This window comes from Mobula birostris, chromosome 6 (genome assembly GCF_030028105.1).
Source record: "Mobula birostris isolate sMobBir1 chromosome 6, sMobBir1.hap1, whole genome shotgun sequence".
In the NCBI taxonomy this organism is placed as follows: domain Eukaryota; kingdom Metazoa; phylum Chordata; class Chondrichthyes; order Myliobatiformes; family Myliobatidae; genus Mobula; species Mobula birostris.
The window spans coordinates 161293553-161581910 of NC_092375.1; the positions used below are offsets into that span (position 1 = coordinate 161293553).

The 288358-nt window shown below is 39.8% G+C and overlaps 2 protein-coding genes across 5 annotated transcripts; both read left to right on the plus strand.

The window, feature by feature from the left end:
* Positions 1 to 26888: 26888 nt before the first annotated feature.
* nckap1 (NCK-associated protein 1) lies at positions 26889 to 181162 on the plus strand. 3 transcript variants are annotated; one of them, XM_072261729.1, is made up of 31 exons: positions 26889 to 27183; positions 44659 to 44769; positions 61575 to 61667; positions 64880 to 64936; positions 65022 to 65164; positions 69667 to 69757; positions 69906 to 70043; positions 70121 to 70169; positions 74892 to 75048; positions 76971 to 77027; positions 78729 to 78825; positions 80534 to 80643; positions 84241 to 84373; positions 85919 to 86000; positions 86125 to 86183; positions 87840 to 87985; positions 88893 to 89025; positions 104235 to 104354; positions 114273 to 114412; positions 115042 to 115173; positions 116565 to 116783; positions 116876 to 117006; positions 122920 to 123017; positions 135501 to 135594; positions 138529 to 138611; positions 139719 to 139799; positions 142742 to 142835; positions 161525 to 161641; positions 165305 to 165414; positions 179423 to 179512; positions 180218 to 181162. In XM_072261729.1, exons 1-31 carry the CDS (start codon positions 27079 to 27081, stop codon positions 180332 to 180334), a joined length of 3387 nt encoding a protein of 1128 aa, XP_072117830.1. In that variant the 5' UTR covers positions 26889 to 27078; the 3' UTR covers positions 180335 to 181162. The 3 variants fall into 3 exon arrangements, with proteins under 3 accessions (XP_072117830.1, XP_072117831.1, XP_072117832.1); XM_072261730.1 differs by having other exon boundaries at positions 61581 to 61667; XM_072261731.1 differs by lacking the exon at positions 69906 to 70043.
* Positions 181163 to 219587: 38425 nt separating this feature from the next.
* Positions 219588 to 230681, plus strand: frzb (frizzled related protein). Of its 2 annotated transcripts, none has more exons than XM_072261733.1 (6): positions 219588 to 220318; positions 220861 to 220920; positions 225005 to 225070; positions 225686 to 225890; positions 225993 to 226056; positions 229830 to 230681. In XM_072261733.1, the coding sequence occupies exons 1-6, from the start codon at positions 219859 to 219861 to the stop codon at positions 229971 to 229973; spliced, it is 999 nt and encodes a 332-aa protein (XP_072117834.1). In that variant the 5' UTR covers positions 219588 to 219858; the 3' UTR covers positions 229974 to 230681. The 2 variants fall into 2 exon arrangements, with proteins under 2 accessions (XP_072117834.1, XP_072117835.1); XM_072261734.1 differs by having other exon boundaries at positions 220867 to 220920.
* Positions 230682 to 288358: the final 57677 nt, after the last annotated feature.

The window sequence follows — 288358 nt, forward strand, 5'->3', positions numbered from 1 at the left end:
GGGAGGTGGGAACTGCAAAGGAACCCAAGGTAAGGCTTAGAATTCCACAGGATTGCAGTTTGGTGCAGGGTATTCTTATATTATAGTCCTGTCACTGACGGCCAAGAGGTTGATGCCAAGGTCTCAGCCTTCAAACAGTCACTGATGATCGTACATCACCAACTTCTCTAAGTGCATTGCCCACCAATGTTTATGCATAAATTGGCCAGGTGCAGAGACAACAAGGTGATCTTGAAAACAATGCAGTTAAGCATTGAGTGTGTATTCAGCATTGAAAACTGAAGTACACCCCTCAACCAAAGAGCCTCCAGTGATGTTTTGACAGAACTTCAGTCTGCTGGGATCTTGGCTCAAGCTTCAAACATTTCACCAGACATTGACAGCATTCAATACCATTTCTGCAGTCTGTAGTTGCCCAGAATTGGGGATGAAGTGCTACATGTTGCTATGCCAGAGCTCTTCAATCTTATTATAGGTAACTAGTTTAAGTTCTTTGTATTAAGCCCAGCTACCTTATTCCTCGTGGCACAATGTATAAGACAAGCTATTTCATAAAAACACAAAAGACAAGCACTGGGGAATTTGCACTCGGGTGATATTTTAGTTTCAAAGAAAATCTTATGAACCTGGTTTAACATTTGTGCTAACCATTGGGATCTAATCAGAGTCAGCAAAGATAAAGAAACACACACAAAACGCTGGAGGAACACAGGAAGTCAGGCAGCATCTTTGGAAAAGAGTAAACAGTTAACGTTTCAGGCTGAGACCTTTCTTCAGGACTGAGAAGAAAGGGGGGAAGATGCCAGAATGAAAAGGCGGGGTGAGGGGAAAGAGACTAGCTGAAAGGTGAAGCCAGGTAGGTGGGAAAGGTCAAGGGCTGGAGAGGAAGGAATCTGATAGAAGAGGAGAGTGGATCCTAGGAGAAAGGGAAGGAGGAGGAGACATATAAATGACATTGAGTACATCTATGATAGTAGATGCATTGAAAAGATAGAGTTACTAATGAAATAGCAGATCATAATTAATGGGTAAAATAACTTTACTTGATAACACACAAACATATAAGATTCACAGTGCTGTGCAGGATCATTTTTGAATAGTGCACCTGTAATAACCTCAATGAGCCTTGAAAAAACTTTGCTGATTTTGATAAACATTTTAAATTATTAAAACTATATCATCATTGGGGATTACTTTATTGAATTAATTTTCCATGGTATTTGGAACATAGCTGATGGGATGATTTTAGCACTTTGGTAGAGACAACTAAAACGTAAATTAGTCGTAGCAATGCAGTGCGATTAAGACCTATAGAATGTTCACTTTTAGTTTGAACGTGGAACCTAAGAAAAACAGGAAAAAGTATTGGCACAGACTAACTGCACCAGAGCTTTCAATGACAAATGTTCAGTTCCCTATGATATTACATTATTGCTGTTATGCCAAGGCTACTTTGGTATTCTGATACTGTAAGTATCAATGTCACTATCGTGATGTGTTAGAGAATATTATCTTAGAACATGTTGTTAAGACTACATTCTATTTTAAAGATTACAAATTTTCTGATGCAGCTTCCCTAAAAAAGGAAATGTATCCTGATTAATCAAACATATAAACATTTTTAAGGTCTTCTTTCCTAACAAAAGGTGATTTTTAATCCCACTTACAGCATTTGATTTATTCCTTGGTAAATAAATAACATACTTGAAGAATTAAAGCCTGTAATAACATACTTGAAGAAATAAAGTTTATAAGCTTTTTGAATACAATTCAGAATTGTCCAGCGAGGCAAGATACCTAGGGTAGATCAGAACCAAATGAAATTTGTGCTTTTAACTTCTAACAAGGTGTGAGGGGCTAATGAGCTGATGTATGGAGGTTCCATTCGACTCTGAGGAACTCCCTCTTGCAAATCATGTTATTCATGACATGAATAACATGATTTTCCCTGAAAATTCTAAGCCCTTAATATGCCAAACATTATTCAGGCACATTGAAGTGGTCACAGGCAATGATATCAGCAGCCTAGCTTTCAATGCAGAGATCATTTATGTGAACTAGAATTTGGAAGAGGAATGGTATATTTATGCCACACACACCTGTTCCTAACATTCTGATGTTCCAATATCCCTGACCTCTAATCTAACTAACCTGTTTGTGCCTGCCTTACCCTACATGAGTGAAAGTGAATAATTCACCCAGAATCACAATTTGCAAAAGACAGTTTCAGTCTTCAACCCTGCTCAGATGTAGAAATGCTTTCTATTCATAAAAAGTCTGCTTTTAACTTTCTCGCCTGCTTGTCCAAGGCCAATGGAAATAGTCTCTATCTACACTTACGTATTTGAAGTTTTAATTATATCCTAGACCTAGCATTCATAAGGGCCATTCAGGTAAATCTATATAATGATGTCACTAAGAACAATGCATCCTCCCTATGGTATGATACCCAAACCTGATCACTGTACCCAAATTCTGTCTAACCAGAGTCCTGTAGAGTGCTTTCATATTTCTTGTATTTTAGTCTTCTGAAGATAAAGGATAGAATTTATTTAGCCTTTTTAGTTATGCTTTCTACCTGTCCGTGATGTTTTAATCTTCTGTATACTTGAGACATTTGAGTATCTTTAGATTCCGGCTATTTCTAACTTTTTACTACTTAATCTATACTTTAAGGTTCAAGGTGAATATTCTCATTCAATATTGAAAGCCATTTGCCTTAACGTTGTCCATTTATTTTGTCTATTAACACCTGATTGCAATTTTATCCTTCCATCTGCAGTGATATTATTCTCTAGGTCCTATCATTGGACCATCAGCAAACTAAGATGAATGCTCTCTCTCTGCTCTAAAGACCTGCTTGAATATAAAATTAAAATCTAACCCACCTATGGCAATAGGGACCCAATGGAAGCTGAGTGACCTAATATTTTTTGGTAACTGACTTGATGTGAACTGGACACGTGTAGTTGCCCCCACCAACTTGGGTCATGTGGACAGGCTTTGATCAATCTTATTCTCAGTTAAAAAGAATACAGTTTATTGTTGAATCCTTGTTTGACACCCCCCACCCCATTACATTCTGAAAACTAAACCATCTACCTTTTATTCATGTGTTCTGATCTGCTATTTTATCCTGTTGGCGATATATAAATAGGTTTCTTTACAGGAGAACCTTCAAACACAATCTGATTCCTAGCAACAAAAAATGATACTACGGGAAACAATCAAAGGCTTAAAAAATTGGTTTTAAAAGCATAACATAGACGAAAAAAAAACATCTCACAAATACTTATGGAGGAATTCCAGCATTTAGAATTTTGTTAGTGAAAGACATGGCCATCAGTCATGGAGCAATTAAAGTTGGAATGATCAAGTCAGGACTGCAGGACCATAAGTATCTAAGATCTTATTAGTGTGGCAATTTCAGTGACAGGGAGGGAGCAATCAGATAATTTAAAGGCAATGAGAATTAGCAGTGAGGTAACACCTGGACCTCTTGTACCTTTCTTGGTCACCAGATATGAACGCCTCTGATTTGGCCCTCAGCGGATTTTGGATCTCATGGTTCATCCAGGTCTTTTGGTGGGGGAAGACTTTGAATGATTTTGTGGAGACACACTTGTCTATAACTGTTTTAATAAAGTCTATGACATCCATGGTGCATTTATTCAGATCCACAGATGAGTCCTTGAACACAGCCCAGCACACCAACTCAAAGCAATTCTGCAGCCTTTCCTCTGCCTCCTGCAACCACCCCTTTGTTGTCCTGATCTCTAGAGCTTTGCTCTTTAGCCTGTACCTGTATACAGGTAGGAGAAGGATAGCCAAGTGATCAGATTTACTGAAATGCAGTCTGAGCATGGTATGGTAGACATTCCTTATCTTAGTATAGTAGTGGTCTAGTGTGTTGGGACGTCTGGTACTACAGGTTATATGCTGAAGGCAATTAGGCAGTGTTTTCTTCAAACAAGTCTGGTTGAAATCCCCAACAATGATTTGAAAAGCATAGAGATGGAATGTTTCTTGTTTGGAGAACTTTCCTGCAGCTAGCTAGCATCCAAAAAAACAAACCAGGGGAGTCAAAGGTGACACCTGATGGAGGAGTATGCAAAATGGAGGCCTTAGGATACATGAACCATCACACTTTAGCCCACTTCCATCATAAGCCGTGTAACTGCCACGTGCTGCAGTGGCAGGCCAGTCACTTGGTGTGACTGTTGCTGACAGATGGTTGCTTGCTTCCCAATCTCCTGGAGCCCTTTTATTGCCTGGATCAAGGACCCAACCCTGGTGCAAAACAAGTATCTAGCTTCAAGTGCATGTCAGGGAAAAGACATATTGACAATTACTCAAAAGAGAAAATATATCTTCTCATACCATGTAGGATACAGTATAGAGAAGATAGCTCTTAAACAGTTGCGTATCAGATGGGAATATGTGCCCTGGTCAGTTTGATGTGCAAATATTTCATTGGGCACAAAAGTCCTGGAGACTGTAACTGTCACGTTGAAAGAGCACTTGGCATACATAAAGCATGAATGGGCTTGAGTCTAAATTGCAAACCTGAAAATAATTTAAAACTTTCAACGATGAAGTGTGTTCTACTGGGGTTTTAAGTGAACATAACAAGTACTCCTTAAGGACCTCATCTACATCCTCTGCAGCAAAGCAAATTTTTTCCATTTTATCCTTGAGTGGTCCTACCCTCTCCCTAGTTATCTTCTTGATCATGATGCATATGTTAATTGCTTTGGGATTCTCTTTAATTCTACTTGCCAAATGACTTCCCATGGCCCCTCCTGGCTTTCCTCATTCCCTACCTGAGTTCTTTTCTGGTCTTTTTATAATCCACAAGGGCTCTGTTTGATTCCAGCTTTCTAAGCTTTACATACTTTCCACTTTTCCTTTTGACTAAATTCATCACCTCTTGACGTCCAAGGTTCTCTTACCTTGCCATCCTTGTCTTTCCTTTCTTACTGGACCACACAGTACCTGTCCTGTACTCTGTGCAGTTGGTCTTTAAACTTGCCTAGAATCAGCTGTTCCCAATTAATTCTCCCTAATTCCTGCCTAATGCTCTTATAATTTGCCCTGTTCCAATTTAATACTGTCCCGCAAGGTCCATACTTATCCTTTGCATGGCCGTCATAAAACTTAAGGGGTTGTGGTCACTGTTCTCCAACTGCTCACTCACTGAAGGGTGGGTCACCTGGTCAGGCTCATTATCCGGCATCTAGTCCAGTACAACCACTCCACTTGTTGGATAATTTGCATACTGATTTACAAAACCCTCCTGGATGCACCAAACAAATTCTGCTCCAGCTAAACCTCTTACTCTCAGAAAGTCCCAGTTTATATTACTGAAGTTGAAGTCCCCCATGACAATGATTTAATTGTTCTTACAGCTTTCCTTAATCTGCCTGCGTATCTGTTTCTCAATGGCCACTGGGGGCGGGGGGAGGGGGGTCTGTATTACAATCCCATCAGAGTGATTGCACCCTTCCTGCTTTTGAGCTCTACACATATAGACCCCGTGGACGAGTTCTCAGTTATGTCCCCTCTGAGTGCAACTGTGATATTGTCCCTGATTAGTAGTGCAACTCCACCACCTCTTTTACTTCCCTCTATGTCGTTTCCAAGACATGGAAACCATGGGAAATTAAGCACCCATTCCTGTCCCTCTCTCAACTAAGTCTCTGTAATGACCACAACATCACAGTTCCATGTACTGATCCATGCTCAAAGTTCATCGCCTTTACTCATAATACTCATAGCATTAAAATACCCACTCTTCAAACTATCTGTCCCATCAATACTTTATACTTTACAATACTTTATACTTTATTGGCACCAAACAATTGATACTAGAACGTACAATCATCACAGCGATATTTGATTCTGCGCTTCCCACTCCCTGAATTACAAATATTAAATATTAAAAATAGTAAAATTAGTAAATATTAAAAACTTAAATTATAAATCATAAATAGAAAATAGAAAAATGGAAAGTAAGGTAGTGCAAAAAAACTGAGAGGCAGGTCTGGATATTTGGAGGGTACGGCCCAGATCTGGGTCAGGATCCATTCAGCGGTCTTATCACAGTTGGAAAGAAGCTGTCCCCAAATCTGGCCGTATGAGTCTTCAAGCTCCTGAGCCTTCTCCCGGAGGGAAGAGGGACAAAAAGTGTGTTGGATGGGCGGGTCGTGTCCTTGATTATCCTGGCAGCACTGCTCCAACAGCGTGTGGTGTAAGGTGAGTCCAAGGACGGAAGATTGGTTTGTGTGATGTGCTGTGCCGTGTTCACGATCTTCTGCAGCTTCTTTCGGTCTTGGACAGGACAACTTCCATACCAGGTTGTGATGCACCCTAGAAGAGTGCTTTCTACGGTGCATCTATAAAAATTAGTGAGGGTTTTAGGGGACAGGCCAAATTTCTTTAGTTTTCTCAGGAAATAAAGGCGTTGGTGGGCCTTCTTGGTGGTGAACTCTGCTTGGTTGGACCAAGTCAGGTCATTTGTGATATTGACCCCGAGGAACTTAAAGCTTTTGACCTGTTCCACTTGCGCACCACCGATGTAAATTGGGTTGTGCGATCCACTACTCCTTCTAAATTCAACAACCAATTCCTTCGTCTTGCTGTCGTTGAGGGATAGGTATCATATCATATAATATATAATATAATATCTATTACTTTGCTCCTGCCTGTTTTTACTGGTCCTGACATCTACCTTCCTCTGTATCCCTCCCTTCTGACCTGCTGCTCTGGTCCCTATCCCCTACCAAACTAGTTTAAATCCTCCCGAGTAGCACTAGCAAACCTCCCAGACAGGATATTGATTCCCTTCCAGGTTAGGTGCAACCAATTCATCTTATACAGGTAACCCCTGCCTCCAGAATGGTCCTAATTATCCAAGAATCTGAAACCCTGCCCCCCTCTGCACCAGTTCCTAAACCACTCATTCACCTGTACTAGAGTAAGAAAACTCAGGTCAGCAAATGTGTACTAAAAGGCAGCACTATGTGAGGATTTTGGTGTTTGAATAGTGACCAGTCAGAGATCAGGTGTGAGAGAAGAGGTGACTCACACAGGTCGGCAAATGTGCATTAAAAAGTAGTGCTTCACAGAGGTTTCTGGTGTTTGAACAGCAGCCATTCAGAGATTGGGATTCATTAGCAAGGGAAAATGAAAATAAGCAGGGGCAAGCGGAACAGCCATTGTTGGAGTGGAGAGTATTAGAGTGGGGATTTGAGGCTTCAGCAAGGACAGCACTGAGTGAGGAAAGGTGAAAAGCTGTAGGTTGATTTTTATTTCCAGTTTATTTAATGTTTCCTTCTTTATAATTGTACAGATAGAGCAGTAGGAATGCCAGGCAGGATAGTTGAATGCTCCTCTTGCGGGATGTGGGAAGGCAGGGAGACCTCCAGTGCTCCTGAGGACTTCAGCTGCAAAGAGTGCAAGCTCTGTGTTAAGGAGCTGGAGCTGGAACTGGAACTGGATGAACTCTGGATCATTCGGGAAGCTGAGGGGGTGATGGACAGGACATATAGGGAGGTAGTTAAACACAAGGTGCAGGGCACAGGAAACTGGGTGGCAGTCAGGAGAGTAAAAGGAGTTAAACAGTCAGAGCCCCCCAACAACAAGCATACCACTTTGGATACTGTAGATGAACTAGCGGTCAGGTTTCTGGCACTGAGTCTGCCTCTGTGGCTCAGAAAGGAAGTGGAAGAAGAGGCGAGCTGTAGTGTTAGGGGTTTTGTTAGTTAGGGGAACAGAAAGGTGGATAAGGATGAGGTTCCCGGATGGTATGTTGCCTCCCAGTTAGCCAGGGTTCAGCACAGTTCGGATTGAGTCTCCAGCATGCTTAAGTGTGCGGGCGAGCATCCAGAGGTCATGATGGACAGCCCTGATGTCCTGTGTCCCGATGAAGGGTCTCAGCCCAAAACAACAGCTGTTTATTCCTTTCCATATGTGCTCCTTGGCCTGCTGAGTTCCTCCAGCATTTTTCCTTGGTTTTCCAGCGTCTGCCAGATTTTCTCATGACAGGGAGTTAGGTGCTAAGTTAAAGGGCAGGACCTCCAGGATTGTGATCTCAGGATTGCTACCCATGCCATGTGCTATTGAGGTCAGAGGTATGAAGATCATATAGTTCAACGTGTGGCTGAGGAGTTTAGGATCATTGGGCTCTCTTCCAGGGAAGTGGGACCTGTAGAGGAGAGACAGTTCGCACCTAAACTGGAGGAGGACTAATATCCTAGTGGGAAGGTTTCTTAATACTGCATTGAGGAGGGGTTAACCTAGAGTTTCAGTGGGATGAGAATCAGAGTGCCAGAACATAGAGTGGAGTTGTTGTGGAGACAGATGATGTGAAGACCTCAGACAAAGTCAGGAATCATGGTGACACAAATGTTCTGAGTTGCCTATATTTCAATGAAAGATGTAAGGCAGATGAGTTCAGGGCATGGATCAATACATGGTATTATGATATTGCAGCTATCAATGAGTCTTGGCAGCAGGAGAGGCAGGACTGGAAGCTTAATTTTCTGGGGTTCTGTCGTTTTAAACATGATAGAGCAGGAGAGATTAAAGGGGGAGTGGTGGCATTATTAGTCAGGGAAAATGTCACAGCGGTGCTTAGTGAGGACGGACTGGACAACTCACCTATTGAGATTTTATGGGTGGAATTGCGGAATAAGAAAAGCATGACCACGTTAATGGGGGTATATTATAGACCACCCAACAGTCAGCAGGATTTAGAGGAACAAATCTGTGGACAGATCGCAGACTGTCGCAAGAAACATAAGATTGTGATAGTAGGGTGATTTTAACGTTCTGCATATTGTCTTGGACTCCCATACTTAAAGGACTAGATGGGATAGAGTATGTCAAATGTGTTCTGGATAGTTTCCTTCATCAAGACATAGAAGTCCCAATAAGAAAGTGTGGAATACTTGATCTCCTATTAGGGCATGAGACGGACTGATGTCAGAAGTTTGTGTAGTGGAACACTTTCAATCTAATGATTATAATGCCATTAGCTTCAAGGTAATTATGGAGAAGGATATATCTGGTCCTTGGGTTGAAATTCTAAATTGGAGAAAGGCTAATTTTAATGGCATCAGAAAGGATATGGCAAATGTGGATTGGGACAGGCTGTTTTCTGGCAAGGGGTGTATTTGGTAAGTAGGAAGCCTTCAAAAGTGAAATTTTGAGAGCACAGAGCTTGTATGTTCCTGTCAGAAAGAAAGGCAAGGATAACATGTTTATAGAACATTGCTTTTGAGGGATATTGAAGCCATGGTTAAGAAGAAGAAGGAGATGCATGGTTGGTATCAGCAGGTAGTATCAAATGAGGAGTTTAAGAAATGTAAGAGAAGTCTTCAGGAAGAAATCAGGAGGGCGAAAAGAAGGCATGAGGTTACTCTTGAAGACAAGATGAAGAGAATCCTGAGGGCTTCTAAAGATGTGTTAGAAGCAAAAGACAAAATCGGTCCTCTGGAAGATCAGAACAATAATATATGCATAGGGGGAGGTGGATTTTTTTTGCATTTGTATTTTCTCGGGAGAGAGATATAGAATCTATAGAAGAGAGGCAAAGCTGCAGCGAGGTAATGGGCCTTACACAGATTACAGAGAAGGAAGTGTTTGCTATCTTGTGGCAAATTATGGTGGATAAATCACCAGGGCCTGACAAGCTGTGCTTCAGACCTTCTGGGAGGCAAATGTAGAAATTGAAGGGGCCCTAGCAGAGATATTTAAATCATCTTTAGTGATTGGTGAGGTAGCGGAGGATTGGAGGATAGCTAATGTTATTCCGCTGTTTAGGAAAGGCTCTAAGAATAAGACAGGAAATTAAAAGTCAGTGAGCCTGACATCACTAGTGTAAAAGTTATTGGAAAGTATTCTGAGGGACTGGATACATGAGCATTTGGATAGACAGGGACTGATCTGGGATAGTCAGTATGGCTTTGCGCATGGTAGGTCGGGTCTAACCAATCTTATAGAGTTTTTTGAGGAAATTACCAGGAAAGTTGATGAAGGCAAAGCAGTGGATATTATCTACATGGACTTCAGCAAAGCATTTGACAGGATCTAGCATGGGAAATTAGTCAAGAAGGTTCAGTTATTTGGCATTTAAAATGAGGTAGTAAATTGGATTAGACATTAGCTTTATGGGAGAAGCCAGTGAGTGGTAGTAAATGGTTGCCTCTCTGACTGGAGGCCTGTGACTAGTAGAGTGCTGCAGGGATTGGTGCTGGGTCTGTTGGTGTTTCTTACTTACATCAATGATGTGGATGATAATGTGGTTAACTGGATCAGCAAGTTTGTGGATGACACCAAAACTGGGAATGTAGTGGACAGCAAGGAAGATGATCGAAGCTTACAGTGGGATCTGGTCCAGCTGGAAAAAAATGGGCTGAAAAATGGCAGATGGAATTTAATGCAGACAAGGGTGAGGTGTTGCACTTTGACTGGACAAACCAGGGTAGGTCTTACACAGTGGCTGGTAGGGCACTGAGGAGTGCAGTAGATCAAAAGGGTCTGGGAATACAGATCCATATTTCATTGAAAGTGGCGTCGCAGATAGATAGGTTCATAAAGAAAGCATTTGGGCATATTGGCCTTCATAGATCAAAGTATTGAGTACAGGAGTTGCGATGTTATGTTCCAGTTGTATAAGATGTTGGTGAGTGCTAATTTGAAGTATTGTGTGCAGTTTTTGTCACCTACCTGCAGGAAAAATGTAAATAAGATTTTAAGAGTACAGAGAAAACTTACAAGGATCTTGCTGGGACGGAGGGACCTAAGTTATAAGGAAAGATTGAATATGTTAGAACTTAATTCCCTGGAACATAGAAGATTGAGGGGAGACTGATAGAGGTATAATAACCTCTGAGGTGTATAGATAGGGTAAATACAAGCTGGCTGTTTCCTGTGAGGGTGGGTGAGACTACAATTAGAGGCCATGGGTTAAGTGTGAATGGTGAAATGTTTAAGGGCAACATGAGAGGAAACTTTATCACTCAGATGGTAGTGAGAGTGCTGAATGTGCTGCCAGCGAGTGATGGATGTGATCTTGATGTTTGAGAGAAGTCTGGATAGGTACATGGATGGGAGAGGTATGGAAGGCTATGATCTGGGTGCAGGTCAATGGGACTAAGGAGTTTAAATGGTTCAGCATGGACCAGATGGGCCAAAGGGCCTGTTTCTGTGCTGTAGAAAACTACTCCTACTCTGACTAGCACATAGCACTGGGAGTAATCTAGAGATAACTACCTTGGAGGTCCTGTTCTTCTGCCTCTTTCCTATTTCCCCATACTCACTGTGTAGGACCTTTTCCCCCTTTCTACCCATGTCATTTGTGCCAATATGCACCACGTCCTCTGGCTGCTCAGCTTTCTGCTTGAGAACATTCTGCAGCCACTTTGAGACGTCCAGGTCACTAGCACTTGGGAGGCAACATGCCATCCTGGTGACTCTTCTGCAGCCACAGAAGGGGAACACTGCACTGCCTACTCCTCTTACTTCTTTGGTGGTCACGGATCTATTCCCTGAAGCCCGCACTCTGGGTGCAACTACCTCAGGAAAAGTCTCGTCTATAAGGTCTTCAGCTCCCCAGATGATCCTGTATATATCCAGCTTAAGCTCCAGTTCCTTAGCCTAGTCAGTCATGAGCTGATGTTGAGTGCATATCCTGCATATGCTGTCATTAGGGAGTCCATTAGGTACCATGCAATCCCACATCTTACAGGAGGAGCATTCCACTGCCTTAACTACCATTCTGCCTATACTTGTTATAAATTTGGCTCTAACTTCTTAAGCTTAAATTCTACAATCAAGCATTGATAAGACTCAGCACCCTTAGCCTCCATCTGTTCTCCCACTCTAACCCTGGCCCACTGCAAGAATAGATGCTCTGCTTAAACTTCCTTCTTTTTATTTGCTCTTGCTGTTGGTTGTCTCTCATATCCAACAATAACGGGAGATTTGTGCAGGAGATTTCTTAAAGTAAAAAAACCATTGCATCGGGGGAGTTCCACTTTCTTGACTTTGGAAGTCCGAGACCAGCAGTACCAGTAGTCATCACAAACTGGGGTCTTCCTTGGTTACAATAGTTGACCTTGACTTCTTCTATGCATTGTCATGCCTTGGCTCTCTATGACATATTGCAGAACCGCCTTTCTGGCCATTGGATCTCACTGTTGGTCTTATCTGTCCAGTCTGCTGGAGCTGAGTTCACATGCTAGGACAGACATGTCCCTATCTCACCTGAGGCCTGCTGACTATCTCACCTGTTTTAGCCTGCCTTTTGAAGCGGTGTACTGGGGTGTGGCTGCTGTCATATGCAAGCAGCCACTTGGAGCCACAGGTGAGAGTTGAGTGTCCAGAGAGATACAAAGGTGAGTGAACTGCCCCCAAACAGATATGACAAGCTCCTTAACTGGAAGTGTTACCCCTCCCTGGACACCTTAACATCCCATTGGCCTTGGCTAAGTTATGAATCACCCAAGCAATCTTCTGCTCAGCAGACAAAACCTGACCAGCCCCGCTCATTTTTTAAAACTGGCATGTAAAGTCCACAAGGAACGGTCTCCAACTCATTCTGTGATCTTCCACTCCACAGATAAGCCCTGACAGGCCTCGCTTGCTTTTTAAATTGGCATGTAAAGTCCACAAGGAACTGTCTCCAACTCCAACTGAAGTTCAGGAGGAGCTCAGCAGATCAGGCAACATCTATGGATGGGAATAAACAAATGACGTTTCGGGCCAACACCAGGTCCTGATGAAGGGTCTGAGCCTGAAATATTGACTGTTTATTCCCAACCATAGATACTGCCTGACCTGCTGAGCTCTTCCAGCACATTGGGCATATTGCTCTAGATTTCCAGCATGTACCGTACCTCTTGTGCCAACAAATGTTCTGTGGCTTGAGAATGGGTAAGCCACATGTACTTGCATATCATGAGGAAACACCTGTAAATAACAAAGCTTTCGTACTACATATTACTCCTATGCTGTCACTCACTCGAAGAGAATCCCTTACATTGTATTTTGATGCAAGCACTGATGTGTATAATGAAAAACTATAGCCTTTGCTTAGTTCCTTCACACTTCATTTGGAGAAACTAGATGGAGTGTCAGAGATTCATGTTTGTAATTAAAATTTGACTGGAAAACAGATTGTCAATAAAGGTCAGAATATATAAGCACTGGTCTGTTGCGTCACTCATTCAATCTGACTGCTAAGAAAAGATTTCTGTTGCTGGTTACTGTGAATCAATTATTTTTTAAAAACAACTACTTAAAATAAAGAAGCTGGCACAGCAAATGAACTGTGTTGAATTGCAATTAAAACCTGGGTTGACCCATTGGTTTGTATTGGGATAAAAGATGAGTTTGGATCAGATCCAGTTCTCAAATCATTTCCAGCACAACAGGAAGAACAAAAATATCTACTGATTAAGAGATTAAAGACAGCACTCTATGAGCCAAACATTGTGTTGTATATATTCTTCTCCTTAGGCAGTCTCCCTGGGTTGAGGATGACTTGTTTCCACTCTATTTCTGTGGGCAAATGATAAAGCCTATGTGGGCCAAATAGATCCAACCGCAGATGGTGCAGGTGAAGTTTGATGGGACCAGTGAGTGAGTAGATCGGGAGGTAGTACACCTTTTCTCTGTACTATACTGGACTTCGTTATGCTCTTGAAAAATAGACTTGAGGTTTTCAGTGCTGGTCTGCACACTCCTTCTCCACTTTGAGCAGCCATGGGCCAGAGATTCCCAGGAGTAAGTGGGGATGTTGTAATTTTTCAAAGTTTTGGAGAATAAGATTTCAGGGAATCCTTAAATCTTTATCCCCATCCACCTGGTAATCTCCAATGACAGAGATTGGATTTGGGTTAGAACAACAGAACTTATTTAAGACAACCAACCAAAGGCTGTGCAAATATACTAAATGCAATGATGAATTTCTTCATTGACGTCTGTTGTTTCTGAGGGGTGACTCTTGAGATTTGGTAATTAGCCCCCATTTTCCAGGATCTAATCATATATCACTATTATCAATTAATACTGCTGTACAGTGGGGGAGGTTGTCAGAGAACCGTTGTTTTTACTCAAAAAAAACCCAAAAATGCTGACAGGACTCAAGGACCTGAGAGGTTGGGCAGGCTAGGACTTCAATCCTCACAGCATTATGTGCTGAGGCTTGTCTAAAATCTGTACAAAATCCAGACATCAGCAGTTTGGAGAGGATGGAACTTCAATCAGGTCCACTGACCGAGGATAAAAGGCAGGAGCAGGTTGTGGCAGCGTAATAGAGCTTTGACCAGCAACCAATCAGTGTATGGGATTGATTAGTAAGAGCAAATTTAAGGACGGCAACGGCAAGCAAAGTGGCCACTTTGCTTGCCCTTGCCATCCTTAAAGTGTCAGAGTGGACATAGTCAAACTAATGATCGTGAGGATTTGCTCTTTGAGGCTTCACTCAGAGAAAGCATCTGCTTGTGTGATGTGGGAAGGCAAGGAGATCTCTAGTGTCCCTGATGACTACAACTGTGAGAAGTGCATCCGGCTGCAGTGTCTAACAAACTATGTTAACGAGTTGGAGCTGGAACTGGATGAACTCTGGATCATTTGGGAGGCTGAAGGGATGACAAATCGGACATATAGAGAGGTAGTTACACCAAGGTGCAGGACACAGGAAACTGGGTGACAATCAGGAAGGGGAAGAGGGTGAAGCAGCCAGTGTAGAGTACCCCTGTGGCCTTCCTCCTCACCAACAGGCATACCACTTTGGATACAGTGGGGGGGGATGATCTGACAGAGGAAAGTTGCAGTGGTTGAGTCTCTGGCACAGAGCCTGCCTCTGACTCAGAATGTAAGGGGGGGGGGCGGAGAAGAGGCACGCTGTGGTGATAGGGGATTCATTAGATAGAGGAACGAACAGGAGGTCCTGTGGGCGAGAATGAGATTCCTGGATAGTATGTTGCCTCCCAGTTGCCAAGGTCTGGAATATCTCAGATCTAGTCCTCAGCATTCTTAAGTAGGAGGGTGAACAGCCAGAAGCCATGGTCCATGTAGGTACCAATGACATGGGTAGGATGAGTGACGAGGTTCTGCACAGGGAGTTCAGGGAGTTAGGTGCTAAGTTAAAGGGCAGGACCTCCAGGGTTGTGATCTCAGGATTGCTACCCACATCATGTGCTAGTGAGGCTGGAACAAGGAAGATTGTACAGTTTAATATGTGGCTAAGGAGTTCGTGCAGGAGGAAGGACAAAAAGATTTTTGGATCACTGGGCTCTCTTCCAGGGAAGGTGGGACCTGTACAGAAGGGACAGCTTGCACCTGAACTGGAGAAGGACTAATATCCTAGCGGGAAGCTGCATGGTGGGGTTTAAACCAGAGTTGCAGTGGAATGGTAACCAGAGTGCCAGAACAGTAAGTGGAGAGGTAGAGGAGGCAGATGTTGGGAAGATTTCAGACAAAGCTAGGAATTAAAAGGTTGAGCATGGTACGACTATTGTCCTGAGCAGCCTATTTTTCAACAGAAGAATTATTGTAGGAAAGGTGGATAGTAGTGCTGAAGATCAGGTAGCTGGATAACAAACAGAAACTACGTGTAGTGAGGAGAGGCAGTTGGTAGGACAGAATTGCAGCTAACAGGATGTGCTGGACAAAATCGAAAAGGGTGAATACAGGACTCAAGGTGTTGTATCTGAATGGGTGCATATACGAAATGAGGTAGATGAACTTGTAGCACAGTTGTAGATTGGTAGGTATGATATTGTAAGCATCACTGAATTAGGGCTGAAAGAAGATTATAGCTGGAAGTTTAACACACTGTATCAAAAGGACAGGCAGGAAGGCAGAGGAGGCAGCATTGCTCTGTTGGTAAAAAGTGAAATCAGATCATTAGAAAGAGTTCAGAAGGTGTTGAATCTTTGTGGATAGAGCTAAGGAACTGCAAGGGTAAAAAGACCCTGATGGTTGTATACAGACATCCAAACAGTTGTAAGGATGTGGCCTAAAAATTACAACGAGAGTTAGAAAATGCATGCCAAAAAGATAATGTTACAATTGTCATGGGGGACTTCAACATGCAGGTAGACTGGGAGAATCAGGCTGGATTATAGGAGGGGGAATTTCTAGAGTGCCTACGATATGGTTTTTTAGAGCAGCATGTGGGTGAGCCCACTGGAGGATCAGCTATTCTGGATTGAGTGGTGTTCAATAAACCAGAATTGATTAGAGAGCTTAAAGTAAAAGAACATTGTTCACCCTGAAATCTGAGCAGGAGAAGCTGAAGTCAGATGTATCTATATTTCAGTGGTATAAATGGAATTACAGAGGCATGAGAGAAGAGTTGGCCAGAATTGATTGGAAAAGAACAATGGCAGGGATGATAGCAAAACAGCAATGGCTGGAATTTCTGGAAGCAACTCAGAAGGCACAAGATACATACATCACAAAGAGGAAGAAGTATTCTAAAGGAACATGACAGTATCGTGGCTCACAAGAGAAGTCAAAGCCAACATAAAAGCCAAAGAGAGGCCATATAATAGAGCAAAAATTAGTGGGGAGTTAGAAGATTGGGAAACTTTTAAAAACCAACAGAAAACAACTAAAAAGTCACGAAGAAAGTAAAGATGGAATATGAAAGTAAGCTAGCCAATAATATCAAAGAGGATAACAAAAGTTTCTTCAGATACATAAAGTGTAAAAGAGAGGCGAGAGTTGATATCAGACTGCTGGAAAGCAATGCTGGAGAGGTGATAATGGGGGTCAATGAAATGTTGGATAAACTGAATAAGTATTTTGCATCAGTCTTCACTGTGGAAGATCATAGCAGGATGGTGGAAGTTCTAGGTATTGGGGGCATGAAGTTACCACTACTAGAGAGAAAGTTCTTGGGAAACAAAGGTCTGAAGGTCTGGACTAGATGGTGTACACCCCAGAGTTCTGAAAGAGGAGGCTGAAGAAATTGTGAAGGCATAAGTAATGATCTTTCATGAATCACTAGATTCTGGAATGGTTCTGGAAGATCAGAAAATTGCAAACGTCACTCCACTCTTCGAGAAGGGAGAGAGGCAGAAGTAAGGAAACTATAGGCCAGTTAGTCTGACCTCAGTGGTTGGGAAGATGTTGGAGTTGTTTATTAAGGATAACGTCTCAGGGTACTTGGAGGCACATGATAAAACAGGCTGTAATCAGCATCAGGGAAAATCTTGCCTGATAAATCTGTTGGAATTCTTTCAAGAAATACCAAGCAGGATAGAGAAAGAAGAATTGGTTCATGTTGTGTACTTGGAATTTCAAAAGATTTTTGACAAGGTGCCACGGATGAGACTGCTTAACAAAGTACGAGCACATGCTATTACGGGAAAGATTCTATCATGGATGAAACAGTGACTGATTGGCAGGAGGCAAAGAGTGGGAATAAAGGAAGCCTTTTCTGGCTGGCTTCTGGTGACCAGTGGTGTTCCACAGGGGTTTGTGTTGGGATTGTTTCTTTAAATGTTATAGGTCAGTCATTTGGATGATGGAATTGACGGCTTTGTTGAAAAATTTGCAGATGATATGAAGATAGGTGGAGAGGCAGGTAGTTTTGAGGAAGTAGAGAGGCTACTGAAGGACTTAGACAGATTTGGAGAATGGGCAAAGAAATGGCAGATGGAATATAATGTTGGGAAGTGTATGGTCATGCACTTTGGTAGAAGAAATAAAAGGGTTGACTATTTTTTAAATGGAGAGAAAGTACCAAAACTGAGGTGAAAAGGGACTTGGGAGTCCTTGTGTAGGATTCCTTAAAGTTTAATTTGCAGGTTGAGTCTGTGGTGAGGAAGGCAAATGCAATGTTAGCATTCACTTCAAGAGAACTGGAATCTAAAAGCAAGAATGTAATGTTGAAACTTTATAAAGCACTGGTGAGACCCCACTTGGAGTACTGTGAGCATGTTTGGGCCCTTAGAAAAGATGTGCTGAAACTAGATAGAGTTCAAAGGAGATTCACGAAAATGATTCTAGGATTGAATGGCTTGTCATATGAAGAGTGTTTAATGGCTTTGGGCCTGTATTCACTGTAATTCAGAAGAATGAGGGGTGACCTCATTGAAACTTATTGAATAGAGAAAGGCCTTGATAGAGTGGATGTGGAGAGGATGTTTCCTGTGGTCAGACAGTCTAAGACCAGAGGACACAGCCTCACAATAGAGGGTTGACCTTTTAGAACGGAGGTGAGGAAGAATTTCTCTAGTCAGAGGGTACTGAATCTGTGGACAACAGGAATTCTGCAGATGCTGGAAATTCAAGCAACACACATAAAAGTTGCTGGCGAAGTCCTGACGAAGGGTCTCGGCCTGAAACGTCGACTGCACCTCTTCCTAGTGAATCTGTGGAATTCTTTGCCACAGACATCTGTGGAGGCTAAGTCTTTATGTATATTTAAGACAGAGATTGATATATTCTTGACTGGTCAGGGCATGAAGGGATATGAGGAGAAAGCAGAAGATTGGCGCTGAGAGAAAGATTGGATCAGCTATGATGAATTGGCGGAGCAGACTTGATAGACCAAATAGCCTAATTCTGCTCCTATATATCATGGTCTTAAAATCAAGAGGGGCATAGACAAGTTGCAGGGTGAATGCACGCTGTTTTTTTCCCAGAGAAAAGGAATAAAAAATTAGAGGGCATAAATTTAAGATGAGAGAGGTAAGATTTAAAAGGCATCTGAGGAGTAATGCCTTCACACAGAAGGTGGTTCGTATACAGAATCTGCCAGATGAAGTGGTTGAGGTTGGTCGCAGAAACAGAATCAGAATCAGAATTAACGCTGCCAGTGAAGATGGCGCCTATGTACAACGCTCTTTTGGTCAACATCTTCTGGAAAGATCATGAAACCACCTTTTTCACTTCTTTTATGTCTTTTACATTTGTTTCTCACTTTGAATGTGATTCTGGAACTGCTGGAGCTGGTGTTTTGCTGTTTGGAAATCACTTGGGTGTTACAGCGCTCTGCAGTCTCCAAGAGGCAGAGGCAGCATGAGGAGGATGGTGCACGATCCGATGTTTGATCCCATTTCGCTGATTTTAGCTTCCATTGTCTGCCGAGCGACAAGGGAGAATGAAGCATTGAAATGAGTGCAGAGGGGGAGCGCCAGCTGCCTGCCTTTTGATTGGTTACTCTGTACCGGAGAGGGGAGAGCCTGTCACTGTGCCCAGAGAGTATGTCCAGGTTTTTTCTGTATTTTGGATGTGGATTTGAAATATGGATCATTTTTTTCAGTCTTATAGTTTTTATATACTGTGTTTTTTTTGACTGATCTCTTTATTTTTGGGCGGGGAGGGGAATTTGGGGGTCAATGTGCCTGATACGTTTTGTTCCTTCTTTTGTGCAGGAGGAGGAATTTGGGGATTGAGGTGCCTGTTCCATTTTTGTTTGTTTTTTTGCAGGGAGGTGGGATTTGGGGGCTGATGATAGTGCTGTCTTTCTTTCTTGGTTTCATGGGCTATCTGGAGAATTGAAGAATTTCAGAGTTGTATACTTTGATAATAAATGAACCTTTGTAGATTTTTAAAATTTATAAACAAAAGATTATATAGCAGCAAAGAAAAATAGGACAGTGTTTGCTGTAAACTAGAACTGGAAACTCAAACCTACAACTGGAATAAGTATGGGCACTTGGATATTCTTTCCATCAATTTTCTTCTTATGTTCCACTAGTAGTTAACAGGACGGTTTGTTTGTGAGTGCCAATTGATCCACAAAGTTTGGAGACACAAACATATTCTATCTGGAAGTTGGTGACCAATGGTGTTCCACAGGGATCTGTTCCGGGACCCCTGCTCTTTGTGATTTTTATAAATGACTTGGAAGAGAAAGTGGAAGGATGGGTTAGTAAGTTTGCAGATGACACAAAAGATGGAGCTGCTGTGGATAGTGTAGAAGGTTGTTGCATGTTTAGACAGGATATTGACAGGATACAGAGTTGGGCAGAGAAGTGACAAATGTAAAGTGTGAAGTGAAACACTTTGGAATATCAAATTTAAAAAGAAAAATACAAAGTTAACAATGGGATTCTTTGTAGTGTGGAAAAACAGGGATTTTGGGGCTGAGATCGAAAGATCCCTCAAAGTTGATAGTGTGGTTAAGAAGGTATATAGTCTGCTGGTCTTCATTAGTTAGGGGATTGGGATCAAATGCTGCGATGAAACGTTGCAGCTCTATAAAACACTGGTTAGATCACATTTGGAGCATTGCGTTCAGTTCTGGTCAACTCATTATAGGAAGGATGGAAGCTTTAGAGAGTATACAATGATTTACCAGGATACTGTCTGGATTAGAGAGTTTGTCTTATGAGGAAAGATTGAATGAGCTCGAGCTTTTATCTTTGGTGTAATAGAGGATGAGAGGTGATTTGATACAGGTGTATAAGATTACGAGAGCATTGATAGAGTGGACAGCCGACATTTTTTCCCCAGAATGGTAGTGGCTAATATCAGAGGACATTGGTTTAAGGAGAGTGGAGGGAAGTTTAGGGGAGATGTCAAAGGTAGGGTTTTCCTTTCTTTTTACTCACAGATTAGACTTCAATGATGCAGATTACAGAATGCACTGCCCAGCTTGATAGTAGAGATCAATGCAATAGGGACATTCAAAAAAAACTCTTAGATAGGCACATGTATACAAAAGAAATGGAGGGTTATGGACTGTGCAGGAGGAAAGGGTTAGATAATCATGGAGTTGGGTTTATGTTACAGTGCAACATCATCAGCTGAAGAGCCCATACTGTGCTGTTCTCTTCTATGTCTATGTTCTCTCCACTACCATCAGGCAGAAGATGCAAATGCCTAAACTTCCAGGCTCAAGGACAGCTTCTATCTTGCTTTTACAAGACTACTGAACCACCCCTTATATGATAAGATGGACTCTTGACTTCAGAATTTAACTCATTATTGCCTTGCACCTTATTGTTCAGCTCCACTGTACTGCTTTGATAATAAATGAACCTTTGAACCCTTAAGATCACCAGCATATATCATGAAATTTGTTAACTTCATGGCAGCAGTACAATGAACTACATGAGAAATGAATATAGAGAGAAAACTGAGTTACATTAAGTACATACAGTACAGTCTATTAAATAGTTAAGTTAAAGTAAGAAGTGCATAAAAAACAGAAATAAAAAAGTAGTGAGGTAGTGTTCTTGGGATCAATGTCTATTTCGAAATCAGATGGCAGAGGGGAAGAAGCTGTTCCTGAATCGCTGAGTGTGTGCCTTCAGGCTTTTGTACCTCCTACCTGATGGTAACAGTGTGAAGAGACCATGTCCTAGGTGGTGGAGAATATTAATGATGGATGCCACCTTCCTAAGGCTTTGCTCCTTAGAAACGTCTTGGATACTATGGAAGTTAGTACCCCTGATGGAGCTGACTAACTTTACAAGTTTCTGCAACTTATTTTGATCTTGTGAAGTAGCCCACCCATGTCAGACAGTGATCCAGCCAGTCAGACTGCTCTCCATGGTACATTTGTAGAAGTATTTGAGTGTTTTAGTTGACAAACCAAATCTCCTCAAACTCCTAATGAAGTACAGCTGCTTTCTTGTGTTCTTTTTAGCTGTATCGATATGTTGGGACCAGGTTAGGTCCTCGGAGATATTGGCACCCAGGAACTTGAAATTGCTTACTCTCACCACTTCTGATCCCTCCATGAGGATTGGTTTGTTGTCCCTTGTCTTACCCTCCTGAAGGCCACAATCAGTTCTTTGGTCTCGACATTTAACAACATTTAAAAGACATTATGCACTGGTACATGGATAAGAAAATTAAGAAGGATATGGATCAAACATGGGCAAATGGACCAGCTTAGATGGGCTTCTTGGCATGGACCAGTTGTTCTGAAGGGTCTGTTTCCATGCTATATTATTCTATGACTCTATGGTTCCCTGGTATACCTGATTTTTCCCAGATGTGTAAAATGTAATTACAGATTTGTCACTGAAGCACTGACTCACCAACTTTTAGAATTCCAGCATGGCTACTGTTTGATCCAGAGTCCATGTTTTCCATTGGTGTATGGTCTTTATTTGTTCCTGTCAGAAGTAGCAGCAAAGTTGGACAAAATAGATTGTTGCAGCAGGACGAAGTCCATGTTGTGCAAGATCAGAGATGCTGTTGCAAAGGTCTCTGCCCTGCTGAGTTCCTCAAGTGTTTTGTATGTAATCCAAAAGCACCTTGCTTTTGTGGTTAATTTATGCTTATATCTCCTGATCATTTTCACCAAGTGCATTCAGTGGAAGAAACCAAACATTTTAACCCAAGTGTCAATCCTGGTGGACCAAGGTAGACTAGAAGCTTTGGATATTTTATGGGTCCTGTGGGAAGGGAGTTATAAGGTTGTCTGAGAAGTGCTGTCCTTTGGAAGGTCCTGGGAAGCTTTGATATCAATGTTCTTAGCAGCAACAAATGTCTGCCAATGTTTGAGTCCAGGCTAATGAATTAGATGCGGATTAAGCATTTCTTAGTCCATCTGTAACCGGTGCTTTTCATGGCTAGGTGATGCAGGTATCCACTTGTATGTGAGCATTAATATCCATGCAGCACATTCTGCTCTCCATTTGTCTTTGTCCACAGTCTTCCTGGTGCACTCATGCCCCAGGATCATGGCCGTACCATACTGTATGTATGCTCAGTCTTGCCTTCTTGATACTATTAAACACATACTTGCAGCAAACGTGCAATTCTTTAAAATGTATTAGGCAGCAGATTCATACAACTGACGTTCTGGAAACATTCTCAGTAATTGACATGCTTTAGGGAAATTCATTCAACTGCTTGGAGAAACAGAACCAGTTTGTTCTTTTCAGAATCAGAATCAGGTTTATTATCATCGGCATGTGATGTGAAATTTGTTAACTTAGCAGCAGCAGTTCAATGCAATATGTAATATAGAAGAAAAATTAAAACAAAATAATAATAGTAATAAATAAATAAATAAATAAATAATGGTATACATATATTGAATAAATTAAAAATCATGTGTTCAATGCCCATTTAGGAATCGGATGGCAGAAGGGACAAAGCTGTTCCTGAATCACTGAGTGTGTGCCTTCAGGCTTCTGTACCTCCTACCTGATGGTAACAGCAAGAAAAGGGCATGCCGTGGGTGCTGGGGGCCCTTAATAATGGACGCTGCCTTTCTGAGACACCAATATTTGAAGATGTCCTGGGTACTTTGTAGGCTAGTATCCAAGATGGAACTGAATAAGTTTACAACCCTTTGCAGTTTCCTTCGGTCCTGTGCAGTAGCCCCCCCCCCCCATACCAGAGAGTGATGCAGCCTGTCAGAATGCTCTCCATAGTACATCAATAGAAGTCTCTTCAAACTCTTAATGAAATATAGTTGCTGTCTTGCCTTCTTTATAACTGCATGGATATGTTGGGACCAGGTTAGGTCCTCAGATATCCTGACATCCAGGAACTTGAAACTGTTCACTCTCTCCACTTCTGATCCCTCTACGAGGATTGGTATGTGTTCCTTCGTCTTACTCCTCCTGAAATCCACAATCAGCTCTTTCGTCCTACTGACATTGAGTGCCAGGTTGTTGCTGCGACACCACTCCATTAGTTGGAATATCTCACTCCTGTATGCCCCCTTGTAACCATTTGAGATTCTACCAACAATGATTCTATCATCAGCAAATTTATAGATGGTACTTGAACTATACCTATGCCTAGCCACACAGTCATGGGTATAGAGAGTAGAACAGTGGGCTAAGCACACACCCCTGAGGTGACCAGTGTTGATCGTCAGCGAGTTCACAATTCATTTTTATATCTCTAACTCCTCTAACACCAACAACCTTCAACAAGAAGGACAGAGGTAGCAGGTGCACAGGAACCCCAGCACTTTCAAGAATCATCCAAGTCACACACCATCCTGACTTTGAAATGCCACACTGGTGCTTCATTGTTGCTGGCAGTGTGAGCCAGTAAGACTGATATGGAATGTCCCTGAGAATACTGTTCAGTGCCATGATGAAGGTAAGACATTCATGAGACTGTACTGATAAAGAAATTCATCACTGGATCTACCTTCTAAAGAGTATGATAGGAAAACTGATTAAGCTGGCAGCACACCCTCAATTTCTCAAGGGCAATGTGGAATGGACAATAAATGCTGGTCTTAACAAAATAAAGAAAGAATAAGTTGAAAAAAATGCCAATCAATCAAACTGCAGATACTGGAAATATAAAATAAAAACAGTAAATGCTGAAAACAGATCAGCCATTATCTCAGGAAAGAAAAAGAAGAGTTAACCTTTTAGTCATGCCTTTGATTCAATTCAAGAAGATCCTTTTAAAAATATTTCATAGGAACATAGAAACATTGAAAACCTACAACACAATACAGGCCCTTCGGCCCACAACTCTGTGCCAAACATGTCCTTACTTTAGAAATTACCTAGGATAACCCATAGCCCTCTATTTTTCTAAGCTCCATGTACCTATCCAGGAGTCTCTTAAAAGACCCTATCGTATCCGCCTCTGACCATCCACATGATCAATGCCTCTCGTCATCTTATACACCTCTATCAGGTCACCTCTCATCTTCTGTCACTCCAAGGAGCAAAGGCCGAGTTCAGTCAATCTAATCTCATAAGGCATGCTCCCCAATCCATGCAACATCCTTGTAAATCTCCTCTACACCCTTTCTACGGTTTCCACATCCTTCCTGTAGTGAGGCAACCAGAACTGAGCACACTACTCCAAGTGGGATCCGACCATGGTCCTATATAGCTGCAATATTACCTCTTGGCTCCTAAACTCAATCCCACGGTTGATGAAAGCCAATGCACCATATGCCTTCTTAACCACAGAGTCAACCTGCGTAGCAGCTTTGAGTGTCCTCTGGACTTGGACCCCAAGATCCCTCTGATCCTCCACACTGCTAAGAGTCTTACCATTAATACTATATTCTACCATCATATTTGACCTACCAAAATGAACCACCTCACACTTATCTGGGATGAACTCCATCTGCCATGTCTCAGCCCAGTTTTGCATCCTATCGATGTCCCACTGTAACCTCTGACAACCCTCCACACTATCCATATCATCCCCAACCTTTGTGCCATCAGCAAATTTACTAACCCATCCCTCCACTTCCTCATCCAGGTCATTTATAAAAATCATAAAGAGAAGGGGTATAGAACAGATACCTGGTCACTGACCTCCATGCAGAATATGACCCGTCTACAACCACTCTTTGCCTTCTGTGGGCAGACCAATTCTAAATCTACAAAGCAATATCCCCTTGGATCCCATACCTCCTTACTTTCTCAATAAACCTTATCATTTCCCATGCAGAGTCTGTAGTTCTGTTGAAGTGAAAGGACATGGGATGAAAGTTGATGGTTCCTCTTTGTCTCACAATCAAAAATTGTGGAAAAAATGCTCAATTTGACAATTTACAAGGATGCACTGTTCAAGGAGTTTGTAACAGGTAAATAGCAGGAATGGAATGCTACATTCTTAACAATAATGTGAAAGATGGAATGCAGTAATCAGATATTTCACAGAAGCTTTAGTATGTATTGTGAACTAAAAATAACAGGCTGAACTGATTGTTTTTTTTGGCAGTCATATATCCGTGAAGAAGGTATTTTCTGTCATGAATGTCCTGCGAACACAGAAATGACTGAAACTGCCTCCTCACTATTAGAACAGCTTCAGTTTATTCTGCCTTGAATTTGAAATTGGTTTATTGTTGTAACGTGTACAGAAATACAGTGAAAAGCTTGTCTTGCATACTGCTTATGCAAATCAGTTCACCCACAAGGGTGACCCTGAGCTCCCAGCAGCCTGTCACTTTATTTATCTATCTCACTCCCACACTGACCTCTCTTGCTTAAACTTTTTATATTATTCCAACATTGCCCAATGTTATTACCTCAAGGAACAGGATCTCATCTAACTTGGTACACTGCCCTTCCGACTCAACAGTGAGTTCAATAATTTCAAATACCGTAACCAACATTTTCAGATTGTGGAAGAACTAGTATGTTCTGTTAAAAGGACATCAGTCTATAATGTTAACACACATTTTTCTTTCTCTACAGAGGCCTTGCTGACCTGTGAAGCATTTTCAGCATTCTCATTTTATTTCAGATCTCCAACAACTGTAGTGGTTTGTAAGCCCAAAGCTTTACTATCTTGCGGGCTTAAATGCTGCCCCCAGCACATCCTCAGATTGTGTTGGTCATTGATGCAAGTGATGCATTTCCGTGCATGTTTCAATGTAAAGGTGACAAATAAAGCTAATCTTTCTGTTATTTCTTTCATACTTCTGTCTTCATTCATCCCCTTCTACCTACATCTGTTCCAGCCAGATGAATGTGTGATCAACAAACCTTTGGTGCTCTCTTTCGGCCACCACACTCTTAAGTCATTCAATTTCATTTGGTTCTGATAGAACCTCATCAAACTGAAACTTTGTTTCTTCCTCCGCAGATATACTCTATCTGCTTAGTATTTCTAGCATTTTTTGTTTTTAATTACAGGAATGGGACTGGCTGCATCAGATGGGCTGACTAGCCCCTTGCGATTCTTTTAAGAATGGATGATTAAGTGGAGGATGGTTGCATATCATCAATCATGTGCTTAAAATGGTTCACGCTGACTCACTGAAACAATACCTCACAGCGATCTCCACTCGGGTGCCTAAACGCGCGCCGTGCCGGAAAGCTCAAGGGTAAAGTCCCGGGCGTGAGCGCCGGCGGCTGGGGGCTGGCGGTGGTGGACGGGTGGGATGCGAGTCAGCCGGGGACTGGGGGGGCGCTGCTGAGTGACGGTCACGTGGGGGCACCACGGCACGGGAGGAAGAGCCTCGGTCTGGGCCAGGTCCACCACCTAGAGAAGGAGCTGACGGCGAGGGCAGGGCGGGGCGGGGCGCGCTGCTGCTGTGCGTCGATGGAGGATTCGCCCTCTCGTTAGCCTCGGCCCGTGATCGAAAACCACTCTTCTTTTCTGGGCTGGGGGGAAGAAAACGGCCAGCCAACGCGACCTCGCACCATGTCCCGCGCCGTGATGTCGAGCCAGCAGAAGATCGCAGAGAAGCTGACAATCCTGAACGACAGGGGGATTGGTATGCTGACCCGAATTTATAACATCAAAAAGGTGGGTGCTGCTGCCAGGGACGAGGAGAAGGTGCTCCTGGCCAGGCACAGGATGACCAACCGGCCTGTACTTCCCATCTGACCATTCTTGCTTTATTTTCCCGTCCAAATTTACCCCTTATCTATATAATACATGATGGTTCCCAATGCCCGGCCTGCAGTGATTCCAATCTGACGCCTTGTGCACAAAACCAGTGGAGGATTATTTGAGTTTAAATTCCGGCTTCTTTTTGTATGTGTGTGTGTGTCAATGCATCACAGAGTAATGCCTGTTTATTTTCTTTTTCGCAGTGTAATAAGGTAGAAGAGTTGGCCTTCGTCTTGGGAGACGTTTGTGCCTGTTGAATTAGGTGTAAATTTTGACCCACCGATATTTTACGCTGTTAATTTTTCAGTAAGACCACTTTCAGTTGAAGTCAATAATGTCCAGTGAGATCAGGAACACTGCATAAATATTGTGATCGTCAGAAATTGACGGTATTTTTATTTTCCACAGAAAGGTGTTTACTAAATATGCATTTGAAAATCGCGAATAGTTCATTAAGTTCCGAAGATGTGTTTTATGATCATGCAGTTGTAGTTTGAAAATGGTGTAATAATTTGCGATTCATCGTTTGGTTTTGCTGTGTTATTTAACGATATATTAGGAACAGGTGATTTTTAATAATCAGTGCCCTCTTAAGTTTAAATTGGTCATGTAAAATTGAACTAGATCAGTAAGCCCTTAGAAATCAAAGGAAGCCCATTGAGGTGGTTTTTTTGGCCGGATGTGTGGCTTCTGATTGCGTTTCATAGAGGAAGTAGTAGAAAATCGCACACGCTCGTAGACAACTGCTTCGTGGGAATATGTGTCCATATTTTTAAGTAAGCGATTTGCCTAACACGGATCGACAGAATCCTCCAGCTGGATGAAGTTTATTTGCCAATGCCTCAACAGAGAAAAAACAGGATGCTAATATATGGCCACATCTATACGGTACTTTTGACGTAATACACTTAGGGAAAACATTATACATAAAGGTGTCATTCACTGATTGTTTTAATCTGCAAGGGATTGTTATTAGATTATTTTAAATGGATTTGGTGCAGTGTTAATTTTTAAATTTAGCTAAATTGAATATGCGCATTGACATTGTTATGACTTGTAACTTTTTAGAAGTGCCTTATTTTCGAATTTCTGTTTATACAACTGCATGCAAGATAGTACCAAATAAAGCGCAAAAAATTATGTTAAAGTAATGGGAGTTTAAGCAGAAAATTGTATATTTTAAATTATAAATGCATTTATCAAAAGACTTGGTCTCAGTTCTTCACCTTGCATGGATTTGTTTGTTTTCATTGCATTGAAATCCTAATATAGACGCAAAGTGGTGTTGTAGTTTAGGTTTTTCTTAATGTCTGTTGCGCACTTCTAGGGTCGAATTACATAACTAAAATAAACAAAGCCCCAGAGTTTCTTCAAATTTTTAATCACTTTGAAAACTTCACAAAATGTCCAGGTTTTACTTGTCCTTCTCATAGTTTATTTGCTATTTTGTACAGGGTCAATAACTTCAATTATAATTTTAAAAAAATAGACTGTGCTGGATCACGATAAGCACGAAAATTGTCAGAATATTGCTAGAATGCTTTACATTTTGTGGAACAGCATGCCTACATAAATTTGACCTTGAATGCACATACTTTGTATTAGTGCAAATTTCTTAGACTATGATACTGATTTGTTACTTTGAGTTATGGATCAGGACACTGCTCAGTCACTTTAAGCTGCAATGTTTTAAGGAATAATTGTGTTTACAGTTTTATTTTTTATATATAGTGTGTACAATGGTGTTAGAAAGTTTGTGAACCCGTTAGAATTTTCTGCTTCTGCATAAATATGACTTAGAATGTGATCAGATGTTCATGTCCTAAAACTAAATAAAGAGAACCCAATCAAATGAATGACACAAAAATATATACTTGTTCATTTATTGAGAAAAATAATCCAATTTTACATGTGTTTGCTGGAAAAAGTATGTGGACCTTCGCTTTCAGTAACTGGTGTGACCCTTCCCCCCCCCCACCCCCCACCCCCCACCCTTTGTATAGCAATAACTTCAACCAAACATTTCTGGTAACTGTTGATCACTCTTGCACGTTGGCTTGGAGGAATTTTAGACCATTCCCCCATACAGAACTGATTCAGTTCATCAGTATTTCTGGGGTACCTTGCATGAACAGCCCTCTTCAAGTCATGCCACAGCATCTCAATTGGGTTAAGATCTTGTCTCTGACTTGGCCATTTCAAAACATATTTTCTTTTTAAACCATTCTGTTGTTAATTTACTTTTGTATTTCAGATCATTGTCTTGTTGTTCTATTAATCTTCAGGTGACAGACCACTATCCTGACATTCTCCTGTAAAATGTCCTGATACAATTTTGAATCCATTGTTCCCTCAATGATTGCAAGATGTCCAGGCCCTGAGGCAGCAAAGCAGCCCCAAGCTATGATGCTACCAAGCTTCACAGTTGGGATGAGATTTTGGTGTTGGTGTGCAGTGCCCCTCTTCGTCCAAACAGTGTGCATTTCTGCCAAAAAGTTCAACTTTTATCTTATCTGTACACAGAATATTATCCCAGAAGCATTGTAGAACATCCGGCTGAACATCTTTGCAAACTTGAGATGTGCAGCAATTTTTTATTTTTTTGGAGGGCAGTGGTTTCATCTGTGGTGCCTTTCAAGAACACCGTTCTTATTCGTTGCATCTCTTATAATGGGCACGTGAGCAGAGACTTTAGCAAGTTCTAGAGATTTCTGTAAGTCTTTTGCTGTTACCCTTGGGTTCTTTTTCACCTCCTTCAGCACTGCACATTTGTACTCTTGGTGTGATTTTTTTTTTTGCAGGACACCTACTCTGAGGGAGAGGTAGCAACACCACTGAATTTCCTCCATTTGGAGACAATTTCTCTTACTGTGGATTGATGAAGACACTCAGGTCATTGGAAATGCTTTTTTAGCCTTTACCAGTTTCGTGCATCTCTACAATTCTTATTCCAAGGTCCTCTGAAAGTTGTTTTGATCGAGGCATGGTGCACATAAAGAGATCTTTCTTGAGAAGAGCAGGCTCTGTCAATAACCTGACTTTGTGTGTCTTTTTTAAAGGGCAGGGCACCTCTACAACCCACACCTCCAATCTCAACTCATCAATTGGAACACCTGGCTTCAAATAGCTTTTGTAGTAGGCATTACCCCAGAGGTTCACACACTTTTTTTGAACCTAGACTGTGATTGTTTAAATGGTGTACTCCATAATACGTATCCCCATCTCTGGCAGTGTTCAGGGCTTTGTTCATCATGTCAGTAGCTTCCTCTCGGTTTTCATGACTATCAGTCATACAGATCCTGGGTGGAGACTCGGGAATACCATCGGATTCGGATGTAAAAGAATTCTTCACTGCTGTTTCCGTAACAATTTTGTTTTACCACTTGGGGTTGTTAGCCCAGAGCTGAACCCCTGAACCTGGAGGACTGGTGGACCACTCTTAGTCTGCCTTCTAACCTTTGACCTGTTTGGCATGGGTAGTCATAATCATACTTATTGATCCTGGGGGAAATTGGTTTTCTTTACAGTTGCACCATAAATAATAAGTAGTAATAGAACCATAAATAGTTATATAGTAATATGTAAATTATGCCAGTAAATTATGAAATAAGTCCAGGACCAGCCTATTGGCTCAGGGTGTCTGACCCTCCAAGGGAGGAGTTGTAAAGTTTGATGGCCACAGGCAGGAATGACTTCCTATGGTGCTCTGTGCTGCATCTCGGTGGAATGAGTCTGACCGAGAGCAAAACCATAATGCCCTGACTTCAGCCAACATAGCTCTCCGGGTCATTGGGGCATGCAAACCTCCAAACCATGACATGGTTGTGGTCCTCCTAATTGGATGGCACACATTCCACATCATCCCTTTTCTTCAAAAGAGACCAAAAATAGTGTGGTAGTGTTCATGGGTTGGTTCATTGTCCATTCAGAAATCTAATGTTGGATGGAAAGAAGCTGTTCCTAAAACATTGAGTGTGTGTCTTCAGGCTCTTGTACCTTCTTCCTCATGGCAATAATTGTAAGAAGGTATATCCTGGGTGAAGGGAGCATGAAATTCTAAGTAAATTTATTATCAAAGTACATATGTCTCCATATACAATCCTGAGATTCATTTTCTTGTGGGCATACTCATTTTATCTGCAATGCCCTGGTTCACATCTTTACTGTGATACTGTAGGTATTTCATTTAACAGCTCTGTAAGAGCAGTTTGTTCTGCTTTCAGCCTGTTTAGGTTATTGTTGAAGATAAGGGATGATGTGGAATGTGTGCAATCCAATCAGTGGGAGGTTTTTGTTGGTGAGGGACAATAAGGTTGGTCTTGGGCTTTTGTCCGAGAAGAGATGAGGAGAGAAGACGCTGGGGAGACAGGTGGTAGCATACGATCTGGTGGGAAACCTGTTTGTTCGAGATGAATTAAGGGGTAGTAGAGGTATAATTTGTCCATCTGTGCTCATCACCCCATCCTTGACTAAGCTGTTCCACCGTGAGCACGATCTGTTATGAGTCAACATGATGCTTTCAGATCAGGTCATGCATAGCACATACCTCTTCCGCACCGCTCAGGTGTGTTTCAGGGGTGCAGGGGCTAGTGACCCTTGTGCCTGTTTTGTGTTCTTTCGCTGAGCAGCAGTGAATCATCTGATTGGTCTACCAGAGTTCTCTTCGGGAACAAGTTGACTTGATCAGCATTTCTGATCTGGCTATTGTTCATGATTGCACTTAATTTAAAAAAAAAAGCAACGATCAGGAAGTGGTGTGGGCTTTCACGCTGACTGAGGACCCAGTCTGTGAGTGACAGAAGTTCAAGGTGAGCTCCAACTTGTGCTCATTTGACTGTTTAATTAGAATGGGCCTTTTTCTTATTCTTTACTAACCCTTCAGTTAAGATCCGTAAATATAATTCCTTTAATTGTATGCCGTGTACTGCCTGTTATTTCGTGGCATTAGTTTGTAACAGACAAGTGACACAGCATCCACACAAACCAAGATTTGGGGTGGGATCCCAATGTGAAAAAGACTAAGGAGCTGGTGGTAGATCTGAGGAGAGCTAAGGTACCGGTGACCCCTGTTTCCATCGAGGGGGTCAGTGTGGACATGGTGGAGGATTACAAATACCTGGGGATATGAATTGACAATAAACTGGACTGGTCTAAGAACACTGAGGCTGTCTACAAGAAGGGTCAGAGCCGTCTCTTTTTCCTGAGGAGACTGAGGTCCTTTAACATCTGCTGGACGATGCTGAGGATGTTCTACGAGTCTGTGGTGGCCAGTGCTATCATGTTTGCTGTTGTGTGCTGGGGCAGCAGGCTGAGGGTAGCAGACACCAACAGAATCAACAAACTCATTCCTAAGGCCAGTGATGTTGTGGGGATGGAACTGGACTCTCACGGTGGTGTCTGAAAAGAGGATGCTGTCTAAGTTGCATGCCATCTTGGTCAATGTCTTCCATCCACTACATAATGTACTGGGTGGGCACAGGAGTACATTCAGCCAGAGACTCATTCCTCCAAGATGCAGCACAGAGCGTCATAGGAAGTCATTCCTGCCTGTGGCCATCAAACTTTACAACTCCTCCCTTGGAGGGTCAGACATCCTGAGCCGATAGGCTGGTCCTGGATTTATTTCATAATTTACTGGCATAATTTACATATTACTATTTAACTATTTATGGTTCTATTACTATTTATTATTTATGGTGCAACTGTAACAAAAACCAATTTCCCCCGGGATCAATAAAGTATGACTATGATCCGGTGTGCCTCAATCTCTAATGTTTGGCGGAGCTGGAAGTTGCCCTCCCTAGACTTGCACAGCCAAGGAAACTGGGGTGTTTCATATCCATAACAGAATAAATGAAAGACCGCACCAGCATGGGTATTCAAACTCTGTGCAAAAAAAACGAGTGTAAATACAAAAAGAAAGAAATATTAATAATAACTATCAAGAGCATGAGATAAAGAGTCCTTGAAAGTAAGTCCACGGGTTGTGTGAAAATTTGAATGATGAGGCAGGTGAAGTTATCCCTTTGGTTCAAGAGCCCGATGATTGAGGAGTAATAACTGTCCCTGAAACTGCTGGTGTGAGTCCTGAGGCTCTCTGATGGCAGCATGACCTGGTGGGGATCCCTGATGATAGATGCTGCTTTCCTGAGTCAACGCTCTGTGTTCAGTGGTGGAGAGGGCTTTACCCGTGATGGACTGGGCTATATCAACTACTTTTTGCAGGTTTCTCTGGTCAAGGTTTCCATACCAGTTAATATACTCTCCATCACACATCTATAGAAGTTTGACAAAGTTTTAGATGTCATGCCGAATTTTTGCTCAATCTTAAGGAAGTCGAGTCACTGCTGTGCTTTCTTTGTAATTGCACTTGTGTGCTGGACCAGGACAGGTCTTTTGAATTGATCGCACTGAGGAATTTAAAGTTGCTAACCCTCTCCACCTCTGATCCCCTGATGAGGACTGTCTTATGGACATGCGGTTCCTCTTCCTGAACCCACTAATCAGCTCCTTGGTCTTGCTGACATTGAGTAAGAGATTTTTGTTGGGGCACCACTCAGCCAGATTTTCAATCTCCTTCCTATGTGTGCTGATTCATCACCACCTTTGATTCTGTCTACAACAGTGGTGTTGTCAGCAAACTTGAATATGGCTTTGGAGCTGTGCTTAGCCTCAAGTCATAGGTGTAAGGGGAGTAGAGTCAGGGACAATGCTCACGGACTTGTGGTGCAGCTGTGCTGATGGTGATTGTAGAGGAGATGTTGCTAACCTAGGCTAACTGGGGTCTGCAAGTGAGAAAATCTAAGGTCCAATTGCACAAGGAGGCATTGAGCTTATTGATTCGTTTTGAGAGGATGATAGTATTGAATGCTGAGTTGTAGTTGATAAAGAGCATTCTGATGTATGCCTCTTTGGTGTCCAGATGTTCCAGGATTGAGTGAAGTTCCAATGAGATGGCATCTCCTGTGGGCCTGTTTTTCTTATAAGTAAATTGGAGTGGATGCAAGTCACTTCTCAGGCAGAAGTTGATATGTTTCAGCACCAACCTCTCAAAACATGTCATCACTGTGGATGTAAGTGCTACACTGGACAATAGTCATAGTGGCAGGTCACTAGGCTTTTCTTGGGCACCAATACAATTGAAGCCTGCTTGAAGTAGGTGGGTACCTTGGACTGCTGAAGTGAGGGATTAAAGATCTCAGTGAACACTCCGGCCAGTTGATCAGCATAGGTCTTTAGTACTTGGCTTGGGACCCCATCTGGGCTGGATGCTTTTTGTGGGTTCACCCTACTGAAGGCTGCTTGCACGTCGGCTTGGAGACTGAAATCACAGGATCATTGGGGGCTGTGGGAGTTAGTGATAGTTCTTCCATAACGATGGATGCTACCATTTTGAGGCGACAATGTTTGAAAATGCCCTCAATGATGGGAAAGCTGAGATTGCAACCTTCTGCAGCTTTTTCTGATCTTGTGCAGTGGTCAGACTGAAGTTGAGTGCAAGGTTAATTCGGTATAGGGCAGAAAGCCAAGCTTTGAATGTATTTGGTGAAAAGTCAGGAAAGTGTCCATTGAAACTGTGGAACCAGGAGGTGATACAGAAAGGAATAAGCATTAGGAAAAAGCTGAGGAAGAGATGGATATCTGTAGCCTGAATTACATATTAATATAGCAATGTTTCCAGGGTTGTTTTTCAATATATAAACAATGTCTGTTTATGTTTATTTCAAACATAAAAGCATTCTGCTTCATATATTGGCTGATCACAATTCTCATCCTTATTTTCCAAACCGTTCAGCTCAAAATTGAGCATGTTTTAAAACGGCAATACATACTTGGAGAAATGATTCAATATATTTTCATGTTAAAATGGAAGATACTACTTATGCTTCTACTAATTATAACAAACTGTACTGCAAGTCTTTCACACTTTAAGTCTTTAGTAATTGTGCAGACACAAAGATATCTGTCCTGTCTGTGGTCATCTGTAATGCAATCCCATGCCCTCGGGCTCATAATGCTGCTGTCTGCCTTTTATCTTCAAATTGTTGTTTTAGTATATCCTGTCTCTTTCACAAACAGTGCTTGGTTGTCATTTTTCACATGTGCCATAAGATCATCCTCAGTGGTGTGCATTCTACTTTTGTGTCTTCCTGACCGCATGCTTTTTTTGCAAGCATCTCGTGCACTGTGCTGAACCGTTTTGTTTGATTTGCATTTATTGTATGTTTCATATGGTATATTTATGTGGATTTTTCCAAGAGCTTCAGTGGGCTGCGTTCTTTTGTGAGTATCGTTTTCTACAAACGTAGTTTTGGATTACTTATTCATATTTTGTTTTTCTGGCAATCAAGCAATTTGATAAATGCTGATTTTGTTTTTCCTCCTCCTCTTTAAATATTAAAGTGGCTCATGATTTGTGTTCCTGCTAACCTTTACAATTGCTGGTATAATCATGCTAAACTTGAGGGCCAATTTTATGGGCACTAAACCAAAAATTAGCTCACCCAAATCAGTGTTGATCTCTTAAAGGGCAGCAACATTGTGGGTGTTGCAGATATTGTTAGATCCTTTGAAGCTTTTTTGATCTAGAGTCACTTTAACGAATGACATGATGTGTTGGAGATCTAATTCCAAAAATTTCCAGTGCTTTGTTGCAAGAGGAAGTGGAGAAGCAGGATCCTTTATCCAGGTAGTTGAATTAGCATGTGCTCTCAAGATGATGGATGGAGGAAAAGGCTCAAAAACCTTAATAAGTAATGGTATTTGTAATGACTTTGCACATGGTCAAAGTCCACATATACATATTCAAATGCACTATCTCAGTGCGTCATGAACATCGGACATTTTTCAATGTACCACCCTTGGAGCTTGTTCCCCAGTGGTCTATAATTGACTGTTAGCACCCAGTGTTTATCATTCCATTTTACACAGTGAACTCCATCATAGTCAACATAAGATCTTGATACCTTGTATTGCTGTACCTTGTATAAGCTGCCCAGGATCTAGGATATCATGTTTAAACTGCTGTCACGCTGCAGTATACCTCGGCCAATCGGCAGTATGTTATCCCAACTGAGCATGAGGATTTCTGCAGTGAAGTAAGTTGTCTCTAGAGCACAAACTTGCTTTCCAGTGAAAGATTCATGATTTGGCCATTTGCTCTCCATTGGTATTTTGTCTGTCGCTTTTCAATTTGCTACCATAGACTGCTCTTGCCTGTGGAAAGTAGAATGGCCTGTTGCTGGTCTCCTCAGTTCCAGGACTGTTGAAGATTGTCCACTGAAGCCACTGTACATTTTCTACTATGTATTGTATTAGCTTTCCATTTAATACATAATCCTCTGGCCCATAATGCTGTTGTCTGACTTTTATTTTCTAATAGGCAACGGGGTGACCCGTTGGGGCACCCTTTGAGAGAAGGGTAGTGCAATCTGATGTGACCAGATGAACATTAAAGTTTCCTGAATGCTTTTGGTATCGCTTTGCTTTGGAAACTGAGGTAGAAAACCTCAGTTTATTAAAGAAGAACAACACGTAGCAAAGCAAATATAGCTCCTCTTTGTTTAACGAAGGACACTTTTGATGGCATCATTTCTGGTTTATTTGCCACCCTTGTGCCTCTCGTTGTCATTCTGGAGATGTGCAGTCCTTTCATCCCCTGTCTCTTCATCTCTTCTGCTGCTGTTTGTTGTTTGTCTCTATGCCTCTCCTCCTTTGTCTGTTCTTCTCTCATCTTTTTTTGTCCTGACTCTTTGATCCTGGAGTTGTGCGGCCCTGACCTCATCCGATTCTTGTTCTCTTCCTCTTCTTGCCGCTTACCGATGATGTTTGGCGTCATCTCTTGACCATAATGTCCCCCTTCCCTTTCCATGTGGCATAATCAGGCTGATCTTTTTTTTTACCTTATTGCCGGATAGAAAATACGAAACAGTACCACCAAAGGATGCTGATTATTCTTGATGTGGTTGGCGCTCTCCTAAATGGACATGATATAGTCACTGCTGTCCTTTGACTGCAGCAAGGGGTTTTATGGGTGTCTCGAAGTACGTCGTTAAATAAGATTTAATTATCTCTTATTGATGGGTGGCAGTTAGATCTGTCCCAGTCCTGCACATGATGGTGATTAGCAGAATGTGACCCCTCGAAATAAAGCTGCCCTGCCCTTTTGCTTTGGTAGGTGTCGCTGCTGAGGCTGGCCGTGCACATGCGTCGGGCTGTCGTGTCCCGATTTCCATGATGGCCAATCGGCTTGCGGGTGAAAGCCATCCTGTTGATTTTTGGTGAATGGGCAATTTTATACGAATATATAACCCTGAACTTTGCCTGCATTCTGTAAGTTAGCACATTTTAATTCGATTTAGCCGAAAAAAGTGCCGCTGTAATGTACTGTTTGCGCTAATTGGAGGGCACAAAGAGACAGACGGAGCATGAGAGTTTTAATAGTATATAGATAGATTGTGCACTTGAGACATTGGGTTTTCATTACATGAGCTGATACTTCTCTATGGTCTGTTTTGATTCATGAAACTGCATTGAAATGTTAGTTTTGTCTTAGCTTTTATTTTTTATTGTATAAGTGATATGGGCAACAACAAAAAGAAGGATGAATGTCGAATTGAGGTTGGAGCAATTGCTGGTATCTCAGCTGGGTCAGAAAACCATTGTCTGGGTTAATCCCTCTTGATCAATTATTTACCAAAATGGTCACCAAATGTTGAAGTCAGCGCAAGTCCTTTGCATGGTTTTGAGCATTACAATATTCTTTCAAAACAGTCCCGCAGGGGAAATATTTAAGCTAATCCTATCTTTAATTGAATTTAGTATAGCAGCATAACTATGATAGATATGTTGTGCATTTGTGGATTGCTCATTAGTCATGAGTTGTAAGAAAGTAGCCCTTATCATTGATAGCTGTTCTTTGATATTTTGAAATGCTTTATGCAAATAAGAGGATTGCTTCAAAATAAATGCATATTAACTCTGGCCTGGATTGCAGACATGTCCCTTGTCTTTGATAATGAACTGGTGGATTTTCAGGGAATGGAATTAGCTTCTTGTAATCTAGTGCTGCTGAGTTAAAGACAGAGCCTGGACATTGGCTTTCTGCACTGCGGGCAATGCTGCAATCATTGAGAAGCTGTGTGTTTGCTCAGCCTGGTGCTTTCTGGGAAGTGCGAATGGAATATCATCAACACTGTTTGATTAGAGAGCAATATGAAGTGGACAAAAAACTGTTGTGAATACCTCTGGCATGGTGATCAGAAATTGACAGATATAGTTACTACTGTCATTCCTGACTACTTGAGTTTGCAGTTTTACCTGAAGCTGGTGTAAGCTAACAGTGAGAATTTCTAAATGCACTGTCTTTCACATTGTTCTTTGAGTTTGAGTAGCAGAGTTATTTCTGAATGAGTGTGATCTATGTTGAGAGGCATTCTCTAGCAATTGTCCTCCTATACTTTCTCCTGATTTTGCTACCTCCAGGCCTTTCCCTGCTCTGTGTCTTCTGCTTATTGCGGTACACCGTTACAGTGGAAATGTTAATTAGTACATCTTGAAACACTGGTATATATAAATCCCTTGAAACAAAGGCAGATTCGTTCAGAATTGTTTCATCCGCCAAGAGGCATCAGTCAACAATGAGCAAAGTCACCACTCAGGCGCTGGGTATTGGTAGCAGTGAAGAGAAGGTGAAATATGTATAATTTGCTAAGTGCCTCAATGTATGGCTGTATCACCTCCAGCACGATTGCATGTAAATCGGGAAGTGGTGATGGTGTAGGCAGGGCTGGGGAATAGACTTAGTTTATTATTGTCTCATGTACTGAGATACAGTGCAAAGCTTGTCTTGCATACTGTTCATACAGATCAGATCATTACAGTGCATTGAGGTAGGACAAAGTAAAACAATAACAATGCAGAATAAAGTATAGAAGCTACAGAGGAAGAATAATGCAGGTAAACAAGTTGTAAGATCATAAGAGTAGCGAGCTGAGGATACAACTTTGTGGAACACCAGTATTTGGAATAATTAGCAGTCACGTTGCTGCCTGTTTTTACTAATTTGTGGTCTTTTTTGTCAGGAAATCAAAAATTCATTTGCAAAGGGGAGATGCTGACTCGCAGGACCCAAAGTTTGGTAATAAGTTTGCTTGGAATTGTAGCATTGAAAGCAGAGCTATAACAGAATGATTATACTAGGAGTAATGAATGGATCTGCAGGAAGCAATTTGCAACAAACCATACGCCAGTACCATCTCGCAGAGTATCACATGGAATGAAGGAGAAAGGACCTTTCAAATAGCCATATGATCTTGGATCTTCTACGCCATGTGGTTTCATTGAATGATTTCCGCAGGAAAATGGATATGTAACCAAATATAGCTATTATCAGGATATTGACATTAGTGTCCTTTAACTTGCTCCTGACATTGCTGTGCATTGCTAACCCAGACTTCAAGAGGGATGTCTGTGAATTCCATCCTTCGAACCTATAATACCTGATTCATTGTGGGATGTGTGGCATAAATGAACACGTGGATTTTGGTTGCTATTTTCCATTTGGTTCAATACCCACAATATATGGGAAGGTGTGATTTGGCACTATATAATTGAATAATGCAATCTTGCATGCAACGCACAACCTAAGCAGTTTTTTGTTTGAAAGGTGGCCCCTAATCATGAATGCTAATTCTAATTGGAGCTTTCCCAAAAGATCGTTTTTTCTTGTGTAACAGGAAGAGAGAATTTCAGGGAGTGCTTCCTTTTCTAATTATTATTCACCCTGCTAAATTGTTTAAGGAGTGTCCTTTGATTGGTTGTGAGATATGCCAAATGGAAAGCTAACTTGTTCCAGGTTCTGTGCAGTTTTCCTTTTTGGACACGGGTTATTTTTGAGTAGGACATTATAAAGAAGTGACTCAGAATAAAGTATAATTAAAAATGTCAATAATACTGGAGAATTCTCATTTTACAAAGACGTTCATGAGTTTCAGCAAAAATGATTCCATCATTGAGATGAAATCTGTACTATTATGATACTTGAGATATTTTGAAGAAAGAGACTGGCACAATTTAATTTTTCTTTATAGTATTAAGCAACAAAGGACATCACTGGAATTCAGCTGTCTTAATGCTAAATGGTTCACTCATGTTTATGTAGAAGTTAAAGAACATGCCTTATTAAGCAATAAACTCCAAATTGGTGTCTGTTCTTGAATGTTAACTATAGCAGTAGCATCAAGTGTTAATGGTGCATTATTAGAATTAGAACAGCTGTTGTAAGTGAACACAATAGTGGACTCTTAAAACCAGTACTTTTATCTTATTAAAATTTGAAATGCAGGTCCCTGCTTGTTTTTTTTCTCGCAATTAAATGTTGAGTTAGATGTTTAATATTTGCTATTTTGAACCCCATAGAAATATAATGGTTACAGATGCTAGATGCTAGATGCAAAGATCAAAGTAGTAAAGCCTTAATTTACAGCTGAAGTTAATATATCAACTGCCAGGGTTTATTTGATTTTTCTAGTTGTTATGTAGAATTGTTTCAGAATATTTGAATCAAAAATATTTTTTTTGCTCCAACCACCCCACCCCCACCCCCCAAGAAGCTTTGGGCTTGTAATTGGGTATAGTTCAAGCCTTTCGTGGGTAATGATTTTATTACAAAGATTAAATGAGATGGATGTTAAAATTCTCCTTGAATGCATGTATTGAACCACATATATTGACTACCTTGAATCAATGTGACAGTTTAAAGTGACTTTATGACTTAGTAACTGCGTGTAAGTATTTTGAATAATTGAATTTAAGTGGTAAATCCTGAAGATTATATACAGTATTCATCTAATAAGTTACTTTTTGTGTGTGTAGGGGGGGAAGCAAATATGCTATGTATTGAATTTTTAAAAGCAATAATCCTTTAACACCAACACACATCAAAGTTGCTGGTGAACGCAGCAGGCCAAGCAGCATCTGTAGGAAGAGGTGCAGTCCACGTTTCAGGCCGAGACCCTTCGTCAGGACCCTGACGAAGGGTCTCGGCCTGAAACGTGGACTGCACCTCTTCCTACAGATGCTGCTTGGCCTGCTGCGTTCACCAGCAACTTTGTGTGTTGCTTGAATTTCCAGCATCTGCAGAATTCCTGTTGTAATCCTTTAACACTATATTTTACTAATTATGGATAGATTTTCAGACTTTGAAACTAGGTTTCAGTCAGAAGTGGTCTCGAAGTATCTGATTTAGACTTGAATGAAGCAACTTTCTGAACATTGTTTTAATTTGTTTGTCATTAGGTGTACTGTTCACGCGTGTTATGAATAATGTGTGAATTTTAAGTACAATTTGAGCATTTGGCTTACTTTTGCTGGTTTGTTTTAAATAGCCTGAACTTTCACCATTTCTATAAATTTCAAATCTGAGAATTTTTAATAAAATAACTGAAATATCTGGTTTATTTTCACATCACTCTTTGATCTGTTAGGTAATTCTAACTCATTTTAAATGTCATAGAATGGACATAACTCGGATATGAATGAATCTTGGGTTATGATTAGTGCCATGTATAATTAGCAGAATAGCAGAAGCCTCTGGTGCTGATAATAGGTTACAATGACATGCTATGGTCAACCCTCCATGGATATAACAATTTCTATGTAAGTTTTGTCTTCTGTGCTTCAACTTGTCAAAACAAGCAATGGCTTGCATTTGATTTATTACCGCCTTTACTGGCTTTGGAGTTTTCTCACTATTCACAGCAGCTGGTACTGAGTGGTTATCATTGAAGCATAATCTGGAGGGTTCTCAGTATAACCACCTATTCTTGCAGCATGGATTGCAGACCCAGCTCATGTTCCTGATTCCAGTGTTACCGTCCCCAGCCATATCTCCATTTGCACACCTAGCCTGCACACTGATCAGTGATATTTTACTACATGCCAGCCCAAGATGTCCAAATAAATTTATTTATAGCAAGCAGAATTCACTGAACAGCACAGGGCCTGGGCTCAGGAAGAACAAGTGGTGCTTGTTGAATTCCCTGAAAACATGGTTAACCTCATGAGTGTGTAAATTTTCATACAGTGAGTCAGCAGATGAATGTAGGTATGTTGGCTGTTCACTGTATAACCCCAGCATTCAGAAAGCTGTGCCATTTGGATTATATTAACAATGCCTTGCCTATATACTTGTCATTACACAAATTACAAAAGTTAGTAGAATAGCCATTACTGAGTTGACATTTGTTATTTGTTTTTTTTATCGTGGACAACTTTTGCAAACACTTACATACTCATTTAACATGCTGTCCTGTAAAAGTGAGGTCAGACATTTGCGATTTATATTAACCAAGTTTAAGCTGACACATTTAGTGTTTAGGTTAATTTGCTAGTTTTATATATTTTCCCTGCACAGTAATTTTAGTTGTCAGTCTGTCCTCATTACCATAGACAATTTGTAAATTGTTCAAGCATTATTGGGGCTCATTTTCATTTGGTTCTGGGCAACATGGCAGTGAATTTGCTAGGTGGTGATAACAAATCCACTGGAAACTAATGATTCAGTCATCTTCTTTGCAACTCAATCAGATTAGAAGTACTTTATCATATCTACTTGCATATCATTCAGCTTTGTAAAACGCCAATTTGTTTTGTTGTTTAGGTTTAAGATTTAAATTAGGGAAAGGATTATCAATTAAAGTAGGCAGCCACAATTTTGGTTTCTATTCTCCAAATTTGTTATCAAATTTAAAACTTCAGTTTATTCTTTTCACCTTTTAGTTAAGCTGATGATAAAGATACTGCTGCCCTTGGTACAGTCTGGAAGCCCTTAATATAAATCACCACCCCTCTTTCACCCTTACCCCCGCCTCCAACCATAGTTGCAGTTCACCATTTGCTGCATTGTAGTGCAGTGTCTGATATAACTATGAAAGAAAAAATGCCAGTTTCTGATTCTTTGTGGATGCAGGGTACTGAAAACGGACACAGATGAAAGCAATTTTACACTCTTGTTGCAATTTTTTTTTGTACACAATCCTTTAGCAGTGCTGTTTTTGTGTCCCTCTTAAATCAAGTATAAAAGAAAAATTAGATCGACATTTTGTTGCTATAGTAAATACAACACCAGTAACCCGATTTAAAAGCTTGAAACCAAATGCCATTCTAAGTTGTTTTGACTTAACTTTAAGTGAAATGCACATGCTAAAATTGTAGTGGTAAAATTGCTTTGAAAACTCGGCTTTGGGCAGGGTCTGTGTTCATTGTTTTAGTGTAAATCTATACTAAATAATGTTTAACATCTAGATTGAAAATTATTTTAACATTTTCTTTAAATTATTTTGTCTAAATTGTCTTTAATTGCATGTACATTGTCTTTAACTCTAAACAATTTTTGCCTAATTTCTCAGCTGTCCTGCATGCCTTCTTTGAAGTGGTTTTGCATGTGATGTCTGGAAATGTGGGTTCAACCTTACCAGTAATATTATTAATGTATGGTGTTAGTATAAATTTGACCTTCTTCAGTTGAAATGGAAGCATGAGTACTTTGAGTTTTTCCCTGATTTCATGTCAGAAAATAATCTGATCTTTAGCTAATACTTTGTCTTGAATTATATGCATTTTTCCTTTCATGTAGGCATTTAAAGTATTATTCCTTACTTTGTGTAGAGGCATGTCACATGTTGGAAACTTGTATTTTTACATGTGTTCTCTTTTTCTGTTACAATGCTTCCACAGCAAGGACAAGTTTGGAAGGTTTGCAAAGCTTTTCACCTTCCCTCTGCTATCAGACCAATCTCATCACCCATGTCTTTTCTCTCCACAATTTATAGGCCAATGGATGAGCTTGAGAAATCAATGACTAGAACCATTCATATAATTATAGTCACAGCACAAGGCTCAGATAATAAACAATCTAAATTCTTGCTGATCTTGATTAATTAAATAAATTTTCCTTGACTAATTATACAGCAAATGCGGAATCTTAGTGTTCAGATGTTTTCTCCATTAAGTGGTTAGGTGTGATTTATTATTGATAAGCATAACAGCATCACCATTGCTATTTATAAAGTTGGAAATCTGCAGTCTGTTAGTTTTGAATAACTTGTTTTTATTCCTATATCATTAGATTTAAAACAAAATGCTCCTTTCTTTTGGGAGTGAACCATTTCACTCAGTGCTATACAGCTGCTTTCTATAATATTCTGTAGCACATTCCTTATTCTCTATCACCCATTGCATTCTTCAGTTGTGGTGATCACTTGCACTTGCCTCATTCTATCACCTCTTCACTAAGATGTATTGAAATTTCTTAATTTCACTGAATAGTTTGATTGTAATTATTCGTGTAAGATATTCTATGATCCTAATATCATTTGTTTGTTGCAGGCTTGTGGAGATCCAAAGGCAAAGCCATCATATTTAATTGACAAAAACTTGGAATCTGCTGTCAAATACATCGTCAAAAAGTTTCCGGTTGTTGATACTCGCAACAACAGTGTAAGTATGAACTTTCAAGAACTTGTGTACAATGCCTGATGTCTAATTTGCATTGTCATACAAACTAAAGAGAAGTGGATTTTGTTTTCTGACTAATCCACAGGCTTTTGTGATTTCAACATTAGTGAATCATAATATCCACCCTTTGTAATATGAAACTGGCAGCATCTTTTTGGATGTGCACATGGAGTAGTTAAATGTTTAAGTTGCTGCCGTATGTGCAGCACCATAGAGTGTACCTTCTGAAACGTTTTCCAAATTAGCCTTACAAGTTCAAGATTGCTTAATGTCATTTGCAATGGACAAGTGTAAAGGAGAGCAGAATGTTACTGTGAGCCTGATGCAGCACAAAAAGAAACACAATAAGATAAAACACCATTTTAAAAGATGCAGTAAACACATAAGATAGCTTGTATAAATTGATTGTCTGTTCATCAAGCGACGCTAGGCACAGGAGTATCTGTACATAAGGTGAATCTGACAGGAAATGATAAAATAGTGGTGGTAGGGTGGGTTAGGGTTGATCAGTATTACTGTTTGGAGAAAGCAATTGTTTTTGAGTCTGGTGGCCCTAGAGAGAATGCCTACGTAGCTTCCTCCCTGATGGAGCTGGTACAAACAGTCTATAAGCAGGGTGGGTGGGATCATTCATGATATTGTTTTTATTTCTGTTGGTGATTTGAGAAATATTTAAGATATATTCTTGCTGTAAAATCGCTGGAGCATTTTGTATTCCATTGCATGAATTGAACTTCTATGTATAGCACTGTAAAGATCTGAATTTATTTATCATGTGTAGATCGAAACATACAGTGAAGTACATCGAAAGATACAGTGAAGTACAGTAAACTAGATGCCTTGTCAATTTCTAGCCCCAAAATATAAATTTTGTGTATATGGATTATAAATCCTTCAAAATATGGATTGAAATTTTATTTTCTTCAAGGAGCATGCACAAGATTAAATTTTACTTAAAAGGCAGTAAAATGTTAAAACTGTGCTTTTTGTATGTTTGCTCTGTTAATTTTTCAGTGTTTACCTGTCAGCTGATTTGCTGTGGTTAGAAAAATATAATTTTGATAACAACTGAGATTCTCTATCTAATAGTGAAGAGGTTATATTTCCATATACTAGCTAACTGAGAAAATTAATTTTCTTGTATTTATTCATTGTGGAGTTACTCTTTGGTCTCAGTGACCCGAGGAAATACAAACATTTGAACAGAACTAAATACACCAGTGGCCAAACTGTTGCAATTTGACTGATTCTGATTTTTACCTGACAAAAGTTTAAAAATTTAAGTTTTGTTATGTCCAAGAAAACAAAGGCAAGTCCAAATTACTCATTTTATTCCTCCATCTGCTATCATCAACAATGGGATCAAAAATATTTCTAAGATGCTTTCCTGCAGTTGATGTTCAGGGGTGACCTTTTCATTGGTGCCCTGATGCAGTTCTGCTCAGGATGCTCATCCCCAGGTTTTCATTTGAAAATGGACAAAAGATCTTATTTCCAGAGTGGAGATGAAAGTGACAGCACTTGACAAGACAGTGTTTGATGGCTTCAAGGAGACATTGTAAAATTGAAGTTAATGCAAATAAAAAAAAATTGTTTCACTGGCTTAAAGTGGCACACTTCTGACATCAAGAGATTTGATAATGCTGTCTCTAACCTTGATGGAGACTGCTCATTTGCATTGTCAGTCTCTGCTTAAATCAGTAAGTGCTTTTTATAAAATGTAACTGAGGGAAAATTATCTTCATCTTGGTCATTCTGTACATGCTTGGAGCTGATTGTGACATTTGATTGTAGAACAGTAGCTGCCATGAGGATAGTCCTTTATTGGCTAACTCATCTTCATTGAGACTTATACAATAAAGTAATAGAGCTGTATTACAATGATACGGAGATAAAAATTACATTAATATACGTTGTTCGTCCATCGTTGGCGTCGATGAGGACCTCGACACCATTATGATGGTGTCGAGACTAGCGCATGATTTGGATTTAAGTGAGGGAGCGTTGCGCAGCGTCAGCCTCACTCTCTCTTCCCAATTCCCATCTGGATCCAGTGGCAAGACAGAGTCTAGACGGCTGGAGATGGGACTACATTAATATATAGTAACTTTACATTAACGTTGTAATCTCTTTCACTCAATTTGCTATTTATGTTTTAATACACCAGCAAGTTAAACCCATATTCACACAGAGGTGACTTAGGGAAGTAGTGTTCTGTACAGGAAAATGCAGTGGGTAGGTATCAAAAACAATGGAATCCTGCTCTGCCTTTCCAGAGAACTGGAATAAAAGAGGATGTTGTAAAATGACAGTATAAAACGCTGCTTTATCACATTACACTGAATGCAGTTGAATACTTCTCACGAACCCTTCCAAAGGATGTATTGGCCTTAGAGGTAAATTTACTGAATGATGGCTATGCACCCCTGGTTAAATTTAGAGTGAAGAAATTAGATTTATCTTTTCTGACATTTTGGTCAGGAAGTTATTTTATCGAAGTGGAGCAGGGGTATAGTTCAAAAATTAACCAGGCTTTTCAGCAAGGATGTTTGGAACCACTTACATAAAGGTGCATAGAAATTGAAACTCTTCAAATGACAGTTGATTTTAAATCTCAGCTTGAATATTAGGTGACCAAAGATAGTCATAGAAATGTACAGCACAGAAACAGGCCTTTCGGTCTATCTAGTCCATGCAGAAACCGTTTAAACAGCTTACTCCTATCGACCTGCACCGGGACCATAGCCCTCCATACCTCTACCATCCGTGAACATACCAAACTTTATTTAAAATTGAGCTCTCGTGCATCACATGCTGACAGCTTATTCCACACTCTCATGACTCTCTGAGTGAAGAAGTTTCCTCTCATGTTACCCTTAGACTTCTCACTTTTTTCTAGTTTTAGTCCCACCCAACCTATTGGAAAAAGTCTGCTTGCATTTATGCTATCTATACTGTTTCACCTTGCATCTATGATGTTAGATTAATTGGGATAAAGTTGTATCTACAAAAGTCCAGGGGGAAATGTGGTTTAATTCAATGGCAGTTCAAGTTCAGGGTGCTATAGAACATAGAATAGTGCAGCAAAGAGCAAGCCCTTCAGTACACAATATTGTGGCAAACCAATTAAATTAGGAATTAAATGGCCAACTAAATTAATCCCTTCTGCCTACACTAAATGAATGGTTATGGGAAGGTTAGATAGATTTGAAAGGAATGAATAGTGGGAAACAAGGAAGAATGAGCCCCAGTCTCCCAGAGGGTTAACTACAGCTTTAAGCTTGTAATCTTGTGAATGTAAAAGATGCAGCTCTTCCTTTGTATGGTTTTCTAAAGCCATTTGGACTAGTGTTAAGGTGACACAATACTAAACATTAGGAAATGACACCAATCAATGTATATCAAGAAGTGGACACAGACTACTCAAATCTTTTGACTGATGTTAAAGCATTTCTTGGAGAATTCACAAGTCTAAAGGAATAAGCTTCTGTGTGAAAATAACATTCAAAATTGTATTATGCGGCTCCATCATATTTTATAATCTGTAAATTGAATGGTAACTTTGCTGTATTGATGTCTGTAGCTTGTCATCTGTATATTATTAAAACTTTGGAAGTATTTAGTTTCATCAGAATATAAAATCTGAGAAAGTGGGTTAAGTATGTAATGTCCAGTTCCACAGTTCTTTTTCTCATTTCAGAAGTAATAATGGTAGGGTGCAATTTGTGGCAGTTTTGTTTTCCAATGACATTGTGTGCATTTATGTTACCACTATCCAATGCTGCTATTTGTATATCATGTAGTTAACCCAAGGATCTACTTCATATTTGTTCTAGAGGTACCCAGAGAGCAAGAATCCATTATCTGTACTTGCAAGGCTGGTTGAGGTGGGTCTGGTATGCAGTCTAAATTGAGATCTGTGGTTTGGATGAGATATGTGGACTATTTTGACAAGCTGAAACATGCAAGTTGTATGATAGATCCTTTGCCACTGGCCTTTGCATTTGTTATCAATAGTAAATCCTTACCTCTTTCACTGTTGAATACAGGGGACTATAAATTGAGGTTGGGAACAAGGTGTAATAATCTACAAGCTTGATAGAAGAACAAACAGCTTGTATTTGATTAAAAATTAGAATGTTTATTTCAGATGCTGTCTCTGTCTTTCCACATATGAAATAGGAGCAATATACTCTTATGTGAAGTAGAATCTATTCAAATACCATTTGAGCTTGTATAATACTCTTTAAGTCATTTCACAGGCACTTTACAGACGGCACATAAAAAGCAAGCAGTGGCAGGAAAAATAAGGGCCTGAGTGATTGGGCAGGTCAAACGTGGTTCAGGATTTCAAATCAGTGTCCCAACAAGTGTCTTGATTTGACAGAAGGTGATCCCATCAGTAGTCAATGGCCGATGTTCAGTAGACAAGAATTGGAGAGATTCCTACTGATTAGTGGGGGTGGGGAGTGATGTTTAGACACTTCAAGATGTAATCGCAGACTTTAATACATTGCCTAACTGGTAGGTAATTTAAATTAAGAGCAGGATATTGATTTGAATAAATTGGAATTTGTGGAAGATGAGGCTTCTGGAGATAGTCAAGAAATGGCAAATGTAGGTCATTTATGCAGCCTGAAATAAATGGGCAATTGTAGATCGAAGTAAATGGCCCTTGTGAGAGTTCCTGCAGGCACCGTGAGTTGTATGCCCAAGGAGGTATTGTAGCAAATGCACTGTGGCTAAGATGAGGATTTCAGCGACTGGATATTGAAACTAACATATATGATATGATGGGAGATTAAAAGGGGAGAGAGCAGAGCAAAAATGGGGAATTGGCCAGGTGCATACATAAACAATGCTGTTGGAAACTTCATTTATTAATTCTAGTGGAGCTAGTCAGAAGAAGGAATTGGTTAAATATAAAATAAGTCTGATTTTCCTTATTCTTCAGAATGGTACTGGAGACAATGAGGCATGGAGCTGTCCCAAAAAAAAGCACGAAGGATCTGTTTTGTGCTAGATATGTTACAATTTGTGACACTATTTAAGGAAATGAACATCTGCAAAATGATTTGGAAACAACCGTGATGAAAGATTGAATGATTTGAGGAGAAGGACATTGAAGTCAAAAGTGAGCTAACACTTCAGCAAGTCAACTGCTGTAACTGTGCTTTGACTGATAACCAGATTAATTTTGTTAACTATTCTTTGGAGCAGGCGAGACATTGTTTTCTTAACTGTCATTTCTGATGCAGACAAGTCAGTGTCTGATTCATACTTTTTTTAAGAATGCATATAATCATATAAGAATGTATATAAGCAAAAATGGGTCCATCTATCAATTTCAAAAAGACAGAATGTATGGTGATATTCAAAAAGAAGGAGAATCCTATCTGCAGGCTGAGAATAAATGGGGAAGACATAAAACAAATACAGATCTTTTGCTGCTTTGGAAGCTGGGTGACATCAGATGGCAGGTGCAACATGGATATCAAAAGAAGAATAGGGATGGCAAAGACACCTCTATGAGAATGAAGAGTATACTGACCAACACTAAACTAGGCATGACAACTCCCCTCTGAGTACTGAAATATTACGTTTATCCAGTTATGTTTTATGGCTCAGAATGTTGGACAATATCTAGTAACATGAGGAACGAATTGAAGCAGCAGAAATGTGGTTTTTGAGGAGGATGCAAAGAATATCATGGACAAAACGAATATCTAATGAGGATGTCGTGAACCGAGCAAGCACAAAAAGAGAAATGTATAAGATCATGAAATGGCAACGTGACTTCATTGGACATGTGATTAGGAAAGAGGAGTTAGAATGCATGGTAATTATGGGAAAGATTGAAGGGGAAAAAAGCAAGAGGAAGGCAAAGACAAATGATGATGGAGACAGCAGCCAGAGAACTGGAAATGAATACCAATGAATTGATCCACTTGACCCAAAACAGGAGTGTGTAGGCCATGGCAGTCAAATCTCAAACTGGGCATGGCACCTGATGATGATGATGATGATATAATTATAAGTTGAAATGCGTGAAGGTCCTGAGGTGCTTGTACCACCTTCGTGAGGGCAGCAATGAGAAGAGAGCATGTCCTGTGTGATGGGGGACATTGATGATGGATGCTACTTTCCTATGACAGTGTTTTACGTAGATGTGCTCAATGGTTGGCATGGAGACTGGGCCATATCTGTTACTTTTTGAAGAATTTTCTGTTTAAAGGGCATTGGTGTTTCATTTCCATACCAGTCTGTGATGCAGCCAGTCAATATACTCTTCACTGCACTTCTATAAGAGTTTGTCAAAGTTTTAGTTGTCATGCCAAACTTCTGCAACCTTCTAAGGAAGTAGAGATGCTGCCATGCTTTCTTTGTAATTACACTTATGTGCTGGGCCCGGGACAGGTCTTACAAAATAATAACACCAAGAAATTTAAAGTTGCTAACTCTCTTCACCTCTGGTCCTCTGAGGATGGCTCATGGATCTCTGTCTGGTATCTTTGTGAAGTCTATAATCAGCTCTTTGGTCTTGCTGACAATGAGTAAGAGATTGTTGTTATGGCGGCACTCACTCCTAAATGCTGATTCATCACTATCTTTGATGCGGCTTTCAATGGTGGTGGTGTCAGCAAATTTGAATTTGACATTGGAGCTGTGCTTAGCCACACAGTCAGAGGTGTAAAGTGAGTAGAGCAGGGGATTAAACACATAGCCTAGTGCTGCACCTGTGCTGATGGAAATCGTGGAGAAGATGATGTTGCCAATCCAAGCTGACTGGGGACTGCAAGTGAGGAAATCAAGGATCTCTATTGTACAAAGAGATATTGAAACCAAGGCCGAGGAGCTCATTGATTAGTTTTGAGGGGGTGGTGATATTGAGTGCTGAGCTGTAGTCAATAAAGAGCATCCTGATGTATGCATCTTTGCTGTTCAAATGTTCTAGGGTTGAGTGAAGAGATAATGAGATGGCATCTGCTGTGGACCTGTTTCTCCGCTATGCAAATTGGAGCAGATCTAAGTCGCTTCTTAGGCAGGCGTTGATTGGTTTCATCACTGACCTGTCAAAACACTTCATCACTGTGGATGTAAATGCTATACTGGGCGATAGTTATTGAGGCAAGTCACCATGCTGCTGTTGGGCACCAGTATGATTGAAGCCTCCTTGAAGCAGCTGGGTATCACACACTGCTGAAGCAAGAGATTAAAGATCTCATTGAACACTCCAGCTAGTTGATCAGAACAAGTCTTTAGTACTTGTACTTGGCCAGGTATGCCATCTGGGCCGGATGCTTTTCATGGATTCACCCTCCTGATGACGGCTCGCATGTCAGCTTCATAGACTGAAATCATATGATCATTGGGAGATGTGGGAGTTCGTGATAGTTCCTCCATGTTTTGATGGCATCGAGCTCATCTGGAAGTGAAGCCCTGCTGTCAGCTGTGTTGTTTGATTTTAACTTTGTAAAAGATGTTAGTATTCACGTCCTGCCACAGCTGTCGAGCAGCCTTCGTTGATTGAAGTTTGGTCCAGATTTTCCATTTCATCCATGAGATGGCTTTCCGGCTACCGTACCTGGATGTCTTGTAACTTTTTTGGTCACCAGACTTGAGGTTGTGGATCTTGTGGTTCATCCAGAGCTTATGATTGGGGAAGTCTCTGAATGATACTGTGGGGACACACTCATCTACAGCTGTTTTAATAAAGTCCGCTGCAGTCATGGTGTATTTATTCAGATCTATAGAATACTTGAACGTGGCCCAGCACACCGACTCGAATCAATCCCATAGCCTCTCCTTTGCCTCTCCCAACAACCTCTTTATGCCCTAATCACTGGAGCTTTGCTCTTTAGGTGCTGTCTGTATGCAGGTAGGAGAAGGACAGCCAAGTGATCCAAGTCATTGAAATGCAGTCTGGGCATGGAATGGTTGGCATTCCTTATCTTAGTGTAACAGTGGTCTAGTGTGGTGGAATCTGGTGCTACAGCTTATATCGTGATGGTAATTGGGTAGGGTTTCCTTCAAACAAGCCTGGTTTAAGTCGCGACTATGATTTGAAATGTGTCAAGATGGACTGTTTCTTGTTTGGAGACGCCATCATGCAGTATCACAACTTGGTTGTAGTTGGCCTTTGGTGGTAAGTAAACTGCAGTCAGGATCACGGATGAGAACTCCTGAGGTAAACAGAACAGACAACATTTGATCATTAGATGTTCAAGGTAGGGGGAAACACGTGTTCAACAAAGCCGCCACATCGGAGAACCACCGAGTATTTATCATGAAACACACCTGCACCTTTTGACTTTTTCGAATTATGAAAAATAACAGGTAAAGCGATAATGTGTCAATCACTTTCATTAATTATCCCTCATTTCTGGGCAAAATACCTTGGCTTTGAAGCTCTAACTTCTGTTAACTTGGTGATATTGATTGCCAGAATATTGATTGTGTTGAAAAGTAAGGAAAATATGATTTGAAGAGCAACTTAAGGTAACCTTTAGCCTCAATATGATGAGTGAAAATGGAAAATAATGTTGCAGATTTTTTTGCCATTTTTAAACCTATGCATGCCCCTGTACTGGTGATGTAAGTCAGTAAATCCACCAGTAGAAAATAAAGTTGATAGCATTCTGTTTATTTTGGCAGAATCTAATTTGGCAAGTTGTATTTCATCGAATTACTTCCTTGATACGCCTCAACTCACCTTCAGTAATCTTTGTCACTAATAGCCTATGCTTCAATAAATTTATGATTCAGGCTAATGGCATCAAAACTTTGGTGTTGATCAAAAGACAGTAATAAGAATTGGAAATGGTCATTGCCCACATGCAAGGTTAATTTTAACTACCAGTTGTCAACCCAAAACCCCATTGACCATATTCTGCTGCAATTTGTCATTGAGTGCATGTTGCTACTAAGTTGTATTGAACAACATTAACTCTTTAGTAAGCAACCAACAACCCAATTCTTGAATTAATTACAGAAATATAATCGCTATGCAGTAGAAAGGATATTCTTATTGCAATGATTATCCTTTTGATTGAGACATTTTCCTTTGCCCTGGTTATTAGTCCAGCACTTGAAGAGTTTTTATTTGATTCTCAATGCCCTTTGGTTGTTTTTGTGTGGTGCATGATTGTTATTTTGGTCCACTGCTCTACAAATGGAGTGTGGCCATAGTTCATGGTCTTTATCTAATACGTTCATACTTAATGGGGACTGCTTGGAACCAGTTCGGATTCATTTGAAGCTTTTGGTTGAAGACCTCTGTGCACACTTCAGCCCTTGCAGATGTAAATTTGTCTCCATAGTTGAAGATTGCTTTTTTCACAAGTTATATAGTTGACCACCATCATTATTGACCCCATCTGGTTAGACTGGAAACCTTTGAGCTAATGTACAATGCCATAAAGCCCTTTGCTATCATTAAAGTTAGATGTGCTGGGCTGCTAAGTTGAAATATGATGTAGGTCATACCTATGCTGGTGGTGGACACTTACTTCATAAGAATCCAGTTTGAAGTTGCTGAATCTATTTCCATTCTGTACCATCTAGGTTGGTAAAATGCGATGTTATGTGATTAATATCTATAGTGTACTAGTTCTCAAAAAGAGCACTGTGGTATTCATGTCAATGCATCTGCTGATTAGCAGCATTGGCAGGTGGGGACGATGTCATGTAGGTCACTCCTAGTTGGTTCTCTTCTACAAGCTGAATAAGTTATTGGAAACTAATCAGTTTCTTAATTGTAACTAATAGTGCACTAATTACCATGGCCTTGCTGCACTCATTGTTTGATTTTTTTTTACCCAAGTGGAGAAATAATTCTGCAACAGAAGGATTAATTGGTGGTCAATAGTAGGAGGTTTCTTTGCTTTTGTTTGACACAGTTAGATTTTATGGAACCCAGTTTCCAGATTGTGTTTTCAAGCCTGTTTCCACCTTGTGGATATGCCCTTTCAAATGGGTAGGGAATGATCAAGTATGATGGTAGTCATATAGATTGATAATGACAATAAGACACCATTGCTGTTCTCTGAGATTATTGGAACCCTGCTCCTATCTAATTGTTAATTATGAGGAAGCATATGTGTAACCGCCATTAGTGTACAATTCTGAGATGGAAGTGCATGGTTTATTGACATTGGCAGAGCAGGTGAAGAAAGTAGTTTAAGCAAATGAGATCATTGGCTTTATAAATGACCGGACTTGTACATACAACAAAGCTCCCATAAATATTAAATTTAATTGAGAGGTAGTCTTGAGGGAAGAAAAGCTGTTTGTATGTAACCTACCCATAGTAATTGGACACTGTCCTCTTAAAAACACTGACTGATATTTTTACTATGGAGGGTTGCATTGAAAATTGACAAGCAATCCTTTCTATTGATACTTGTGAAATGATACTCCATTAAACAAAGTAACATGCAATGATACTTAACATTAGCCATAGAACTTGAGATATCTTAATTCTGTACAATCGTAATTAGGCATGGGAAGACAAATGTTCACAATAATTGGCCCTCATCAACACCATTCATTACTGTACAGTGAAGGTATGGTTACCGTGTTGAGTGACTTCGTATAATTTGTGAGTTGTGGACAGAATCATTGTGGATGTATGTAAATAAAAAGATAGTCATTCATAACACAGGGATGGGCAATGCCAACACAAGGATGCACAATGGTACCAAAGACATGTCTTTAATATAATCACTGGTATGGGCATATCTGGACTATTTGGTACTCAGGTCTGTAGAGTGGAGATTGAATAAGCTTTCTAGTGCAAACAATAGTATTCGAAAGGGTACTATTTTAAGCTTCCGTTTCATCTTCCACTTGTACGTTTGTTTAATGATATCCTTATTAAAGGAAAATACTGTAGTTAGAATTGGGATTTAACATGTCCCTTGTTAAACATGCACCAGAAAATGTACAACTGGCAAATACCCAAAATTAATTAATGCTGATTTATTGTCTTTGGGATATGTGTTCAGTTTTAGGACTTCCCCTACTAGTATGTTGTTATTTCAGGTTCCACGCAACAACAGCAGAACCACAGTGCTATGAAGTTTTAAATATTTTTTACTGTCTAGCTCAATTTATTGTTGTAGATAACTGATACTTAATTTGTAAAATATGTCAAGAGCACTACCAACAGGTGTTGCACTTTAATGTTGGCATTTCTACACTAGCCTCGCCTTGGATGCTTTCTCAACTAGAATATCAGTTCCCACAATGATCTGTTTTTTTAAAATTTCTTCCCTATACCATTTTTCTTTCTTCGGGTTTGTTTGCTTTCTGGTCTGCCTAGAAGAAAAATCGAGAATTTTATATGATCAGGTTTAAGTACAAGGGACAAGGATGAAATATTATTCACGTTTCTCAATGCAGCAGAATTCTGCAGGAGTTTCTTCTACTTTGACCTAGCATTTGCACTGCAACTTCTATTAAAATGTATCTGCATGTTCTGAAGTTTGGATATGATACCGAATGTGGCTAATGTGTGTAGGTGTGGTTGATTGCCTGAAATGCAATTGTGGAATGCTATACAGCAGGTCAAAGTCTTTGTCACCAGGTACAGGATGATTGGAAGATTTTTTTTTTCCCGTATTGGCCAATTACTTTTGGTGCTGTTAATATTTGAATGATTTTTCCAGTAATTGGAGAACATGTAATTGAATGACAGTGGATTTAATTCTGCACCAGTGATCCAATTTTATAAATGGTAGTGCATTTTTAAACTATAGAATATTTTGTACAACAGTCATTACAGGAAATCAAATGACATGGTGACTGGTTAATTTAAAACACAAAATTGGTTAATTATTTACAATAGAAATGTAACCTCAATAATTGCATGAAATTGTGAAAACATGCCTTGTACTCCAATATCATGTAGGGTGGAAAATCAGGATGTCCTAGGTCTGTTACATGATTTCAGGATCACAGTAGTGACTGGCTCTCAGGTGCCGTACAAAGACCAACCAAACTACTTGGTTTCACTTAGTGTGATAAAACAAAAGGATAAAACTTGACTGATCAGCTGTTATTAACCTGATGGACTGCCAGAATCTGCTGCAAATCAGCCTATACAAAAATTGTTCTTTTTGTGATGGTCTGCACTGTTGCTAAATTGGGAGAGTAGTTCTACGGACTTTATCAAGTAACAGTTACAGATTTTGAATCACACAGGCTTCACCATTATAATCCATGAATATGCCTTATTAAACTCGTAGAAACAATAACAATGGTATGTAGTTGTTAACGATGGAGGGCAATCAATGATCCCCATCATCCACGCCATGCTTTCACTGCTGCCATCAGGCTCTTGAACCAGCGGGATAATTTCACTCATCTCAGTACTGAACTGATTCCACACCACATGGGCTCACTTTAAGGACTACAACTCATGTTCTCGGTAGTTGTTGTTTTATTTATTATTATTATTACTACTTTTTGTTTCTCTTTTTTGTATTTGTGGTTTTCCGTCTTTTGTGCATTTGCTGTTTGTTGGTCTTTGCGTTATCATTAATTCTATTTCTTTTGTATTCATTGTGAATGCCCACAAGAAAATGAAACTCAGGATAGTATATGGTGACATATGTACTTTGATAATAAATTTACTGTGATCTTTAAAACCACCTCTCCAGAAGTTCCAGATCTACCAATCTTTGGGTGTATTCAGAGTGGGCAAACGTTTTCTTCAACTTTCCTGTACTATTTCCACCAGGGAGCTTAAATCTACCTTCACAAGATTGATCATTCTGCTCAGGGCATTAGCTCTTTCATGTTCATTCTGTCTAGTGAATCAGCATTGGAGATCAGGTACCACCTGAAAGCACTCTGGTTGCATGGGGGTATTATGTATGATAGTTGGGAACTTATTTGGCAGTCATTCATAGTTAAGTTACTCCTGAGCAAAATAAAAACTTTTAGATAATAAGGGAGCGAAACAAAGTGAATTTGACCATGTCCTCACCCATTGTTCATGGTCCTGCATTTGTCCATAACAGTATTAGTATGAATGATCCCTGCAGCATGTTGTCTTCAACTTCCACTGTGTTGTGTATCATTGTTGCTGTGCAATGTCAAATGGATTTAAAGCAAATCATCCAGATAATCTAGGTAGCCATCAACCGTAATACACTTGGATCTTGCACATCGGCAGTCCCCTTGCACTGTAATTACTATCAAAGAATTGACTAACCCAGCTCAATGAATAGAGAGAAACCTCACAGGGACAATACTGTACCACTATTCTGTAACATTCAAAGATAGTGTCACCAAATCTCCTACTGTCAGCATCATGAACAAGGAATTTTAATGGACAATCATTGAAGCATTGTGGCTTCTGGAGTAGGTTAGAAGTTAATGACCTGCTTCCTGTTTGCTTAAAGCCTATCGTAGGTAGGCTACAAATCTGAAATATGACAGAAATCTTCCGCTTGGATAAATGCAGCTGGAGCTCTGAATGAAGTACAGAACAAAGCTACCCCTACGCTCTTCAAGTTCAGCTCTCCAATGAGACAAACATTTGTTTCCTAGATTCTCTTCCCACTTCATTGCTAAGTACACAATTTCTCTTTCTGGTTCCCTTTCCCTCACTTTAGTTGCTACCTGTTTTACAAAACTGCCATCACCACTGGACTCTCAAAAAAAAATGTTTCAAGTTTGTACCAATTTGTTTCTGCTTTTTTTTTGTCTTACATTATCTGTTACTCTTTGATGGGGAGAAAAGTTCTGTGAAGGTAATCTCTCCCTCTTTCTGGAGCTCTGTTAAATGCAGTGTCCTGATCTGCAAATCCTCTTTTCCATAGATGCTGCCTGGCCTGCTGAGATCCTCCAGCATTTTGTGTGTGTGTGTGTGTGGCTCGGATTTCCAGCATCTGCAGATTTTTCTCTTGTTTGTAATACAATGGCTGGTTTTTTTCCCTTTATTCCACAGTACATTTTGAGATGCTATTTTCTTGAAATCACAAAAGCTGTTATATTTCTATAAGAATCAGGTTTATTGTCACTGACATATATCGTGAAATTCGTTTTACAGCAGTGGTACAGTGGAATACATAAAATTACTACAAGTTACAATGAGGGCTATAAAATAAAGTGCAAAAAGAGCAAAATGGGTTCCCGGACTGTTCAGTAATCAGATGGCAGCGGGGAAGAAACTGTTCCTAAAATGTTGGGTGTGTCTTCAGGCTCCTGAAACACATTGCTAATAATAATGAGAAGATGTTCTCGATGGTGAGGGTCCTTAATGATGGGTACCACCTTCTTGAGGATCCTCCTCTTAAAGATGCCCTTGTTGGTAGAGAGGCTGGTGCCTCTTCCTTTTGAAAATATCCCTTGATGGGGAGGCCTTTGGTCATGATGGAGCTGTTACTTTAACAAAAAATGAATACAAGATTAAACATTAAAATTTTTTTCATTAGTATTTTAAGTATTCAATTCTGTTTTTTCAGCGTTGTCCAAGATCATAGGGTTTCTCTGGGCTATAAAGCCAAATCCTCCCATGTAGTCTCTGCAGTTTTGTTTTGCCTCATGAATGCTCCGTGGCCATCTTTTTGAATGAATAAGTACAGATAAAAATTTGCATGTTGGGCAAAACACTCATTTCACTATGACCATGTCAAAACTCTGATCTTGTGTCAACAATCTTGGATGAAATGCATAATTTAGGAGAGAAACATATTGTCCCTTTTAATTTAAAAAAGAGGGTTCAAACTTGACCTACCAATATTTTATTTTGTTCTGCTAAAGTTGTGCAGGAGTTTGCTTTAAGATTATTTTACATTGTCTTTCAACTTTTTTTTGCATGCTTAACTTGACATACATGGATAATGTGGTAAGTGCATTCACTTGCTGTGTATAACCCATAATAGCTAAATGCTACCGTAATTACATAGTCTTATTAATGTGCTTTTTTGATGTAGTAGACAGAATTTCAAAGCATTAACAAATTAAACCTTAATATTTGCACTAATTTTGTGTTTGCTAATTGGTAGTTTAGAAGCTGATATGGTGTTAAAATGGGTTCAGGCCAAAGTGTTAAACATAAGAACATAAGAAATAGGAGCAGCCTGCTCTGCCATTCAATAAGATCATGGCTGATCTGGCCATGGACTCATCTCCACCTACCTGCCTTTTCCCCATAAGCTATAATTCCCCTACTATGCAAAAATCTATCCAACTTTGTCTTAAATATATTTACTGAGGTGACCTCTACTGCTTCATTGGGCAGAGAATTCCATAGATTCACCACTCTGGAAAAAGCAGCTGCTCCTTATCTCCATCCTAAATCTGCTCCCCTGAATCTTGAGGCTATGTCCTTTAGTTCTAGTTTCACCTTTTTGCCTTTATCTTATCTGATCCTTTCATAATTTTATATGTTTCTATAAGATTTCCCCTCATTCTTCTGAATTCCAGTGAATAGAGTTCCAGGCAACTCAATCTCTCCTCATAGTCTAACCCCTTCATCTCTGGAATCAACCTGGTGAGCCTCCTCTGCACTGCCTCCAAAGCCAGTATGTCCTTCCTCAAGTAAGGAGACCAGAACTGCATGTAGTACTCCAGATGTAGCCTCACCAGTACACTGTACAGTTGCAGCATAACCTCCCTGCTCTTAAATTCAATCCTTCAAGTAACGAAGGCCAACATTCCATTTGCCGCCTTGATAGCATGCTGCACCTGCAAACCAACCTTTTGTGATTCATTGACAAACACTCCCAAGCCACTGCACAGCAGCATGCTGCAATTTTTTTTACCATTTAAATAATAATCTGCTTTCATTTTTCCTTCCAAAGTGGATTACCTTGCATTTACCAACATTTTACTCCATCTACCAAACCCTTGCCCACTCACTTAACCTGTCTATATCTCTCTGCACACTCTCCACATCTTCTGCACAATTTATTTTTCCACTTAATTTAGTACCATCAACAAAATTAAATACACTATACTCGGTCCCCTCTTCCAGATCGTTGATGTATATTGTGAACATCGGCCCCTGCGGCACACCGCTCACTACTGATTGCCAGCCAGAGTAACACCTATGTATCCCAACTTTCTGCTTTCGATTAATTAACCAATCCTCAATCCTCTATCTAATGTTAAAGGCATTAAACAAGGCTTATCTTTGACATGTGATTTCTTAAACTTGTTTTTTGTCATTAAAGTGTACATACAAAAATCATAAAATTGCAAATTATTTCTAAAAAATGTCATGAAACTACCAGTGTAAACTCCAAAATTAGTTTCAATGCTGCACCCAGCTTTGCTTCTGCCAAGAGGGATATCCAAATCTATAGCATCAAATAAGCAGAGGTCATTGATTTATTTCTGTGAACCTGTAATTCTGTTTTATTTTGTGCCAATCTGAAGCAAGTTTAGATTTGGAGGAATGCAACATGGAAAATATGTGACTGTGGAATTAATATTATGGCACTGCTACAGACAATAAACAGCAAATATTCTGAGATCCCTGATGGTCTTTTTTTTATATTTTAAAGGCTTCAGTGTTTTTGATGTAAGCAAATGAATACCTTTCAGCATTGTTTCACTAATATTACCAAATTAAGTAGCTTTTGGATGCTTGTCAATAGGACATGGTGGAATGGATTGCTCTAATTGCTCTCCAGTCAGCTGCTGGGAGTTTGATGTTTGTGGTATAACAGTACTGTACCAGATTGTATTATTGGGGTGTCTGAAAATCAGGATTGAATTTAACAATTTGGATTTTACCTTTCTACTAAAAGTATTCTTCCTCTCCATTTTAGCAACAGTTGTCACAACTGCATAAGGAAAAGCAGGAAATTCTAAAGAATCTGGCACTTTATTATTTCACATTTGTTGATGTCATGGAGTTCAAGGTAAGCACATTGCACAATAAAGATCTGTGAGCAAGATGATATGGTATCTCAAGGCTGTTATGCTGTTCAGCATCCTAATATAAAGTCAATTCCATTTTTACTGGATTAATTCTTAATCTTGACTATACTGAATGAGTGAGAAGTTCTGTTCTGGAGAAATTAATGCTGCTCTAGTAAATGTGCTGAACAATTTAAATTTCAGTTCCTAAAAACCTTCTAAATCTTAAGTTATTTAATGCCAATGGATTGTCTAACAAGATTGCAGGAAGTGCTATTTAATCTCCACATTTTGGGTGTTTAATGAATAGAGATGATTTTGATGTTCAAATTGTATGCTATATTCTTTACACAATTTTGTTAATGCCAAGGTCAAAGGTATGAAGATTTAAGAATTGGACTTGCAGAAGGCTAGGTCACAAACTAACAACATTCAGAATCGGATTCATTTATTTATCATGTGTGCATTGAAACATACAGTGAAATGTGTTATTTGTGTTAACAAACAACTTAACCTGTGGATGTACTTGGGAAAAACCCAGAAGTGTCACCATACAGTCTGGTGCCAACATAGATACCCACCAATATAGAACAAATTTAAAGTTCTAAGTATGTATGCAGTATACAACCCTGAGATTCATCTTCCCACAGACAGCCATGAAACAAGAAACACCATGAATCCCATTCAAAGAAACATCAAACACCCTCTGCATGCAGAAAACACAAATCTCACAAGCTGGGAAAAGATCAGTGATAAACAGAATATTAAAAAAAATCTATCCACATTCAATCATTGAAAGAGTGTAGGAAGGTTCAGTTTAGCTCAGTAAATTTAAGCAAAGTTCACTTTTTTTTCCTCTCTGGTATTTAATTTTCTAGTAGTTCTTGTCAGTCATTAAGTTGAAGAACTGACTTGATAATCTAATTTCCTCTCCATTTCCACTTACCAATTACCACTGTTTTGATCTCATTCATTACGTTCTGTCTAAATCTAGCCTTGAGAAGTCCTCTGCATTTGTTCCATTGAGCTCCTACTTGTCTTGTTCTGAAGAGATAAATGGGATGCATTATTAAGGAATAGTTTTAAACATATTTGCCTGGAACATTAGTTATTGTATATATTCAACTTTATCTACAGTGGTGCTAGAAAGTTTGTGAACCCTGTAGAATTTTCTTATTTCTGCATAAATATGACTAAAATTTGATCAGATCTTCACACATATCCTAAAACTAGATAAAGAGAATACAATTAAATAAATAACACAAAAGCATTATACTTGGTCACTTATTTATTGAGAAAAATTATCCAATGTTACATGCACTTGTTGGAAAAAGTATGTGAACCTTTGCTTTCAGTAACTGCTGTGACCACCCCCACCCCACCCCCATACAGCAATAACTACAACCATGCATTTTCAGTAACTGCTGATCAGTCCTGCATGTCAGCTTGGAGGAATTTTAGGCCATTCCTCCTTATAAAACTGTTTCAACTTTAGGATGTCGGTGGGCTTCCTTGCATGAACTGCTTGCTTTGTCTTTTTCCACAACATTTCTATAGGATTAAGGTCAGGATTTTGGCTCGGCCATTCCAAAACGTGAAATTTCTTCTTTTTAAACCATTCAGTTCGTTTACTTTTGTATTTCTTATCATTGTCTTGTTGCATTATCCAACTTGTATTAAGCTTCCGATGATGGACTGCTACCCTGACATTCTGCTATACAGTGTCTTAATACCATTTTGAATTAATTGTTCCCTCAACACTTGCAAGCTGTCCAGACCCTGAGGCAGCAAAGCAGCCCCAAACCATGATGTTCCTTCCACCATGCTTCACAGTTGGGATGTTGCTGTGTAGTGCCCCCTTTCCTCCAAACATAGCAATGTGCGTTTCTGCCAAAATCTTCAACTTTTGTTTCATCTGTCCACAGAATATTGTCCCAGAAGCATTGTAGAACATCCAGGTAGTCTTTTGCAAACTTGCGATGTGCAGCATTGTTTTTTTTTTTTGTTTTGGAGAGCAGTGGTTGCACCTGTGGTGTCCTTCTATGAACACCATTCTTGTTCAGTGTTTTTCTTATAGCGGACACATGAACAGAGACTTATCAAGTTCTACAGATTTCTGCACGTCTTTTGCTGTTACCCTTGGGTTCTTTTTTCACCTCCTTCAGCACTGCACATTGTGCTCTTGGTGTGATCTTTGCAAGATGCCTACTCTTAAGGAGAGAGCAACAGTATTGAGTTTCCTCCATTTGCAGACAATTTTTCTTTTATGTTTCTCTTGCTGTGGGCTGATGAACACTCAGATCTTTGGAAATGCTTTTGTAGCCTTTTCCAGCTTCATGCATTTCTACAATTCTTCCAAGGTCCTCTGAAAATTGATCCAAGGCATGGTGCACATAAAGAGATACATACATCTGTCAGTAATCTGACTTTGTGTGCCTTCTTTATAGGGCATAGCACCTCTACAACCCATACCTCAGTCTATCTCATTGATTGGGACACCTGACTCCAAGTACTTTTGTAGAAAATGTTACCCCAGTGGTTCACATACTTTTTCCAAAAAGTACACGTAATATTGGATAATTTTTCTCAATAAATAAATAAATGAACAAGTATAATGTTTTTGTTACTGTTTAATTGGGTTCTGTTTTATCTAGTTTTAGGACTTGCATTAAGATCTGATCATATTTTAGGTCATATTTATGCAGAAATAGAGAAAATTCTAACGTTCACAAGCTTTCTAGCACCACTTTAGATGTAAAACTTTATATTTATACACTTGGTTAGTGCTAATTAGAAAAGAATCAGTCTTGTTATAGTATAATCCTTATATTTTGATAATTATTGTGCATTCTGATGGTTTTATTAACACCTCAAGCCTCATTTGTTTTTTCTCTGTGTATCAAGTCAGTTCTTTAACTTAATTTCCTTGCTGTTGCATTTTCTGTCCTTCAGGATACATCTCAGTAGTTTCTTCTGTCTGAGTATTTTGAAGTATTCTAGACACATGGTGACAATTTTATATTCCTATGTTTCTGTAGTTTCTGAACTGGGATTGTTGAACAATTTCCTCTATTATATCCTGCTACTGCATAACAGCAACAAAAAAATGTTGCACAAAGAAATATTTTCAAAGCATTAAAAAATGTTTTCCAATTCTACCTTTTGGTTTTATTTATGAAACTTAAAATGTTATTTAAATGTGTTTCTTTGACAGGATCATGTCAGTGAATTACTGAACACCATAGATGCTTGTCAAGTTTTCTTTGATATTGTAAGTATTTCAGAAGTTTAACATTTTTAGGTGGATATACGATCAACAACATTTTTATTAATTTTTCTCTTCCCTCTAACTCCAGACTGTCAATTTTGATTTAACCAAAAATTATTTGGACTTGGTCGTAACTTATACAACACTAATGATTATGGTATCCCGAATTGAAGAGCGGAAGGCAATAGTAGGACTCTACAATTATGCACATGAAATGTTGCATGGAGCAAGGTGAGTGCTAATCTGTATTTAAAATACAAACATTTTAATATTGGTGTGGTTTGTATATTAGTGATTGGGAATGTAGGTATCAGGTAACCTTTAACTTGATATGAATATTATTAACATAAAGATTCAACTACTCTATTAAATTCAATTTAAGTATTTGGATAATTACTTGTAGGTTAATATTGACTCATGGCAATTTGAATCTTACATCACTTGAATATATTCCATAATTGTATATCTTGAATGTTTTGATCATGATACAAGCATTTGATGGGACGAAAATAAATTGTGAAGCTAAACTATAACAATGGTATGACTTAATTATGCTGAAACTTGACATAGCTGTCAAAGTTTGATTTTTACGTGATGTTCACGCAGATCAATAACTTTGCAGAGCTTGATTTGACCTACTTTATATAACTGTCATAGTCTTTACAAACTAATTGGAAATGACTGGTAGTTCGTGGAAACAGTATTATTCAGAATTCATACGTACGCTTGCAAGTGTGCTGCTACAAGAAGTGCTATCTTGGCCTTAATTCTGATGGTACCAATTCCAAATTTGTTTAGATTATAATGTCAAAAATTAATTTAATTTATATTAAATGCTGTGAGTTAAATTCAGTGGTCCCAAATGTGAAATTATCAGGCTCTGTGTTGACATTGTTCTTTGCTAAGGCATTTTTTATTGCATAATCCTTAAATATAATTGAGAAAACTTGTTCTGTGAGTTGCAAACACCATATTGCACAAATTGATTAGGCCAATTTTGTACTTGAGCTGCAGATGCTGTATCACACTATCAATTCCACAGTATGCATGAAATTCAGAATGGTTGCTGTATTATTTGGCCATTGTAAGTGCAGTGTGTTTTCTTGAATGGCACCTGCAGATCCTGTGCTGCCTTGTTAGTGGGCAGGTATGAGTGCATTGAATACCTATCAGAAGAATGCAGAGGAGTAATTGTCTACTCTGCTGATTTGATATCAGTCCTGCTGTTTGAGGTCAATGCTCACTCTTAAACATGCAGAGCTGAAGGAACACTAGGAAGGAAACCCCTCAGCAGAATCTAAAGGAATTGTTAATGACTTAATTGTGGTTTGTTTATTTTTTTTGCCGTAAATCCATGCGTGTTTGGTGCATTCTGGTAGACGTACATCATGGGATTCTGCGGGAAGTGCAGCATGTTATGAATCACAAACGAGAGGATATGCAGATGCTGGAAATCCAAGTAACACACACAAAATGCTGGAGAAATTCAGCAGGCGGGTATCATCTGTGGGAGGAGGTGGGGGAGTACAGTGGACTTCTTGGGCCAAGACGTTGACTGCACTTTTTTTCACTGATGCTGCCTGGCCTGCTGAGTTCTTCCAGATTTTGTGTATGTGGCACGTTATGAAGTTCTGTTGACTGGGCGTCTGCTGAAATTACTTGCTTCCGTATTGGGAAGCATCAGGCTGCAGTACAGCATACTTGAGAGAATGAGCAGAGAGCACAGAGAATGTGGCAAGATCAGACCATGAACCTAGGCAGGAAACTGAGTTTTCCGTGCATCAAATGGATGTTCCCTGTAAAAATATTAATATAGCATTAATGTCAGAGCAGAGGTGAGGACCACGTTTTAAAAATGCTGCTTCCTTTCATTTGCACCTGGACTTGTATGAAGTATTTCAGGTTGCTGTGTACCATTCCAGAAGGGCAGTTACAGGTGTTGTCTGTTCTAAGGTAGATATACCAGCAAGTGGAGAAAATGTACTATTTACCACTGATTGTATAATTCCCCACATTGTCATTAACCCTAAGGAAATGGTGTTCTGATGTAGGTCAGAAAAATCCGGCACAGAGGTTATGGCATCCTGTAGTGCCTATTCTGTCTGATTAACCTTTGCTGACTGCACTGCCTTTTTCTTCAAGGGAATGAAGCTTGCCGTTCACTGCCCAGCAGTGTTTTTGGGTGATGTTTGTATCATGGCTGAATAACTAATCGTTTCCACAAGCCGTGGGTCACAATGTGTGGTTTGCATCAGTATAAAATATGTGAGAATTTGAAGACAATAGAAGGTCACTTGTTGTTTTGAAATCGTTGCCATCTTTCAATGCTCCTTAGTATCTCTCCATTACATATCCATTTTTGGATACAGTGACACATGCTACTCATGATCTTGTCCCTCTGGAGAACTGTCCAGTTAAACAACAGCCAATAAATATTTGAATCATTGATTTTGTATAAGCCAATATCTTGGGACACAAAACTGGTTTAAAGAAAATAGACAGCTCAGGGGTGATCTGGCCAATGTCACTTGTCTTTCAGACACGATAAATTGCAGTATTACAATTTTTATAAATTGTTGTAAGCAGTAATAGCATGGACTTTGTAAAAATTTAACTGCCTGCTACTCCACATGGCCACCTCCTTTGGATACACACTATAACAATTCCTTTCCCAATTCCAACAATGAGCTGCTTGACCTCATCTTTTCCACTGCCAAGATGAGGCCAAATGCAAAGAAAAACAGCAGCAAATACTCTCTGCTTGTTTAGATTACAGTCCAATGACACAAAATTTGACTTTTCCAGTTTTAAGTTATCCATTCCCCTGTGTTCATTTCCTACTCCCAGCAGTTCATGCAAGTTTTCTCTCCTGTTCACCTATTCTAACCCTCTCCCCCCGTTACCTGGACTCATCACCCCCTCCCTACCTGATTTTATTAGTGCACCACCCACATACCTACTATATATACCTGGGTTTGTTCTTCCTTGGGTCATGTTTTCTGTCCCCTTTCTCCATTTTGTTCCATAAGCTTATCATCTCCTCTCCTCCATGTCTCTTTCTCCTCCCCTCTCCCTCAACCTACGACAAACCTGTTGGCTACCAGCCTCTGTCTTGCATTGTCTCACTACCTCTTTGTACTGGATATCTTCCCTCTGCAATCTGGCTGGATACAGAGTCTTGACACAAACCATCAACCAGCTCTTTGCCAACACCAATGTTGCTCAGCATTGAGTTCTTCCAGAAGTTTAATTTTCACTTTAAGAACACTGCAGTTTATATCAATTTGGCTTAAGCCTATGATTTGGTCAGACAAAAACTGATTAGCAAGGCATTTTGTTGTTGTGGGATTGGCAAATACTTAAAGTTATCTTTATACCTGTGTTATGAATCAACTGTTTTTATTGAAGGTAGGACCAGTGGGCTTGTTCCCGTTTTAACTGAGCAAAATTTGCAAGGAGTAAAAAATCCACTTTCACTTTTTTATTTAATTGTATTTTTAAAAATTTATGTTGATTAGAACAAAAAGGGAATGTTTTTTTCCCTTAATAATTTTGAAACATAGTCTAACTACAATATTTATTGACAGTCTTAGAAAGTTAATATTAAGAAGTTCAAATGTCCAGTATTAGAAATACGTAATAACATGTTGATGTATTTCTAAAGAACCGAGGTTTGGTGACATTGATAGTAAATGTTAGATTCCTAGTGTTGTTTCTCAGAAGGTGAACACTGCTGTAGTTGATGTCATGATATGCTTTAAAAATGTTAGCAGCTTTTAGGTAAAGCCTTCGTTGAGAAAATTCAGAAGTATAAACGTTTGGATAAATATGATCAGGAAGTGTTGCTCATTTGAGTTTAAGTTTTGTGTTTTTTGTTGGTACTGTGTTCTGCAGAAAACTACTCTTTATTGAGCTTCCTAGGGATTGCTGGATATAAGAGCCTTCCCTCACAAATTTTGAAAGTTGCTCTCGAGCAATTGAAACTTTATATTTTTATAAATAGTTAATATTTTAATTTAGTATACATATTGAGGACTGATCTTAACAATGTTCAGTAAATCCTTAAACTGTTATTGCATTTCAATGTTTTCAGTATGCAGTGCTAAACAGTTTAGGCAGGGTTTTCTGAAGGTTTATTTTTTAAACATTAACTTGACATTGAAAACATTCCTCTTCAGCTGTTAGATCAAGTCTTTAAAGCATTATGTCATCATCAACTGTATGTACAGACAAGTATTTCGACCGAATCTTTAATATTAAAGGCATCCCTCACCATTCAACATCAATGGTTGTCTTGCATCATTGGATGCCAAGGAAATATTGTCATCCTGAATTGACATTCAGCATGCATAGGCTGTGGTAAACATTGACACCTGAAGTCCAAAAGCACAGATTCAATTAACAATGTGAAGCCTCATTTGGATGGCAGTTCGGCAGAGATTCTGGTCATGCTTGAAGAGTTAGAACCATCCTGGTGCTCCTTGCCTTGTGGACCAGAATGTAAAGCATTGAAATGGATCAGCATGAGTGCTGAGTCCTGCCCTTTCTCTTTCATTTGATCCTGTCAATATTTGTTCAGCTTTCTCAGTCCTTTTATTTGGAAATTCATCAGCTATAGCTGACATGAGAATGGTTCGTTATTCGTAAGCATCCAGTAATTGAAATATTATGTTAGATACAGATATCTAGTTAACTTGCTACTGAGAATAGCCCATGTAATATTTTTCTGATAGTGATCGTGAGTATCCAAGACTTGGGCAGATGATTGTGGACTATGAAAACCCCTTAAAGAAAATGATGGAAGAATTTGTACCACACAGTAAAGTAAGACAAATACAGAATTTTTCTTTATGAATTTTTTTTGCGTAACCTCCAGTTTGTTGCTTTTTTTTCGTGTTTAGCTCTCCAATTATTTTTCTAATATTTTTGAAAGTAATACTGCTATGTATCTTTCTTCCTTTTTTTTTTGAAGTCTTTGTCGGATGCACTAATTTCACTCCACATGGTTTATCCTCGACGGAACCTTTCAGCAGAACAATGGAGAAATGCTCAGTTATTAAGTCTGATCAGTGCTCCCAGCACCATGCTTAATCCTGCACAATCTGACACGGTAAAATAAATTGTATACTTTCAGCCTCTTTTGATAGCGGTTTAAACAATTATGAAACTATTTTTTCTTTTGTTCAGATGCCATGTGAATACCTTTCTTTGGACACAATGGAAAAATGGATTGTTTGTAAGTATTAAATGCAAGTGCAATGTTATGCCTTCTCCACTGCATAAAGACGTATAGTACTGTGGAAAAATCTTGGATGCCCTAGAATTTTATATAAATATTGTTTTAGATTTTTTTTTTGTCTTCTACATTAGTGTGTCAGTAGAAGAGAGCAAATTTTAGATTTCCAAACATTTACTTTCCAAAAAAGTGTTAGAGAAATGTTTGTATTTGGTAAAGAAAGTAACAAAGTAATAGACCACTTTTCAAATAAAAGCTTGATTACTTGGTAGGTATATAGCTCAGTGCATGGTTAAACAAAGATAACAAACGGGAAGCTAATGATCAATGACATAATGAGCTGAATGAACTAAACTGATTAACTGAAACAGAAAGAGGTGTAGAAGGAATTAAACTGAGCAAAGAATAAACAAAGGTGAGGGTGTGGCAAATGTGGCAGTTTAACCTTCAGATCTTTGATTCTTGCACCATGTGTGATGGGCTGGGTTGATCAGACCCAAAAGACCCAAACCAATTCGCGTTTCCAGGAAATGTGGTGATAATCATGCAAACACAACAAAGTAACGAGTCTAATTTATTATCATAAAACAGAAAGCACAAATAAGCCACACTATATACCACATAGTGAGTTACAAAGATTTCATAAAGATTTCAGTGCTCATGTTTCTTAGTCACCTCTTAATTGTTGCTGTCATCAGCAGACTTGATTACTGGTGTTGGGGGAACTCCAAATTCCAATTCATGGAATCACCCTGGGCACTGATTGATCGAGATTCCTCTGTCTAGGTGAAGTCCCAAGAACAGAGGGAAAGGTTCTCAATTAATTTAGGGTTCAATCCACAAGCATAGGCAGATAAACTCTTTGGTCTTTTCTTCTCATGCCAACGATGCCTTGAGGCTAAGGAAGAATCCAGAGGTTATTAACAAACATTTAACAAACCTATAGTGCTTAACTTGTACAGGCACCTTACAAGGAGCTAAAATGTATTTTGGAATTGTTTAGTCTGTAATATTTTTACAAAATTTAATAACACTACAACGCACCATGGCAAGATTGAGCATAAGCATAGCAACAAGACACAAGATGGACATCCTGCATCAGCAAGATCTCTCCACACAGTAATTTTGCAGTGGACAGGGGTTTCAAGGTATGCTGTCCAAACTCTTCTGAAGAAGCATAAAGAAACAGACAAGGTTGGTCAGCCACGGAAATTGAGTGCTGCTACAAACTAATGAAGTCTTGTCAGAAATGGTCTTCATGGAAGAGTTGCTGCCAAAAAGCCATTCTTCCAAAGTGGAAACAAAACCAAGTGACTTGCCTACGCACAAAAGCACAAAGACTGAAGTTCTGAACAATAGTAGCAAGTGCTGTGGACTGAGGAGTCAAAATTTGAAATTTTTTGGCTCAAAACAGGAGTTAGTTTGTGCATAGAGTTCAAGAGAGCTACATGGATGAGTATCTGCAGCCAACATTGGGGAACGGTGAGGTTCTCTGCAGGTTTAGGGCTGCAATTCTGCAAATGGAGTTGGTGATCTGGTCAGAATTAAAGGTATCATCAATGCTGAGAAGTACAAGCAGATTCTCATCCATCAAGGAGCTATCTGATCGGTCCCAACTTCATTCTGCAGCAGGACAATGAACCCAAACAGCAAAGGTAATAAAGAACCGTCTTTAGTGAAAAGAACAGAGTTCTGCAACAGATTATATGGCCTCCAGACCTCAGATTTCAACATCATCAATGCTCTGTGGGATGACCTGAAGATACAGAAGCAAGCAACACAATCAAAGTCTGCAGAACTGTGTCAAGGTCTCCAAGATGCTTGGGACAGCCTAGCAACCGACTTTCTTATAAAACTGCATGATGGTGTACTGAAGAAAATTGATACAGTTTTAACAGCAAAGGGTGGTCACACCAAATATTAATTTTAGTTTTTTACTGTTTACTGATTATAGCGATTTAAAAAAATATATATTTAAAAACTCTTAATTATTTTTGAAAGCATCTTTGCTTTACAGATTGTTTTACAATAAGACTTCTGCACAGTATTGTATTCTTAAATAGAATTGGCAGTTCTTTCATAAATGGAACCTTGCTAGCAAATATTCCATATAATTTTGGCGGTTCTACAATATTTACATTTCACTTGTGAAACCCTTTGATTTTGCTACTAGTTTACATCAGCAGGGTGCAGTAGCTTCAACTAATAGCACTGGTTTAGTTGAAGTAAAACTTAAAAATTGCAAATAGGAAGTTATTTTAGATTGTAAAACTTTCAACTGAAAAATATTAAACAGAAATTATCACACTTTTAATTTTTTTAACTGCAGCAAAGATCATAATTGAACTGTATATTTCCTATTACCTTAATTAGATTTTACAACTGCTCTACACATTTTGTCTTAAGCAGAGGCAAAATTTTTCAACAAATCTATAAAACGTCGAGCCAAGAGGATGAATTTTTACTTTTGCTGTCTGCATCAGGCACTGAAAGATTAAGCTGTATGTTGTGCATAGGATTTAATATTTTCCATACAACCTAGCAGTCCTGTTTATTAAGTTAAGTGAAGGTATATCTGAGTGAGTGTATCCTGTATCTCAACAACTGCTCAACTAGAGGATTGCTTTCATCATGAATAGTATGTTTAATCCTGGATAATGGGAATGTCAATTTACATTTGCGTTTACACTCAGTGGCTGCTTTATTAGGTACACCTATACACCTCATTCTTGCAAATATCTGATCAGCCAATCATGTGGCAGTACCTCAGTGCATAAAAATATGCAGACATGACAAGAGGTTCAGTTGTTGAGAGCAAACATCAGAATGGGGAAGAAATATGTTTTAAGTGCCTTTGACTGTGGAATGATTGTTGGTGCCAGACAGGGTGGTTTGAGTATTTTGGAAACTGCTGATCTGCTGGGATTTTCACACACAACAGTATTAGGGAGGAGAAGATGGCGGCGCGACGCAGTGCGCACGGCCGTTCCGAATGATATCATATGTGTTAACTAGGATGCCGTGCACAATCCTGATTCGATGGAGACAGCCGTGAGCAGCACTGAGAAACACCTGGAGAAACTTCTGAAATGCCTGCTTAGCTGCCACTGCTACTGTGCGATCGAGAATCTCCGGAGAGGAAGGCCCCAAATCCTCGGCTTTGCCTATTCCCTTTTGCCTCAGCAGAGATGGTGCTCGGTGTCGGAGAGCTGGTCGGAGGCTCGGAGTCTTCGGACGGGCTCAGAGTCGGACTGTGGTCGGGTGCTTCCAGGTTGCTGCATCGGCAAGTTTGCGGCGCTGGGGGTTCACCGTCTGCATGAGATGATGGGACTGTCAAGAAACTTTGAGACTTTTTACCGTGCCCATGGTCTGTTCTTTATCAAATTACAGTATTGCTTTGCACTGTTGTAACTATATGTTATAATTATGTGGTTTTTGTCAGTTTTTCAGTCGGTTTGTCTTGTGTTTCTGTGATACCATTCTGGAGAAACATTGTATCATTAATGCGTGCATTACTAAATGACAATAAAAGAGGAGTGCGTGTCCTCATAATCTAATCTAATTTAGAGTTTACAGAAAATGCTGCAAAATGCATAAAGCATCTGGTGAATGGATGTTCTGTGAGCAAAAGCACTTTGTTAATGAGAGAGGTCAGTGGTGAATGGCTAGACAGGGTCTAGCTGATAGAATGACAACAGTAGCTCTGATGACCACATTTTACAACAGTGGTTTGTAGAAGAATGTCTCTGAACACATGTTGAACCTTGAGGGGAGGGGCTACAGCAGCAGAAGTTCACAAATATGCACTAAGTGGGCACTTATTAGGTACAGGCCACTGAGTGTGTAAGGCCATAAGACAAATGAGCAGAATCAGGGCATTAGCTAGTACATATCAAAAGAATTTGTATATTGATTATACCAATGTTTAATTATATCTAAAAAGATGCGTCGTACTTGGTTTTAAAGCTATTTGGTAACAGGGCTAACATTATTTTGCTTTGTTTTGCCAAGGGTTATCACCTAGGCATCTCATAAATGTTGGGACCCACACTAATTGTATACACCTCCAATTTTCATGTGCGGGGCAATTTAGTAAACTAAACTTCTAAAGGATCAAATGGCCTAGGTGCTCCAGAATCAGATAAATGCAATGAACAGTTATTCAAAGATGTCATGTTATTTTTGTACTGTTACTATACAGATTTAAAAAAATGCAAAAGGATTTGAGATGATGAACTTTGTAATCTGAACCATATGTAGGTGTTTGTAGTATATGAGTGGCTGATCAGTTATTTGTCAGGTACCTATCAGTTTCCATCACCTGAGGAGTGTGGGGAAAGGAGGAGGATCCCATCACAAATAAGACAAAATCTACAGATGCCGGAAATCCGAGCAACACACACAAAACGCTGGAGGAACTCGGCAGTCCGGGCAGCATCTATGGAAAAGATTACAGTCGATGTTTCAGGCTGTCCTGCTGAAGAGTTTCGGCCTGAAACAGCAACTGTGCTCTTTTCCATAGATGTTGCCTGGCCTGCTGAGTTCCTTCAGCATTTTATGTGTGTTGAGGAGAATCATATGTTGGATTAAATAATTGATTCTAAACTGGAGAGTGCAAACTGTAGCACTGATAGTGTGTTGCAAGATATTTCTAGAACTCTGAAATATTTTTATCTATTTCGTGCATATGCATTACAAAGACTTGTTTTATCTTCATATTAGTTGGCTTTATCCTGTGCCATGGAAACCTGAACACGGATTCGGCAGCTCTAAACCTGTGGAAAATTGCACTGCAGAGCAGTTCCTGTCTTGCTCTATTCAGAGATGAAGTATTCCATGTTCACAAAGTTGCAGAAGACTTGTTCATGAACATAAAAGGGTAACCTTTTTTTAGAATACACTAAAACAATGTTGTGAAATGTGACTGGTACCAAAATAAGTCGCGAAATTAATCAAGATCGTCATTATTTATTTTGTTGCAAATATTCAGTGTAATATAAATATCTTCAGATTGTGCCATATCATTGACCTGAAATTCCTGGAAGATGCAAATTGCCTGTGCTTGACACTCTGAAACTGTTGGGCTCACATGCTAGAATCATGTCTGATGAACTGCAGACATTTACTATGATGCTGTGGGTATGGAGTTTGCAATTGCGTACCTTTCTACTATTTACAGCGTTTATCATGTGTTTCCATGCCCGGACTTCTAAATCCTTCTGCTTCACTTTGAGCAGTCAGGGACCAGAGATTCCTAAAATAAGAATGTCTTTTTTTCAAGTAAAGTCATTGGGTATATTTGAGGCAGAGGGGTAGGGGGCAAAGACAGGAGATTAGGGCTGAGAGGAATAATGGATCAGCCTTAATGAAATAGTGGACCAAATGACCTGCTTCTGATGGTCTTATTAGCTGACTGGTCAGCAAAATGACCAAGTGTTATCAAGACTTTATCATTGGGGATGTTGACCTATGATTGGTGTTGTTATTGGATTGCATATTCTTAACAGTGGATTTTGAACTTTCGGAAAAACTTGGTCCATGAGGCTTGCTTCAAACTGATTTACTGGCTATAAATAGCGAGAACTGCCCACTGAAATAATTTCAGTTCCTCCTGCACCATACTTCTGGTCTAAAGATTGTCAAAATTCTCAAACAATATATATTTGTGATTGTTCCTAATAGAACATTGGGAGCAGAAGTAGTTTCAAGGCGAATATGGATTAATTATCTCTGGTGAACATGATTCAACAGAATGTAATTCAAAAATTGATGTTTCACAATATTGTGAATAAATTCCAAGATTAATTTTACAGCTACGTGCCCCATAAATCTCATGGTGATCAAACTGTGCAGAATATTTGTTCACTAAATAATCCTAATTTACAGTGTATTTAAGTCTTGGAGATTTATTTTCTTATAGGTAGGCATTAATTGGTAAGCTGTCATGGTAGTTCAAAATTGTGGGCTATGAAAAGCGTATAATATCTTGGAGGTAGCTGCTTCTGAGTTGGCCAGTTTTTAAACATTGTTTCTAAAGCTTCCTATGTTAAGCTCTATATACATGCCTGTTGCAAATGTTTGTTTTTTATGTTATTGAAATAACTGGAAAATTGAGGCACACCTAGGAACATAATGCAAAGTGGCACATAGTTGGAATTATATTGACTTAATTCCAAATACTTAACTATTCATCACTGGATATCGATACAAATTTCCAAGAAGTTATTCACCTTTTTCTAGAAACAAATTCATGCTTTGGGATTTGCATTTTCAGAATGATTCCATGAAATTCATTGTAAACCTAACAGAATAATCTTAAAAATTACCTCCAACTATCAAAGTAACATTAGTTCATAGTCTAGTTCCAGTACAAAATACTGCGACAATCTGATACATGGGACTTTGATGCTAGACTGGCAGATTTTCTGGATTATTGTTTCTAACAATTATTCAGCATTGATATATATTTTTTCATTATTACCAGCTTCATTGGAACATTTATTTTAGTGTAATTTGAAAAGGAGTGTAACAAGTAGGGCCTCCAGTGAGTGGAGAGGGAGTTAGATGCTGAACCATCAGCATTTTTGAATACTTGGATAATGATCTGATAATTCAGAAATCTGTTTTACTGTATTCCAAATATTTTTCTCAATTTTTTAAAATTAAAAATGTACTTCCTCCAAATGACTTGTCAAGTTACTCGGTGCTACTTGGCTGACTCTTTCTAGTGTGGATTTCGTTATGTTTATTCTAGATTTGCAAATAATTTTTAAACAACATTTACTACTTTACTTTTCATAGTTACAACAAACGCATAGCTGATATTCGCGAATGTCGGGAGACTGCATTATCACATGCGTAAGTATATATGTAGTTTGTAATTGATTAAGAAGTCATTTAATACTAACAAATGTAATGAAACCATATTGAAAGAGACAGTTAGATATCTGGCCAGTTGAGCATCAACTGGGTAAGGCCTTTTGCTAATATTCACTGCTGTGGTTACCTATTGCACTAAAGGTTTTGAATTTGGAAAGGCATCTTGGTAGCATATAATATCCTGGAGGTAGTTGTTCTCCTGAAGTATCAGGACCTTGTATCATAGTGTTCAGTCACTTAACCTGCTGCCTGTTAAACCACTGGTATTTAGAGCAGCATTGAAGGTCCTCCATCTCTGGCATCATGTCAGTGGCTTCCTTGCGGTTTTCAGTAGCGCCAGTCACACAAGTCCTGGATGGAGACTCTGGAATACCATTGCACTCTGATGCAGTACAATCCTTCATTGTTGTTTCTATAACAATTTTGTTTACCAAGTTAGTTCTTGGCCCTGAGCTGAATCCCCGAACCTGGAGGACTGGTGGTCACTTAGTCTGGCCTCTACCCTTTTGACCTGTTTGGCATGGGTGACCCAACCAAGAGCCAAAGCAGAAAGCCCTGACTCCAGCCAACATAGCCCTCCAGGTCATTGAGACACACAAACCTCCAAACCCAGCAACAAGATTATGGTTGACTTGGAGGTCAATTGCTTAAGTAGCTGGTTAAAAGCTTAGCTTGTAAAACTATTAGGAAAAGCTTTTTTTAAAAATATTTTTATTTTTTATTATGGATTTCTTGAGTATGCCTGCAAGAAAATGAATCTCAGGGTTGTAGATAGTAACTATGTATAACACACATACATAGAGTGCCTAGAAGAAGTATTTACACCCCTTGGAAGAAGGGGCCTGCCATTAAGTGTATCCTTACTCATTCCATTTAGCCTCCCAATGTGCAACACCTCATGTTTGTCTGGATTAAACTCCATCTGCCCACATACAGTGCCTGTCAAAGGCATTCACCACCCTTGGATGTTTTCATGTTTTATTGTTTTACAACATTGGATCACAGTGGATTTTATTTGGCTTTTTTGACACTGATCAACAGAAAAAGACTACAATCTCCTGTAGTTGATAATCAGTTCTTTGGTTTTGTTGATGTTGAATGAGACATCGTTGCTGTGGTACCACTAGCCAGGTTTTCAGTTTCTCTCCTATATGCCGATTTAGCACTACCTTTGATTTGGCCAACAGCAGTGGTGTCATCAACAAATTTAATTAAGACATTGGATTTGTACTTTGACACACAGTCGAAGGTATAAAGTGAGTAGAGCATTAGGCTAAGCACACAGTCTTGTGGTCCACATATGATGGTGATTGTGGAGAAGATGTTGTTGCCAATCCATACTAACTGGAATCTGTAAGTGAGAAAATCGAGGATCCACTTACACTGGGAGGTACCGTGGCCTAGGTCTTGAAACTTTGGGATGAGTTTCGAGGAGACGATGGTGTTTAATGCTGAGCTGTAGTCAATGAAGAACATCTTGATGTATGTATCCTTGTTGTCCAGTTGCTCCAGAGCTGAGTAAAGACCCAGAAAAATGGCATCTGCCGTGGTAGACAACTTGGAGTAGATCCAATTTAGCAGTTAGTGTAGTGAATTCAGTGTGCGCTTTGCATGTTTCACCTTCTCTGCTTGTCTCTGAATGTTAATAGTTTTCATTCATTTGAACTTCATCCCCTTTAGCGGACCACTTCATAGAGAACGACGCAAGTTTTTGCGGTCTGCCTTAAAAGAGCTAGCCACTGTTCTTGCTGACCAACCTGGATTACTTGGTCCAAAGGTACTGAGTTTATATTTCAGTGATTTATTTTATTCCAGTAGAGCTTGATCTTTAGACTATTAGAAAACACTGTTTGTACTTGCTTCACTATTTGTAGCAAACAAGAATGACGCCCTTCGCATTATTAACAGGAAGTGGGTATTAATGCACTTGTCCTGGAGTTCATTCCCTGACTTGGGCAAGGACGTTTTGCCATACAAACTTAGTTTCTCAAGCTTACACCTGATAATTTTCAGAAAATTTTATTCCCTGCAATTCCTACCCACCAATATATGTGAACATGTTTAGATTATGAAGACACGTAGTCCCCTTTTATTGTCATTTAGTAATGCATGCATTAAGAAATGATACATTGTTTCCTCCGGTGTGATATCACAAGACACAGGACAAACCAAGACTGAAAAAACTGACAAAACCACATAATTACACATATAGTTACAAACAGTGTAACAATACCATAACTTGATGAAGAAAGTCCGTGAGCACAGTAAAGTTCAAAGTTTCTCAAATGTCCCACATCTCACGCAGACGGGAGAAGGAAGAAAAACTCTCCCTGCCATGCCGACCACACTCTGACTCTGAGTCATCCGAAAACTTCGAGCTCTGATCAGCTTTCTGACACCGAGTATTGAGCGCCACCTCTGTCTGAATGATTCTACCTCAACCTTGGTCGCCAAAAGCAGGCAAGGCCGGGGATTTTGAGGCTTACCCTCCGAAAGATTCCTGACCACACAGTAACGACAGCAGCGGATGGGCGTTTCAGAAATTTCCTCAGATGTTCCTCTGTGCTTTCACGTCCATTCTCCATCAAATCAGAATTGTCCATGGACCCTATTTAACTTTTCACCGGAGAGCTGCGCACGCGCGGCGCGCTGTTATCTGCTCCTCCCGTTTAAAGTGAATTTGGACAAAAGCAGTGCCTCAAAATAATATCTCAAAATAAGCATTTGAAAATAACTAAATTGCCAGTCCTCTAGTACAACTTGTGTTTTGAAAGTTGATTTTTTTAGCACTGTTTATTCTATTTGTATGATTCATTTTTCTAATAGAAATACCCGTTTTGAGCTCAGAACAGTTTTATCTTGAGGTCGATATGACTATTATCCCAATACCATCTAATGGCAAGCAACCAGAATTTATTTTTGCTAGTTGTGAAGTTTCTTGCTGTTTTGGCTTTTCAAAGTTGAACAACATCACAGGCATCAGGATCATATAAGCACAATACAAATAAACTTAAATTGTACACAATTTTCAGAAAAAGAAACAATTGGAACAAAAGTGTCCATTTTAACACGAAGTGATCAGAGTGGTCAGTATTTCTGAACTGTAGTGATGACAATGGTTTTGCTAGGGGATTCAAGAACCAAATGACTGAAAGGTAGTAGCTGTTCTTGAACCTAGTGCTCAGACACTATGGGCTTCTGTACCTCCTGGCCAATGCTAGCTGAAAAAGATGGTGTAGCCCAGGTAGTGGGGATCTTTGGATGTTACTATTTTTTAGGCAGCGCTACCTACAAATGGTGCTGGGGAGGGATGTGCCCATAAAGTATTGGGCAGAGTCCACTAATTGCTGCAGCTTCAATTCAGCTTGCCATACTAGAACATGATGCAGCTAGTCAGGACACCTACAACAGTATTTCTGCTTAGAGTTTGTACTAGCAGAATATTATTCCATTTGTGATTTGTAATTCACGCTCTCTCCTTGTAGGCACTCTTTGTCTTCATGGCTCTATCTTTTGCACGTGATGAAATTATCTGGCTGCTTCGTCATGCAGATAACATTCCAAGAACAAGAAACAGTGATGATTTTATTGATAAGTAAGTAAATGTGTTAATAGTAAATATGTGCTAATTTTCTCTTGTGGTCAGGACATCAAGGGTCCAAGAATGATATTTTTCATATCAGCATATTTGATGATGAAAGGAACAACTTGAGGGAAAGTCATACAACATAAAAGAAAATATATTACAGGATTAGATTCTATCAGAAAGGTGGGTTGAAGCGAGTATAAGCTTGGGGGAGAAGTGGGAAGTACGAGAGAAACGTGGAATATTTGCGCGGCCCTAGCTCAAATTCAGATGATGATAAACGGTGACTGGAAAGCATTTGAGTACAGGTTTGGGGAGGAGAGCCTGCAAGCTGTTGATTGTTAAGTAAAGCAGTTTTGGTTTGTTTTATTCTGTCAGAATCTGAAATAGATAGTTGTCTAGTCAAGAATATGATGAAATAGCTTTTAAAAAGATGTACAATTGCTGAGAGATGGCAAATTTTTGTAAGAAAATTGCTTACTGTAGCAGGAAAAAATAAACCTACACCTTCATCATAGAGGAATCCATCAAGATTTTGCATAAGAAGAATTAAACTACTTTGTGAATGTCTTGAGGGTTGTCTCCCATGAGACAGATTTTGAACAGAATATGATTAAACCCGTGCCAGTGGATGGTAGAAATAGTGAAATAGTTGTTGGTGGGAGCTTGTTGTTAAAGATTAAGCTAAACTCTGAACTCATTGCACTCATGTCATATGCATGAGTGCAATGAAAAACATACTGGCAGCAACAACAGAGACGCAAGAAAAACAAATTAAATGCCAATTATGCAAAAAAATGCAATTAGGATTAAAAAAAACAAGGTGTATTGTCATACAAAGTTGTCAAGTGGCCATAATGAAAAGTGTTATGCAGGTTGGTTCAATATCTGAATGGTTGAAGGGAACTAACTGTGCTTAAACCTGATGACGTGAGACTTCAGGCTTCTGTCCCTCTTGTCCAGTAGAAGCTGCAAGGAGATTACATGGGCCAGATGGTAGTAAGCTTTCATGGTAGGTTATTGCTTTATTGAAGTGGCACCTAATGTAGATTCTGAAATTCCAGTGGTTGGGAGGGATGTGCCAGTGATGCACTGGGCTGATTCCACTGCACTGAAGTTCTTGTACATTTAAATTGCCAGACCAAACCATGATGCAATAAGTCAGGATACTTTCAATAACATCTGTAGAAGCTCGTGAAGGTTGTTTGGTGACATGCTGCACCTCCGAACTGTTCCTTCCTTGTAATTTTATCTGTGCTTGCCCAGGACAGGTATGTCCATAAAACCACTGAAGGAATGAAAGGATACAAAATCAAGGTTGACTGATTATTGATAGAAACAAAGTTTATGGAAGAGAAATAGAGTTGAAGTTGCTGATCACAGATTCAGGCATTTTAGTTGGAAAAAAGGACAATATTATAGGAACCTCCTAGAACTGTTTCACCACCCTTTTAAGCGCTAATCTGCTTTTTGCTTCCCTGTGCTCCTCCACCCCTCCCACACTTGTCTTCAAACTGCCAATCAAAAATGTTGGATTTGAAATGCATGCTTTGCTTCCAATCAACTAATGACATGGAAGAGTTCCAAATATTTACCAGCCTTTGTATAGTAGTAAGCACAAGGAATTCTGCAGATGCTGGAAATCCAAAACGACATACACAAAATGCTGGCAGAACTCAGCAGGTCGGAGCATTCATGGAAATGAATAAGCAGTCTCTGCTTTGGGTGAGACCTTTCTTCAGGACTGGAAAGGAAAGGGGAAAACAGAATTTAAAAAGTGGAGGGAGGGGAGGAATGATAGCTGGAAGGTGATGGGTGAACCCCGGTGTGTGGGGAAAAATAAAGGGCTGGAGATGAAGGAATCTGATAGGAGTGGACTGTAGGAGAAAGGGAAGGAGGAGGGACACCAGGAGGAGGTGATGGGTAGCTGAGAAGATGCAAGAGGTCAGTGTGGGGAATGGAAGCGGGCGGGGGGGGGAGGAATTTTTTTAACGGAAGGAGAAATCGATGTTCATGCCAACAGGTTGGAGGCTACCCAGACTGAATATAAGATATTGCTTCTTTGAGTGTGGCACAAGATGTAGCCATGGAGGAACATATCAGAACAGGAATGAAAATCAGAATTAAAATTTTGTTGCACTGTGAAGTTCCGCTTTTGGTGGGTGGAGCGAGGTGCTTGACAAGACAGTCCCCCAATTTACAATAGGTCTCACCAATGTAGAGGAGGCCACATCAGGAACACTGGACAAAATAGATAACCCAAGCAGATTCACAGGTGAAGTATTGCCTAACCTGGAAGGACTGTTTGGGGCCCCGAATAGAGATGAGGGAGGAAGTAAATGGCCAGGTGTATCACTTTGGCTGCTTGCAGGGATATGTGCCAGGAAGGAGATTAGTGGTGAGGGATGAAAACAAGGATATCACGGAGAGTGGAGTGGAGTGGAAGAGGTAAAGATGTGTTGTTAGTAGGATACCCTTGGAGATGGTGGAAGTTGCGGAAAATTTGTTGGATGCAGAAGTGCATGGGGTGATGGGCAAAGGCAGGAGGAAATCTATCACTATTAAGGTGATGGGATAATGTGGGGGAAGTGCAGATGTTCAGGAAATGGAGGAGATACGGGTGAGGGCAGCATCAGTGGTAGAGAAAGGGAAACTCCTTTCTTTGAAAGAGGAAGACATCTCTGATGTTCTGGAAAGAAAAGCCTCATCCTGGGAACAGATGCAGCAGAGACGAAGCAAATGAGAAAAGGGAATAGCATATTTGCAGAGACGGGGTGGAAAGAGATACAGTCAAGATAACCATGGAAATCAGTAGGTTTATAGAAGATGTCAGTCGGCAGTTTCTCATCCAAAGATGGAGACAGATCAAGAAGGCCTGTTTCAGTGCTGTAATTGTCACATGGTTATAAGAAAGGGGAGGGAGGTATCAGAATTGTACCAAGTGATTTTAAGGGCAGAATGGAAGTTGGAGTCAAAGTTGCTGAAATTGCATGGGTGCATGAAGCAGCACCAATGCATCTTTAATATAGAAGAGGAAGAGTTATTATACACCAACTCCTCAAATACCTGGTTTTAACTAATAGATTATGCCTCCTGGTCTTGGACTGCACAAACTCTCCACTTAATTCTCTGAAACGTCAAATGAAAAAGAATCTCTCCTTGATGCTCTGAATTTGTGATATTTAATTCTTGGAATTCTGGTTTAATTTTATTGTCCCTTACTGTGTACAAATATTGTATTTTATGAAGACAAAATTTATCTCAGTATAAATAGGATTATTATTTTAAAAAATGGTTTGTGTAACAATCTTTTCATGGCCCAATCATGCTGAACAAATGCTATATGCTCGACAATGGAAACATTGGGGGTTTGAAACTGATCAAATTTGGAACGATCAAACATTGCATATTTTTCACTATATGCTGCGCAATTGATTTAAACCTGATTTTTAGTGTGCTAATTAATACTTTTGCAATTACTAAGTCTAAGGAATGGAGATTTTTTTTTTAGTTTGAAAATATTATTTTCTGCTATACCTATTTGGAATCTAATGAAGATATGAAATTGGGAATCACTGGTATTTTTAATACATTTTTTTTCTGTAGGCACATTGCTGAACTGATCTATTACATGGAAGAACTCAGAGCACATGTGCGCAAATATGGACCAGTGATGCAGCGGTATTATGTCCAGTATCTCTCTGGCTTTGATGCAGTGGTGCTGAATGAACTTGTGCAGGTATGACTTTTGCAAAATATTAATGGTATCTTGGGTAAGAGAGTTAGAGAAAACTAGTCACTAAAGTTATGCTGAACAAATCGAAGGTCAATGTAGTGTAATGTATTTGTATAGCCAGTAGGTGGAGTACAAATCTTGTCCTTTTGTATGTTTGCAGAAAAAGGAACTGGTGAATCATAGCACCTTTATTCTGCACTTTGTCAAATGCTTATAATGCAGACGTTTTTAAAAATAGCTAACCTTTCAAATTTGTTTTCTGCTCATGTGCAACATTTTAATGTTTAATTTCCATTATGTAACAGTAGTGTATACACAACATTCAACATTTAAGTGGTAAAATGTCTCTTTTGATATCTTTGAGACCTGTTGTTGAACTGGTTCCTGATTTACTACTTAATGGAGTCCTGAACAGGCAATCTCTTTCAAGGTGCTTCTATTAGATCGTATTGGTGCCTTTGATGGCTAGTTCTGCATAATACTACCAAGTTTGTACGTGCATAGGCTCAGTTCATTTTTAGTGAACCAATACTTGTGTACAATAATTTGGTTGTCAGTTTTGTGGACTATTATACCCAGTTTGTCTTAGGACTTTTAAAATAAATGTTTAATGATTCCTTTGGATCCCGCAACATCAAATGTTGGCAGTGAACTGGAATCTTTGGTAGTTGACCACTTGTTTAATGAAAACTGTTATCCTGTGTGATGATTCTTGCATTGGTAGACACCTTTGATACATTTCTTTAGGCCAACGTCAACAGAATGTATGAAGTGAAGTGAGAAGTTAATGTTTTGGTAATATTGATTGGTTCCTTTTTGTATAGGATTAGTTGGTGAAGTTCTATATGCTACTGAATTGGTACAGAGTTTAAGCCCCATCCTGGAAATTGTGAAATTTAAATTCAGGTAATAATCAGAAATTTTTGGGAAAAAGGTCTATGCATCAGCAATTTTACCAATTTAAAAAGCTCCACCATTGAAACTGCTGATGAAATTTTGATAGTGATTGCTCTCTAGCAGAACTATCAAACATTTGGATTGTTTCAGGTGATGAAAATTAAATGTTTGACTTAAAGCACATGAAAACACTTCCAAATAATTAAAGGCATGACAACAAGTACAGGTGATGAAATAAAATTAGCCTTGCCTTTATTCTGTTCTTTTAAAATGTATATTTAAATGAAAAAACTTACAGATTTGCATTAAATCGGTGACAGAGCCCCAGTGTCTCAACACAAAGTCTGCTGGGAAGTATATTGATTTATATGCTGTGAAGAATCTGCAGCAAGTTCAGGATTTCAGATATGCTCGACCCGAAATTGCAGTCTCATATTTGCATGGGTAAATGCTGGCAGTTTACTAAGAATTGTTGCCATTTATAGGCAAGATTTTGCTTAAATAATTTGTGATGGCATTGGACAGGTATTAACATAGAACTTGTTTATCAAGAATGAATCGTGTACGCTTGTAGAATTCTTTCCTTCTCTACCACAAATTGAGGAAATGGATTACAAGAATTACTGAATTTTTGTGTTTTTTCCATTCTAGAATCTCTCTGTGTGTCCTGAAGATGAATCCATCATTATGTCCTCCTTTGTGAACACTATGACTTCTTTAAGTGTAAAACAAGGTGATATATTCATTACTTAAGATGTACTTAAATATTCCCTATAATGCAATTAAATTATGAAGCAAATTAAATTTATCCTGTGCAAGAAAGAGCATTTCATTACAGATTTGCTTTGCATTTATAGTGGAAGATGGAGAAGTATTTGACTTCAGAGGAATGAGACTAGACTGGTTTAGGCTGCAGGTAAGATCAGAGAGCTTTTATTAGATGTATTAAAAAACATTTATTCAGATATGAATTTAAAAGCCTCTTGAATTTTTAAAGTAAGGTGCAATTAATAGCTCTACAGCTAATAAGATGCTGCTGAAGAAGTTCTTGAAATGCCAAGCATGTTCAGAAATTGCTTATCAGCTGGTAGATAAGTGTAATGTTTTATTATTGATGCCCAGGACATTTAGTTAACAGCTATAATTTGATGGATTTGCTTTATGTATCAATATCTGCCTTGCCTTTGTTTATATTTATTAAGTACTTCTTGATGGCCAGACAGCTGCATTACCGAATAGTGAAGCAGCTAGGCTTTCACTTAAAGCAAAACATGGAGGTTAAATTGTCATAATATTCAGTGTAATTCAGATAATGATTTGAGATCAACACACGAGATGCTAGAGAAATACAGCAGGTCAGGCAATGTCTATAGAGGGAAATGAACAGTGAATTGTAAATGCAATTTGGTATTTTCTCAGTGATCGCTGTTTTAATACATCCACCTGATTATAACAAAACAATCAATTGTGATTTTGAGCATACCACTGCAACTACAAGTTTACTTACTAATGTGAAGAGAAATGAAATAAAGCTGGAAACCAAGGAAATGTTTAAATTGTTGTAATAAATGTCAGGAAAAGGGGGTTTGATGTTCTGCCACAGCTGTTGTCAAAATATTCATTTGCAAGCGAGTACATTCTTGCTAAGAATTTGCAACAAATGCACTCATTATAGTAGGCATTGATCTCAAAATAAAACTTCTCACAAAGATTGATTTCTGCAGTGTGCAGCCTGCCTTTTCCACTGCCTTTATTGTCAAATTTCAAGCCCTAACCCTAAAAGGCACAAATGACCAAAAATCTGGGAGGGGGTGGAGGTGGGAGTCAAATTGCTGGAAACATTAAGAAGCAATTATGGGGGAAAAAATGATGTTAATGTTTCAGATTGAGTGTTTTCAGGATTTTGCATTTGAGATTTTCAGCAAATGCAATTCTTTTTTCATTTCCTAAATCACTAATGACCAAATCACCAAATGGTGGTGGTGAGGCAGAGATTTTATAATAGCCAGTCACTTGGCTATCAATGACAACAGTGCAACAAAGGGAGTACATCTAGAGGTTTGGTTAGATGATCAACATTGTACAGTTCTCTTTATAGCCAAAAAATGACATACTGTAATGGGAGTCCTGTGTCAGGTCCCTAGACAGATTCTTGGGGGTGAATGGTCTGACGTGGAAAAAATAAAGTAGGCTAGGCCTCTTGGCTAGAGTTTATTAAATTTAGAGTAGGTTTGTCTTCTCCTTGGTTGAGGTATCTAGAAAGTGTCAGGCTGAAAATTAGGGCAAGGATAGAGGTAAGGAGAAACTTGGGAATATCCTTAAAATTGGTAGAACACCTTAAGACATTTTAAAAGAAAAAACAGCTTTAGGAATTCTTAAAAATGCTTTTTGTGCTGGAGTATTAATAGCTATTTCACTGGACATACACACAACTTGTAGAACCTTAGTTCTGCAAGTTTAATATTTTGAATATTCTGAGGTGAGTGAATGATAAATTCCTAAAGGAATTTTATCCATGGGTATTATTTCTTTATCAGTAAATTTGAATCAAGAAAATGTGTTTTGTTTACAGGCTTATACCAGTGTTTCCAAGGCTTCTCTTAATCTATCAGATCACAAAGAGTTAGGAAAAATGATGAACACTATTATTTTTCACACAAAAATGGTAGATTCTTTGGTTGAAATGCTGGTGGAAACTTCGGATCTTTCAATTTTCTGGTAAGTTCTTTGTTTTAGTTTTTGAATCTTATCAAGTTGACTTTGCATCCTCTGAGTAGAAGACATGCCACAGTATTTTCTTGATGCATAGTATATTGGGGTGCCTTTTAAGAATTTAACTTGGCGGCACAAAATTTGGGCCATCTGAATGAGCTCATGAGAATTACATTTGTTTACTTTGACATCACTCCTAAACCATGCTTAATAAAGCAAAAATCTTGAAAATACTTTTATTTGTATGAAATATTTAAATATTTAACCTGATCTTTTTCATTAAAGACATGCTTGTATACTGCCATGTGCATCTTAATGAATCAAAATCTACTTATATTTTGGTCTACAACTGAGGGACTGCTGCATTATGAATAATGTCATCTTTAGGATAAGACATGAATGTAAAATGGGAACCTTCTGAATGGTCTTTAATGTGAGCCCTCTCTGCTTCTCCATCATCCCTTTATTTTTATTTTCCTAAGATACCACCCACTTTCTCAACCATCTGTTATGTCAAGGAATAGTTTAAGGTGTTTAACTGAGCTGAAAAAATGATTAATACAATAAAGCCTTGGTCTCATGATTTATGCCAGTCAATGGTACCATGAATGGTGTCAGATATATCTTGCAACACAAGTGTACAAAACAGATAGCCGATTTAAAACAACTGCATTAGTGTTTATTATTACTTGTCAAAAAAGTACATTAATATTAAAAGTCTGGAACATTTGTAAATGTGTACATTTCCAAAAAGCAACTTAACCATTCTTTCTCTATATAAAAATGCCAATGTTGTACAACTTTAGGGAAAATGCATGAAATTTCATATTTAATGAGGTTTAAACAGATAACTATTTTGATTTTTAGGTTGTTTGGAATGTTTATGTACTGAAATGGTGTTTATTCCCTTAAGCTTTTACAGTCGTGCTTTTGAAAAGATGTTTCATCAGTGTTTGGAATTACCCTCTCAATCACGATATTCAATTGCTTTTCCACTGGTTTGCACTCATTTCATGAGCTGCACTCATGAATTGTGTCCTGAAGAGGTAAGTTTCTTCAATGATTAACAATGCAGCTGTGAATAAGTTGTATAGGTGCTTGCTACAATGTTCTCTTTCACTTGAGGCCTGCTGCATATTATAGCCACTGAGCTACATGATACTGCCAGAACAGAAACCCCTCACAATTCTTTCTCTTGCTCTTCACTTAAACACATTCCACAGAATCTGAAGCCCAAAATGGTCTATTGGATCAGATAGGTGTCCATGACGGTTTGTCTTAAACTGGTGTTTCCTGTTCCTATATCTAATTTTCCCCTTTTCCTGAAATCATATTTCAAAACAATTAAATTTTGTCATAAATTCTGCTTTGATCAGTTACATATTCTACAGCATCTCAAACTTGTGATTTTCATAAAGTAGTTGCTCTAGTTCATTAATGCCCATTGTCCCTGCACACCTAATCTGGGAGAAATGCAGTTCTTAAACCAAAAATGCTGTGACTGACACTGTCCTGATTGAGGGCATCTCTAACATAAAAATAAAGACAGACCATAGCTTAATGTGTCTAATTATTTCTCAAAAGTACATGAAGGCTTTGTCAGGAGACCAAATATTTGAGAGCATGGGGGGGGGGGGTGCGCACAGGGGTATCTCTTCACTCAGAGGGAAGTATAATTGTGGAAAAAGCTGCCAGTGGAAATGGTGGATGTGTGCTTAGTTGCAATACTTGAGTAAGTTTGAATAAATACATGGATATGAGGGATATGGAGGGCCAGAGGCATGACAGAATAACAGCTTGGCATAGACTAGATGGGTTGTATGGCCCGTTTCTGTGCTGTAGTGCTCTGTCTCAAACTACTGGTGCAACCAAAACATTTTCTTTCTGGTTCATCTGTGACTTCTTTTTGTACTACTCCTGCATTAATAAGTACAAAGCTGAGAAGCTTGGAATACCTACTGGAACTGCTTTGAGTTCCACCTTTTAAGTAGATGCAACCACAATTTTTTAGTTTTTTGCTTTGAGTAAAGAAATAAATGCCATTACTTTGTGTATAGGTAGTGTCATTGTTATTTTATTGCTATATTCTGCAAAGCCCCAATTTTGTTCTGTGAAGGAACTAGCAGGGTCAGCCACCATATAGGACTTGCTGGTTTTGAGTTGTGACATTATCTGGATCAATGATTTCTAATTGATATTCTTCATTTTGAAGAACTCCAAAAACTAGAGCAGTACTTATGATGTTGTGCTGACTGATATAAACCCTCTGGGCAGTGTGTTCCAAGCACCATCACTATTTAAAAACCCAACTCTGGTACCTCCCCCTAAACTCTTCTCTGCTCATTTTAAAGGGAAGTTCTCTGGAATTGGCCACACCCCCTGTGGGAAAGATGCTGACTGTCCACTATCTATGCCTCTCGGTCTTATACACATCTAACAAGTCATTCCAACGTGAAAAGTCCTAACTTGCTCAACCTCTCTTAAGATGTCCTCTGCTCCAGTCAGCAGCCTGGTAAATAACCACTGCACCCTCTAAAGCTTCCACATCCTTCCAATGGGGAAACCAAAATTGAACATAATACTCCAAGTGTGGTCTAACCAGGGTTTTATAGGTTTGAACTCCATCTGCCACTTCAGCCCAGCTCTGCACCCTGTCTTATCACTTTGTAAACTACAACAACCTTCCACACTGCCAAAATACCTCCAACCTTGGTGTTTGCAAACTTAGTAACCTACCCTTACTCATCCAAGTCCTGAATTTAATATCAAAAGGAGAAAAAAAAAAAAATGCAAAGAGCAGGAGTTGCAGTATGCTTGTTAAGGAAGGGGAATGCTCACGGGTAGCCTGCACTAACTGCCTATTTTGTTTCACTTTCTTGACAATTATCCAGCTACTTGCATCCAACAATGTAGAGTGTGACTGTCTCTCTAATTCATAGCAATAAACCCTTTAGCCTTCCAAATGATCCAGCTCGAGCTCCAGTTTCCTAACATGGTCTGTAAGCAGCTGCAGCTAGCTGCATCTTGCAGATGTAGCCATCAGGGACACTGGAGGACTCCCTGACTTCCCACATCCTGCAGGTGGAGCATACCTCTTGCCTTAACTTAGCCATCAGACAGAAAGTGACTTTACCTAAGCACTAGCCTCCCAAACCAAACCTGAACTCTTTTCACATAGCACTCCTTCTTAAGCACAACAACAACCAAAACCTTACCTGTTCTCACGTGTGCCTTCTTACTGAAGTTTTATTTTTCTCCTAAGTTGCTTTCTCTCCCCACACCAAGCCACTTATTCATGCTAAATTCTCTTGAGCCAAAAGATCAGCTCCTACTTTAACACTGGCCCACTCCTCTTGAGTCAAAGCCTCAGTTCTCCCCTCCAACAAAGGTTGTTCTGCTCAATCCTAGCTCCTTTTTATTGGCTGCTGTCAATTAACCAATCAGCTATTAACTAACCATTTGGAAATATACCAATTGAAGGAGCCTGTTAAGTGAGGCTCAAGTCCCAAGACCTTCTCCTCAGATTTAGAATCAGATTTTATTGTCACTGACACGGTCATTAAACATGTTGCTTTAGGACAGCATTATAGTGCAATACATTAAAAAAAGTATAAATTGCAATAGAAATATGCAGTATAAAAATTGAGCAAAAAGAGGGAGATAGTGAAGTAGTATTTATGGGCCATTCAGAAATCTGATGATGGAGGGGAGAAAGCTGTTCCTAAAACATTGACTGTGTATCTTCAGGTGGCACCTCCTTGATGGTAGTAATGAGAAGAGGGCTTGTCCTGGATGGTGTGGATCCTTCATGATGGATGCCATCTACTTGAGGCATCGCCTTTTGAAGATGTTCTCAGTGGTGGAGAAGCTAGTACCCATAATGGAGCTGGCTGAGTTTACAATCCTCTGCAGCTTTTTCCAATCCTGTGCTGTAGTCCCTCATACCGGGCAGTGATGCAACTCGTTAGAATGCTCTCTACGGTACATTTGCAGAAGCTGGTCACCCTTTCCACTGCTAACTCCTTGATAAGAACTGTGTGTTCTTCCGATCTCTCCTTCCTGAAGTCCACAAATCAATTCCTTGATCTTACTGACGTCGAGTACAAGGTTGTTGTTATGACACTACTTAACTAGCTGATCTGTCTCACTCTTGTATGCCTTCTCATCGGAGATCCTGCTTCCAATTTTTGTCATTGGCGAATTTATAGATAGCATTTGAACTGTGCCTAGCTACGAAGTCACGAGTGAGTAGAGAGAGAAGAGCATTTGGCTAAGCACCCGTCCTTGAGATGTGCCTCTTGTTCCAAGTCCTATCTTAAAAAGTTCAGTGTTAAAGTTCAAAGTAAATTTATTATCAAAATACAAGTATGTGACTATATACAACCCTGAGATTTGTTTTCTTGCAGGCATACAGAGTAATCTAAGAGACACAATAGAATTGTTAAAAGATCGTACCCAAAAGGATGGGTAAATAACCAGTTGTGCAAGTACATAAGAAAAAGAATAATAATAATAACAAATAGGCAATCAATATCGAGAACGTGAGATGATGAAACCTTGAAAGTGGGTCACACTTCAATGATGAGGGCGAGTGAAGTTATCCCATCTGATTCACGAGCCTGATGTTTGAGTGGTATTAACTGTTCCTGAACCTGGTTATGTGAGTCCTGAGGCAACTGTACCTTGTACCTAAAGGCAGCAGCTAGAAGAGAGCATGGTCTGGGTGATGGGGGTCCATACTGATGGATGCTGCTTTCCTGCAACAGTGCTCTGTGTAAATGCGCTCAATGGTGGGGGATGCTTTTTTAGTGAAGGACTGGGCCATATCCACTTCTTTTTGTAGGATTTTCTGTTCAGGGGCATTAGTGATTCCATAGCAGGTTGTGATGTAGCCAGTCAATATACTCTCCACAACACATCTACAAAAGTTAGTCAAAGTTTTAGATGTATGCTAAATCTTCGCAAACTTCTAAAGAAGTAGAGGTGCTGCCGTGCTTTCTTTGTAATTGCACTTGTGTGGTGGACCCAGAAGTGATGACATCAAGGAATTTAAAGTTGCTCACCTTCTCCACCTCTGATCCCCTGATGAGGATTGCTCTGGACCCTTTTTTCCCCCTCCTGAAATCAATAATCAGCTCCTTGGTCTTGCTGACTTTGAGTGAGAGGTGGTTGTTGTGGCACGTTAGTTTGTCAGACAGGAATTTGTCTTCATGCACACTCATTATTTTTATAACTCTATTTGCATTAAGCCGGGATTCATTGCTACCATTTCTAAATGGCAACAGCATAATTCATACTCTGAATCCAAAATGAAGTTCCGGCTCTTGGTATGAAGAGTAATGACTAGTGGAAATCAATCGTTTAAGTAAACCAATCATATGAAACTGTTAGTCATGTCCTTTACTTAGCAAGATAAAGATTGAGTATTAAACTTCTGCTGAAAATATTAGAAAATGTTTTTTTTTAATTAATCAGAGTTCCTTGTCATACCATTTAAATATTCCTCTTATAATTTTCACATGCAGGAAATTCATTGTACATGAAGCTAGTGGTTGGGAAATGTTAACATTTGTTCCAGACACATGAAAGCATTTGTTTGATCAACACTTCCAATGAATGCAACCCTAATACAGTCTGTTTGCCATTTCTCAGTTGCCAAAAAATAGCATGACCTTTTTCTCAGTCAACCAGTGCCCCATAATAAAAATCCCATGTCAGCTGGACCATCCAGCAGCAGTGAGTTATATCTTACTGCTTTATGGAATGGTGTTGTTATACTTGTAATCACTACTTATGTTTTTTGCTAGAATAATCAAACATTTACATGAAGGTTAAGCCCATATATTAATCATCAATTGACAATTGCGATAGTTGTCTTTGATAGGGTGCTGGAGGGATTCCTAAAAGTTTGATGAATAAGACTACATAAACAGTTTGACAATGAAATTAACTTTTTTGTGTTGAGTGGCTCTCACTCAGTCACTAGTCCATGGTAATAGGTAGGTGCACTGTAAGCATTGGACTCGGGCTCGAAGTTCCATCCACACCCTGAGGCTTTTTACTGGAGTTCTGTATCAGTAGTTGCAGCATTGACTCTTTGGAGCCTTACCTTGATGGCTGTCTGTCTAAGTTTTTAACACGAAGAAATTTCACAAATTAAATGAGTCTTCTATACATCTGAGGGATGCCATTTTCATTTTATGAAGTGGCATCTGATTCTGCAAATATCAGATAATTTTAGGGTATATTAGGTTGGGTGCATTATGTCTTCAGGCAGACAAGTTGCCTGGATCAGTCACAACTATACATCTTCGGCACGGACTAGAAGGGCCGAGATGGCCTGTTCCCGTGCTGTAATTGTTATATGGTTATATGCTCATTTCAAAGAGGACTTTCCTTTGCATCTGATAGTTTGCGAGATTCAACAGAAGGGAAGTCTAATATTAGAGTCCTTGCATAAATCTAGCTTCTCAAAATTTGAAGATGGTCAAAGTGGCTTAGATAATTCAGTCAAGATGTCGAAGTGAACTGCAGAAAGATAAATTGCTTTGTGCCTTGTACTATTCATTACATTTTTACTACAGATGGAACATAATTTTTAAAAACTAGAATTTCTTCTGTCAGGAGGTTTATCTATCTTGGAGCCATAACGGGCTGTCACAGCAGTTATGATTGCTTTCAGTCAGACGGTAAGTACCTGAGCAGTGGCTGTAAAACAGCAGGGAAGATTAAACACTGCTTCATCTGAGCAGCAATATCTTGCCACAATGCAACAACTATTCAGGAGAAGCCTTAAGTTGATAGTTATGTGCCAAAAATTTTATTGTGGAGAATTTCACAAATTGGAACTTTACAAGCAGAGGGATGTACTTTTCATTTTATGGTTTAATTTTAACGCTGTGTCCAATTTCAAAGTGTTTGGGGAACAGCTTACATTTGAGAAACACTTATTAGAATTCTACAAGTACTTTGTCCAATATTTGAGAAGCACACAATAAAGTGAGATTAGAAAAAGCCAAAAGTGAGATTTTAAGAAAAGACCTCTGGGAGGGACCTCCAGGATGGTGAAAAAATTCATGCTCTGCAACATGAAAAGTAGACCACTGTTGGAGGTCTGGAGAAACCTGGAAGGGTTAAGACTTCAGAAAGATATGTAAATGAAAATCTTCTGCATTGTTAATTTGCAATACAATTTAGGTGCCACTAACAGGGATCAGAATTTATAGCTAGTCAATGTAAGTGGGGGAGGTCAGCACTGGTAGTCCAGCTGTGAACAGTATCAGATCTATTTAATTTTCAGGTGTATGATGCTAAGACTGGAGTGGAGGATGCAAGAAGGAATAAGAATTGGACAAAATGATCTTATTGGGATTTGCGAGGAAGTTTTTATGGGTTCAGGGACAGTATAATGTGTATTCTCAACATGCAAACCATTTGCAAACATGATTTTCTGTGATCAAAATGCACCACAAAGTTTCAATATATCTGAATCATTGTGTTTTAAGTCTGGAATCTATAAGTAAAGCCAAGCATCTGAAACTCATTGGGAACTTGTATGATTTAATTGTAAGTTGTAATTCATGAAATGAAGTTCAGACAAAATAAATCTTTTTGTCTCAAATAGTAATGAGCAGTGTAACACCCCATGGTATCCTGTAACCTCTTTCATCATTTTTGATAGTAATAAGACTAGATCTCTTAAGTTCTCCACACAGAGAGCTTGCTTTCAAAGAAGATGCCTTCAGCAGGCTTAGAACTAAGACAAAATCATTAAAACTGCAGATACTGTAATTCTAAAATAAAACCAAAATATGTTGTAAGTATACATCGAGATGGACTGCGTCTTTAAGAAGAAAAACAAGTCTTCGGCCCAAGCTGTTAACTGTTTCACTTCCCATAGTATTTCTACATTTTCTGTTGGAACTGAAGCTTGTTGATTGATTTGTACAAGTGGTGATTAATTAGTTCATGGCCTAAGGTAGAAGGAGTCAATTTTAGAAAACCTAGCGCATTTATTTTTCAACATAGCCCCCTCCTACATTTACACACTTAGTCCAGCGGCCGTGGAGCTTACGGATCTTGGACTTCCAGAAAGTGTCCACAGGCTGGTGATTGATAAGTTCGTGGCCTAAGGTAGAAGGAGATGAGTTATACAGCTCTCGTTACATGCGCATGCAGTTCAACTCTTTGAGTGATAATGCAGAAAGGTTTGAAATTAATAACTCATCTCCTTCTACCTCAGGCCACGAACTTATCAATCGCCCCTGCTGTGGGCACTTTCTGGAGGTCCAAGATCTGTTTGCTCCACGACCGCTGGACTAAGTGTGTAAATGTAGGAGGGGACTATGTTGAAAAATAAATGTGCTAGGTTTTATAAAATTGACTCCTTCTACCTTAGGCCACAAACTTATCAATCACCTCTCGTAGATCTCAGATAGCAGAGCACGCTAAAGTAAGTGCAAACTAAAATAATTAAACAATACTGTAAAAATTCCTACATCAGTTAACAGGAATGAAGAGATTTACCCTTGATTCTATATAGAAGCTATCCTGCTGTTGTATTGAACATGAGATTATATGTTTGGCTCAACACTTAGAGAGCAGGTGAAAAACCAACAGTGTTCCACTTGTTCTCACAATATTGACGAAGGGTCTTGGCCGAAAACGTCAACTGTACCTCTTCCTAGAGGTGCTGCCTGGCCTGCTGCGTTCACCAGCAACTTTGAGTGTTGCTCTCACAATATTAGTTTTCTTAATTCTCCGAATGATTGGACAAGAACTTGTTGCTTTAATGCAGGTAGGAATGGGATGATGGCATGGATAGAGTGGCTGCGGAGATGGTGCAGGAAACATGGTTTCAAGTTCTTGGATCATTGGAACCTTTTCTGGGCAAGGGATGACCTGTACAAGAGGGACAAGTTGCACCTGAGCTGGAGGGGAACCCATATCCTGGCCACGAGTTTGCTGATGCTACTTGAGAGAGTTTAAGCTAGTTATGCAGGGAGCAGGGAACCAGAGCCCCAGGTCAGTAAGGGAAGGATCGGACTGGAAAGTAGAAGTCAGGGAAGGTATTGAAAGGCAAAATCAAAATAACAGGTATGATAGTTTGGATAGTTTGAAGTGTGTGCATCTTAATTCTAAGAGTATTATGGGTAAGGGTGATGAACTTAGTGCATGGATCAGTACATGGAAATATTACGTTGTAGCCATTGCTGAAACTTGGTTGAGAGAGGGACAGGAATGGCTGATTAATGTGCTAGGTTTTTGAAGTTTTAGAGGAGGTAAATGAGGGGATGGAGTTCCACTACTCATCAGGGACAATATCACAGCTGCACTCAGAGGAGACATAATGGAGGGGTCAGACATTGAGTCCATTTGGGTAGAACTCAGGAATAGGAAAGGTTCAATCACACTGATGAAGATTTACTACAGACCCCTAATAGCCACCATGATGTTCAGGAACAGATATCAGATTAAGGAAATGTGTTTTAAAAAATATTAATAATAAGTAAACAATAAGGTTGTTCTCATGGGGGATTTCAACTTTCCTAATATAGACTGGACTTCCTTGCTGTAAGGGGTTTAAATGGGGCTGAATTTAATTGTATCCAAGAAGTTTTCTTCAAGTCATAATGTAGACAGTCCTCTGAGACGAGGGGCCATACTGGATGACCTGTTGGGTAATGAGTCTAGCCAGGGGACTGAACTTTCAGTGGGTGGGCAGGGAGGGAAAAGTGACCACAACTCCTTAACTTTCTGGATTGCTATGGATAAGGATAGGTATGGTCCTTGTGCGAGAGGTTTAAATTGAAGTAGGGCAAATTACAAGAACATTAGGTAGGTAGGTTCTAAGAGTTAATTGGGAGCACCTTTTCTCTGGTACAGCAAGTCTACATCAGATACGTGGAGGGTGTTTAAAGATCAATTGCACAGAGAAAAGGAAAGGTATCATCTTGTTAGAAGGAAGGACAAGGATAGAAAGATAAGAGAACCTTGTATGCCCAGAGATGACGAATTTACTCAAGGTGAAAAAGGAAAAGCATAAAGCTTGGGAAGCTAGGATCAAACAAGACAAAGAGTACAAAGAAGCTAGAAAAGAACTAAAGGGAATTAGGAAAGCCAGGAGGGGCCATGAAAAGTCGGTTAAGGTGAATCCCAAGGCATTCTATACATGCATCAAGAGTAAGAGGATAACTAGGGAGAGGGTGGGACCACTCGAGGATAAAAGGAGGAATACTTGCTTGGATGCAGAGAATGTGAGTGGGGTACTTAACGAGTACTTTGCTTCAGTAGTTACCAAGGGAAAGGATGTGGAGGAGCAGGAGATCAGTGCTGAGCGTGTAGATACATTACAACTTTTGGAGGTCAAGGAGGAGGAAATGTTCGGCCTCCTAATGAGTATTAAGGTAGCTAAGTCCCCAGGGCCTGTTGGAATTTACCTCAGGCTATTGAAGGAGGCAAGAGATGAGATTGCTGGGTCCTGACCAGTATCTTTGTGTCCTCTCTAGCCACAGTGAGGTCCTGGAGGTCTGGCAAGTGGCTAATGTTGTACCTCTATTTAAAAAGGGAAAAAGGTAAAAATCATGGGAACTATAGACCAGTGAGCCTCATGTCAGTTGTAGGGAAATTGCTGGGGAAAATTCCTAGGGTTAAGATGTATGAGAATTTGGAAACCCTTGGCCTCATTAGGGAGAGCCAGCATGGCTTTATGCTGTGCAAGTCATGTCTTAACAAGTTGGTTGTGACCTTTGACAAGGTGACGAGGGAGATTGAAGGTAGAGCAGTGGATGTTGTCTGCATGGATTTTGGTAAGGTGTATGACAAAGTCCCTCATGGGAGGCTAATCCAGAAGATTAAGATGCATGGGGTTTGCGGCAAATTGGCTGTTTGAATTCAGAACTGGCTTGCACATAGAAGACAGAGGATAGTGGTGAAAAGGGACTTATTCGAGGTGGAGGTCTGTAATTTGTGGAGTTCCACAGGGATCTGTGCTGAGACCTCTGCTGTTTATGATGTATATAAATGACCTGGATGAAAATGTAGATGGGTGGGTTAGTAAATTTGCAGATGATGTCAAGATTGGTGGAGTTGTGGTGGTGTCAAAGACCGGTGAAGAATACGGTACAATATGGGCTAAGAAATAGCAGATGGAGTTTAACCCAGATAAATATGAGGTGTTGCACCTCAGTAGGGCAAATGCAAGGAGACACTACACTGTTAAGGGCAAGGACCTTAACAGTGTTGCTCATCAGAGAGATCTTGGGATCCAAGTTCATAGTTCCTTGAAAGTGGATATATAAGTCGATAAGGTGATTAAAGAAGACTTATGGAATGCTTGCTTTTATTCATCGAGGCATTGAGTTTAAAAGTCAGGAAGTTATGTTGCAACTTCATGAAACTCTGGTTCGGCCACATACAGTTCTGGCTGCCCCGCTATCAGATAGGAAGGAAGTTGAGGCTTAGGAGAGGGTGCAGAAGAGGCTGCCTCATTTAGAGTGCATGTGCTATCATGAGAGGCTGAATGAGCTTGGGTTGTTTTCTCTGGAGTGCCGGAGGCTGAAAGGAGATTTGCTAGAAGTTTACAAGATTAAGGGGCATAGATAGAGTGGTCAGAGAGCATCTGTTTCCCAGGGTTGAAATGTCTAATACCAGAGGGCATGCATTGAAGGTGAGGGGGGGGTAGGTTCAAGGGGGATGTGAGAGATAAGTTTTTTTTTAACACGAGAGTCGTGGATGCTTGGAATGCGCTATCTGGTATGGTGGCAGAAGTAAATACTTTGGAGACTTTTAAGAGACAGACATGGATGTAAGGAAGATATGAATGAATTGACTTCTTACATCCTTCACATACATGAGGAGTAAAAATCTTTACGTTGCATCTCCATCTAAATCTGCAATCATGGTAATTTATAATTAATAGAACAGTCAATGTAATATAGAGTACAGTCAAATCAGTGTGAGTTCGTTCGTCTGATGGCCTGGAGGAAGAAGCTGTCCCAGAGCCTGTTGGTCCTGGCTCTTATGCTGTGGTACCACTTCCCAGAAGGTAGCAGCTGGAATAGATTATGGTTGGGGTGACTCAGGTCCCCAATGATCCTTCAGGCCCTTTTTACACAACTGTCCTTGTAAATGTCCTGAATCATGGGAAGTTCACAACTACAGATGCGCTGGACTGTCCACATCACTCTGCAGAGTTCTGCGATTAAAGGAGGTACAGTTCCCATACCAGGCAGTGATGCAGCCAGTCAGGATGCTCTCAATTGTGCCCCTGTGGAAAGTTCTTAGGATTTGGGAGCCTATACCAAACCTCCTCAACCGTCCGAGGTAAAAGAGGCACTGTTGTGCCTTTTTCACCACACAGCTGGTGTGTACAGACCACGTGAGGTCCTCAGTGATGTTTATGCTGAAGAACTTAAAGCTGTTTACCTTGTCAACCCCAGATTCATTGATGTTAATAGGGGTTAGCCTGTCTCCATTCCTCCTGTAATCTACAACCAGCTCTTTTGTTTTTGTGACAGTGAGGGAGAGGCTGTTTTCATAGTCATAGTCATAGTTATACTTTATTGATCCCGGGGGAAATTGTTTTCTTGACACCACTGTGTCAGAGAGATGACTTCTTGACTGTAGGCCACCTAGTTATTGTTTGAGATGAGGCCAATCAATGTAGTGTCGTCGGCAAATTTAATTAGCAGATTGGAGCTGTGGATGGCGATACAGCTCCAATCTGCTAATAGAGGGATATGGACACGATGTAGGTAGGGTTAGTGTTTGGGTGTTTCTGGTTTGCTTTTTAGCTGGTTCGGCACAACATTGTGGGCTGGATGACCTGTTCCTGTGCTGTACTCTTCTATGTTCTATGTACATTTGTGGCCTCTGTTATCTTCCAATTATGATTCAGTAATCTGAGGGAACCGTCGTTGCAATCGCAAAGATGGCACATCACTGGCTTTACTTCATTAGGAGCTTGAGGACATTAACTATGTTATCCAAGACAATTACGAAATTTCTGCAGGTGTACTGTGGAGAGTATCGGTCTGGTTGCATCACTGGTATTGAGGCACAGAACCAAAAGTAGCTGCAGAGGGTTGTAGACTCAGTTAGCTCCATGATGGAAACAAGCCTCCCCACTATGCAGGATATCTTCAAAAGGCAGTATCCATCATAAAGTACCCTCACCACCCAGGATCTTCCCTCTTCTCATTCCTACCATCAGGGAGGAGGTAAAGGAACCTTAAGATGCACACTCAACACTTTAGGAACAGCTTCCTTCCATCCACCATCATATTTCTAAATGGTCCATGAACACTATCTTGCTATTCATCTGTCTGCCTATCGCTCTCTGTCTGTCATATATATTGTAATTTTTATGCGCTTGCCGCAAAACAAAATTTCACAATGTACTGTATGTCAGTGATAATAAACCTAATTCTGATTCAGAGGTTGACACAAAGATCTTGGGTTAAGAATTTACCTGCACAGAAAAGAATAAGGCTTGTTTCATGAAATGCAAACACGAGGAAATCTGCAGATGCTGGAAATTCAAGCAACACACACAAAATGCTGGTGGAATGCAGCAGGCCAGACAGCATCCATAGGAAGGAGTACAGTTGACGTTTCGGGCCGAGACCCTTCGTCAGGACTAACTGAAAGAAGAGATAGAGATTTGAGAGGGGGAGGGGGAGATCTGAAATGATAGGAGAAGACAGGAGGGGGGAGGGATGGAGCCAAGAGCTGGACAGGTGATTGGCAAAAGGGATACAAGGCTGGAGAAGGGAGAGAATCATGGGACGGGAGGCCCAGGGAGAAAGAAAGAGGGAGGGGAGCACCAGGGGAAGATGGAGAGCAGGCAAGGAGTTATTGTGAGAGGGACAGAGAGGGGGGGGAAAAAGGAAAAGATAAATAAGTGGTGGGATAAGAACAGGAGGAGGGGCGTAACAGAAGTTAGAGAAGTCAATTTTCATGCCATCAGGTTGGAGGCTACCCAGATGGAATATTCCTCCAACCTGAGTGTGGCCTCATCTTGACAGTAGAGGAGGCCATGGATAGACCTATCAGAATGGGAATGGGACATGGAATTAAAATGTGTGGCCACAGGGAGATCCTGCTTTCTCTGGCAGACAGAGCGTAGGTGTTCAGTGAAACTGTCTCCCAGTCTGCATCTGGTCCCACCAATATATAGAACGCCACACCAGGAGCACCAGACGCAATATATCACCCCAGCCAACTCACAGGTGAAGTGTCGCCTCACCTGGAAGGACTGTCTGGGGCTCTGAATGGTGGTGAGGGAGGAAGTGTAAGGGCACGTGTAGCACTTGTTCCGCTTACAAGGATAAGTGCCGGGAGGGAGATCGGTGGGAAGGGATTGGGGTGCGGGGGAACGAATGGACAAGGGAGTCGCGTACAGAGCGATCCCTACAGAAAGGTGGGGAGGGAAAGTTGTGCTTGGTGGTGGGATCCTGTTGGAGGTGGCGGAAGTTACGGAGAATTATATATTGGACACGGAGGCTTGTGGGGTGGTAGGTGAGGACAAGGGGAACCCTATCCCTAGTGGGGTGGCGGGAGGATGGGGTGAGAGCAGATGTGCCTGAAACGGGACAGATGTGTTCAAGAGCAGAGTTGATGGAGGAGGAAGGGAAGCTCCTTTCCTTAAAAAAGGAAGACATCTCCTTCGTCCTGGAATGAAAGGCCTCATCCTGAGAGCAGATGCGGTGGAGATGGAGGAATTGCAAGAAGGAGATGGCACTTTTGCAAGAGACCGGGTGGGAAGAGGAATAGTCCAGGTAGGTGAGAGTCAGTAGGCTTATAGTAGACATCAGTAAATAAGCTGTCTCCAGAGACTTCTCTAACATCCGTTAATATGCCTCCTCCCCTTCTTAACACATCCCTTATTTATTTTTTCCTTTTTTTTCCCCTCTCTCTGTCCCTCACAATAACTCCTTGCCTGCTCTCCATCTTCCTCTGGTGCTCCCCTCCCCCTACTTTTTCCCTGGGCCTCTCATCCCATGATCCTCTCCCTGCTCCAGCCTTGTATCCCTTTTGCCAATCACCTGTCCAGCTCTTGGCTCCATCCCACCCCCTCCTGTCTTCTATCATTTCAGATCTCCCCCTCCCCCTCCCACTTTCAAATCTCTTACTATCTCTTCTTTCAGTTAGTCCTGACGAAGGGTCTCAGCCTGAAACGTCGACTGCTTCTTCCTGTGGATGTTGTCTGTCCTGCTGCGTTCCACCAGCATTTTGTGTGTGTTGCTTGTTTCATGAAAGTTGTGCTCTATTGTCATCTTAAGTAAACTAAAGATTATATCGGAATTTGGCACGGGTGTTGTTTAGATGGAACTGTTTGCTACAATTGTAGATTGTGATTGTTTCAAAAGTTTTACATTTCAAACGCTGCTTAACTCATGCAGTTAGTGACTTGTTCATATTTCTTGTCAACAATCTATTTGCTATTTTGATTGTGTTTCTTGTTTGATATATTGATGCATGAAATTGCCAAGTAATTTTAACTGGTTACCAAGATGGAGGTCTTTGCTCTGTATGTACAAAGCCTTCAGTCAACACATTCTCCACACAAGTATCTTAGAAGTTTTAATTTACTGTTTGATCAAATGCACAGTGTAAATGATTAATTATGTTCAGCATTACCTATTATCTTGCTGGAAAGAAGCTTAAGCACCAGCCAGCAAATGATAACTGAAAGCTTGCTTCCTTAATTTGATTTCAAGTTTACTCCACAGTAGTCCACATGTTTATTAATGTATTTTGGCCTAGTATGTGAATTAATGCATTCCCTGGACAAGTGCATTGTCTCTTTGTGGATTTCCCTAGTATCACGCTGTTTTACTTCAACAGATAAAAATTGATTATTTAAAGTTCCTTGTTCCATTTACTGTAGTTTTACCTAATTGTATGACTGGACTCTGCAGAGTACACTTTCAGAGGAGAAACTTTGGGAGGTGAACTACGAATATTGTCAGTTGCAGTTTTAGTCAATGTCAAAAAGAAATCTGGCTATGCTGTAGTTTGTATATCCAGTTCTGATTCAGAAACTAAGATATTGTGTATGTGCTAAGCAGTTGATTTCCTCAGGGATTTTGAGTATATAGAAGAAACATTGTATATTTTTTTTTTAACTGAGTTTGTATATTTTGAAATGATGATATCATTAATTCCCATATAGAGTAAGGCCACTGACTTTCAACACAGGGTATGTGTATTCTGAATGCATTTGACACTCACGACTTTCATTACTTTATAGAGGCATCACATTGGAGATCGTAGTCTCTCACTGTGCAACATGTTCCTTGACGAGATGGCTAAGCAAGCCCGCAACCTTATTACAGATATATGCACAGAGCAGTGCACTCTTAGTGATCAGGTAAGGTTTCAGCTTCTCTTTTGCAGGTTTGGGAGAAAAGCATTTGGGTAAAATGGGTTATGAAGTTTCTGCATGCTCTCACCTATAATGTAATATAAGATGCATTCCAAGATGCGTGGCTATTAAAACCAGATTTAAAGGCTTCAAAATATTAATAATAATTTTATTTACATAGCACCTTTCGTACATTAAGATGCAAGTTCAAAGTGCTTTACATAGATTGTAAAGATAAGTCAATATTGTCCTAAAAAGATGAGACAAAATTAAAAATCGTAAGTAAAGACAAATATATAAAATAAAATATAACCAAATACAGTACTGTGCAGAAGTCTTAGGCACATACATACTGCTAGGGTGCCAAAGACCTTTGTACAGTACTGTAGTAATTTTATGTATTGCACTGCACTGCTGTGCAAATAGATAGCATTTCATGATATATGTGAGTGATGATAAACAGGATTCTGATATGGCTCTCTATTGTGGACTGAGTGGAAAGGGGGCAGGGAGAGGGAGATCATGATTGGAGAAAATGTTGAGATAGACTCTGCAATAATCAATAAGCCAATTGCTTGCAATCAATGACGTTGCCTGGTGTCTCAGGATTGAGTGTGTCTGCACCCAAGCCACCGTCCCCCCCAGCCCTTGGCAATCCTCCTTTGCCCCAGTGCTCCACCCTCACCATTTCCACCATCATCTGCTTCTGCCAAATTTACATACTTGCTGTCCGCTGCACATTGACAAATGCAATTCTGTGCAAAAGTCTAGGCACCCTAGCTATATATATGTGCACAGTACTATATAGCAAATTACATAAATGTAATCAAAATCAACAGCCATTAAGTAATTCTATAAATAGGCCAAATTTGAAAACGTAGGTTTGTAGAAGTGTTTTGAAGCTTTCCGCAGTACTAGCCTGGCGTATCTCAGTCGGTAAAGTATTCCAAGCTTTTTATGCACAAGAGCAAAAGGCCACATCACCAGTTCTTGTATGCTTAGCAAACCTGTATTCATGGATCTAAGATTAGGATTAGGGATGCAATGGGATAGACAAAATACATGGAGAAGTTCCTTTAGCCTTGTATACAACTAAGAGTATTTTAAAATTGATCTAGAAAGGACACAGACAGCCAGTGTAATGCTAATACTAGTGAAATGTGCTCAGATTTTCTTTTTTTTGGTTAGGATTCTTGCTGCTACATTTTGAACAAGCTTCAGCAGATTATATCTATTTTAGGCAGTCTAGAAAACAGTGCATGGCAGCAATCTAATTAGCTAAAAACAAGAGTGTATCCATTTTTCTGCATCTTGAGATGTTATAAGAAACCAAACTTAATAATATGGTTAATATGTGATTTGTAGTTTAGCTCAGGGTCAATAATAACGCCTAAATTCTTTAATTCTGGCTTGATTTGTAAGGCCAGATGATCGTTTATAACTAAGATTCACATTTTTTTTATTGCTACCAATAACCAAAATTTCTCTTTTTTTTTCCTTATTTATTTTAAGGAAATTCAAACTCATCCATTCTACAATGCTAATTAGACACTGGACCAGTGGGTTGAGAGCCTCCGGGTCATCTGGTGTAATAGACAAATGCAGTTGTGTGTCACCTGCATAACTGCTAATTAACCTTGTGTTTTCAAATAATTTCATCTAATGGGAGCATGTATAGTGAGAACAACAATGGGTCAAGAACTGATCCTTGTGGCACACCAAACACAATATCTTCGATATTGTGATGTTCTTAAACTTTTTGACTAGAGAAATTTACAGAAGTAGAAGCCAAAGGAATGGGATGATTTTTGGAAAATTTAAAGATTTAAAGATAGACTCTGCAATAATCAATAAGCCAATTGCTTGCAATCAAATGACGTTGCCTGGTGTCTCAGGATTATTTGAATCTATGTAGCCAACTAGACCGTACAAAAAAAGTTTTTGTAGTTTTTGAACAGTTTTGACATTCCATTAAAATTACGGTTGTTTGTTGTGATGAGCCAAAATTGCCTGCACCCAAAGTGCAGTCGTGTATTCTTTTTATTATAAGCAGAGCCATTCAATATTCTTGGATGTCCATCCAAACTGTTAAGTAAGCTTTGTGTAGTCTTAAAAGAGGTCATGCGGCTAATAAGAGAGCGATGAATTTCATGATGTGAGGCTGAAGTGATTTTGTAACCAAGAATGATATGGTTTAACAGAGAGGAGATACATAGATTATAGTCCTTCAGCCTTTGGTAAGTTTCTGAAAAGAAAGACAAGGATTTGAATGGGAGTACAGTGAATTCGAGGCTGACAGTAATAAGAATATTGGTGAAAGATTTAATGGCAAATAGGCTGAAGAATTGCCAGATAATAATACATAGGGCAGAAGGCAATACTTGGAAGAGTTGGTGTATTAGGACGAGGATGTAATTTATGAAATGGTTGTTAAAAAAAGCAGAAGGTAAACTTTTGGCCATATCTGAATGGAAGAAATTTGGGCTTCTCAATTCGGATGACACAGCATTCAGCTGATACAAAAGAATACATATGTAAAAGTTGGCCATTTGGCTACACATAAATTCATCAATTTACAGAGATGATACCATGGGGTTATGTTATTAGAGTAGTATCCATAGGTCTAGCTATTGATCAGAGACAGAGATTCAAATCCTTTTATTATAATGAATGAGAGGTTTTTAAAAAAGGATCTAGTGCTTTCCTGGCGTATAAATTCTCTTCAGGTTTCCAGCCAGGTTCAGCTATTGATTGTAACAGACACTTCGATGACAAATTCTACCATCCTCTGGGATGATGCCTGGGCAAGTCTAGTCCAATAGAATATATATATATCCCTGTATCCCATCCCTCCTGTTTGGTTAGTCGTCATCCAATCAGGTTTCCGCTCTCCCACTTTGTTTACAATCGAATTCTAGTTCTTATTTAGAGTGAGACTTCTGCCTTTGTTAAAAAATTTTTCCTCTATTTTTATTTCAGTGGCTTCCTTTACCAGGTGGTCCCAAAAGCCATTGGTGCTGCACAGTAGCTTTGTGCCATCGAAGTCAATCCTAAGGCTATTGCAAATGCAGGGTTCTGCTACTGCCAATTTCTCCAGGTAACCCAAATGGATAAACCAGGAAGCCTAACAACCCATCACTACTGCCTATCTTTCCTGTATTTCTACGGTTTCTGGAAGGATGCCAGGATCCTGAAGAAATACCGGATTAATACCATCAACAAGCCCAAATCACAGTTTATGCGGGTCAAAGATGACCTCGGAGGACAGCTGGAGTACACAGGATTCCCTGTGAATGCGGAGTGGCGTATGTTGGGCAGAACGGACACACAGTGGACACCCACATCAAGTATCGCAGGAGGTGTATCCATTTGGGTTACCTGGAGAAATCAGCGGTAGCAGGACATTACATTTGCAATGGCCATAGAATTGACTATGACGCAAAACTACTGTGCTGCACCAGTGACTTTTGAGACCGCTTGGTAAAGGAAGCCATTGAAATAACACTAGAGGAAAAGAATTTTAACAAAGACAAAGGTCGTGCTCTATGTGAGAACTAGAATTTGATTGTAAACAGGTGGGAGAGCAGAAACCTGATTGGATGAGGACTAGCCAATTGAGAGGGATGGACAACAGGAATATAAATGTCACCGGACTGGATATACCCAGAGATTATCAATGAAGAAGATGGCAGAGTTTATCATTGAATCGTCAGTTATAACCAATAGTTGTATCTGGGTGGAAGCTTGAGAAGTTTAACGAGAGGTTGTTAAACAGAAATGTTCCTCTCCCCATTTGGTAATTTGTTTCTTCTTTTGTAAGGAGCAAATTGAGATGGGCAATGAACAAGAATATGCTGTAGTACTACTTCCTACTGAATAAGGACAACTGTTATTTTCTGACTAAGCATTGCTGATAGTTTTCAAGCAAGGAGACTAATCCTGGTTAAGTGAAGAGTCAAGAGGGGCATGTCAGGGACAGCTTCAGGTGTACCTAAAGATACAATTGAAGCATTATCTGTACATGCTGAACAATTGATGGTACTAAGAGATCCTGTTGTTCCAAAGCTGTACTGTCATGCTGTACCCAATCCTGAATAGTAGTGGATGACTAAATAGTTAACAGGAGGCCTCATGCATTTGCTTTAGGTGAAGAAGGACAGTCAGCACATGGAACAGCTTACACAATTTCCCCTTCAAACTACACAGCATCCTGACTTGCGCATATTTAACTCTTCCTTTATTGTTGCTGGCTTAAAATCCAAGAACTCCTTTTGTAACAGTAGTGTACATCTATCCTTGCCACATCATCTCTGTACAGAAAAGGATAGGGTTCAAGATACTGAGTTTGAGAGGGAGATTAGAATGGAACCAATGACAAGAGGCTAGGTTTAACAGAAGTCTGTTGTCTTTCAACAGCCATAAAGAGAACTAGAAACCACAGGTTATGTGGATGCCATATGTGACTTCACTTGATAGAGCTATGGCAGGGCTGGCTCTCTGGTTTGAAAGATTAAAATTGAATATTGCAAAAAAACTGTAATGTGTATTTGAGAGATTAAAAAGATCTTTCTCTTTGAAGAGGGAAAAGAAATGGAAGAAGGATTGGTGGAGCCCTTTGGGAGGAAGGTGGTCTTGAAAGGGATGGGAAGGAAGTATAATGTCCGTTATCATTATCTGGTCAGCAGAACTTGGTCATCAATTTATTTGTGAACTGTGGTCATCTTAGAGGGGCATTATTGTCAAGACCAACATGCTTGATTCATGGCTCAGACTGAAAAAGCAAAGGGAAATGGCCAAAGATCTGAACTGCAGATTAAAGGGGTTCAGTCTCAGTGGAAGAGGTGTCCATACGTTGCCTACATTTTGAAGTGAGGGACCTTAAGAGATGTCTGATAGTGGAGAATAGTCACAGTGAATTAAACTTCATTCTCCATGATAACCCTGAATTACTGGGCTATTTTGTTGTAGAGAGAGAGATGCCCAATAATGCAGATCCAGTCAAATCTGGTGATGGATGACCGAACTACTGGGTCAGATAGTGCATCTTAGACCTAAAAAAAAAGTGCTTGTGTAAGATATGGCTTCTGCATCTGTGTTCAGACTGATATGTTCAATCTGATGGCCAATATGAATGGGCTGTAAACCTTTTAAATATGCAACAACATTGTATGTGGCTTGTTCACAGCACCACAGTTAGCATCTTTTGAAAGGCCAGTTCTGAATTAATCATTCATATCAGATATAAAATATAATGCTTTAACATGCCAACTAAAATGAAAGTGCATTTGTAAGCTCTCATTCTTGGGACTTAAAAGTTCAAGAAATAGGCCATACTAGAATAAAGTCTCAGTTTTTTTTTCTTCTATGCCTAAAGTTTGGTTGACCAGTAGTTTTATACTTGAATCAAAAATTGTATGTTCAGGATCTACAAGTAATTTAGCTGGTGCTTCCTGTGTTTTAAGAGTGCATGATATTATCTGAGCCACAGTCTTGATGGGTGAAGCATTAAACTGAAGTTTTCTTTTCGTTTGAATAGCAGGAAATATTATTAAACATTCTTTTTCAGAGAAGAACTGGGTGTTGCTTTTATCCTGGCCAGTATATTTCCTCGGTCCAGACAAAAGTCTTGCTGATGCATATGTTTTACTTAAGCAAAAATTCTCGTTTTGAACATTTCAGACATTTACAAGCATATCAGTAATAGGAATTTTTTTTTTTTAGCCAAGCACTGATTTGACCTCAGGCATTTAATGACATCTGGGGTGGTGTGATATCACCAGGACAAGTCTGTAGTCTATGAGCAAAGCAAAATGCTATGTTGCGATCATTTTAACATGATCTGTGAGTACTTGACGTAGGTTTCAGAGGCTAGACTAGTATTTACTGCTCAATCCTAATTATCTTTTAAGAAATTGCTGAGCTTCTTGGAATGGGTTTGACATAATGCCATGAGGTTATTAAATAATAAAAAAGAGTGGTTGTATTAAACTGATACGGATTTAAGATTTGTTAACAAAAACATTAGGAGTAAGCAAGTCACCTTGAATTTGGCAACTCTAACCAATGCAGGGCCACCGTGATTAGTTCTGGAGCCTCAACTGTTCATTAAAACTCTGAACCAGAGCATAGATCATCGGTGTTATATAGATGGGCTCAGTGAATAAGTGAGAATGTGCAAATGGTATATAATGTGGAAAACCTTAGGTATAAGAAATTAAAAGAACGGTTCTAAAATAGCGTGAGACTGAAAAGTTTTGGTGCTGAAAGAGACCTAGATGCCCTTCTTTGTTAATCATAAATTTAACAGCAGTGATGGATGAGGGATAAATGATCTACATTTATATGTCTTTGAACTGCTGCTGTCCTAGTAGAGTCCTCTTGTTAGGTAGGAAGTTCCAGGATTAAAAATGGTTCACAATAAAAGAGTATATTTCATGTCAGGAGAGTATGTGAAAATTGGAGAAGTGGTAAAACAAACATTCATGAAAAGTGGAAAGATTTTGGAACAGCTGGAACTGCGACAAAGGGACTTGTGGTTGAACATCTGCTACTTGTAAATGGAGTGCTTCGTCAGCAGCTAAATCATCTTTTAAAGAAACAATGCCAAATTTGCTTTCTCTGATATACTGTATATACTACTATGTTCATTAGGCTGGTTGTTAATCTTGTCACATGACTATTTCCCTGCTGATTGTCTTGTCAAACATTTATTAGAAAACTAGTTGATCAGGTAAGTTGGAGACATGATGCGTAGATCACAAATAGTGAACTGAGTGACGTGTCTTTTGATTTGAAATTGTTTCATTGTTCCTATTCGTATATCAAATCAATTGTTTATAAAAGCAACTTTGAGAAGACTGGGGAAGATGTCACATCTGTGAGGTGCTACAATGCAGTTTTGTTACTGCTCAGTTTCAGTGCTGGACTAAATTTCCTTCTCATTTTTTTTTGCTTGTCATGAATAGGGAAAGAAGCCTTTATATTATAATAGATCCATTTTTAAGTGCCTGTGTAAAAAGTAGAAATTGTTGGAAACATAGCAAGTCAAGTAGCATCTTAGCAAGAGAAATGATCAGTGTTTCAAGTACTTCATCAGAACTGCCACAGTGAACAAGCAAGTCAGAGGCTTGGGAAGGGATAGATGGGACATGGGCGAACCTAAAAACTGTTTGAGTAATGGAAATTTGCACTATAGAATCAGTAAACCACTAACCAAAAAAATTCTAAAATATGATTAAAACTCTCATTCACTTTTTTTTCTCATAAGTTCTGAGATTGTTTATTAAGAAATACACAAAGGTGCTGGAGGTAGCATCTGTGGAGGGCAAAAGACAGTCAATGTTTGCAATCAAAACCCTTCACCTGGGCCGAAATGAAAAAGGGGAGATAACTAGTATATAAGAAGCAGTGGAAGGAAAGAGTGAAGTTAAAAACCTGGCAGGTGATAATCTTTTTCAACACGTATTTCTTGATGCACACATAGATATGTGGCCTCACATTACAGAAAACGTATGGAATGTTTTTTCTAGGAAATCATAACACTCCCTGTAACATGGAGTCACCTGTTTAGGGGATATCAGTTGTAATCTAACTACACTTGACTTTTGCAGGATTTATTGGCTGGGACACATGGAATACTAAGAGCACAGCTTCAGCAGACTAACTACTTGAATAGACTAAAATATTTAGATAGCTCAGCACTCCGATACACTAAATTGACTGCATTGGTGGTGCTTCCTGCACCCCTGCGGAGCTCGTCAACTTCACTAAACTTGCCTCCAACTTCTACCCGCCCTCAAATTTATCTCTCTCTCACGCCTCTTGTTCCCAGCTGCCACCCCACCAGCCTTGGCATCTAGCACATAATTCTTCATAAATTCTGCCATCTCCAGCAGTATCCCATCACCCAGAACATCTTTCCCTCCCCTTCTGTCTCCCCTGCCCTCAACTGCAGGGATAACTCCCTATGCGACTCCCTTGTCCATTCATCACTCCCCACTGATTTCCCTCCTGGCGCTTTCCCTTGCAAGCGAAACAAGTGTTACACCTGCCCCTACACCACCGCCCTCACTACCATTCAGGGCCGCAAACGGTCCTTCCAAGAGAGGCAACAGTCCTTCCTGTTGGGGTGATTTACTGTATCCCAGTTCTCCTGGTGTGGCCTCCTATATATCGCTGTGCCCGACACAGATTGGGAGACCGCTTCGCCAAGCACCTTCTGCCATCCACCAGAAAAAAACGGGATTTCCCAGTGCCCACCCAGTTTAATTCCACTTACCATTCCCATTCCAACATTACAATCCACAGCCTCTACTGTTGTGATGAGGCTACACTCAGCTTGGAGGAGCAACACCTTATATTCCGTCTGGGTAGCTTCTTAAACTTCCGGTAATACTGCTCCACCCCCAACATCTCCCATTCCCATTATCTTCTCTCAGCTTAACTCCTTACATGCCAATCACCTCCCTCTGGTGCTCATCCCCCTTTTCTTTCTTCCATGGCCTTCTGCCCCCTCCTATCAGATTACCACTTCTCCAGCCCTGTATCTCTTTCACCAATCAATTTCCCAGCACTTTACTTCATCACTTCCCCCCTCCCATTTTCACCTATCACCTTGTGGTTCTTCCTTCCCTCTCCCCACTTTCTAACTCTGACTCTTCATCTTATTTTCCAGTCCTGATGAAGGGTCTCAGCCTGAAACGTTGACTGTACTCTTTTCCAGAGATGCTGCCTGGCCTGCTGAGTTCCAGTATTTTGTGTGTGTTGCTTGGATTTCCAACATCCTGTTTGAGGCTACATCAAGACTAGTGCAGTTATTGCTGAAAGTCATTTGAAAGAGACTGCTAAAAACATGAAGGTGTTAAAAACTAGAGTATGTTCTAATATACACCTGCCAAGTAGAGAGTATGAAACGACTTCCCTCTTGTGTAGAAGATTCTCTATTCTCTTTGTCTATCAAAATATTAACTTTCTGACTTGGGGAGATGATTGCTGCACATTGTAGCTTGTGGGAAGTATTATAAAATATGAAAATATAAAGAACCTATAGATCACTTTGTTCTCCATTTTTAAATTTAATTTTGTGAGAACTGGTTTTGTTTCTTGCCGGTAAAGTACGCAGTTAGACGTGAGGTACTGCAGATGCTGGAAACCTAGAGCAATACACACGATGAGCTGGAGGAGCTCAGCAGTTCTGGTAGCATCTATGGATGGGAATAAATAGCTGATGTGTCAGGCTGAGACCCTTCATCAGGATCCTGATGAACGGTCTCTGCCTGAAACATCGATTGTTTATTCCCATCCCTAGATGCTGCCTGACCATACAAAGTTACTTAGTAGGGTTCTCTTGCTGATCATGAATATTTCTAAACTGGCAGAAAAGAAGTGAGTTGAAGTGGAGAAATTGTGCAGTAAAATGAATCGGGAAGATTCAAAAGAGAAATAGTTAAGGACCATGAACCTCCTTTGCGTATCATAACATTTTACTTGCTGATATGGAAGAAAAAAGTTGTACACAAAATGTACATATTGTGCATTTAATGCTAAGCTGTATAGGTTTTGTATGTTACATAAAGAGCAACTCAGTTTGCCTAAAACTTTGTTTTCATAAAAACTGAAAGCAGTCACAGTATAATATCTAAAGTTTATTTAGAAAATGTGTAGCTAGTTTCAGGAAAAAATGTTTTGAAGAACTACCTAATAGTTCGCTACTTGCATATACAGTAGCTTTTCATTCATCCAACAGAGAACAAACAGAATGTTATACAAGATGGGAAAAAATTGCATCTGTTAAATCAAAAATTTCACAAATTTTTAAAAGTCATATGTACTTGGTGGGATTAAGCTTCCATTAATTTGCCGATGGTGGCAGTTGGGACATGTTTGTCTCAAGCTGCTTTAAAGATTACACTTTTTGTTCTACAGTTATTGCCAAAGCATTGTGCCAAGACCATCAGTCAAGCAGTGAATAAAAAGTCCAAAAAGCAAACTGGAAAGAAAGGGGAGCCTGAAAGGGAGAAACCTGGAGTAGAGAGCATGAGAAAGAACAGGCTACTGGTTACCAAGTGAGCAGTCTTCAACTCATTTCTGTTATGATCATTTTTTTTTTCTTTTCTAAGATCAAGGTTTGAAAATAAACTTATGAAGAGATAACACTTCCAAGATTGATTTCTTGTATTAAATTTCCTTACAATTTGTATTAATTCCTTTTTGAAATTTGATGTTACCTTTCACTTACCAATATCGTGAATAGCTGCCTTCATTTAGGAAATTAAGCTACCATAAAGTACTACTTAATTTACCTATTGTGAACATTTTCTTTGATTTTAACAAGCTTAATCTGATCAATGTATTGTGATTGCATTGTGTAAGCTTGAGAGGGGGGAAAAGTTTCAAAGTAAATCAGAATGAACTTAATTTAAATATTAGGAAAAGAGAATATTTTAATAAGAAAAACCAGAGCGACATGAAAGTAAAATGAATTTGGCTTATTCTAAATTAATATTGATGAATTGGGGCGGGAGTAACCAGTACTGTGGTATTATAACCAGGCTTAAAATAGATGTGCGTGTGTTTATATAATGCACTTAAAATAATTTTGAGCTGCTTTAAGATTTTTGGAATTTGCTATGCAGCAAACAAGCAAATTGCTATCGTAATTGTCTTCCTCACTTTTAAAAATTTTGTTTTTCAGTTTGGATAAACTGCACACTGCTCTCTCTGAGCTTTGTTTCTCTATCAATTATGTTCCTAATTTAGTAGTTTGGGAGCATACTTTTACACCTCGAGAATATCTTACTTCGCATCTGGAAATCCGCTTCACTAAGTAAGAATTTTTTTACAATGGTGAAAGAAATATTGTACACGGAATTGTAGGATATTTAAAGGTAACCATTTGAAAAGGCTAATAATGCAAAAGAAAATCCACTTTTCAAGTCAAGGCAAAAATCATGAATAACTCATTTGTATGTAGTGGAGAGGTAGTACCCAGTTTCAAACCCCTTCATTTCAGCTGTAGAGGTTGCATTCAAATCCTTGGTAATTTTCCCACAATAAAGATACAAGAATTAGAGATTTAGTAGTTAAAGTAATTAGAGAACTATAGTTAGTTTAAAAAAAATCTTCTAGGGTTTTTCTGGAAAGAGAAATTAGGAGGGTATTCTATATAAAGGGGACCATTCCTACCATGCTCTAATAGCCCTGGTGATTGATAACATTAAATTCGTACAGCTCTGTGAACATTGTGGATTAATTTCCTATTCTGTGCCGAGTTAGCTGATAACAGTTAGTGAAAGGGTGTTGTAGCCTCTTAAACTGTGATGAGCAATATTGACTGGTTTTCTGATTATCGAGGAATCAGTGCTGAAAATTCAAGGCAGCAGGTATATTGGGTTTCCTGCATTGTTCCCTCTGACAGAGCTAATAATGTCTAGACCTTTACATAAATAACCATTTGAGAGCAATGTCTGATGTCATGGAACTGTATTAAATTGAAGAATTACTGCTATAGAAAAGAAATTGTTTCACAAAAGGTTTCTCCCCTATCCCAACCCATCTGCAAAAATGTAGTTCAATAAAATATCCAAGTATTTCACCATCCAGCTGTTTTTAGGTTTTTATGTAAAAAGGCAAAATAGAAAATTTAAACTGTAGCTTAACACTCTGACTCAATCAAAGATGCTGTTGTCAACTGAAATAACTTCATATTTTATTTATGAACTGTCAAACAGATAAAACCTTTGGTGTGTTAAAGTTATTTTCTTTCCTCATTTTTTCCTCAACCATTTTTGACCTGTATGGGTATATGGGTATATTAGCTCTACTTAAGATTAGAAGTAGTTCTATCTGAATTATTTCTCAAAGTACATTTATTGTACTAGTATAGTTACTTGTAATCAATCTAAAAATAAAACCTGCCTGATCCGATGGACCTTGCTCCTGATCATTTGTGTCATCATCAAGAATTTAACTAAGAATATAAAACAATTGCAGAACTTCCAGTATCTTTAAAATTAAGGTTATAAAGTCAAAAACAATGGTCACTGGTGACCACCTTTGTTTTCCTTTATGTAGTGCTGACCACGACTAGACACTTAATTTGGCTTTGTATCCATAATTTTGAGGAAAGTTGAGTCATGCAAGTATGTTTTGTCATGTCATTGTACATAAATGCAATAGTTCAACTTTAAAATATGCTAATTTAGATTTCAATTTCAGGTCAATTGTGGGAATGACAATGTACAATCAAGCTACACAAGAGATTGCTAAGCCTTCTGAGCTTCTGACAAGTGTGAAAGCTTACATGACTGTACTTCAATCCATAGAAAATTATGTGCAGATTGATATTACCAGAGTTTTCAACAATGTCCTTCTTCAGCAGACACAGCATTTAGATAGTCATGGTGAACCTACCATAACCAGTTTATACACTAATTGGTAAGTATTGAAACTATGTATTTTCAAATTATGAGAATTGGCTTATGTGATGTTATTTGTGTTTATGAGCAACCTTATTTACATTTACGCAGGTATCTGGAAACTCTTCTGCGACAAGTGAGCAATGGGCACATTGCATACTTTCCAGCTATGAAGGCGTTTGTCAATCTGCCCACTGAGAGTGAACTGACATTTAATGCAGAAGAATATTCAGACATCTCTGGTAAAGAAACTCAAAAATACTCCCCATTGAATATCCTTGATCTTTCTGATGGTCATTTAATCTCATGAAGCCATTTGGACACTTGCATGTCCAGACAGTTCTGTTAACCCACCACTTGCCTCTGGTTTTCCATGACCTTATTTGCCTCAATGTTTTGTCTGTTTCTAACTAGTAATAGCAGAAATCAGAGACGTATCTACTGCCAAGAAACCACTCATGTGAAATGACACATTGCATGTTCATTTGGTGAATTGAAATATTTTTCAATAGAAACGATTGAAAATTGAAAGGATTTAACTCTTTGTCTTCCTTTTCAGTTTTCTCCCTTCCTCTGATGAAAGAATGAACCCTTTTTGGCTCTAGTTCCATGGATACTATTTTTCTAAACCCTGCTTCTTTCAGATTATCTCCAGTGATGTCTAGGGCAAGCCTAAAACAAATCTGCTTGTTTAGCCAATCTAACAGTGTTAGCCTAAAATGTATACTTAGTGAATTTACTTAAGTAGTTTAAGGATCGCAGTTAGAAGTGAGTCCTTTTCTGCGGAAGTATACTAATGTAATTATATCACTATTCAGAAAAAGTGTGTGAATCACGCAGATATGTTCTTGTGAAATTACTACTGAGCATGTATCTTTAAACTTCAATTATCTCATCATACACATGTTGAAGATATTCAAACATAGATTTCATTTCATTAATTGTCACAAATTTTAAATTTGTCAGTATCCAATGTACTCTGCAGGAAAAAAAGCTTGACACAGCTGTGTTCCCTAAAGCTTTAAAACAATCTATTTGCTGAAAGATCTTAATTCCATAGGAAGTATAAATTTAGTTACAAGCCAGAGATGCAATGATATTAAATTGCGTTACCTGGAATCAGTCACACCCATTTTGAATAAAATACTTATAGTGGTATTAGCTCTGTTATCTGAGTTTATAATGTAACTTAAGTTATGTTGTGGACTATTCAATTAATCTGGATTCAGATTAATCTAGATTGCTCAATTAATCTAAATTATATTTAACTTCAGCGTTCAGTTACCCACCAATGCATGATGCAAAATGTCCCTCCACTCTTTAAGAAGGGAGGGAGATAAAAGATAGGAAATTATAGGCCAGTTAGCCTATCTTCAGTGGTTGGCAAGAATATGGAGTCCATGATTAAGGATGAGGTTTCAGGGTACTTGGAGGCACACAATAAAATAGACCGAAGTCAGCATTTTTTTCCCTGACAAATCTGTTGGAATTCTTTGAGGAAATAGCAGGCAGTATAGACAAAGGACAGCCAGTGGATGTTGTTTACTTGGATTTTAAAAGACCTTTGACAAGGTGCTGCACGTGAGGCTGTTAAACGAGGTAAGGTATTATAAAACTGCGTGGAAAGATATTAACATGAACAGAAGATTGGTTGTGGCAGAAGACAAAGAGTGGGAATAAAGGGGGCCTTTTCCGGTTGGCTGCTGGAGAACACTGGTTTTCAACAGGGGTTTGCGTTGGATCCATTACTTTTTGCATTATATGTTAATGATCTGGATGATGGAACTGATGGCTTTGTTGCCAGGTTTGCAGATGATGTGAAGATGGGTGGAGGGGCAGGTAGTGTTGAGGAAATAGGATGTCTGCAGAAGGACTCAGACTGATTGGGAGAATGGACAAAGAAGTGACAGATGGAATATAGTGCACGGAAGTGTATGGTCATGTACTTTGGTAGAAGGAAAAAAGGTGTAGACTGTTTATTGAACAGCAAATTCATAAATCAGAGGTGCAAAAACGTGGGAGACCTGGTGTAGGAGTCCCTAAAGGTTAACTTGTAGCAGTAATAAGGAAGGAAAATGCAATACTAGCATTCATTTCAAGAGTACTAGAATATAAAAACAAGGAGGTAATGCTGTGGCTGTACAAGGCTTTGGTCAGACCACTTCTGGAGTATTGTGAGCAGTCCTAGGCTCATATCTGATATGTCATTGGAGAGAGTCTGGAGGAGGTTTATGAGAATCATCTTGGAAAAGAAAGGGTGAACATTGGAGAGATGTTTGATGGCCCTGAGCCTGTACTCACTGAAGTCTTAAAGAATGAAGTGTATCTCATTGAAACTAACCCAATATTGAAAGGCCTAGCTAAAGTGGACATGGAGAGGATGGTTTCAATAGTAGGAGTGTCTCGGACCGAAGGGCACAACCTCCAAATGCAAATATGTCCCTTGTGAAATGAGATAAGGTGGAATTTCTTTAGCCAGAGGGTCATGAATCTATGGTATTCATCACCACAGATGGCTGTGAAGGCCTAGTTATTGGGTATATTCAAAGCAGAAGTTGATAGGTTCCTAATTAGTAAGAACATCAAAGGTTATGAGGAGTAAGCAGGAGAATAGGGTTTAGAGGGGAAATAAATCAGGCATGATTGAACGGCAGAGCAGACTTGATGGGCTGAATGGCCTAATTCTCCTATGTTGTATGGTCTTGTGGCCTAAAATTACTTCAGAGATGAGAAGAGGTATGAACATACTTATAGAGGAGTAAACTCTTCTCGGGCTTCCAGCCAGGTACAGGCATCGATTTTAACTGATGTTTCGATGACAAACTCAACCATCTTCATCAAAGACGATGTCTAGGCATGTCTAGCCCGGTGGTATTTATACCCCTGTCGTCCATCCCTCCTAAGTGGTTTGTCCTTATCCAATCAAGTTTCGGCTGTCCTACTTTGTTCACAATCGAATTCCAGTTCTTACTTAGAGCGAGACCACCGTCTTAGTTAAAATTCATTTCCTCTAGTTTTATTTCAATGGCTTCCTTCACCAGGCGGTCCCAAAAGCCATTGGCGCAGAAGAGTAGTTTTGTGCCATCGAAGTCAATCCTATGGCCACTGCAAGTGCAGTATTCTGCTACCACTGATTTCTCTGGGTAACCTGCTTCTTGATGCATGTGTCCACCATGGAAATCGTGCAAATGGCAGCCTTCCTGAGTCACTGGTCATCTTTGACCTGCATAAGCTTCCTTACAGGTTTTTGGGTGGTATTAATCCAGTATTTTTTCAGGATCTTGGAGATGCTTTCAGAAACCGTGGAAATGTACGGAAGACAGGCAGTAGTGACGGGTTCCTCCTTGTGGTTAGGTTTCCTGGCTTTTCCATCAGCTCTTTTAAGGAAATCTGATTGGATGAGGACTAACCAATGAGGAGGGATGGATGACAGGGGCATAAATAACTACCAGACTCGACATGCCCAGGCATCATCCCTGATGAAGATGGCAGAGTTTGTCATAGAAACCTTGGTTAAAATCGATACTTGTACCCAGCTTTAAGCCCAAGAAGAGTTTATTCATCATGTACATCGGGAAACCACTAGATCCATATTTATAGAGGTATATTAAATTATATTGGGTAAAGACAATGGAGATTTAAAAAAAACTTACCATTGGTTGAAATGTCAGGTACCAGCGGATAGAACGAAGGTGATTAGTGAAGAACCAAAAGTGACATGAAAATAAATGCATTTTAAGTGAGTGGCTGAAGTACTGAATGCACAGTTGGGGTAGAACTGTAGGCAGATTCAGTTAAAGTATTTGTAGGTCAGTTGGGAGAGGATGAAATCAGTTGGATTGCTCTAAAATACTTGATGGGCTAAATGGCCTCCTTTCACGCTGTAATCGTTGGGATACTCCTGAATACATCTTTAAGCTGGTATACTGATTTTAAAAAAACATTTATTCAGTGGTCCAAAATGTACTGTCGTCTTGAACTATAATATAAGAATCGTGTCTTTTGGATTAGACACATGCCTTTTCATAAATAAACTGTTCAACTGACTGGAAAGCATTTGTCCGTAAACATTTTCTTCCAAAAATGCTGATGGTTGCCAGTGTTCTCTGGCACATGCGGATGGCTTTTCTTAAAAAAAAAGGTGTCTGTTTCTTCACTGCATTTAAATTACCAATCATGAATGTAACTGCATACTTTCACTGCAGACATAATCAAGACCATGTTTATACTTCTGGTAAATAACATTCATGAAATAGCATTGTGACCAGATTTTATTTCACACCATCTCTGACTTGTATCCAAAGGGACTGACTTGTGTCTAATAATAATCAACAGGAGCAAAACCTTTACATGCTGCCTCAGCTGAGTCATAAAGTTAAGTGGTTATAGCTCTTTGGTATGCAAGGATTATTTTATAAGCAAAAAAACCCCATAAAATCAATTTCTGGCTAATGTGCAGAACTAAAATTTTGAAAGTTCTGTTCCATAAAACTACATCTGAACTTAATTTGCCAGACAGATTATAGATTTTCAGTTGATTAGTATTAAGGCCTTGGTGTAACTCTGATACAGTGCAATTAGATTGTCTTCAAAAATGGCCAAGTTAAATTTTTGAATAGCTTGCAAATTTTAAAGGGAAAAATCATTCACTTCTGTGGTGAAGAATAAAATACAAACGTAATTGATTTAGCTTTTGCTATCTCTATGCCTTATGTTATTTCTTTAATATACCCATTGACTATTGCCCTCTAATTCTATGAAGTAAAAATATTCCCAGCCTCTTGTGCACCTATTAAAGATCTCAATTCATTTACCAACTATCTCAATTCATTCTCTGCTATTAAGCTTCAGATTATTTTTCAGCCATTTCTCTTGCTTCCATGTAATACCTCCCTGTGTTAATCTTGAATCTGTAAACTTCTGCTCATTTCTGTTCTGTGCCTTGTTTGAGGTAATTTTGTGCCTGTAAATCTCATTTCCTACTTCAATTCCCAGTGAACTGTGCACATCTTCCATTCTGGTCCTCCATTTTAATTCATTATAAGTTATTACCTTTTTTAATACCAAATGAATTCTGTGTTGGTGTGTGGCCAAGTGGTTAAGGTGTCGGTCTGGTGATCTGAAGGTCGCTAGTTCGAGCCTCAGCTGAGGCAGTGTGTTGTGTCCTTGAACAAGGCACTTAACCACACATCGCTCTGCGACGACACCGTTGCTAAGCTGTATCAGCCCTAGTGCCCTTCCATTGGACAACGTCGGTGGCGTGGAGAGGGGAGACTTGCAGCATGGGCAACTGCCAGTCTTCCATACAACCTTGCCCAGGCCTGCGCCCTGGAAACCTTCCAAATTCATGGTCTCACGAGACTAACGGATGCCTATTATTATTAAATAAATTCTGGGTCTTTTTATATTCAAACTGGTCCATCTTTAGCTTCTCTACCCTCTTGGATATCCCTAATTTGTCATGTCTTAAATTAGTGCCTTACTTTTCTTGTCAACTCTCTTTGAATGTCTCCCTTTCTGTTACTGCTCTAAAAACCAAGAATTAACTAGAAAGTGCCACATTATAAACTTTGCATCATGCCTGCTGTAGATGATAGAAATGTACAATGGCCTTCAGCCATGGTTAATTCATCCCAGGATTTCTGTTACCCAGCTCTGGATATGCTCTCATAGTCTAAGTATTGCGTATCTGATCATTTGTATACTCATTGTTGCTGTGCATCCAAGGGTTTCCTTTCAGCTTCTGGTCCGTCAGCATCAATTCATCCAAAATATTACCATACCACATTCTAGTTTCTAATCTATTCTGGTACTAGTACTCCAGTGTTTTTTGCTGTCTCTTGTTGGCCTTGGTACTCCAGTGTCTAAAATTTCTGTTTGAGTGCAAATTTCCTGGATGGTACTAAGCAGTAGAAAGCTATTTAAAGTCATTGATTTGTACTGGAATTCTATTCTATGTGTTCTGTAATTTGTTTTACTTAGTTTTTCCAAAAGTAAAAATATTATTATTTGAGTTTAAATATATTTATCATTCCCTTATATGCATAAACTTCATTACTGCAGACAGCTTTTGACAGAATGATTATTAGTTCGATGTTAGACTTGTGCGTGTGTAATGGTATATGGACTAACATATCTTGCATATTTTCCCACAGAAATGAGAGCTCTTTCTGAACTTTTGGGTCCATATGGAATGAAGTTTCTCAGTGAAAGCCTGATGTGGCACATTTCTTCACAAGTGGCTGAACTCAAGGTAAGACTATGGTTGATTACAGCAGTATCAGCTTTCATCTTTTTATACAGATTAAAGATGATAAAATACAGCTTTTTAAAAATATTTGCAGCCAGGAATCTTGAACTTCAGTGAAATATATGTTTAATTTCCTATATGTTTTAGTATAGATTTTTAATGTCAATGTTATATCAATCTTGTTTCTTATCTCAGCAAAAATTCAAAGTAAATATATTGTCAAAGTATGTATATGTCACCATATACAACCCCGAGATTCATTTTCATGTGGGCAATCACAGTAAATATAAGTACAATAGAATCAATGAAAGACCGCACGCAACAGGACAAACAGCCAATCTGCAAAACAAACAACAAACAGTCCAAATGCAAAAAGAATGATTTTAAAAAAATGAAAATAACAATAAGGAACGAAGCAATAAATATGGGGAACATGATATGAGGAGCCCATGAAAATGAGTTCATAGGTTGGAGGAATTGTTTGATGGGGTGAGTGAAGTTGTCCGTTCTGATTCAAAAGCCTTATGTTAGAGGGGTAATAACTGTTCTTGAACGTGGTGCTGCAGGTCCAGAGGATCCTGTACTATCTTCCTGATGGCAGCAGCGAGAAGAGAGTATGCCCTCAGTGGTGGGGAGTGGGGTGGGGGGGGGTCCCTGTTGATGGATTATGCTTTCCTGCGACAGCACTCATGTAGGTGTGCTCAGTGGTGGGGAAGGCTTTATTCATGATAGACTGGCCTGTATCTACTTTTTTTTGTGGGCTTTTCTATTCAAGAGCATTGTTGTTTCCATAGCAGGCTATGATGCAACGAGCCTTTGATAAAGTCCCACATAGGAGATTAGTGGGCAAAATTAGGGCACATGGTACTGGGGACAGAGTACTGCTATGGATTGAAAATTGGCTGGCTGACAGAAAACAAAGAGTAGCGATTAACGGGTCCCTTTTGGAATGGCAGGCAGTGACCGGTGGGGTACTGCAGGGTTCAGTGCTGGGACTGCAGCTGTTTACAATATATATTAATGACTTAGATGAGGGAATTAAAAGTAACATTAGCAAATTTGCCGATGACACAAAGCTGGGTGACAGTGTGAAATGTGAGGAGGATGTTATGAGAATGCAGGGTGACTTGGACAGGCTGGGTGAGTGGGCATATGCATGGCAGATGCAGTTTAATGTGGATAAATGTGCGGTTATCCACTTTGGTGGTAAAAGCAGGAAGGCAGATTATTATCTAACTGGAGTCAAGTTAGGAAAAGAGAAAGTACAACGAGATCTAGGTGTTCTTGTACATCAGTCACTGAAAGCAAGCATGCAAGTACAGCAGGCAGTGAAGAAAGCTAATGGCATGCTGGCCTTCATAACAAGGGGAATTGAGTATAAGAGCAAAGAGGTCCTCCTGCAGCAGGGCCCTGGTGAGACCACACCTGGAGTACTGTGTGCAGTTTTGGTCTCCAAATTTGAGGAAGGACATTCTTGCTATTGAGGGAGTGCAGCGTAGGTTCATAAGGTTAATTCCCGGGATGGCGGGACTGTCATATGTCGAAAGATTGGAGCGTCTGGGCTTGTATACTCTGGAATTTAGAAGGCTGAGAGGGGATCTTATTGAAACGTGTAAGATTATTGTAAGCGATTGGACACGCTGGACGCAGGAAGCATGTTCCCACTGCTGGGTGAGTCCAGAACCAGAGGCCACAGTTTAAGAATGAGGGGTAGGCCACTTAGAACGGATTTGAGGAAAAACTTTTTCACCCAGAGAGTGGTGGATATATGGAATGCTCTGCCCAGAAGGCTGTGGAGGCCAAGTCTCTGGATGCTTTCAAGAAAGATATGGGTAGAGCTCTTAAGTATCCAGTTCCTGCCTTATCCCCATAACCTTTGATTCCGCTATATCAAAGGTTATGGGGATAAGGCAGGAACTGGATACTGATTGTGGATGATCAGCCATGATCACAGTGAATGGCGGTGCTGGCTCGAAGGGCCGAATGGCCTACTCCTGCACCTATTGTCTGTTGAGTCAATATACTCTTCATTCTGCATCTATGCATGTTTGTCAAAGTTTTAGATGACATGCCAAATCTTTGCAAACTCTTAAGAAAGTAGAGGCAGTGCCATGCTTTCTTTGTAATGGCACTTACGTGCTGGACACAGGACAGATCCTTTGAAATGATAACATTGTGGAATTTAAAGTTGCTGACAGTCTCCAACTCTGATCCCCTGATGAGGACTGGCTCGTGGACCTCTGGTTTCCTCCTCCTGAACTTACTAATCAGCTCTTTGGTCTAATTAGCTAAATATCAAGAGATCTGTAAGTTTCCAGGGAATCTCTCACATTTAATGTGTTCAACAAATTGGAACTGATTTCTTCTTTAAACCTGATAATGAATGAATTCCAGGCATGAGTTGAAACTAAATATATGAGATGATGGATTTTGATGCATGTGGCCTCAAGGGATCTTAGTAAAATTCAAGGCAGTAGAGTTTTTTGGGCAGGAGTGAGAACTCTGGGAATCGGAGTCCTGAGTGAGTCAGATTATGGTTATTATTTTAGGGCAAGTAAGTTGTAGTGAGAGTACCTGGAGGTACTTCCCTGAGCCCAACTACCTTCAGCTGCTCTGCCATTTATGATAGTACAAGAACTCGGGGGTGGGGGGGGGGTTGCTGCATATTTTAGTGAAGGTATCCATTGATTTAAAAAAAAGTTGCATTAAAAATGTAAAAGTTCAAATTTTAGTCAAGAATACCTACATTAATACTGATGTTGAACTACAGCTTTTTATTGGCAATTAACTATAGAGTGCTTCTCTTATTTAGAATACAGCTCTCTTGTTGGATTTGCTCCATTCCTTTTTTAAAAATTTAAATATTTCATTCTCTTTTTGCACATGCCTCTGTTGGTTATCGTTTGGAAATGGCTGCTTTTTGCGCCTGTGGAATTCAGTTGCATCCCCAGTTTCTATGTTGCTATATTCTTTTGTAAATATCCGATTTACTCACGAATGAAGCAAATGGAGCCAAGTACTTATCCACTTACATAAAAATTCATCAACTGAATGTGCTTACTGTTACATTTGTGTTATTTTCTCATTACAATTTCTTATGTCTGTATCATAATAGGAACTGGCAATATAAACTTGAGCTGTTGTGAAGCTCATCTTAAACTGCACTCCAGTGCTCTGATGTCTGTGCATTCAGAATTTCATATGTTGCGGTGTTTATGTAAAATATTCACAAATGTAAGCAATGAATACCTTTTAAAATGGAGATTGGATTATGTCAAGCAGCGTGCACAAAATACTGGAGGAACTCAGCAGGCCAGCCAGCCAGCATCTATGGAAAAGGGTACTCTTTTTCCATAGTTGCTCCCTGGCCTGCTGAGTTCCTCCAGCATTTTGAGTGTGTTGCTTGGATTTCCAGCATCTGCAGGTTTTCTCTTGTTTGTGATTGAATTATGTTAATATCCCTTCGGCTGGGTGCCATTTTATCTTGCTTCATCTGAAGAATCATAGATCTAGTACAGGTGCAGACCCTTTGTCAACATATGCTTGGTGGCTGGTGCAGATTTGGTGGGCCAGGATATTGATATTCTGGAGACAGTAACATTGATATTTGATTAATATATTATTGGAATGTTGCGGGTTTCCAAAGAGGTATTTTATCCTGTTGTCACAAGTCGTGCTTGAACTTTTTGGGTTTTTGTTAACTCTAATAATTGTTGGATTTGGCCCCTTGGAATATTGTCCAGTGTGCTGATGCCATCATGAAATAAGAATTTTACATTCACATTTAAGTGTGAGCAGTGCCTTGGACACTGTTAATATAACTCCCACATTTAACTTTAAACATTCCAATATCACAAACGTCTGCTTCTCTATAATGACTATTTATTAGATGTTGACCATTTCTACAGTTTCTATGGGAATCTTAGCTATTTCTCATTTCATAGGCATTTCCTAAAACACTCAACAGAGTAATCCAATTTTTTAAAGAATGTTAATTGTGAAGTTTACATTTCTCACTTCATCCAATCATTATTCACAAAAATAGGCTAATATCTGGTTTCAGGACTTGATAGATATTTCTCTTTCCATGCTTCGAAGACGTCTTGTAAGAATAATTTTGTGTGGAACTAATTTGTACTTGTATAACAAAATGATTTGTAGGATCATATTTAAGCATTATTCCATGCTAAGTAATCAGGCATTTGATACCAGGTAAACATACTGTCAATGTCAAATTTTTTAAAAGTGTTCTTCAGCGAAATAATGTTGAACTATCAGATCATTCCCAGCTTGAATATTTAATTAAATAATCTACTGTATCTAGGGATGTTTTAACATTTGCTAACATTCATACCAAGTTTTTAAAAGATGACTTTTTGAACATAATTTATTGAGATTATGATCTTAATGTTAAACAAGTGCAGATTTATTTTTTATACTTTTTGGAATTTTGAAATTGTAATAAGTAGCTGCAGGATAAAAAAGAGATGCACAATACTGATGTAAACTTAACATTTGAGGGGAAAAGATACTGTTATGCTTTCAACAGACTAGCTTTTGTAACTATTTTGTAACTATTAGTTGACCATACTTGGTGCTGATTATGGTGAGCCAAAGACAAGAGAGTTGAGTGGACTGATGCTGTCAATGCATTGATTGGAAGATAGAAGGGAGAAGCCATATTTTAGAAACGGTTGAATTGTTCAATATACTACGTCAGTGTGAGAGAGCCAATAGCTGTAAATTTCTGATCAGCATATAGAAATAAAAAGGTGCAATGCTTCTAATATAGGCATACTAAAGTACAAAACAAGGCTAATGGACTGTTTCCACAAAATTGGCATAGCTCCAAAATAAAATGAAAACCAGACTCATATGAAGTCTTGTGATCAATGCCACTGAATATTGAGTGAACAAATTAAATTCCTCTTTATTATATTTCAGGATTTTGGCATGTGTTCATTTATCTATGAAAAATTGCAATCGATAGTTTTGTTAATAATAAATGAGAACTAATTACCATTGGAATAATTAGTTGTGAAACAAGAGACCTACTGAAGGATCTCAGCCCGAAATGTCAACTGTATTCTTTTCCATAAATGCTGCCTGGCCTGCTGAGTTCCTCCAGCATTATGTGTGTGTTTGGTTGTGAAATGCTGGGATATAGCTTGGACTTATCACAAAATCTTAGTGATATGAACTTAGAAATCATGATTGGTGTTCAATTGTTAAACAAAAAATTCCCTTTGTCTCTCAATTAAAAAGAAGTAGAATGGGTGATGTTCATTGATGTTATCTTTTATTACGCTTGGTACTTAATGAGTGGTAATCAACAAGTCATTCAAACCCATAAATTCACTCCTATCCCAGAGATGCTAAAGACGGGATATGAATTTGTGCCTTTTATATTGTAAAATATTTTAGTTTTCAGTGTCGCTTTACAGAAAACATGTCTGAAGGAAGCATTAAGTACATAGGATTCATCTGTAATTTCATGTGGAATGCACACATTCTTTCTCTCACTCTCCTTTTTCTCCCTCTGTCCCTTGGAATATACCTCTGACTAGTAATTCAGAGACCCAACTTCAAAACCCTCTACAGTACCTTTGAAATTAAATGCAATTAATGAACTGGCATTTGGAGCATATAAAGTCTCGGTAAATGCAAAAAAAAACCCTCATTTTTACTGAGATAAAAATTCGTCTGGTTCACAACCTTCAGCAAGAAATCTGCCAACCCTCCCTCTTGTGGATTGCGTGACCAGCGCCAAACCTTTGTGTCAACTCTTAAATACCCTGTGAGATGACCCAGCAATCCCCTCATTTTTATCATGATAGTTATGTACAAGCACAGAAAGTACCAAAATGATCACTGTGGTTCAAAAAGGTGGCTCACCAGCATCTTTATAATGGTAGTTGGGGATGGGTTATAAATGCTGGCCTTGCTAATGAAACTTGTGTCCTGAAATTGAATCTGCAACAAAAGACCATTTAGGAAACAGGGAAAAGGTTGTTGCATTATTGGAGAAGTCTTAGACCAGAGCTGATAATGGGAGACCATTTGGGGGTCGGGATGGGGGTAGAGGTAAAGAATTGTAAATCTCTATATGTCTAGATAGTAAATTTTGCACTATGGATCTAGATATGATGACCTTGGCCCGAATGCCACTGATCTATAACTTCCGCTAAGGCCCCACCTCCCCCTCGTACCCCACCTGTTACTTATTTTTATGCACACATTCTTTCTCTCACTCTTCTTTTTCTCCCTCTGTCCCTCGGAATATACCTCTTGCCCATCCTCTGGGTCCCCCCCCCCCACCTTGTCTTTCTTCCCGGACCTCCTGTCCCATGATCCTCTTGTATCCCCTTTTGCCTATCACCTGTCCAGCTCTTGGCTCTATCCCTCCCCCTCCTGTCTTCTCCTATCATTTCGGATCTCCCCCTCCCCCTCCAACTTTCAAATCCCTTACTCACTCTTCCTTCAGTTAGTCCTGACGAAGGGTCTCGGCCTGAAACGTCGACTGCACCTCTTCCTACAGATGCTGCCTGGCCTACTGCGTTCACCAGCAACTTTGATGTGTGTTGCTTGAATTTCCAGCATCTGCAGAATTCCTGTTGTTTGAACTATACTGTAATGTTTTTCAATTGATCAGAATATTTAACAAATATTGAGCAGATTCTTTTTAATGCATTTTGACTAAACTCTGTACATGACAGCTTAGATTTCTTCTGGATGCTCCAATTTTCTCTGTCAACCCAAAGCTGTACAGGTAGGCTATCAGCAGCTGCAAATTACCCCTTAGAGTAGATTAATTGCAAAATAAAAAAAGTCAAAGGGGCATTTAACAGAGACTGACATTGGGGAATGAGAGCAATGGATTGTCGGCTTGGAACAAACTGTTTGAATAATGTCCTGCATTGTAAATGATGTACAAGAGCAGAAACACTCTTCAAACCCTTATTACAGAAACTACAACTCTTGCACTGCTGTCCATTATTTTTCTTTGAGGATTTCCATTTTTACATTTCCATCAGTTTCAACAACATGAAGAGTTGGCTATAACATAGTAAAGAAAAAATCTTTACAGGATTTCAACAGCTTGATCTTCTCTAGTAATTTTCCACGTTTGTGGATGAGCCCCGTAGGAGAAAAGTTGGACTAAGACTCAGCAAGTAATGTACAAATGGAAAAGGAAGCACAGGGGGCTGGTGGGGGAAGGGGTAGAAATTGGCTGATTTTCTTTAATATATAAAAAAATAGATTTAGCTATATGATTTTGTTTGGATTTTTATCAAAAAATGTACATCCGTAGCCCGGACGTTTCTTAGTCATGTTACTATGCAGTAAAAACTTACATACTTTTTAAGAGTTCTTCCACGTCGGCAGTTGTGTATCTTAACCTTTGAAGTGAGTCATTGTCTGAAACACAGGCCAGCAAAGCCAGTTTCCAGGCTGGAATTAATTAATCAGTATCATTTGGAATGACTGCAGAATAGATTGTTGCTTGTCTTGGTCTCTGCACCAAGCACCACTGTGGTTATAGATATGGTGAACTAAACCTAATAGCGTGTGGTTCCACCTCGATATGACTTCTCCTGAGCAACAGCTTCAACCAATTAAGTAGGCATGTGTAAAGATGATCACAAGTTGAACTTGGAAGAGTTATGGAAGGCTGTGGGTTTGTAGTGAATATCAACAGATTGGTCCAGTGATGGAAGTAGATCAAGGAAAGGGAGAGAGGTGTCTAAAATTATTTTAAGTAAATTGGGCAACATGGAAATTAGTAAGAAAGCTAATGAAATTGGCAAGTTCTGTACCTGTGTAGGATGTAGCACCCAATGCAGTTATCAGTGTAGGGGAAGCTGGGGGGGTGGGGGTGCCAGAATAGACTTGGGATAAAATCCATCCCAAACCTATTCTGTATACCCAATAAAAAGCAGCTGTGACCAGGTAGATCTGAATGCCCATAGCAACATCGTCCATTGGTAAAAATTGGGAGAAATCAAATCGTATGTTGTTCAGGGTAAACACAAGTTCCACCAGACGGGGAAAGAGTGCATTTTAGAGGGTAACTCAATGGATCTGTGTTTTAGAAAGAAATGGAGAACCCCAACGTCTCAGTGAATGAGACTTGCTGTGTCACAGCCTAGTGTAGAAACACCACTGCCCTTAAATGGAAAATTCTACAAAAAGTAGTGAATATGGCCCAGTCTATCACAGGTAAAGCCCTCCCAACCATTGAGCACATCTACTTGAAACAGTTCCACATCCATCGTCAGAGACCCCCCCCCCCCACCGCCCCGCACCACCCAGGACATACTTTCTTCTCTCTGCTGGCATCAGGAAGAAAGTACAAGAGCCTCAGGACTCACACCACCAGGTTCAGAAATAGTTATTAACCTTCAACCATTAGGCTCTTGAACCAAAGGGGATAAGTATTTCTTCTGACTTGTAATGGTGGTTGGCAGTCTAACTTAAAGTTGCATACCGCCACCAACTGGACTTGAGTGTGGTGTAGAGAGTTAGGAACTAAATTACCCCAAAAAGCCCTATAGATTGTAAGTAGTGAAAGACAATATTGTGAATTAAATTAAAGTCACTCCCATAATTCAATAAAGTTTTTAAATGAAAACCACCTATCCCCAAAGATAGTAGTGACGCCTGCATAATGATGACAAAGCCTACACAACCCAGAGCGATGTTTTCCAACTGGATATAATGAATAATTAAGCATTGTATGCTCAATTCTAAGTTGAGTCAATATAATTCCTTCCTTCTCGTTTTACTCCCTTTTCCCATCAACCCAGTACTTCTATGTATTCTGATAATTCCACTAAACTACTTTTGCCTCGTCACCAACACTTCTACGTATTTCGATAATTCCACTAAACTTCATTTGCCTCGTCATTGAGATGTTTCCACAGCCAATGCACTGACTTTTAAGGACTCTTTATCTTAGTTTGAGACATTTATTGCTTATTTATTTATTCTTATTATCTCCTCTTGTATTTGCAAAGCTTACTGTCTTCTGCACTCTGGTTGAACGCCCTAGTTGGATGGTCTTTCATTGATTCTGTTGTTATTATTCCACAGATTTATTAAATATGCCCACAAGAAAACAAATCTCAGGATTGTATTTGGTGACATACATGTATTTTGATAATAAAATTTACTTTGAACTTTGGAAGTATATAGGAATTGAATGTCCTGGCTGTGGATGTGGGTGGAAGGGACTGGACACAGGTGGGAACAAGATATGGTGTGTCTAGGTATGAAGAGAACTTCAATGAAGCAAAGAGAGGCAGAAATAATGGGCCTATCAGGGTAAATTTTGGGTAGGTGATAGAACTGGGTAGTTCAGGTTTGGGGAATGGAGAGCCATGTGTTCAAAGGGAATTAAGGTGGAGTTGGTGAGGCGAGTGAAGAAATCAATACAGTTGACTGGCATCTGGCATTTGGCAATTGAAAATGAGAAGTTAAGAGGGTAAAAAGCAAGAAGAGGGTGTCAGAAAGGGTCATCACTGGGAAGATGTGAGGACTACGTGCCCTCAGAGGTGATAAAACTTGAGGTAGGAGCATGAGTATGAAGGTAAGTCCTCTGCCTGAGAATGCATCACTTGGGTGTAAGAGGATGGTGAAGACATTGGCAGAGTTGGAAATGATGTCAGATAGGGACTTGAGAGGAAGGTGATGAGAGGGAGGACCCGGGTATAATGTGTGGTCAGAAGCTGCTCAGAGGAGAGGAATTGGGATGAAACATGAGGTCAGAGGCTGGTGTTAATTGTGGTATGATTGGCACCAGGGGATGAGTGGAGGAGTCAGCTGAACCTATTCTAGTCAGAAACAGAGTCAACAGTGGGTGCTCCTTGTGCTTGTTTAACTATGGAGTCCTGTAGGATGAAAAAGGATGTGGATTTTACTTTTGATAGATATGATCTTTGCTGTGTACCTTTGGAATTTGTAAATGTAGTATTAATGTATTCGCCCTTGTTAATATGAAGCCTAAATATAGGCACCTTACAATATCTTTATGAAATTCATTTCTTTATTTTTTTCCTTAAACTGTAAGCGTGATACCTTGTATACGACTGTTTTTTTAATCTGAGGAAAACACGTAAATCAGTACCTAAATTGATACTGCACAATTTCAGCAAACAGAAATCTAAATGAAATCTTTGCAGCCATTTAATGTATCAATTGAATTGGTGTATTTATTTTTTGAATTGCATTAGTACCAGCAACGTCTGCAAATTATTACATCCTGTATTTATAAACTGAGAACATATAGAAACATGAGCTTATTTGAAAATAGCTTACAGATGAAACTGTTTTAAATGAACATAAGAAATATGATCTGTCTCTGAAATCAAATTATTTTTCATTTGCAGTTAACTTGAGGGAGTTTATTATTGTGTGAAGATAATATTGGCATTTGGTATTCCTTACATCCAAAAGGCCATTCAACCTTTCACCTTCATGTGAAAGTAATTTATTTCATTGTGGAGGAGGGATTGCAAGAGAAGAATGTGTGACTTGGGCTAAATCATCTAAAGTTGGTCAATTCCTTCCTGTTTTTCTTATTTCAGTGCTTGTGCATTCGACAGTGAAATGCTATTAATTTAATGCCTTCTACCAGTTAACTTGAATATTATGCAGAGCATGATAAAATTTCAGTCGAATATTCTTCTGGAATATTGTAACTTGGGCATGGCTATCTAATGCAGTCAATGGGAAGGAAAATCTCAAAGGAATTCATTTTGTGCAAAGCGTGTATTATTCTTTAATCACCAATTAAAACTGTCTTTATTTATTGCTTCTATGCCATCCACTAGTATTATGCCATGATAATGTTAGGTAGATCCAAACTTATGTTTGCATAAAGTAACTGTTTAAAATTACTATTGGCAAAAGTGGTACCCATATAAAAGAAGTTGGATTTTCCTACCCAAGAATTCACTTTTTTGGTATGGTCAAGGTGGTGCCAGCGAATGATTCTTTGGGTGACATCTTCCAAATAGTCAATCATTTCAAGTTTTTCTGCATCTTTTAACTATTTTTTAAAATCTTAATTGTGTTTTTAAAACTGTTGGAGCCTGTGACTTACAATGTGTAATTCGAATGAGTGAGCTAGCGTTCTGCTGTATCCGAGAAAACTCCAGGAGATAATTGTGAGCATGAGCTACCACAAGGAGAAGCTCAGATGAGATGAGGGGCAATGATCGACTACATCTCTTGCTGATTTAAAATGTCATGGAAAATGGAAACATCGAGATGAATGCTGAGGGGGGGAGTGAGTGATTCTCAGCTGGGTCCATGTTGCTATGATTGAAATTCTGACACTTACGGAGTGGACTATTGTACATATTGGCCTCTTTCAGTTCTGTGGGTTTTTTCCTGTTCTCACCCATTCTTTCTTGTTGCCAGGCGGTAAGTTGGGTGTTTGGGATTTGATGTTCTTGCTGCTATTTCTCCATGTGAGTGATCTGTTACCCTTGTGCCAGGGAGAAGGTCGGGGATTTGGGGTTTGCAAGTTTTTGATTTTTTTTTATTTTCACGCGAGGTGGATTACAACTAGAGGGCAAGGGGGATTGGTGTCTTTCTTTCAACTACTTTTGTGGTTTTCTGTATTTTATATCTACCTGGAGAAGACATCTCAGAGTTGTATTCTGCATACATACTTTAATAAAATAAACCTTTGAACCATAATGGATTGTTTGATAGGGCTTGAAGTATAACTCTTGAGCATATCTAAAGGAAAGTTACCTGCAAATTCCCAAATGCATACCTTGTGACAACTTCCATATTTTTTCCCTTCTCTCAACTCCTGCAAGAGATATGCCCATTTAAACACAAGCTAAAATAAGATTATTTCAATAAGAATGATCTTCACATCTGAATTATCAAATAACATATACTTTCTCTACTTAAACATAAGTGTTTGGATAACGTTAAAGAATGTAGCTGACTGTATTCAAGTATATGTAGGAGATATTGGACAAAAGATTAAAATATAATTTTATCAATGCATTGCAGATAACAGTAATGCAGTGTACTTACAGTCCCATATCTTTGTAAAAGCTTAGCTTTATTTTTATGTAGTACTCATTTAATGAGTGAGTATTCATGGTTATCATCTGCATCTTAGCTTTGCATTGACAAGAGTAAGAACAGTTATTTATTCTATCATGAGCTGGAGTTCTGAGGAAAGAAAGAAAGGGAAGAAAATTGAAGGAGATAGTGTATCCAGTTTCACAGTTTTTCCCTGTGTATTGAAAAAGGAAAAATGGAAAACTGCAAACTATCATGAATGTTTTATTTTCAGAAGTCAAACCACACATGATCTGTAGACGCTTAATCTCCTTGGGAACTGTAGACTGTGGAACCATCTGGAGCTTATAAAGCTAATTTCCTTTTGCCAGATTGAAATATCTGTTTGATATTGGAATCTGATGGACTGCCTAATACAGAATATTCTTTCTTTTGTAGAAACTAGTAGTAGAGAATGTTGATGTGCTTACACAAATGAGGACGAGCTTTGACAAGCCAGACCAGATGGCAGCACTCTTCAAAAGATTAACATGTGGGTATTGAATATGTTCTCCAATTACAGAAACTGAGCAGACAATGTAATGGTTTTCCAATCTGTGTTGACACGGCCTCCCAGTTGCAGAACTATAATTCCATTACACATTCCATTCTTGCCTTGCATACAATCATATGAATAACGAATAAAGTGACCTGTTAATTTTACACATTGTTGCAACTTAATGACATGTGTAATATACTTTTTCCCCTTAGGAAAGGGTGAAGGAAATGAGAACCTTGCCTAACCCTTCCCCTCCCCCCCCCCCCACCACCACCACTAGCAGTCCCCCTGGAAAGGGCAGCATAGTAACTTGTCAAGTCTTTTCTCTTTCATTTACATACAGTTTTCTTAGCATGTTAGGCCAGGAAGGCAAGATCCCAGTGATTCTTATGTTAGTATTTGACCTTGTATTCCAGTTAATTAGTTGATCAATATTTTCCAGAACTAGACTGATTTCAGATTTTTATAAATTCCATGAGTAGCAATTGATCTTTTTTTTTTAAAGTGTTCTTTCCCATTTGTATTTTTTCCAAACTAAAATTGGCAGCTTTGAAAAGCTGGTTTGTTTCATAAGTTTGAAAAGTGCTGAGAGTACTCTAGGGAGAGGTTTTTACTTTTATCTATTTAGCCTAAAGATTAGAAAACCTTTTGTAATTGTTGCCTTTTGTAGTTCTATCCAGGCTTGGAAGGAAATTAATGAAATTCATTTTTGAGTCATCAGTGACATTCAGAGACCATTTGATATAATGTTGTGGTGATGAGCATAAAAACAAATCTTGATAGGCCCAGAACCTTTATTGTGTCCCAAATGACTATATAACTGAATTCAAGCAACATTCCACAGTGAACATTTGTGGAGACAGACAGCTGTTTGAGACAGGTTATCAGCTAACTCAAAACAGACCAAGGTCAATTTAGGACCTTTGTTCAATCTGTACTTGAACATTGTTTTAAAATTTGTCTTTAAAAAATATGCTTTTGCTCACAGGTCCTATGCGAGATAGTTTAAATTTTTGCAAAGATTAATTGAATTTCCTAATGTAAAAGGAATGCATAAAAGTCTTAAGGAACTTTACTGTAAGGAAAGCCTTTCTAATCCCGCAGAACCCACGACTCCTAATTTTTCAACTGTTGAAAAAGTAATGGACGTCTGAATTTTTCAACTTGCTGGAAACCTAAATTTTAAAATCTGAAATAAAATGCTTCGCAATACAGACTGAGAATTGATTGGGAGGATGAACTGCTGCAGTGAAAAAGGAGACTATTCCTTTTCACTTTTCACTAAGTGAAAAAGGAGACTGGGGCCAATTAAGTGGATCTGCATAAAGTTTTTCAGTTAAAGAGTGCTAAAAAGTCAAATTGGAAAATTTGTGGGAGGCTGTAGATTTGTAGGTAAGAAACAGACTGCCCACTTCTTTGAGCATGTTCATCCTCCATTAAGGTTACTGGCTGATCTTCTACCTCAACAATGTTATCGATCAAAGTCCCTATAATCCCTTGATTTCATGAATACCCAGAGTTCTCTCAGTCTGTGTTTTGATTGATCATCCACAGCCCTTTATGTGACAGAATTCCAAAGGTTCACAGTCCTCTTTGTAAATGGTCTACTTCTGAAACTATATCCTATAGTCCTAGAGTCCTGAGCTAGGGAAAAACATCCCACTGGTATCTTGGCCGTAAGGATTTGGTATAGTTTGGTAAGATCTTAACTTATTTTTCCAAACTGTAGAATATATTATCCTAGCCTGTCTTGGCTCATGTTGAAGACTCTAATGAGATTAATGAACCTTTCTGGACTTCCTTCATAGCACATATTTCTCCATAGTAATGAAACCGAAACTGCAGGTGTGCCCTTACCAAGGCCCAACGCAACTGCAATATGATTTCCTTATTCCTGTATTCAAATCCCTTTACAATAATTGGCTAATAAATTGCTTGAATCTACATGTTGGTCTGCAGCAACTTGTGTGCAAGCAAACCAAGCCCACCACTAATCCTTCACCAGTCAACAAACACTCCATTTTTCTGTTACATAATGAATGACTACATTTTTCATATTGTGTTACATCTGTCATGTTCTTAACAACTCACTCAACTTGCATGTATACCCTTGAAGCCTCTTGACATCTCTTTTGCCCCCTCAATACTTCAAAACTTGAAACTATAACATTTGGTCCCTTCGGCCAAATTGGTGATGTGATTTAAGAAAAGCTGAGGTTTATTGGAACATTAGTCACAGTGGATTTTGAAGCCTTCACTCTCATAACTTAAATGTAGATCCATCAAATATAATCTTTTACCCATGTTTTGTAAAAGTGAAAAATTTAAAAATGGCACATTTCCACTATTTTAATTAGAGATACACCACAGAACAAGCCTTCCAGTCCTTCAAGCTATGCCTGCCATCAATCCACTGATTTAACCCCTTGCCAAATCATGGGGCAGTTTACCATGACCAATTAACCTACTATCTGGTATGTCTTTGGACTGTGGGAGGAGACCAGAGCACCTGGAGGAAACCCATACACACGGGAAGAGATGTAAAAACTTGCTTACAGAGGATGCCAGAATTGAACTCCGAACTCTGATGCCCAGAGCTGTAATAGTGTCGCGTTACTTGCTGCACCACTGTGGCTATGTTTCGTTACTACAAACGTTTGTACTTTAAAAAAAATAACTTTGTCTGATTATTTAAAAATTGAAGCCATCCATATTTTAAATTAGTGTTTCCAATTTTCTAAGAATTTGATTTATGTTTACAAGGATATTTTTGTACAGTTTATTCAAGTTACTGTGTAATTAGTCTGAAGCTGAAAATTGTTCAGTAGAGTTATGGACACATTTCTGAAGAGTACGTTTTGATGCATTATGCGTGATCGGTCTCAAATTCTAGATGCTACTCATTTTTCTTTGTTTTATAAACTGTAGCGGTTGACAGTGTATTGAAGAGGATGACAATAATTGGTGTTATCTTATCATTCCGTTCATTGGCACAGGAAGCACTTAGAGATGTAAGTACGGATAGATTCACGTATATCCTATGAATATCTTTGAATATGTTTGTGGTCAAATTGCCAAATGCTGTACAACATTCTTAAAACAATATTGGTGACATTGGAAGAGGAAATAATTTTGAAAAAGCAATTAATGGGAGCTAGTGAATTAAAAGGACTCTAGAGATAAAAAAAAGTATAGCGGATTCCAGTTAATTGAGACACATTGGAACTAGTATATTTAGGCCCAGATCTGATTAAATGGTAGAACAAAAGGGGCCAAATGACTTTGTTTCACCCTCTAATCTATACTCCTACAAAAGTATGCAGTTATTTTTGAGAAGCACAGTTAATCACAACTGAGCAGATAAAGTGATTTTCTTGGAAACAAGGTACAGGGTTAAGTGAAAATTAATGTTCATGAAGGAGCAGTTAGACAAAATGATTGCCAGAGAGCTACAGAGTAACCAATTAACAGTGCCAGAGTGTATTTTGGATAATACTTTTAGATGTGACTATGTTTTACAGAACCCAAATGACATAATTAAAATATAGATCGAGGCATGTGCGTTTTCTATTTGTGGAATATGGGTGCACTATATCCAGTACTCCTGTCCAGAATGCTTTTACCTTGGAACTTAGCCTTGCTCCTGCCTGCCGTTTAGTTTCTTTCTTTTGCCTCTGCTTTTGTTCTTATACTCATTTGTGATCTTCATGAGCTTGTAAACAGCAAGCATGGTTACTTCATGTCTATTACCTGCAGTCATCAGACTTCTTGTCCAGTCAAAGCTGTTGCTATCTTTGCTGACATCTTGCAGTATTTACAGTCTGAAAGCATTTATTGTGCCTTGCTGCAACTGATCAAGTAACCTCTGAATCAAAGCTACTGGGCTGGGGGTTTTTATGTATTACTGCCAAAATCCTGGGACAAAAAATTCTGGAACAACCTGCTTAACTTCAGAATGTTGAAGAGCATAACTTTATTTTCTAAGCCCCTCCATGCTCTTTAGACTACAGCTCCTATTCCACACTGCCAGATTTGCTATTTCTACCCCTCCCTTGCCTCATTCTGAAGGCTTGACTTCAAAATCTACTAACACTGATTTTGGTGGATATTTCTTTCAGGTTCTGTCGTGCCACATTCCTTTTCTTGTTAGTTCAGTTGAAGATTTCAAGGATCACATTCCAAGAGAGACAGATATGAAGGTATTGCAATTTGAATTTAAGATCAAGTTATTTATGGTCTATTTAATAGCAAGTATTTACTGCTAGAATTGCAGAGTGTGAATGTAATAATTGTGTATTGAATTATAGTTTAGTTTAAATTTTGTGTATTTTCCTGTGGTGCACTCTTCATGTACTGTTTGGTTTAATTGAATTTGCATTACAAATGAAGACAAAGTGCATGCTCGTAAATTAGAGAAGCTATTATGCTCATATGGAATTAGTATTGCCAAATAATTGTCACTTGTACCAAAGTACAGTGAAAAGGATGTATTGCATACTGTTCATACAGATCAAATTACACAGTGCACTGAAGTTTGTGAAGACGAGTTCCATCTTATCATACAAGAGATCTATTCAAAGGTGTAATAGAGGTGGGATAGAATCTGTCTTTGAGCCGAGGAAGAGAGAATGTACAGGGTGAGTGGGGTCTTTAATTACGCAAGTTGCTTCAGTGATGCATAGACAAAGTCCAAAGAGGGAAGGCTGGTTCCCAAGATGTGCTGAGCTATGGCCACAACACTCCACAGTTTCTTACAGTCATCGGCAGATCAGTCGAAGTTAGAGTACTTTCTGTGGTACATTGATAAAAATTAGTAAGGGTTGATGGGGACATGCCAAATTTCTTTAGTCTCCTATGGAAATAGAGGCTTTGGTGGGCTTTGTTGGCTGTGACATCAGCATGATTGGACCAAGACAGATTATTTGTGATATTCACACCTCAGAATCTGAAGCTCTCATCCTCAACACTGGTGATGTAGATAGGACCATGTGCACTATCTCCTTTCTGAAGTCACTGGCTAGTCCTTTTGTTATAGGAGGAAAAGGTTCACACAGAAAATGCTGGAGGAACTCAGCAGGCCAGGCAGCATCTCTGGAAAAGAGTAAACAGTTGACATTTCAACTGAGACCCTTCAGGACTGGAAAGGAAGGAGAAGTCAGAGTATGGTGGTGGGAGGGGAGGAAGAAGTACAAGGTGATAGATGAAACTGGGAGAAGGGAAGAAGGTAAAGTAAAGAGCTGGGAAGTTGATTGGTGAAAGAGACAAAGGACTGGAGGATGGGGAATCTGATAGGAGAGGACAGAGGCCATGGAAGAAAGGGAAGAAGGAGGAACATCAGAAGGAGGTGATGGGTGGGTAAGGAGATGTGAGAGAGGAAAACGGGAATGGGGAACAATGAAGGGAAGGGGTGCAATTACAGGAAGTTGGAGAAGTCGATATTCATGCCATCAGGTTGTTATCTTGACACCACGTCACTAAGCTCTCTATCTTCTTCCTGTACTATGACTCATCATTATTTGAGATGCAGCCCACTACGGTCAAACTTGTAGATGGAATTAGAGCAGAATCTGCCCATGCAGTCTTGAGTTTCTAGGGAGTAGAATAGAGGTACGAGGAAGCAACCTTATGGAGCACCAGTGTTTAGAATAATCACGATGGAGATGCTCAAACAAAAAGAGTAAATGCTGGAAACACTTGGCAGGTTGGGTAGCATCTGTGAAATGTGAAACAAAGTTAACTTTTCAGGTGGAAGACTTTAGCAGCTATGTGATCCTGGAAGATTCTGAATTCTAGCATTTGCTGTACTTTTATTTCCAATCTACAAGACAAAAGACCTCAATGAATGTGATTAGTTTTTTTCTAGAAGCAATCCAGCCAATTCAACTTCAGCAATTGGAGTTCATAAATTGCTAATTTCCAGAAATTTATCCCAAGCCTTTCGAAAACACTTGTTTAGCATTGCACTAAACACTAATTTGATTAATAAAGTAAATGTGGTCTGAATGTATTGGTTTGGGACTTGGGTATAGTTTCCAGTCTACACCGTGAGCGAGTTATTAAGTGTTATTTGATAGCACTGAAGTGAGATAATACCATTGTCTTCACAAAGCTTTCCTGCTATTTGAAAGGATGTTAAGTTCTGATAGAGTACTCATTATTTGCCTTGATTAGAATGGATATAATAATCTTAAAACATTAATCAAGGGCAAAGTGGACTGCTTTATTGATGCCCTTTGTGCCACTGACATGAAACAACAAGTGACACTACTATCAATAATTTACACTGCACAACACTCAAAGCCTGTTTCATTGCACCCTCAAAATTAGTCTTTACCACAAAGAAAGATTGGGCAGCAGTGTAAGTGAACACCATTGTACAAATCACAAGGAATCAAGAAATTCATGCTATTACTCTTTCAAGAACAGTTACAAGTTGTTAATAAATATTACCATGTCCCTCCACCTAACTTTGTATCATCCACAAAGCCATCATTCAGATGTAGCATAAATAGTAGTGGACTCAACACCAGCCGCTGGTGAACCCCACTAGTTACCAGCAACCACCCAGAGCAGGCCACTTTTATTTCCACCGTTCGTGTTCTGCCAGTCAGTCAATCTTCTGCCTGTGCTAGTAACTTTCCTGTAGCACCCTGGGTTCTTATAAAGCAGGCTCGTATGCGGCACTTTGTCAAAGGTACTTGCCAATTAAATTCCTTTTCTGCAATCTCCAGTACTTTTATTACCAATGAAGAAGCTTGATACAATAATTAGCAGTGGAGTTTGCTGACAGAATTAATCTAGAGATTAATCTTTAACTCCCAGATGTTGTCTGCTCATACTCCAGGCATGTAATGTGTACTTCTGACTTTGAGGCAAACATTTCAACAACTAATTCATCAAATGACTGCCGCTGGATAGATGCAACCAGCTTTCAGCCGTAATAGCATAACCATAATACTCCATAATACTCCATTTTCTTGTGAAATATTATTTCTAAAATTTATATTAGCAATTTAACATGAAATTCAATGTGTTTGTTATAGTTATTTATGTTTTCGATTTCATAAATAGATTTCTGGCTTATCCTATGTGAAGAATTTAGGGAATTAATTTATTAAATGTAATTTCTTAACCTGTGCAGGTTGCAATGAATGTGTATGAACTCTCTTCAGCATCTGGTTTGCCTTGTGAAATTGACCCAGCACTAGTGGTTGCGCTGTCATCACAGAAGTCAGGTATTTGAGCATTCAACTTGAATGGTTATCTTTAATAACTTTTATTTTGGATTTCTCTTTGTAAACTTGGTATGTTATGATGAGGTTGTAGAAGGCATTGGTGAGCCGAATCTGGAGTATTGTGTTCAGTTTTGGTCACCAAACTACAGGAAGGATATAAATAAGGTTGAAAGAGTGCAGAGAAGGTTTACAAGGATGTTGCCGGGACTTGAGAAACTCAGTTACAGAGAAAGGTTGAATAGGTTAGGACTTTATTCCCTGGAGCGTAGAAGAATGAGGGAAGATTTGATAGAGGTATATAAAATTATGATGGGTATAGATAGAGTGAATGCAAGCAGGCTTTTTCAACTGAGGCAAGGGGAGAAAAAAACCAGAGGACATGGGTTAAGGGTAAGGGGGGAAAAGTTTAAAGGGAACATTAGGGGGTGCTTCTTCACACAGAGAGTGGTGGGAGTATGGAATGAGCTGCCAGGTGAGGTGGTAAATGCGGGTTCTTTAACATTTAAGAATAAATTGGACAGATACATGGATGGGAGGTGTATGGAGGGATATGGTCCGTATGGAGGGATATGGTCCGTGTGCAGGTCAGTGGGACTAGGCAGAAAATGGTTTGGCACAGCCAAGAAGGGCCAAAAGGCCTGTTTCTGTGCTGTAGTTTCTATGGTTCTATAAGTTCCTATTCCCAAGATGGTAAAAATCAGTAAAATAATGGAAATGGTAATGGGCAATATTTTTGGGTCCTTTCCTACCGTTGTATTGGAAATGCTTGACATATTTTGGAACACGGAATTGTTTTTTTTTACTGAATTCTGTACAAGGTAAAGACCACAGTAATGACAAATATATCTTTAAATGTTACATTTAGTTTAAAGTCAAAGTTATACAACATGGATACAAGTCTTTCATCCTAACCTGTCCTTGTCAGACAAGTCAGCTACCTGAGTTAGTCCTGTTTTCCTGTGTTTGGGCAATATCTCTCTTAAATCTTTCCTGTTTGTATACATAACAACACAAACAGGAGGAAATCTGCAGATGTTGGAATTTCAAGCAACACATATAGAAGTTGCTTGTGAACGCAGCAGGCCAGGCAGCATCTCTAGGAAGAGGTACAATCGACGTTTCGGGCCGAGACCCTTCGTCAGATCTCTTACTATCTCTTCTTTCAGTTAGTCCTGACGAAGGGTCTCGGCCCGAATCGTCGACTGTACCTCTTCCTAGAGATGCTGCCCGGCCTGCTGCGTTCACCAGCAACTTTTATGTGTGTTGCTGTGTACATAACAAAATGTATTTTAAACATGGCAATGATTCTTCCTTCTAGCACCTGTCACTACCTTCTACCTGTCACTAGCCTCTATAAGGTGGGATGGAGGAAGAACTTGCCGATCAGGTCCCATTGAATCACTTCTTTTCTCTACTTAAACCTATATCCACTAATTTTAGACTCCTCTACTATGGGAAAAGTCTCACTATTCTCCTTACTGTTGCCCTTATGATTCTATATACTTCCGAAAAGGTAACTCCCTCAACTTTCCTATGCTCCTGGAAAAGAAGCCCCACCCATTCAGTCTCTGCTTATGACTTGACCTGTCCACTCCCAGTAACATCCTTGTGAGCTTTTAAGCTTAATGAGTTAGTTACAAAAGCTAGATGACCACAACTATGCACAATATATTCCCGTTGCTGCCTGTAAGCAATTTGTACGTTCTCCCCGTAAATGTGTGGGTTTCCTCCAGGTGCTCCAGTTTCCTCCCACATTCCAAAGATGTACTGGTTAATTGTTCATTGTAATTAGTACCATGATTAGGTTAGGGTTGCTGGGCAGTGTGGCTTGAAAGGTCAGAAAGGCCTATTCCGTGCTGTATCTCAATAAAAATAATATTTTAAAGGTCCCAAGTTTGACAGGATACTATAGAAGACCTACTGGTGACTTGCATTTTGTTCTGATGGACATAATTAGTATGTGTACAGAAAATTCTATAAGTTACTTTATGGAAATAGGCATTCAGTAGGTTGAGTTACATTTAATGTGTTTTATTTGTAGCATATTTATGAATTTTCTACCTGAAGATTGACGTAAACCATTTTTCCGTTTTCCCCTATAAACATTTCTCCAGCCTTTTTCTGTAGGAGTCAGTGTTCACTTGGAGCTCTTGTCTGTTTTTAATTTGTTTATTTTATTTATCTAAATGTATCTCCTTTTTCTCCTCCTCCTCCTCCTCTGAATTCTGAATTATCACATTTTTCTATTTAACACATTTTTGCCACCCTATACATTTTCTTTCAACTTTATATCCATCTTTACCTTTGGTTCATCTTCCCTTTAAACCCTTCCTCCTTTTCCAGGATATTCCTCCACCCTTTTCTAAAGGTAGATGCCTTGAGAATTTTAAGATAATCTGTGGTTTGGAATAAGGCCAATATAACCTTGTAAGTAAAAAATGGAAAAGAATTATTAAAAATCTAGAGCTATTTGGTCAACAATGAGTAAATATTAGAATCTTTCATAAAGGGCATGTGGAAAATCATTGAGGAAAAATTAATTAGTACAAATAGAATAGAATTGACAGGTCTATTTTTGAGGATATACATAGTAACATAGCCAAGGAAATATCAGTGGATGCAGTATACTTAGGTTTTCACATGTCATTAGGTACAAGGTGTCCTACATGATGAGAGTAGGAATAATATTCACATTGATTTAATGTAACTAATTAGGAACAGAAGAGGTTATTTCTGGAATGTCAGGTACAGCTCTCGGAGTACTGCAAGGACTTAGAACTTGCCCCTTAATGCGCTTTTTTGAAATGGCCAAAACAGGTTAAGTGTTGGTACACAGTATTAATTTAGGGTCCTTGTTAACAACTGGCTATGTCAGCACATGCTTAACAGATAGATAGAAATTTAAAATATTTGAATTTAAAATCATGAGTATGGGAATACTCTGATAATTGGAACTTTACTGCCAGATTGGTAGAGTTCCTGATTATAGACAATAGGTGCAGGAGCAGGCCATTCGGCCCATCGAGCCAGCACTGCCATTCACTGTGATCATGGCTGATCATCCACAATCAGTACCCTTTTCCTGCCTTCTCCCCATATCCCTTGACCCTGCTATCTTTAAGAGCTCTATCTAACTCTTTCTTGAAAAAATCCAGAGAATTGGCCTCCACTGCCTTCTGAGGCAGAGCATTCCACAGATCCACAACCCTCTGTGTGAAAAAGTTTTTCCTCGACTCTGTTCTAAATGGTCTACCCCTTATTCTTAAACTGTGGCCTCTGGTTCTGGACTCCCCCAACATCAGGAACATGTTTCCTGCCTCTAGTGTGTCCAGTCCCTTAATAATCTTATGTTTCAATCAGATCCTTCTCATCCTTCTAAATTCCAGTGTATAGAAGCCCAGTCGCTCCAATCTTTCAACATATGACATTCCCGCCATCCCTGGAATTAACCCAGTGAACCCACGCTGCACTCCCTCCATAGCAAGAATGTCCTTCCTCAAATTTGGAGACCAAAACTGCACACAATACTCCAGGTGGGGTCTCACCAGGGCCTTGTACAATTACAGAAGGACCTCTTTGCTCCTATACTCAACTCCCCTTGTTATGAAGGCCAACATGCCATTAGATTTCTTCACTGCCTGCTGTACCTATATGCTTACTTTCAGTGACTGATGAACAAGGACACCCAGATCTCGTTGTACTTCCCCTTTTCCTAACTTGACACCATTTAGATAGTACTCTGCCTTCCTGTCCTTGCCACCAAAGTGGATAACCTCACATTTATCCACATTAAACTGCATCTGCCATGCATCTGCCCACTCACTCAACCTGTCCAAGTCACCCTGCATTCTCATAACATCCTCCTCACGTTTCACACTGTCACCCAGCTTTGTGTCATCTGCAAATTTGCTAATGTTACTTTTAATCCCTTCATCTAAATCATTAATTTATGTTGTAAATAGCTACGGTCCCAGCACCAAGCCTTGCGGTACCCCACTAGTCACTGCCTGCCATTCTGAAAAGGACCCGTTAATCCCTACTCATTGTTTCCTGTCTGCCAACCAATTTTCTATTCATGTCAGTACCCTACCCCCAATGCCATGTGCTCTATTTTTGCCCACTAACCTCCTATGTAGGACCTTATCATGATTTGACCATAATACGCAGAATTAGGCTATTTGGCCCATTGTGTCTGCTCCGCCATTTCATCAAGGCTGATCCAATTTTCCCCTCAGCCCCAATCTCCTGCCTTCTCCCCATATCCCTTCATGCCCTGATCAATCAAGAATCTGTCAACCTCTGCCTTAAACATACATAAAGACCTGGTATCCACAGTTGCCTGTGGCAACGAATTCCACAGATTCACCACTCCCTGGCGAAAGAAATTCCTTCTTCTCACCACCCTATTCTGAGGCTGTTCCCTTTGGTCTTAGACTCTACTATAGGAAACATCCTCTCCATAGCCACTCTATCAAAGCCTTCCACTATTTAATAGGTAAGTACATGTTCGGCACAGCATTGTGGGCTGAAGGGCCTGTATTGTGCTGTAGGTTTTCATTTTTTCTATGTCTCAATTAAGTTGCTCCTCGTTCTTCTGAATTCCAGTCTGGGGGAGGGGGCGCGGGGAAGGCCCAGAACAATCAAACGCTCTTCATATGACAAGCCATTCAAACTTGGAATCATTTCATTTGAACCCTCTCCAGCTTCAGCACATCCTTTCTAAGATAAGGGGCCCAAACCTGCTCACAATACTCCAAGTGAGGCCTCAACAGTGCTTTATAAAGTTTCAACATTACATCCTTGCTTTTGTACTCTCTTGAAATGAATGCTGACATTGCATTTGTCTTGCTCACCACAGACTCAACCTGCAAATTAACCTTTAGGGAATCCTGCACAAGAATTCCCAGGTCCCCTTGCATTGCAGTTTTTCGTATTTTCCTTCTGTTTAGAAAATAGTCAACCCTCTTATTTCTTCTACCAAAGTGCATGACAATACACTTCCAAAAACTGTATTCCTTTTGTCATTTATTTGCCCGTTCTCCAAATCTGTCTAAATCCTTCTGTAGTTTCTCTGCTTCCTCAAATTCCCTGCCCTTCCTCCTATCTTGAATCATTCGGATCTCTTCTGGGGGAGGTATGGCCTGTGCAAAAGTGACGGGTTGCACCTGAAACCAAGCAGGACCAATATTCTCACTGACAGGTTTGTTAGAGATGTTGAAGGTTTAAAATATTTTTTTGCAGGGGGTGGGAACTGGAGTGAAGGAACTCGAGATAGGACGGATGGTGAAAAAGCAAAGATAGCATGCAGTCAGACTGTCAGGAAGGACAGGCTGATGATAGGACAAAATTGCAGCCAGCAGGGTGAGTATCAGTGTATTAGGGATGCAGAGTCAAAAAGGGTGGCAAATACAGTGCACAGTGTTATATCTCAGTGCATGGAGCATAAAAAATAAGCTGGATGGTCTTGTTGCACTATTACAGATTGTCAGGTATGATGTTGTGGCCATCACTGAATCATGCTTGGAGGATGGTTGTAGTTGGGAGGTGAATGTCCAAGGTTACCCATTGTATCAGAGGGATAGGAGAGTAGGCAGAGGGGGTGGCGTGGTTCTACTGGCAAAGAGTTGCGTCAAAATTGGTAGAAAAATGTGACATAGGATTGGAAGGCGTTGAATCCTGTTGGGTTGAGTTAAGAAACTGCAAGGATAAAAGGACCCTGATGACAGTTATATACAGACCTCCCAACAGTAGCTGGGATGTGGACCACAGATTTCAACGGGAAACAGGAAAGGCACCTCAAAAGGGCAATGTTATGATGGTCATGGGAAATTTTAACATGCAGGTTGATTGGGAAAATCAGGTTGGTAATGGATCTCAATAGAATGAGTTTGTTGAATTTCTATGAGGTGGCTTTTTAGAGCAGTTTGTTGTTGACTCTACTAGGGGATCAGCTATACTGGATTTGGTGTTATGTAATGAACCAGAGGCGACTAGGGAGCTTAAGGTAAAAGAACCCTTAGGAAGCTGTGATCACAATGCGATTGAGTTCAACTTGAAATTTGACAGGGAGAAAGTAAAGTCTGATGTAGCAGTATTTCAGTGGAAATTGTAGTGGTGTGAGAGAGGAGTTGGCCAATGTTAATTGGAAGGAGATGCTCACCAGGATAACAACAGAGCAGTATTGGCATGAGTTTCTGGGAAAGATGAGGAACGTGCAGGATAGATGTATTCCAAACATACAGAAATACTGAAATGGCAAAATAGTCCAACCATGGCTGACAAGGGAAGTCATTGTTATTGTAAAGCAAAAGAGAGGGCATACAACAAAGCAAAAATTAATGAGAAGATAGAGGATTGGGATGCTTTTAAAAACCTACAGAGAGGAACTAAAAGAATCATGAGGTGGGAAAAGATGAACTGTGAAAGCAAGCTAGCAAACAATATCAAAAGTGGATAGTGAAAGCTTTTTCCAAGTATGTTAAAAAAAAAGATGAGACTGGATATTCTTCATTCTTTGGAGCGTAGAAGGTTGAGGGGGTCTTGATAGAGGTGTTTAAAATTATGAGTGGGATAGATAGAGTTGACGTGGATAGGCTTTTTCCATTGAGAGTGGGGGAGATTCAAACAAGAGGACGTGAGTTGAGAGTTAAAGGGCAAAAGTTTAGGGGTAACATGAGGGGGAACTTCTTTACTCAGAGCTGTGTAGAACGAGCTTCCAGCAGAAGTGGTTGAGGCAGGTTTGATGCTGTCATTTAAAGTTAAGTTGGACAGCTATGTGGACAGGAAAGGAATGGAGGGTTATGGGCTGAGTGCAGGCCGGTGGGACTAGGTGAGAGTAAGAGTTCGGCATGGACTAGAAGGGCCAAGATGGCCTGTTTCCATGCTGTAATTGTTATATGGTTATAGGACTGCTAGAAAATGAGTCCAGAGAAATGATAACTGGGGACAAGGAGATGGCAGATGAACTAAGTCAGTATTTTGCATCAGTCTTTACTGTGGGAGACACTAGCAGTGTGCCAAATGTTGAAGGGTTTGAGGGAAGAGAAGTGAGTGCAGTTATTATTTTAAGGGAGAAGGTGCTCAAAGAACTGAAGGACCTAGAGGTACTTAAGTCACCTGGACCAGATGAACTTCACCCTGGGGTTGTGAAAGAGGTAGCGGTAGAGATTGTGGAGGCATTAGTAATGACCTTTCAAAAATCAGTGAACTCTGGCGTGGTGCCAGAGGACTGGAAAACTGCAAATATCACTCCACTCTTTTAAAAAAAGGAAGAAGGCAGCAGAAAGGAAATTATAGACCAGGTAGCCTGACCTCAGTAGTTGGGAAGGTGATAGAGTCAATTCTTATGGATGAGGTGATGGAGTACTTGGTGACACAGGAAAAGATTAGACAAAGTCAGCACGGTTTCCTTGAGAAATCTTGCCTGATGAATCTGTTGGAATTCTTTAAGAACATTACAAGTAGGATAGGCAAAGAGGATGCAGTAGATGTTGTATATTTTGACTTTCAGAAGGCCTTTGACAAAATGCCGCACATGATGTTCCTTACCACATTAAGAGCCTATGGTATTACAGGAAAGTTGCTGGCATGGTTAGAACATTGACTGAAAAAAGTACCAAATGAAATACAATGTTGGAAATCGCATGACCATACATTTTCCTAGTAGAAATAAATGTGTACGCTATTTTTTTGTAATGGGGAGAAAATCCAAAAATCTGAGATGCAAAGGGACTGCTTGTGCAGAACCCCCTAAAGGTTAACTTGCAGGTTGAGTCAGTGGTGAGGAAGGTAAATGCAATGTTAGCATTCATTTCAAGAGGTCTAGAATACAAGGGCAGGGATGTGATGCTGAGGCTTTATACAGCACTGGTGAGGCCTCACCTTGAGTATTGTGAATAGTTTTGGGCTCCTCATCTAAGAAAAGGTGTACTGGCATTGGAGAGGATTTAGAGGAGGTTCACAAGGATCATTCTGGGAATGAAAGGGTTATCATACAAAGAACACTTGATGGCTAGGGTTCTGTACTCGCTGGAATTCAGAAGGATGACGGGGGATCTCATTGAAACCTTTCAAATGTTGAAAGGCCTAGACAGAGTAGATGTGTAAAGGATGTTTCCTAAGGTGGAGGAGTCTAGCACAAGAGGGCACAGCCTCAGGATAGAGGAGTGTCCATTTAAAACATATGCAGAGAAATTTCTTTAGCCAGAGGGTGGTGAATTTGTGGAATTTATTACCACAGGCAGCCTTGGTGTACTTAAGGTAGAGCTTGATAGGTTCATGATTGGAGACAGCATCAAAGGTTTATGGGGAATAGGCCGGGGAGTGGGATTGAGGAGGGGATAAAAGGATCAGCCATGATTGAATGGCAGATAGACTCAATGGGCCAAATGGCCTTTTTCTGCTCCTATGCCTTATGGTCTTCATATCATCTGCAAACGTTTCAACAAAGCCGTCAATCGCATCATTCAAATTATTGACATATAACATAGAAAGAATCAGTCCCAACACAGACCACTAGTCACCAGCAGCCAGCCAGAAAAGGCTCCCTTTATTATCACTCTTTCCCTCCTGCCAAACAGCCACTGCTTTATCCGTGCCAGAATCTTTCCTGTAATAACATGGGGTTGTAGCTTGTTAAGCTGCCTCATATGTGACACCCTGTAAAAGGCCTTCCGAAAGTCCAAGTACACAACATCAACCAGTTCTCCTTTGTCTATCCTACTTACTATTTCTTCAAAGAATTCCAACAGATTTGTCGGGCAAGATTTTCCCCTGATGCTGACTTTGGCCTATTTTATCATGTGCCTTCAAGTACCCTGACATCAACTCCAACATCTTCCCGACCACTGAGGTCAGACTAACTAGTCTATAGTTTTCTTTCTTTTGCCTCTCTCCCTTCTCGAAGAGTGGAGTGACATTTGCAATTTTCCAGTCTTCCGGAACCATTCCAGAAGCTAGTGATTCTAGAAAGCTCACTACTAATGCCTCCACGATCTCTTCAGCCACCTCTTTCAGAACTCTGGGGTGTACACCATCTGGGTCCAGGTGACTTATCTACCTTTAGACCTTTCAGTTTCCCAAGAACCTTCTCTCTAGTTCACACACTTCATGATCCCTGACACCTGGAACTTCCACCAGACTGCTAATGTCTTCCACAGTGGAGACTGGTGCAAAGTACCTTCAGTTCATCCGCCATTTCCTTGTCCAGCATTACTACTTTTTCAGCATTGTTTTCCAGCCCTATGATCTTCTGTCACCTCCCTTTTACACTTTGTATCTAAAGTATCTTTTGCTGTCTTTAATATTACTGGTTAGCTTACTTTCATATTCTATCTTTACCTTCTTAAAGACTTCTTCAGTTGCCTTCTGTTGGTTTTTAAAAGCATTCCAATCCTCTAATTTCCCAGTAATTATTGCTCTAATATATGCCCTCTCTTTGGCTTTTTTATTGGCTTTGACTTCTCGTTAGCCACCGTTGTTCTTTAAGAATACTTAGATTAGATTAGAGTATGAGGACACGCAGACCTCTTTTATTGTCATTTAGTAATGCATGCATTAAGAAATGATACATTATTCCTCCAGTGTGATATCACAGAAACACAAGACAGACCAAGACTGAAAAACTGACAAAAAAACACATAATTTTAACATATAGTTACAACAGTGCAAGCAATACTGTAATTTGATAGAAGAACAGACCATGGGCACGGTAAAAAAAAAAAAAGTCTCAAAGCCTCTCGTAAGTCCCAACATCTCACGCAGACGGTAGAAGGAAGAAAACTCTCCCTGCCATGAGCTTCCAGTGCCACAAACTTGGCGATGCAGCATCCTGGAAGCACCCGATCACAGTCCGACTTTCAGTCCGTCCAAAAACTTAGAGCCTCCGACCGGCCCTCTGACACTGAGCACCATCTCTGCCGAGCACTTCGACCCCAGCCCCGCCTGCCAGCAACAGGCAAAGCCGAGGATTTGGGGCCTTCCCTCCAGAGATTCTCGATCGCACAGTAGCAGCAGCAGCGAACCGGGCATTTCAGAAGTTTCTCCAGATGTTCCTTCCTGCTTCTCCATCAAATCAGGATTGTGCATGGCCCCTATTTAACAAATACGATATTTCACCGGAGAGGCCGCGCGCACTGCGTTGCGCTGCCATCTTCTCCTCCCTCTTCCATATGTACTTCTTCCTCTTTGGGATATATATATTCTGTGCCTTTTGAATTGCTTTCAGAAATTCCAGCTGTTGCTGCTCTGCCATCATCCTTGCCAGTGTCCTATTCCAATCGATTCTGCCCAATTCCACTCTCATGCCTCAGTAATTCGCTTTACTCTACCGTTATACTGATACATCTGATTTTAGCTTCTCCTCCTCAAATTTCAATGTGAATTTGATCATATTATAATTACTTGTCCATTAGGGGTTCTTTGACCTTAAGGTCTCTAATAATTCTGGTTTACTGCATAACACCCAGTCCAGAATAGCTGATCCCTCTAGTGGGCTGATCTAAAAAGCCATCCCATAGGCACTCTGGAAGTTCCCCCTATTGTAACCCTGTACCAACCTGAATTTCCCAATCTGCTTGCATATTGAAGTCCCCCAAGACGGTTGGAACATTGCCCTTTTGGCATGCATTTTCTATCTGGCATTGTAATGTGTAGGCCACATCCTTACTACTGTTTGGGAGTGTGTACACAACTTCTATCAGGGTCTTCTTACCCCTGTAGCTCTTTAGCTCTATTGACAATGATTCAACAGCTTCCCACTTGGTCACCTCTTTCTAATGGTTTGATTTCATTTTCTACCAACAGAGCAACATTACCCCCTTCCTGCCGGTCTTTTCGATACAATGTGCATCCTTGGACATAAAGCTCCCTGCTAAAATTTTCTTTCAGCCCTGATTCAGTGATGCTTACAACATTATACCTGTCAACCTGCTACCGTGCTGCAAGTTCATCTACTTTATTCCGTATATTGTGCGCATTCAAATACAACACTTACAATACTGTATTCACCTTTTTCAATTTTGTCTGTCTTTTATGTTGCAACTTATCCTATTGCCTCGGTTTGTAAACCAGCTACCTTATCTTCAGCACTATTATCCACATTTTCTACGATACTTCTTGCATTGAAATATATGCAGCTTAGGATGCTAGTCGCACCATGCTCAACCTTTTGGTTCCTAACTTTGTCTAAGGTCTTAACAACAGCTGCCTCCACAACCACTCCACTAACTGTTCTGGCACTCTGCTTTCCATCTCCCTATAACGCTAGTTTAAACTCTACTGTGTAGCATCAGTAAATCTACCCACGAGGATATTAGTCCCTCTCCAGTACATGTGCAAGCTATCTGGTCTGTACAGGCCCCATTTTCCCTGGAAGAGAGCCCAATGATCCTGAAATCTTATGCCCTCCCTCCTGCACCAACTCCTTAGCCACATATTAAACTGTATAACCTTCCTAGTTCTAGTCTCACTAGCACGTGGCACGGGTAGCACTGATGAGATCTTGCCCTTTAACTTGGCACCTAACTCCCTGAACTCCCTATGTAGAGCTTCGTCATTTGTCCTATATGTGTCGTTGGTACCTAATGGACCTCGACTTCTGGCTGTTCACCCTCCCACTTCAGAATATAGACAACCCGATCTGAGATATCCCAGACCCTTTGCACCCAGGAGGCAACATACCATCCGGGAATCACCTTCTTGCCCACAGAACCTCCTGTTTATTCCTTTATCTAATAAACCCCTTTTCATCACAGCATGCCTCTTCTCCTCTTCCCTTCTATTCTGAGTCACAGAGACGTGGCCACTGCGACTTTTCTCTGCTAGATCATCCCTGCTGACGGTATCTAAAGTGATATACCTGTTTTTGAGGGGGAAGGCCACATGGATACTCTGCACTAGATCCTTAACCCCTTTTCCCTCCTTGACTGTCACCCAGTTTCTTGTGTCCTACACCTTGGGTATAACTATCTCTCTATATGTCCTGTTTATCACCCCCTCAGCCTCCCGAATGATCTGGAGTTCATCCAGTTCCAGTTCCACTTCATTAATGTTAGAAGCTGCAGCTGGGATGCACTTCTCACAGTTGTAGTTCTCCGGGACACTGGAGGTCTCCTGCCTTCCCACATCCTGCAAGAGGAGTATTCCACTATCCTGTCTGTCATCCCTACTGTCCTAGGTGAGCGGATATAAAGCAGGAAACAGGGGAAAAAACTTCAGCTTTTCCATCCTTTGCTTTCTTTCACTGAAGCTTCGATGATCACTACTTAACTATGTCCACTCAGATGACAGCTGCTGTACTTGCTCCTGTTGTCCTTTAATTGCTCTTGCTAATCAATCTCAGTCGCAAATTGGTCACTGGTCAAAGCTCTTTTTCATTGTACTGATGTGCTGCTGACTCTTACCCTGGGGCAGTGGATCTGTTTGAAGTCCCCTCCTCTCAAAACTTCTGATGTCTGCATTGGCTGCTGGTCAAAGCTCTCTTTTCCTTGGATGTTACTCTATAGTAAATTTTCCAGTAAAACAGATTCATTTAAAGGGGGTGTGGAAACTAGGACTCCCCTTTAGTGGGCAGAGTTTGGAATCTGTGGCTTTAATGGGTTTGTAGGGAGCAGGGTGCACCACGTATCAGCTGGTAGATAAATCATCAGTATTGTTGAATAATTGGTTATCCAAATTTTATAGTTTTGCTGAATTATAAAGGACTTGTAAACAATACCTAGAGTAAACTAGAATTTGGGATGGATTACCTGGAGAAAGATTTTTTTTGAGATAACATGGCAAAAAATTCACAAAATTTAATTTTTAGGATGAGACTGTACAGTGATGTTTCTTATAGAACAATACATATTTGATGGACGTTTCAAACATTTTGCACCTCATTCTAGAATAGAGTGAATGGAATTGGGATAGTTCTAGGCAAGAACACTTAGCGGCCACTTTATTAGTACCTCCTGTATCTGTTAAAGTGGACACTATGTACATGTTAGTGATTTTCTACTACTGTAGCCCATCTACTTCAAGGTTTGACTTGTGTTTTCAGAGTTGCTCTTCTGCACACCACTGGTGTAACGCATAACCACATTTGATAAAGAGATATTTGAGTTACTGTCACCTTCCTGTCAACTTGAACCAATCTGGCCATTCTGCTCTAAACTTACATTAACAAGGCATTTTCACCCACTGAACTGCTGCTGGCTGGATGTTTTATTTTGTTTCTCGCAGAATTCTCTGTAAACTGTCGAAACTGTTGTGTGTGAAAATCCCAGGAGATGAGCAGTTTCTAAGATACTCAACCACTGTGTTTGGCTCCAACAATTACTCCATGATCAATATCATTTAGATCACTTTTCTTCCCGATTCTGATGTTTGGTCTGAACAACAGCTGAACCTCTTGATCCTGTCTGCATGCTTTTGTGCATTGAGTTGCTGCCACGTGATTGGCTGTATAGAAATTTGCATTAACATGTACAGGTACACCTAATAAAGTGGCCACAATGATTTGGAGGAGGTGAACCTTGTTCACGGAACATTGTAAATATCGAAACTTCTTAACTGAAGTGTTATGGATATTCAATTGATGCACATATCCAAGATATAATAAGTTTCTGTTGATATTTAAAACTAACAAAGTAAGCTTTGGTCCAAAAGAAACTGAGCCTTGGAATTTAATAATGGAAAACTAGGAAATAGCATGAATTAAACTGGTGTTTTGCTTTATTACTCACTATAGAGGATATATAACAAGATTGAGAAATGCGGAAAGTGTTTGGGGAAATTATAATCATGGGCAATGATGCAAAGCAAATTATTAAGAGTTGTGAACTGGGAGGGTAATAGCCTTCACCTTAGGCTCTTAACAATGGCCAGTGAGATTGTTATCTTTCCAAGATTGTCTATATCCAGGGAAAGTTCTATTAGATTGGCAAACAGCAACTATATTCAATTTTAAAAGGGGGGGGAACAATAAGCAAAAATAAAAACAACTACAGGGCTTTTAGTTTAACATTTGTCATAGGGATTATGGTTGAAGCTATTATTAAAGGAGTGGCGCCCCACACAGACTTCCAATCTGCGCCTTGTAGGGCATGAAAATGCCCGACGCAGGCCTCTCATGGTTTGAGTCGACGTTCCCTCCCTCCCCTATTATTAAAGATGTTATTGGAAGAAAAAGCAAGGTTATTAGGCAGTCATTGAGATTTAATGAAAGAGAAATCATGCTTGACTGATCTCTTGCAAATCTTTGAAAAAGCAATATGATCTGTGAATAAAGGGAAACCAGTGGATATGCTACACTTAGATTTCCAGAAGGTATTGGTAATGTAGTGCAACAAAGATTATTGCAGAAAATCAATGTTCTGAGCTTTGCCTTTATCTTGTATCATGTTGGAGCTTAGGTTCTCAAAACAATTCACGGAAACCTTCTGGGTGTTTAGGCTCTTATTGCTAAATTGTAAGGGTAATATTTAATACCTCCAGCATTAATCTTTTAAGATTTCTCATGAGCCTTTGGGATTAGAAATCATTGACCAAATATTATATGTATTTTCTTTACTTCTGTTTAATTACAAAATTTTGAATATTTAGTTTGAAAATCCACACTAAAGTTAAATGTGCTCAAACTCTTCTCAGAAATTCTTTCCGAGTGTGTCATCTTAGCATTTATTTCCCTTTCGTTCTGCGGTACTTAATTTGGTTTTGAGTGCAGGACTAAATTTTGGAAAACTGGGAGCTGGTAATTGCTAAAGGAAAGTTGGTGTTGCAGTGTACAAGGCTCTACACATATATGATAACCATACTGAACAGTTAATGGAAAGAAATAGAAAGGACGTTGTACAACTGGAAAAATGAATCTACCATTACTTCTGAATGAAGAATTTGGTTCCATTCATGTCATCTGCATGAGCTCATGGAACTGGAGTTTGCTAACTGCCTGGACTAAAGAAACTATAGCAATATTTCTTGTAGCTGAATGGCTGACTCGTGTTTTAGGGAGCTTTCCTGTTTGAATTTTTTTCTACAAAAACTACAAGAAGACCAGGCAGCTCTATTGAAAATAAATGTTCAGATTTTATTTTGCAAAATGTATCTTCCTATTTACCTCCCATCAGGTTTGTAGATATCTTTTCATCAACATAAACTTTGCTCTCATTTTACTCCTTTCCAGTTCATAAGCCTAATGCGTATATCCCATATATATGACTGAGCATTTGAGAGACTACCAAGATGTTTGTGTCTGCTGCTGCAGGGCTGCAGGCATCTCCTGCCGTAGGAACTAGGTCTGTGGCTGAATTTCCACCCTTGTGAACTACTTGTCTTATGAACGGTTTTCAGAACTGAACCCTGCCGTAAGCTGGGAAAGACTTATATTCAAGATTAATGATCTAAATCCACTGATTTCTCATGACAGCTGTATTTCTGTTATATAAAAGCAATTCATTTATCATAAGAGAAGGTAGCCTTTTTTGTGCTTCACATCAATTTACCTTTCATAATTGAAGGGAGAATGATTATTATTAAATTGTCTTCATATTATTGGAATTGCAAGATAATTTTTAAAGATGGAGAGCATTCAATAAGAGTTCATGTCAAGTTAATGTTTTTTTTGTTAAAACAGGAATCAGGTTTAGTATCACTGGTATATGTCATGCAATTTATTTTGCAGCAGCTGTCATACATTGCAATACATAATAAAAACTATAAATTTCAGTAAGAAAAATATATAAAAATAAATCAAGTAAGTAGTACAAAAAGAGAGCAAAAATGAAAAATTAAGTGAGGTATTGTACTTTGGCTCACTGTCCATTCAGAAATCTGATGGCGGGAGGGAAGAAGCCGTAACTAAGATGTTGAGTGTGTGTCTTCAGGCTCCAGTACTATCTCTTTGATGGTAGCAATGAGAGCAGGGCGTGTTCTGGGTGATGGGGGCTCTTAATGATGGATGCTGTCATTTTGAGGCATTGCCTTTTAAAGATGTCCCCTTCATGCTCTTGATGTTGCTATAGAGTTGAAGTAGCATTAATCAACGGTTGAGAGGTAGGGTGGATTGCTTGATAACCATATTTATTCAAATCCCAGTAGTTATCCATATATTGTGGTCTGAGCCATATGAGACATAAACATTCCAGCTACCAAATAACTCTGCTGAGACAACAATGAACATGTAATTATAAAATGAAGTGTAAGCAAAAACTGTGTTTTTTATTAAGAAAACTCATGGAGGGCAGCAGGAGTAGTTGAGTAAGGGAATTCTAGATAATGAATTGAAGTGATTAAGGCACTCAATAGTGGGACAAGAAAATGACTAGAATGTGTAAAGTAATGAATTTGCAGATGCATGGTGTAGAGGAAGAATAAGTTCATTGAAATAAGTTTATTTATATAAATCTGTATTTGTAGCAGTTACTAAAATTATGCTTTGGGTTGAGGATAGTTTTGTGTCCATTTAATCTAAAAAAATCTATTTAAAATATGAATTACTGCTTTTCTATTTTCATTTACTTTTTGAATTGATAAACAGAGAACAAAAAGAAACAGCAAATCCTGAGGATATGCACCTCTAAGTTGCTCAGCCTACCCTGATTATTGCACTGAAGTAAAGCTTGCATCAATCACATGGTTATGCCTTTTGGTCAGTCTTTTATTGTCTTCTACTGGCACATTAGTGTAACAGTTGGCATGACGCTTTACAGTCTCAGCTGTAAGATTGGGGTTCAATTGGCCATGACCACATGGGTTTCTCCAGGTGCTCTGGTTTCCTCCCAAATTCCAAAAGGTGTAGACATTAGAGTTAGTAAGTTGTGGGCTGTTTTTTGGCACCAGAAGCATTCTTGAATATATTTCATTATTAACAAGTACAAGTTTGATACTTTTGATGGTTTAGGTAATAAAAGCATTTGTTGATGTGAAGTTCCATAACTTAAATGTCATAGGCTATCTGGCTAGTTCCATAGATTCTTTCAGAATTCTCTTCTGCTATTCCCCCAAATTACACAACATATCCTTTTTATTATATCTATACTATAATACAACTGTGATTGTCCTTCAATGAATTTTTTTAAAAACAGCAAACGTTAAATGCGTTTCATTAGCTTGATGTTTCAAAGTTTCACAGCCATGGACTTTTATTGAAATGTGTTCACTGATGCAGTGTTAGCTATGAAGTGCTTTGGTATGTCCTAGTGTTGAGAAAGGCATATATAACAGCAAGTTTTTAAATATTGCAATTTTTTTTATCTACTTTAAACCTTCTGCTTGCCTCCAAGAACAAAATATTGCCCTTTTTCTGTCAGTAAACAGCAATGGAAAATTAACGACAAAGACAGTTGATTCGAAAGGTGTTTTTGTTTTTACCTTTCTTCTGATAAGTTCAAGCTAATTGCCATTGGCATCCATTCACAGGGTATAAATGCTATGAAAATTAGCTTTTTTGCAGCAGTGCTGTACTTTACAAACATAATATAACTTAAATTGACAAATTATACATAAGTGGTTTGGTGAATCAGCAGCTCAGAATATTCCAGTCAAAATATACTTGAGGTATAGTCAATTTTAATGAGCCTGCTAATAAGATCAGAGTTGGATCCTCTATCCTGGGTGAAGATCCTTCCTCTTCCAGGGTTGAGGTCTTTGGAGCTTCTGCTTGGTATTTTTTGTAGCACTGGGTTTTTACAGGATGGGGTTGATAGCTCCATGCCCAAACCTCCTCCTTTCACAGCTGGACTTGGGACCACTCTTGGAATTTCAGTTGCCTGTGTTCGGCCTCAAGCCCTCTAAGACCCTGCTCTCCATGTACCTATCCAAATACCTCTTAAATGTTGCAATTCTACCTGCCTCAACCACTTGCTCTGGCAGTACATTCCAGGTGCTCACCACCCTCTGTAAATAAATTCCCTCTTTGATCTCTTTTAAATCTCTTCCCACTTGTGTCTCTATCCTCTAGTTTGGAGCTCCACCATTTGGGGGGAGAAAACTATGACCTGCTATGTTATCCATAGCACTCATGGATTTTATAAGCTTCTATGAGGTTGCTCCTCATTATCTTGCACTCCAGGGAATAAAGATCCAGCATGGCCAACCTCTCCCTTTAACTCAGGTCCTCAAGTCCCGGTAGCATCCTCGTAAATATCTTCTGGATCCTCTCAAGTTTGACAATGTCTTTCCAATAACAAGGTGACCAAAACTGTGTCCGCACCAATTAATTGTATAACTGCAACATAATGTCCCTACTCCTAAACTAGAGTTCCAACTGATGAAAGCCAACATTTTAATCGCCACCTTCACCATCCTGTCTACTTACGTGGCCACTTTCAATGAGCTGTACACTTGTACTCCCAGGTCCACCTGTTCCACAAAACTTTTCCATTCACCATGCAAGTCCTATCCCAGTCTGACTGTCCAAAATGCATTGTGTCACACTTATCTAAGTTGAAATTCATATGCCATTCCTTAGGCCAGCTCCCTAACTGCTGCACCATCAATGGACCCCCTAAATTAGTATCATCATCAAACTAAATCAGCAGCTCGCTATGAATACGGACGTGGAATTCAAGCACAAGTTTATGAAACAGACCTGAAGCTTATTACTAATGATTCAAGTTTTATTAACACTTAACAAAATCAGACTAAATTTTAAATGCTGGTTAAAATGTTGCTATTGGTATTAATTGATATTCACTCCCAATCCTTCACAGAGAATATTAGCCCAGAGGAAGAATATAAAATTGCCTGCCTCCTGATGGTGTTCGTTGCTGTATCTCTTCCTACTCTAGCCAGTAACGTCATGTCCCAATATAGTCCTGCTATTGAAGGTAAGTACTGGATTTCTGCAGTGGTGTATCAAGACAAAATCATGAAGCTTTAGAAGCTAGCATTGTAGTAAAATATTTTTGAGGGTTTTATTTCAGCATTTCATGAAAATAACTGACATTGAAAAGATTTAATTTCTGTTTTGCAGGAAATAAATAGCAGTCATTAGGTTTAGATTCTTAAAATTAGAAAAGGCTATTTTAAATTTTAATGAGGATATTATCAACTGTCCTACATAATTTGCTACTCACTATTGCATGCAATTAACATAAGTGAAGGAAACTAATTTTAAAAGGGAATTTTTAAAAAGCAACCATACGTTTGTTCAGCATTTCCCTTGTAGTGTTTGAGCACCTTTAATTTGTATATTAATTAATCATCATTTGCCTTATTGTGAGAAAAAATTCCTTCTGACAGCTACATATTTCAGCCTGTAGATTTAAATTTCTACAATGTTTGCAGCTTGGCTTTAAGAAAATGTGATTTATGATGCTCTGGCATTTTAATAAAAAATCTGCATATGATCCAGGTGCTTTCTTTTTTTGCTACATTCAGTATCAAATATTTTCTGCCCAAAGTTTGTGCAAAATGTTTTAATAGTTTCTATGGCAGGGTAGTGAAAATTTCAATGGCTCAAAAGATCCGGCCTTGAGGTCAATGTCTCATCAGGAGCAAAATGTGAACCGTATTCTTTTACAAACTCCTATTTCTACCAGTTAAAATATGTCAATATAATCTTTTTTTTCCATTGCACTTGTGCATATGACAATAAACTCAACCTTTTGACTTTTCAAATATAATCTAGAAGTGTCAGATGTCAGGAAGTAAATTGGGGGAAAAAAGTAAAAAATCTGCTTCCTGGAACATGAATATTTAATTTCAAGTATCGACACAGTGAAAGTCTGTAAAGATAATTTGGATTGTTCTCCAGAGTGAATCAGCCACCCAAAAATCAGGAGGAACCACAGGTGACCAGTGTATTAGTATTTTGTCTGAATGTGCATTTGCAATCTGGTTTCGGATTATCCTCATGGTGCAATGAATTGGGGTGTCAAAAGTTGCTTGATGGTGATGGGGAAATTTTGCTTCAGATTGGGTATCTTGGAGCTGCTTGTTTGAGATATAGGAAAAACTTCAATCATTTTATATGCACAGAAAACAGCACCAATACCGTCATCCTTCCATTAACCATACTTGTTTAATTCTCCAGCTCTGATGAAAGTCATTAATCTTAAACATTGACTGTTACTCTACACAGATGCTGCCTCATTTGCTGAATATCCCCAGCATTTAAGTCAAAATCGAGTTTATTGTCAAATGTACATGTATGCACAGGTGTAATGAAGAGTTTACCTGCAGCAGCATCGTAGGTAGATAACATTAGAGACACATTCGCAAGAAAAACACATTTTAAAAATAAATTATAAAAAGAGTCCCGTTTACCGACTTTGTGTTTAGTTTTTCTTTGCTTTTCAAATTTTTAATTTGTGTCTCTTAGAAAAAGATGTTACTTTTAGTTTCAATGTGCAAAAACTTGTGGTTCTTGCATTGGCTGTGGGTAAGTTTTTTTTGAGTTATTTCAGACAAAGATTTGATCCAGATAGTGACTGATAATGAGAGTCTCAGCTGGGTCACCGTGTTGGACGACTCTCCTACCATTATTAGGATTATTTAACAAATGGGTCAATTTCTGAAAAACAGTCGTATAAATTTGGAACAGCTGATGAATGTAGAGAATAATTAAACAATTATTTAGCAAAAGATGGAAATTACTGATGGGGCATTTTGAAGTATTTGAGAATCATACTGTTTCAGACTTAATGCTTTCCATTCACACACACACACACACACACACACTTGAAACTTACTGTTAGATCATCATTTTGTGATTCAGATGAGAGGTAAAATATTGAGAATTCTCTATCTAGAAGAGATATGTAAATCATCGTTAACGACAGGTGAGGTACCTGAGAATTGGAGGATAGCTAATGTTGTTCCGCTGTTTAAGAAAGGCTCTAAGAATAAACCAGAAAATTATAGGCTGGTGAACCTGACGCCAGTAGTGGGAAAGTTTTTGGAAGATATTCTAAGGGACTGTATTAATGAGTATTTGGATAGACAGAACAATTCGGGATAGTCAGCACGGTTTTGTGCATGGTAGGTCATGACTAATCAATCTTAGTTTTTTGAGGAAGATGCCAGGAAAGTTGATGAAAGCAAATCAGTGGATGTTGTCTACATGGACTTTAGCAAGGCTTTGGCAAGGAACAGCATGGGAGGTTGTTTAAGAGGGTTCCGTCACTCAGCATTCAAGATGAGGTAGTAAATTAGATTAGACATTTGCTTTGCGGGAGAAGCTGTAGAGTGGTAGTAGAAGGTTGCCTCTGACTGTCTGGCCTGTGACTCAAGGAGTGCTGCAGAGATTGGTGCTGGGTCCATTGTTGTTTGTCATCTATATTAAGTGATCTGGATGATAATATGATTAACTGGATCGCAAAATTGCGGATGGCACCAAGATTGGAGATATAGTGGACAACGAGGAAGGCTGTGAAAGCTTACAATGGGATATGGACCAGCTGGAAAAATGTGCTTAAAAATGGCAGATGGAATTTAATGCAGAGGTGTTGAACTTCAGGGGAATCAACCAGGGTAGGTCTTACATAGTGAACGGTAGAGCACTGAGGAGTACTGTAGAATCAAGGGATCTGGGAATACAGGTTCATAATTCATTGAAAGCGACATCACAGGTAGATAGGATCGTAAAGAAAACTTTTGGCACGTTGGTCAAAGATCAAAGTATTAATTACAGGAGTTGGGATGTTATATTGAAGTTGTATAAGATGTTGATGAGGCCTAATTTGGAGTATTGTGTATAGTTTTAGTCACCTACCTACAGGAAAGATGTAAATAAGGTTGAAAGAGTACAGAGAAAATTTATAAGGATGTTGCCAGGACTAGAGGACCTGTGTTATAAGGAAAGATTGAATAAGTTGGAACTTTATTCCCTAGAATGTAGAAGACTTTGGGGAAGATATGATAGAGTTATACAAAATTATGAGGGTATATATGGGGTAACTGTAAGCAGGCTTTTCCCACTGAAGTTGGGTGAGACTACAACTAGAGGTCATGGCTTCAGAGTGATAGATAAAATGTTTAAGGGAAAAATGAGGAGAAACGTCTTTACTTAGAGACTGGTGGGAGTGTGGAATGAGCTGCCAGTACAAGTGTTCAATGTGATTTTGATCTCAATGTTTAAGAGAAGTTTGGCAGGTACATGGATGGGAGGGTTATGGAGGACTATGGTCAGGGTGCAATTCAATGGGACTAGGCAATTTAAATGGTACAGCATGGACTAGATGGGCCAATGGGGCCTATTTCTGTGCTGTGGTATTTTATGACTCTATTGTTCTATTTTTCTCTCTACAGATGCTGCCTTGCCTAGGTATTTCCAGATTTTTTTTTTCAGTAATCCAGGTTTCGTGGGATTTTTTTTTTGTTTAATAATCCTTTGTCCTTTGAGGTCTATAGTCAAAAACAACTGTGACTGCATGATAGCGGAAGTATCTACATTCATGAAAATGGGGTGTTTATACTTATGAAGGAGACTTTCTTGATTGATACACATGTTTCCAATGACTTCATAGTACCTATGTTTAACTGTACAGGGCATTGTAACAACATTCATTGTTTGGCCAAAGCTATAAATCAGATTGCTGCTGCCTTGTTCACCATTCATAAAGGAAGCATTGAAGATCGTCTTAAAGAATTCCTTGCTGTAAGTTGAGTTCCTGTTTGTTTTTAAATCTGAATGGATGCTTAAACTCAATAATATATATTGCAATAAATTTGGAAACAATGAGACTGAAGACTAAAGACTAGATTAATGGGAATATATAGTGGAAGCTTCATTGCCCATATTCAATTTATTACAGTAAAGCTTTGATACTTTGGCACTATTGAGATTTGGTGATGGGCTGGCAGTTTTTTTTAAACTATTTATCCTATTTGGATAAAGTGCTTTTCTTAAAAAAAAAGATGTCACACAATGTAAATTATCCCACCAACCTATTTTGTTTAAAGATTGCAGGAAACAGGATCCCAGCAAGTAGGGTAGTGGTTAGCACAACACTTTACAGTACCAGCAACCTAGGTTCAATTCCTGCTGCTGCCTGTAAGAAGTTTGTACGTTCTCTCCCCAAGACCATGTGGGTTTCCTTCCTACCACAGTCCAAAGATGTACCAGTTAGTAGGTTAATTGGTCATTGTAAATTGCCCCATGGTTAGGCTAGGATTAAATCTGGGGATTGCTGGGCGATGCAATTTGAAGGGCCGGGGGGACCTATTCTGCACGGTATCTCAAATAAATAAATTGGGCGAGGGTGTGGGGAATGGAGCCCCAGTGACTCAGACATCAGGCCATCAGAATTTCCAGTCAATTTGATAGTGGATTATCAGAGTTACTGTATGACCATTTTGGTTTGTTTTTTTTTTTTTTGCTTATTAGCCTTTCGACCTAATAAATTTAAATTTTATTTTTATCTGTATTGACCTTCATTCCTCTGCACAGGGGATTGCCCTTTTGGTGCAAGACCGAAATGTTAAAGAGGCTCTCTTGGTTATTGGTTAGTTCATCCCTCTATTATCGCACCAGTTTTGCCTTTTTGCCTTTGAATACTAAAAATTGGAATTTCTTTGCATCAGTATTCTTAATTATTTGAGTATTATTTGAAATTATCACAATGATTATATAGACATGCTGTACAACTAGAATGAAAATTTTAAACTATTTCACTGCATACTGAGCACAACACTATTGAATGTGCTGCATTTTAATATAGTAAATTGAAACACTGTTTCTGTTCAGAAACTAAATGCTAACAATATAAGGGTGTCCTATAAGCAGTTTACCTCAACCATCTGCCAACATACTAATTGATCAATCTCAGCATTACCAGTTTGTGAAACCTTACTGTTTGTAATGACAGCAATGGACTTGGAAAATGTAAAATGCACTTAACAACCAATCCAAGTGAGTCCCAAATGATCTGAATAGCATTTATGGTGGCCAGAACACTCAGTACTTTAGTATATTCTGAAATACTCAGGATAATGCTGGCTGTTCATCAATTAAATCTAATTAAAGGATAGGCTGTTGTAAAGGAGAGCCTGAATAGTAAATTTGAATATTCTCGATATTAGATTCTGATATACAAGTTGATGTCATATTAATTTTAATTAATAGACAAAGGAAATGTGTCAGGTCTCAAGTGGCATTTAATTGTGCTTTAGAAATGAACCTTTTTTAGGAAATTGGTTGTTATTTTTCATTGCCAAAAGAGCAATGTATGTAAGTTATACCATAGGCTTCAGCTGAGAAATTCTCTTGCTCTGCTTCCTTTCAAGATTCATGTTTTATTATAATTTTATAATTGAATTCTTGAGAATATGATATAAATCTTGTGATAGATTACCTACTGTAGCTAAATAATTTGGTTAAGAATGGAATCCTGGAAATGACCTTATGATGAAATGTTAGAAATGGGATATGGTAGGGATAAGCAAGATTAAAAAAAAACAATGGGGAAAAGCAAGATAAAGAACATTATTCATTAGTAGTATCTTTTGCCACAGGAATATTTTTTCTTGTATAAGGGGGTGGAATCAAGTCATTGTAAACAGAATATTGCATTGCCAAGAAAAGTTATGCTTGAATAAGGATTATGCTTGGATCAGGATTTCCATAAACTGAAGATAAAAATAGCCAATTTGCAAATATTTGAAAACTGTTAGTGCAGCCAATTTAACCATTCATTAAAAAACCACAACGTAATATTTTAAAGTTAATATACAGTGAACGCATTCAGTAATTCAGTCTAAACAACACTTTGAATGTAAATGATTAGATTCTAAATTGTGCAACTGTCTCTTGGTGAAATTTAGCAGTTCCTTGACTAGATGTAGTGTGGTATTTTAAAAAGTTGGTTAATAGCTGCATTTTATACTTGGATCAAGATTTATTTGTAAATGTTATGGTTGGATCAGATTGTGTGTAATGGGAGCGACTGCGAAGTAGTTTGGTATTTTGGAATTCTATACTTGGATCAGGTATGTGTTTACCTAAAGTCAATGTATCCCTCTATTCTCTTCTATTTTCTGTTTGCCATTTTTTTGTTTCTTCCAGCGATCCATCGATCTCAATTCTTGAATAATATTAATAATAAAACAAAAATTGTTAGAGAATAAATAGTGCAAAAATAGTTTTTCGTGGTGTTTCTTTATTGTTCCATTTCCAATTGTTTAACCACAAATCCCAGGAGAAAGTGCAAAAGAATTCCCACACCATCCAAATAACTAAATGTAGCATCCTTATTGTGTCAATAGAATTGCTGTCTTGTTTATCATGTTCAAAAGGGGAATGGGTTCTGAATTTTGAACAACACTTGCAGATTTGTGAATTAGCATTACGATTTAATATCCTGCTTTATAAAAATGGCATTTTTGCACAAAGTCTTGCAGCCAAGTAGTGGCCTGTCATCTGTGGTATATTGTTCTCCTATTCTTCATGAACACTTGGCACCAAAACAAGGAATGAGATTCTATATTAATTTCTGTTATTCCTTTGGTTATTTGGGACTGAACAACTTGAAGGGTTTAGTCTGTTAATGGTTTCAGACTCCACTGTTTTACAGGTGCTGATCACAATTTTAGGCAAACATTTTAGAACTCCCTTTCATTTTAATTGTTGTGGTTCCTTTCCTCGCTTTGTGGCGCAAAAGGCAGCAACCTTGCTGCTTCTTTAGCATTTTTGTCTGCTTTATTTTTAACGAGGATAAGTTGCTAGCTCGACGCACAACCCATCACAGATGGAACGCGTGCAAGGAGCCAGCTGGATTCGAACCTGGGATCACTCGCCTGGAAGTCTGGTACAGATGCCACTACACCACCAGCTGACTTTCATATTAATGATTACTGTTTTTGTCTCTGCTGATCAAAACTGGTGCAGATGTCATAGTGAATCAGCCGTAAAAGTTAGTTACACTTAATACTTTGTCAGAAGTTTTCTGCTTGCAAATTGATTGCAGTGCTTTCTTTAGTAAGAGACTGTATCAAAAGCAATGCATTGGTTGTAATGCACTTCAGAATATATTGATGGGATGGATAGTTACCAAATAAATAAACCTTCCATGTCTTGAATTTGTTCTCAAGACCAAAAAGAGGGACCATTTTATCTTAAGAATAAGTTTGAAAAGCTTTAGGATTTTGCTTGTTCAGGGCTACATTACCTAGTATCAGCTGAATTCACACTAGTACTTTTTTCAAATTGCCAAGAAGTGAAGGGTTATTTCTTCTTCCCACAATTAGAATTCATCTTGTAACCAACTATATTGAAGGGCTAATTCAGTATCCTTTGGTCTTAATTACAAAAGAAGACCCTTCTGGTATATTTTCAAGCTGTACCTGTATAAAGTTATATTTGATATTTATTTAAAAGATTGCTGCTGTGAACCTTGACTGTTGCTTTCAACTATAAACTAAATGAAGTAGTGCATCACTGCTATGCCACCTCCACCTCTCCTTAAATCCCATTAATGTATCTCAGCTTAATGAAAACACACAAAATTTGCTATTTTTGTTTTGTTGTTTAAAAATTTCAAGTTGCCTGTCCACACTACCTCTTTATGATTTCAGAACTTCTATTTCTATCAAACAATTCTTTATATTTCATAAGAATAACGTCGCAGTCAGATGAAAATTTAACTATTGAGGTTTCACAATTCACATTCTTTAAACGATGTTTGAAAACGTTTAAGTGTGCAGGTGGCTAGAAAATTGCACTGCTCCATTGCAATAATGTAATCCACTCTAATTGAGCAGAGTTAAATGTAATGCTCTGTGTGCAGTAACTATTTTGCTTTTAAGTCATTTGCTGATAAAAGCAGAAAGCTCCATTTTGTAATTCCTAACATTAGAATGCTATTTGTTTAATGTGAAATTAATAAATGCATGCCAAAAGATCAGGTGCAATACACCAATCTAATTAGATCCAAGAGTCCTCCAAATAGGTACATCTATTCTTAAATCTCTTTTAGATTCTAATGTGCACTATTAGATCGACCTGCCAACTATAACAAAAATTAAATACATCTGCGTGCGTGATGCTAATTAATACAACAGCAGTATTTAATGGGAAATCAATTTAGAAAATATAGTATAGTTAATTTCATATTTTAAATAGTTTGATGTTAGAAATAAACTGTTGGTTGTTTATAGAGCTTAGATAATTTGACTGCATTCAAGCCTCATTATTTAATGTCAAGTTCAAATCTAATTTTAATTTGTCACTGAACTAAATATTGGCAGAGGTGCAAGTAGTCTCGAATATGGCAGTAACAAATAAAAATACATGTTGGCACAGGAGATTTTGTAGATACTGGAAATTTTGAGCAACGCACACAAAATGCTGGAGTAACTAACTCAGCAAGTTAAACCGTGTCCTGTCTCAGCACAAAAAGTCCGCTGTTTCTTCCCCTCCACGGATGCTGCCTGACTTGCTAAGTACACTTGTAAGATGCCTTATATTATTTAAGTATTCCAGATGATTTGTTTTTAGATACAATAAGAGGTATAGAACAAAAATAACTGAATTTTTTTGTATTCATCACAAGAGTTGAGCATGCCAGTAACCTATAATGACATGTAAGTACCATTACAAAGAAAGCACAGCAGCGGTTCTATTTTCTGAGAAGTTTGTAAAGATTTGGCATGTCATCGAAAACTTAACAGATATGCGGTGGTTAACTGGTTGTGTCACAGCCTGGTATGGAAACACAAATGCCCTTGAATGGAAAAGCCTACAAAAAGTAGTGTGTACAGCCCAGTCGATCACAGGTAAAGCCCTCCCCACCATTGAGCACATCTACATGGAATGCTGTTGAAAGAAAGCAGCATCAAGGTCCCCACCATCCAGACCATGCTCTCTTCTCACTGCTGCCATCAGGAAGGAGGTACAGGAGCCTCACAGACCCATGCCACCAGGTTCAGGAGCATTTATTACCACTCAACCATCAGGCTCTTGAACTTCACTTGCCCCAACACTGAACTGTTCTCACAACCTATGGATTCACTTTCACGGACACTTAATCTCATGATCTCCATATTTATTGTTTGTTTATTTATTAATATTAAATTTATTTTTCTTTTTGTATTTACACAGTTGCCATTTGCACACTGCTTGTTTGTCCATCTTGTCTATGCTCTTTCATTGAGTCTGTTGTTTTTATTTGTATTTACTGTGATTGCCCACTAGAGAGTGAATCTCAGAGTTGAAAATAGTGACATATATGTACTTTGATAATAAATTTACTTTGAATTTTGAACCAGTATTTATTGCTTATCTCAAAATGCGCCTTGAGATGGTAACTGCCATGTGAAGGGGGTTTTAAATAAGAGTTTTTGGATTTCTCCCTATACGGACTTGATTTTGGCTGCACAGAGCTCATCCGGTGGCCATGTTGGTTCCACCAGGTGCTCTGGGTAATAGAGGTAAATGGGATTTCTCTATTGCAGGCAGTCCCAACCTAGGGTGCATGGACTCCTCTGTTAATGGTAAGGCTCCGTAGCATAAAAAGGTTGGAAACCCCTGCTCTATTGGGAGCCATCATGCACAAGACATGCCAAATGGCTGATTCCCAAATTTTAAGTAAGCAAGTAAATAAACTGAAATGTGTGGGATTAAGGAGATGATGATTAAATGAATACTGAATTGGCTAGGAGAAAGAGCAAAATGCAGTAGTTGTTTTCCAGAAAGGAAGTGTGCTGTGGTAAGTAAGCACTGAGGAGGACAGAGGATAAAGAGAGGCAACAGAAACTAAATGGTGCAACAGGATGCAGAGAGACTTGGGGAATGTGTAACTCAAAAGTGGCAGTGCAAAGTGGGAAGTTCGAAAAAATAGTACTGCATTGAAGTACAAAAGCTAGAATATTTCACTGACACTTACTATGTAGCAGTTAACCCTCAGTAGGAGTGTAGTGTTCAGTTCTGGCCATCACTTCTCAGGATACATGGCAGAGGGACTGAATAATTTACCTAAATTATATAAAGTATTTATTTATTTATTTATTGAGGTGCAGCGCAGAGTAGGCCCCTCCTGACCTTCGAACCACGCTGCCCAACAATCCCCTAATAAGAGCTTCTTTATATACACTGAGAAACCGGAAGGTTTATTGAAGACATGATAGGAGCTTGAAAAGATCCAATTTTGAGTAAAATAAATGAGCAAGTACCAGCATCAAAGGTGATAGTGACATAAAAGGAGGAAATATTTGCATTTCGAGTGATGTGGAAGCAAGTTCAATTTCTCTGGAAAGAGAAAGAGCAGAGAAGTGAGACATTTCGGCACTTGGAGCTGACATAGATATAATAGGCCAAATAGCTGGCTTATATGCTGTATTGAACGAATGTAGGTTTTGATTTGTAAATTGGTATTCTGGAGTTGTTAATATAGAAAGGACCCTAAGTAAAAAGTAAAGAATGAAGCTTTTTCTGAAAAATAAAGTCAGGATAATTGGAAAGTTGGTAATTTTAACGTGTATAGGAACTAGGAAAGATGGAACTAAGAGGGTGAACACAAATTAAATGTTATGAAAACATCTACTTTTGAAATTGGATTGCTTTATTGTTCTATCCAAGGTCTGAAGGCTGGTCATTTGAGGAAATGTAGATATTTCTGACTATTACAGTTTAAAGAAGAAACCAATACTGTAAAACTCATGGAAAATATAGATACAGAGAAAGTTGCAGGAATTAAATTTCTGAAGCTACCCTTTTTAAAAGGATTTTGGAAGGAAAATGAATAGTATTGTAGGATTATATCCTTCCAACAGTGGTGCAGAAGTAAATGTCAATTAACGAATTTGCAGTCCTGAAGCAAACTTTCAGCTGTAGATCTGTACACCAGGAATTCATGCACAATGCGCATGCCGCAGGATTTTCCGCCCATTAAAGTTAATGGGCAGTGTTGTGATTGTGGTGACCTCGGCCCAATTTCTGATATGAGCTGCAGGCATGCAAAGCCCTGTGCTGGGAATTCAAATTTGTGAAATTGCCTTGAAATATTTGAAAGAAAAAAATCTTACTAACCAGGCATTTAAAAATTCCTTAGAGGTGCATGTAATTTGAAGGATAAAATATTTCAATTGGTATTTTAAAACATTACTCTTAACTACTATTATTTCGTACCAGAAAGTAAAAGAGAGATCTGTTCCTTGTTTGCAACACAACTTGGCCAATTAGCCATCAAGGCTGTTACCATTCAGTTCAAACATGGTTAGACAGTACAGCTTCTACTTCCTTGCCTTTGCTATTTAATCACTTGATACCTCCTACAAGACTATCAAACTCGGTCATAAATTCAACTGAAGTTATAAATTTTCATTACCCTTTCTATTTTTAGTTCTTACTCATGAATGGCCTGGTCCTATTTTTAAGACGTTATCACTTCCTCGCTACTCTTGCTTCCTTGAAATAAAGGTCCATATTCAGTCTTGTGCCTTTTGGTGACATGTAGCTTCTCATCAAAATTGCCTTCTCCATCCACTTTTCCAGGCCTCTCAGTGTTAAGAAAATATTAAGCATACCTTGTATCTCATCCAACATGCACCCATCATGTCCCTCTCTAACTTACTCTTCGCATCCAGTTAATTTGCTGTACCTTTAATTTTATTGCAATATTTGCTACTGGAGTAAAGTTTTATTTCTAAGCATCTGCTGAGGCCCCAGACCAGATCTCAAAGGGAGCTGCAATTTGCACATCCAGCAATTTTGATAATGTTTCCTACTATCTCCTACTTCCCATCAGCTTACTGATCCGTGTCATTTTGCTAATTATTCCTTATCAAATGTCTTCTGGCTGTTTATATGCACAGCCTTCCTGCTCCACCGTGCTAGTGACCTCAATAAAAATACTAACCAGCAGTGAAATAGACCAACAGCAGTTAATGGCAATGTATCTATCTGTAGTCATCAAAAAATCTATACAACTTCATCCCACTTTCCAGTTCTATCCATATCCTAATAGGATATGACATTAAGAGCTTATATTGGTGTTCTTTTAACTTGAAATTAGGATTCCCTACCTCATCCATTTATTCAGGACATTGAGTTTCAGAACCTTACTGTTATCAGAGTGAAATAAATTATAACTTTCTTTTACTTCCAACAGTTTCTTTAAATCTATGATTCTTGGTTATTGGCTCTGCTAATGAAATTAGATGTAGTCTATTTAGAATCCTCAGTTTTATACATCTTAATTATATCTTTCCTCAGCCATCTTTTTCCCAGAAGATGACCCCAGATTATCCAGTCATTGTTTACTAAAATTTTCCTGCATGTTAATTTCCTGTGCCCACCCTGTCTTGTGCAATTGTTATCGTACTATAATGTGGTAACTACAACTATGTAGTCATGTAGCTATGATCTAACTAGTGTTAGTTTCAGAAACTGCTGTTAATTTTTTTGTCAGTCAGGTTTCCCATATACTACCTCAATCACCTGATCTTTCTACCTTATCACCTGCGATCTGTGAATATGTTCCCCATTCCCTATGGTACTGTTTATTTTGTGTACCTTGCTGTGATTGTCCTCCAAATATACATCACCTGACACTTACCCACATTGAATTCGACTTGCCACCAACCATTAAAATCTAATAATCATAATCCCCATGTCTGAATCATTGATATACAGTGGCATGCAAAAGTTTAGGCATCCCTGGTCAAAATTTCTGTAACTGTGAATAGCTAAGCTAAATGAGATGACCTGATTTCCAAAAGGCATAAAGTTGAAGATGACACATTTCTTTCATATTTTAAGCAAGATTACTTTTTTATTTCCATCTTTTACAGTTTCAAAATAACAAAAAAAGGAAAAGGGCCCGAAGCAAAAGTTTGGGCACCCTGCATGGTCAGTACTTAGTAACACCCCCTTTGGCAAGTATCACACCTTGTAAATGCTTTTTATAGCCAGCTAAGAGTCTTTCAATTCTTGTCTGGGGGATTTTCTCCCATTCCTTGCAAAAGACTTCTAGTTTTGTAAGAAAGAATTGCCTTGCAGGCACTGCTCTTTTGAGGTCTATCCACAGATTTTCGATGATGTTCAGGTCAGGGGACTGTGAGGGCCATAGCAAAACCTTCAGCTTGCGCCTCTTGAGGTAGTCCATTGTGGGTTTTGAGGTGTGTTTAGGATCATTATCCTGTTGTAGAAGCCGTCCTCTTTTCATCTTCAGCTTTTTTACTGACGGTGTGATGTTTGCTTCCAGAATTTGCTGGTATTTAATCGAATTCATTCTCCCCTCTGCCAGTGAAATGTTCCCCATGTCACTGGCTGCAACACAAGCCCAAAGCATGATCGATCCTCCCTTGTACTTAACAGTTGGAAAGGTGTTCTTTTCATGAAATTTTGCACCCTTTTTTCTCCAAGCAACCTTTGCTCATTGGGGCCAAAAAGTTCTATTTTAACTTCATCTGTCCACAGGACTTGTTTCCAAAATGAATCAGGCTTATTTAGATGTTCCTTTGCAAACTTCTGACACTGAATTTTGTGATGAGGACGCAGGAAAGGTTTTCTTCTGATGACTCTTCCATGAAGGTCATACTTGTGCAGGTATCGCTGCACAGTAGAACAGTGCATCACCACTCTAGAGTCTGCTAAATCTTCCTGAAGGTCTTTTGCAATCAAAAAGAGGTTTTGATTTGCCTTTATAGCAATCCTACAAACAGTTCTCTCAGAAAGTTTTCTTGGTCTTCCAGACCTCAACTTGACCTCCACCGTTCCTGTTAACTGCCATTTCTTAATTACATTACAAACTGAGGAAACGGCTACCTGAAAACGCTTTGCTATCTTCTTATAGCCTTCTCCTGCTTTGTGGGCATCATTTATTTTAATTTTCAGAGTGCTAGGCAGCTGCTTAGAGGAGCCCATGGCTGCTGATTGTTGGAACAAGGTTTGAGGAGTCAAGGTATTTATAAAGCTTTGAAATTTGCATCACCTGGCCTTTCCTAACGATGATTGTGAACAAGCCATAGCCCTAACAAGCTAATTAAGGTCTGACACCTTGGTAAAAGTTATTTGAGAGCTCAAATCCCTTGGGGTGCCCAAACTTTTGCATGATGCTCCTTTCCTTTTTTTCACTCTAAAATTGTACAAAACAAAAATAATACACTAATCTTTCTTAAAATGTTGTAAAGAATGTTTCATCTTTAACTTTATGACTTTTGGAGATCAGTTCATCTTCTACTCACTTAACTATTCACAGTAACAGAAATTTTGACCAGGGGCGCCCAAACTTTTGCATGCCACTGTATACAACGAAAATGGAGAAGATGTAGCACTGAACTCTCAGAAATTACTGTAAAAAAATAACTCAATCATCTGAAGCCTTGTCAAAAGTCTTAATAAAATTCATTTAGAAGCAATTAAATGTATCATTCTCACAAATCATCCCTCTTATTGCAAAAAAAAAAAAAAATCAATAGTTATATATCACCTTCCCTGTGCAAATCAGGTGTCTGCCCTTGGTTAATGTTCACTACTTCAAATAAGACTGACACTGTTCCTCAGAATTTTCTCCAATGACTGGCTGACCGTAGACATCTTGGCCAGGCGATATAATTACTTGACTTATCCAAGTCTTCCTTTTTGAACAAAGCCACCTTTTAGATTTCTGATAGCACATCCATAGCCAAGGAGGAGGGGAAAATAATGGCCAACACCACACCCACCCCTCCCCTCCTCTCCCCTCCACGATTTCCTGCCTTGGTTCCTTTAACTGGTTTGGAGTATGTGGTATATTTCTTGATGGATTAGCAATTCGTATACTTTCAAGATGCTCAACTATGTTATCTAGTAGTTCGTATTCTATTGAAATATTTCATGAGAGTTTTGCCTGCAAAATGAATTATCTATTAAATGAAGACAGACGCAAAATTTTTATTTTAGAACCATACCCATATTTTATATACGCATGTTGTTTTGTAAGAGTCCATATATTTCCCATAAATTAAAAAGCCAGATAAATAATTAGAAAGTATCTTTGTGGCTTCCCAAATGTTACTTAATAATTTAATCTCATCTAATATCTTACTACCTTCCTTTTTAAAAACATTCCTAGTTTCTGTACTCCCCAGTGTTGCTGGTGCAATCATGTTTCCAGAATCAGAATAAGCTTCCTTTTTTAAAAAGAAACATTATCTTACACTTAATGTCTAGGAAGTAATCTGGATGGGAGCCCCGCCACCTTAAATAATGTTTGTTCTGAACTTGGTCTCCTCTTACATTGCCTTGGTTCTAGGGGCTATTTCCAGAGTCTATTTGCTGGCACTGCAATTATTGCATCTTCTTTCCTCTGTTCAACCCTTATGAGCTTGTTTGTTTATATTCCAATATCATATCCTTCCTCATAGTTACAATTGCAATTTATTTTAACATGATTGTATCTGCCACTGTTTTTTTCTTTAATTCACAACTGATTCAGATATCACATATCCAATCCCTTTCCTCTTATAAACTGCATTGCAGTAAAAACTCAGTCTATATGCATATCTGTACATCTCATCTGCTTATTCCTAGATTGCGTTGAAGTATATTATTAAATGTTACCAAATTGTTGTTCATTTTTATTTGTGTAAATGTCCTTGTTTCTTGCACGTTCCAAACTTCCAAATTCTTTATCATGTTTCCCCGTTTTGAGCCTTGCTCTTCCAAATCAATGTGGAGATTCCATTTCTGATGAGTAGTTTAAGATCTCTGCTACATCAAGCAGCATCTTGAATCTTTATTCATTTTCAGGAGCTGGATGTTCTTGGCCTGAATAGAATTGAATTTCATGATAATTAATGGTGCTATACTCATCCAGCTCCGCAAAGAATGTTTCACTGCAGTTCTGACTTGAGTAAAGACTTTGGGTTGTCTCTAGGGATTTTTAGGATGTCATTCGCTGCAGAACAGCCAGCCGTTGGCCTGCTCTCTTATCCACATCATTGCTGATTATTGAGGTAGACATGGGTGGCAATTAGATGAACTGATGGGTTCTATGTATGAACAAGACATAGCTGTGAGATTTTAGGAGCTGTCTTAATGATACAGCTGTTTTGTCCCATTAATTTTGATTTACCTTGTGCTGTTGGCATAATTTGGAATGAATGAAATTGGTGATCCCTGACTTATTTCGTAATTTGAGAAAGTCCTGCCTTAGCCAAGGTTGCAACACCACAAAATAGTTCCCAGAAATATACCAAAAAGTTTTAGATCATCTTACATTTGTCCAAATATTCGATAATTGTGACTGATTCCAACAATTTCCACAAAATAGACATTAGTCTATGAGGTCTTTAGTGACCTTCTTTGTTTTCTCTCTTTTTTTTCCAAATGATGTTCTTTCACAATTTTCAATCCAAAACATACAGTACATTAAAAGAGAGGTCTGGAGAATTACCAGTGCATCTGCCTTTTTCACATCTAGTTTATTTTAATTCACTGTAGCTGGAAATTACTTTCTCCTGGATGTTTTATCTTAAATCTTATGTTTATTTCCACTGCTGCCTTTTAATCTGAATTATATCCATTTGTTACTTCACTGGAAACCAATTCAGAGTGTTTATGTTGAAAATTGTGTAGTTTTAGCATCTCTAACAAGTTTTTATTTTGCTGTTTGCAGTTCTCATATCTTTGTGGCATTTTAGGAGCTCTCCTGTCGTGGAACAGTACATGTAACTTTTGTACTTGGTGCATGGGAATCTACTGCAATATAGTGAATTCTGGTTATTTGAGCTATTGGTTAATCAGAGCATCTGTTTATTTGGGACAACCCTTAAGCAACTAATTGAGAAAATTGCCGTGATTCCCTTATTTTATTTGGGACACTATGCTGCTTAATTAGTGCAGGAGACTTTTGGCAAACAGGTTCTAGCTAGTGTCCATTGTGTGCATTTATGTGGCTGTTAGATGCTAAACCATGCTTAGAGCGAACAGTTTTTAAATAGCATCAGTTGCATGTGTTTGTGTTCAAAAAGCAGTGATTATTGTAACTGATAGTTGGCGTGAAATAAGCAGTATGACAATACAGAACCATTTTGCTCACTGCAGTTTCAAGCATTCAAGCTTGGCGATGCTAGAAAGAGCCAGAAGTGAAAATGAAATGATTTCACTACTTCAAGTTAGGAACAATGAAGAATATGAAGGTATCTTGAATGTTACAACAAAAATGAAGATTTGAAGTTTTCAATTGTTGATAGTATTGTATAAAGGTGGTCCATTATCTGCACAAGATGTTTGTGAAGAATTTGTTAATTTACAGTCAATCAAAAGAACTCGGCACATACACTGGATGAACTCCTCTGTCAATAACTATTAAGAACTAATACACAGATTTATGGGACTGAAGTACTATTGGTAGTGTTCTAATTTGTTCTGTATTTCATTTAAATACATAATTTGTTACTCAGCTTGTCTTTTTTTAATATCCTTTTTTAACTATTTTCATGAGACTTCGGTTAATTGGCCAAAATGTACTGGTCCTGGATGTGTTCCAGTTAACTGGAATCCACTGTATTATCAGATGATTCTAGCTAAATTTAACCTTTTCACTTCTCACCACCTTTGATTTGCTGTATGAACTTTCTTGAGTTTACTTCATGGGTATTCTACGTCTCAATAAAATGTGCTATAGCTGATCTTAGACAATTTATTAAGGTTGACACTACTAATATACTCAACATTACTTCTATAGCTTGCATCTTCAAGTTTGTTAAAAATTGGGCAAGAGACTGACAAGACCACTACCAGAAACAGAGAATCTGTTTACCTTCTGCTTGACATGGTAAGTATTAAGTTACAGCTAGATTATATGCGGTTATATCATAAAAAATTGTCATTAAAAAGAAAGAAGAATCTGCTCTTTCATCTCTGCTAAACAAGTAGTTAATACTGACTGTGCTGTAAGTGACTTTTATCCAAACTTACTCGCCTATGAGGGGCTTGTGCAGCTTTGTCTCTATCCCTTTAGAGGTCAGTTCTGATCATCTACTGTGGTCTGTCGTTTATTGCCAAATAGCAAGCTTGTCCACCTTTCTACTATAATCATGTTCCTATCTAACTACTACAATAACTCAATTTTGATTATTTTTCTTAACCTTCAATCATTTTCCTGGGGGATTCTGCAGCCACAGTAGCAAAAGTTAGAATAGTGTTATAAAATCTATTAAGATTTGGGAAATCTCTGATAACCACAGTAATTACTTACACTTAGCAGCCGTGTTTCATATTATGAACACACCTGCAATCATCTCGCTCGTCTTTCATTTTTAAAAAAAGACCCACGGTGTTTGTTTTAACTTTGTTCTCACAGAATGTTTAATGTATTATTTATGATGTTCTGGCTGAGTTACGAGCGGTAATTTTGTTGAGGTTTTTGTGGGGTTTTTTTGAACCATGAAATAAGCATTACAGCAGTGTGGCTTACTTTGGTGATTGAAATGCCATTGTGTATAATTATTGGGTGATGTGTCACTGGAATTTTCTGCAGATTGTTCAAGAGTCTCCTTTTCTGACAATGGATCTGCTGGAATCATGTTTTCCCTATGTCCTCCTGAGAAATGCATACCATGCTGTCTACAAGCAAAGTGTTACATCTTCGGCCTAAGTTGGAATTTGGTGAAGGCAAAATTCAAATTAACTTCATGTTCTGCAGTACAGGTTTACAGACTAATGACTGTAGAAATATTTCACTTTAGCCTAAAAAGCAGTTATGAAATTATCATTTTTCATAGACATACATTGTATACCAGTGTTTTTTACGTTGATATTGATATGCTTGATTGATTTGCTGCATAGTGGCAAAACTGGTTTCAGTTAAATAGCAGCTATATTTGTTATAATTACACTACGATGTTGGTTGAGTTTTAAAATTATTTGTGCAAAAGAAACAGCTGTTTTAAAAACACCTGAAAGCTGTTAAAATGCAGAGGAAAATTTATATAATCACTATTTGGAGATGATCTGGCTTCCTTCTGTGTAAATTACTTCACTTCAGACAATGCAAGAAAAGATTTATACCTATCATTCTTCATTGATGATAAATGGAATAAATGGTTTATTAGTTGCATATATTTGGATTTAACACAATAGTTATATTTCCTTTAATTTTAAACAATATTACTCTGAAATACACTGTAATATCTACAAATTCTGTAGGAATGCTGAAATCTCCAAAAACAATTCTAGCAATCCACTGCAAAATACTTGGAACAAATGTGATGTTTGTATAAAGCATAGTATAATTTTTTTTTTTATAAAACTAACTTCAGTGGAGAGCTTGTTGAATTTCACACTATCATTGTACCCTGTTGTACGCTATCACTGTATGAATATTTATCTCATAAGATGGCAGCCCTTAAGCTCTTTTATATGTTTTACATTTTTCAAGTTTGTGTATCTTCCATAATGAATAATAAAACGCCAGGTTACTTCACATTCACAGTGGAGGATGTCTTTTTATTAATTCTAACTTGCTATTTAATATTTCCATCTCAGTAAAACTTCAATAATTTGCTTTTTAGCTGTTTAGACATCATGTAGTTCAGCATCTGGCTCTCTGGGACCTCTTAACTCATTGGGATTCAGTTTTCTGTGGTTAACATTTTTAAACTCGCCTGGTTCATAGGAAAATTTATTGTTCTGTTGTGTATTTTTGAAAGGAAATTTACTGAGTTGCCGTATTAATAAGAATAAGATCCACTAGCCCAGAACAGGCAGCTGGTCCAACACCAGCAAAGTCCTGCATGTGCTAGATTAGCAAAGTTTTACGACAGTTGTGCCTATAATATTTGAGGCCTTTAGTTTCCCCAACTTTCTGTATAGGGACAAAGCTGTCCTTCAGAGATAAATGATGCATAACCCTGAAATACTCAAATCATGTTATTCAAATTGAATTTTCTTCAAAGTTCAAAGTTAATTTATTATCAAAGTACATATATGTCACAGTATACAACCCTGAGATTCATTTTCTTGTGGGTATTGACAGTAAGTACAAGAAACAGAATAGAATCAATGAAAGACCACACCTAATAGGATGGACAAACAACCAATGTGCAAAAGATTACAAACTCTGCAAATACTAAAAGAAAAGGGCAAAGAGAAATTGAATGAAAGAATGAATAAATAAATAATGAGAACAAGAGATGAGTCCTTGAAAGTGATCCATAGATTAGGGGAATAGTTCAGTGATGGGGTAAGTGAAAGTAACCTATCCAGTTCAAATACCTGATGGTTGGGGCCCTGAGGCTCCTGTACTACCTTCCTGATAGCAGCAACGAGAAGAGAGCATGGCCTGGATGGTGGGGTCCTTGATGATGGATGCTGTTATACTGCAACAGTGCACCTTATGGTTTGGGGAGGGCTTTACCGGTGATGGACTTGGCTGTGATCTACTACTTTTTGATAGTTTTTGCATCCAAGGGCACTGGTGATTTCCATGCCAGGCTGTGAAGCCACCAATCAATATACGCTCTAAAAAGTGTGTCAGAATTTTAGATGACAAGTGGAATCTTCGCAAACTTATAAGAAAGTAGAGGCACTGTTTTCTTCATTATGGCACTTGTGTGTTGGACCCAGGACAGATCCTTTGAAATGATAACACCGAGGAATTTAAATTTGCTGATCGTCTCTACCTTTGATCCCCTGAAGAGGGCTGGCTCATGGACCTCCAGCTTCCCCCTCCTGAAGTAATGATCAGCTCTTTGGTCTTGCTGACATTGAGTAAGAGGTTGTAATTGTGACACCACACAGCCAGATTTTCAATCTCCCTGCTCTGTGCTGATTCATCACCACCTGTGATTCAGCCAATCACAGTGGTGTTGACAGTAAACTCAAATATGGTATTGGAGATGTGCTTAACCCCACAGACATAAATGTAAAGTGAGTGAACCATGAGGCTAAGCACACAGCCTTGTAGTGCACCTGTGCTGTTGGTGATCGTGAAGGGGATGTTGTTACCAATCCGAATTGACTATGGTCTGTAAGTGAGGGAATTGAAGATCCAGTTGCACAATGAGGTATATTGAGGCCTACATCCCAAAGCCTATTGATTAGTTTTGAGGGGACATAGTGTTGAATGCCAAGGTGTAGTCAACAAACATGCATCTTCACAGTCTAGTTGTACAGAGGATGAGTGAAGAGCCAATGAAATGGCATCTGCTGTGGACCTGTTGTGATGGTAGGCAAATTGGAGCCGATCCAAGTACTTCCTCAGGCAGCTGATATGTTTCATGGCCAACCTCTCAAAACACTTCATCAAAATGGACGTAAGTGCTACTGGATGATAATCATTGAGGCAGGTTACCACGTTTTTCTTAGGCACTGTTATAATAAAGCTACTCATTTATCCCTAATTTAACCTGAATCGATTTGGAAGCAATCATGGCCAAGAATTGCAACTGTGTGTGCATTCCCCACTCCATACGTAAACCTTATACCTGATACATAAGCCCTGCATAAACAGTATAACCTCACAAAACACCCACTTGCTTTCCCTGTCCGGCACCTTGGTTTTATTAGCTACTTCAGGACACACAAAGCTGGAGTAGAAGCACGTTATTCTTGATTCTGAGAGACTGCCTAAGATGACAGAAACTAGACTAAGTTTTCTTTCCCCAAACCTGCTTTCGTCTTGCTTTTCTTAAAGCCTGAACACATTTTAAAACTTAATGTAAATTGCATTAAATAATTTATTAGTCAAAAATGGTAATTTGATGAAAGTAAGTTTATCACAAATATACCGTTTTACTCTTGGTTGTAATAAATTGGAAAAAAATACACTAAACTGTGTACAATTGTCTGCTGTTTGGTAACTTTTCAAACACAATATCAGGTGTAAAGCAAACCTATATTATTTGTTTTCCCCAAAGTCCTTCAGACACAATTGTTGGAAAGTCGCTATGATATCAACTAATTTGCAGCTCATGAGAAATTCAATTAGATTTATTTTTCTTACTCTAGTTAGATTTACTTAAGGTGATTTGTACCCAGATTAATTCTTAATGATTCGGGAACAAAAAAAAATGACAATTTGGTAAATTACTTTCATGGCCAGGAACAAAACAACAAAAGTACAACTGTAGGAACTCAGTGGGTCAGGCAGAGGGATGGTCACCACTTTGAGTCTGGATTCCAATGTGAATTATAATCCTGAAATACTCATTAGTTTATTTAAATGGAAAGTGAACTCAGTGTCAACCTCTCTATAGATGCTGCCTGTCTCATCAAGGTCCTCCCACAATCTTTTTTCTGCTCCACATTACAGCATCTGCAGTCTTTGATGTCTACTTAAGGTTGCAAAAGTTTGTTAGTTTCTATTACTTAAATTCCCCACCTATTTAGTTCTACAAATTAATAGGAATAGCTCCATTTAAGTGATTTGACACTGATTCCAAGTATATTCTGTTGATTAACATGCTAGTTTGCTTTCTTACTTACTGTCATTTGGAGCTGCTCATAATATAACAGTGCTCAACTGCATTGACAAAATTAGAAAGATACAGTAGCATTCTATCCCCATGGTTACTAATTGATCATATGGTTCTGATTAGTATATATAAAACCATTAAGATGAGGAAATTAGGGTGTACACTTCACATTGGTGAGCTGTACTGTTTTAATTTCCAAACATCATTAAAAGTGACATATACAATATTACCTACATCAAAAACAAATGTATTAACAGTTGTGGTAGTATCAACATTACCAGGAAGCATTAGGTATAATAAACTTATGATTAAGTAATTAAACATTCTTCCAAAGCCTTTCCTATTTACCTGGTGCACTAGGAAAGGATAAACAGAAGTTGTATCTATGATCAGAGTATGACTGCAATGCTAAAAAGCAGAGGATGATCACTGCTGCTATTTATTTGTTCCTGAGAGAAACTTTAGTTAGCCCCCAAGCAACTTTGAGACACAAGTACTGAACAGTGTAATTTACTGCAGAAGTAAAGTGTAAAATACAACATATTTGAGGAAGTAATTGCTTATTTAGCAGTTTGAGTATATACCAAAGCATGCAACTTAATCAGGCCAGAAAGATATAACTAAAACTTTGGTACTATTTTCCCCTAGCAGTAGTATTCCAGACATCCCACCTCTCCCGGAAGTTCCGGGAGTCTCCAGCAAATTAATAGTGGCTCCCTGATGCCTGCAAATTATGTACAATGTCCCGAAAATTGATTTTTTTGAGAGCAAGCGTGAGAGAACACGCGAGAGAGCGAGCGCAAGAGCAAGAAAGCAAACGCGAGAGAGAGTGAGAGCGACCACGAGAGAGAGGGAGAGAGAAAGCAAGCGCGAGAGTGAGAGCAAGAGCGAGAAAGCAAGCGCGAGAGAGCGAGAGCAAGAGTGAGAAAGCAAGTACGAGAGAGCCAGAGCAAGAGCGAGAAAGCAAGTACGAGAGAGTGCGCAATAGAGAGAGAGAGAGAGAGTTCCCAAAAAAAAGTCAGAGTGGCAGCGTGTTCCAAAAAAAGAAAATATAAAACATACGTCACCCCAGACTACACTAAAGTGTACCCCTGCCTAAAAGGGGTCAAAAATAATGACAGTGTACTAGGAATAGGGTTCCCCTGGTCCTCACCTACCACCCCACCAGCCTCCGGGTCCAACATATTATTCTCCGTAACTTCCGCCACCTCCAACGAGATCCCACCACTAAGTACATCTTTCCCTCCCCCCCCCCCTGCATTCCGCAGGGATCGCTCCCTACGCACCTCCCTTGTCCATTCATCCCCCCCATCCCTCCCCACTGATCTCCCTCCTGGCACTTATCCGTGTAAGCAGAACAAGTTCTACACATGTCCTTACACTTCCTCCCTTACCACCATTCAGGGCCCCAAACAGTCCTTGCCGGTGAGGCAACACTTCACCTGTGAGTCGGCTGGGGTGATATACTGCGTCCGGTGCTCCCGATGTGGCCTTTTATATATTGGCGAGACCCGACGCAGACTGGGAGACCGCTTTGCTGAACATCTACGCTCTGTCCGCCAGAGAAAGCAGGATCTCCCAGTGGCCACACATTTTAATTCCACATCCCATTCCCATTCTGACATGTCTATCCACGGTCTCCTCTACTGTAAAGATGAAGCCACACTCAGGTTGGAGGAACAACACCTTATATTCCGTCTGGGTAGCCTCCAACCTGATGGCATGAACATCGACTTCTCTAACTTCCGCTAAGGCCCCACCTCCCCCTCGTACCCCATCTGTTACTTATTTTTATGCACACATTCTTTCTCTCACTCTCCTTTTTCTCCCTCTGTCACTCTGAATATACCTCTTGCCCATCCTCTGGGTCCCCCCCCCCTTGTCTTTCTTCCCAGACCTCCTGTCCCATGATCCTCTCATATCCCCTTTTGCCTATCACCTGTCCAGCTCTTGGCTCCATCCCTCCCCCTCCTGTCTTCTCCTATCATTTTGGATCTCCCTCTCCCCCTCCAACTTTCAAATCCCTTACTTCAGTTAGTCCTGACGAAGGGTCTCGGCCTGAAACGTCAACTGCACCTCTTCCTAGAGATGCTGCCTGGCCTGCTGCATTCACCAGCAACTTTTATGTGTGTTGCTTGAATTTCCAGCATCTGCAGAATTCCTGTTGTTTGTTGTACAGTGTTGCTCGCTGCACTGTTTGCAACAGTGACTTTTCTATTGCCCATGGTGGGTTAAAATGTAAAAGACATATTGAGGTGAGTTTAACAGGTGTCATTCGTTCATTGGCATAGCTAACGTTATTTAAACTAGCTGACTAGCTGCTAAGGAGTTACTCTATTGCGGACATCCCACCTCTCCCGGAAGTCTCCCGCAAATTGACGGTGCTACCTCCCTGAAATGAGTTTTTTCAGGGTGGGATGTCTGAGTAATCTAACCAGCATGTAGTCAGAAATGAATGTCCCCAGAAGGCATGAATCAATAGACTGAACAGAATAATTGTCCTATAAACTTCTCTTCAGCAATACTACAAAGCAGCATTCATTTTTATACCATGCACAATTTTGCTTTGCATTGCTTCTGTAATCTTCCTTCGAGCTGATAACCCTCATAATTGGCATCAAAATGCAAATCTATCTTTTACCATGATTTAAAATGCGATATTAAACAAGTTTCTTGCTATTCCTCCCTGACACTACTCAAAGTCAGGAAGGGGATCACCCTAAATTACAGTAAACTAATGCTACCAAGAATGTATTGTAGTCAGTTGCCTTCTTGCCGCTTGTCAAAGATGCCGTTACACAAGCAGGCTGGTACATCGACTCCGTGCCCACATTTCAGAAGAATTTTATTGGATATGCAATACCTTTATGGTTTGATGATATGAATGCTGCAATATAAATGCAAGTTCTTCCTGATCATTTCCCTTGTTTCCAACTGGATAATTTAAGAGGAAAGTAGTCGGGCACAAAACAGTTGAAACGAGCATTAGTTCACCTATCATACTGGCTTAGAAATGAGGGCTATGTGTACGGCAGTGTAACACAGCTTCAGATGAATGACAAGCTGGTTCTTCGGAGCGATAACATCATTGGTAATTACACCAAGAAAAAATTATAAACCCCTAATTCAGAATACATATTGATGTTGGTAGCCGAGATCATATCTGCTGGGGTCTACTCATGAATAAAAGATTTTTTTTTCATTAAAGCATTAACGAAATAGTGATTTCTTCAACTTTGCCTAGGAGAGCTAAAGTACCGGTGACCCCTGTTTCCATCCAGGGGGTCAGTGTGGACATGGTGGAGGATTACAAGTACCTGGGGATACGAATTGACAATAAACTGGACTGGTCAAAGAACACTGAGGCTGTCTACAAGAAGGGTCAGAGCCGTCTCTATTTCCTGAGGAGACTGAGGTCCTTTAACATCTGCCGGACGATGCTGAGGATGTTCTACGAGTCTGTGGTGGCCAGTGCTATCATGTTTGCTGTTGTGTGCTGGGGCAGCAGGCTGAGGATAGCAGACACCAACAGAATCAACAAACTCATTCGTAAGGCCAGTGATGTTGTGGGGATGGAACTGGACTCTCTCATGGTGGTGTCGGAAAAGAGGATGCTGTCTAAGTTGCATGCCATCTTGGTCAATGTTTCCCATCCACTACATAATGTACTGGGTGGGCACAGGAGTACGCTCAGCCAGAGACTCGTTCCTCCCGAGATGCAGCACAGAGCGTCATAGGAAGTCATTCCTGCCTGTGGCCATCAAACTTTACAACTCCTCCCTTGGAGGATCAGACACCCTAGGCAAACAGGCTGGTCCTGGACTTACTTCATAATTACTGGCATAATTTACATATTACTATTTAACTATTTATGGTTCTATTACTATTTATTATTTATGGTGCAACTATAATGAAAACCAATTTCCCCTGGGATCAATAAAGTATGACTATGACTAGGAAAATAAGTAACTCTGGTTCTCATTGGCCTGCTATGTGCCCTAATGGTACAAGATATTCCATAAAGCCGTTCCTTTTTAACCCAGAATGCTCATCAATTGCCAAAGGTTGTGCAATGATGGGTGAAGAGACCTACAGTGACTTTAAGATTGTAGTAAGACATTCGTAAGAAGATTCCTTCTTTAACGTACTATGTAAGCAATTTCCATTAAGGATTTACTTTAAGAGTGGATTTTGTGACTATATTGTATTTCTAGAAGGAAATACAGAATGCAAGGTGATACACCCAAATGACTTTGTCCTTACTTAGCACAGTTGCAGGTGTAACATTGAACAGTGCTACTTGTGATTGAAAACAGTGCAGTCTTTCTCTCCATCTTCACCAGTCTTCTCATGTGTTGTAACCAAATTACACAAACACTGCTACCTTTGTCATAGATTACCACCTGCAAGATCATGTGAACAGACCAAAGAGATAAGGGAAATAATTAAGTTGGATAACAGTCACCCTGATCTGCATGACTTTTAGCAGGAAAACTGAGCATTTCTCCTTGTGGTCTTCCATTGAAGCCAATGACAATAGGCAACAGCACCCTCAGAAGTTTGTTTTGATAAAAATACACTGCCGTGATACTGCTCTGCCAACACCTCCAATCTATTCAATATAACTACACTAGAAAATCACATCCTACCTAGTCTGGGAATTATTTTCCAGATTTGATTAGAGGAAATTTGCAATTTAGCGGAAAATATGTACACAATTTTTCACCTTACATTTCCCAATGCTTTATTTTATTTTTTTTATCGATTTTTTGCTATGAATCAAATTTTAGCTTATGTACAACTGCAACCAGGAATGTACATTAAATGCTGATTACATCATGTGAAGAGTATGCAAAAACAGTTGGAAGTCAATCACATTGCTGGTCTGCTGTTACATATTAGTGAGACGTACATTTTCTTAGGCAAAACACACAAAATGCTGGAGGAACTCAGCAGGTCAGACTGGAAATGAATAAACGGTTGACGTTTCAGGCCAAGACCCTTCATCAGGACTGGAAAGAAACATGAGAAGTCAGAGCAATAAGGAGAGGGAGAGGAGGAAGAAGCACAAGGTGGCAGGTGATAGGTGAAACTGGGAGAGGGGGAGGTTGAGAGCTGTGAATTTGATTGGTGAAAGAGATAAAGGGCTGTAGAAGGGGGGAGTCTGATAGGAGAGGGTAGGAGATCATGGAAGAAAGGAAAGGAGGAACACCAGAGGGAGGTGTTGAGCAGGTAAGGAGATAGGAGAGAAGGAAACAGAAATTGAGAATGGTGACGGAGAGAAGAGGGGAATTACTAGATGTTTGAGAAATCAATGTTCATGCCATCAGGTTGGAGGCTACCCAGATGGAACACATGGTGTTGCTCCTCCAACCTGAGTGTGGCTTCATCGCGGCAGTAGAGGAGGTCATGGACTGACATGTCGAAATGGGAATGGGAAGTGGAATCGAAATGGGTGGCTACTCGGAGATCCTGTTTTTTCTGGTGGACAGAACATAGGTGCCAACAAGGTGGTCTCCCAATCTACATTGAGTTTCACCAGTGTACAGGAGGCCACACTAGGAGCACCAGATACACCCAACAGCCTCACAGGTGAAGTGTTGCCTCACCTAGAAAGACTGTTTAGGGCCTTGAATGTTAGTGAGAATGGAGGTGTAGGGACAGGAGTGGCACTTGCTCCCACTTACAAGGAGAAGTGCCAGGAGGGAGATCAGTGGAGACGGACAAGTGGACAAGGGAGCCGCATAGGGAGCGATCCCTGTGGAAAGCAGAAAGAACGGTGTGGGGGATGGGGAGATGTGTTTGGTGGTGGGATCCCGTTGGAGGTGCCAGAAGTTACTAAGAATTATGTGCTGGACGTGGAGGCTAGTGGAGTAGTAGGCGAGAACAAGAGGAACCCTATCCCTGATGTGGCAGTCGGGGGATGAGGTGAGGGCAGCATGGATGGTGGAGGAAGGAAAGCCTCTTTCTTTGAAGAAAGAGTACATCTCATTAGTTCTGGAATGAAAAGTCTCATCCCAAGAACAGATGAGGCAGAGATGGAGGAACATGAGAGAAAGGGATGGTAGTTTTACAAGTGACAGGGTGAAAAGAGGTATAGTGCAGGTAGCTGTGAGAATGAGTGAGTTTATAAAAGATATCAGCAGATAGGCTGTCTCCAGAGATACAGACAGGGAAATCGAGGAAGTGGAGGAAATGTTGCAAATGGACCAAGCAAGAAGCAACACCAGTGCAGTCGTCAATGCAGTGTAGGAAGAGCTGGGGAGTGATATCAGCGTAGGCTTGGGACATGAACTGTTCCACATAGCTGACAAAAAGGCAGGCATAGCTGTGACCCATGTGAGTGCCCATGGCTACACCTCTTGTTTGAAGAAAGTTGGAGATGCCAAAGGAGAAATTATTAAGAGTAACAACCAGTTCTGGCAGATGGATATTTATGGTGGAGGGGAACTGGTTGAGTCTGGTTTCCAGAAAGAAGCAGAGAACTTTGAGGCCTGATGGAGGTATATAAGGACTGGACACGCTTAATGAAAATGAGACGATCGGGGCCAGGGAACTTGAAGTCATTGAAAAGATCAAATGTGTGTATGAAGTGTCACGGATGTAGATAGGAAGGGACTGAACCAGAGTAGATAAAATAGAATCAAGTTGTGCAGATGTAAGTTTGGTGGGGCAGGAACAAGCAGAAATAATGGCTCTACCTGGACAAGCAGGTTTATGGATCTTCTTCTTCACTGAAAAACAATGAAAAACTAAAACATTGTTTATTAATGGAAATCTAAATATTTTGGTTATTATTACTGATATTAGTGTATTTAGATCCTCAAATTTAAGTTCCTTTCATTCAAACATGAATAGCAAATAGAAACGGAAGTCAGCCATTCAGCCTTTGCTCAAAGCTGATACTGAATGCCCACAGTAACCTTTCACACATCCTCCCTTTCTTACCATGAACCTATTTACTTCTGTCGTAAACATACTAAAATAGTTTGCTTCCCACTGTTCATTGAAAAAGTGAGTCACTGAAACTCAAGATCTTGTGAAGGAAAACATGTTACTATCCATTTTAGATGGAGAATCCCTCATCCCTAGGTCTTGATTATCCCAAGAAGAAACATCCTCTTCTCATCATAAAACAACTTAGAATCTTTTGTGTTTCAGTAAAGTCACCTCTTGCTCTTCTAAACTCCAGTGCATGCAAGCCTATGCTGTCCAAAGGAAACTATCCATTCCAGCTACTCTAGATACCTTCAAATAGCTATCAAAGAATTTATATCCTTAAATAAAGAGACCAATTGTCTTCACAATATTCCGAATGTGGTCTGACCAATGTCCTATAAAAACGAAGTATGACCTCTCTACTTTTGGATTGATATTCTCTTATCAATTAACAGCATTCTGTTAAATGCCTAATTCCATACTGTACTTGCATACAAACCTTTTACAAATAATGCACTGAAAAGCCAGTTTGCTCAACATCTGCAAGCTATGCAATCTTTCTCTCACTTTCTCTTTATGTAATGAGTATTTTATAAATATAAAGTGTATTAAATAATGCCATCCTGAGACAATTTAGGGTGGATAAATCCCCAGGGCCTAACAAGGTGTTCTCTTGGATCTTATGGGAGGCAAGTGCAGAAATTGCAGAGACCCAAGCAGAGATACTCAAAACATTGTTAGCAACAGGTGAAGTGCTGGAGGATTGGTGGATAGCTGATGTTGTTGTGTTGTTTAAGAAAGGCTCTAAAAATAAGCCAGGAAATTATAGGCCAGTGAGCCTGACGTCAGTAGTGGGTAAGTTATCGAAGGTATACTAAGAGATGGAATATAAAAGTATTTAGATAGACAGGGATTGATTACGGATGGTCAACATGGCTTTGAGCATGGTAGGTCATGTCTAACCAATCTAATAAAGCTTTTTGAGGAAGTTACCAGGAAAGATAGCCTTTGACAAGGTCCCACATGGGATTTTGGTCAAGAAGGTTCGGTTGCTTGGCATTCAGGATGAGGTAGTGAATTGGATTAGACATTGTCTTCGTGGGAGAAGTCAGAGAGTTGTAGATGGTTGCCTCTCAGACTGGAGGCGTGTGACTAGTAGTCTGCTGCAGGGATCAGTGCTTGTTTATCATCTATATCAATGACCTAGATGATAATGTGGTAAACTGGATTTCAAAGATGGCGGCATGCAGAGATACAGTGGCTACTCCAGCTCCCAATCATTCTTAAAAAGTATTTCAAAGTTTCTAGTCAGTCATCCAAAGCTCTGCAATACATCGCCGCTGAACTCTTAGATGAAGTTACATTTAATCCTACCTGCAGCAGAGTTAAATCGCAGTGCTCAGTGGACTCCAAATTCTACGGATGCCAGACTCAACACCTGAGGGGTTCAGCCGAGGGAGTGTCAGATGCAGACAATGTGAGAGAAAGTAGGATTGTGGCAAGGTGGCTGGGGCACAAGCTAGGCTGAGAGCTAACCTTACCAGACTGGCCGACGTCCACTCACTAGAAAATAGACTCACTGAGACTGACAGTGAACACACAATAGAGAGATGAGAAACTGTTGCATTCCGCTTTTCACCAAAACGAGGCTGAACAACATGTCCAACACAGTATTTCAATTAGACAGAATGACTCTGTTCCGTGCAGACAGGAACTCCCTGTCGGGGAAATCCAAAGAAGGTGGAATCTCTGTGTACGTTGACAAAGGTAGGTGCACAAACTCATCTGTAGTTAGCAGTCACTGTTCTGGGGAAACTGAGCATCTTACAATGAAATGTCGGCCACATTGCCTGTTCAGAGTGTTTACCATTGCGTTCATCACCACAGTCTATCTCCTCCCCGAGCTCAAATGCTGAGGATACACTGCGAGAGCTTTACAGTATCATTGGCTCTCTACAAAACAAGCATCTGGATGGTCTCCTCATAACCGCAGGTGACTTCAATCGTATTTACCTGAAGGGCATTTTAACCCAATTTCCAGCACATGTCACCATAGCCACTAGGACAGCAAACAGACGCGATACTTACAAAGACATTCCATGCCCTCATCTTGGCCTCTCTGACCACCTCTCCCCAAAGTTAATCCCAGCATACTGCCGCTGCTGAAAATGGAGAAAATCAGTCAAGAGGACCATCACTGTATGGCCTAATGAAACAATCTCTATGTTTCAGGACTGTTTGGACAGACCATCAGGCAGATGTTCAAGGAGGCCGCCACAAATGGAGTAGACACAGGCCTTAAGGAATATGCCTCATCTGTCATTGGCTACATCAGCAAAGGTGTAGATGATGTTGGTACCTCAAGAATGGTCATCTTGTGGCCCAACCAGAAGCCCTGGCTGAATGTGGAATTGCACTCCCTACTAAAAGCCTGGGATTCTGCCCTCAAGTGCAATAAGAGAGTAGCTCGCAGAGCAGCCAGGAGAATCCTTATCTTAGGATTCAAGAGAGCAAAGACCATCTATGCATAAAACAATTCAGGGACACCTGTTTGATAACGATCCCTGGTACATGGGGCTGGGCATCAAGGGCATTCATTACTGACTACGCAAGGAAAAACAGCATTGACTGTATCAGTGACACCCCCCTCCCTGACGCACTGAACAACTTCTATGCACACTGTGAAGCAAGCAACACAATGCTGGCCACGAAAATTACCCCTCTCCCTGGTGGGCTGCCACTATCTGTAACAGCAGGCATGAAAAGGACTCCGCAGACCCAGACAACATCCCAGGCCAATACTCAGGGAGTGTGCACACTAGCTCACTGATGTCTTCACAGATATCTTCAACACTTCAGTCATCCCGGCTGCTGTCCTCACATGCTTCAAACCAGCCACCATCGTTCCTGTACCAAAGCATGCTACACCTTCAGAACTAAACGACTACCACCTGGGGTCATGACACCTATCATCGTGAAGTGCTTTGAACGGCCAATAATGCCACATATCAAAAACAACATTCTCCTGCTACACTGGACACTCTACAATAGGCTTACCGATGGAACTACTTTACGATAAATGCCAGAGCATCTGTCGTGCACCTGGTCCCCAACACACCTAGAAAACAAAGACATTTATGTCAGAAAGCTGTTTCTGGATTTCAGTTTGGCATTCAATGCTATCGTCCCACAGACCTTGGTGAACAGATTCCTACTCCTCAGTCTCGATACACCGTTGTGCAAATGGGTGTTAGACTTCCTAACCAACAGACCTCAGTCAGGATGCACAGCCGCTCTGCCCTCCCCATCGTCCTCAGCACAAGTGGCTCCTAGGGCTGTGTGCAGAGCCCACTGCTGTACACTTTGCCCGTGCATGACACCCGAGCACCGAGCAGTCACACTGTCAAGTTCGCCAATGACACGACAGTGGTGGGGCTCATCAACAACAACGATGAGGTGGTCTACAGAGAGGAAGTGAAAGAGATCAGGCCCTGGTAACCTCTTCCTCAATGTCAACAAGACAAAGGAGATGGTTATAACTTCAGCAGCACAGCAGTGGAAACTGCCAGCAGTTTTGATGCCCTGTGGGTGCACATTTCGCTCAGCCTCTCATGGTCCCAGAACACATTACACACTATCAGGAGAATTCGCCAGCACCTCTACTTTCTGACAAGGCTGAAGCGAGCTGGTCTGTGCACGTTTCTACTCACGCCGCTCTACAGATACACAGTAGGGAGCAATCGCTGCATGGAACGGAAACTGCACAGTGGTGAACAGGAAGGCTCTATAACCGTTAATCAAAGCTTCCCAACGCATTCTGTAAATGCTGGAAATCCAAAGTAACACAAACAAAAAATGCTGGAGGAACTCAGCAGATCAGGCAGCATCTATTGATACGAATGTCCAGAAACCAGACTGTCTTACGCAGAGAGGTTAGAGAGACTGGACCTGTACACGCTGGAATTAAGGAGATTGAGGGGGGATCTGATTGAGACATATAAGTTTATAAAGGGATTGGACAAGATAGAGGCAGGAAATATGTCCCAGATGCTGGGAGAGTCCAGTACAAGAAGGGCATGGTTTAAGAATCAGGGGTGGGTCATTTAGGACAGAGTTGAGGAGGAACTTCTTCTCCCAGAGAGTTGTGGAGGTATGGAACATGCCTCCTCAGAAGGCAGTGGAGGCCAATTCTCTGGATGCTTTCAAGAAGGAGCTAGATAGGTGTCTTATGGATAGGGGAATCAAGGGTTATGGGGACAAGGCAGGAACTGGGTATTGATAGTAGATGATCAGCCATGATCTCAGAATGGTGGTGCAGGCTCGAAGGGCCGAATGGTCTACTTCTGCACCTATTGTCTATTGTCTATTGAATGAACAGTTAATGTTTTGGGCTGAGCCCGTTCTTTAGGACTGAAAAGGAAGGGGGAAAGACATCAAAATAAAAAGGTGGGGAGAGGGCAAGGAGGATAACTGGAAGGTGATAGGTGAGGCCAGGTGGGTAGGAAAAGTAAAGGGCTAGAGAAGAATCTGCTAGGAGAGGAGAGTGAACCATAGGAGAAAAGGAAGGAGGAGAGGACACAGGGGTGGGGGGGGCGCACATGACAGGCAAGTGAGAAGAGGTAAGATGCCAGAGTGGGGAATAGAAGAAGAGAGGAGGGGTAAGGATTTTTTTTTTTACCAGAAGGGGAAATTGATATTCATGCCATCAGGTTGGAGGCAACTCAGACGGAATATAAGGTGTTGCTCATCCATCCTGAGGGTGGCCTCAATTGGCCACCGTCAAGTTCCTCCTTTGGTGGATGGAGTGGCACTGCTCTACGAAGCAGTTCCCCAGTTGACGATGGGGGTCTCAGCAATGCAAAGGAGGCTGCATCGGGAGCACCGGCCTCAATAGATTTGCAGGTGAAGTGTTGTCTCACCTGGAAGAATTGTTTGGGGCCACGTATAGAGATGAGGGAGGATGTAAATGGGCAGGTGTAGGTTTTTGGCCACTTGCAGGGATAAGTGCCGGGAGGGAGAGAGGGACGGACAGTAGTATCACTGTGGGAGTAATCTCTGTGGAAAGCAGAGATTGTGGGGTAGGTAAAGATATATTTGGTGTCAGGGCCCCTTTGGAGATGGCGGAAGTTGCGGTAGACGGTGTGTTGGATGTAGAAGCTCATGGTGTAGTAGGGAAGGACAAGAGGAAATCTATCTCTGTTAAGGCAGTGCAGGAAGATAGGGGTGAGCGTGGATGTTCAGGAAATGGAGGAGAAGCAGACGAGGGTAGCATCAACGGTGGAGGAAGGGAAGCCCCATTCTTTGAAGGAGGAGGACATCTAGGTATATAAGCTATCTTGCAAAGTTATATTTATAATGTTCTTTATCTTATTGTGTAATTTTGGTGCTGCATCGGATCTGGTGTAATAAATATTGCATTCTCCTGGAAATGAGCTAGAACAATCTTGAATCAATGGCTCTTTGCTAGATTGTTATGAACTGTTTGCACAATAAAATAATTCCAACAGAAAATTAACAATTAAGAAGGTATTTGATCACAATTATTAATGTAACAGAAGCAGATTGCCTTTTTAATGCTTGTAATGCTTTGGTATTATATGTAATCGGATAGGTGAAGGCCTGTCTTTTGTCAACCATACGTTTTTATTAATAATCAGGCCATCAAATTGATTCAAGAATTTAGTCCTAATCAAATTTCTAATTTTGGAAATGGAGCAGAAGGCTTCCTGGAAAACAGCACAGAAAGGCTTGTGGTCAAATATCCAGAAAGCACTCTGTTTTTGTTGTGGATGTCTCCTGCTTTGTTTCAGAAACTAAAACTTCCATTAATTGGAGTCTTTTCTTCCTCCAGTATTTGACTGTCGCTCTACACTTAAATCGAGCAAGTGCAATTGGCTGCTTGGGAATAAGTTTTCATTGCCAATATAAACAGCTCAATCGATGTAATGTCCTTTTAAGCTCCACTAACAATATTTACTTGGCCATTAGATTTGCAGTATTTCATGAGCAATCTATACGAACAGTATTTTGTGGTCAGACTATGATTCACCACTTTCTGGAAAGTGAATGCATCTTTAATCAATATATTAGCCATGTATAATGTTTGACATAGTTCTGTGAAGAAAAGTAATTTTAATATAAAAGGGATTTTCCAAAGTATCATCCTGGATAAAGATTAGGTTTAGCTGTCCCTTTCTTCAAGGGAATTTAAGATGTTACTAATCACCAGGCTTGTGAGAAGTCAGTTACAATAAACAAGGTTCAATTTATGAAGCAGAGCAGTTTTGCTGCACGTATCATGGCAGCAACAACACCTAGAGCCAAATGTCTGGAAGGGAAATTAACCCAAATGGTCTTAGTGTTAGCAAGAACGTCATGGGCACAATTACATCAAAGAGCTGTATTCAACCAGACAAAGAAACATAGAAAGAGACTCGTTTTGATGCTCATGCAAACTGGCAGCAAGGGTCAGGTCAGTTTGTTTACTGTGAAGCTAACCAGATGGTCCACACTTTGATCACTACCATGAAGATCGCGACTGAGAACAACCCCAAGACTAGATAGTGTACAGACCTTCCATTCTTGGCCAAGTCTGTATTGTATTAACTTTCAGTATGACAGGCAAAACAGCCTGCTGTACTTATCAGCCATAAGCAGCTTTTCTATTCTGCAGACTTCACTCGTATAGACAAATCTTACCAGATCAAGGTTATCGAGTGTTCTGCAGCACAGAAAAGCGAGAAAGTTGGTTTATGTTAGGTAAAGTTATTATTCCATTTATTATAGACTAAATAAGAAGGAAATGGAAAATTTTAGACATATTGTTAGATGAATAGTTGAGGTCAAATTCGAAAACAATGTTTGCTTCAGAATGCGGAAAGAAAATTCTAGTTATTTATTCAGCATGTTAAAGCTTCTACCAAAATAATGGGCAGAGAAAAGTCAGAGTGGAGGAGTTTTGGAGCCCGTCCACCCATCTAAACCGAGAGCAAGGGCCGAAATGTGGCAGTAGTCCAGGCTCAGAGTGTATCGAAGCAACAGGGCCCAGGTCCTAGCGTGGGGAATGACCTGGTGCTTGGACAATTTAAATGCTAGGCCAGATGTACTGATAAGGCAGGGTGTCGGGACCACAGGCGAGGGTCGGGCTGGTTCTGATTGGTGCTCCAGGGCATTTGCTCCTCTCTCCGCAGTGTCGGGCCTGTGAGGCTGCTCCAGGCTGTGAGCTCCATGACAATGTGTGATGAACTGAGGCTGAGGCTATAGACTCACTTTCATTCTGAATGCTGTTGCCTGTATTTATTGTTTGCGTGATGTGTGTGTTTTTATTCAATGTGCGTTGGGCATTTGTTGGTCTTCTTTACAGTGGGTTCTTTCAGGTTTCTTTTTTGTGGTTGCTTGCAAGCAGACAAATCTCAAGGTTGTATAATTTATACACACTTTGATAATAAATGTACTTTGAACTTTGAACTTTGGTGCGATGGATATTCACTTCCTCTTTTTTGTGTATTGCAGCTGAAGCTAACAATTGTTTGACTTTTGGTCATAGTCAGTCTTCAAATTCTTTCCAGAATTCAAATGGAAATCAGTAATCATCTTGAAGTTAAAACAATTACTGTCTATATATCAGCTTTGTAAACAAGCTCTTCATATATAGTGGACGCTCTGTCTGTGCAAAGTAAGGTGTAGTCACTGCACCTGGTTTATTGCTGCTTGCAAGTACAGTATATAGTTTATAGTTTGAAAATTTATGTGCTCAAGGAAGTTAGCTTTAAACCATTAATTGTGAACAGTGAACACTCATTTGAGGTGTATGTGCCCAAGATGCTTACAGACTGTTGAGGAAATAGCATGAAAGTGTGAAGTCATCCAAATAGTAGGAAAAGGATATAAATGTAGACAGCAGTTCAGGCTTATTAGGAGTGGCTGAAGAACATCAAGAAGAATGATAGGAAGATGGGGTGATGAGGGCCAATTTCTCTGGCTTCAGTTCCCGCAATGGATTATTCATTTGTCTGCATCATTGGTATATTTTTTTAAGATGGTTTGTAATTTGGAAGTAGTTAAGACAGGAATCCCATATGAGTTTTAAACGTGTTTCAAGAATGTGGTTTGGATTTAAGCATTATCACTGAGAATAAATGAACTGTGTTTAAACTACTTTGTTAGTTGGAAGTATTTTCTTGTTACAGAGGGGGTCCCACTGCTCAAATATTGTGGGCATTGGCAGCTGAACTCACCATGGAGAATAAACAGGGAAGTGAACTGGTCTTTGAAGATTGGGTTGTTACAGTATAATCTCCCTTTAGTGAGAGTGCTCATGGCTATTTACATCCAAAAGTGCTTAAGATCTTTGTTTGAGTTTGGAACTTCGTGGCCTGCAAACCCAATACCAACACAATGGATTGCCGTCATCTGGAAAGTACTGCAATAATAAATATACCTTTATAAATGTCAATCAAGTTGCCTATAGATTTTACAGAGTTTATTTGTAAATATATTAAAATCTCTAACAATTATCTAATAGTTTAAGCTTTTATAAAAAAGCCGCTTGCAAAAACACAGTGTACTGCACTCCCCTAACCTGACAAGACATGGTTTATTTAATTAGATCTAAATCATGGAACAGACCTCTCCAGCCTTTCGAACCATGCCAACATTTTTAAAATATACGAGGGGTGATTGATAAGTTCGTGGCCTAAGGTAGAAGGAGTCAATTTTAAAAAACCTAGCACATTTATTCTTCAACATAGTCCCCTCCTACATTTACACACTTAGTCCAGCGGTCGTGGAGCATACGGATCTTGGACCTCCAGAAAGCGTCCACAGCAGGGGTGATTGATAAGTTCATGGTCTAAGGTAGAAGGAGATGAATTATACAGCTCTCGTTACATGTACATTGTGATTGTGGAGAATGCACATGCAGTTCAACTCTTTGAGTGATTACTCAGAAAGTTTGAAGTTAATAACTCATCTCCTTCTGCCTTAGGCCACAAACTTATCAATCACCCCTAATGAGTTATAAACTGATGAGTTATTAACTTCAAACTTTCTGCATAATCACTCAAAGAGTTGAACTGCATGTGCATTCTCCACAATCACTGGACTAAGTGTGTAAATGTAGGAGGGGACTACGTTGAAAAATAAATGTGCCAGGTTTTCTAAAACTGATTCCTTCTACATTAGGCCACGAACATATCAATCACTCCTCGTACATTAATAGAATTAGAAACCTGATCTAAACGGAACCTGTCCACACAGTCAAATTCTCACTTAATTTCAAGAAATAAATCTGAATGTTACACAGGCAGCCCCTGTGTTACTGTGGGGAGCAAGTTGCACTCCTAGAAAATGATCCATATCACAACTTTCCATAATATGAAGACGTGTCAGCTGTACTTGCGTCAAGAAACTCAAGTTGGAAAAAAAATGGTACTTAGATACTCCCGCCACCAGACATAAATTCTACAAGAATTAATTTTATTCCGTATTTCAGACTTTTGGTAGTGATTTGTGTATTCTCTCGGGATAAATCTCCATAACCTAAATGCGGAGATTGTCTGTCCTTAATGTGAATAGTCAGATTGCTTTTGGCTCTGATATGTTCGAGTCATACAGCACAGATACAGGCCCTTTGGTACATCATGTTCAGGCAAATCACCAAATACCCATCCATCAGCATTTAACCCTTTCTGCTTTGATGATTCAAATTCTCATCCAAGTATTTCTTAAATGTTATGAGGTTATCTGCCCCCTTCACTTACTCCTGCTACTTGGTGTTCCAGATTCCCAATACCCTCAGGGTGAAATAATACCTCATTAGGTCCCAGGTAGCTTCTACTATGGGGAAAAGCTTCCTTCTGATAACTCTGTACATCTTTATCAGGTCCCTTTCAGCCTGTGGCTTAACCAACATTTTTTAAGGTGCACCATAACCTCTCTCTTATATCCTAAGTCCGGGGTAATGAAGCCAAGTATGCAGAATGCCTTCTTCACCATGTTATCGACCTGTGCTGCCACCTCCAGGTAAGCACGCTGTAGATTTATATACCAAATTCTGTCTGTTCCTCAGTATTCTTGAGAGGCCTATTCTATTTGTCCTCCCATTAATAGTCCTCCCAAAGTACACACTTGTCAGGTTTAAATTTTATCTGCTATTGCTCACCCCATTCTACCACCATCAATATCAGCCTGTATTCTAAGACTATCCTCTGTATTATTAACAACACCACTAAGTTTTGTGTCAGCTGCAACTTACTAATTACATCTCATAATCTTCCACAGACCATTAATGTATACACTAAAGATCTCAATACTAATCCTTGGGATACTCTACCAATCTCAGTTCTCCAATTTCAAAATGAATCCTCTGCTTCCTTTGACTGAGACAAGTTTGATCTAATTTGCCAATTCTGCCCAGGATCCCATGTGCTTTAACGTTTTTTGACCAGTCTCCCATGTGAGGCCTTGTTTAAGGCCTAACTGCAGGTACACTTTTGGGCGCCACGCTAGCACAGCAGTTAGCATGATGCTATTACAGCTCGGGGCATTGGAGTTCAGAGCTGAATTGCAATGCCCTTTGTAAGGAGTTTGTATGCCCTCCACACTCCAAAGACATAGCGGTAGTAGGTTAATTGGTCATTGTATATTGTCCTGTGATTAGGCTAGGGTTAAACAGGCGGGTTGCTGGGCAGTGTGGCTCATTAGAGTGCAAGGGCCTGGTCTGTGCTGTATTTCTAAATAAATAAAAGAAAAATTAGTGAAATAGCCAGGTGTACCTATTTTACATGTCTATATTCAGTCTCAGTTGTATTCTTGTCCCTCATATGACACAGTATTTTACTAAGTCACCAGAGTTCTTCTATATTCTCTCTTCTCTTCACCTTCTATATTTATTTAAAGATTTGCTATATACGTCACATGTACATTGAAACATCAAAACATTCTGCGAAAATGCATTATTTGCATTAAAAACAAATCAGAGAGGAGTGCTTTAGGGGCAGCAAATGTCACGACCCTTCCGGCACCAGCCTAGTGTGCCTACAACCTACTAACCTTAACTATATGTGTTTAGAATGTGGGAGGAAACTGGAGCACCCAGAGGAAACCCACGGACTCACAGGGAGAACGTGCAAACTCCTGACAAGCAGTGGTGGGAATTTAACCCCAACTGATGATTGCTGGGGCAGTAAAGCAAATGCACTAACTGCTATGCTACAGTGCTGTTTCTTATATTCCAAAAAATCATTTTGTACTTCAAATGCACTAAGCTCATATGCGTTTATATGAGCTTTTGTGTATTTGCAATTATCTGCTTCTCAATGTTGAACTTATTGTATTTGACTCTTCACTAGTTACTGTCTTTATTTCCTATTGTTTTCATTGTGGGTACTTCAGATTCAATTGTAGAAGTTGAACTGTTGAGAAGAAATTAAACAGAGGATAGCTTTTCATTTTTATGTTTGGACATCTTAAAAGACATTATGTGGCAGTGACTAAATATATAAACAGTTACAACTTCCCCCATCAAAAGAAATAACTAGAATTGACCAGCCAATATCAACTTTAACAATATTTATAATATTAAAAAATCTGTTGTTAATTTTGGACAGAACAGAATAATAATTGAAGTATTGGCTAACCTCTCATGGCTTGCATTCAGGGAGTAAGGGTCAGATCGAGGCTAACTGGACTCATTCTAGAGAGGTGAACTGCTGGAGGGGGATGTGTAAGTATGACTGCAGAAGAAAGGAGGGGGTTAGGAGGAATGTAAGGAATGGGAAAATGAGAAGGATTTAAGGCAACAAACCTCTGAGCAGTGAAAAATTCTTGTAACTTTTATTTCAACAGAACACATGGGATAATGTTCCCTACAGCATTATCACATTATATTCCACTCATTTTGGTGTAGGTTAAGGGGGGAAGGGTTGAGGAGGGAGTAACTTCCTTTCTCATTTGGTCTTTGAATTTTCTCTTGGAATGAGAGATGGGTGTATGGAATTGACTTTTTCCCCAGTTTCCCAAAATGTGCTACATCGCAAATGAAAATTGCCCATGAGTTCCCTTGGAATGACTTGAGAATGCAAGAGATTCAGTTTAAGTGTCAATACTTTACTGAAATGTGCCCTGGTGCTATCTGCAAAAACTTCTGATAACACATAAAGAAGTGATAAAGAGCAAGATAAGTCATTAAACTATGATTTTATTTATAAAAATGGGGCTATGGGGTTCAGATTTAAATATTTACTAACTAAACAGATGCAGCTGAAGTGCAGATTGCTATTTTATATTATGTAAAGGATGTAGTTCTACAAAATTCAGAATTGGCCTACTCCATTCTCTATCACGAAATAAATAAATAAATAAATAAATAAAATTTTCCTAAACTATTTATTTTTTATATATGCAATGTCATGGAATGTATACTAAGTCGAAATATTCCAGTCCACATTCTCATCCATGTTGTCATCACCATATCCTTCCCAAGGCTTGGACATCGAATGGGATCCTCTTTCTTATTTTCAAACCTTTTCATCTACAACATTTTCACCTTTAGTCTGCATATCTTCTCCTGCCACTCATTTCAACACATTCTCCTTGCTCTGCTTGCACCAGGCTTCATTTCATAATCCTAATGGTGAGAATTCATCCAGCAACACACTAATCTCTTCTGGGATCTCCAGTAGAAATCCCTCCATCTTTCTACTTCTGGCGCTATTTTAAACATTATTAAACATTATTAAAATGTTTTTGCTTGACATTCCCTTTATTTTAGTATCTCAAACTTGGGAAAATCTACTAGTGCAAACATAATGGTGCAATTTTGGGGGCCAACAATTCGTTTTTATTACTTTAATAAAAAATCATAATTAAATAAAATTGAAATGACATCACTCTTTTGACTGACGGACTTTTAGTCTAATTAGAGTATTTTTTAAAGAACGCTATTCTGAGAATTCTTATGATCCAAAGTATCGTACCAAAAGTTATGGCAAAGAATATATAGAAAAAAAGCAAGAGCTTCCCCCACATTGTCCGGTAGGTTTTCACAAATGATACGATGTGAGATGTTTTATGTTTAAGAGAAACTGTAGCAACTCATTTATTATCTTTCAAAAACTGAACAGGAAGCACGGTAACAGAACTTCACATAATTATGTCATCATTACAGAGCAGCCTCTTAAAGTGAACCCCAACTCAATGTCGGTGGTTGTGAATTCAGTACGTTTCCACCAATTACATTACCCAGAATGGATTCAGAATCTCTAAGTGACAAAGTCAAGTTCATATTAAGACTGGTGATCATGTTTATTTGCCCCTACCCTATTCGAATGGGAAATGGAGGTGCATCACCAGGGCAGTGATGGATGTGGATGTCTGAGATGGCCACTCACTAACATGAAGGGAAACCTAGTATAGCCAGGTTCTGTCTCACTCGGCTAGCTAAGGGCACTTAAGAGGCAGCCCACTGTTAACAATCTGAAATCCTAGGAGGAATAAGCCACAAAACTGCCAAAGGGATCCTGTGCTGCAGATATAGATGGCAAGGTTAATGGGAAAGTGCGGCCTGTAGGTTAATTAGAAACATCTGGAGGGTTAGTGTCATAAGGATGTAACTGTAACACTATATTCAGCATTCTGTTATTGTTTCCCTTTAGTAATACAACAGCGTACTTATGTATGGAATGATCTGTCTGGATGGCATGCAAAGTTTTTTACTGTCTCTGGGTACATGTGACAATAATAAACCAATTATTATTTGTCAATACTCCAAGAGGAAATACAATATTGGTAATAATTTGCATGAGAAGAAATGAGACAAATTGTTCACTGGCGCCCATTTTATTCGTTGCCTTTATCAATCAAAAACTGAGTGATATTTCAGGGTGTTCATTCTTAAAATTTCTTAAAGGTAAACACAAGAAAGTCTGCAGATGCTGGAAATCCAAAGCAAAGCACATAAAATGATGGAGGAATTTAGCAGGTCAGGCAGCATCTATGTAAATGAATAAGCAGTCGATGTTTCGGGCCAAGACCCTTCCTCAGGACTGAGAAGAAAGGGGGAAGAAGCCTGAATAAAGGGGTAGAGGAGGGAAAGGAGGATAGCTAGAAGGGATAGGTGAAGCCGAGTGGATGGGGAAGGTCAAGGGCTGAAGAAGAAGGAATCCGATATGAGAGGAGGGTAGACCAGGGGAAAAACAGAAGAAGGAGGGGACACAGGGGGAAGTGATAGGCATGTGAGAAGTGGTAAAAGGTCAGAGTGGGGACAAGAGGAAGATGGGAGACAGAGGGGGAGGGGGATACAGCCATCTTCTTAAAGGTAACTGTTTTGAAAGATAATGCGTTGAGAGACTCGTGTAAGGATCCAGCTAATCTGTTTCACCATAATTTTTGTATTCAAAAAAGTCTCTAAATTATACCAAGCAATTGAAAAAAAATAAAATTGACACACTCTGAGACTCAGCCAGTAAACAAATATTAATCCAGTAGCACTTGGCTCCCCCTTCACAAATTAGGTATGCAATACCTGCACCTTTGACTAAACTGTTCGATGTACCCCACATTCCAGTATGCACAGAGCTGGCTTTCAGTTCACGTAAAAAAAATCAAACTAACTTTTGGAATGTGATCCCTAAAATAATAACATTCCTGAAATGCCTGAGAGTAAAGTAAACATTTTACTTATTTCGCTATTTAGGTAAAAGATTTGATCTTACATTGATGATGATTTCTAGCAGACGGCTTTCTTTTTGTTTACCCCTTTTTTTTAAAAGAAAGTGTTTTATCAAAGTTTCTGATGTTCTCTAGTTTGCAAGAAGATCTGATGAGAACGGAATCGTTGTGATTTTTCAAGGACAAATTCTTGATATGGAAATAGTTCCAAATGTAGGGAATAATATTAACTCGCCGGGATTGTTAAAATGAGTCATGGATGTGTAGTGTCTCCAACAATTTGCTGAATTGCCTGAGGGAATTGAAGAGGAATTTTTCATAGTTTTGTCTGAATTCTCTTTTATTACAATCACTTTTTTGAAGATTTCCCTTTTAGAGATCAAAAACGATTAAAAGAAATGCATAGAATTATTAGAAGGAAATTGAATAACATTTCTTTCACCTGAAGAATAATGGAGATTTGGAACTTATGACTTAAAATGACAATGGAGATAGCAACCCTCTTCACTAAAAAGCACACAATGAATGCTGGGTGTGCCTTAACCAAAAAGGCCATTGATTGCAAGCTAGGAAAGTCTGTCCGCACTTTTTCCAGTTACAATGGGCTGAATCCTTTGACATGATATGATTCCATTGTATTTGCTCTAATATCTTCAAAAATGTTTTCAGAGAGGAGAGGTTGCAATTACAGAATGAGTAAAAAAAAACTGGACTAGACATGCTTAGGCATCATCCCTGATGAAGATGGCAGAGTTCATCATAAAACGTCAGTTAAAATTAACACCTGTGCAACCTAAGTTTAGAGTAGTGGAGACGGTGGACAACTTTAAACTGGATCAGTTGGTGTCTGCTGTTAACAGAGCAAGCCTGTATCATAGACAAACTCTTGTCCCAGGCAGCTTCAGATAATTCAATGCCCAACTCCTCTCTCCAGGCATCGCTAATCTTCACAGTAGAAGTTACAGTGCAATCATCAAACAAACGTACAAACTTAGAAAGGAGACGCTTGGAGTCAGGAGGGTTCTTTAAAATATCAAAAAATATATGCTTCCCTGGAAGGATTTCAAAATTAAAAACCTTAGATTGAATGTAGTGTCTAATTTGTAAGTAACGAAAAAAGTGCGAATGAGGCAGTACAAATTTCTCTTCCAGCAAACTAAATGTTGCAAACCATCCCTCTATGTACAGGTCTTCAATAGAAACTAGACCCTTCTCCCTCCAAGCATGGTAGGTTTCATCTGACCATGGGCGTAGAAGGGAGTGATTGAGACAGATTGGTGTTTGTACAGAGGTCTCTGGTAAATTCAGAACGCTCCTAATCTGATTTAGAATTCTGACGGAATTTTTCAAAACAAAACTTAAACTTTTTGAAGTCCCAGGCTTTTCCAATTTAGAGAACAGCATGGCTGGCAAGGAGGAATTGACAACAGAGTTCAACTCCATACATAGCCACAAGGGAGCCCCAAGAGCTAGGTTATCCGGAGGCCCCGGTTCCCAAAACATTAAAGTCCTAGCATTAGATTGCACAGGATTTACCCTTCTGTCTCGCCAATGTGTGATAAGATGCCAAGGGACAGAGGCCATGTTGTCACACACCTTTTGGTTTTGCCCATTACTGACTGGATTTTGGTCCAAAATATTTGACTGCTACTCAAAGCTCTTTCCCCTTGGAAGCTGTTTGCAGTCTACTATTTGCTTCTCTACAGCCATACAACAGTCTCTGATGCTGGGGATGACTGTTGTCAAAAGAGTTATCTTGAGGGAATGGAAATCACCCTCCTCCCCTTCTTTTCGGGGATGGATGGCTGACATGACCTCAGTCATACAGATGGAGTGAATTAGGTTCTTGAGAACCAATTTAATTAAAAAGTTTTCGGCTATCTGGGATCCATTTCTTGCCTACCTGGATGAGGCCAGGGTGGATGAGCAATTCCCTGCAGTTGATTTCTCACAGCCCTCATTTGAGATTTAATATTTAGTATTTTTCAGCACTTTGTACAATAGGCATCCTTCTAATGTTATGTCCCTTTTTTTTGGGCTTATTTCATTTTTACACATGTCTGAGCTGGTATGTTCTTGTTGATTTCATTGCTTTTTTTTTAATTTTTGAAAAATAAAGTATTAAAAAAAATTGACACCTGTACCCGGTTGATAGCCCAGGAATTTATTCATAAAAAAAGTAGTTTTTACTGTTTATGAGTAGAATAAAAATCAATCACTCTGGGATGGAATGCAAGAAAGGAAGTTTGATCTTTGTTCTGAAGAGTGTTCTAAAACTTGCAAGCAACACACACACAATGCTGGAGGAACTCAGCAGGCCAGGCAGCATCTAGGAAAAAGAGTTCAGTCGATGTTTCGGGCTGAGACCCTTCATCAGGATAAACTACAAATGTATTTTCAGGCTACCTCAGCTCGAAAGGGCTTGATGGTCACTTCTTATTCATGGATATGTTTGGCACAGCTAAGCACAGGAAAATTTGTCAGAAAATAAACTGGTAAAATGAGTCTGAAATCATTTGACTTATCTGCCCCTCAGTATTGATCTCATGCAATAACTCATGGCTCACAGGGACATCAAAATCCCTTCCTTGTCTTTGTTGTTATATGGTAACAAGAGGTCAATTGTCCACCTGTGTAACTTGGCAGGGAACACAAACTGAGAGCTTGCCTATAGGCGTGCCACTATTTTACATCTAGAGATTTAAAAGTGTTATCTTTTATGTATCGATACTTCAGGTGAAAGATAAAGCCTGTATATCATAAAACACATATAGTAATTGGTTCTGGTTTAGGAGAGTTTATGGTTAGTCCCATTCGTAGCTCTGTTCTATTATGGAGGCTTTCTATTTACATTGAAATTAATTAACCTCGCAGCACATTAGCTAATCACACAGCCAATATGCATTTCCTACTGAGACCGACTAAACTGATATATTTTGTTCACATTTACCTTCTTGGACTTCAAATCAATAGTGTTTTTTTAAGCTTTCTTGAGAAATGCTTGTGAACAATTAACTTGTTACTCAGAGGAATTTACTGTCAAAGTGTCTAACCAGAATGGCAGTATGTACGTATTCATTGTATGCCCAATGAAGATACCAGTTCAGATTTCAACAGCTTTGCTATGATGCCGAATACTCATATGACCTCTGTGAAGATCCTCTCTCAAAATTAAGCTGCTGAGTTGCAAACAGCAACTGACATATGCCACACATATATAGACATGCCCTACTGTATATACAATCTAAGAAGTTTTTTTTAAATTACTTCAGAAATAAGCTTCTAAACGCAGAGCAGATGTAGAGTTGGGGAGAATGGTCTCCAAACCCCAAAGACCATAATTAGCTCTGCTCAAACCTGTCCCAAGCACTTATTCTTTACCACAGCATTTTCCAAGGGAGGTTGCTAGAGAAACAGCTAGAGGCTGCCCTGTAGCAACCAGTGAGTGTTCTCTGAACCTCTGATTGGCACTTGTACTTCATCAGGTGTTGTGAAGATGGGTACACTAAAGGTGAGCCGTAAACATCAAATTTTAGCATACTCCGTGTTTAAAACCCATCAACGGGCAAAAATTCAAATCCCCCACTGCTAGTATGATTATAATTCATTTTTATGTTATAGATGATGCTCAATGATTCTATTGAGCTGGTTCAAAAAAGAACTATTTTCATGTTCTGTTATTACATGTGCAAAGTATTATCTTATTGGCAATTGACTTTAATAATGATACAACAGGGAGAGGAGAAAGACTATGTTTACCAAACAGATTCTATTCCAATGGAATAACTTACTCAAGTACAAAGAGCAAGTATAAGCAGTTTCAAATGAAAGAATAAGAGATTATTGTTCAGTACAGAGCCAGTTAAATCATGAATCCAAAAAGATATACAATACATAAAGATACAGAATTTTAAAAGAATACATTTTTTGTTTTTCAGAAGGGCACTGCGCTACTTAGAAATGTGTTACCACTTTCTTCCTGGAACATTTATAAAATAATAAATCTTGTCTCGAAATTGCTGGAAAATGATTTTCATTATTTAGATGATGTTATCTCAGCATAATACATCAAAACCTTTACTAAATGTACACATTACAACGACAAATTAACTCTTCATGTGTGACATTTGCAACAATCCTTTATGTCAACATTAAGAAAGGGGAAAATCTCATGGCACCTTTAAGTTCCCATCCTATAACTCCAGACCCAAGTCACTAAATTCTGCTACAATGTTCTTTATCTGAGGAGGTGATACAGGAATGGCGATACCATAGCAAGAGTAAAATTCAAGGGTAAATTAGCAGTTTTTCTGTCCTTAGCAGTATTACCCTTTATAGCTACACCTTTCCTTCTTGTTTTATTTCCCTTTCTTTGGCTTGATGACCATAAATGCCCTTGAAAAGCCACATCAGTTCTCAGAAGGAAGGAGTTGTGTTGTAGCTTTTCAAGAATCAGTGGAAGGGGTTAAATCGCTCTTGAATTGATCACATTCTTGTATTGAGGAAAGGCAAGGAGAAAGGATTTACATCCTCATGAAATCCTTCCACCTGTACTATCCTGGGTGAGATTATTAAGGAATTGGGAGTTCTTAAAGAGTAGCTTTCTAACAGCACTACACCTGAAATGGTAACCAAGTTGCTCCACAGGAAGTTGAGCAGCATTTATATCTGAGTTCCATAATGGTTCATGGTGACTGAATCTTCCAGTTGTAGCCCACTCGACTGGAAGTGAACAGCTGCAGAACCACTGGTTGGTTGCTAACAAAACTGCAGCACAACTTAGGGAATCTGATCGTCGGTATCACATAAAGACTGGCAAAAAGGAGAACAAAGTTCAGCACCAACCTTGCATATGGAGGCGAGCTGATCTAGAATCCCACTGGCCGAGACTTTCAGTCAGTGGCAGGTGACTCTTGACATAGTGTATTTCAGCGATCTCAGATACATTGTCCAGCAATGATAGAGCGTGGAGCCAGTTCCTCTTTTGCACTGGTGCTTTTTATTGACAAAACCTTCCTCAACATAAATACCACCAGATTTTTAACAAAATAAACTTTATTCATAATAAAATAATTATATACAAGAATAAACCATCGGGTGCCCTTTCATTCTTTGCATTCATGGTCGGTTCTCCCTCCTGGTGCTCTGCATCCAAGTGTTCATGTGACACTCTGGAGAGGTATACTAACTACTACAATAATTGAGGGGCTTCCTCCCCTCACCAGTACTGTCGTCCGTCCCCAACAAGACCTTGCATTGGTTGCACTGAGCTTCAACGAGTCCCTCAGCATATACCTCTGCAGCCTGGAAAGAACTAGTTGGCATCTTTCTTCCACGGACATCTTGCTGTGAGAACATCTGCAGGCATTCTGGCCTCTGCAAGGGACTGGCAGCTGTTGGTGGACCTCGAAGGGCAGCTGAAGTTCCCCAACCATATCGCAGCCACCACCCTGCGACCAGACATTGTCCTAGTGTCTGAGTCGACTAAGCAAGTGGTGCTGCTGGAGCTGACAGTCCCATGGGAAGATAGCTTGGAAGAGGCCTTTGAAAGGAAGCTCTCCAAGTATGCAGGACTGGTCAGCAACTGTCAGCAGGCTGGATGGAGAGCAAGGTGTCTCCCAGTGGAGGTTGGTTGTAGGGGATTCGCAGCCAGTTCCTTAGTTAGAGCCTTCAGCATTTTGGGCATCGAGGGAGAGAGGAAGAGGAGAGCCATCCGCAGTACCACGGATGCGGCAGAGAGGGCCTCAAGATGGCTGTGGCTCAAAAGAAGGGAGCCATGGAGTCATAAGTAGCTAGCCATCTGGACACAAGCTGGGGTCTGATCAGCCCCGGCTGGGTCACCTGGAGGAGGGTGTATGATGTTGAAAGACCCGAAACACCCGATGATTCCAGGAACATCACTGAAGATGTGTCCAGAAGCAGCAATAGATGTATGTACACAACAGATGTGCTGGTAGACCAACAAGTTTCCGGCAGACCAAACAGTGTCCTTCACGCAGCTGATCTGCCAGCAGCTCTTGATGTTTGTCTCTGGGTGTCCAGGGAACAGCCTGTAGATCAGAGAGTCCTCTGTCATGCAGCTGCTCAGGATGAAACGCGACTTAGGATCTTCCATCTTTCTCCAGACCCTCTTCACAAACCCACAGACCACAAAGAGATGAGCTACTGCCCCTTTCCCACTGCAGCCACCCTGTGGGAGTGATGCTCTGGGCATGCAGGAAGGATCTGACTGGGAGGGTCCCTCTCACCACCGGCCAAGCAAGGCCTTGGTGCCTGTTGGTGAGGCCTGCCGATGAGGCAGTCTGCCAGATAGACATCCTTAGATGGAGAGCCAAAACAGCACCTGCCCACAGAATAACTTTGAGTTTGACAGGTGTCTAAGGTGTCTCACGTCACCAACCATCCCACACTTCAGGCTTTAGGTATTATCAAAGATATCCATAACATCACCAATAATTATGAACATCATTGAATATTTGTAACATTTAGTAAGTATTTTTAAAAAACTATTCACAGCACTCAACTGTGTTAAAATTATTGGGAGGAAAGAGGGAATATTTAAATTAACAACTGAAAGGGATGGTGTTCCTGTGCTGCTGAACCTGGTGGAGCTGATTCCTCTTCATGGGTAGGTGGAAAGTACTGAGGCTTTATGTCCTCAACTGCAGTCCATAGCCAGTCCATTGTCAAAATACATAGAGAAATAGTGGCAAACTGAAGATAGTTAAATGGGCAAACACGAGGAAATCTGCAGATGCTGGAAATTCAAGCCACACACAAAAAATGCTGGTGAATGCAGCAGGCCAGGCAGCATCTCTAGGAAGAGGTACAGTCGACGTTTTGGGCCGAGACCCTTCATCAGGACTAACCAAAAGAAGAGATAGTAAGAGATTTGAACGTGGGAGGAGGAGGGAGAGATCTGAAATAATAGGAGAAGACAGGAGGTGGAAGAATGGAGCTAAGAGCTGAAAAGTTGATTGGCAAAAGGGATACAAGGCTGGAGAAGGGAGAGGATCATGGGACGGGAGGCCTAGGGAGAAAGAAAGGGGGAGGGGAGCACCAGAGGAAGATATAGTGAGAGGGACAGAGGGAGAAAAAAGAGAAAGAAAGGGGGAAAAAATTTTAAAAATAATAAATAAATAAGGGATGGTGTAAGAAGGGGAGGAGGGGCATTAACGGATGTTAGAGAAGTCAATGTTCATGCCATCATGTTGGAGGCTACCCAGATGGAATATAAGGTGTTGTTCCTCCAACCTGAGTGTGGCTTCATCTTGACAGTAGAGGAGGCCATGGAAGGACATATCAGAATGGGAATGGGACATGGAATTAAAATGTGTGGCCACTGGGAGATCCTGCTTTCTCTGGCAGACAGAGCGTAGGTGTTCAGTGAAACAGTCTCCCAGTCTGTGTCGGGTCTCACCGATATATAGAAGGCCGCACCGGGAGCACCGGACGCAATATATCACACAGTATTTAACATAGTTAAATGGGATCTGTTGATGTTTCTCTGCAAAGTTAAGGTCATTTTTTCCAGCAATGGAAGCTGTGGACAATTTTATGAGCAAACTTATTGGCCCAACTCAAATGCTGAAACAACTGGAATCCAACTAACTTCTGGGTGCTGCACTGAAAGTCTCTGCCATCATGGTTCTGAGTACAAGTATTCAATAAGATTTGGAGACTGTCACAGTCTGTGCTTCAATACTGACAGTACAAATCTGCTACCCTCTCAGACAATGGGATCATTCATGATCCAACCACTCCACTCTGCCAGTTTCCTTGCATTTCCCAAACAACCAGCCAGCCCAGATCATAACTATTCCTTGTGCTATAAAACTGCAGAGCAAGGCTGGTCCTTTAAGGTCCAGTGTTGCTGAAGGCTATCCACCAAGCCACTTGCAGTCTTCTCCATTAAAAGTTACACATCTTTCTTTCATCAGCCATGATGTAACAATGTAAAGCACCAGGGCAAGTAAATATTGGAAAGGAGTTATTAATTGATATTTATATGATAGTTCATGTGCTTTGATGTGCATGTTTTATTTAGAATGCTTATTCTATGTTGGCTTTTATTTTAGCATTGCCAACAAGAGAAAGGTAAGCGTGTGCAATAACGGCAAAACTCAGCACATAATGCTGAAGAGAAACAATTAAGACCTGGACTCTGGAAAAATTGTGCCTCTAGCCAAGATATTCCAGTATTAGTACAACACCGCCATCTGCCCAACCTTGTGGAAAATATCTCAAGTGCAGCCAGGCCACAAAAGCAGGACAAATCCAACCTACCTAATTATCACCCAATCAGTTTCCTCTCTGTCATGAGCAAAATGGTGGAATTTGTCTTCCAAAACACTATCAAGCAGTACTTATTCACCAATAACCTATTTACTGATGCACAATTTGGATTTCACCAGGAGGACTTGGTTCCAGACTTCATCAGAACCAGGGGAATGAATTCCACAGTTCATGCAAGTGTGACTCCCCTTTACATTAAGGCAGCTTTTGACTTAATGTACTTGAAGGAGATCTAGTAGGGTTGGTGCCAATGGACATAAAATGGAAAACACTTCATTACCTAAAATCAAACCTCACTCAAAGGATAATGTTGTGGTTGTTGGAGGTTAACCAGCCCAGCCCCAGGATACCATTGCAGGAGTTCATCTGTGCAGTGTTCTCAATCCAACAATTTACAGCTGCTTCGGTGACTTTCTATCAGGACGTCAGAAGTGAGCATGTTTGCTCAATGCTTATTTCCATTAACACTTCCCAGCAAGTAAAGTAGACTATACTGCAAACAGCAAGTCCTAGACTTCATTAAGACACAAGCAAAGAAGCAACAAGCAACATTCATGTCATTTAAGTACCAAAATGATAAATGCCACATACACTTCGCCTACTAATGTGTTGGTTGAATATCAATACAACAGTGGATAGCCATGGTTTACCAGTACTCACCCAATGGTTTGCTAAGTTTACACATAAACAGATGGTTCAGTGGACAGCCATAGAAAAGAGGCATAGTGATGGTTCAGCTGTTGTGTATAGACTGTGAATTGTCCAGTGATCTGAATGGTTCACAGTTTATGCACAACAGTGACCACTGACAGAGTAGAATTCCTTCTGCACAAAGTGTATATCTAAGCTCACGTGTAATACCTGCAAAGTGATCAGTGTGTAGGCATTGGCACGCTGCCCGGCAAGATACCCTCTGCATGTCATGAAGTTGCATATGCTATTGTCCTGCTGGTTTCTTACAATAGGTAATGAATTACAATCCATGCTCTGGAAAATGAACCCATCAGAGTACTGATGAACTGTGAACTATTGCAAATATCTTTAGCTCTGACCTGAAAGATCATCACCATAGTTCATGGTTATGGTGATGTGGATGGGCACTGCCAAAGCATTCCTTGACCTGCTCAAAGTTATGCCTCACCGAAGTTCAGATTCTTCACACAAATTTCCTTGTTGAGATTTGGCCAGATGAATTGTCCTCTGACACTAGATAGTTATGACCATCTCTCCCTCTTCATCACCTTCCAATACCAGCAGCCTAGCCCTGTGTGGCATCTGCTTAATCCCCCAGTTACAAGACACTCCAAGGGGCTCAGCTAATTTGCACAAACAGGATAAGGGCCTTCAGTACATGGCAGACATCTCCCTGCCACACAAGACTGGCCCTTTCAATATTGATGGTGATGTAATACTAAACTTCTCTAAACTCATAGCAGCAACTAAAAAAAATGAATCAGCAATTAACTCCAAAGTAGGTAATAACTGTTTTAAATAATACAGAAGGAAATACTCACTGCAGCTGAATGTACCTTCACCTGTATAAAGCTAAAGTAACGCAAGCTGGAGCACAAAGACCCATTTGGTATACTGGTTTTAAATCAAAATTTCACCTTCTATATTGTTATTACAGTGACAAAATAGTCACTAACACTACTTTTCTCGAGAATCAATGCACTATATTCAGTGGTTGAACTAATTTGATGGCCAATGTATCATCTCTCACAACCTGAATTATAAATGTATTCATGGTAGCAACTTGATACCCATAGTACCCTAGCAATAAAGATTCCTGTTCTAAAATTGTTTGGATGGATTTAATATGAAATGACTAATTTGCAAAACCACAAACGATTTAAGATGTGCAGCACATACACATTTAAATTTCTGAAATTGTTTTTTTTTCTATAGGTGGACCCTGACACGGTTTTTCTCAATGCATGTTGAAATTGTTATTTGTGATCCATTACTACTTTTCATATTAAATAAACATGGTGGCACTTCACTGCATTAGAGGCAGCGTATTCAACGGGAAAAGTCTGAACATCTGCTAGTACTTTGTTGCCACAAAATCAGACCTGTACCTAAATGATAGGCTCTTTTCTCAATTTCTCATCTATCAGAATCACCTTTAGTTGCAAAACTGATGTTTTGCCCAATTCAATTCTCTGATATATTTTCATAATGTTTTGAGTTTGCTCTGCCCAACAATCCAAATTTCCATAATATTTCTATCAGTAGCCTTACTCATGTATCCAGAAGTAATCTGAACTATTTCCTTTTCTCCAGATCTTAAACTAGTTCTGCTGCACATCCAGTTTCTCCACATTCCCATATTCTCAATATGTTGGAGTCTTAATGTTTCCATATTGACATATACTGGAAGCTGCCAAAAATTGAACTTTCTACAAAAAATCTGCTCTTCACCTTCTTGTACTGTTCCTTGTTGCCCATAATCTGTTCAGGCATATCTATCTTGCTTCAAATAATGCTGTGAGCAGGAACAGTATAAGTCACTAAGCAACTTATGGTTTCATTTTGACTCATGATTTGAAATTAATTTGAGTCAATGAAATATAGTTGCATTTTTCATTGATTTTTTTTCACCTCCCCGTGAAATAAGGTTGGCAAACTTTTATCTGATTTTTGTTAAGTCCAGATTTATCACATAGAACTACTTAAAGAATAACAACATTAATTTTGCTAGGGATGGATCACTATATTTCAAAATTGTTTCTTTTTCTAAACAATTTCTATAACTAAGGTATATTGATGAACTAGAAATAACCAAGATTATGTTAGTCATTGGGACTACTGAATACTGAGGGCATTCACTCACATGCCATGTAAAATGGTGGCACATACCATTTCCCAGAACTAACACCTCTTTCACAGGGCACACAAAAAAAATACTTTGAAAGAGAAAAAGGGGAAAGTACAAGAAGAAAGACTAAAGAGCAAAGTGAAAAAGAAGCTGATATGAATGAAGAAAATAATTGAGAAAAATGAAGGCCACTTTATCAGCCTAATCTTGCAGTATGTCGTAGAAAATACTGTTAGCAAAACATTTCATGAAACAAGATCTTAACCGTCTGGGGGACCTTCAGGATTTTACAAGGCAACTCTCTGCTTCTAAGATATATCATTTCTAGATATCAGCTCTTTGGTAAACTAGTGACAGGAACTTGTACTATAGTCTACAAGTAAAATAAATGTGGGTTTCCTCCGGGTGCTCTGGTTTCCTCCCACAGTCCAAAGACATACTGGTTGGTAGGATAATTGGTCTTTGTAAATTTTCTGTGATTACGTTCAGATTCAATCATGGGATTGCTGCGTGACAGGGCTCGAAGGCCAGAAGAGGCTATTCTGTGCTGTATCTCAATAAACAAATAAATAACTCTCTATTTCAATTAGAAATAAATAGGAATTGAATCAGGATCACATTTAAGGTTTTTGGCAGAAATTAATTTAGGTAATAGTTCTGTAGACTTAATGTTAAGACAAAGCTGCTTTTTCTGCTGGACATAAATGGTAAAGCCACTGTCCAAACAGGAGTTATGCCAATACCTACTTGCTTCTAAATTAATGGCTTACAGCTGTTAGTAAATGGAAGAATGGGACAGTGTGGCTTGTAAACCTATCCGTATCTGCTGCTAATAGTGCTCCTCTAGGATATACAAAGAAGTACATTTCTGCAGAGTGCAACCACCTTTCTGCTTTATCCATTCCCTTTAAAAGTGTCTCACCTAATACACAGCGTCTACAAATTAGAAGGCTGCTCCAAAGCAAGCAAAACATGCCAATTAAGTGGAATCATTTGTGCCTCCCACCAACGCATTTCCTCCTTCAGCTGTGCCCACTGAAAACAGAATCTCCAAGGACTTCTCAAAGAACTTTACCATTATGTACCAGGGGCTGAAACAGAAAGAAGCAGAGCATATATTTACAGGATAGCTTATTGAGACACACTTTCACCAGATCATTACCTAACCAGAAAGGAAGTACAACTAATAATGACTTACATTTAGGAATTCTATTTTAGCATATTCAATTCATTTCGCCGTTTCATGGTATGCGGTATATACCCAGGGCACCAAAAAAGAAACTCTATTTAGTCAGAAGGTTTTAGCAACACCTCTCATCCACTATGGCTCATGACTGTTTTATATTTGCCTGGAAATTTATATCGGAAAGACTCAGCCGGGAAAGTGTTAGTTTCCATATATGTAATGGAATTCTTTCAATATTTAAACTTAAAAAGTGAATTGGGCCACTATCAATTTGACAGATTCATATGAACATATTTGCAATTACTACTTTAATTCTTTGTACTAGCATTTATGATGTGGATGGGTTGACCAGTAGAGATTTAAACCATTGACGCCTTGTCTATAGATTAAAGTCGGCAATATGAGATGTAATATATATACACATATAATTAATATGAATTATTAGGAATGTCACAAGAATTAGTTATCAATCCTTTGTGATATTTCCGATAACCATGTCACGGGGAAATAATCAGTGTTTTCATCTAAAAGTTTTAAGAACTTTAACTCATGTACCTTTTTAACTGTGAACCGTCTCTCAGCATTACAATGCTATAATTATACAGGTTCTGTATAAGTCAGCTGTGCAAAAAAAAAAGTCTAGTACTTGAACTAACGCATAATTCCATTCCATGTTAGGAATTGACATAGAAAGTTTCAAAGTCATCACAAACATACAGAAAAGGTGAACATAACTAAATCTATTATTGTTCACGATAGCCACTTTGCCTTTTGATTGTGGTAAACCAGAACTCGCAGGCATTTAGGCACTTCTAGCCCCTTTATCACCAGCGGCTAAATGCCGAGGTTAAAGGAGAAATTCAGCTATCGGTTGAATCCAAATGGACTCCACAGTTCGCGGTGATCCGCGGTGTGTGCTCAATTCACATTGCACTTTTTAACTCCCCCACGAATCTACTTAAAATATTAAACCATTGGCACTTTTAAGATCGAATTTCATCTTTGATAACCGACTCATCCCAGTTTGGATCTATAAATCTACTTTCACGGCGCCTAGTTGGTATTTATCTCCCAAGCTCTAATTATGAAACAAAAAAAAACATTTACACGCAATTTGCAGGCAACAAAAGCAACGATGTAGCCGAAATTTTAGCTCTAGTTTAATTTTTACATTGGAGACGTGTTTCTACCCGGCTGCAGCAAAATTGCCAAGCCGAACATGATTGTGTATTTTTTCAGAATCTTTAAACTCGGTTATTTTAAACATCTGCCTATTAGTTTCTTTTCATTTAAAAAGTTGGAATTCAGAAACCCTAGATCGTAAACTATATGAACGCAGTGCCTGAAGAGATCATTGCCGCGATTTCCAGTTCTCCACCAAAACCCGTACAGAGTATAGTGTACTTTGTTCACGGTTATAGGAATAAATTTGCAGTCATTTGATTGGTGTTCTGGTTTCAGAGGGCAGAATCGCGTCACATGGCCGCAGTTGGAAACGTGATAAAAATGCCTGCTTTCTCTGGCTGCTGATGTAAGCGCACTCTTTAACCGGCTGGGTTGGGGGGAGGAGGGCTCACACTGGTCAGCAACACACAAGGATTCAATAAAAAAAATCCGGTCAGACCCACGCGGGAAGAACAGCAACAGATCGCGTGTGAGCACAATCCTGTCATAAACCCATCAAGCGGGGCTGAGCACAACGAGCCTGCTTTAAGAACTGCCCGGCAACAGAAATTCTGTACCGATCGAGGTTAAGCTCTAACCTAAACCAGCGAAACACGCCGGCTTCTACGATGCTTCGATTTGGAGGTTGTTCTGTCTTCTTGTGGGTGAGCTATCTGAGTCTGGGTCCGGTTCGCGTGGTGGAAGCGGCTGCCTGCGAACCCATCCGGATCCCGATGTGCAAACCAATGCCCTGGAACATGACGAAGATGCCGAACCATCTGCATCATAGTACCCAGGATAACGCCGTGTTGGCCATTGAGCAGTACGAGGGCTTGGTGGGTACCAAATGCAGCCCCGTACTGCTCTTTTTCCTCTGCGCGATGTATGCCCCGATCTGCACCATCGACTTTCAACACGAGCCCATCAAACCCTGTAAATCGGTGTGCGAGAGGGCGAGGGATGGCTGCGAGCCCGTCATGAGACGGTACAACCATACCTGGCCGGAAAACCTCGCTTGCGAGGAGTTCCCCGTCTACGACCGCGGAGTCTGCATCTCCCCCGAAGCCATTGTAACAGCCGACGCACCTGGTGAGTTTCACAATATCCACCAGCTAACCCCCAGTACCTTGGGAGTTACACCGAATGAAGTCCACTGCAATTGATTTCAAAATAGGCAATGCAATTAATTTTTAAACACTCGCTCCACTAAACGGATAGGATCTTCTCATGTTGGTTTTCTAGATTGTACGTCTAATGATAGTTCTAAACTATTCCGATCCTTGCGAACTTTCCCAACTAAAATAACACGGCAGTAATGTCCCAGCTGACATGCCAAATATTTTGTATTAATTAAGGGGGATTAAAGCGATTTCTAATCAGTAACCGTTAACATTAACTGCTGTAAGGCAGTGCTTCAGAACTGTTAACAAGGAGCAACAGAAACAAAACCGTCCATGCTCCGCTGCTTATAGATACTGTACTTAATAGGCGAAGCAATCAGTCGATCATTATACGTAATGCGGATAGTTTATGACACAGCGAGCCGTGATCTTACTTTTATCATATAAGTGAGGCAGGAGTTTAACAAAATATTTAAGTATGTTACTGAGCTAATTTTGTTTTTTCCCAAGAAACAGCTCCCGACCTATCAGTTCATTCTTCTAATAATAACTGCAGGAACCTGGGAGGAGGTAAGTCGTTTCAAAACGTTACATACGTTACGACAAAACAACGTACACAATACGCTTAGACTTAATTGAACTTGCACCTGGCCCACCTGCAATAAAAACACCCCTCTGCCAGCTTGGCCAATTGCCTTCATGCCATAATGAACTGGAGGGATATTTTTTCTCTTAAAAGCTGCTTTAGACAACTAAGATGTTTACACTGTAGAATTGTATCAAACCCAGTAAAACAAGTGTAATTACCTCCGATTAGTACTGTAATTGCCATTCAGAATAAGAATCGTGCGGCATAGAAACAGGCCATTTGAATCACCATGCATCAAGAACCCCTCTAAACTCTCCTCATTTTCAAGCCTGGTCCGTAGCCTCGTATATGTTTGCGATTCCAGCTTTATTTTCTAGATACTTATTGAATGTTATGAGAATACTTGTCTCCACTAACCCCTCGGGTAACGACTTTCGGATTCCAACGAATCCGAGGTGAAGAAAATGTTCATAATCCCTTCTAAACCATTTAACACTTAACCCAAATCCAAGGCCTCTAGTTTTATGCATATTTGCAATGCTGAAACTTGTCTTACTACCTAAACTATTTATGCCCCTCAAGCTTTTTAAAAAAATATATATATAACTTATAAGGAGAGCAAACCCAGCCTATTAAATTTCTCCTCACAACTGAAACATGCTGGTGAAACTTATTGCGACCTTTCCAGTGTAATCGCAGTCCATGACTTAAGACTAATGTCAATCAAGTCCATATAACTGCAAGAGGTAGTTAATTACTGAAATAAAACAGCAAATTCTGGAAACACTCATCAAGTCTGGCAGCAGTCGAGGAGAGAGACTTTGAGTTGTAAGCCCTTCCGCCGGAAGCAATTGATAGGTTGCTGTCCTGAGTTGACGTTTCGCTTTCTCCGCCTGCTGCCGGTGTTTTGAGCACGCTGTTTCAGATTTGCAACAGTTCGCAAAACGTCACTTGTTGTTAATCCCTAAACGGTCACAAGCTGCGAGGAGGCAGAGGATAGGGATCTTGGGTGGAGGAGGCCAAGATTACCATAGGAACAACACACACAAAATTGTCTCGGTCCAAAAGGTCGACTGTTTATTCATTTCAGCATCTGCAGAAGCTCTCGAATTTACAATACGAACGGCTACTGTATGCTGTACAAACCATCTTCGAGCATCGAGCAACTTGATTGGCTGAGCTCTTTGCCCGCCAGGTAGCAAGTCCCGTGTACAGCAAGGGACATTCGACGAACATCTCCTGTAGCTGTTGTGCAACATTTTCTGCCCAATACCAGAAGTGAAAACCCTTTGACGTTAACACTGTTGCGCTATAATACTAGCACTAAATTAAAGCCGTTCTTGTTGTCTTGACTTACAACATGGATTGTCACTGGACTGTAAATTGGTAGCTCGATCAACACCATACCAATCACACCCACCCTTAGCTGGCCAGAGTAGAAAGTACTTTATACTTTATTGTCGCCAAACAATTGATACTAGAGCGTACAAATATCAGAGCGATATTTGATTCTGTTCTTCGTGCTCGGCCCCCTGGAGTACAAATCGATAGTAAATATTAAAAAATTTAATTATAAATCATAAATAGAAAATAGGACAGGGAAAGTAAGATAGTGCAAAAAAACCGAGAGGCAGGTAGAACGCTATGCTGCAAAAGGCGATATGCGCCACTTCACTCATCATAACATGATATGTCAGTCTTTAACTTTGTCAAGACTAAACAGAACCCGCTCTTTCTCTCTCCAAATACGCACAGGAGTCGGGTTGTGCGTAGCTGATTTTCCAGCGCGTTTCATTTAAACTGGAAAATTAGCACCACTTGGAACAGCGTCGTGCAATAGCTCCGCAAGTGTTTAAAGAAGTGATTATTTAGGTCATTGATTAGCAATGATTTAAAGAGCGGCTACATGACGTAACAAAGCCACCAAACCTCGCCGAATTTAGTTAGCACGCCTACCGTAGTCCGACGTGAAAATCTAAAGAACGGAGCCAGAGACACACGAGGGACGGGCAGCAATGCTCTTTATCTCCCCGGTAATTGCAACAAAGTATGCTGTCTGTGAGCGATCACCGTGCTTAACTTTTTAAGGCTGCGCAGAAGAGGCTGGAGAGAGCGGGAGAGAAGTGTCGGAACAGGCAGGGTAGCTGAGGTCAGGATTACTGAAACTTTAAAAAAAGATGAACGTTCCCCCGTGCCCCAATGCGACCTTCAGCGTTAAACAAGCATTCCCAGTAGGATAGTCACGGAGGCCTCTGGCCATGTAAATGATGATACACTTTTTATTTCGACGGGACACAGATCAGCTGTTGGAGCACTACAATAGCTGATTTATTGCTCAGGGTTTTTTTTAAACTGACGTCTTTACTCCCGGCGCAGTTACTTGGTGTTGCTGGTTTGTCGCGGGCGCAGACTCTGCAGCCAATAAATCATGGCTACCTGCCTGCCTACAGCATAGAGTGCCTCTAGGAAGGGGCGAAAGTTAAGCGGCAGTCCCCAGAGGCAGGAGCTGCAATCGGGTGGCGGAACAATACACACCCAGGAGGCGAAGTACCAACGACGTCGGGGAAGATAATGGCAGGATTCATCCGTAAAATGGAAGGAAGCTGGCTCTGGGAAGGAAATTTGGGGTGGGTGTGGAGCCACTGTGGATGTTTGGAATGTAGATAGACCCATTTGCGCACGGTCCAATTTTATAGTAAACTTGTGCCAGCTGAGGTAGTTTTTAAAATGTCTTCTGTTTAGATTTAAAGTAGATATATTTACAGAGGAGCTTCCACCAGACTTTAGGTTTGGGTCAGCCCTAGGGATGTGCTGACGGAGACCCTTTGGAAGGGATGGCCGGCCAGCGGAGGTGAATGCCACTCCTAACTGCTCTGGAGAGAGCTTGCTGCTTCCAGTCGCTGAGAACTTTCAGGTGAACGCTGCTGAGCTGTTTGACAAGGGAGCTCACGCTTTAGATTTATTTTTTTTAGGTCAAAGGGACAATGAAGGAATGGCTTTCTATATCCAAGTCAGGATGGGGTACGCGAGTTTGGGAGGTGCTGTCGGAATACCACAGGTCCATAAACAAGGGAGAAACTGCAGATTCTGGAAGTCCAAGCAACACACACAAAATGCTGGAGGAACTCAGCGGGCCCGGCAGCATCTATGGAAAAAAAAGTACGCAGACTGTACTTTTTTCCAAAGATGCTGCCTGGCCTGCTGAGTTCCTCCAGCATTTTGTGTGTGTTACCGCGTGGCATTTTGGTACTGTACCAGACGGCAGTCGCAATTCGCAACTGCAAGAAGGAATTGATACCCTGGATATGGGAGCGGATGCCGGTTTAATCTCTCACTGCCCATAAAAAAAATGACACTGCCCACTGAAACTAAGTGTTAAGCACCCCTGCCTCGTATTGTTTCTCCCTTTCATGCTGTCTTCACTATTCATCTGTTAAATCTCCATATGCTAATGAATCTGCCGGGTAAAACCCTGCCACTATATTGTCCCCTGCAACATGATGAACCTTGGTGAAAGTCACATATCCCCAGTACCATAAGCTTCCTCCACACGTCAGCTGCAGGGAGCATCCCAGTTTTGCACGTTCCAGTGTTCTGCTGGGGTATTCTTGACTTCTGCACAGCTCGCAATGGGAGGAGTTCAAAGTAAGTGTATTATCAAAATACTAGTCTGTCACCATATACAACCCTGAGATGCATTTTCTTGCGGACATACTTAATACATCCATAGTAGAATAATAAACCATACTAGAATAAATGCAGGACTGCATCAACTTGACGTTCAGCCAGTGTGCAAAGGACAAAAATAAAGCAATACAAAATAAATAGCAATAAATATAGAGAGCATGAGATGAAGAATCCTTGAAAGCGAGTCCATAGGTTGTGGGAACAGTTCAGTGACGGGCCAAGTAAAGTGGAAGGCTGTTTTATGACAGCTAGGAGAAATTACTACTGTTCTCTCTAGCGATAAAGAGAGTGGGTTACCTGCCGAGGACGGCTTTTGTGGGGCGGGTTGCACGCAGCTATTTCAGCAAACACCTCACGGCATGTGTGCTTCCTCCGCAGATAGCTGCAGGTGCCCGGCGGTGAAGCTCACACAGAAAGTTTACCTGAAGAATAACTACAATTACGGTGAGTCTTGCCAACCTTCCGAATCGCTTCACGGCAGTCTGGATGGTGATCCAACCCCGCCAGGCGGTTTCCCTAGGGCGCTCAGTATCCAGTTTATACGTATGAGTCGTTCTTTGCAAAACGATCAAGAACGCAGGCAAGACGTCGATTCGCGAATTTGCATTTCAAGCATAACGTGAAGATTAAAGAATAGACATTCAAAGTCGTGTTTCCACTAATATGCCGGTCACATGTGGGAAGAATAATATCGGTGGGCGTTTTCTGTTACTATTTGGATTGCATCTTTGCTAAAGTGACCCGTTAGTTTATCAGTGGAAATTGTGGTTGAATATGGGGTGACTGATTCTGGTTAAATATGAGCTACGGTGATGATTCAATCTATTTAGGTTTTCAACCGTCGTTGCACATTTCGGGGTCCAGTATACAGTAGCTATTGAGTTTTGCAGACAACTGCCTCTGAGGTGGGCCTGACGATTTTACAGGTCTCCAGAGAACGGAGGAACTGACCCGTCTCCGCTTGCCAATCCATCAAAGCAAGACTCCCAAAGCCTTTAATTGTTGTTGAGACCAAACAGGGGCGTTTATGTTTGGAACTAGCTTTGTCTTTCGTTGCAGTTATTCGGGCTAAAGTGAAGGAAGTCAAGAGTAAGTGCCACGACGTTGCCACCACAGTGGAAGTGAAAGACGTCCTGAAATCGTCCCTGGTGAATATCCCGAAGGAAACAGTGACCCTTCACACCAGCTCAGCGTGTCTCTGCCCTGAAATCAGAACTAACGAGGAGTATGTTATCATGGGCTACGAGGATGAAGAGCGGGCGAGGTACAGTGAGCAAACGGGCAGTTTCAGTGTAACGAGCCTAGCGCTAATCGTCCAGTCTTGTCACCGTTAACCCAGATGGATAACTGTAAATTTCTTGCACAGGTTACTCCTGGTGGAGGGTTCCATAGCCGTGAAATGGAAGGACCGACTTGGGAAAAGAATCAAGGTAATGTTCCAGGCACTTTTCTCTTGTCTCTTGCCACTACCCTGCCCACAACTTACAAATACCTCACGACATTCCAAATTGCTTTAGAGACAATGAGGTACTTTTGAGGTGTAGTCATTGTTGCAGCGTAGAACAAAGCTGTGGCCAATTTGCCCAGAACATACATTCACAAGAATTGAAACAGTAACACAAGGCAATCTATTTTCAGTAATGTTGATTGATAATAAAGATTGGCCAGGACATGAACATGAACAAGCGTGTCACAATTGCCAAATAGACATTGGATTGCGGGGGAGAGAGAGAGTTTAAAAGAAACAGGCGGGGCCAGTTGGCACATTTTGCTTGCCACAGTTCCCAAAGCAACATTAGATTATGCATCGTTAAGCAAAGTCCAATAAAAAAGAAATTTGGTTTGTGTGGAACAGCCACTGTCTGAGTGGGCCATTGTTAGAGTGGGGAGTTGAGGCTTTCGCCCATTGAGGAGACTTCTGCGAGAAGAGATGGATTTTTGTTATTTATTCTTTCTTCTGGTATGTGGGAAAGCAGGAAGACTGCCAGTACCCCTGATAACTACACCTGCAAGAAGTGCATCCAGCTGCTGCTTCTGACAGACCATTTTAAGGAGTTGGAGCTGGAACTGGATGAACTCCAGATCATTGGTGAGGCTGAGAAGTTGATAGACAGGTCATACAGGGAGGTAGTTACACCCAAGGTGCAGGACATCGGTAACTGGGTAATCATCAGGAGGAGGGAAGGGGATGGGCAACATGTGCAGGTGGGCACTGTGGCCATTGTCTCTCAGTGACAGGTATCTGGCTTTGGATACTGTTGGGGGAGGTGAGGATAGCAGAGGAAAGCCACAAGCTGTCAGGTCTCAGGCACTGGGTCTGGCTGTGGCTCAGAAGGGAAGGGGACAGGAAAGCAATCTGTAGTTATATAGGGAATTCAGTGGTCTGGGAATAGAAAGGAAGTTCTGTGGTGGAGAGTGAGATTCCCAGATGGTATGTTGCCTTCTGGGTGCCAGGCTCAGGGATATCTCGGATCGGGTCCACACATTCTTAAGTGGGAGAGAGAGCAGCCAGAGCTCGTAGTCCTCATTGGTACCAATGGCATGAGTAGGAGGGTTGATGAGGATCTGGAAAATGAGTTACATGCTCAGTTAGAGGGCAGGACCTCCAGGATTGTGATGTCAGGTTTGCTACCTGTGCCCCATGCTGGTGAGGCCAGAAAAAGGAAGATCATATAGTTTAAAGCATGGCTAAGGAGATGGTGGTGGAGAGAGGACTTCAGATTTTTGGATCATTTGGTCTCTTATCCAGGGAGGGTGGGAACTGAAAGAAGGGATGATGTGCACCTGAACTGGAGGAAGACTAACATTATAGTGGGAAGGTTTGCTGGTGCTGCACAGGGTGGGGGTGGCTGGGGGGGGGGGGGGGGAGGTTTAAACTAGAGTCATAGGATATAGAACTAGAGCACCAGAATAGATAGTGTAGAGGTTGTGAAGAAAAATTTTGTTAAGCCTACATACAAAGTCAGGAGTCAAAAGGTTGAGCATGGAGGGACTAACGTTCTGAACTGCCTATATTTCAATGCAAAGACTATTGTAGAAAAGACAGAGGAGCTTAGTGCATGGATCAGCGCATGAAATTATGACAGTGTAGTCATTAGTGAGACTTGATTACATAAGGGGCAGAACAGGCAGCTAGCTCAGTGTTCCATGATTCCGTTGTTTTAGATGTGATACAGTGGGAGGTGTGGCATTACTAGTCAAGGAAAATGTCATGGCAGTGCTCTGACAGGACAAACTGGAGAACACATCTAGTGAGGCTTTATGGGTAGAACTGAGGAATGTGAAAGGTATGACCATGTTATTGGGATTATATTATAGATCACACAAGAGTCCACAGGATTTACAGGAGCAGATTTGTAGAGCAATCACAGGCTTTTGCAAGAAACATATGGTTATGATAGTAGGTGATTTTAACTTCCCGCATATTGAGTGGGCCTCCCGTACTGTAAAAGGGCTGGGTGGGAAAGAGTTTGTTAAGTGTGTTTAGAAAAGTTTCCTTAATCAGTTCATAGAGGTCCCAACTAGAGAGAGTGTGATACTAGATCTCCTATTAGAGAATGAGACAGGACAGGATACAGACGTTTGTGTAGGAGAACATTTTGCATCTAGTGATCATAATGCCGTGTGCAAAAAGATAGGTCTGGTCCGCAGGTTGAGATTCTAAATTGGAGAGAGGCCAATTTTAATGGTATCAGAAAGGATCTAGCAAGTGTGGAGTGGGACAGGCTGTTTTCTGACAAAGGTGTACTTGGTAAGTGGGAGAACTTCAAAAGTGAAATCTTGAGAGTACAGAGTTTGTATGTTCCTGTCAGAATAAAAGTTAAGAATAACAGGTTTAGGAAACCTTGGTTTTCAAGAGATATTGAGGCCATGGTTAAGAAAAGGAAGGAGGTGCATGGCAATTATAGGCAGGTAGGAAGAAATGAGGTGCTTGAGGAGTATAAGAAATGCAAGAGAACACTTAAGGAAGTCAGGAGGGCCTAAATAAGGCATGAGTTTGCTCAAGCCGACAAAGTGAAAGAGAATTCTAAGGGCTTCTACAAATATATTAAGAGCAAAAGGATAGAAAGGGACAAAATTGGTCCGCTGGAAGATCAGAATGGTATCTATGTGTGGAGCCAAAAGAGATGGGAGAGATCTTAAGTGGAATTTTTGCATCTATATTTGCTTGGGAGATGGACACAGAGTTGAGAGAAGTGAGGCAAAGCAGCAGCGATGTCATGAACTCCATACAGATTACAGAGGGGAAGGCATTTGAGGCAAATTAGTGTCGATAAATCCACAGGGCCTGATAAGGTGTTCCCTCAGCTGGGATTTGAGAACCTGAGGTATAGGGAAAGGTTGAACAGGTTAGGACTTTGTTCCTTAGTAAGTAGAAGATTGAGGGGACATTTGATAGAAATATACAAAACTATGAGATGTATAGATAGCTTTCTCCACTGTGGTTGGGTAAGCCTACAACTAGAAGTCATAGGTTAAGGGTGAAAGGTGAAATATTGAAGGGGAACATGAGGGTGAACTTCTTCCCTCAGAGTGGTAAGAGTGTGGAACAAGCTGCCAGCGCAAGTGGTGGATATGGGTTCGATTTCAACACTTAAGAGAAAGGACATGGATGGGAGAGATATGAAGGGCTACGTTCCAGAGAAAGGTCGATGGGACTAGGCAGATTAATGGTTTGGCATGGACTAGATGGACCAAAGGGCCTATTTCTGTGCTGTAATGTTCTATGACTCTATGACAAGCTGTCTTTTATGTCATCCTGAGAAAGTAGACAGTAAAGGTTCAATTGAATGAAACACTGTTGGTGTGGCACTCCTTTGGCATCAGAGTCCTGTACAGCAAACAATTCAAATCTGACCAGTTTTGGAGGTGTCATTAAATTGAATATACAGTGTATTCTAGCTTCTTAAACTTCTTAAGGTTTAGAAGCATGTCCTGGGCTCTGTTGGCTCTTCCTGGTTCAAGATCCTGCTTAGTAATGTATTGGAAATTCAGCTTTAATTTTGCACTTGGATCTTTGTGAATGAGGCTTGAACCTGTGATTTTCTGACTCAAAGATGACATACAGCTCTCACTGTGACAGTAAAATTAATTTTAATTTTAGTGTAATAATCAATTTGACACCCATGTTTTTGCTGAATTCACTCTAATGCTAATTTTTTGAAATGATACATGCATTAACTTGGTTTTCAATGAATATCAGAACTGGGATCAAAGGCTCCGTCAGGACAGAAGAAGGGGAAGAAGTGGCCAACAAAATGGAGAGAAACGTATACAACCCAGAGATACAAGAGTCGCATCCAGACAGAGGAATAAAAGGAGGAATGCTAAGCAAGCACGTCAGTAAACATTTTGCACGAAAAGTCCTTTGGACAGTATACAAATGTCTGCATTCTTGGAGTGGCACAAGGAAATTGCACTATTGCACGTATGTCCTAATAACGACTATGAAATTTAGCTATTCTATAACTTTGTCTTTTGTCCTTTTTGCACGAATGTTAGTGTGATAAGATACAAAGCAGCATCGAATTCCTGCACTGTACTCGTTTGCCAAGACTGTCCCAGAGTATGTTGGGGAGCGGAGTCAATGAGCTGCTTTTAATCCAATGGTACACATTTATTGCGTTTCTAGGTTACGCAACCATGAGACTGTGGTCACATATTCAGTGAAAGAATGTCTGAACAAGGGTCTGCAGTGTGTGTAAGGATCGGAATGTTCAGGTAGAGTTGGTGTCTCGAGGCCAGGATTGTACAGCCCCAAAACAGACTGTTGCATGTCGGATCTGATGAGAATAAAGATGCCACATCAGTGGCTCAGTTAGAGCTAAGAAGCGTAGGATGACCAGCAGCACTTGCAAAACAAACACTGGATATAACATACCAATATTATTGGTCGCTTGTTTAATCAGCCTTATCCAATTATATCTACAATTAGTAATGAAGAAAATGTACAAACTGCAAGATGATTGTGTGGTGGAAAGGAACAATGCTTGCATCAAATTAGTTTTAAAATTTTATGTTTATGAACTATTAAATACATTACTTTGAAAATCAATTGACTATTGTGATGACTATTTACAGTGTCTTAGATTTTCTAATATACAACTAGTTTATCAGATTCAGATACTTCACATTTAACAGTCAGATAGGGACAATAATAGAGTGCGAGATTAATAAAATACATTTAATAAAAACATTTAAAAGACATTTGGAAAAGTACATGGGTAGGAGGGATGTAGAGGGCTATGGGCCAGATGGACTAGCTTGGTCCAGATAATGAGTTATACCAAAGGGCCTGTTTACATCTTGTGTAAGTCCATCACTCTACCATTTAATTTTCATTTCAGATTTCATCAAATTCATAGCAAGACAAGTAATACGATTATAGTTTTTCCACATTGAAATGTCAAAAAAAATCATGCTTAGCTTAATAAATTGTGTTAGTTTGCGTTTTCTTCTCTTTCAAATCATTCATTTTAATCTCTTCTTAATACATGTTCTCGTTTAATTGCCAAAGCATATATGAAATGCTCCAAGGCAAACTTCTGGGAAAAGGCACAATTTATTAAAGAGAAAACTATCATTTATTTTTCCAATAGAACATTCAAATTCTGTAAAACTAAATCAGACAAAGAGCCAAAACTCAGCAATCGGACTCCGGTGACAGTGCAAGAATTTGAACCCAAAGGGCACTTGGGGACAGAGAAAATAAATAACCCACTGAGTTACAGGCTGCTTTGATTAAATATAAATTCAGTATCTATTTATTCTGGACAACCAAATTCACTATAACATTTTAAAAATTTTATTTCTAATTATTAGGGTAAACAATTTAATTATTGACAATAATAATAATAATAGGGTTTAGATTGCTGCCTGTATATAGAGCAGCAAGGTAATTTTATGAAATTGGCGTAAAACCTGATCAAATCTCCTGCCAATGCCAGAATTGTTAATTGTCTTTTATAGTATTGTAAGAAGCTGACAGACTTTTAATTTAATACATCATTACTTGATTTAGATTCAAATAAATCATGAATTTAAAGTTATTGTAAATTATTTTGAGAAATTTTGTTGCCTTAAATTGCAGTGTTAGTAATTTGAATTAACCCATGTCAACAAAATAACGTTTTTCAATGCAAAGCAGCCAAAACTTTGCCACTTCAAAACTTCTTTTATTTCAGATTTGTGGATATTTAAAAAAAAAACCAGCAAAATATTTTCCCTTTTTAAAAATTTATCAAATAGCTCATAGCAAGTTGCAAATTTCTACTTTTCCTATCTCTATCCATCATGGGGGGCCGGTGTCATTCAATCTTGAGTCTATGCTGGTTTGTGAACCATCCCCAATCCATTACTTACTTCTCTATTTTCTTTCACCTGCCTATCGAATGCATAATATTGAAAACAAATATCATGTAATTTTTCACCACACACAAGAACAAAATACTTTTTGCAACATGAAAATGGAATAAATTTTCCAGATCTAGTCTATTCATTGGACCTTATGAATTTGTTAAAATACATTAAGCATAAGATTCCTGAAGAGAATTAACAGTGGTCAGATTAGTTTTAACTGTTCCTCCGCCCATCATTGCCAATCCCGTTGATCTCCTTTCAAAAGACCAGCAGGATAAGAGAGGGGGGGATTTAGCTCCTGCCAAGAAAACAATTACATTGCCATATTTTCAAGGAATTGTGATTGTTTCAAAACTCCTTTGAACTTTAGCTCCTGAGGTAAGAAGTCAAACATTCTTAAAGCTCATTATCAAAAGTGATTATCAGCATGGTTAATTAAAAGATTAAGGTGTGTTATCAGATTATCACATGCTGCCAAAATGAGATACTTCCAACATTGTTTTCCCTATTTAACCTGTTAATCACAAGTCAGTCAATTATGATCAGATGGCAATAGACAGGACAAAAACATGTGGGATATACTGTACCACTGAGCATCAATCAACACACATATTGCTGTCAAGGCCAGAATTTATTACTCATCTTTGAAAAGAGATTTAGAATGACAGATTTTCTTTCTTGAAAGAAGGGAAGAACATTGGTGAACTAGATGGGTTTTATGAAAATATAATAGTGGCGCAATTGACAATAACTTTTATGATTTATTTTGTTGTGATGCAGCATGGAATAGGCTCTTAGCCCTTTGAATCACACCGCCCAGCAATCCTCGATTTGATTGTAGCTTAATCATTGGACAATTTAAAATGACCAGTTAACCTACCAACCAGTACGTCTTTGTACTGTGGAAGGAAACTGGAGCACCTAGTGGAAACCCACGCAGTCAGGGGGAGAACTCTTTACAGGCAGCCGTGGTAATTGAACCCTGGTCGCCTGTACTGTAAAATGTTCTGCTAACCACTACACTACCTTGCCATCCATATGAATGTGAATAATTTCATACTGTAATTATTCAGATTTAATTTTGCCAACTTTTCAGGTAAGGTTCAAACTTCTATCTCTATTTCTAAATCTTGGTCAAAATTCAAAGCCTCAGGCCTCTGGCCCCATAACACTATCATTACATCTCCACCAGCATCCTCGGCCTGAAATGTCATCTGTCATTCCCCTCTATAGATACTGCCTGACTTGCTGTGTTCCTCCACCATTTTGTGTGTTGCTCAGTTTTAACATTCTCATTCCCAGAATCACTTAGATTAATCTCTTCTGCACCCTATCTAAAACCTGTACTGTACATCTTTCCTAAAGTGTAACGCTCAGAACTTGGTCTATATTGCAGTTGTGGTCAAACCACTGTACTTCAGGAGTAAGTTTCCTTTTTTTATCATTGGTAGCCCCCACAGACCTTTTTCATATCCACATGCTAATCGATTCCCATTTATATTTATTATCATTCTTTTCTCATTCTCTCCTTGCCTTTCTTAGTTTCTTAGATGGGGTCTCTCAATTCTCTTTCATTAACCTGGTCCCTACTTGTATTTACCATCTGCTATTTTTCCTGCTCTATTTTACTTTCTTTTTAAAATCATCTAAGGAAATGTGGCTTTAATTTTCTTACCCTCTTCCTTCATAAGAGTATTGCACCTAGACTGTAACATCTACCAATGAAAGGCCTTCCTTCATTCAGTACTCTTGTACCTGTCAAGCTTTGATCCGATTTTACACAAACCAGATCTGTTCCCATCCCAGTGAGATTGCCTCTGCCTATCATCCATTTTAAAAAAATGCTATGGCCTATATACTTTCCCATAGGTATTTTAAACATTATATTTTATGTTCACTTTTCCATGATAGACTCCAAATAACAATTTTATATGAATGGCATGTAGCTGATCAATATCCATAGGTAATATACAGAATATAAATTCTCTTCTCCAAACATATTTATTAACAAAATATCTTTGTGTATTTTTAAACAGTAGTAACCAAGCTAATTTTCAGCAAACCGATAATAATGCCAGCCTTATCATAATAGTTTGGATGTGAAGATCATCTCTCAAGGAAACGTCTTGTACACAGTACAGGAAACCACTAACATTTTTCAAGAAAATAGAAGTTTAATTTTTTAAAACTTTGCTGAATTTCATTGGAATATTTTAAACATCTTCCATTTATGAAGACTGAAAACATTACAGAAACAGTTCAGCCAAATCATAAGACCATAAGGTATAGGAGCAGAATTAGGCCATTTGGCCCATCGAGTCTACTCTGCTATTTCATCATGGCAAATCCATTATTCCTCTTAGCCTCAATCTCCAGCCTTCTCCCTGTAACTCCTCATGCCCTGACAAATCAAGAATCTATCAATCTCTGCCTTAAATAAACCCAATAAATGTAGGTCAAAACCAGCACTTCAGAAAATTGAAAAAAAACTGAGAACACTGTACAACCAGAAATATTTCAGGTAAATTGTAACAGTCATACTTGACTTGTGGGTTGCAAAATCAGGACAGTAATTGAATCATAAAAATATCATTTGCTTCCCTATTTTTAATAGAAATTCTTAACTATTTCTCCTTTATGCTGCTATTATTTCACCAATGCTACTTAGAAACCAAACTACAATTGCAACAAATGTAGAAAATCTGGGATAGCTTTTTCTAACATCAGAGTAATTTCCCGCCTGAATCATTATCTTCTGTAATATGTCTGAACTCTGTAAAATATCTGAGATAGTGTGTATGGGGATTCAGTTTTAAGACTGATGTTAGAAGACATACAAAAATAAAGAATAATCACCATCCAATTGCACACACTTTATTGTGAAAGGACTATGGGCAAAGTTGAATATTAAATGGGGAATGTACACCAGTTGGTCAGTGAGGCATCAGTGTCTATATTTATCCCACTGAAGCACCTTTAGTCATCTGCATTTTCAACAAAATTACAATTAGAAATATACACATTTCAAACCACATAAGAAAACCAGGTCTGTCTCTGCTTCAGGACTCTATACCGTCCTGATAGTCTTGTAATACAACAGTGGAGTTATCGATTAAGACTCTTTGCTGCAACACTATAACCTCATGAATGAAAAGCTTTAGGAAACAGAAGTCACCTACAAATGTTCCACGAGTCCAATGAATGTCACGGGGCCGAACAGCCACAGCCACTCTGTGAACGGTGTGAATGAGTGCTGTGGCCTATCAGGAAGCTGCTCCCCATGCAACGCCATTGTCAGCTGCAAAGCCATCTCCTGATGAAGGGTCGTGGCCTGAAACTCCCACTATTCACTCTTTTCCATAAATGCTGCATGACCTGCTGAATTCCTCCAGCATTGTGTGTGTGCTGGTTCAGAATTTATCTTCATGTGTTGGTCACTTTTAGTGGCCTGGACAACGTGAGTCAGGAGGCTGTGATTAGTTTCCTTGGAACACTATAACCAGCCAGTTTGCCTCTACTCCAGTGTAAATTGTGAAAGAATTCTTCCCAATTTAATCCCCCTGTCATTCTGGTTTTACTGCATTTTATCCGTGTAATAGCTGCAATAAACCAGTTTTACTGTGGCAGCCAGAACTATTCATGTAATAAAGACCATATTTTCTTTGCCAAGCTGTTCCAAGCATTGTGCTGTGGCATCATTTTATTCTTGGTAAGAATTTGAATCTCTTTCCTTATTTTACATTCATATTATTTTATGTCCAAGGCGCTCTGGAACTCTGTTCCCATGTGAAACAACTACCGCTGCTCTACCCTGAAGTTCATCTGTCACCTATCGCCCGGGTTCCCATGAATTAAACAAATTAATCTAACTCAAATAAATTCTAGCTCAGAACAGGTTTCACTCAATCTATGGCAAACCTAATTAACGTAATTGGTCTCAAATTTTCCATTCCAAAGCAGGAAGAACTCTGCTTTGTTGAAATGAATCTGTTTTTACATTCAAATTGAAAGCATGGAATTTAAGTTTGGGCTTTGGACGTTGTCGGTTGATTTAATCCCTTTTCACTGTGGCGCAGTTTCGATCTCATCAGCTTCTTGGTTTGTTATGATTAACTATTACTAAACTTGAACCCAATACAGCTTTCTCACACTTTAAGATTTTGACATTAATACGGAAAGAGTATATAAATTAGAAGTAAAGATAAAAATTATTCTGTATTTAAAAACGTAACAGATTAAATAACACACTCTTGGCTGTGGCTGCGTGACCTGAGGGAAGTGCAGTCGTTTAGCTGCTTTCAGACAAGTGATTCCTGGGCTGCTGTTCTACTGACTGAAACATGTCTGCAATCTGCCTCTCCAATCCACTGTTGGCTTCCATGCGGAGACTAAAGGTGGAGTCTAAATGTGCTTGGAGTCCCAATATTATTCCGAGGAGTCCGCCTCACCACTCCTACACCACTTAGACTATTTGAATAGGATTCAGTGACCTGGAGATTAGAAGGGAGAAGATAAGAATTTCGATGGCACAGTACTGCAACTGGTGGAGGTGCTGCCTCAACAGCTCAAACAACTGGATTCATTCCTGACCTCAGGTGCTATCCGTGAGCTGTTTTCATGCTCTCCTGGTTGTTCTAGATGCCTCGGTTCCCTCCCACATCCCAAACATATGTGGGTTGGTAGGCTAATGAGCCACATTTAATTGTCTCTAATTAAGTGGAGGGATAGAATTGACAGAACAGGTGTAGTGTAGTTATTGGGAGAATAAAATGGGATCAGGTAGGATTAATGCAAAGGAGGTGCTTGATGAATGACATAACTTCGGAGGCCTATTTCTCTGCAGTATTTCTTCTTGACTAAGATCATTTTAAAATATTCAAGTAACCTCCCAACTTTAACAGGAGGGAGAGTTTTGTTCTCAACCTTCTCTCCTGTCAAAAGCTAGTGGTGTGTCCTTGGACAGGACCTCAGCAATACCCCACTTGAGGCCTGGTCACAGCTGAAGCCTTGCTGGGCTTCACTAGGTGTTTCCCAGGTACAGCAGCTCAGCTTGTCTGACTGCCCGCCCCGATCCAGCCCAGGTAAGTGCTTATGGGTGGAACCCATTGCAACAAGTTCCAGGAAGCAGGCCAAATCCAATTCGATTAGCACCAATTTCATTTGTTTTTTTTAAACCAATAAGCCATGTTTTGAAAATTTTAGTGCTTTTTAGATGTATTTGTCAGAAGTATTTGAAACAGATAAATTCCTCAACACCCCCAGTTTTGCCTCCTGTCAAAGGTGAGGGGGTGGGACTTCTGCATTATAGTGCCAGAGGCTGCCGAGGTGTCAGCACAACTTGCAGGAAGATATCAAAATCTAGAGGCCCATGGATATTCTCCTGAGGCATGCGTGCCAGTCAGTTTGGACAAGGATAGTACAGAGGTGTGGGTTGGGGGGTGGGAGGAGGAAGGAGAGGGCTGGCTGGATCCAGTACTAATCAGTCCTATAACCATGTTCACTATTAATTTTTTCCCAGTTAAGTTAACAAGAGTTCTGTAAATAAACGTGAATTAAAGTGTAGGAGATAAATGTGTATAAAAGGAAAACTATTTGTGAATGCAAGAGCTATATAAAATAAGTTAGAAAAATAGGGTATGTTACAGGTTCCATGATAAATGACATAGGTGCTGGTTATCTGGGAAATTGCCTTAGTTTGTACTCCCTTCCTGTCACTGATGTTTAAGATGTCTGATAGGTCAATGTTGGGTCATTATGTTTAGGACTGAGAAAAGTAAGAAAGATAATACTCAGTATTAAAACCACGTGGACTTTAGCATTAAGTAGATTCTAGACATTTTCTGCTGCGAATCTACCTTGGCTTGCATTTGTCAAAATTTAGCAATAATCTAATGTTAAAAAAAATTAACTATTCACACCACCCATGGGTAAAGTTAAAAAGTATAGTCTCTTCATGAGAGAACTTGAAGCAATTAAGAATGTAAGAAAGTAAAACTCTTTATGCTGCTCCGTTGCTAGGTCAAGGCGAAAGCTTTCTTTGCCATCTTTGTTCCATTAACCCAATGCTGAGAGGCCAAAACCTGCATAATGTCATTTTATTTTAAACTGCTAGGTTAGTAGCTATTAAAAATTTTATTTACTTGAAAATGCTACTGGCAGGGATTCCAGTGAAGTGTCAACAAGGGACCATTTACAGAAAGTCCTATAAAAACTTCCAGAAGTGCAATTGAATGGTGTCTGCTCTGAAAAATAGGTTTCAGTTACAGAGAAAGTATGGTAAAAATGGTAATATTTGTAAATACTGTCATTTTGGATATTATCAAGCTGTCTAGTTCTACACTAAAGTATTCCTGGAGTGGAAGGGTTCAGAACTCGAGCAGTTAAAATCTGTAATTAAGGAAGGGAGCGTTAGTTAAGCTTAGACCTGACTGCATTTGCTGTCAGTTTATGATTGACCTCATATTACATTTGATACTACTCCAGTTTATCTTGACAGATGTGGACTTGCATCGCACTGCACTGCTGCCTCTAAAAAAAAAAATTAATTTCATGATGGATGGAGAATGGGAAGGGGACAGGGAGAGGGAAATCATGATTGGGAGAAGGAGAAGGAAGAGGTGGGGGAGCAGGAAACACCAGAGAGACATTCTGTAATGATCAATAAACCAATTGTTTGGAATCAAATGATCTTGCCTGGTGTCTCAGGGCTGAGCCTGTACCCACACCACCCTTCTCCACCAATTGAACCACACCTCTGCCCTCCCCAACATTCTTTGCTCCCACTAGATTTACAAATGCACTGTCTGCTCCACATTATCATATATAGTCCTGTGCAAAAGTCTTAGGCACCCTAGCTATCTTTGTTCCATTAACCCAATGGAACAAAGAGAGCCAGGTCGAGACAACAGAGACTTATGGAGAAGAGGAGTTCGGTGGGTAATAAAATGGACGAGTTCACAGCACTAGCCAGGCGTCAGAGAACATTTCGGGAGTGCAGTGTTATGTGTTTCACTGGAACGGGGCTGCACGAGGACATACCCGATCAAAACTTTTCCATGGACGGCTTCCAGACCGTTCGGGCTGACTGGAAGTGCACTGAGAGCGGTAAGCGTAAAGGAGTTGGGTGCTTACTGTTCTGGTTAACAACAGATGGTGCAATCCGGGTCATATTACAATCCAGGAACGTGTTTGTAGACTGGATATTGAACTTTTTGCTGTTGGACTTCGGCCACATTCCACCGAGATACAACACTGGGCGGCACAGGAGGTCATTCCTGCCTGTGACTATCGAACTTGCAGCTCCTCCTGTGGAGGGTCAGACACCCTGAGCCAATAGACTGGTCCTGGACTTATTTTACATGTGACATAATTTGCATTTTGTTGTTTGATTGTTTGTGGTTTTTGTATTGCTATATTTATGCTCTATTCTTGGTTGGTGCAGCTGTAACAAAACCCAATTTCCCTCAGGATCAATAAAGTATATCCACCTATATATATGTGTCTAAGACTTTTGCACAGTACTGTATCTTCTATATTGACCACTGCCACCCTGAGATAAAGGTAAATCTCCTTTGCACCCTCTCTAAAGCTTACACATCCTTCCTATAATGAGGTGAACAGAAGTGAACACAATACCCCTAGTACTGTCTAACCAGTGTTTCTGAGCTGCAACATTACCTAAACAACTTGCACAGCAACATTGAGCAATCTATGTATCTGGACTGTAAGGTGCCCCTGATCCTGAGCACTGCTAACACCCTGCTTGTATTCCACCTTCAGTCTAATCTTCCGAAATGTATCACTTCACACTTCTCTGGATTGAACCTGATCTACCACTTCTTTGCCCAACTCTGCATCCTGTCTATATCCCTTTGTAACCCACGACAGCCTTCCTCACTATCCAACAACACCCCCAACGTTCATGTCATCTGCAGACTTATTGACAACACCCTTCCAGTTCCTTATCCAAGTTATTTATTACGATCAGAAAGAGCGGGTGTCCTTGAAAAGATCCCCGTGGAACACCACTAGACAGAATATATTCAAAGTTCAAAGTAAATTTATTATCAAAGCACATATGTCACCATATATAACCCTGAGATTTGTTACTTTGTGGTCATACTCAGAAAATCCAAAAAATATAATAGAAACAGTGAAAACTCACAGCCAACAGGACAGACAAACAATCAATGTGTAAAAGACAACTAACTGTGCAGGAACACAAGAATGAATGAATAAATGAATATATATATATATATATATATATATATATATATATATTTAGTCTTGAAGAAGTGTCCTTGCCTGAAACACCAACTGTTTATTCATTTCCATAGATGCTGCCTGACCTACCGAGTTCCTCCAGCATTTTGTGTGTGTTGCTTTGGATTTCCAGCATCTACAGGTGTTCTAGTCTTTGTTTTATATACGATATATATCGATACCCTGAGATGAAGAGCCCTTCAAAGTGAGTCGATATGTTGTTGAAATAGTTCAGTGATGGATCAGGTGAAGTTATTCCCCTTGGTTCAAGAGCTTGATGGTTGAGGGGTAATAACTGTATTTGAACCTGGTGGTGTGAGTCCTGAGGCTCCTGTACCTTCTTCCTGATGGCAGCAGTGAGAAGAGAGCATGACTTGGGTTGTGGGGGTCCTTGATGATGGATGCTGCTTTCTTGCGACAACACTCCGTGTAGATGTACTCAATGGTGGGGAGGGTTTTACTCATGAAAGACTGGGCTATATCCACTACATATTGTAGGATTTTCCATTCAAGGGCATTGGCGTTTCCATACCAGGTCATGACACAACCAGTCAATATACTCTCCGCCACACATCTGTGAGGTTTGACAACGTTTTAAATGTCATACTGAATCTTCACAAACTTCTGATGACGTAGAGGTGCTGTCAAGCTTTCTTCCAAATTGCACTTGTGTGCTTAGCCCAAGAAAGATCCTTGAAATGATAGCACAGAGGAATGTAAAGTTGCTGACCCTCTCCAGCTCTGATTCCCTGATGAGGACTGGCACGTGGACCTCCAGCTTCCTTCTCCTGAAGTCAATAATCAGCTCCTTGTTTTTGCTGACATTGAGAAAGAGGTTGTTTTTGTGGCACCACTCAACCAGATTTTCATTCTCCCTCCTATATGCTGATTCAGCACCACCTTTGACTTGGCCTACGACAGTGGGGTTTTTAATAAACTTGTATATGGGAATATGGCATTGGAGCGGTGCTTAGCCTCACAGTCATAAGTAAACCAGGGGGCTGTACCAGCCTTGTGGTACAGCTGTATTGATTGAGATTCTGGAGGAGATGTTGTTACCAATCATTACTGACTGGGGTCTGCAAGTGAGGAAATCAAGGATCCAATTGCACAATAAGGTACTGAAATATTGAAACATCTTGATGGGATGATAATATTGAAAGCCAAGCTGTAGTCGATAAAGAGCATCCTGATCTATGCACATTTGCTGTCCAGATGTTCCAGGATTGAGCGAAAAGCCAATGAGATGGCATCTGCCGTGGGCCTGTTGCATCAAATGGCAAAATGGAATGGATCCAAGTCACTTCTCAGGCAGGAGTTTTATCACCAGTCTCTCAAAACATGATCACATTAGGTGTAAATGCTACTGGACAATAGTCGTTGAGGCAGGTTACCACGTTCTTCTTAGGCCCTGGTATAAAAGGAACCTTCTTAAAGCAGTTGGGTACTCAGACTGTTGAAGCAAGAGGTTAAAGGTATCAGCGAACACACCAGCCAATAGATCAGCACAGGTCTGTAGTACTTGGTCATGTACCCCATCTGGACCAGATGCTTTCTGTGTGTTCACCCCCCTGAAGGATGTTCTCATGTCAGCCTCAGAGACTGAAATTGCAGGATCATCAGGCGCTGTGGGAGTTTGTGAAGTTTCCTCCATGTTTTGACGGTCAAATCAAACATAGAAGACATTGAGCTCATCTGGGAGTGAAGCGTTGTTGTCACCTACTGTATGTCTCATGGTTCCACTTTGTGGGAGGGGATGGCATTCAAGCCCTGCCACAGCTGTCGAGCATCCTTCAGTGACTCACGTTTGGTCTGGAACTGTCACCGCCTGTGAGATGGCTTTCTGGAGATTGTACTCCGCTTGTATCTTACTTGTCAAAGGTTGCAGATCTCATCGTTCATCCAGGGTTTCTGGTTGAGGAGGACCCAATATCTTTGTGGGGCCACCGATGAGTCCACCAACTCAAATCCTTTAGCCGCTTCTCACAACAATATCTTTGTTGTCCTAATCTCCGGAGCTTTGCTATTTAGCAGGATAGCCAGGTAATCAGATTTCCCAAAATGTGGTCTTGGCATGGAATGGTAGGTATTTCTTATCATAGTATAGCAGTGGTCTAGTGTGTTGGGACCCCTGATGCTGCAGATTATGTGCAGATGATAATTGTGCAGTGATTTCTTCCAGCAAGCTTGATTGAAGTCCCTGACTATGATTTGGAATGTGTTGGGGTGGACTTTCCTGTTTGGTGATGGCAGCATTCACTGTTTTGAATGCCTGATTGGCATTGGCTTTTGGCAGTATGTAAGCTGTGATCAGGATCATGAGTAGAATTCTCTTTGAAAGTCGAACAGTCAGCACTCAATTGTTATATGTTCTAGATTGGTGGAGCAAGAGTACAATAATAATAATAATAATTCTTCTTCTTCCCATCACCCCTACTGTGGCATAGCCCGCCAACGGCAACTTGCTAGAGTCCTTTGTCCTGGGCTGATAGAAGGTAATTGACCCTGTGGTTTCCACTATCATCACGTCTTCTGGGTGAAGATCCTTTCTTTCTCAGGGATGAGGTCTTTGGAGCTTCTGTTGGCATTGCTGTAGCACTGGATTTTTACAGGATGGGGTTGCTAGCCCCATGCCTAACCTTCCTCTGTTCGAAGTCGTGCTTGGGACCATCCATGGCAGAGTTGACATAAGATTTGCTGGTCTATAATTCCCTGGACTATCCCTATAACATCTCTTAAACAATGGAGCAACATCAGTGGTTCCCCCAATCTGTATCAGGTCTCGCTGATGCTGAATAGGTGGCGCCGGGAGCATCAGATATAATATATGAACCTGACAGACTCACAGGTAAAGTGTCTCCTTACCTGGAAGGACTGTTTCAGCTCTGAATGGTGGTAAGGAAAGATCTGTAGGGGCAGGTGTAGCACTTGTTCTGCTGGGATAAGTACCAGGAGGGAGACCACATTGTTGAGCACCTACGCTCTGTCTGCTGCAAAAGATAATACCTCAGGGTGACTGCCCATTTCAATTTGACTTTTCATTCCCATTTTGACATGTCTGTCCATGGATTCCTGTAATGTCATGATGAAGCCAAGCTCAGTTTGCTATTCCATCTGAGTCGTCTCCAACCTCTACTTCCCCAGCTTCCAGTAATTTTCACATCCTCCTTCTTTCTCTCTTTTTCCATGGAGGGGCCGCTGCTCAGGATTGGAAAAAAACTGCTGAAGGTTGTGAACTCAGTCAGCTCCGTCACGGCCATAAAGCTACCCAGCATTAAGGACATCTTCAGAAGGCAAAGCCTCAAAAAGCCAGCATCCATCCTTCAGGACCCCATCACCCAGGCCATGCCCTCTTCTCACTGCAACCATCAGGGAGGAAGTACAGGAGCCTGGAGACACACACTCAATGTTTCAGGAACAGCTTCTTCTCCTCACCATCAGATTTCTGAATGGACAATGAACCCATGAACACTACCTCACTTTATTTTGCTCTCTTTTTGCACTACTTACTTAATTTAATTAATATATATATTTCTTAATGTAATTTATATAGTCATTTTAGTATTATGTACTGCAATGATGCTGCAAAACAAAAAAATTCACAACATATGCCAGTGACATTAAACCTGATTCTGAGACTCCAACCACTCCTGAATGAATAAAATCTTCCTCTGATTCCCTTAACTTCTTACTCCTCAACTTGCCATGTAGTCACAGATGTCTCTGACACAGAGAGAGTTTTTTTTTTACTATCTATTTATGCTTCTCATCGTCTTGGACACTTCTATCAGGTACCCCTTCAGCCTTCACTGCTCCAAGGTAAAGCAGTGCAGTTTCTTCTCATAACTGAAATGTTCCATCTCAGCAACATTCTGGTGAATCCTGTGCAATTACATTTTTCCTATTGTGTGGTGACTAGGGTTGCCAACTTTCTCACTCCCAAATAAGGGACAAAAGTAGCAGTCAAATACTGGACACTTGTGTTTACCCCGAGAAAGACTACCATGACCATGAAGCCTTGCGCGGGCACTTGTGTGCGCATGTGTGACGAGTACATACGTGACGTGCGCATGCATGTACGTGCCAATTTTTTTCTACAAATCGGTTTTGGCTTAATCTTCCCAATTCTGGTACACTATACATACATTATTTCTGCTTTATATAGGCTGTGTATTTATCATATCATTCCTGCTTTTACTATATGTTAGTGTTATTTTAGGTTTTATGTGTTATTGGTAGTTTTTTTTCTGGGTCTGGGAACACTCAAAAATTTTTCCCATATAAATTAGTGGTAATTGCTTCTGTGCTTTACCCCATTTCGGCTTACAAATGGTTTCATTGGAACGCTCTACCTTAGCGGGGGAAATACAGGACAAGGGCAGTCCCGTATGGGACAAACCAACTTAGTCCAATATACGGGATGTCCCGGCTAATATGGGACAGTTGGCAACCCTAGTGGTGACCAGAACTGCACACAGTATTCCTTCTCTTATATTCAGTGGCCAGGTTAATGAAGCAATCATCCTGTATGCCTTCTTCACCAGCCTGTCTGCCTGTGCTGTCACTTCGATACTTACGTACACAAATCTCTCTTGGGAGAATCTCCATTCTCCCAAGGGTCTTTCTAGATGACCTGCTCATACTTGACTGTAACTACACTGGTCCAATGAAATAATGGCCACGCATCATACAGATGGCCTTGAAGATTTATTTTTATCTCTCTCTCTCTTTCTTCAGCAGACACCGTGAAAACTACAAGAAAATAAAAGACATGAAAAGTTTGAAACATACATCTCTCAGTCTTTTAAAGTCTCTCAAGCTAGTGTCCGCCAATAAACAGGCCCAAAACACATCAGCACAACAGAAGTGTGCTGAAATCAAATAAAATCACTAAAAACATATCACACTGTCCATGTAAAGGCACATCAACAACATTATACACAATATAAAACAAATAAAAACAATCACCGTGTGCACCTCTTGGACCACATGCAGAATGAGGTTATTTTAGGGCCACACATCTTTCTCTACTTCCATGTTGGTTCTGACCCATAATGCCACAGTCATGCTTTTATCAAACTCTGGTCATGTGACCTGTTAACTCTGGTCATGTGACCCATTACACTCTGCATTAAATAAAACCTTACATAAAAAGCACAAAATTTTTAATCAAACAGTATTTGAAGATTTAAAAAAATCACGAGTTTATGACAAAAACATATAAAATAAACATCTCAATGAAACATGTCTCTGAGACAGTTACATCAACCTTTCAAACTGCATCTCCTCAGTTTTACCAGGAATAAAGTCCATCTGCCATTGCTCTGTCCAATTTTCCAGCTGGCCAATATCATTCTCTAACCTGTTTACCTCTTCACTAAAAACACCATTCATTGCAGTTTTGGTCTTCTTATTTAAGAAAGGATGTGCTGACGTTGGAGAGGGTACAGAGAAGATTCACTAGAATGATTCCGGGAATGAGAGGGTTAACATATGAGGAACGTTTGTCCGCTCTTGGACTGTATTCCTTGGAGTTTCGAAGAATGAGGGGAGACCTCATAGAAACATTTTGAATGTTGAAAGGCATGGACAGAGTGGATGTGGCAAAGTTGTTTCCCATGATGGGGGAGTCTAGTACGAGAGGGCATGACTTAAAGATTGAAGGGCGCCCATTCAGGACAGAAATGCAAAGAAATTTTTTTAGTCAGAGGGTGGTGAATCTATGGAATTTGTTGCCACGGGCAGCAGTGGAGGCCAAGTCATTGGGTGTATTTAAGGCAGAGATTGATAGGTATCTGAGTAGCCAGGGCATCAAAGGTTATGGTGAGAAAGCGGGGGAGTGGGACTAAATAGGAGAATGGATCAGCTCATGATAAAATGGTGGAGCAGACTCGATGGGCCAAATGGCCTACTTCTGCTCCTTTGTCTTATGGTCTTATGGTCTTATTTTTATACATTCTGCAAATTATAACTGCTACATTCACATTTAAGTTGTCAATATATATTACAATTAGTGAACTTGCCAGCTCCAATCCATTTGTTACGCCGTTGGTCACAAGCTTCCAACCACAGAAATGACCCTCCACTATCACCCTCTGCCGCCTATCACCAAGTCAATTTTGGATCCAATTTGCCAATTTTCCATGGAATATATATCCTTTTAAAAACCTTAACCTCAAGGTCAAACTTATGTCCTTGTAAACCATATCAACTGTACTGTCCTCATCTCTATATATTGAGGTACATCTTCTGAACAGAGCTGTTAAGAAATTAATACAGTTTGTTTTAAGAAGATCACACACTGAGCAGAGAATAGATTATATAAAACTGCAATAAATTGCAGATTTATTTTAGATTGGGTGGTTTAAGGAAAAGGTGTTGTGGCGATGGATGGATTTTGGTGGAGAAGGGAAGAAATGGCCCCAGAGGGAATTGTACTCTTGCAGAACCAAAGAGAAGGAAAGATCTGTCTGCTTTAAGAGGTATCAGAAATTGTAGATCTGTAGGCCATCAAAGTTGGCAAAGAAATCCTAGAGTAACAAAAAGCAAAAGATTTGCAAATACTGAAAAGTAAATGAGAAAATGCTGGGAACATTCTATGAAGAGAGAAGAACAGGGTTAACACTTCAAGTCTTTGACTTTCGGAGTCTATGTTGATTCTGGCAGTCAGGAGAAGGGCTGAGATCAGAGTGCAGAAAATATTCAGGAGGGTTTTTTGTTAACTGTGGTGGAGGTAAAACCACAGATAAGCAAGAGACAAAGTCTATTGGAATACTCTCCATCATCCTGAAGCATTACATGGTGAGTATTAACATAGTTATGTTTTGTTAAAAAGTACTGTTAGCTCATCCAAAGAATCTTGTTTTTTATTTGCCTTTTCATTATCCCTGCTGCCAAAATCAGTGACACAGAGTCACATATTTCCATCTTTTGTGCATTCCTGGCACAGAGCTGCACATGCTGGAGTGCATTTTGGGGATTTTGCCACTCGTCTGATTGATTGGTCTACAATTTCTTTTCCAGACGTCTTCCCAAAAATTTGCCTATTTATTTTCCTAACAATTATTTTATGAATGACCTATACAGAGTGCTTTGCACAGAAAGCTGCCATTCTGTTAATATGCTCATGGGGTTTCTATAAAATGCAGGGAAATCACATCAAAGAATCAATTGAATGTGAAACCCTTGCAATTGTTCTTCATGGGAGCAGTGTTCAAACGGTTAATTTGCAGGTGCACTGTGTGCGAGGAACATTATACCCAAGAGAACATCTGCTTGTGTTTGTGTCACTGATCAGATGGCTTTTCCTAGTCAATGCATCAGTGATTCACTTGGCTCTCTGAGTATTTTGGGGTGGGATAATGATCTTCTTTGAGGAAGACCTTCCTTAAGTTCACTCCCCTTCAAATTATTGGTGCTGAAGGTTGTTTTCTTGGCTTTGAACACCTTCCCATCAAGAGCACGTCCTTGATGATCAACAATACTTGGAAGAAGTATTGAAGATGATAAGGGCACAGACTGTACTCATCATTTTGTGACCCATGAACTTTACTAATGGCTAGATAGGCCAGCTTCTGAAGCTGACAGATTAGGTCTGAAGCAACTGGTGAGAGGACCAAACCAATGGGAAATTCTGCTTAAGCACTTCCCCAGCCTATCCATAGCAGATGCATTTAATTATGACAATATTTAAAAAAAAGACTTGTGGAGTCCTTGTGGATATTAATGTCTTGTTTTCACACTTAGAATGAGGCACAGATGATTTTTTTTGTGGACCATTCGCACTAGGGAATAGTATTCTGCCCTCAACAATTTTCACCAGCTAAAGCGTTAACAATCGCTTAAAGAGAGTTTGGAAGAAGGAGTACCATTAAGCTTACCTGACGTTGAGATGCAAAACTACTGAATCCACAGTACAGGGCTACATGGATCTTTGGCGTGGTGACAGCTTGTATTAGACAAAGCTATGTAACCTTATAGCCACTGTTCAGATCAAAATGTTCTCTCTTAACAGGCATGAATGACAAATAAACAACTCACTGGAGGATTTTAGGCTGAGTAGTCAGGCAATATCTTGAACCAAAGGTTCAGCATGAGTGATCCCTTGCAGCTTCCTCCGAGAGTCCCTGCCAGGAAGAAGCAAGACTCTACCCAATTCGATTTAGTGCACGCAATGCCAATGAATTCATACATGCTTTGAGATGCAGGTCAAGCTGTTTGCTTTATCCTGAAAAATAAACCTTCATCCAGGTTAATTGATGCTATTCCTCCAGATCCCAGGCTTGTTCTTTGAAGATGGTGGAAGGATTCAGAGAGCTGAATGAACCAGTCATCACAGGATACCCATTCTCTGATCTGATCTTGTAGTCAAGGTGTTTACCTGATCTGTTCAGTTAGGTTTCTGATTAGTGTACCTCATAAATATGCTGGTGGCAGGGTTGATGTTGGTAATGCTATTGTCTGCATCAGCTCTGTCCTGTAGGAGAGTGGTTGTCTGGCCCAGTTGTGCCTTGAATGTTAGTTGCCTCTTATTCGCATGGGCCTGATTATTGTTCAGGCATGGGCTGCATTGTTATCGATGTAAATGGAAATGACAACTGTGCTATTACCAACGATCGTTCTCACTTCTGGCCTTAGAATAGAAGAAGGGTCATTGATAAAATGCTGAAGATGGTTGGGGTCTAGGACATCACACTGAGAATTCTCACAGTGATGTTCAAGGGTTCTGACACTAGAACTCCAAAGACAACACATACCCTCCACTCTGTAGTTATCTCTCCACCAATGCAGGGTGTTCACAGTTTTGATTAATTCAGCTTTATTGAAGCATTTTGATGATGACGTTAAGGTCAGTTAGTCTCACCTCTTTAATGTGCAACACAGTTACATGTTTGGAGATGAGTAGCCCTGGTGAAGCCAAACTTAGCACTGGCGGACAAGTTATTTGTAAGTACAGCTGTTGGTGAATAAAGCTTACCCACCACCAATCTATAACCAAAGCCTGGAAATAACACTCAAGAGAGTCAACCCTGTAAAGTCTGACCTATAAACGACTGAAGTATCTAAATTAGGAGAGCTGTCTCACCATTGGTGAAGAAGTGACAAGGGTGTACTTACATAATTATATTTTTCAGCCAACGTCCTGGATGTTATGACAATATTTGGTTATGTCCTGGCCCACCAACTAAGAGTAGGCTAAATGTACTCGCTAAATAATGTACCGCTTCTTCTCATTCCTACCAGAGAGGAGGTAGAGGAGGGAGAAGACCCACATTCGGTATTTGAGGACCAGCTTCTTCCCTTTTGCTATCAGATTTCTTAACAGTGCAAGAAACCCTGAACATTAACTCACTATTCCTCTTTTGAACTATTTATTTATCTATCTATCTACATATTATCTACTTATGTATCTATCTACTTGTTTGCTTATTTAATAACTATTGATTGATTGTCTATAATTTAAGAGTAACATTTTATGTCTTGCAATGTACTGCTGCTACAAAATTGTCTGTAATTTAAGAGTAACATTTTATGTCTTGCAATGTACTGCTGCTACAAGCCAAGAAACTTCATGACATATGTCACCGACAATAATACTCGTACAGATTCTGATAATTCTGATAATTCTGATAATTCAGCCACTTGAATATGTGGACATTTTGGAAGCCAGGTATTTTGTGTTTCACCATTTGACTGTGAGCCTTTCCATCTCACTGAAGTGCTTGAATCAGGAGCATGATGAAATATGTTGGAACCTGGGAGACAGGAGCAGGAATTCTTCATGATCATACTCCACCATTCACTAAGATCACGGCTGATCTGTTAACTCTGCACCACTTTCTACCTTCATTCCCATGTCCCACCATTCCTTTAATGTCCATAAATATATTGATCAATGTCTCACCACTTTTTTAGTGAAGAAGTTTTTCCCAATCTAAAAAATCCTATCCCTTATTCTCTAATAGTGCCCCTTGGACCTCTCTGCATCCAGCCTGCAAAGCCCTTTAAGAAATTTATGTTTCGATAAGATCTTTCATTCTTCTAAATCTAAACAACACAGTTCCACTCTATTTAATCTCTCCTCATATCATAAATCTTGGAGGCAGAAGTAAATGTTTGCTGCACTTCCTATTATGACTAAAACTGAGTCACATAGAAGCTGTAAATGGAAAATATAAAAGTCTTGATTGACACAGCAGACTTTCAGGAGGGACTCCCACAGAATCTCGAGAGTCTCACTCATCTAACATAATGTTTTACACTTCTTAAACAAAAAGACGACAATAAACAATTAGCTACAGTTTCAATAGCTATCACCAACCTAAATTAAAAATTTTGATACAAAATTCTCCCTCTCTTTTTTCCATCTTTCCTTCTCCCATTCTCTCTCACCATCGGAGTGCAGATCTCAATGTCTCTGCCATAACTCTGATCCCTTCCCATCTATTTTTCCAATATCTTTCTATTCTAATCATCTAACTCCCAGAACCAGCTTTCATTATACAATATTTTTACCGTTATACCTTGAAGCTTTATTCATGGCCTGGCCTGCTGACATACTCTCTCCGTGTTCTCTGCATTCACATTCCCATTCCTTTTCATTTCCAGGCCTTATTCCATTAGGAGCTATTAGGTGAGGAGCAACAGGCTGGTGTTCATCACTTGGATTTTCTGTCGTGACATTGTTCCTGGGCGGATTTGGTCCTGCAAGGGTGATAAGAAGGTGAGAAATATCGTTTATCCCGAGTCCAGTGCTTCTATTGCTGCCTCATTGGGTTGCAAGAAACATAAGGTTGTTACAGTAGGTGATTTTGACCTTCCACATATTGACAGGGACTCCCATACTGCAAAGAGACTAGAGGGTCAAATGTGTTCTGGAAAGTTTCCTTAATCAGTATGTAGAAGTCCCAACGAGAGAGAGCGTGTGATATTTGATCTGCTATTAGAGAATGAGACAGGGCAGGTGACAGAAGTTTGTGTAGGAGAACACTTTGCATCTAGTGCTCATACTGCCACAGTTTCAAAGTAAATATGGGAGAAGTTAGGTCTGGACCACGGATTGAGATTCGAAATTGAAATAAGGCCCATTCTGATGGTATCAGAAAGGATCTGGCAAGTGTGGATTGGGACGGGTTGTTTTCTCACAGAAGTGTACTTGGTAAATGGGAGGCCGTCAACAGTAAAATTTTGAAAGTACAAAGCATGTATGTGTCTGTCAGAGTGAAAAAATACAGATGACAGGTTTAATGAACCTTATTTTTCAAGACATATTGAGGGTCTGGTTCAGAGAAAAAAGGAGGTACATAGCAGGTATAGGCACGTAGGAACAAATGGGGTGCTTATGGAGGAGAAAGCATGCAGGAGAGTACTTAAAAATAAATCAAGAGGGCTATAAGAAGGCGTGAAGTTGTTCTAGCAACAAGGTGAAGGAGAATCCTAAGGGATTCTACAGATATGTTATGACAAAAGGATTGCAAGGGACAAAAATTGGTCATCTGGAAGACCAGAATGGTAATTCATGTGTAGATCCAAAAGAGATGGGAGAGATCTTAAATAGATTTTTTTTTTTTGCATTTGTATTTACTCAGGAAATAGAGTCTGTAGAAGTAAGGCAAAGCAGTAGCGACTTCATGTACCCAATACAGATTATAGATGGGAGGGGAGTTTGCTGTCTTGAGGAAAAATTAGGATGGACAAATCCCCAGGGTCTGACAAGGTGTTTTCTCGGACCCTGTGGGAGGCAAGTGCAGAAACTGAAGAGGCCCTAGCAGGGATAATTAAATTATTCTTAACAACAGGTGAAGTACCAGAGGATTGGAGGATAACTAATGTTATTCCGCTATTTAAGAAAGGCTCTAAAATAAACTAGGAAGTTATAGACCAGGGAGCCTGACATCAGTAATGGGAAAGTTATTGGAAGGTATTCCAAGGAACTGGATACATGAGTATTTGGATAGATGTGGACTGATTAGGGATAGTCAGCATGGCTTCGTGCATGGTAGGTTGTGTCTAACCAATCTTATAGAGTTTTATGAGGAAGTTACCATGTAAGCTGATGAAGGCAATACAGTGGATGTTGTCTACGTGGACTTTAGCAAGGCATTTCACAAGGTTCTGCATGAGAGGTTGGTCTAGAAGGTTCAGTCACTCAGTATGCAAGATGGGGTAGTAAATTGGATTAGACATTGGCTTTGAGGGAGAAATCAGAGAGTGATAGTAGATGGTTGCCTTTCTGACTGGAGGCCTGTGACTAATGGAGTGCTGCAGGAATCAGTGCTGTGTCCATTGTTGTTTTTCATCTATATCAACAATCTGGATGATAATGTGATTAACCAAGATTGGGAGTGTAATGGACAGCGAGGAAGTCTATCAAAGCTTGCGGTAGGATTTGGACCAGCTGGAGAAATGGGCTGAAAAATGGCAGATGGAATTTAATGCAGGCATGTTGAACTTTGGGAGTATCAACCAGGGTAGGTCTTACACAATGAACCATAGGGCACTGAGGAGTGCTGTAGAACAAAGGGATCTGGGAATACATTGAACATGGTGCCACAGGTAGATAGGATTGTAAAGAAAGCTTTTGGCACATTGACCTTCCTAAAACAACGTATTGAGTACAGGAGTTGGGATGTTATGTTGAAGTTGTATAAGACGTTGGTGAGGCCTAATTTGGAGTATTGTGTGCAGTTTTGTTCGCCTACCCACAGGAAAGATGTAAGTAAGGTTAAAAGAGTGCAGGGAAAATTTAGCTGGGTCTGGAGGACCTGAGTTATAAGGAAAGATTGAATAGGTTAGGATTTTATTCCCTAGAAAATAGAAGATTGAGAGGAGACTTGATAGAGGTATACAAAATTATGAGGGGTATAGATAGGGTAAATGCAAGCAGGCTTCTTCCATTGCGGTTTTGTGGGTCTACAACTAGAGGTCATGGGTTAAGGTGAAAGGTGAAAAGTTTAAGAGGACCATGAGGGGAAGTTCCTTAACTCACAGGCCTGTGAGAGTGGAATGAGCTGCCAGTACAAGTGATGCTTGCAAGCTTGATTTCAAATTTAAGAGAAATTTGGATGGGTACATGGATGGAGGGCTATGGCCCTGGTGCAAGTCGATTGGAGTAGGCAGTTTAAATGGTTTGGCATGTAGTAGATGGGCCAAAGAGCCTGTTTATGTGCTGTACTCTCCTATAACGTGCACATTACACACTACCAACACCAGAGGTCAGGGTTAAATTTAGGTTGCTGGAAATGTAAGGCAGCAACAGTACATGCTCGATCACTGTCTGAAAACATGAAATTACAACAAAGCTGTTGCCCTCTGGCCACAGCCTTCCAGCATGAGAACCGTCTACTTATTCTCACTCTTTGCTTTCTGTCTGATAACCATGTCAGTATATTATGAGCAATTCCATGTCCACCGACCTTCAGTGCGGTACTTCATCAAAAACTTTTCAAAAATCCAGATACATCACGGCCACTGGTAACCCTTTTTGTATTTGGCTAATCACATCCTCAGAGAACTCCAACAAATAAGTCAAATGTGACATAGTTTCATTCACCCATGTTTACTCTTCTCTGTTGCATTATTCTTTTCAAGGTGTTCAGTCATAACATTTTTCATTATAGACTGCAGGAGCTTCCCTGCTACAGATGTGGGATTAATAACTAAGTAGTTCCATTCCTCTTTTGCTCTTTTCCTAAATGGTAAGGTCACGTTTGCTCCCCTCCAATCTACAGGAGCAATTTCAGAATCTCTAGTGTTTGGGAAGACAATATTTACAACTTTCACTATCTTAAGGGCCGCCTTTTTAAAAACTCCAGGATGTAGATCCCGGTTACTGAGTCCACATTATGGAATGAATGCAACTTTAACAGCAGAAGATGTCTGACAAAATTCAGGAAAAAGCAGCTCATTTGTTTGATTCCTCAGCCACCATCTTTACCTTCTCCATCGAAGGTATGTTGTAGTTGCAATGTGTACCATCTATAAAGGCTGATTTATACTTCTGCGTCAAATCAACGCTGTAGGTACAGCATCGCCGCGAACCCTACGCAGAGCCTACATGGATCCCTATGCCGTAGCCTGACACGCACCTCTCCCAAAATGTAACTACGCGTCGTGGCAACGCAGACTGCAACAACTGTGATTGGTCCGCTTGGTAGCATCGCATTTCCTCCTACGCTGCAATAGCTTCCCATTGGGCAACTGAAGGGCAGGGAAGGAACTCTGGCTGTAATGCTTTCCATAAAGCTTTACAGACCTCCGAAATTATGGAGGACACATTTCGCTTTTATGAAAAAAGATGCTCGCTTTAAACTTGTTTACCCTGAGAAAGACTACCATGACCATGAAGCCTTGCATGGGCAGGTGTGTGCGCATGCGTGATGTGCCCAAATTGCAGAGCGATGCAGACACAGAAATGCACAAGTATAAATGCTCACAACGCGCATAGGCCACTTGCGTAGGTTATGGCGTCCATTTAACGCTCAAGTATAAATCAGCCTTAAGAAGTCAAGTTACTTCTTTGATCTCTTTCACAGAGAACAAAGGAAGCATCCGCCCAGAAAAAGATCGGTATTCTCATTGTGTCAAAGGCTTGGAACTTATCTTTAACTGCATGGAATATCTTAGTCACCATGACTGCAGCAAAATTCAAAAAGGTTTTCACAGCCACACACTCAAGACCAAGTGAAATGACCGTAAGTACCAAACCTGGAATCTGTAAATCAATAAAACATGTTTGAAAATTGCTATTTTTCAGTGAGGTTGTAAAGGATAAAATAATTAGTTGATCTTATTAGAGACGATGAAAGAAGGGAGGGGGGAGAAGATGGCAATGCGACAGCAGCGTGCTTGGCCACTTCGGTGATGATATCTCTTATCTGTCAAGTAGAGGACCATGCACAATTCTGATTTGATGGAGACAGACGTGAAAGCACGGAGGAATTCTGGAAAACTTCTGAAATGCCCACTTTGCTGCCGCTGCTACTGTACGGTAACTGGAATCTCCGGAGCTGAAGGCCCCGAAATCCTCGGCTTTGCGTGTTTCAGCAGTTAGGGAGAGGTTGAAGGCACTCGGCAGAGGATGGCGCTCGGGAGGCTGTATCGGAGAGGCTGGTCAGAAGCTTGGAGTTTTCGGACGGATGGACTCAGCGTCGGCTGTGGTCGGCTGCTTCCAAGGTATCGGCAAGTTGACGGTGCCTGGAGGTTTATGGCAGGGAGTTTCTCCCTTTTGCCGCCTGCTATCAGGAACTCAGGAGTCAATCGACTTGGGACTTTGAGCCTTCTTGTTACTGTGCCCAAGGTCTGTTCTTCATCAAATTATGGTATTGCTTTGCACTGCTGTAACTATATATTATAATTATGTGGTTCTGTCAGTGTTAGTCTTTGGTCTGTCCTGTTTTCTGTGATAACACTCCAGAGAAACATCGTATCATTTCTTAATGCATGCATGCATTTCTAAATGACAATAAAAGAGGACTGAGTGTTCTCATAATCTAAAAAAAATAAAAAAATAACTATTCAATGTGAAAGAAAGTTAATCTGCAGCACTTTGGATTCAATAGTAGCTAGTTCATCAATTCACAAATTCTTTTCTTTTCCTTCATATTTGTATTGCTTTTTGATGCATACATCCTCAGTAAATTGACTTTTGTGTGTCGGCAATGAAAATGTCAGCGAAAAGTTTAAGCATAACATTTGCTTTTGGGTTCAAATTACAAATTCTTGCTGATTTCTGATTCTGGTTTCTATTGCGCTAAGGAATGATTTTCCAAGTCACACTGTGGTGAGCTGGTGATACTTCTCGATCATGGGCAGCAAGTTTTTGATTTTCTGAGTGAATTGCTGGGGAGGGGTGAGGTGTGTTTGCAGTGGGGAATGCTGCCTGTGTATATTTGGAAAATTACCTGTTTTCTAGGGAGTGAGTTATTTTTAACGATCTTTGAAGTATTATGAATACATCAATCTAAGAAGCGAATCAGCAGCTTACTGGCCACCTATACACAAATCTTGTTTTACTGACTACTCTTACTTTATTAAAGACAATGTTATTTGCAGCTGGGGATTTTTTTTATTGTCTTTGATACGATTTTCAGTTCAGAACGTATGTCTGTTTCAGTTTTGGTAAACAGAATCTATGGGCATTTATGAACTATACACTCTTTATGAGATGACTGTTTGGAAAACCTGGGAGCCCATAATGACATTTTTATGTTCAGAAGGATGAAGTCTGTATAGTTCTCCAAAGTATTGTTTTTCCGTTCTTTTCCCTGGAGATCACATTCAGTTCAGGTCAGTATGACATGAGATGAATGTGATTTCCCTGGAGATTCTAATCAGTTCATGCACTTTGGGTGATCAAATTACCTGCCTGAAATGTTTGCTGAGTTGCAAGCTAAATATGTAGAATTCTCAGGAGACATATATATTGGCCTAAAGCAAATCTCCAGCATTGCAGACCCATACAAATCCACAGGGAAGATATGGGAGTTCTAACTGAAATCTAATCACAGAATAATTCTTCATTATTTTCAATAGACCATTTGTAAACAGTAAATAAATTAAAATTTGCTGTGTAACAATTCAGTAGAGTAGTGGGAGATAATTTCATTTACATTGTACTACATACTATTATACTTGGCAATGGGTGAAATACAGAAATGTACACTACAAGGTGAATGCGTTACCAATGTAAGTGCAGGAACATGTTTTTCTTCAGTCAAAGTAAGTCCAGAGATTTTGATTTTATGCTACTTTTTTTTTTACATTGTGCACCAATTCAGAAACAGCATTAAATGTTGTGAGAATGAATTAAATTCAAAACTCTGGAATGGCCAATAGGCAGCATGAGAACAGCATAGGTGTGACAGTGATAGTTAGTCCTGACGAACGGTCTCGGCCCGAAATGTTGACTATACTTCTTCCTAGAGATGCTGCCTGGCCTGCTGCGTTCACCAGCAACTTTTATGTAGTTGTGACAGTGATGCTTTCCTTCATAAGCCTGACAATGCTGCTTTTATTGGTCATGAAGTATTCTTGTGACCGTTGACAAAATGTTCCATGTTTGTCATTCACCTCCCTTGTAAGGTTTTATGTTTTATTGTTTTACAACATTGAATCACAGTAATTTTAATTTGGCGTTTTTTTGACACTGATTAACAGAAAAAGACTCTTTCGTGTCAAAGGGAAAAATCTCTACAAAGTGATCTAAATTAATTACAAATATGAAACACAAAATAATTGATTGCATAGGTATTCCTCCCCTTCAAATCAGTATTTAGTAGATGCACCTTTGGCAGCAATTACAGCCTTGAGTCTATGTGGATAGGTCTCTATCAGCTTTGTACATCTGGGCTCTGCAATTTTTCCTCATTCTTCTTTACAAAACTGCTCAAGCTCTGTTAGATTGCATGGGGATAGTGAGTGAACAGCCCTTTTCAAGTCTAGCCACAAATTCTCAATTGGATTGATGTCTGGACTGGGCCACTCCAGGACATTATCTTTGTTGTTTTTAAACCATTCCTAAGTGGCTTTGGCTTTATGATTGGGGTCATCGTCTTGCTGGAAAACAAATCTTCTCTCAAGTTGCAGTTCTCTTGCAGACTGCATCAGGATTTCCTCCTGGATTTTCCTGTCTTTTACTGCATTTATTTTGTTATCTGCCTTCACAAGCCTTCCAGGACCTGCTGCAGTGAAGCACCCCCACAGCACGAAGCAGCCACCACCATGCTTTACGGTACGGATGGTGTGTTTTTGATTATGTGCTGTGTTTGGCTTATGCCAAACATAGTGTTTAGTCTGATGGCCAAAAAGCTCAATTTTGGTTTAATCAGACCATAAAACTTTCTTCCAGCTGACTTCAGAGTCTCCCACATGCCTTCTGGCAAAGTCTAGCCGAGAGTTCATGTAAGCTTTTTTCAACAGTGGCTTTCTTTTTGCCACTCTCCCACAAAGCTGTGACTGGTGAGGCACCTGGGCAACAGTTGTATGCCCAGTCTCTCCCATCTCAGTCACTGAAACTTGTAACTCCTCCAGAGTTGTCATAGGTCTCTTGGTGGTCTCATCACTAGTCCCCTTCTTGCACAGTCACTCAGTTTTTGAGGACAGCCTGCTCTAGGCAGATTTACAGCTGTGCCATATTTTTTTCCATTTCTTGAGGAAACTGTATTCCAGGGGATTTTCAATGACTTGGAAGTTCCCTTACATCCATTTCTTGACTTGTGCTTTTCAATAACCTTTTTGTGAAGCTGCTTGGAGTGTTCTTTTGTCTTCATGGTGTAGTTTTTGCCTGGATACTGACTCACCAGTAGTTGGGCCTTCCTGATACGAGTGTATTTTTACTACAATCAATTGAAGTACCTTGACAGCACACAGGTCTCCAAAAACAGATCTCCATTTAAATAATTATGTGACCTCTAAAGCCAACTGGCTGCACCAGTGATGACTTGGTGTGTCATATTAAAGGGAAGGGGGGATGAATCCTTATGTAAGCAATTATTTTCTGTTTTATATACATAATTAATTTAAATCACTTGGTAGAGATCTGTTTTCATTTTGACACAAAAGAGTATTTTTCTGTTGATCAGTGTCAAAAAAACTAATTAATCTACAGTGAGTCAATGCTGTAAAACAATAAAACATGAAAACTTCTGGGGGGTGGGGGGGTGGGTATGGTGAATACTTTTTATGGGCACTGTACAGCATAAACTCATAGAGAATAATCTAGTTCAAAGCATGCAAATCAGAATGGGAACAATTTGCAGAATATGCAGTAAAGTTCATTTTGGGATGTATATAGACCTGGCAAAAAATCTAATTGTACACTGTGATCTTGGAATAAAACTCTGCAACATACATTTCAAATCAGAAGTAGTGTACACTCCGGTTCTCACTTTGCAAACTCTACTATTATGCTCTTGAAAGATTGTTGGGTTCATATATTTGGTGCTAATGAATATTCTGTTTTTGGCTGAAGGTGTATCTATCTGGAAATGGAGAGATTCATCATAAAGATGACTGGTTGAACTCAGCCTATAAAATTACAAGTACAAATAAATGTGGACATTCATTCAGAAGGCATCTCTTAAAAGTAGACATGCAGGGAACTGGGAATTTTCCTCCTGGAATACTGTGGTTCTACATAGTAATATTAGCTCAAACAGCCCTCTTGCAAATTTCCTTGTAATTCAAATATTGAAGAGGATAATCTTTTTTACTGTGGCTGAGTAGAAAATAACTCATTCTAAACAGATTAAGTCCATAAGACCATTAGACCATATGACATAGTAGCAGAATTAAGCCACTTGCCCATCGAGAGAAAGAGAGAGAGAGCTAAGTGCACCAATTTCCTGGGTGTTCACAGCATGGATGACTTCACCTGGTCCCTTAATATCACCTCCCTGAACAACAAGACACAGCAGTGCCTCCACTTCCTAAGAAGATCGAGACAAGCAAGTGTCTCCCATCCCCAACAACTAACTGCCTTTTACAGGAGCACCATTGAGAGCCTCTTGCCAAGTTGCATCTCTATCTGGTATGGGAGCAGCCGAGCATTGGACTAGAAATCCCTACAAAGGACAGCTGAGAGGATCATAGGGGTCTCCCTACCATCCACCTGGAACATTTATCAGGAGCACTGCATACACAGGGCCCTTAGTATTATTAAGGTTCCCACCCATCCATCCAGCATCCTCTTTGACTTTCTACCATCAGGCAGGAGACTACAATACATAAAAACAAGAACGGTTAGAATGAGAAATGGTTTCTTTCTCCCAGCCATTAGGCTTCTGAACTCCCTGTTGCGTTGTATTCAAAGTGTCGCTGATTAATCTGTTCTGTACCTTACAATATTTAATTTGAATGCACTTTACATTGTTAGTTATGTGTGATTCATCTGTAGATTTTATCCTGTGCTTTACACCCTGGTTCAAAGAAACATTGTCTCATTTCTATATACATTATATAGTTATATAATGTATTTATCTATATATTTATATACACACATTATATTTTTATATAATGTATATATACATTATATATAGTTAAATGACAATATACTTGACTTGAGTCTGCATTGTGAATTGATCGGGACCATTTTATTTTCCTTCTTAAACCTATTCTCCTGCCTATTTGATGCCCTTACTAATGAAGAACCAACTAACCTCCATTTTAAATATATCCAATGACCTGGTCTCCACAGCGTCCGTAGCTATGAATTCCACATATCCTCCCCTCTCTGGCTAAAAAGTATCTTCCTCATCTCTGTTCTAAAAGGTTATTCCTAGTATTTTGAGGCTGTGCCCTCTGGTTCTAGACTCTCCATTATTGGAAACATCCTCTTCACATCCACTCTATCTAGGCCTTTCAGTATTTGATACGATTTAATGTGACTCTCCCCCATTTTTCAAAACTCTAGTGAATACATGTCCAGAGATATCAAGCACTTCTCATACATTGACCCTTTCATTCCTAGGAACATTCTAGTGAAACTCTTCTGGACCTTCTCCACTGCCAGCATATCCTTTCTTAGATAAGGGGCTGCTTCCTCAAGTTTACCTACCTTTCCACCTATCTTTGTATCATCTGCAAAGTTGGTCACAAAGCTATCAATTCCGTCATCCAGGTAATTAACATGTAATCTGAAAAGTGGTGGACTCAGTACCCAACCCTGCGGAACACCACTGGTCACCAGCAGCCAATCAGAAAAGGCCTCCTTTATTTCCACACTTTATCTCCTGCTAGTCAGCTAATCTTTTGTCCATGCTAGTAGGTTTCCATGAATTCTTACCTTGTTTAACTGCCTCTTGTGTGGTACCTTGACAAAGGACTTCTAAAAATTCAAGTGATCAACATCCACTGACTCTCCTTTGTCTATCCTGCCTGTTATTTCCTCAAAGAGTTCTAACAGATTTATCAGATAATGTTTCCCCTTAAGGAAACCATGCTAACTTTGGCCTCTTTATCATGTACCTTCAAGTACCCCGAAGCCTCATCCTTAATAACAGATCTTCCCTACCATTAAAGTCAGGCTAACTGGCCCATAATTTCTAGTCTTTTGTCGCCCTCCCTTCTGAAAGAGTGGAGTCACATTTGCAATTTTCTAGTCCTCCCCAAAAATTCCAGAATCTAGCAATTCTTAAAAGATCGCTATTAGTGCCTCCTTGATCTCTTCAGCTACCTCTTTCATAACCGTGGGGTGTAGTCCATCTGGTGTAGTTGACTTCAGGCCTGTATGAACAGTCTGAAGTCTAGCACTATTATCTGTAACAGGACAAGTAAAAGTTTTCAGCTCTGATCCTAGGACATTAACCTTGTGGAGCTTTCGCCTCCCAGTTGAACAATCTACTCAATATTCATGCTATTGAAGTTATTGTAGGGGCTCCCAAAGTTTTTTATACCATGGACCCCCTACCATTAACCGAGGGCTCTGCGGACCGCAGGTTGGGAACCCCTGTGTTATTGTGTCACAAAATGGATAGGTTCTACAAAACTTGGTGAAGACTCCAGTAGTTTATTGCTCAGGTTGGAGCAGTAAATGCAACCATTCAAAAAGAACAAGGAGTGTCACTAGTATCAAAGAATTACCAAGAAGGCTAACCGTGGGGAGCACATTCCATGAATTTCTCATCAACTGAACTAAATCCTAGCAATATTTTGTATTTCCCAAAAATATGGAAAGAGTATTAGCTTGGTTAGGGATGAAATACTTGGCAGCGTGTAGAGGGATCTTGGAAATGAAGATTCTCCTACAGTGAATAAATCTTTATTGTCAATAGGATTGTGGTTGTTAAAAGCAAATATTCAATTATGGGAAAATCATACCGCAATACTCTGTTACATGTGCATTCTATTACTTCACTCTCTGTAGTCTCTAAATACTATGCTAATTTATGTTATCAATAATAAATGAAATGTCTGCACCAGAGGCAATTTTAATGAATCCCTCTAATATATTAAAGACCAGATACATTCCCACACTGTGAGGAAATCGAAACCGTATACCAGGGGCACATGACTTCACAAAAAAAACTTGGCTTAATAACCTATCACATGCAGAGCTGACATGTAGCATATGGAATCTTTGCTAAGACCTTTGACAACTGGTTCCCATTACTTTGATCAAGTCTGTGGAAAAAAAATTGAAGCCAAAAAAAAGCAAAAGGAAATCTCTTTGCAGTAAAACAAAGCATAACTTAATTCTACCCTGGGTAACCTTGCGCCTGTTAGAATTATGTTGTATTAAATGGTAGCAACAGAAATAAATCTTTATTTAACTCTGGGATACTTTGTACATTTGTCATTCTGTGAAGGCATATTTAGATTTTAAACTTAAATAATCTGGACAATTTTTTCTCATTAAAGTTTGATGAAACATTATTCTCCAGAGGTGCATTGTGCTACCATATAATTAAAATGTAAGTCATCTCTTGTTAATAATCAGTAAACCCAGAATGAGGAAACATTGATCAATTTACTAAGTGTTCATCCTCTGATGCACCAACAAAGGTAGGGTCAATCAATTTAAAAGGGGAATATTTGGTAGGTATTCTGATAATTTGCCTGATGGGAATAATCATTTGAAAAATAGAGTAGGAAGCAATTCTACTGAATGTTGAAAATAAGGCCATTGAACTGAAATTTCAATGCAAGAACTCTTCTTACCTTATTACAGGTAAGATTTCCTGGTAAAAACTTTCAAGATATTGAAAGCTCATGATAAGGTAATTCATGCCACGTTGCTCCACTGGTTTGTTAGGTAGCAGAAAGAGAATATAAATACAAATGTAAGTAATCTATAAAGAAAAGCACAGGATAGTGAGATGGTAAGATTATCTATCACGACATACTGTTGAATTATACGCAACTTCTTTCAAAGAGGAATTGAGCAGTTAATCGAAAAACGGGAATATTAAATCATATGGCAGCAAGCAAAGCAGCTGAACTGAATGGCTCACTTATAAAAATGTTCAAGATTACACAAGACGCATTTTATTTATCATATTTAATATGAACACATACAATGAGTGAAATTGCCCACTTCTGCTTTTATTTCTTATGATCTAAATGGCCTGCTGTGCTCTTTCATTATCTAAAAAATATTTTTTAAGTGTCTTTTGCAAAGCACTAAATACAGTTTTGAAGAAAGGAATAGTTTATAAGGGTTTACAAAGAATTTGAGGATTTAGAAAATGATTTAATGAGGGTACAGGTCAGCAGCACTAGATTTACTCCCCCATCGTTACTCAGAGATTCCTGTATGAGGCCCTTTACATACATTTGGGAAGGGTAGACTGACACTTTTTAAATGTTCAGGATTGAACAAATCAAGGAGAGCTGGAATATAATAGTTTAGTTAGCAAGAAGAAAAGTGGTTGGTTTCAGTGATGCTTCCTCATCTGAAGCATTCCAGGTTATTTTTTTTAGACAAAATGCCACTCATCAGTTTACACCTCTTTCTCACACTCCACCTCTGTATTTATTCCCTCTTCACTTAACCTAGTCATCCTGTCATTCACTGTTGCTGCAGCTTAATTCCCATCTCCCCTTTCCTACTGGGATTAGTCCAAGAGATGCTGCCAGTAGAAGGATTTGCTGATTTGACATATTATGGTGCAAAGCTCCTGTTTTTTCTTGTAAGTGTTTTGGCTGCAAAACTCAGAGGAAGAAATTCCTTCAATTATTTGCATGACTGTTTGAACAAAAGGAGACCAGTCCTTTCATGACAGCACACAGAGTGGCATTGATTGGTTGTGTCTGAGCACAACTACATATACATTAAATAAAAGTACTGTCAGTATCTCCAGTTGAACTGTCTTTTTGTGTGTTTCCCCCTAGCTGTCAGTCTGTGGTTTTGTATTGCCACGTGTTCCTGCTCTACTCCAGCCCCTGTATTACCGAATACTCCATCTATCATCTATTTCTCATTATTACCTGTATTGCTGCCACCTGTGTCTCATTGTGCTCCACCTATCATCTGCCTCTCTGTTTATTGCTCAGTGTATTTCAGTCCTGTGTTTTCACCTGTTTATGGTTAGATTGTGCTAATGAATTTTCTTGTTGTGCCTGTCTAGTGTTTGTATCTATAGTGACTGTCTGAGTATTGATTCTGCCTGTTTCCTGACTGGTTTTTGGATTTCTCTGGATGTTTTGATCTCTGTCTGAGCTTTGATGCTGACTTTGTTGGCACCTTGGGATTTTCTACTTAATTAATATCACTGTGTGCACAGTATTAGGTCTGTGATTGGATCCCTGCTCTAGTGTCCTGACAAGCACACACACATGGGAGAATGCTTTAACTGGTGTATTCACATTGCTGTGTGAGAGAGAACAATGCACATGTCATAGTCATACTTTATTGATCCTGAGGGAAATTGGGTTTTGTTACAGTTGCACCAACCAAGAATAGAGTATAAATATAGCAATATAAACCATAAATAATATGTAAATTATGCCAGGAAATAAGTCCTATTGGCTCAGGGTGTCTGACCCTCCAAGGGAGGAGTTGTAAAGTTTGATGGCCACAGGCAGGAATGACTTCCTATGATGCTCTGTGTTGTATCTTGGTGGAATGAGTCTTTGGCTGAATGTACTCCTCTGCCCAACCAATACATTATGTAGTGGATGGGAGACATTGTCTAAGATAGCATGCAACTTGGACAGCATCCTCTTTTCAGACACCACTGTGAGAGAGTCCAGTTCTATCCCCACATCATCACTGACCTTACGAATGAGTTTGTTGATGCTGTTGGTATCTGTTACCCTCAGCCTGCTGCCCCAGCACACAACAGCAAACATAATAGCACTAGCCACCACTAACTTGTAGAACATCCTCTGCATGTGTAGGCAACTGCACGTGCAGACAACAGATCAACATGTAGTGCTGAGGGAGGGGAGTCATAGATCTCTATGTTACTCTTCCTCCCCTTTTAAATTAATGCAACATAAACTGTATATGAACAAACCATTCAATTTCACTTTTATATATCTACATTCCAAATTAAGATGCTTTCACAATAATAGTCCACAGCTAACTGCACAGTTCTAAAGATTCAGTCTTCTGGGTGGCACTCTGTTTCTTTCAGGCTAGTACCTCTGGACCTGTGGAGTGGCAGCAAGCTTGGCAGGTGTCTTGTCCAAGGCAATGTTCTTGGTCTCCTGTGTCACGTTGCTGTCTGTGACATGATCATCACTGAGTGCTAAGTCTGGTGACTAATATGTCTGTCTTGTTGGATGCAATTGACTCAGGTTGTTCTTTGGTTGAGCATCCAGTCTTCATGTCTAATCTCCAAAATCCAATGTGTACATCAATGGTCCAATTCTTGTGGTTATCCTACTGGGTGTCCACTTGTTTTCTTGGTAATCACACACTAGAACTTCATGTCCAATCTCGAATCTCCTTGCTTCTTCACTTGACAAGTGGCTGAACTGTTTATTCTGGACTTCCCTTCATAGATCTGGTTTCAGGAGGTCTATATGAGATCTCAGATTCCTACTCATGAAAGCATTGCAGGTGTTTGATTTGTCAGCGCATGAACAGAGTTCTGATACACAAAAAGGAAGTTGTCCATGTTATGCTGTAGAGAAATGTATTCCTAGTTGAGTGCTTTAATAGACTTCCTGAAGGTTTTGATAAACCATTCAGCTAAACCACTTTTGCTGGATGTTGAGGAGCTGCCTTGAAATGTTTGATGCCATTTTTCTTCATGAACGGTTGGTATCATTCTGATATGTATTCTGCTCTGTAACTCACAATTTGTTCTGGTAAACTGTTTGTAGTGAAGAGTGGAGATAGGCTTTGCTGAGATGGTTGACTTCATTGGTATAACCTCCGGTCACCTCGATTGAGCATCCACAGCAATCAGAAACATGGAGTCCATGAATGGCCCAGCAAAGTCAATATGTACTCTTTGTCATAGTGATGACAGCTGCTCTGGGGGTGTAATGGTGCTTGTGGGGTGCATTTTGACTTTTTTGCATCTCAACAGCTTTTGGACAAGTCTCCAATATGTATTTATTCCCAGCCACCACACGTAGCTCCAGGCAAGACTCTTCACCTTGACTGTACTCAGGTGTCCTTCGTGCAGAATTTCTAACACTCTGGTGCGCAATTTAGAGGGAGCCACAACACGAGATCCACATATCAGCTTTCTTGAACATACTGACAGTTGGTCTCATCTTGCTGAGAACTCTGGAAACATAAGGTTACCATGAGCTGGCCATCCTTGCATGGTGATGTCAAAGACTTTTGACAATGTCGGTTCATTTCTTGTTTCTCTCTGTTTTTCGGAATTTGTTACCGGCAACTGGTCCACCAATATGGTGTGGAACACTTCTGCTGGGTTGCAGAATGAAGACTTCTTCAGTTGGCAACATGGGAAGGTGTAACAAGCCATCAGCATTATTGTGTTGTTTGGTACCTTTGAACTCTGTCATAATAGTGGACTCCTTGAAATAGTGCCCAACATTGTAACACAGTCATCACTGGAATTCCCTTCGTGAGATTGAAAGTGGACACAAGGAGCTGGTGATCTGTCACTAGTGTAAACTTTTGTCTGTAGAGGTAGTGGTGGAACTACTTTATTCCCCATACTAGGCTAAGGACCTCTCAGTTGATCTGTGCGTAGTTGCGTTCTGCGCTCGTCAGTGATCTGGATGCAAGTTCAATTGGGCGTTAAGATGCATCTTTCATAGTATGTGACAAAACAGCTCCAATGCCATAATGGGATGTATGCCACACCAGTCTGATGGGCAGGGATGGATCATAATGGGTGAAAGGTTCATCTGATGTTATTAGTCTATTTATTTCTTTGAATTCTTTCTCGCATCTTTCTGACCATTCCCACTTTGCTCCTGTCTGTAACAGTGTGTTCAATGGATGCAGCACTGTCGCAATGTTTGGGAGAAACAGGTAGTAAGTTTCCAAGGGCCCAAGTATAACCTGAATTGTGGCACCTTTTCCAGTTTAGGTGCCTGTAGCACTACTTCAATCTTGTGACTTATGTAAGCCATGCTTGTCCATGACATGTCCACAATATGAAATTTCATTTCTTGAAAAACTTGTAGTTCTCTTTGTACACAAACCACACTCACTCAGCCTGGTAAGCACTTTACCAAGGTTCTGGAGGTGCTCTTCGTTTTTGCCAGTCATGAATATGTCATCAAAGTAACATCGGGTTAGTTCTTGGGCTATCTTGGAGCACTTGGTCTATTGCTCTTTGCCAAACAGCTGGAACTGATGTAACGCCAAAGATATGATTATACTGGAAAGGTCCCTTGAGTGTTGATTGTGAGGAACTTCCTGTTTGACTCCTCAATCTCCGTTTGCAGAAAGGCTTGTGACACGTCAATCTTTGTACACCTCTCCCCGCCTACCAAAGATGCAAAAAAAAGTTTTATTTGTGGCAGGGATACTGCTTAGTACACAGCTCCAGGCTGAAATCTTGAAATCTCCACATATGTGAATAGCTCCGGCTTTCATTTTCTTGATCACTGGGACAATGGGCATAGCCCAATCGCTCCACTCAACCTTGGAGAGAGTTCCAGATACCTCCAAGCTCTGTAGTTCAGCATTCTCTCTAGGATGGACATTATATGATGCTTTAAGGCACTGGGCATGCTTCATGGAATCTCAATGTTGCTATTTCATCCAGTTCAATTCAGGCCTTCATGCCCTTGGGTTTGCTAATCCCATTCTCAAACACCTTCTCATTATCATTGAGCAGCAGTGCTAATCTCTGGTTAGTGTTTCCATTTGGGCTGCTGTTGCCTATTGATCTCACACTGAGAGCTTTGAGTGCCAGTCTAGTTGGATTTTTCTCAACCATTCATGTCTGAAAAGTGCTGGCTCTCCAGTTTTCAATACATAAAGCTCTAACTGTTGTGTTTGGCCTCGTACATGACCTTCACTTGCAGCTTGCCTTTGGGGGAATCTTTCTTGCCTGTGTAAGTCTTTAGCATTACTGAGGTCGTCTTTAATGGTATCTTAGAAAACAGTCTATTGTAGTCAGCCTCTGGAATTAGACAAAGTTGACCCTGCATCCAGCTCTGTTTTCAGTTTTACACCAGACACATCTATTGTGATCCATATTATATTGTGATCTGCTTCAGTAATAGTGTGTAGTTCTATGTATGATAGTTCACCTTTGTCAGACTTTATGTTGTCTGTTTCTGTTTTATGCATTTGCTTAGTTTTTGTTTGTGACATTTCACTTGGTTGTGCTTTTTGTCTGCCTTGTACACTCTCTGTATGTGATCTCGTCTGTGACACTTTCTGCAGGAACCAACAGTCACTTGCATCATAGGAGGATTTGCCACATCCATAACATTTTTGACTTTTTTCCATCATTCAGGGACATTTAGTACATTTCACATTGTAACCTTTTCTGTAGTTCTGCTGCAGTCTGTAACGATATTGCAATTGTCAATGTCCATTCTAAGGTTAGGTCCCTTTTGGACTGGAGCCCCATCTGAGAGCTTTGACTATGCATGCCACATGCAAGCCTGTTCCTTAATTCATCTGAAAGTCTATTTCAGTACTGGGAAAGTTTGTGCAGTTCTGCAGTGTATGCAGAAAGGCTTTCATCTTTTGACTTGTTCCTTTTGCAAAATCTAAATCTTTCAGCTATTACCAGAAGTTTAGGGCTCAAGAGATTTTGTAGAGTTGTCAGAATTTCATTGACTGTCTTGCTTGCTGGCTTTGCAGGGGTTACTAGGTTGCATAGGATCCATTAAGTTAAGAAGTGTAGGGGCTTTCTTTTACTCCAAGTTGTTCACATTACAATACAGGCACCTCTCTCAATATATGACTCCCAGCCTGCATTAGCACTATCAAATTCATCAACTTTCCTGACTGAAGCTATTGCCGCATTATTTTCACTTTAAATTCAGTTACTATTACTATGTACTGTTATTCACATGTTTGTTAGTGTCTATGACAGCCTTCTCTGTTCTGTTTCTCACTGTTTCATCTCTGACATTCAGGTTCGTACTTGTTGCAATTAAAAGCATGCATGTGGGAGATGGCTTTAACTGATGAATTCATGTTGTATTTGATCCTGTTGAAGGGGTTTGGCCTGAAACGTCAACCCTTTACTCCTTTCCATAGCTGCCTGGCCTGCTGCGTTCCTCCAGCATTTTGTGTGTATTCCTCATCTGTGATTCCCTTCTTCTGCCTTTTATTATGTAGTTAACTAGTTTATGTATATTTATTAGGGCACAGAAAGGAACTATTTGTCTGATTGGATCTCTGCCAAGCCCTGAAATGCAATCCCATCAATACCATTCCTCATCATTTAATTTCCCTGAAGCAGTGTATTTGGTCCCATATGTGCACCTATTAACTATAAAAATGCTTCATTTACAGAAACCAGACTAACCTTCCAGTTCATCTTTGAGGGATAGGAAGAAAGCAGAGGACCCTTCTGGTCAGAGACAATTTGCAAACACCACAAAGAGATCACCTACTATTAGAATTTGATATGAGTGCCTAGAGCTGTGTGGCAGAAGGTCTAAATACTACAACATGTGCTATTTGTTTCAAAAGTACTACCTTCTGTTAAAATATCGATCGACAGCACAATTGTATTACATTCTGATTTTCAAATATTCCACTGTTAAAGCTGTTTATAATTCAGCACAACTTTGTATCATATAACAATGAAAGCAACTGGAAATCAAGATAGTAAGGAGAAAATCATGATATTGCAATATGGGGACCCATTTGAAATCAGATTATATCTCATAAATTGGCCATTGAAGAACTTCTGTATTTCTCAGAGCCAGACCTTATTTAATTTATTTGTTCTTGTCTCTGTTTGTTGAAATGTGAACACTTTATTTAATGATTTCAAAACATTAATCAACTTAAATATTTGGAAAAGCATTTAATTTTCTAATAAGTAACTGTACTTGTGCATAATGAACTGAATGCATGCATAGTTACAGTCATACTCATTGATAAAGAATCTAGTATAGATTTTTCATTTTGCAAAGATTCAGGAAATTTGGGGGGGTAGGTGACTTCAGTTTCCAAACAGGAACTTACACCTTAATGATTTATGGAAAGAAAATATTGTTCTTGCTCAGTGAAGCTAGTACTTGTACAATCGGAATTAAACTACCATAAATAAACTGCCATTGCCAGTTGATAATGGCCCAAATTATTACCAGGAAGCTGGCAATCCATGCTCAGGAGAAAGCTTAAATTAATGCAGCATCTGACATTACATTCAGTGCTTAATAAAATACATCACAATTATTAAAATCTCCTAAAGTGCAATTCAGGAACAAACGAATGATGAATTTGTTTGCAGCAAGATCCAAATAACAGGATATGAAAAGTGAGACAAGTGTCTGAAAACCTTTTACCTTGACCCAAGTCAGCAGAAAGAGAGTTATGATTGAAGAAATAGCATCTTAAAAATCAGTACTCCTGCAATATGAGAATACAGTTCACTTTCTGAGTTAGGTAAGACCCAATAGCCAACATAAACAATTTGTAAATTACAGCTATGGGGATTTTCATAGTCAGCTCTTTGGGGTTGAGACTTGGTAGGTTATGAAGCCAGTACAGGAAGTGCAGATTTTTCTACAGATGGGAGGGAAGTAATGTGCTGTTTCCACTACTTAGAGTTTTTGTGTGCGTCTACTGCTGCATGCATCCAAAGCTCACAATATCATCCCAAACACTCATCCTTCGCATTGAACAGTCATGGAACATGGTCAGGAATTTCCAAGTGTCAATGGGAAAATTGTTTCAGGGAAGTTCTGAGAACATCTTTGTATCTGATATCTCTTCTCTTTCTTCATTTCTTCCTCTCCATTTCAGAAGGCAGATTATCCACCAACATCTTCTACAAAACCATTGACTTTCACAGCTACCTCAACTACACATATTCCCACCCTGTCACTTGCAAGGATAATATTCTCTCTTCTCAGTTCCTCTGTCTCTGCAGCATTTGTTCTTATGATGAGGCTTTCCATTCCACGACATGCAAGATGACTTCTTTTAGAAAATGCTATTGATACAGCCCTTAGCCACATCTCTTCAATTTCCCACATCTTCCTTCACACCATCCTGCCCAGATATAGCATAGATTGAGTTCCTTTTGTCCTTACCTACTACCATCCCATGAGTTTCCACATCCACAAGGTGTGTCATTTATTGTGTTCTTGCTCCTGATGTGGTTTCCTCTATATCGGTGAGACCTTATGAAGTCTGGGGAATCACTTCATCAAGCACCTTTGCTCCACCTGGCATAACAGCCAGGATTTCCCGGTGGCAACTCACTTCAATTCCACTTCCCATTCCCATTCCAAAATGTCTGTCTGTAGCTTCCTCTAGTTCCAAGTTCAGGCCAAAGACAGACCTTATATTCTGCCTTGGTAGTCTCTAACCTGATACCATGAGCATCAATTTCTTCAGATTCCAATAACCTCTCCCCTCTGTTCTACCCCCCCCCCTTTGTTTCCCCTTATCACACCGGCTCAACAAACCTTCTTTTTCTCCTTCCCCACCCTCTTTATCTGCTCATCACACCTATCAATCTAACCCTTCCCTCCCCCATGGTCCTCCATTTTTCTTTCATCCATGTGCCTTAGTGGTATCTTTTCATTGTCTTGACGTGCATGCAGTAAATAGTCTGGGTCTTGGAATGATATATGGTGGTTCAAGCAGGAATCACTGTTGCCTGCTGAACCCTGAGTTTTGGTTCAGTGAAAAACTTTGAAGAATTTCATCAACGTGAAGTGGTTCACATTTTCTAGGGTCTTTCTGTGAACCATTATTGTTGGAGGGTGATGTGGTGCAGCAGGAACAGGTTGGTAGAGATCCTTTGTCTCGAGTGCATAGTTCATCCTCCTACAGTAAATGCTTTAGAAATGAGCTGATGAAAACTTATTGCTTGGCCTTCAAGTGCTAGCAAGCACAAGCCTTCATACTGCAGCTCAACCATTCATGCTGGGGTCATCTTAGTACTCCAATGAAGGGTTCCTAACCTTTTTTTATGCCATGGACCCCTACCATTAACCAAGGGGTCTGTGGATCCCCTGCTCTAATGTGACCCCCATAATAGATCAAAGGCCATACTGCTATGACCTATATAATAAATGTTACTTATTTTAGGGAAATGGAATTGGAGTTGGGCTATTATTGTCATATGTACCAAGATATAGTGAAAAACTTCCATTTGCGTGCCATCCAGACAGATTATTTGCATACATAAGTGCACTGAACTAGTGAGAAGGAAAATAGAATTCAGGATATAGTGTTAGAGATTTTGAGAAGGTATTGTTGGTGGACAATAAGGTACAAGACCATCATGAGCGGGATTGTAAGGTTTGGGAGATCAGGAGTTCATTTTTTTAGCACATGAGGTTTTAGAGTTAGATAACAGTGGAATAAGGTCTGTCCTTGGGTCAGGTGATACCAGCTCTCAAGGATTTTCTTCCCAACATGAGGGAAAAGAAGAGAGAATGACCAGGATGGAAGGAATGCTTCCTCAAGGCAGCAGGAAGTATAGATGGAGTCAACAGCAGTGAGGCTGGTTTGATGATAGACTAAACCATGTCCACAACTCTCCCTATAGTTTCTTGGATAGAGTTATTGCCATACCAATCTGTGATGCATGCAGATAGGATATTTTCTCTGGTGCATTATAAAAGTTGCTATATTTCAAATATACACACTGTCATATTTACAGTATAAATGTTATATATGTTTGGTGTCTCCAGATTAAAATTACAAATGGAAACCATTTCTTCCACCACATTTGACAAGAAAATACTTGTAAAATTTATTTAAGAAATATATACTTTTATTGTCTATTTTCTGACTCAAATCTACCACTTTTTCCTAAGGTTTTGACTCTGCAGAGGAGGATTTGGTGGTAGCTTACATTCTTATGGGCCTTGCCCTGATAACTTTGGGCTATGTGTGGGCTTGGACAATGATCAGTGGATGAGATCATGCTGACCTCATCCTGTTCCCATCTGACACCCATACAATCACTTATTCCATTGAATGTGAGAAATTAGCAACAAGAGGAAATATCTGGCTGATTATTTCTGCTTAACCCAAAGTCATCAAGCTCGTTCGTAGCACCAGTCAATTGGTGACCTAGTAAGAACAGTACTGTTGTAATTATTGTGTATTTAATATTTCAATATTTGAGTAAATTTGTGTATATATTGTTTAAGCATTCCTGTTTGTTTAAATAAATGATTACAGGTTATATGTAAAAATATGTTAATTGCATATGTCACTACATTGTCATGTGATATGTATGCTACCTCCATGCTAAAAGTAAAGACGAAGTTACACCCACATTCCCGGGGTCCTGAGTCTTTCTTTGAATTAGTTTGATGTTTTGAAGTTACAAAACATAACAGTGATAGTATGAGAATTTTTCCTGCACAGCAAATGTTTAATGGAAGCCAACATGCTCAGTTTTGCAAACTGTACACATGCAAGCATCCAGCCATCGACTATTTCCCTGTAAACTCAGGTCTTGATTGAATAAATTTCTGTTTATGCTTCTGTCACATTGATGTACTTGAACAGTGCTATTTCCACATTCAACAACTTCTTTGTGTAACAGAATGGGAAGTGATTTACTCCATTGGAATTTTTGCTTTGGAAAGGTTTTCTACTCTGACCAGAGATATGTTGAAGAAGCAGACTGTGACTGAAAACTGTACCGTATCACTGAACTTCCTTTAAAACCAGTGTCATTATGTCCAACCTCCTTTAAAACCAGTGTCATTATATCGAAACAAAACAAGGGCTTCATCCTCAAGACTGGAAGGGCTCAGATTGTCAAACCAGCTGCAACCAATTAGGTACCAACCCACAAATCTCTGTGATCTGATAACTTTAAGTGGACACCATAAAATATTCATCAAGTATTTTCATAATTGTACAACGATAATGTTCAAGTCTATACTTTTAAACAGCACAGGTTCAAAGTTAACTGAATATTCTGTATGATTATTAGATACTTTAAATAATAGAGAATCTTTAAATCCTTAGCCTTGCTCTTTATCCTCAGTATTATACACTCAAGGGCCATTTTATTAGGTACACCTGCACATCTACTTGTTAATGAAAATACACTATCTAACTTGCCAATCATGTGGCAGCTACCCAATGCATAAAAGCTGGCAGACATAGTCAAAAGGTTCAGTTGTTGTTCAGGCTATATATTAAAATGAGGGGTGAAGGGTGAAGGCAGAGGGATCTTACAAACTGCTGATCTCTTGGGGTCTCCTTGCACAACAGTTCCTAGAGTTTATAGAGAATGGTGTGAAAAATTTAAAGAAATCCCAACAGCAGCAATTCTATGGTAATGAGAGAGGTCAGATGATTATGGCTAGACTGGTAACTCAAACAACCATGCCTTACAAGAGCGGTGTGCAGAAAAGCATCTGTGAATGCACAACACATTGAACCTTGAATTGGATGGGCTACAGTAGCAGCAGAAGATCACGAATGTACACTTAGTGGTGAAAAAATGAAGCCTTTTCCAATTTAGGAACTTGTAGTTATTAATAAGTAAGCCCTGGCTGGACAGAATGTATTGAATGTAGACAATTGCTCCCCATCCCTGTCCTTCAGTTCTCACACAACAACATTCCCCACAGATAATTATCTTACATTGATCATCTTGTGGCTTATTAGAAAGATACAATTGTGTACTGTAGGACATGTCCACTAATTTAAACTCATTTCACACAGATGAACTCTTTTGAGTTAGAAACTGCTAATCCGTTAAAGTGCCTGGATGGATAACTAATAAGAATATTTCTAACCTAGAAAAAAACACTGAAAGAAGCAATTGAGGAGTTTGCAGGGGTTTTGACAAGGACCTTTGTGTCCTCACTAGTAATAGGAGAGGTCTTGGAGGTTTGGAGGGTACCAAATATTGTGCCTTTGTTCAAGAAAGAAAATAGGGGAAATTGAGATAATTATAGGGCAGTGGGCCTTGTTTAGGAAGCTATTGGAGACAACAGTGAGGAAAAGGATTTATGCATATTTGGAAAGGTATATTCTGCTTTGGGACGTTCGGCATGGCTTTGCGCAGGGCAGGTAACTTCTTACCAATTTGATTGTGTTTTATGAGGAGGCAATAAAGGTACTTGATGAGGAGAAGGCAGTGCACCTTAGCTACATGGACTTTAGAAAGGCATTTGATAAAGGCCCTCAAGGTAGTTTGATTTGGAAGACAAAGATGCATGGGATATAGGGTAAATTGTAAATTTGGATTCAGAATTGGCTTGCTCATAAAAGTGAGTGAGTAAGGGTGGAAAGCTGTTATTCTGGCCATGATCAGTAGTGTTCTGCAAGGATAGATGGAACTCCACTGCTTGTAATATACAAACGGTATATCAATGATATGGATGCAAACGTAAATGGATGGATGAGCAAGTTTGTGGATGACAGCAAGATTGGTGGAGTTGTGCACAGTGTAAAGGACTATCAAAGATTTCAGCAACAATAATAATAATAATAATATCTTTATTTATAGAGCACTTTTCACACAGATGATGCAGATCAAAGTAATTTACAATTGGATAAATGCTGGGGAGGCTAGTGCTCATAATGAAGCTGGTTGAATTGACAACGTTTTGCAGCTTTTTCCAATCCTGTGCAGTGCCCTCCCTCCTTATACCAGATGGTGATGCAACTAGTTAGAATGCTTTCCACGGCACATCCACTGAAATTTGCGAGTATCTTTGGTGACATTCCAATTCTTCTCGAACGCCGAATGAAATATAGCTACTGTCATGCCTTCTTTGTAATTGTATCAATTTGTTGGGCCCAGGAAAAAATTTTCAGAGATGTTGACATCCAGGAACTTGAAATTGTTCACCGTTTCTACTTCTGATCCCTTAATGAGAACTGGTATGTGTTCCCCCAACTTCCCCTTTCTGAAGTCCCCGATAAGTTCCTTGGTCTTACTGATGTTGAGTGCAGAGTTGCTGCTGTGACACCACTCAACCAGCTGATCTAGCTCACTCCTGTATGCCTCCAATGTTCCCTCTAATTTTTTTTTTACAGCTGCACAGACCAACCATTGCTCTGAGCAGGATACTTTTACACAGCCAGAAAAATGTGTGGAACTTTAATAAAACATTGTATGAAAGAAAATTCCCACCGTGGTTCAACAAAGGCCATGTATGTGGGAACGTTACAGTCCCTGTGTGGCTACACACTGGTGCGGCAAAGAGAGAACAGTGCTCATCACCATCTGAAGTTCTGCCAGCAATAGTTGTGTCATCAGCAAATTTATAGAATGAGTTTGAGCTGTGCCTAGCCACACAGTCATGTGTATATAGAGAGTAGAGCAGTGGGCTAAGCACTTTGAGGTGTGCCAGATTATCAGCGAGGAAGAGATGTTGTTTTCAATCTGCACAGACTGGTGAGGAAATCAAGGATCCAGTTGCAGACAGAAGTACAGAGGCCAAGTTTGGAGCTTTTTGATCAGAACTGAGGATCTGATTGTGTTGAACACTGAACTGTGATCAATAAACAGCAGCCTGAAATAGGTATTACTATTGTCCAGGTGATCCAAGGCCAAGTGGAGAGCCAGCGTGTTTGCATTCGCTGTAGACCTATTGTAGAAATAGGCAAATTGCTGCAGGTTCACACCCCTGCTTGGGCAGGAGTTGATTCCAGCTGTGATGAACCACTCAAAGCACATCACCTCAGTAGATGTGAGAGCCACTGGGCGATAGTCAATGTGGAGATGGTAGAAAAGTTGCAGAAAATGCTGCTTGTATTAGAGGGGACGAGCAGGAAGGGCAGACTGGGCAAACTTGGATTGTTCTTAGAGAATTGGAAGCTAAGGGTAGATCTGATAGAAGTTTTTTTTTAAATTACGAGAGATGTTAATAGGGTAGACAGTTAGAATCTGTTTCCCAGGGTAGAAATGTCAAACACCAGGGGACATAGTTCTAAGGTTAGTGAGGGGAAGTTTAAAGGTGATGTGAGAGGCAAGTTATTTTATACAGAGAATTGTAGGTTTCTGGAATGAGTTACCAGGGGTAGCAATGGTAGTTAAGGCAGCTTTGTGGAGTTTAAAAAACTTTTAGATAGACACATGAATATGCAAGGAATGGAGGGATATGGATTATAAAGAGGATGATAAGATTGGCACAACATCATGGGCCAAGCGGCTTTCTCACAACTTGAACCGGCCACCAGAGGGAGGCAGAGATGACAAAGCCAACCCCTTCTTGCTCATCTGCCTGTTAGCCTAATGGTTCGTTCATTGTTACCATCTTTGCCTTGTCTGCAACCCTACATAGGTTCCTTATCCCTTGTTTCTTTGCTCAGTCTTAGAATCATCTTTTTGTATGGTTTGTATTCTGCATGGAGTTCGTTGAGCAGTGGTGTTCCGCAGGGATTTGTTCTGGGACCCCCTCCTCTTTCTCATTTTTATAAATGACCTGGATGAAGAAGTAAAAAGGTGGGTTAGTAAATTTGCCAATGACACAAAGGTTGGGGATGTTGTGGATAGTCTGGAGGGTTGTCAGAGGTTACAGTGGGGCATTGATAGGATGCAGAACTGGGCTGAGAAGTGGCAGATTGACTTTAACCCAAATAAGTTCATTTTGGTAGGTCCAATTTGAAAGCAGAATATAATATAAATGGTAAGACTCTTAGCAGTGTGGAGGATCTGAGAGATCTTGGGGTCCATGTCGATTGGACACTCAAAACTGCTGCGCAGGTTGATAGTGTTGTTAAGAAGGCGCCTGATGTTTTGGCATTCATCAACCATGGGACTGAGTTCAAGAGCCGTGAGGTAATGTTACATCTATATAAGACCTTGGTCAGACCCCACCTGGAGTACTGTGTTCAGTTCTGGTCACCTCACTACAGGAAGGATGTGGAGGAGATTTACAAGGATGTTGCCTGAATTGGAGGGAGTACCTTATGAGAATAGGTTGAGTGTGTAATGAAGTATAATGTTGGAAAATGCATGGTCATGCACTTTGGTAGTAGAAATAAATGTGCAGGCTATTTTCTAAACAGGGAAAAAATCCAGGAATCTGAGATACAGAGGGACTTGGGAGTCCTTGTGCACAATGCCTTGAAGGTTAACTTGCAGGTTGAGTCAGTGGTGAGGAAGGCAAATGCCATGTTAGAATTCATTTCAAGAGGTCTAGAAACAAGAGCAAGGATATGATGCTGAGGCTTTATAAGGCACTGGTGAGGCTTCACCTTGAGTATTGTGAACAGTTTTGGGCCCCTCATCTTAGAAAAGATGTGCTGGCATTGGAGAGGATCCAGAGGAGGTTCACAAGGATGATTCCGGGAGTGAAAGGGTTATCATATGAGGAACGTTTGATGGCTCTGGGTCTGTACTCTCTGGAATTCAGAAGGATGAGGGGGATCTCATTGAAATCTTTTGTATGTGGAAAGGCCTAGACAGAGTGGATGTGGAAAGGATGTTTCCCATTGTGGGAGAGTCTAGAACAAGGGGGCACAGCCTCCGGATAGAGGGGAGCACTTTTAAAACAGAGATGCAGAGAAATTTCTTTAGCCGAAGGGTGGTGAATTTGTGGAATTTGTTGCCACGTGCAGCTGTGGAGGCCAGGTCATTGGGTGTATTTAAGGCAGAGATTAATCGGTTTTTGATTGGACATGGCATCAAAGGTTACAGGGAGAAGGCTGGGAGTTGGGGTTAAGGAGTAGAAAAAAAAGAATCAACCATAATTGAATGACAGAGCAGACTTGATGGGCCAGATGGCCTAATTCTGCCCCTATGTATTATGGTTATGGTTTTATGTACTTGGCCTTTTCTTCTTGGAGTGAAGGAGGATGAGAGGTGCCCTGGTAGAGGTGTATAAGATGATGAGGGGCATTGATCGTGTGGATAGTCAGAGGCTGTTTCCCTGGGCTGAAATGGCTAACACGAGGGGGCATAGTTTTAAGGTGCTTGGAAATAGGTACCAAGGGGATGTCAGGGGTACGTTTTTCGCACAAAGAGTAGTGGGTGCGTGGAATGCACTGCCGGCAGCGGTGGTGGAAGTGGATACAACAGGGTCTTCTAAGAGCCTCTTAGATAGATACATAGAACTGAGAAAAATAGAGGGTTATGTGTTTGGGAAGTTCAAGGCAGTTTCTAGAGTAGGTTACGTGGTTGGCACAACTTTGTGGGCTAAAGGGCCTGTAACATGCTGTAAATTTCTATGTTCTATGTTCTATGTAAGTGAAATCTTGCATTTTTTCATAGGAATCTCTTATTTTTGAAACTCCGTGGATAATATTGTTGGATTTTGACTTTGCCTGTGTTTTTTTGGACCCTCTACCTGAATCTTGACTGCTAAGGAATCCAGGAAAGCCTTGTTGGATTTTTTCCCTGAACTTCGTGTGACTTGTCTTTGCAATTGGGTTCACTGCTATTCAGTGTGAGGGAAGTTAAAACTGAAGAAGTTACCTAGTCAGCTGTGATAGGCTTATCCAGTTCTAGGAGTGCTCTATGTTCTGTACTTTTCATTCCAGCATGTGGCCATCACTGAGGCAACTCCAACAAGCCTGTCAGTATCTTCTTGTCTGAACGTAAATTCATAACATCTGATGGTGAAACTATTGTTGGCAGGATCTCAGATGGGTGTATAGAAGTAAGATATCCCAGTTAGCTGAGTGGTGTTGTAGCAACAGCCTTGCACTCAGTGTTAGCAAGACCAACGAGCTGATTGTGGACTTCAGAAAGGATAAGATAAAGAAACACTTATCAATACATAGGGATCAGCAGTGGAGAGAGTGAGCAACTTCAAGTTCCTGGGTGTCAATATTTCAAGGATTTTGTTGGAGCAAAGAATATTAATGGATTTCCAATTGATCTGTGAAGAATATTTTGCTGTTTCTTGCATGATCTCAAGTTAATGGGGGGTGAAGTGAAACAGGCCAACCAGGGAAGCATTTGTATAGTTAAACTAGAGTTAACAATAGGGCTTTCAACAGATAAATACCTGGTGTGTTGCAAATTCAGTCACCTCACACTTGAAAGCTTGTTGGACTAGAAATACTATGTTGAAACTCGTATTAATTTTATGGTTTAAGAAAATAAATGGAAAACTCAATGAAGTATGAGAAATTATATACCAGCTTCAGTTTCCTTAATGCTTATAAAGCAGTTATGTCTGGTGATTTATGTATCAACTGAACATAAATTATAAATATTTCTCAATAAACTGCAAGAAGACGGATCTGGAGAGCATGGGGGTGGGGTGTAATAAGATACAACACAATATTCTTCACAGGGTATTTGGAACTTATTTACCCCCTTATCTTTTGAATTATGTATTGATGATAATAAACTAGACTCGTATTGAAACCCATCCAATCCTAGACACAGTAACCTAGAGTGGGGAAAGAGAGCCAGCTGCTATTTTTTGAGCTGATTTAGTGTCTGCGGCTGCTTCCACGGCCATGGGCAAAACTTATTTGTGGCTCTAAATGTTTAGAAATGTATTTGGGAGTAGCCTTCTTCAAAAGTGAGAGAGAAGGTATGACAAACTGCAACTTAAACAAAAAATATTGATATAATAAAGACATAAAGACAGAAAAACTTTTAGTTAAATGTGAGCTGGGATAGCCCAGTTAAATGGTTATCCACAGCCTTAAGGATCTGTGCTTATCCCACTGCTCTACTCTTTCTACAACCATGACTGTGTTGCTAAGCACAGCTCAAAGGCCATCTATAAGTTTGTTGACAATACAACTAATGTTGGCAGAATTTCAGATGGTGACAAGGAGGCGTACAGGAGCAAGGCATATCAGCTGGTTGAGTGGCGTTGCTGCAACAACCTTGCACTCAATGTCAGTAAGGTCAAAGAATTGATTAAGGACTTCAGGAAGCACAAGATGGGGGAACACACCAGTCCTCATAGAGGGATCAGAAGTGGAAAGGGTGAGCAATTTCATGTTCCTGAGTGTCAACATCTCTAAGGATCTATCCTGGACCCAACATATCGATGCAGTTACAAATAAGGCATGGCAGTGGCTATACTTCGTGAGGAATTTGAGGAGATTTGGTATGTCACCAAAGATACTCACAAATTTCTATAGATGTACAGAGAACATAGAACATAGAATAGTACAGCACAGTACAGGTCCTTTGGCCCAAAATGTTGTGCCGACTCTTAAACCCTGCCTCCCATATAACCCCCCCACCATCTTAAATTTCTCCATATACCTGTCTAGTAGTCTCTTAAATTTCACTAGTGTATCTGTCTCCACTACTGACTCAGGCAGTGCATTCCTGGCACCAACCACTCTCAGAGTTAAAAACCTTTCTCTAATATCCCCCTTGAACTTCCCACCCCTTACTTTAAAGCCATGTGCTCTTGTATTGAGCAGTGGTGCCCTGGGGAAGAGGCGCTGGCTGTCCACTCTATCTATTCCTCTAAATATCTTGTATACCTCTATCATGTCTCCTCTCATCCTCCTTCTCTCTGAAGAGTAAAGTCCTAGCTCCCTTAATCTCTGATCATAATGCATACTCTCTAAACCAGGCAGCATCCTGGTAAATCTCCTCTGTACCCTTTCCAATGCTTCCACATCCTTCCTATAGTGAGGCGACCAGAACTGGACACAGTACTCCAAGTGCGGCCTAACCAGAGTTTTATAGAGCTGCATCATTACATCGCGACTCTTAAACTCTATCCCTCGACTTATTAAGGCTAACACCCCATAAGCTTTCTTAACTACCCTATCTACCTGTGAGGCAAATTTCAGGAATCTGTGGACATGTACCCCAGATCCCTCTGCTCCTTCACACTACCAAGTATCCTACCATTTACTTTGTACTCTGCCTTGGAGTTTGTCCTTTCAAAGTGTACCACCTCACACTTCTCCAGGTTGAACTCCATCTGCCACTTCTCAGCCCACTTCTGCATCCTATCAATGTCTCTCTGCAATGGAGAGTGGAGAGCATTCTAACTGGCTGAATCACTGTCCAGTGTAGGGGAGGGGGGCACTGTACAGGATCAAAATAAGCTGTAAAACGTTGAAACTCAGTCAACTCCATCGCGGGTACTGTCCTTGTCAGCATCTGAGACATCTTCGACGGGTGATGCCTCAAAAAGGTGGCATCCATCATCAAAGACCCCTCATTACTCAGAACATTGCTACCATCAGGGAGGAGGTACAGGAGACTGAAGGCACACACTCAATGATTCAGGTACAGCTTCCCCTCTGCCTTCAGATTTCTGAATGGATATTGATAGATACTTTATTGATCCCAAAGGAAATTACAGTGTCACAGTAGCATTACAAGCTCATAAGTATACAAATATTAGCACAGTAAGTAAGAATTAAAGAAATGTCACCTCCAACAGTCTAACAGGAGGGGGTCATCACTTCCCTGGTCATAGGTTGACTCATTATAGAGCCTAATGGCTGAGGATAAGAATGACCTCATGTAATGCTCTTTGGAGCAGAGCGGTTGTCTTAGTCTATTACTAACAGTGCTCCTCTGTTCAGCCAAGGTGGCATGCAGAGGGTAAGAAATATTGTCCAGAATTGCCAGGATTTTCCGTAGGATCCCTTGTTCTACCACAGCCTCCACTGTGTCCTGTTTGGCCCCTATAACAGTGCCAGTCTTTCTCATCAGTTTATTGAGCCTGTTGGCATCACCCATGTTGATGCCATTACCCCAGCACACCACCACACAGGTCACAACAGACTGGTAGAACATGTGAAGGAGAGGCCTGCATACTCCAAAGGGCCTCAGTCTCCTCAGGAAATAGAGGTGACTGGCCCTTCTTGCACACAGCCTCTGTGTTGGTGCCCCAGTCAAATCTATCATCCAGGGGCTCCCCCTCTACCTCACTACTTTTTTTTCTCTTTTTGCTTATTTAATTTAACTTTTTAAAATATATAAATTTGTTGTAATTTAGAGTTTTTATTATGTAATATAATGTACTGCTGACTCAAAACAACAAATTTCAGAAAATCTGCCAGAGATATTAAACCTGATTCTGATTCTGAACTGAAATCTGTGTTTTAGTTTGCCAGTCTGCAATTGCCAATTGTGCTGATGTTCTGTTCTAAATGTCATCTGCAGAAAACTAAGACCAGAAAAGTGGATGATCTGCGTTCTGGGTATAGGTGATGGAGTCAGTTGTTACAACAAAGTGACACAAACAGTGGACCCTCAGTGAAATTAACTGCTTTTCTCATGTAATTGGACAGTAGTATGGTAATTTACAACAATGCAACGATAATTTAAAAATAAAGCTCCTTTACTGGGGTAACATGCTTAATGGTAAGTTGACACCAAAAGTAATGGATTAGCTGGAAAATATAGATGCTTTTCAGGTAGAGTTAGATATATATACAAGAGAAAAATGAATGGAAGAATATATTGCAAGCATTAGGTTAAGGAGCTTTTATAGCCGTGAGCTCTTAAACTTGCCACACTCAAAATTCTGACAAGAATTACCAATGGAATTTCTTAACATGCCTTGTTTAAAAGTATGGATCTGAATGCCAGCTTGCTGCGCTAGCAAATGATTATAATTAATTCCATGAGTGCAAAAGGAAAATTATCATAATATCCTCAAAGAACATAAAAAGAGTTAAGGATGTGGCTAACATATGACATTTTAAATAACTTTGTTAATTAATTATGATGTGAAAATGACCACAGATATATTACGGAATCTTCAATCTACATTTTGATCCTTTTATACAAGCTGAGAAAATAAACAGCCACTCTATGCCACAACAACCACAAAATATATACGAATGTTTCTGCTTCTGAAATAGTCTTGGGTGCATGGCGTAGATCCTTTTTAATTGTAACACCCTGGGGAAGGTTTCACTGATAATGTAATGGTCTTTCTGTAGAAGCACTGCTAATGTAATGGTTTTTCTGTAGCAGCAGTGTTTGGGTTATGGCTAGAGATAACAGGGGCTTTGGAATGTGCACCGTCCAATGAAGAGAGTGTTTTTTTTTCTTGTTGTGTGCCTGAGAACGAGGTGATCTGGGTCTTTTGTTTGGCGAGAGATGAAGAGAGAAGATGCCAGAAAGGAGAGGTCGTAGAGAGCAGGAAGGAGTGGACTTGGAGTGACGCTGGGAGTCAACAAAGCCTGAGGAAGTCGATGGAGGACCAATCGAAGGGAAACCATGAGCTCCAACTGTTTCATTAAAATGGGCCCTTTTCTTTACTAACCCTTTAGTCAAATTAAGAGTTATAAAGCTAAACCATTTAATTTCATATGGTGTACTGTTTGTTATTTTGTGGTACTGATTTGTAATGGGGGAACAGATCTCACAGCATCTCACAAACAAGAGGTTTTGCATCTCAGATTTCATATGTTTGGCGGGGCCAGAGACTATCTTCCCTAGATGAACACCGCCGGCCGAACCTGAGGGTTACATAAATAATAGAGGGGCTATGCATCCAACACACATCAAAGTTGCTGGTGAACGCAGCAGGCCAGGCAGCATCTCTAGGAAGAGGTACAGTCGACGTTTCGGGCCAAGACCCTTCGTCAGGACTAACTGAAGGAAGAGTGAGTAAGAGATTTGAAAGTGGGAGGGGGAGGGGGAGATCCAAAATGATAGGAGAAGACAGGAGGGGGAGGGATGGAGCCAAGAGCTGGACAGGTGATTGGCAAAAGGGATATGAGAGGATCATGGGACAGGAGGCCTAGGGAGAAAGAAAAGGGGCAAGGGGGGAAGCCCAGAGGATGGGCAAGGGGTATAGTGAGAGAGACAGAGGGAGAAAAAGGAGACAGAGAGAAAGAATGTGTGTATATAAATAAATAAATAACGGATGGGGTACGAGGGGGAGGTGGGGCATTAGCGGAAGTTAGAGAAGTCAATTTTCATGCCATCAGATTGGAGGCTATCCAGACAGAATATAAGATGTTGTTCCTCCAACCTGAATGTGGCTTCATCTTTACAGTAGAGGAGGCCATGGATAGACATATCAGAATGGGAATGGGATGTGGAATTAAAATGTGTGGCCACTGGGAGATCCTGCTTTCTCTGGTGGACAGAGCGTAGGTGTTCAGCAAAACGATCTCCCAGTCTGCATCGGGTCTCGCCAATACATAGAAGGCCACATCGGGAGCACCAGACACAGTATATCACCCCTGCCGACTCACAGGTGAAGTGTCGCCTCACCTGGAAGGACTGTCTGGGGCCCTGAATGGACAAGGGCGTTGCGTAGGGAGTGATCCCTGCGGAAAGCAGAGGAGGGAAAGGGAAAGATGTGCTTAGTGGTGGGATCCTGTTGGAGGTGGCTGAAGTTACGGAGAATAATATGTTGGACCCAGAGGCTGGTGGGGTGGTAGGTGAGGACCAGGGGAACCCTATTCCTAGTGGGGTGACGGGAGGATGGAGTGAGACCAGATGTGCGTGAAATGGGGGAGATGTGTTTGAGAGCAGAGTTGATGGTGGAGGAAGGGAAGCCCCTTTCTTTAAAAAAGTAGGACATCTCCCTCAATGCATATTTGTTTCTAAATTTTGATTGTTCAGGCACTTTGTATTATTTATCATATGCACGTTGAGAATGTTTGCATTAAAAAGGCATTGGCTTGAACCGCAAGCTATTTATTTCAGTGACAATCAAACACTTTTACTTGTCCCAAGCATGCAAAAGGAGTTGTAAAAATAAAAATTAATTTTGCCTTAATTTTCACATACTCTCAGCAATCCAGTTAGATTTAACTTTTTAGTTACGACACCACAAATATACTCTAGTCCTTTAACTCTTTGTAATATGCCACAAGGGTTCCTTATAGCATTCTAAATACATTTTTCCGATGCTAAGATATACTTCTCTGTAAATGTTTAATATTGAAATTCCAAAGTGTCCTAAAGTACATAAAAGTACTGTTAAGAGGCAGAAAGCTATATAAACACATTGCACTGGTGAATGGGCCACTGTTGTGATTAACTGAGGCTCCCTTTAATTTGATGGAGGAAAAAGAATCTTGAAAAACCCAACTAGCTCTTGACATTTGAGTGTATTCACAGTGCAACTGCCGTGTCATTGCAAAGTGGCTTTACCCTGCAGGACTCATAGTATAAATGCAGCCAAGACACAAAAGTATTTTGTATCAGGTAGCCATGGCATCTAAAGAAAATAGACATGATAAAACTGCTACACATTTATCAAGTGAATAACAACGTTTGAATGTCTGTCAGGCTATGGCTATGAAGAACCAGAATAACACAGAGTTTTACATTTTTCTCAAGTCAGCTCATAAGAGTTGAAAATGCTTGTTTCAGTAAATTCTTGGAAACACGAATCATTCTTTTCTCTTTTTCTATCCATTGTTCAGTTGCTGGAACTAATTATCATTGCCATGAAATCTATTAGGTGCACAGTCCAAAAATAATAAAAGTAATGCTTACATGGACAAAAAATGAAAAAAATGATAATTGCATTGGTGACAAATACCATGTTACAGTAGTGGAAAGAAACTCTCAGAATATACAGCAGCAGATTAGTCGATCACCTTGAGAAATTTTTTTGTCAGTTATATGGCTGGTTAAAATAGGAAATTAAGTAAGTTAGTTGTGTTAAAAAAGGAGCAAAACAAAAGTATTTAAAGAAAGTAAGCAACAGAATATGCATCAATGGTCATTTAGATTTTCCTGTGTAGTTGTGCTTTTGTGTAGTCCAGGGTTAATATTATAGAAATATTCTGTGAATTTCAGCTTATTGGTATGGACTATAGATGCTTTATTTTCCGTAGATTAAAAATTTATAGACCTGAGACGTGGGGAATATTCTTGGTAGTATTAAAGAACAAAATCAGTTTAGAATTAGCATCCTGAAATACTCCTTTAAAAGTACAGAAAATATTTTATGTTTAAACTAGACCTTAAGAGAGCTACTTAGGAAGTACAAATGTTAAAATAATAATTTAGTAGTATTGAGCTGTATCCTTCTGGGGAAGGAAGTCAACAAAATATTCAGCACATATGAAGGCTATATTGGTTTGTTAGTATTCCAGTTTTGGGGGGAAAAAAAAAGCAATTTGGCCAAATCCTATTTTCCACTTGAACAAAATACTGTAGATGCCAAAAATATGGAACAAAAACAGAAAATGCTAGCATAATTCAGTAGAACAGGCATCATTTGTGTGGAGCCAACGTGTTGGGCCTTTGACTCCTCATCCCTCTTCCAATTTAAATAATAATTGTTTTTTCACATTTCCGGTTCCCATGATGGGCCATTGACCTGAAATGTTGCCCCTCTTTCTCTTGACCTGCTGAATATTTCCAGCATTTTTGTTGTTATTTACAATCCTTGTAGGTTATGGCACTTCTAACGGATACTGCCTCAGCCATCCTTATGAGAAGCATCTTGTAGAATGAAGAGACTATAAATAAATTGCGTTTGACTATATTTCTTTAGCTCTTTCAACTTGTACTAATGTCACTATGCTTACTTTGTTCAAAGTTCAAAGTAAATTTATTATCAAATTATGTATGCTACATTGAGATTCACTTTCTTGCAGGTATTCACAGTAGAATAAAGAAATACAATAGAATCAATGAAAAACTACACACAAGCAAAGACTGACAAACACCCAATGTTTAAATGAAGGCAAACTGTGCAAATACAACAACAATAATAGTAATAAATGAGTAAATAATACTGAGGACATGACTTGCTGAGTCCTTGAAAGTGGGTCCATTGATTATGGAACACACACAAGATGCTGGAGGTACTCAGCTGGCCAGACAGCATAAATGGAAAAATACAGCCCTGCTGAAGGGTCTCGGGCCGAAACGTCAACTGTACTCTTTTCCATAGATGCCGCCTGGCCTGTGGAGTTCCTCCAGCATTCTTTCTGTATGTTGCTTGTAATTTCCAGCATCTGCAGATTTTCTCTCGTTTACCATCGTTATGGAATCAGTTCAGTGTTGTGGTGAGTGAAGTTATTCACGCTGGTTTAGAAGCCTGATGACTGAGAGATAATAACTGTTCCTGAACCTAGTAGCACTGGACTTAAGGCTCCTGTACCTCTTTCCCAATGGCATCCGGGAGAAGAGAGCGTGGCCGGGATGGATAGGGTCCTTGATGATGGATGCTGCAATGCCCTTTGTAGATGTGCTCCATGGTGGCAAGTGCTTACCTTGC

Coding starts and splice junctions, on each gene's coding strand:
- nckap1 (XM_072261729.1), top strand. CDS start 27,079: ATGTCCCGCGCCGTGATGTCGAGCCAGCAGAAGATCGCAGAGAAGCTG. Junction 65,165..69,666: donor GAAATGTTGCATGGAGCAAG/GTGAGTGCTAAT, acceptor TTTTTCTGATAG/TGATCGTGAGTATCCAAGAC. Junction 80,644..84,240: donor AGTGATGATTTTATTGATAA/GTAAGTAAATGT, acceptor TTTTTTCTGTAG/GCACATTGCTGAACTGATCT.
- frzb (XM_072261733.1), top strand. CDS start 219,859: ATGCTTCGATTTGGAGGTTGTTCTGTCTTCTTGTGGGTGAGCTATCTG. Junction 225,891..225,992: donor GAGGATGAAGAGCGGGCGAG/GTACAGTGAGCA, acceptor TTTCTTGCACAG/GTTACTCCTGGTGGAGGGTT. Junction 226,057..229,829: donor GACTTGGGAAAAGAATCAAG/GTAATGTTCCAG, acceptor AATGAATATCAG/AACTGGGATCAAAGGCTCCG.